Source organism: Stegostoma tigrinum, chromosome 5, assembly GCF_030684315.1.
Source record: "Stegostoma tigrinum isolate sSteTig4 chromosome 5, sSteTig4.hap1, whole genome shotgun sequence".
NCBI classification, from domain to species: Eukaryota; Metazoa; Chordata; class Chondrichthyes; order Orectolobiformes; family Stegostomatidae; genus Stegostoma; species Stegostoma tigrinum.
In genome coordinates this window covers 75,560,087-75,772,514 of record NC_081358.1, presented here as the reverse complement: position 1 = coordinate 75,772,514, position 212,428 = coordinate 75,560,087, and the positions used below count along the sequence as shown (strand labels likewise).

The 212,428-nt window shown below is 41.0% G+C and overlaps 1 protein-coding gene across 5 annotated transcripts; it reads left to right on the top strand.

The window, feature by feature from the left end:
* Window positions 1-7,042: 7,042 nt before the first annotated feature.
* Window positions 7,043-202,569, top strand: efr3a (EFR3 homolog A (S. cerevisiae)). Of its 5 annotated transcripts, none has more exons than XM_048528933.2 (25): window positions 7,043-7,166; window positions 7,312-7,411; window positions 50,002-50,137; window positions 57,158-57,234; window positions 66,923-67,050; window positions 68,187-68,337; window positions 73,830-73,951; window positions 79,978-80,127; window positions 109,022-109,159; window positions 132,932-133,010; window positions 134,427-134,562; window positions 135,997-136,146; window positions 147,389-147,503; window positions 151,635-151,686; window positions 152,383-152,555; window positions 158,712-158,787; window positions 162,156-162,317; window positions 163,699-163,830; window positions 164,688-164,749; window positions 168,108-168,235; window positions 180,419-180,507; window positions 187,850-187,898; window positions 192,235-192,338; window positions 192,876-192,925; window positions 199,647-202,569. In XM_048528933.2, exons 3-25 carry the CDS (start codon window positions 50,047-50,049, stop codon window positions 199,753-199,755), a joined length of 2,523 nt encoding a protein of 840 aa, XP_048384890.1. In that variant the 5' UTR covers window positions 7,043-7,166; window positions 7,312-7,411; window positions 50,002-50,046; the 3' UTR covers window positions 199,756-202,569. The 5 variants fall into 5 exon arrangements, with proteins under 5 accessions (XP_048384890.1, XP_048384889.1, XP_048384888.1 ...); XM_048528932.2 differs by having other exon boundaries at window positions 164,688-164,755; window positions 199,650-202,569; XM_048528931.2 differs by having other exon boundaries at window positions 164,688-164,755.
* The last annotated feature ends 9,859 nt before the right edge of the window (window positions 202,570-212,428 follow it).

Genomic DNA, 212,428 nt, shown 5'->3' with positions numbered 1-212,428 from the left:
CCAAACACACACACACACACACACACACGCTCTCTCCCAAACACACACACACACACACACACACACACGCTCTCTCCCAAACACACACACACACACACACACACACACGCTCTCTCCCAAACACACACACACACACACACACACACACACACGCTCTCTCCCAAACACACACACACACACACACGCTCTCTCCCAAACACACACACACACACACACACACACACACACGCTCTCTCCCAAACACACACACACACACACACACACACACACACGCTGTCTCCCAAACACACACACACACACACACACACACACACACGCTCTCTCCCAAACACACACACACACACACACACGCTCTCTCCCAAACACACACACACACGCTGTCTCCCAAACACACACACGCTCTCTCCCACACACACACACGCTGTCTCCCAAACACACACACACACACACGCACACGCTGTCTCCCAAACACACACACACACACACACGCTGTCTCCCAAACACACACACACACACACACGCTGTCTCCCAAACACACACACACGCTGTCTCCCAAACACACACACACACACACACACGCTGTCTCCCAAACACACACACACACACACACGCTGTCTCCCAAACACACACACACACACACACGCTGTCTCCCAAACACACACACACACACACACACACACACACGCTGTCTCCCAAACACACACACACACACACACGCTGTCTCCCAAACACACACACACACACACACGCTGTCTCCCAAACACACACACACACACACACGCTGTCTCCCAAACACACACACACACACACGCTGTCTCCCAAACACACACACACACACACGCTGTCTCCCAAACACACACACACACACACACGCTGTCTCCCAAACACACACACACACACACACGCTGTCTCCCAAACACACACACACACACACACACACACACGCTGTCTCCCAAACACACACACACACACACGCTGTCTCCCAAACACACACACACACACACGCTGTCTCCCAAACACACACACACACACACACGCTGTCTCCCAAACACACACACACGCTGTCTCCCAAACACACACACACGCTGTCTCCCAAACACACACACACGCTGTCTCCCAAACACACACACACGCTGTCTCCCAAACACACACACACACACACACACACACGCTGTCTCTCAAACACACACACACGCTGCCTCCCAAACACACACACACACACACACACACACACGCTGTCTCCCAAACACACACACACACGCTGTCTCCCAAACACACACACACACACACACACACGCTGTCTCCCAAACACACACACACACACACACGCTGTCTCCCAAACACACACGCTGTCTCCCAAACACACACACACACGCTGTCTCCCAAACACACACACACACACACACGCTGTCTCCCAAACACACACACACACACACACACACGCTGTCTCCCAAACACACACACACACACGCTGTCTCCCAAACACACACACACACACACACACACGCTGTCTCCCAAACACACACACACACACGCTGTCTCCCAAACACACACACACGCTGTCTCCCAAACACACACACACGCTGTCTCCCAAACACACACACACGCTGTCTCCCAAACACACACACACACACACACACACACACGCTGTCTCCCAAACACACACACACACACACGCTGTCTCCCAAACACACACACACGCTGTCTCCCAAACACACACACACGCTGTCTCCCAAACACACACACACGCTGTCTCCCAAACACACACACACGCTGTCTCCCAAACACACACACACACACACACACGCTGTCTCCCAAACACACACACACGCTGTCTCCCAAACACACACACACGCTGTCTCCCAAACACACACACACACACACGCTGTCTCCCAAACACACACACACACACACGCTGTCTCCCAAACACACACACACACACACGCTGTCTCCCAAACACACACACACACACACGCTGTCTCCCAAACACACACACACACACACGCTGTCTCCCAAACACACACACACACACACGCTGTCTCCCAAACACACACACACACACACGCTGTCTCCCAAACACACACACACACACACGCTGTCTCCCAAACACACACACACACACACACGCTGTCTCCCAAACACACACACACACACACGCTGTCTCCCAAACACACACACACACACACGCTGTCTCCCAAACACACACACACACACACGCTGTCTCCCAAACACACACACACACACACACGCTGTCTCCCAAACACACACACACACACACACACGCTGTCTCCCAAACACACACACACACACACACACACGCTGTCTCCCAAACACACACACACACACACGCTGTCTCCCAAACACACACACACACACACGCTGTCTCCCAAACACACACACACACACACGCTGTCTCCCAAACACACACACACACGCTGTCTCCCAAACACACACACACACACGCTGTCTCCCAAACACACACACACGCTGTCTCCCAAACACACACACACGCTGTCTCCCAAACACACACACACGCTGTCTCCCAAACACACACACACGCTGTCTCCCAAACACACACACACGCTGTCTCCCAAACACACACACACGCTGTCTCCCAAACGCACACACACGCTGTCTCCCAAACACACACACACACACACACACGCTGTCTCCCAAACACACACACACGCTGTCTCCCAAACGCACACACACGCTGTCTCCCAAACACACACACACGCTGTCTCCCAAACACACACACACACACACACGCTGTCTCCCAAACACACACACACGCTGTCTCCCAAACACACACACACGCTGTCTCCCAAACACACACACACACACACACACGGTCTCCCAAACACACACACACGCTGTCTCCCAAACACACACACACGCTGTCTCCCAAACACACACACACACGCTGTCTCCCAAACACACACACACGCTGTCTCCCAAACACACACACACACACGCTGTCTCCCACACACACACACACGCTGTCTCCCAAACACACACACACGCTGTCTCCCAAACACACACACACGCTGTCTCCCAAACACACACACACGCTGTCTCCCAAACACACACACACACACACACACACACGCTGTCTCCCAAACACACACACACACACACGCTGTCTCCCAAACACACACACACGCTGTCTCCCAAACACACACACACGCTGTCTCCCAAACACACACACACACGCTGTCTCCCAAACACACACACACGCTGTCTCCCAAACACACACACACACACACACACACACACACACACACACACGCTGTCTCCCAAACACACACACACACACACGCTCTCTCCCAAACACACACACACACACGCTCTCTCCCAAACACACACACACACACACACGCTGTCTCCCAAACACACACACACACACACACGCTGTCTCCCAAACACACACACACGCACACACGCTGTCTCCCAAACACACACACACGCTGTCTCCCAAACACACACACACACACACACACGCTGTCTCCCAAACACACACACACACACACACACACACGCTGTCTCCCAAACACACACACACACACGCTGTCTCCCAAACACACACACACACACACGCTGTCTCCCAAACACACACACACACACACGCTGTCTCCCAAACACACACACACACACACGCTGTCTCCCACACACACACACACACACGCTGTCTCCCAAACACACACACACACACACGCTGTCTCCCAAACACACACACACACACGCTGTCTCCCAAACACACACACACACACACGCTGTCTCCCAAACACACACACACACACACACACGCTGTCTCCCAAACACACACACACACACACGCTGTCTCCCAAACACACACACACACACACACACACACACGCTGTCTCCCAAACACACACACACACACACACACACACGCTGTCTCCCAAACACACACACACACACACACACACACACACACGCTGTCTCCCAAACACACACACACACACGCTGTCTCCCAAACACACACACACGCTGTCTCCCAAACACACACACACGCTGTCTCCCAAACGCACACACACGCTGTCTCCCAAACACACACACACACACACACACGCTGTCTCCCAAACGCACACACACGCTGTCTCCCAAACGCACACACACACACACACGCTGTCTCCCAAACACACACACACGCTGTCTCCCAAACACACACACACGCTGTCTCCCAAACACACACACACGCTGTCTCCCAAACACACACACACACACACGCTGTCTCCCAAACACACACACACGCTGTCTCCCAAACACACACACATGCTGTCTCCCAAACACACACACACACACACACACGCTGTCTCCCACACACACACACACGCTGTCTCCCAAACACACACACACGCTGTCTCCCAAACACACACACACACACACACACACACGCTGTCTCCCAAACACACACACACGCTGTCTCCCAAACACACACACACACGCTGTCTCCCAAACACACACACACGCTGTCTCCCAAACACACACACACACACACACGCTCTCTCCCAAACACACACACACACGCTCTCTCCCAAACACACACACACACGCTCTCTCCCAAACACACACACACACGCTCTCTCCCAAACACACACACACACGCTCTCTCCCAAACACACACACACACGCACACGCTCTCTCCCAAACACACACACACACGCTCTCTCCCAAACACACGCACACGCTCTCACGCTCTCTCCCAAACATACGCACACGCTCTCACGCTCTCTCCCAAACACACGCACACGCTCTCACGCTCTCTCCCAAACACACGCGCTCGCTCTCACGCTCTCTCCCAAACACACGCGCTCGCTCTCACGCTCTCTCCCAAACACATGCACACAAGGCGCTCGCTGTCACGCTGTCTCACACACGCACACACAACATGTGCTCTCAACACTCTCTCCCAAACACGCACACACGCTCTCATCACTCTCTCCCAAACACATGCACATGCTCTCACACACACGCTCCTACACGCGCACACACTCCCACAATTACACTCTTGCTCACTCACTCACTGACACGCACACTCTCGCACATACTCGCTCTCCCTCTCCCACACGGATATCCTGTCACCGTGACGCTCTCGCTCTCACTCACACACACACAATGCTCTCTTGCTCTCTTCTGCTATCCCACATGCACACGCTCTCACCTGCATGCACGGGCTGACACAGGCGCTGTGCCATGCTCACCCGCTAGCACTCTCCCTTCCCCTCTCACGTGGGCACGCGCACTTCCGCTCGCACGCACTCTCCCATACGTCCTCCACATGCGGTCTCCCACAGGCGCTCCCCCATACGCACTATCACGCTCTCCTACACACAGACACTCTCATTATCACACTCTCCTGCGCACACACACACACGCACTCACTCACTATTTCACTCTCACGTGCCTACACTCACTGTTACACCTTCTCTCACACACAGTCACTCTGACACTCTCTCTGATAAAGACACACTGTCACTATTGCATTCACACACACTCTCAGTGTTACACCCATGCACAAACACAGTCACAATTACACTCACTCTCACACACACACTCAATCACTATTACACTCTCTCTCACACCCGGTCACTATTACACCGTCTCCCACAGACAGTCACTATTACACACACACAGCCAAAAATCACTATTTTACACACACACACACACACACACACACACACACACACACACACATCAGGATTATTTTATCTCACAGACACCCTGACACTATTCGAATCTCACACACACCATGTCACTATTTCACTCGCTCACACCTGCACACTGTCACTATTACATTCCCACACACGGTCATTATTACATTCTTTCTCTCCCTCTCACACACTCACTCAGACTCACCCTATTACACTATCGCACGTGCGCTCTCTCCATTGTCGCACTCTCGCGTGTGCGCGCGCCTCTCCACTGTCGCACCCTCCCGCGCGCGCGCCTCTCCACTGTTACATTCCCACACACGATCATTATTACATTCTCTCTCTCCCTCTCACACACTCACTCAGACTCACCCTATTACACTATCGCACGTGCGCTCTCTCTCCACTGTCGCACTCTCGCGCGTGCGCGCGCCTCTCCACTGTCGCACCCTCCCGCGCGCGCGCCTCTCCACTGTCGCACCCTCCCGCGCGCGCGCGCCTCTCCACTGTCGCACCCTCCCGCGCGCGCGCGCCTCTCCACTGTCGCACCCTCCCGCGCGCGCGCGCCTCTCCACTGTCGCACCCTCCCGCGCGCGCGCGCCTCTCCACTGTCGCACCCTCCCGCGCGCGCGCGCCTCTCCACTGTCGCACCCTCCCGCGCGCGCGCCTCTCCACTGTCGCACCCTCCCGCGCGCGCGCTTCTCCACTGTCGCACCCTCCCGCGCGCGCGCCTCTCCACTGTCGCACCCTCCCGCGCGCTCCTCTCCACTGTCGCACCCTCCTACATGCATGCAGTCTCTCTCATCAAGACACACTGTCACTTTTTACACTCACCCTTCCACTATCAGACTCTCCCATACGCACACGCACCCTGTCACTATCATGCTGTCCCACACGCACGCGCACATGCACCCTGCCACTATCACACTTGTGTGCGCACATGCACCCTGCCACTATCACACTCTCCCACACAAGCATGCACACACATCCTGTCACTATAATGTTCTCCAACACACACCCTATCACTATTACACTCTCCCACACACGTGCACACTGTCACTATTGCACTCACCCATATAAAGACACACTGTCAGTATTACAATCACACAAACACACTGTCACAATTACACTCTCTCCCACAGACATAAAATCACTATTACACACACTGTCACGACTACACTCTCATACATACACACAACACACGCATGCACACCCCTGACACTATTATACAATCTCGCTCACACACACCCTTACACTACTACAGTTACACACCACACGCACGTGCTATCACTTCCCCAATCTGGCGCGCGCGCACACAGATCCTGGTTCTCTATGAGGCCCCTCCTGTCAGTGACAGTTTCCGGAAGTTCACCCTGTGACCGGAAGTGTTTTTATTCTGCCGTTCTCCGGGTGTAGTTGTGATGCGCCCGGAATGTGCAGCTAACACTGTCCAGGGGCCTGAGGGGTTGGGAATCGGAATCCAGCTGTCAGGTACCGGGACCGGGCTGTTCCCGCCCTGGGGGCGGGGGGTGGTGTGTGAGGCGGTAAACGCGCGGGACCCGGGGAGCAGGGACTCGGGCTGTGGGGCCTTTCAGATGCAGTTTCCTCTGATGGTTCTTTCCTTTTGGGTTTGTAGGTGATAAGATGTTGCATCGTGTATCCATGACCTGAAGCCTCTCGATGGTAGTTGGCCAGCAGTAGAGGTGCAGGTTTACCAGGGCCCAGTATGCCTGCGGGTAAGGATGGGCCTTAATACCCTTTGCATGGCTTACGATTATCGGTTCGCTTCCCGTCACCCTGGTGTTTGTGAATATTTACTGACTGATGACTGGAATCTGTTCAAACTAGAGAGCACATTTGCTGGTTAATTTACCTGCTGTTAATGAAGTTGCTCTCAATTGAAAGTATATGAGGTTAGATTGTTTAGACATTTTAATCTGAGCAACATTCTTCACTTTCGCTGTCATCTTTTGAGTTGATAGGAAAGTTTGTATTCACTCTTTCCTTTAATTTCATTCTTGCAGTCTCATTGAAATATTACATTAAATTTACATCATGTAACTTTAGATTTGGACACTACATGACAAATTATTTCCTTTCTGTGTTTGGGTCCTTGTATGTATATTAGCTGTGTGTTTTGCATGTAATATGTATACACTTAAGGCAGTACTTATTCCTATGTATGTATCATTCCTATACAAGGATGTGTTTTTATATCATAATCCCTATTGAAAACAATACAGTACTTTTTTAAAGTATAGTGGAAATTTTAAAATCAGTTGCTTGATGCATCTGTTGTTGAATGAGTAATGAACTACTGTAATTTGCAAAATATGGAGCTTTTATTTAAAAGTTGTTTGAATTATTTTACTTCTGCAGTACTGCTTCACATGGTATGATTGTCTTAATATTTTGGACTTTATTTAATTCAAAGACTAAGATTTAACGGTCTGTTACTTGCTTAATACTTTGTCTTTTTAAAATTTATTCAAAGGATGTGAGCATCTGCCTGGCTAGAGCAGCATTTATTGCTTATCCCTAATTGTCCATGTTTCTGTGGATCTGGATTTACATGTAGGTTAGACCTAGCAGTAATATTTACGCCACCCAAGTGTAAATAAGAGACAATATAACCACAGCCCCTTGACATTCAATTACATTTGCATCTCTGAATCCCCATTCTGAATGTGGCCACTGACCAGAAATTGAACTGGACTCTCCACATAAATACAATGGCTATTAGAGCCTCACAGCATCAGGGACGCCGGGTTCAATTCCACCCTTAAGTGACCATCTATGCAGAGTTTGGGAGTTCTTCCCGTGTCTCTGTGGATTTCCTCTGGGGTGCTCTGGTTTTCTCCCACTGTCCAAAGATGTGCAGGTTAGATGGATTAGCTGTGCTAAATTGCCCACAGTGTCCAGGAATATGCAGGCTAGATTAACTGTGGATAGTGGAGGGTTACACATATTGGTTGAGATGCTGTTTGAGGGTCAGTGTGGATTCAGGATTCAGTGAGCTGAATGGCCTGCTTCCACACTCTAGGGATTTTACGATTTTAAGAGCAGGTTGCAGGCTGGAAATACTGCAGCGAGTTACTCACCTCCTGACTCCCCAAAGCCTGTCTATCATCTGCAAGACGCAAGTTAGGCGTGTGATGGAATATTGCCTAATTGCCTCAGCATGCAGTTCCAATAACACTCAGACTTGACACTATCTAGGATAAAGCAACCACAAACATCCACTTCTTCCACCACCACTGCTCAGTAGAAGAATATGTACCATCTGCAAGATGCAGTGCAGAAATTCACCAAAGGTCATTAGGTAGCATCTTTCAAACCCATGGCTGCTTCCTTCTAAAAGGACAAAGACAGCAGACACCTGTAAGTTCCCCTCCAAGTACTCATCATCTTGACTTGGAAATATATCACAATTTCTTCACTCACTAGGCTAAAATCCTGGAACTCTTCCTCACCTCCTCCCTGACATTACTTAAAATTCCAAATTGTTATTGAATTCAAATTTCGCAGAGTAGTGATCTAAGGTGCTACATTACTAGCCCAGTGACATTGCCACTTTGCCACAGTGAGGTATTGGATTCTGGGATCTTGTAGAAGAGAAGCCATAGTAGAAAATATATTTAATCAATCTAACTTTTGGTCCAAGTAGTGAAATGCCCACATTTCAGTAATGCAAATGCTCATCAGAGTTCTATTTAAAAGCCCTAAGGATTGATTTTTCTGAAGTTGTTTCTGACATTTGTGACCAAGCAATGTCTAGGTCTGTTGTTGTAAGCAACTTTTGAAATCTAAACTGGGTTTCATTACCCTATGATAGTAGGAACATCTGAGAAGTGCATTGTTCTTTTGCATGTTCTTTATTTTAACCACGCTAGGTAAATTTGCTTCATGAGTTGGTGTTTCATTTGTTGGAGGACATAGTGGTGTAATAAAAACAAAGTGCTGGTAAAAAAAAAAGCAGTAGTAATTCTGGCTGTATCTGTGGAGAGAGATGTTTCATGTTTGAGTCTGCTCTTACTTTGCATGGAGCTTGTTTTGTGGTGGTGTAACTAACTACATGCTCCTCCCAGCCCAGATATGATCAAAGTTTCTTTTTCTCTGGCTGTGAGAGTTCCGTGGAAATCAATGAAGTGGGTTTAATCTGGCTCTTGTAGTGTCTCTACCTCTGATTCAGGAGACCCAGATTCAAGTCCAAACTTTCTATACAATATAAAACACTCTTTATGAAACATAATATTGCCATTGTTTTATAAGAGAGTATGGAATATTGTTGTGCGAGATGGTCTAACTGATGTTTCCAAAACTCTGAAGAAACGTTGACTGCTTTCTCTCCACAGATGCTGAGTTTCTCCACTCTTTCTGTTTTTATTAAATGATGATATCCTTGATAAACCAACTGGAAAAGAGATCTAGAATTTTTGGATATCGTCAAACGTTTGGTTCCGGCTGTGAAGTTTGAACCAAAAATGAGTCAAATGTTGTGATGTATAACATTTCAGTTTATCGAAGTTGTTAATCTTAATGTTGTGCTTTGTTGAGATGGGATGGCATAGTGCATTCATTTTGGGTTTTATTGAAAAATGTTAATTAATATTAATTTAAGAATCCTAGAGGAGAATTACAATTTTTTTTGAATGAAGAGGGTTTATCTTTGAGGAAAAAGTTACTTACCCAGGGAATATTTTTCTCAAGAATAAAGGAGAATGAGTACAAGTTGTGAGGAATCTTAGAATTGATAATTGCTTGTGCTATATTTTAAATATGCCAGTTTTGAACTAAATGACCATACTTGACTGTAACTACGCCATTAGTCCGAGTTTAGAAATACTGCATCTATTTTAGAACAATTTCTCACATCACTCTGAAGAATTCACTTGAGAAGTAAGCAATTTTGCTTTTTTTTTACTGCTTAGAGTAATGAAACCTGTAGAATTTATAGCATAGGAGCCAGTCATTCAACCTATTTTATAAGTGCTATTCTGAGAACAGATATTTGCTGCTACAATGCATTCTCTCCAGTGCCTTGTAAATTTTTCTTTTTAAATGTATTTCCAATTTCCTTTTGGAAGTTTCAGTTGAATTTGTTTCCACTACTCTCTTAGGCAGTGCGTTCCAAATTGTAACATTTAATGGTAAAATTATTGCTTAAAAAAATTCTTCTCTTCCTTCTGGACCCTTAATTTTTCAACTAGCCCAAATCTGACCTTACAAACTTTGTTTTGGAAAAAAAACACTCGAATAGGAGCAGGAGCAAGCTATTTTGACCTCACATCTTTTGCGCACATTATCTTGATTTTCTTCAATACCTTCATATACTCAGTGGTTATTCCTGTATAGATCTGTGTTGTAGAGAATTCAAGGATTCACCTTCCTCTGAGCGAAGAATTTCCTCTTCAGCTCAGTCCTAAATGATCAACCCCTCATGAATATGTATCCTCCTTGGTTCTAGATCTCCAGCCAGAAACCACATCCTTCTTGCATCTACCCTGTTGAGCTTTGTAAGAAATGTTTGATTCAAATCTTCACATTGTATACACTTTAGAGAATATAGGCTCAGTTTGCTCAGTCTTTTTGCTTGGATGGTTTTCAGACTGCCTGTTCCCCTATTGCTTGTTGCTGGAGTTGCATTCATGCAGGCAGGTGGGAGTATTCCCATCACACTTCTGGCTTGTAGCTCATGATCCGGCTTGGGGAGTGGAAAGGTGTGTAACTTGCTGCAGGATTTCCAGCTAGTGCTTGGGCTCCACAGTTGCCAATGAAGTCTGCAACCTAAAATTCCTGTTTGCCTAATTCAGCATTAGATGTGCTACACGAGGATTTCTGGTCCTGGAGTACTTCCAGTGTAAGTCTACAACAAATCTCAAGCATTTATTCATTCACGTGGTGTGTGTATGTCACTGGCTAGGCCGGCATTTATTGCCCATCCCTAATTGCCCAGAGGGCAGTTAAGAGTCGACCACATTGCTGTGGGTCTGGAGTCACATGTAGGGTGGACCAGGTAAGAATGGCAGTTTTCCGTCCCTAAAGGACATTAGTGAGTCAGATGGGCTTTTCCGTGACTGTTGACAATGGATTCACAGTCATCATTAGACTCTCAATTCCAGATATTTATTGAATTCAGATTCCACCATCTGCCATGGTGGGATTCAAACCCAGGTCCCCAGAATGTTGTGTGGGGTTTTTGTTGGGATTAACAGTGCAGCAATAATACAACTAGGCCATCATCTCCCCATGTTGTACAATTCAAAGATTCAGTCCTTCTCGATAATAGAGTAATTGTACTGGGATTAGAACACAGACTACTCTCTCTATTTATATGGCCAGTCCAGTTTCTCGTCAATTGTAACCTTCAGTATTTTGATAGTGGGGGTTTTGGTGATAGTAATCCTATTCATTTGCGAAAAGGCAATGGTTAGGTGTATATATAACAAGGTGTAGAGCTGGATGAGCACAGCAGGCCAAGAAACATCAGAGGAGCAGGCAAGCTGATGTCGTGGGTCTAGACTCTTCAGAATTGTTGGAGTTGGTCATTGCAAAGTACTTGTATGACACAGAAGTTACTGGACACTTGTCAGCCAAAACATGGATATTATCCAAGTCTTCCTGCATTTGGACCTGGCATGCTTTAGTATCTAAGGAATCATGCATTTTGTGAACAGGGTGCAGTTGTCAGTGAACAATTATCATTTCTGACCTAATGATGGATGGAAGGTCAAGAGCAAAGATGGTTGGCTGAGGACATTAACCTGAGGAACTCTTGCACAGGTGCTGTCGAGGTGAATTGACAGATGTCCAACGCAACAACCATCTTTGTATGTGTTAGCTATGACTCAAACAGGGGAAGAGTTTCCCCTGATTACTGTTGCTAGGGTTCCTTGTGGCCACACTCGATCAAATACAGCTTCGATGCCAAAGGTGGTACCTTACCTCCTAGAATTTGGTCTTTTGTCCATGTTTGATGTCATTGATGATGTCTTCCATCACTTTTGTTTTTACTGATGATCAGGAGTATGGAGCAGGAACTGGTTAGATCGGATTTGTCCTGCATTTTCTGTATAAGACATACACTGGAACAGCCTCGCTAGGAATGCATCAAGTTCTGTAGGACATGTTTCGAGTACTACAGCAATCTGTTTATTAACTAACACCTATGGGTCCTGGAGTGTACCGGTTGATAAAATGTTCCAGATAATCAAGAGGTTCACATAACTGCAGTGAACCCTGACTAAGCAAAGTTTCGAGACATCAAAATCCCTCAAAAAATCTATGTAAAAACATCAACATCCCTCTTAAAATCAACATAAAAACACACAGTAAGTAACAGAAGCCTGATGCAGGGGTATGTTCTTTATTCACAACATAAATATTCGAACATCATGGTAATTGAGGGATATAATTTTGCCAGTTCATGAGGTGCTGGTTAAAATGAAGTTTGCTTTATTGCTAAAATGTCAGGGCCCACATATTTTGCAGTATTCAGTGCATCCAGCTGTATGTTGATATCTTCTGGAGTGAATCAACTTATTTAAAATTTTCGGGCACAGATTGTGAAGAGAGTGAAACAAGAATAAAATGACCAATGGCTATCCTTGAAAAGCAATGGTGTTAAGCTTAAAGATACTACCAGTAGTAAAACAGAATTACCAAGTAACTTATACAGAAAAACAGTGTTCAAGTTCACGAGGGAAATGACACTGAATCATGAGATAACATGGTGTAGAGCTGGATGAACGCAGCAGGCCAAGCAGTGTCAGAGGAGAAGGAAGGCTGACATTTTGGATCGAGACCCTTCTTCAGAAATGGGGGAGGGGAAGGGGGTCTGAAATAAATAGGGAGAGAGGGGGAATACAGGACAGAGGCGGGGGTTGGAGCCAGTAAACGTGAATGTGGGTGTGGAGTTAGGGAGGGGATAGGTCGGTCCAGGAAGGATGAACAGGTCAAGGAGGCGGGATGAGGTTAGTGGGTAGGAAATGGGGGTGGGAGGAATGGTTAGGGAGGCGTGGATGAGCTGGGCTGGTTTTGGGACATGGTCGATGGAGGGGAGATTTTGAAGCTTGTGAAGTCCACGTTGATACCGTTGGGCTGCAGGGTTCCCAAGCGGAACATGAGTTGCTGTTCCTGCAGCCTTCAGTTGGCATCATTGTGACAATGCAGGAGGCCCAGGATGAACATGTCGTCCAAGGGATGGGAGGGGGTGTTGAAATGGTTCACGACTGGGAGGTGCAGTTGTTTGTTGCGAACCGAGCGTAGGTGTTCCACAAAGTGGTCCCCAAGCCTCCGCTTGGTTTCCCTGATGTAGAGGAGGCCACAACAGGAACAGTGATTACAGTATACCATATTAGCAGATGTGCAGGTGAACATCAGTTTGATGTGGAAGGTCTTCTTGGGGCCTGGGATGGGGTGAAGAGGGAGGTGTATAGAGACAGGTGTAGCACTTCCTGCAGTTGCAGGGAAAAGTGGCAGGGTTGGTGGGGATGGTGGGCACTGTGGAGGGAACAAGGGAGTCATGGAGAGAGTGGTCCCTCCTGAAAGCAGATGAGGGTGGAGAGGGAAAAATGTTTTTGGAAGTGGGGTCAGATTGCAGATGGCAGAAGTATCAGAGGATGATGCATTGGATTTGGAGGTTGGTGGGCTGGTGCATGAGGATGAGGGGGATTCCGGTTCACTTGTTGTGGGTAGGGGGTTTGAAAGATGAGTTGCGGGAAATGCGAGAGACATAGCCAAGAGTGTTTTCGACCACTGTGAAGGGGACGTCACGGTCCTTGAAAAATGAGGACACTTGGGATGTCTGGGAATGCCTCATCACGGGAGCAGATGCGGCAGAGGCGAAGGAATTGGGAGTAGGGGATGGCCTTTTTGCAGGAAGGTGGGTGAGAGGTGGCATACTCTAGGTAGCTGTAGAAATCAGTAGGCTTGAAATGGATATCAGTTTCCAGGTGGAAGCTAGGGATGGAGACAGAGAGGTCCAGGAAGGAGAGACAGGTATCAGAGATGATCCAGGTGAACTTAAGTTTGGGGTGGAAGATGTTGGTGAAGTGGATGAACTGTTCAAGCTCCTTGTGGGAGCACGAGGCGGCACCAATACAGTCATCGATGTAACGGAGGAAGAGGTGGGGGATAGGCCCGGTCTAGCTTTGGAAGAGGGATTGTTCCATGCATCCTACAAAGAGGCAGGCATAGCTTGGGCCTGTGTGGGTACCCGTGGCCACCCCCCGTTTGTCTGTAGGAAGTGGAAGGAATTGAAGGAGAAGTTGTTAAGGGTGAGGACGAGTTCAACTGAGCGGATGATGGTGTCAGTGGAGGGGGACTGGTCAGACCTGCGGGACAGGAAGAAGCGGAGGGCCTTTAGGCCGTCTGCATGAGGAATTATACTATCTCTGACGCTCAGTCATGACTGCTTCGATAGTAAAAGAAACTCACCTGGTGTGGAATGCCACAAAGATCAGTACTGTGGCCTCAACTGTTTACAATCTACAAATATGACTTGGAAGAAGGGACCAATGTATGGTTACTAAATTTGCTGATTGCGCATCTTTGTAGTAAACTGTGAGGACAGCATTGTGTTTAAAGTGTTGTAGATTGTTTAAGCAAGCGGCAGGAAAAGAAATGACAGATGTATTATGTTGGAAAATGTAAACTTGCTAACTTGGGGGCTGGAATTCTCTCTCTGCAGAGTGTGGAGACAGGAAAATTGAATACTTTTATCACTGATCCAAGTAGATTATTAACTAACCAGGAAGTACTATGGTGTGTCATATTGCTGTTGAGGCCCTAATAAGATGATCAGTCTTTGTCTTGTGAAATTGAGGTTTAGGCTGTAGAAGCTAGTTGACCCACTCCTCCTAATTCATTTGTGTGTGTGTTCATATGGGGGGAGCAAAGGTCTATCAAATAGCAAAACAAGAATGTCTAAATTGTGGTGAGATATGAAGAATTATTATCTTTGCAACCAGCATGATGTTCACAACTGAAGAGTTGTGGGACTAAAGGTAAATAACTCCCAGGCTGAATAAGGTGCATTTGAGGCTACTTAAGGATATTGCAGGAACAGTAACGTAAATTGAAGAAATGTTGGGAGATATCAGTGGATTTGAAAAAAGTTACTCATTATTTATTTAAAAACATATAATAGTCTCACAAGCCTCTTGTGTGTAAAATTATTTGAACCCTCAATATTAAAGACATTAGGATAGAACAAAAGCCTTTTAAAGGATAACTACATTTAAAAAAAAGTGTGGAACTAGATGAACACAGCAGGCCAAGCAGCATCTTAGGAGCATAAAAGCTGACATTTCGGGCCTAGACCCAAAAAGAAATACTGGTTTGGTTGATGAAGGGAGGGTGCTCTCAATTGAACAGAATTTTTCTTTGAGAATGTGGAATGTAGCTAGATAGGCAGTGACTGTGGCTCACTAACACTTTTTCTATAAGGTTTTTGGTATAATTCATATGAAAGTACAACTACACTGTTCAGGAGCCTTATCTTCAACAAGATCACCACTCATTCTTTTGAACTCTGGGGACTATAGACTCAGTGTCTTCAATCTCCCCTCATAGGACAGCTGCACCATCCCAGGAACTAATCTGTTGAATCTCTGCTCCATCCTAATGGGACAAATACACTCTTCATTGGATTACATGTAGTGCTGCTCACTTTATCCAAGTACTGTTTTGCCAATATTCTCTATAATTGAAGCAAGGCATCTTTACACCTGTACCTAAAACCCCTTGTAATAAAGGCTAAAATACATTTACCTCCCTACTGCACCTGTGTGATAGCTTTGAATTACTTCTGAACAAAGACATCCAGGTTCCCTTGGGCATCAACACTTCCTAATCCATCTCCATTCCTTCTATGAAGTGGATAACCTCACACTTATCCACATTGTATTCCATTAATTTTGCTCTTTCATACATTCTGCCTGTGCAAAACCTCTTGAAGCCTGTTCGCATCCTCCTCAAACTGTGATGGAAGGTGAATGATTTTTTAGATAGGATTTTGCATTAGTTATACATGAGTTTTTTGATTAACATGTCAGTATTTTTGGAGCCATGGTTTTTTAAAATCTTGTAAATGAGAGAGAGTTCCTGGTGTGCTACTTGGAATTTGTTTGCATTGGGAAAATTTTACATGCAGTCAGAATAAACATTGAGGAATGTTAGGCTGCTTTCAGTTGGAAGGATTAAGATTGACTTGTTTATTTTTCTTTGCTTGGAGGAAATACCCATAGTTTGGAAGCCTCCTGGTTTTATTTCACAGAGGTCCTCGTTGAGGTTGGATATCTGAATCAACTTCTCTTGTGGAGAGGAGTTGGATAGTTAGGAAGTAGATTATCTCAGTGTAAGGGTTTTTGTTTGAAAGTTGTAGCGCATAAATGTTTGGTTAGAACTGTGAAGGGGGTATTCAAAGCTGCAAAAGCCTATATGAATAATCAAGGAAGACGTTATCGGATTGAGAACTGAAAGTAATGGTTAACTCAAACCTATCGATGGTGATAGAGAAAGGAATTCCTTCTGGCATCTGTGTACTATAAAAGTTTGCTGATAAATGTTGTATTTTTACTGTGTTTCAAAATCACATTGTGCAATGTGTCGTTGGTTTATTCATTTCTATTGTCGGTCTTTTGAAAAATAAACTTTATTTGTTAAAGCTGAATCTGCAGCATTGCTGAGATAGTCGGAACTGCCAGTGCTGGAGAATCTGAGATAACGAGGTGTAGAGCTGGATGAACACAGGCCAAGCAGCATCAGGGGAGCAGGAAAGCTGGTGTTTCGTGTCTGGACCCTTCTTCAGAAAATTTTCTGCTCTTCTACTGCTTGGCCTGCTGTGTCCATCCAGCTCTACACCTTGTTATCTGCAGCGTTGCTTTTATGTTTCAAGGGTTGAATAACTACTTTGTTAGATTATTTTGTGAAAAAAAGCTTTTATCAAGACAGATTTCAGTTTGGAATCTTGTATCGCTAGCATGGTAGTTGGGATCACAACACATCTGCACCCACATCTAGTTTTGTTACCTTTAAAATTACATTTGGTCCAAATAACCAGATTATTTGGTTATAGATTGTAAACAGCTGAGGTTCAAGCACTGGTCATCGCAACCTGAAAGTAATCTATTTATTTCTGCCTCTCTCCTTTCCTCAAAGCAGTGCTTGGTTAATGTCAGCAGATTAGTTGTATGTTCTCTAATTTTGCTTACTGATTACCTTTGTGGCCCTTTATCAAAAGCTTCAAAATATCTGAAGTCACTACACTGAACTAGTCCTTTTGACTGAAGATAATAAAATGTGAGGCTGGATGAACACAGCAGGCCAAGCAGCATCTCAGGAGCACAAAAGCTGACGTTTCGGGCCTAGACCCTTCATCAGAGAGGGGGATGGGGTGAGGGTTCTGGAATAAATAGGGAGAGAGGGGGAGGCGGACCGAAGATGGGGAGAAAAGAAGATAGGTGGAGAGAGTATGGGTGGGGAGGTAGGGAGGGGATAGGTCGGTCCAGGGAAGACGGACAGGTCAAGGAGGTGGGATGAGGTTAGTAGGTAGATGGGGGTGCGGCTTGGGGTAGGAGGAAGGGATGGGTGAGAGGAAGAACAGGTTAGGGAGGCAGAGACAGGTTGGACTGGTTTTGGGATGCAGTGGGTGGAGGGGAAGAGCTGGGCTGGTAGTGTGGTGCAGTGGGGGGAGGGGATGAACTGGGTTGGTTTAGGGATGCAGTTGGGGAAGGGGAGATTTTGAAACTGGTGAAGTCCACATTGATACCATTAGGCTGCAGGGTTCCCAGGCGGAATGTGAGTTGCTGTTCCTGCAACCTTCGGGTGGCATCATTGTGGCAGTGCAGGAGGCCCATGATGGACATGTCATCTAAAGAATGGGAGGGGGAGTGGAAATGGTTTGCGACTGGGAGGTGCAGTTGTTTGTTGCGAACTGAGCGGAGGTGTTCTGCAAAGCAGTCTCCAAGCCTCCGCTTGGTTTCTCCAATGTAGAGGAAGCCACACCGGGTACAGTGGATACAGTATACCACATTGGCAGATGTGCAGGTGAACCTCTGCTTAATGTGGAATGTCATCTTGGGGCCTGGGATAGAGGTGAGGGAGGAGGTGTGGGGGCAAGTGTAGCATTTCCTGCGGTTGCAGGGGAAGGTGCCGGGTGTGGTGGGGTTGGAGTGCAGTGTGGAGCGAACAAGGGAGTCACGGAGAGAGTGGTCTCTCCGGAAAGCAGACAGGGGTGGGGATGGAAAAATGTCTTGGGTGGTGGGGTCGGATTGTAGATGGCGGAAGTGTCGGAGGATGATGCGTTGTATCCCGAGGTTGGTAGGGTGGTGTGTGAGAACGAGGGGATCCTCTTTTGGCGGTTGTGGCGGGGGCGGGGTGTGAGGGATGTGTTGCGGGAAATGCGGGAGACGCGGTCAAGGGCGTTCTCGAATACTGTGGGGAGAAAGTTGCGGTCCTTGAAGAACTTGGACATCTGGGATGTGCGGGAGTGGAATGTCTTATCGTAGGAGCAGATGCGGCGGAGGCGGAGGAATTGGGAATAGGGGATGGAATTTTTGCAGGAGGGTGGATGGGAGGAGGTGTATTCTTGGTAGCTGTGGGAGTCGGTGGGCTTGAAATGGACATCAGTTACAAGCTGGTTGCCTGAGATGGAGACTGAGAGGTCCAGGGAGGTGAGGGATGTGCTGGAGATGGCCCAGGTGAACTGAAGGTTGGGGCGGAAGGTGTTGGTGAAGTGGATGAACTGTTCGAGCTCCTCTGGGGAGCAAGAGGCAGCGCCGATACAGTCATCAATGTACCAGAGGAAGAGGTGGGGTTTGGGGCCTGTGTAGGTGCGGAAGAGGGACTGTTCGACGTAACCTACAAAGAGGCAGGCATAGCGGGGGCCCATGGCCACCCCCTTAGTCTGTAGGAAGTGGGAGGAGTCAAAAGAGAAGTTGTTGAGGGTGAGGACGAGTTGGGCTAGGCAGATGAGGGTATCGGTGGAGGGGGACTGGTCGGGCCTGCGGGACAGGAAGAAGCGGAGGGCCTTGAGGCCATCTGCATGCGGAAAGCAGGTGTATAGGGACTGGACGTCCATGGTGAAGATGAGGTGTTGGGGGCCAGGGAATTGGAAGTCGTGGAGGGCGTGGGTGGTGTCACGGACGTAGGTGGGGAGTTCCTGGACCAAAGGGGAGAAAATGGAGTCTCCTACCCTCCCTCGACCTCTTCATCTCCAACTGCCGTTGAGACATTAACCGCCTCAACCTCTCCACCCCTCTCACCCACTCCAACCTCTCCCCCGCAGAACGGGCAGCCGTCCGCTCCCACCCAACCTCACCGTCAAACCCGCAGACAAGGGTGGCGCAGTGGTAGTATGGTGCACTGACCTCTACATCACCAAGGCCAGACGCCAACTCTCCGACACCACCTCCTACCGCCCCCTCGATCATGACCCCACACCCGAGCACCAAACCATCATCTCCAACACCATTCATGACCTCATCACCTCAGGGGACCTCCCACCCACAGCCTCCAACCTCATTGTTCCCCAACCCCGCATGGCCTGTTTCTATCTCCTTCCCAAAATCCACAAACCTGCCTGCCCTGGTCGACCCATCGTCTCAGCCTGCTCCTGCCCCACCGAACTCATCTCCACCTATCTGGACTCCATTTTCTCCCCTTTGGTCCAGGAACTCCCCGCCTACGTCCGTGACACCACCCACGCCCTCCTCCAGGACTTCCAATTCCCTGGCCCCCAACACCTCATCTTCACCATGGTCGTCCAGTCCCTATACACCTGCATTCCGCATGCAGATGGCCTCAAGGCCCTCCGCTTCTTCCTGTCCCGCAGGCCCGACCAGTACCCCTCCACCGATACCCTCATCCGCCTAGCCGAACTCGTCCTCACCCTCAACAACTTCTCTTTTGACTCCTCCCACTTTCTACAGACTAAGGGGGTGGCCATGGGCCCCCGCTATGCCTGCCTCTTTGTAGGTTACGTGGAACAGTCCCTCTTCCGCACCTACACAGGCCCCAAACCCCACCTCTTCCTCCGGTACATTGATGACTGTATCGGCGCCGCCTCTTGCTCCCCAGAGGAGTTCGAACAGTTCATCCACTTCACCAACACCTTCCGCCCCAACCTTCAGTTCACCTGGGCCATCTCCAGCACATCCCTCACTTTCCTGGACCTCTCAGTCTCCATCTCAGGCAACCAGCTTGTAACTGATGTCCATTTCAAGCCCACCGACTCCCACAGCTACCTGGAATACACCACCTCCCACCCACCCTCCTGCAAAAATTCCATCCCCTATTCCCAATTCCTCCGCCTCTGCCGCATCTGCTCCCACGATAAGACATTCCACTCCCGCACATCCCAGATGTCCAAGTTCTTCAAGGACCGCAACTTTCCCCCCACAGTGATCGAGAACGCCCTTGACCGCGTCTCCCGCATTTCCCGCAACACATCCCTCGCACCCCGCCCCCGCCACAACCACCCAAAGAGGATCCCCCTCGTTCTCACACACCACGCCACCAACCTCCGGATACAACGCATCATCCTCCGACACTTCCGCCATCTACAATCTGACCCCACCACCCAAGACATTTTTCCATCCCCACCCCTGTCTGCTTTCCGGAGAGACCACTCTCTCCGTGACTCCCTTGTTCGCTCCACACTGCCCTCCAACCCCACCACACCCGGCACCTTCCCCTGCAACCGCAGGAAATGCTACACTTGCCCCCACACCTCCTCCCTCACCCCTATCCCAGGCCCCAAGATGACATTCCACATTAAGCAGAGGTTCACCTGCACATCTGCCAATGTGGTATACTGCATCCACTGTACCCGGTGTGGCGTCCTCTACATTGGGGAAACCAAGCGGAGGCTTGGAGACCGCTTTGCAGAACACCTCCGCTCAGTTCGCAACAAACAACTGCACCTCCCAGTCGCAAACCATTTCCACTCCCCCTCCCATTCTCTTGATGACATGTCCATCATGGGCCTCCTGCAGTGCCACAATGATGCCACCCGAAGGTTGCAGGAACAGCAACTCATATTCCGCCTGGGAACCCTGCAGCCTAATGGTATCAATGTGGACTTCACCAGTTTCAAAATCTCCCCTTCCCCAACTGCATCCCTAAACCAGCCCAGTTCATCCCCTCCCCCCACTGCACCACACTACCAGCCCAGCTCTTCCCCTCCACCCACTGCATCCCAAAACCAGTCCAACCTGTCTCTGCCTCCCTAACCTGTTCTTCCTCTCACCCATCCCTTCCTCCCACCCCAAGCCGCACCCCCATCTACCTACTAACCTCATCCCACCTCCTTGACCTGTCCGTCTTCCCTGGACTGACCTATCCCCTCCCTACCTCCCCACCTATACTCTCTCCACCTATCTTCTTTTCTCTCCATCTTCCGTCCGCCTCCCCCTCTCTCCCTATTTATTCCAGAACCCTCACCCCATCCCCCTCTCTGATGTAGGGTCTCGGCCCGAAACGTCAGCTTTTGTGCTCCTGAGATGCTGCTTGGCCTGCTGTGTTCATCCAGCCTCACATTTTATTATCTTGGATTCTCCAGCATCTGCAGTTCCCATCATCTCTGATACCCTTTTGACTGAAGTATGAGTGAGTAGTACATTGGTCGGGAACAGCTGCTTAATTGCATTGACAGTGACATCTTACCTTGCTTCATTGATGACTGAGAATTAACTGTGGGATAGTGATTGGCTGGGTGGATTTTCCCTACCTTTTGTAGAAGGGAACAGAGGGTATTTTCCGCTGGGTAGATATCAATGCATGTTTAACTGAGCTGTATATGTAGAACAACTAGCCTTGCAGCATAAATTTTTTTACCTTTACAGCCCATAGGCTTTGTTCCTATTTATGATGTCACCTGGAAATCACATTGGCTGAAGATTTGCATTTATTATTGGTGCAATGTCGGGAAGAGGCCAGAAATAATTATCTACACAGCAATTCTGGCTAAAAATAGTTGCAAATCCAGCATACTTGTTTTTTTACACTAAAGTAATGAGCTGTGCCATCATTGAGGATGGGGATAAATACTTGTGCTCCTGTTTATCTCATTGTCCACCATCATTACAAACTGGATGTGGCAGATCACACACTTTTGAGTTGATCCATTGATTCAGGAATCACTGGCTGATTGCATACTGCATCCATTGTTTAATTCACCCTGTTTGCATATAAGAATGGTGATTCTATTTGCATGATCTGCAATTCTCTTATTATCAGATTTGGTCACTTGATTCATTAGTGATATTGTGGAGGATACACCAGGTCGTAAGATTGCAGATTATGCTATGGAGTACAATGCTGCTGACCTACTTTTGATGTCAAATCTATCCAATTAAGCATGCTGGTGGTGTCTCATAACTAGAAAACAAGTGTCCTTAGTGTGAACACACTACTTGGTTTCCACAAGCATCACACAATAATCACTCACCCCAGTATTGTCACAGACTTGTGTATCTGTGACAGGTGGTTTGGCAAGGACAGGCACATTACCTTTTTCATAATTAGCCTAATCCTTAAGACTACATGATTTGGTGTCAACGTTCACCCTGATGGATACATGCCTTCAGTATGAAAGGATGTTGCACTTTTTTGTTTGGATGTAAACCCTCTTTTTCTGTTTCATATGAGGCTCACTATATTCACGAATCAAGTTGAATACAAGAATTATGAAGGAGAGCTGTAAAGGGAAATATGGAAAAAAGGAACTTAGAAAATAGGAGCAGGAGTAAGCCATTTGGCCTTTCCAACCTGCTTCACCATTCAACAGCTGATCATCCAAGTCAGTACTCTGATCCCACATTCTCCCCATACCTTTTTGATCTCTTTAGCCATATGCACTGTATCTATCTTTGAATATTTTCAATGTTTTGGTATCAACCATTTTCTGTGGTAGAGATTTCTGCTGGCTCACAACTGAATGAAGAAATTACTCAAAGCAAAGGAAACAGATGAGGATATGTTAATTGGTAACCCAAAAATATTTTTTAAAAAGTTAAGGGCAAGGCTGAAGAGCTATTTGTGTATTTTATAATCCATATTTTTTAAAAATTGGATAAGATAAAGTAACGAGGAGGTATTTTGAGGTTGGTAGCCCTGAAGGCAATAAAAGTAAATTTGGATCATAGGTTCACTCAGTCTAAATGTTTTTAAATGTCGTGGAGAACTGCAGTATGTTGTGCTGATCTTCTAAAAGTATTTGGGAGAGGAAGTGTCTAATGGTCACTGCACTTGTGATGGGTTCAGATGAATAAAATGATAAAATTCTGAAGATTTCTTCATTTTTATTTTCTTGTCTCCTTACGTACAAGTAGAGCAGCTTCTGAAGTGTAAAATCTTTTTGTGAAATAACTTCTTCAAGTAAATTGGGCAAATATTTCATTTCTTTAAATTTCTATTTTCAGGATCATTTGGGGGGCCGGAATTACTATGAAAAGTGCTTTTGTGTGCATGTGACAAGTCTTTGGGAGGGCAAAGAGTGGTGTCTTATTTGTTATGCACATACATTAAAATCTGTGAACGTAGCCAGTTGTTGGCTGCACAAAATTCTCTTTGCTTACAAATATGCTGTAGTGAAATTAAGTTCAACATCAAATCAACAGTTTAAAAAAAATCATCCTTTTAGAAGCCCTATTTCTGATCTGTCTCAGAACAATTAGAGGTTTTGTTTCACCTTTATTAAGTATGTTTTTGACTCTGGGGTACCATTTATTCTGAGGTTTTTTGGGATCTTGACATTTTTAGTCTGTCTTCATATACCATTAAGATAGTCTTGGTTACCTGGGGAAAAACACAGTTTAATAATTTTGTGCTGCATCTGAGTGATGGATGATAAATCATTTCTGATACAATTGTGCATTTTGTTTCAAAACAAAACAAAGAATGATGTATTTTTAAGAGGAATAGTTTTCTTCCTGGTCTTTTAATCAAGACCAAAAGAGCCTACGATACATGATGGCTCACAGAAGGAGATTTAATTTCACTCTTTTGAAAATGAAATATTATGTCCAACGTGGTGAACACGTATAAGTGCTTTAATTTTAACCCTTGCTTGTCAAGGTTGGTATAAACCTTTTTGAAATTACATTTCTCACTCATTCATCCTGTGCTGCAGACTTTTTTGTAAGAGCAGTGGCTCTACCTCAGTGGTAGATTGAGCATTTACAATACAAGTTCAAGTTTTACATTACTCAATCTCTTATTTAGGAAGAAAGTATGTGGAGTGTGATGCCACAGATCTGATGGTGAAGAATAAATTGGCCTTGAGGCTCCTGTCTTTTTTCTTAGTTGCATTGGGGATCATTACAACCAGCAACTGACTTAGAAGTTGCTATGTCCAGCTGTCGGTCACAGCATTTTGAATAAATAAATTAGGGAGAAAGGGGCAATCTTCGTTCTTCTCTCGGGGTATTTTAATTGCCAGATTGGCGCAGAAGAAATAATATATTTACAAAAAATATTTTCTTAGCAATGTTATTTTAAAATTTGGTACCATTATCGTCGACTTTTATTTGTGATCAGATTCTTGCAGGATTATTAGAGTATGTATTTGTACACTGATCTATTAGTGCTAAGCTTTTCAATTATATTGTATTAAAATTTAGAGGAATGTTGATACTAAGGAGAACATTGCAGTGCTGGAGAGAAAGGAAAGGAAAAAGGATGGGGAGGCAAAGGAATATCCATCAGCGATAGCAAGAACTGCAGATGCAGCAGTCAGAAATGACAGTGTGGAGCTGGAGGAACACTGCAGGCCAGGCAGCATCAGAGCACCAGGAAAGTTGATGTTTCGAGTTGGCACCCTTCTTCAGAAATGAGGAGGGGGAGGGGAGCTGGGAAATAGACAGGAGGGCTGGGGTTGGGGCTGGGGAAGGTAGTTGGATGGTGATAGGTGAGTGCAGATAGGGAATGGTGGGGATTGGTCAGTGGGACGGGTGGGGCAGAGGTGGGAGAGAAGATGGACAGGTTGTGCCGTGTCAAGGAGGTGAGAATGAGCGGGAGGGTTGGACAAGGAATGAGGCCGGGAGTGGGGAGATCTTGAAACTAGTGAAATCCATGTTTAGGCCATCAGGCTGTAGACTCCTGAAGTGGATTATGAGGTGTTGCTCCTCCAGTTTGTGGATGATGTCAGTGTGACACTGGAGGAGGCTCAGGATGGACATGTCACCCAGGGAGTGGGTGGGTGAGTTAAAATGGTTGCGATTGGAAGGCGTTGTCTTTTGTCGCGTATGGAGTGCAGATGCCTTACGAAATGGTCTCTCAGATGTAGAGGAGGCCACGCTGCAAGCAGCAAATACAGTAGATCAAGTTGAACCCCTGTCTGATATGAAAGGTTTGTTTTGTGCCTTGGATGGAGGTTTAGGGGCATGTGTAGCACTTCGTGTGGTTGGAGGGAAGGGTGCTGGGGATGGTGGGGTTAGTGGGAAGCGTGGAGCAGTCGAGGGAGTTGCAGAGAGAGTGGGCCATATAATAGGCCGGTACGGGTGGGGAGGGAAATATATCTTTTGTTGGATTGTAAGTGGCAGAAATGGCAGAGAATGATACATTGGATCTGGAGGTTAGCGAGGTGATGTGTGAGGGCAAAGGGGATTCTGCCTTTGTTTTTGTTGGGGGAGGGGGTGTGAGGGCAGAAATGCGGGAAATACAAAAGATGCAAAAATGCCCTCAATCGCATCTCTGCCTGGCTTGTTGTGCTCCTCCAGCTCCACACTGTGTTGCCTCAAAGGAAAATCTGTGATGAAGAATAAACTTACTTCAAAGAAGTGGAAGTTTAGTCACAGTCATCATACTTTTGTTCCCTTTTGAGGGAATATATAGTAATAAATCCAAAATTCCCTGGATTGCAAAGGAGAGAGAAAGTTAAGGAAATAAAAACAAGTGTGCTGGTGACAGATGTGAAGTGGAGAATGTAGTAAATTCAGAAAAGCAAGTAAGAAAAGCAAAGATAGTATGAGAAGAAGCCAGTAGCTGATTATGAAAGGGTATCCCAAAGTCTTGTATTGATGTGTAAATGGTAAGAGTGAGGATGATTAGGGATTCAAAATTCGTATTGCATGTGGAAGCAAGGTTAAGAACTGATGTATCAAATTAATACTGTGATGTCTGTCATTACCGGGAGAGAGAATTCTACTGAAGCAGGAGATGGTTTGTACTGTACAGGATTTAAAGTTGATAAAGAATGGGTATTTGATAGGATAACATACATAACAATTGGTAAAGTTCTGGAAGTGGATGAGATGCATCCAAGAATACTAGGGGAAGCAAATGAAAATTGTGAAGGCACTATCCATAACTTTTCAGTATTCCTTGGACACCAGAATGGTGCCAAAGAACCTGGAGAATTGTAAGTGTTGCAAAGATCAGTCTACTAACTCTCGGCCAGTTAGTTTAACTGTAATGGTGGGGAAACTTTTTTAGAAACAATAATTTGGAAGAGAATTAATAGTCACATGGACAAATACACCTTAACTATGTAACATTGATTTCTTGAGGGGACCTTATGTTTAACTATTTACTGAAGTTTTATTTCAAGAGATAACCGGGTTGTTGAGGACAAAGGCCTTGATGTGTTATACGTGTAATTCGAAAGACATTTTATACAGTGCCACATGACAAACTTGTGAGCGGTGTTATAGTTCATAGAAGAAAAGGAACTGTAGGAACACAAAATTGGCCGAGTGACAGGAAGCAGTAATGTTTAATGGATGCTGAAGGAAGGTGGTTTAAAGGTTAAAAAGAAGAGTATAAAAGGGTTTGGAAGTAAAGAGTGGATACATAGTTGGTGAACTAAATGACCTGTTTTGACCATTTTTCATGTAATTCAATATCTATTCACTTTTTTGTGGCAAATTAGCAGATGAATTGGTGATTGTCAATCGATCCTGCCTGTTATGACAGCCAGTTGTCAAACAAATGCCATTTGGAGTATTCCGTCATATTCCTCACTTGAGTTTCTAGCTCCAAGATGCTTAGGTTTCACCCTGATCTTGTATCGACAGTATTTATATGACTAATGCCTCTGGCCACTGGTAACTTCGCAGGGTGTTGGTAATGGGACATTCAGCGATGGTTATGTTATTGAATCTCAAGTCACTGATTATTCTTGAATTGGTATAACAAAACTACCTTAAGTATTTGGTTTAAAAGATCCATATTAATTCTGTTAGCTTAACGGTCCGCTGGCAGCCTGTCAAAATACACTGTTTGCGCTTAGGGTTTGGATAAAGCAGAAATAGGTGTTTCTGCACAGTATTTTGCTGAAATGCGAGGGCATTTGTTAATCAAAATCCAGCTGTCTTCTGGCAGGTTTTATTGAGGGTTTTTTTGTGAATTTGTATGACAGCATTGCTGTATTTCTTTACAGTTGGCTGGGTTGAAAACCATTGAGATTTGACTATGTCGTTGGGTCAATCCTATGCAATCATATTTCTGTTTACAGTGATTTGGTTCTTGAGCAATTTCCTCTTCTGAAATCTAAATGTCAGGCCCAATATCTGTAATTGGGACCGACGGGTTACTTTGCTAATCCGTACATAACATATTCCAGGGATGTGTCAATAGTAACACCTTATGAATTGCACCAGATGTTTTGTGTTTGCAGCTCTGCTTTCGAGGAAATGTATGATTAAAATGAAGACAAATAGGAGGCTTGCTTATTTATTTTGTATCATTGACCATTCAGAGATGTGATGAGTGGGCATCTCTTGAATTCAATCTGTACCATTTGTCATTACTATTACAAAGCTAATTGAAAAGGTCTGATTGCTCACATCCTGTTTGACTGACATCAAATGATACTTCACAATCCATCAGCGCGCACTTTTTTTTTAGCTAAGTGGAAATTTGCTCTTACAATGTCTAAAGCCCAAGTAATTTTTAAGTGTTTATTCACTCCCTTTGTGTGTAACCTAGGCTGAAGAATTAGACAAGATAACTCCACCTGAGAGTTCTTGGCTGGGCACTTCATCAGACTGGGTGGGACATATTTAGCTGGTCTCAATGATCGATAGGGAATTGCTTGTCATTTGCACTCTCTAATGGAAATGTCATTAAAAGCCTACTTATTAACTTAGTAACTAAGTTTTATCTTAACGTGTTTATTTGATAAGTGCACAACCAATTTGTCCTCTGATTTTGATTTTCCATTGGAAAATGGTTGAAAAGGTCCCAAATTGTACTTTATTTGGATCCTTTTGCACACGATATTCCATTCCATTAAGTGCATTCTTGAATGGAATAAGGTTGATTTTAAATTTTAGTCGAGAATTTGGATTTTGAACTGGATCACAAGCATATTTCTAAAGAATCTGGTGTTGAATGAATACATGTTTTAGAAATCATATATATTTACGTTTATAGATGCTGGTAACTTCTGAAGATGAAGTCAGACTTTTATCAGTTAATAGTCTGTGAAGCTGGCAGAAGAGTTATCTGGAAGCAGAGTTATCTTGTCTAATTCTTCAGCCTGGGTTACACACAAAGGGAGTGAATAAACACTGAAATATTACTTGGGCTTAAGACATTGTAAGAGCAAGTTTCCACTTGTTCTTGTTCTTGTTAGTTGAAATATTGATGCAATACTAGGTCTTACGATCATGCGTCATAATTGTCCATTTATTTTAAATGATTTTCACATGGATACTCTGGAATATAGCACTCTGTGGATTTAGTGATCATGAGCAATGTGCTTTAGAAGTTGTGTGCAGCTAGTGTTTTCTTTCTAATTAAATGAATATACATTTGTCAATTATACTTGTTTTGCTTTGGGCAGGGGACAGGATATGGGTTTTGATGGAAATTTATTGGATGAACAATCAAACTGTTAGAACATTAACTTTTCTTTCAGAATTGCCCTTACCTGTTTAGAGCAATGATGGATGGTATTACTCAGAACAGGTCTCTTGTATCATGTGGCATTGCATAGCGGGTTCTAACCTAGCTACATGTTGTCAGTGCTTCAATTTATTGCTATTTTAATTTATGGTATTTTTAACAAATCAGAAGGAATTGGCTTTACATGGTTATAACTCCTTGAAAATGTGCAGAGTATGAAAATTGCTGTCTTTGAGCCATAAAATAAAAATGCTTTAGTTTTCCAATTTTAAGTGAATGAGAATGGTAAATGCATTCCTTTAAATGATCTCCACTTGCCTACATACTAATGAGAATTAAAAGATATGTCAAGCTGGCCCTCTTTACTTCTCAACATTTCTTTCGTCATCTTTCTTTCCTATGTTCATTTGTGATTTTGATAACGTAGTTGTACATGTTACAAAGTTGACATTCTTTAGAATAGTCTTAGCAGTTTTAGGTAATGGCATTGAGGTAGCAGTTTCCTTCAAATCTTCTCAAAACTTGCTAGTTTCCTTAATTCAGCACCATCATACACTGAATGGTAATATAAGCATGACACTGATTATGTTAGAAATCGATGCATTGAGATGCCAAACTCTGTCCATATGTGAAATCATCAGTTCCCTCTCTGCATACTAAGTCCGGGTCAGCCAGAGCTGCTTTAAAAATTCTCATTCTTGTTTTTAAAACTTTCCCTGTCTCTAACTTTCTATTGCTTAAATTCTGAGATGTTCTGTGTTCCTTTAGTTTTGGCCTCTTGTTCATCCCTGATTTTCATTGCCCACACTTGGAAGCAATGGCCTAGTGGTATTAGATAACAAGGCATGGAACTGGATGAGCACAGGCCAGGCAGCAGCAGGGAAGATGACATGTCAGACCTGGACCCTTCTTTATTATCTCAGACTCCAGTAACGGCAGTTCCTACTATCTCTAGCCTAGTGGTATTATCACTGGACTGTTAATCCAGAGATTTAAGTAATTTTCTGGCAACCTGGGTTTGAATTCTGCCATGGCAGATGAAGGAGTTTGAATCCAATAAAAATCTAGAATTAAGAGTTGAAGTTCATTGAATGAATCCATTGTCAACTGTCAGGAAAAATCCAGCTGGTTCACTAATGTCCCTTTTTAGGGAAGAAAACTGCCCTCCTTACTTCGTCAAGCCTACATGTGACTCCAGACACTCAGCAATAAGGTTGACTCCTAACTGGCCTCTAGGCAATTAGGAATGGGCAATAAATGCTGTCTAGCCAGTGACGCCCACGTCTTGTGAATGAATTTAGAAAACAACAACTGAAGGCTCGACAATGTCCTGAAGTCCATAATTCCTTCCTTAACATCTCCTGTAAGTCAGTGGTGAAGGTCTGCCTCTTTGATCAAAGCTTTGGTCACCTATCCCAAAATCTTCTGTGATTTGGTATCAGTCAAGTTTTGTTTGCACTTCACAGGATCAGTATCATCGAGAAGTGTTACTACATTTAAGGTGCTACTCTTGAGGTTTTAATGTGACGAAAAAGTACTTCAGTTTAGAATCCACATCGTACCAGTTTAGTCATTGAAGAACTTCCTGTTACTAGGTTATGTGTTCAATTAGATTAATCATCAAATTTCAAACACCCAAGTCTTTCAACAGTTTTATAAGAATCGTACTAATTCAGACCTATTTTGTAAAGTCAACGTTTTAAAAATTAACAAAATCAAAATTTGTATAGTTTTTAAAACATCAAAGCATTTTCATTTTAGAGTAATTACCTCCTTTTACTTTGCATTTTGTACACTGTTAAACAGTTTCCTCACTTTCTTCTCTGCTTTTTCCAAGATTCATGTTTCCCAAATTCTTTCCTCCATGCGTTCTCATGGTATGGTCAATTGTGAAGGTTCTCTGTTCTCTTCCCCACAATATTATAGAGTTCAGTTACACTTCGCTTTAGTATCATCTGCAGCATTGGTGCATCTTTCAAATGAGATATTAGGCAGAAGCCATATCTTCTCTGTTTGGCAGAGATAAAAGTTTGCATGGCATTGAAGAAGAAGAGCAGCAAGTGTAGGATTTGTGCTCTTCATAATGAAAGATGAGAGGAACAGAATAATTTATGGTAACTTAGGATAATTTAAGTATTTTTTAAAAGAAGTATAAAAGGGGCCCTTTGCTCATAGTCGTACAGCATGGAAACAGGCTCTTTGGCCCACCGTGTTTACGCTGACCAGCAAACACCAAGCTGCACTAATCACATTTACCTGCACTTGGCCCATACCTTACAGTGCTTGAAATTTTAATGCTTCTTAAATGTTGCAAAAGTACTTGCCTCCACCGTCCTCCCAATGCAGTGTATTCCATATATCCACCACCCTCTGAGAGAAAGTGTTATTCTTCCAATCTCTTCTAACCACTTACTGTACACCTTAAATTGTTGGTCTTAGATACATCAACGAGGAAAAGGCTCTCTCAAACTATCCTGTATATACCTCTTAATTTTGTATACCTCAATTAGAACCCCCTGAGCCTCCACTGCTCTGAAGAAAATAAATCTGGCTCTTCCAGTCTCTCCTCATAACTGAGACATTTCATCCCAGGCAACATCCTGATGAATCTACAGTGCAGTCATGTCCTTCTGAGAATGTGGCGACCAGAACTGCACACAGTATTCCATCTGTGATCTAACCAAAGGTTTTATCAAGTTGTAACAAGATTTCCTTGCTCCTGTATTCTACACTCCAACTAATGAATGTTTTCTTCACCACCCTGTCTACTTGTGCTGACACTTTTTGGTTTGTTAGACTGAAAGAACCTAATGGGTTCTTTAATGTCTGATCAAAATATTTACAAGATGACATGAACATTTCAAAATATAGCTAATTATTAACTTAATCTAGTTTGTGCACAAACTAATGAGCAAATCTATTAGCTTAAAAAAAACTCTATATGCATGGAAACTAATGAGTCTCACTGCCTTCTCTTCATGTCAGGACTTTGCACAAATGGCACTTGGATCTCTGTCTCAGATTCCATGGTACTGATCTTAAGAACCCAAATCTCATGTTCCCAGTCTCTCAAATTGGCTGTAACTGGAAAGTCCCACAAGTGGGATAAAGTGCCTTATTCCTGCTCCTCTGCTGCCAGGCCTGCTGTGTTCATCCAGCTCTACACCTTATCTCAGATTCTCCAGCATGTGCAGTACCTACTGTCTCTGATATTAATGTTGTTCTGATTACATACTTTATCTTCATTTTATAGAAATTTCAGTACTTTTCAAGACATTTCATTGTGCAGTAAACAAGTTGAAAACATCTCCAAGTGGTTACGTGTTAATTACACCAACGAATGGTTCCATTGACAATCAAGGTTACGTAGGTACCTCCCAGCCAAAACAGGCTGTTTCTTAAACCAGACCTATTTTCGTGTATGTTTCCTTCAGTTGCTCTTAACTCTTGACCATTTAGAGATGATACTTTTAAGTCCAACTTCAGGGATCTATAGACTTGTGCACTAAGGTCCTTTTGTCCCTTCGTACTCCCTAGGGACCTACCATCCTTACTAGATCTCCCAAACTGTATTATTTCACACTTGGCAAGATTAGATTCCATCTGCCATTGCTCTGCCCAATTTACCAGCTGACCAATGTCAGACTGTTGCCTGAGACTATCTTCCTCCCTATCAATAACACCCAACTTTTCGTCAGCTGCAAACCTATTAATTAAAACCTTTCACAATTGCATTCAAGTCATTAATGTGCATGACAAACAGCAAGGACCCCAGCATCTGTTCCTGTGGTACACCACTGGTCACAGGCTTCCAGTCACACACAACCTCCACCATTCCCCTTTGCATCCTGTTTGCAAGCTAATTTTGGATCCAGTTTCAATTTGCCTTCAATCTCATGCCTTTTACCTTTTTGGCCAGCCTTCCATGTAAATCACATCAACTGCACTACCCTCATCAATAATATTTGGTCACCTTTTCAAAAAAAACTCTGTTAATTTAGTCAGACAGAACTTCCCTCGAACAAATCTGCGTGATCTATCCCTACCCTTCTAACTGTTGGTTAATCCTATCCCTCAGAATTTTTTCCAATAATTTCCTCACCACTGTTGAATAAATTGGTCTGTAATTACCTGTCCTATCCCTGCTGTTGTTCTTGAACAAACCACATTAGCTATCCTCTAGTCACCTTGCCCTTTGCCTGTGGTTACCAAGTATTAAATATCTCTGCCCGGGTCCCAGCAATCTTCTCTCTTGCTTCCAGAAACAGCCTTGGATACTACTTATCAGGCCTTGGGGATTTATGTATCTTTTATGCCCTCTAAAACATCTAATACCTCATGTTTATTAATATTAACATGTTCTAGAACCTCACTATTCCAACTGCTATCTCTGGCGACAGTGTCTTTCTCTTTTTTACAAATACAGCTGAGAAATAATGTAAGACCTCACCTTGCCTCTATGGTCTCTAATAGGCTAAACTCTTGCCCCTGGTAATCCTGTTACTCTTAATATGCATATAAAATGGTGTAGTGGCAGTGTTTCCATCTTAGGATCATGAAGCCTGGGTTCAAGTCTCATCTGTTCTTGTGGGGTGAAGTAGCATGTCTGAGTAGGTTAATTAGAAGGTATTTGAAGAGATATAAAACCTAACAAACCAGTAGTAGTAGATTGCTACAGCTTTTACTTCCCATTTTGACCCCATTTTAGTGGAGTATGGTCGGACTTGTGACATGGTCTTCCATTGCTTGCAGTTCTCTTCATGTAGTCTTCATTTACTTAGACCTTTGTGCTATTAAGAAGCTGTGTTTTGTGACGGTCTGCTCCATTGTAGTGATGGTTTTTTTGGGTTCACTCCTTTTTTTATACCATTTTTAGTGACTGGGTCATCTTAATGTGACATTATTTGTATTTTATAGTGTTGTGGGTAAATAATCCCAAATTACTCTTAACTTGGCCACTTATTAAAAAATCTTGCAGATAATCAAGTGCTGAAACAATTATTCAAAAGTCATTACAAGAAATGTAAGACTTCCCAAATAAGTAAGTATAAACCTGCAAACCAACTTAACTATTACCTGATTAATGATGAAACCTGGCCAGGACTTCAACCAACAGTGTTCTATCTCTGGAAGTTTCTAGGGCTTGGTCTTTTTGCACTGTTCTTTGAATTTCTGCAGTTGAGTTGTTCTGGTGTTTGATATACAGATTATCATCTTTTGGTCTATGAGGTGATATATTGATGATATCTCTCAATGTCCTTTCATCTAAATTACTCCAACACCGTAGCTGGTTTCCTTATCAAAAGTAATTTCTTTCTTTCTTGTTACATTTGACATTGACTGTTCGAAGACACTGCTTTCCTGTAGTTAACTGCTTAAAGTCTCATGCAGGACAATCAGTTGACCTTGTGGTAATAAAGCATCCAGTTTATTAGGCCAAGATGCTGGACGCTATTACTGCAGATGCTGAAGAATCTGAGACAACAAGGTGTGGAGTTGGATGAACACAGCAGGCCCAGCAGCATCAGAGGAGCAGGAAAGCTGATGTTTTGGGCCTAGACCCTTCAGAAATGGGGGAGGCGAAGGGGATTCTGAAATAAATAAGGAGAAAGGGTGAGGTCGATAGAAAATGGATAAAGGAGAGGATATTTGTTGCGAACAGAGCGTCTTTGCGGAACATCTGCACTTGGTTCGAAACAAACAACTACACCTCCTAGTTGTGAACCATTTCAACTCCCGTTCCCACTCCTGAGACGACATGTCCATCATGGGCCTCCTGCAGTGCCACAATGATGCCACCCGAAGGTTGGAGGAACAGCACCTCCTGTTTCGCTTTGGACTCTGCAGCCCAATGGTATCAATGTGGACTTCGCAAGCTTCAAAATCCCCCCCCCTCCCCCAACCGCATCCCAAAACCAGCCTGGCTTACCCCTGCCTTCCTAACCTGTCCTTCCTCCCACCTATCCCCCCCCTCCCACCTCAAGCCCTACACCCATCTCCTACCTAGTAGCCTCATCTTGCCCCCTTGACCTGTCCATCCTCCCTGGACCGACTTATCCCCTCCCTAACTCCCCACCTACGCGCACCTTTATTGGCTCCACCCCTGCCTCTTTGACCTGTCTGTCTCCTATCCACCTATCTTCTTTATCCATTTTCTATCCGCCTCCCCCTTTCTCCCTATTTATTCAGAATCCCCTTCCCCTCCCCCATTTCTGAAGAAGGGTCTGGGCCCGAAACGTCAGCTTTCCTGCTCCTCTGATGCTGCTTGGCCTGGTGTGTTCATCCAGCTTTACACCTTGTTATCTGTGTTTATTAGGCCGGTGTCAAAGCAGTTTTGTTTAAGTAATCTCGCCAAAACATGGCTAATTGCCTGAGTCTCTGTGTAAAAGTTTGTCTTTATTCCTTCACAGTTAATTCCACAGTTATTGCTGTGTGTAATAATTTATCTTTTACTGATTCATTCAGCCCATAAACAATTATTAAACCTCTGAAGTCTATAATATCACAGGATTAACTGAACCAGTATCTACTAAGATTTTCCAGGGTGATGCAAAGTTAGATTGAGTTAGCCCTGGGTGTCTAAAGGTTACATTTTAAGCAAATCCATGTAGCTTCTTAATAATACACTTAAGATCAGGTGTTTGACATTTGCAGTCCTACCTTAACAATTGTAGTGGCTCATCCAAATTCATTATATAGACATCGCAGTTTAAAGTGCGTAAAACGGAACTTTAGTCTCTATTTACAAAATGGAATGTGAAAATGATTCCCAGTAGTTTGAAGAAATGAATATTAACATGATTAAACACGCTCTGTAGTTAAATATGATTCCTTTGAATGTGTACTCAGTTATTACAATTGTATAGCAAGTATAATTCCCTTCCTTGGGATTTCTTTAGGAATTGAGCCAATGCTTAAGCTTCATCTAACATCACTGAAACTCTGGTCATAATCTCATTGCTGTTAGGAGCAACCACTTTTTTTTTTTGCAAAAATTGGTTGTGAAGTGCTTTGAGCTGTCTTGACGTTGGGAATATTGGGATATGAGGCATGTTTGTTTGTTATTTTCCTGTCTTTTATCCCTGCTTATCTTGAAGGCGACATTTGAAGTTGAGAACCCAGAACAACTGCACTCGGAATTACAAGTAATACTTTAACTGATGGACCTTCCTGTCTCTCTGGCTGAATGTTCAGCAGGGTGGAAAGTGGTGATGGGGCAGGTGAAGACCTATGGCTGTGGGATTGAGAGAGCGGAAGGAGGGAGGGGAACTATTTAATTCACAGAATTTGTCAGCAGTGCCTGCCTTTCCATGGGGGCTTTCAGGGGTTTTATTTAGGCCTGTGGTATTGACCAATTACATCATGTCCACTTTAAAGGGGCATGCAGCTACTAGTTTAGGTCTCCGCAGCAGCCATTGCTGCCTTAGCGCTTTCAACCCCAAAAGTTTGGCTGGTGACCTCAATGTGAGCTGTGATCCACAACTTGAGATACCTAGTTCTCATCTATGCCTGTGGATTGATGGAGATTGTTTTCAAAGTAGTCATCCAATTTTTTTTTTCTGTCTCTACAGTATAGAAATTGTATCATGAGCAGCAAATATAGCCAGTAGAAAGTGAGTGTGAAATTGTGGTTTCGTTTCGAAGGAGCATTTTTATATTCTGCTTAGAAAGAAGGACCTTAAGGACAAATGTTTTGCATCTTCTGCTTTAGTCCTCCCAGGCCAGGGCTGATCAATTGACTCTCTTTTTTTTTCCTGTCCTGACTTGACCACAACAGGTCTTTTAAGTTTAAAGAAATAATGAACCTCTAAATTGGGCAGTATAGCTGTTTTTGCTGTGATTTTAAGAGGTGCAGCGTTTCTTCCATTTTAGCAGTAGTAATTTTTCTTGTACTCAATCTGTTCTAATAAAATATGTTTCAACTTTGAATCCCATACAAACTTTGCAAATGCACATATGGGTTCTAGAGTGAGGAAGGATAAATTTAAACACCTTTTGAGTCCAATCAAACCAAGGCAGTGTATGAAGGTTGATTCCTTGGCTGGCTTCAAGCTGAATTCTACAATCCTGCTTTTGCTTGGCAAATCTGTTGCTTCTGGTGTTAAGATGCAGTCTTATGACTTTTTTTGGGAGTTAGTCACACTTTGTTTTGTTTTCTTTCAAGAAAGCTCCAGGACACATGGAGTAGTCAGAAGTAGTTGATAGGGTTTCAAAACTTGAAGGTTGAGTGGAAAAAGAGGAAGGAACCCATTTGGATCTTGATCCTTAAGCTTCTGGAAGCTGAATATGTACAATGATACAAATTGTGCAGTTATCTTTGCCTGTAAGCTCAAGTCGCTGGAAAATGGCGCTAACCTCTTTTGAAATGACAAAAAGACCAATTCAGGATTTCTCCATTTAGATTCACAATATCCTTGTTATGAAGCATGTTTTCATGACAAGCTTAAACATGCTTTACCTTGGGAGGAAGTGGATGTGTTAGAATGATTGAGGGCAGAATAGTGTGTCATGGAGGGAAGGGGAGGAATTGCCTGGAGTGAATACTGTCTCTGAAATTAACAGGATTATCCATTGAATTTGAAGGTTTTAAGCAAAAGTGAAGAGAAACCGTATTGTGCTGCTGGGAGGGAGGGAGGGAACAAACTGCCAGCAGAAGTATGGGAAATGGGATGTAACTGTCTATAAGTTTTCTGATTCAGATGGGTCATTAACCTCTGAAACATTAACTCTTTCTCTCTGTCCGTAGATCTTGGTGGTTTGCTGAATGTCTGTCTTCTCAGCATTTTCTAAAATTTTTCATACTTTAAGAATGCCAGTATTTTATTTCGTATCAGTTTCGCATAAGTTGGTTTCTGCATTCAATTCAGTACTTGTGATGTGTTCTTAGTAGGTGCAATCATAGACATTTCTGTAGTTAGAGGCCATACTGGCCAATGCTGCATTGTTTGCTTAATTAAGCTGTCTTCATTTGAATTTGCTGTACAGTGCAGTGTTCAATTCTTACCTAAATGCCTTCCTTTTAATTGATAAGTAAGTAAATAACAACTTTAATTGCCACTTGCAGTAATGCTTTCTAATAACTGTGCAGAAAAGTATTCTGATATGCCCTGCGTGTTAGTGCTATTATACAAGGCATTTTTTGAGTCAGAAAACAGCTCATGACAGCACACTTTTCTATTGCATGCTCTTCGAGTACTCAGAATTGAAGTGCTACCCAATCAAGCATAGAATCAGGACCTGAATAGTTAAGCATCTCTGCTGTGCAGATGCCAAATCCAAGTGGCTGCACAATGAAAGGTCACTTCTTGCTATTTGGCAGATGAGAGTTTTCCTAACATAGTAGCCTATTATATATCTTGTGCGTGTACATTTTGTGTTTCATTTTACTGATAAAAATTTCAAGCCATAGAATGGGGTAATTGAAGTGTGTTATTGGAGTCAAAAGCAATTTTGTAAAGCTTATTTCAGTCTATCTGATCCGAATGTGTCAGTGTGAATCAAATTCCAATTGATACATGTTACCTTAGCTTTGGTTTTTATGTTTTGCTTACTTATCAGTGATATTTAAAACCTCAAATTTTGATTTCATTTATTTTCACAATTGCAATTCATATTTGGTTTAAGTAAATACAGAATGGTTAATTGAGCAAAATTTTTGGATTTCTGTCAAAGGCACCTAAACTTTAGAGATTATAGGAACTACAAATGCCGGAGATTCCGGGATAACAAAAGTGAAGAGAAACCGTATTGTGCTGCTGGGAGGGAGGGAGGGAACGAACTGCCAGCAGAAGTATGGGAAATGGGATGTAACTGTCTATAAGTTTTCCGATTCAGATGGGTCATTAACCTCTGAAACATTAACTCTTTCTCTCTCTCCGTAGATCTTGGTGGTTTGCTGAATGTCTGTCTTCTCAGCATTTTCTAAAATTTTTCATACTTTAAGAATGCCAGTATTTTATTTCGTATCAGTTTTGTATAAGTTGGTTTCTGCATTCAATTCAGTACTTGTGATGTGTTCTTTGTAGGTGCAATCATAGACATTTCTGTAGTTAGAGGCCATACAGGCGTGGACCTGGATGAACACAGCCGGTCAAGCAGCATCTTAAGAGCACAAAAACTGACGTTTCTGGCCCAGACCCTTCTAGGGTCTAGGTCCGAAACGTCAGCTTTTGTGCACTTAAACTTTAGTCTGTTTTCTGACTATTGCATTGAATTATTTGCCTAAAACAGGGGAACTATCCATGTCGACACAACAGTTAAGAAAGCACAGCAATGTCTCTACTTCTTAGAACACGAAGGAAATTTGGCATGTCCACCTGGACTCTTAGCAATTTTTATAGATGCACCATAGAAATCATCCTATCTGGATGCATCACAGCTTGGCACAGCAACTGCTCTGCCCAATACTGCAAGAAACTATAGAGTTGTGAATGCAGCCCAGGAAACCAACCTTGCTTCCATTCTTGCTCTGAGGAAGGGTCACCAGATTTAAAGCTTTTACTCCGATTTTTCTTCATGGATGCTGCCAGACCTGCAGAGCTTTTCCAGCAACTTCTGTTTTTGTTCCTTCTATTCACTCTATCTATACTTCAGGCTGCCTCAGAAAGGCAGTCCACATAATCAAAGATTCTCTCTTTCTTCTTACCCTCTTCCATTAGGCAGAAAATCAAAAAGCTTGAAAATGTACACCAACAGATTCAAGAATAGCTTCTTCCCTGCTAATATCAGACTTAGGAATGGATCTTCCATCTATTAATGTTGATCTTTCTCTGCACCTTCTCTGTAGCTATAACACTAGATTCTGCATTCTGTTTTGTTACCCTGATATGTAAGGCATGAGTTGTCTGGTTAGGACAGAAAACAACACTTTACACTGTATCTTGGTACATGTGACAATAAATTAAATCAAATCAACCCCGTTCCAATGTGTATTTTTAGATTTGGTGAAAAGATTGTGTCAAGTTGATAGTTTGCGTTCTTTTGCTGAACTGAATTTTGATTAGTTGATGAGATTGTTTGCCTAAAAGGTTTGATTTTTGAGAGCATGGAATAAGAGAGAGCTTAAAGTATGACATATTATATGCAGAACAAAAATGCCTCACTACTGGATTTTTTTTGAAAAAAATTAAGTTGAAACCATTTGTATGATTTTAGCAACTCTAAAATCTAAATGTGGAAGACATGCTTTTAATTGAGAATTCTAAAATCTGTAAACTCTGACACCTTCAGTGGGAGCTCAAGCTGGGCTTCGTTAGGTTACTTGGGGATCTTAGAGCCAGGTACAGATGACACATGGTGTGTAAAGTGTCAGAATATTCAGCGGAAAGGAAACATGTCTGTGCAATAGTGGTTCACATGCAGTGCTGTAAAGCTATAGCTCCAATCTGACCAGCCCTGTCTCTTGTATGCTGGAAATTCCAGAGCCTTAGAAAAGCAAACTCTAATATTAAAATAAATAAAATGGGCACATGCAGCTTGCTTGAACTTTTAATGTCTGATCCATGTCCTGTAAAGTAATTGGCAAACTGTAAATATGAGGTTTGGGGATAAGAACAAGCTTAAGACTTTATAACATTCAATGTTGCTCTAATTTGCTGATGCCCCCAGCCCAACCTGCAGTCACTACCAGAAATAAAATGATTTAAATCCTTCTCTGCCCCCCTTCAGATATCAGTTTGAATCAGCTACCAGTTGGGATTTGTCTGGCGTGCTGTGATTTAAGTTAAATAGAGCAGCCTTCAGTTTGAATGAATGAGAATAGGTATGATATTGAGGTGATGTATATCATGATGTAGCAGTGACACAAATCAGGTGCTAAAGACTATGTAAATAAAAGGTCTGGGTCCAAAACTTCAGCTTTCCTGCTCCTAAGATGCTGTTTGTCCTGCTGTCATCCAGCTCCTCACCTTGTTATCTGTAAAGAAAGGACAGAATAGTTTGCACTAATGGGAGATGTACTTACTGTAATGTATTCTAATGAATTCTAACCATATGGATAAGCTGATTGGAACAAAAATGCTTAACTGTGCATCATCATTCTATATTCATGTGTTTGGTATTTGACTTATGAGGCTTATTAAGCAATTCGAACTAAAATGTAATGAAGCTATTGAACATAATGAACTCTTAATATTTTGTTAAGAATGCAAGCCCGCTATAGAGTGCCACAGGGATTAGCACAGACCACAATTATTTCAATGTATATCGATGACTTAGATAACAAATATACTATTACCACGAATGATGATGATATAAAAATAGTTGGGAAGGCAAGAGATGAGAATGACACAGGTCTACAGAGGGATACAGACAGATTGAGTGGGTAGACCATGGCAGATAGAATATATTGGGGAAAATGTAAGATTATCCACTTGGGCAGGAAGAACAAAGCAACGGGATAAAATAATAGAAAGGAGCAGTGCAGAGAGATTTTGGGGTCCTTGTGCATGTACCACAAAATGTAGCCTCCAAGTTCAGCTAATAATAAGGAAAGGCAAATGGAATGTTGGCCTTTATTTCAGAGGGGATGGTGCATTAAAAATAGGGAAGGCATGCCAAAACAAATCTATATTAGACACATGTTAAACAACACGAGGAATATTGTGAACTGTTTTGATTCCCTTCTCTAAGGCAAGATAGTAGATCCACAGTAGATGGTCCAGATAAGTTTCACTGTGTATTGACCCTGTGTATTCATGGATTTCTTAAGAGCGTAGGTTGAGTAAATTGTTCCTGTATTCATTGGAGTTCAGGACAAAGATGTGTCCTGATTAACAATGCAAGATTCTTACAAAGCTTTTCAGGGTTGATGCTGAGTTGTTTCCTTATGTGGGAGAATCTAGAACCAAAGGGCGTAATTTCGGAGTAAAGGGTCACTACTGTAGGTTCACAGGCATTAGAAACCACAAGCTAAAAAAGCTGAGTTTTCTTTTGGCTGGGAATACATAACGATGTGGTCAAATTTAGCCAGATATTCCATCCACATCAGGGTAGTGGAGAAGTCCCAATCCCCAGTTAAATCTGCTTCTTTAACTCTGACACCAGCTTTTGAAAAACCATTTAGCAAGATCTTAATAGATTTGTGCCAGACCCCTGGTTAAAACCAGCAATGGAAAATATACCTTTTTAATGATGTATATTTCCACAAGATTTCCTGAAACGAGCCCTTTTGAAACAATTATTGATAAAGTGGTAGTAGAAAAGCGATTTTTCAAAAATCGATTTTTCCAAAATACCAATTCCGCAAAGAAATGTAATCAGGTCGTGGCTCAAAAAGTCACAAATATATAAAGAAATTATGACTAATTTGGGAATTAAACGAGTCATATCTATGTATATCACTTATGTTCTTTTGGTGCATTGTCTAAGTTTGATGCAACTTTCCAATGATTAGTGTTTGTTGCCACAAAGGTCAAATAATTAGAATCAGGGAATTCTTTTATTACTATTTGTCTTTAGGGATATTCCAAATAATTCCACAAGATTTGGTCTTTTGAAGTTAATAAACAAGTCAATAAACCAAAGTTCAGAAACAACACTTCCAATCTGTTGGAAAGCTGTGGATTAGGAGGCAGGAAGTTAGAATTTGGTGATTGTAAAATGCTTGGGGGAAAGCATTGTGTAGTCTCTTGAAAAGATTGTGCTTTCTCTATGCTTAAAGATTTAAAAAGGATGCCTGTGAGCAGCTTGAAGGTTTGAGTACACAGAGAGCACCTATATTGAAACATTTGTATCAAATAGGCCACACAGCAGGCAAAGCAATAGATTTTAACCAAGACAACAGGGTTTTAAACTTAGCCAATCAATTTGAACCAGGCACTTAGATACCAAAAACCAATTAAAATCTGATGGTTTTGACATCACAGGACTAATCCTATTGTAAGAAATTGTCATCAAGGGTATAAAAGAAGGAGACAGTTGGACAAAGACGGGGGAGCCAACTGCCATCTGCCAGAGTTAACAGCCCTTGACTCTTGAGAGAATCACTGGTTCTCACAGGTTCCTAATATGTCTTAGAGAAACCACCATCAAAATAACAAAGGTACTCATGGCACAACTAGTTAATACTCCTTATAAAAAGAATTGTTGGAGAAAGCACAGAAAATCCAGAAGTTTGTAATTCCTGGCTGTAATTTCAAGAGACTAAATTTTTTTTTCATATAAGTGGAACTTGTATTTATTGGATCAGCATACTATTTGGCTCTTGTTTTATTCACAAATAGTTAGTAGTTAGGGGCTTACTTGTTTTGTTAATAGTTAATTTTCTCACTTAGAGTTAGATAAATAAGTGGTTACTTGTTGATTGTAAAGTGCATGTCAGGGATTTATTTTATTTATCAATAGAAGCTGCTAAAGGGCAGATTACACCACTTCTTGCACTCCTTTTTACAGACTATATGCAAGGGGCTCCTGTTTGTGTTTTCAGATTTGGTTCTTGACCGGGATGTCAACCTCTGCTTTGTAACACAGTCTGTCTCCAGTTCTCAAGAAACATTGACTAATGCATGCGAGTAGGCCAAAAAAAATCTGAAAGATGCTCAACAAATAGTGAAAATGGGAGCAGCCAGGGCAGAATTTGAAATTTTGTTGCACGGCACAAGGTGTTGCTGGTGTTGCATGTCTTGGGGAAACCATTAAAATAAATTTCACTGTACCTTATCAAAATAAGAGACTCCATGAAGTGAATTATGTAGTGAGTACTGCAGACGGGAGAAAGAGTCAGCGAGTGTGTCATGTTAGCCTGTTGAAAAGATACTTTGAAAGGAAAATTTACTTTTGGTAATGCAGGAAGTCGGCTGTGAAAGAGAAACATCAGATCCATGTAAGAATGAATCCAAAGTGGAAAATTCAAAAGTTAACTTCCTATCAATCAAGTTGCAGAACACAGAGGTACTTAATAGATTAGAAAACATCATGTCTTAATTTCTAGAAAACTATTGAGGTGAATTATGATGGCTGATGTAGAATTACAAATCAATTTATAGGGATAGCCCAGGAAAAAACTGTTATTGGCTGTTTGCAATGTTAGTATGAGCAATACAGTACCTATAAAAGAACACCCATGCCAACTCAGTAGCTCAGGTGAGGGAAAAGATTTAAGTTTGTGTTGTACAGTAGCATTATTGACCCAGTTAAAAGTAGCTGGAGCTCACCTATTGTGATTGTGCCGAAATTGGATTGGTCTCAAAGATTCGCAATTGACTATTGTAAAGTAAATGTGATAATGAAAGTACCTCCTACCTCCTTCACAGCAACTGGAAAGGCTGTTAAACATATTGGATGTGTCTGGTTTGTTGCAGAAATAGCCTTGCCGAAAAGTATGACACCAAGTTGCTTTTACCGAGAGAGCTGAAGAAATGAAGGTTTTGGAAAGACTGGATAGGCTTTATTCGTGCCAATTCATGCTGTCTGGAATGAAAAATTCCATCAGCAACATTTCAACAACTCACCAATAAAGTAATTGAAGGGCTTGGTAACTTCTGTTTAAGTCATCACAGTTGCAAATGTGACTTATTTGAAAGGCTTGGTGGGACAAGCCCAAATAGTACCTGGAGAAACAAGAGTACACGTTATTTTGGACTTCCCCAAGTCTAAGACAAAACATGAAGTTGAGTGGTTTCTTTTGCAAGTTTGTTCCAAACTTCAGCACAGTTGTTAACAAACACGTGGTGAAAAAGGAAGAAAACCTGAATGATTGCAAGAGTATCACTTGGCTTTAAAAATTTTAAAAGCAGTAATAACAATAGCATGCATTTTAGCAGTGCTGAATTATGAAGGGCCATTCAAGCTGGCTGTTCATGTCTGTAACGTTGATGTGAAGCTGTTTTACTGTAAGATGGCAAGGCGAGAATGAACAGAAATTGACTGCATATCAACCGATACGTACCACTGTTGAAAAATACGTATTGAGTCTCATGCTGACTTTAAACCATTTTGATACATACATCACCAGTAATGGGGACTAAATTGTTACTTTTCCAAACCACAATCCTTTGATTTTTTTGTGACAATGCAGCTTATTTCTTCAACCATGTAATGTGGAAATAGCCTGCAAAAGAAAAATGTCGTTGTGGATACTTTTTCGAGAGGGCGTATAACATAGGCTGTGTGATATGACAAAATGATTGCCATGTAATGACTCGTAGTATGATGTAGACTTAATGATGAAAATGTAATGTGGTATGCATTTGGATCTGGTCTTTGAATTAGTTACACACATTTCTGTGTAGGAAGTCAACTATTAACTTGCAAGTATTTCTGTGACTATGGTGATTTACTTTACAGTCAGATTTTGAAGGCTTGAAGTACTGGGTCTGTGCCCTAATAGCCTTTTTACTTCATGTTGTTTGCGACCCAGCATAGTAAATAGTGGGGCCTGAAAGGCTTGTTAGAAAGTTCTGGAATCTGATTTTATTCTCAGCATAAGAAGAACACACAACTGAGATGTTAAGTTTGTTTTTTTCTAAATCTGCACAGAATTATCCCATAAGACTTTGGAACAGGATTGTTGCATAGAGCAGTGCTCTTGAGAAAGGAATGATAGATTTAGTAAATTACGTTATCTTGGAGTTGGAGTGAAAGGTTAGTGTCAATCCTTGACTAAAAGTGTGAGGATAAAAGCCCAGACGTGGTTGTTGAAGCTCAGCTGTGTGGGAGCTGTAGGAAAAAGCCCGCGGCAGTTCCATTTGAAATTGTAAGTAACTCAAATCTACAGGGTGTTGCTTATAGGGACTGGTGTGAATATTATACGTGTGGTGTTTTCAGAACTGTATCAGGAGTGTGGTGTCTTTGCGAATATACAAAAGCTTTTTTTTGTTCTTTTTAGTTTACAAAAGGATGTTTTAGAACCAATGGGATTATACTTCTGGTGGTGTCTAAAGCCTTTAACTTGTATTATAGGTAGCAAGCTTGGATTATTCTATTTTATATTTGTTCCTTTTGTAATAAACCTCCATTTTGTTAAATCAAAATCTATATCATTGAGTGCTGATGTTTCCGGAGAGATCATTGGGATCACAATTATCTTGGAATTTTTATTAACTGTCAAGCCAGATTCTTAATGGGATTTGACTAGTTCGACAATAACATCTGCTGAGATCATGATGGTGTTCCTGAAGTCAAAAAGAAGGGACTGTCGAAGAGCTTGTACATCTTGATGCCAGTAAAAGATGTTTGGCATTGAAGATTTCACTTCCAAAACAATGAACAGGATTCCAGAGCAATTTAAATTTGCACAGGAGAAAAATACTTCAATCTCAATAAATATAGAGTTGGAAAATTTTAATTCATTCATAGAATGGTCACTAGCTAGGACAGCATTTCATTACCCATCTGTTGGATGAATTGTTCAATCGCTGCAATTATTTCAAAACCTTTTTGTAAGCTAGGACTAGGCCCACAGGAAAATCTGCAAACCTTCATTTAATGGAGAAGGATATGATTTACTGTAATTAGTTTTATGCTGAGATGAATAATTATCCTAAATGTAAAACTACATTTTCTGAAAAAGCTGCATGAAGTTTGTTGTACCCAAAGGTATGGGCAGTATTGCATTTAAATTTTCTGTAATGTTTTTGGCTGGTGGGACAGGTCCTGTCAACACCTGACCTCAATCTACAGCTCTTCTGTAAAACAAATCGATGTTTTATGTAAGAAAAGACATTATCAGACTTTGTAGTGAAGCTATATATGTGTGCTGATGCAAAATGGAGCATTCCATACTGCATGGTTCATTTTATTGAAATAATTATTAATTAAGCCTATTTTTATTGCAAAATATACTTCACTCAAAGAAGGAAGTCTTGATATACATACAATTAATCAAGTCATTCAGATCTATAACTCTCTTTACTTCCAGAGAATAAAATAAGCATTGGTGCTTACCTTTCTGTGTTTACAATTAACCTCTTGGCTTTTAGCTGAGGTCTCAGCTGTGTCTGGTTACTGAATTGGACCCCTTTATGCTTTCGCGGAAGGATCCTAATTGGTGGCCTTTCTCCACTGTCCTGTTGTGGTAGCTGCCCCAAGCTTTAATCCGTCCTTCAGCAAATTGTCCTGGACCATGGAATGTGCCACACTCAATTTGGCCCAACTGTTTCAAATGGAAGACCAGCAAATTTTGGACCGACCACAAAAGTGCCTATCACCATGTTGATGGTCCTCCAGGCACGGTTAGTTTTTGTCTTGGAGTGCGTCGCAGAGAATAGACCATAGACTGCAAAGACCCACATAACGGAGCTGCTCAGGATGAATCTCTATTTTAAAAACCACTGCATTTCTTTCCAGACTTCCTTTGCATTGGCACATCCCAGTAGGAGGTATGTGACACTCTTGTCTTGTCCGCACACTCCCCTCGAAGCAGCTGTAGTGGTACAGAGTCCAGGCATGTATGAAGGATCTGACAGGCAGAGCCTTTGCTTAGCTGGCAATGAGAATGTGTTGGTGCTTGTTGGAAAGTTCTGGTGACCAGGGATTCTGCCAAATGACTGACAGTCTGTACAGGAAACCACTCAACAAGATCCTTTTGCTGAAGGAGCTTGAGGACACTACGTGTTGACCACCTACTGATGGATCTGTGGTCAAAGGTGTTTCTGCCTATTTAAACTGAGTCTCAGATAAAGATTCTGTTATTCCTGCTTTGTTTCTATCAATACAAGCAAAGAACTGGTATCATTTATTTTGGATCTACAAGACTAAACCACCCTCTGTTTGGACAGGACTTGTGCTATTTGCTTACAGATTTAAAATAGCCCACTTTAGTTGCAATCTATTAAATTCTGTATTGGAGCCAAATGTGAGTTTAAAATAAAGTGCTTTGAATTTGTATAAATTTGCATTAAAGCAAAATACTGTGGATGCTGGATATCTGAACCAAACACAGAGTGCTGGAGAAACTCAGGAGACCAGGCAGTATCTGTGGAGAGAAACAAAGTTAATTTTCAAGTCTGGTATGACTGTTCTTCAGAATTGTATAAAAAAAATGATATTTGGTTAGCATTACCACTTAAATTATTCTGGGTTGCGTTTTTAATTCTGTTTCCTAATTGTTACTTGGAACAATTCTATGTTGTAGCAGTGCAAGTACCCAATATTAGAAAAGCTCTGTGCCAATGAATGCAAAGCGTTTTGCCTTGTGCCAGTCACTCTGTAACTGCTTTGTCTCAAATTGAAACTGCTCTGATTTGAGTGAACATGTATTTGTTTTCGAGTAGGTCACTCGAAATATCCACTGTGCTGATTCTGAGATTTGTTGACTTGTGTTTTTTCACAAAAGTGCATTCAAGGCAAGTTGGCCTGAGGGGGGAAATGAAACATCGGACCTGAAAGAGGGAGGCTGTGGAGGGCTACAGTGTTTCACAGGGATCAGTGCTGGGTGCGCTGTTATTTGTCATTAATATAAACAGCTTGGATGAGAATATCGGAAGCAAGATTAATAAATTTGCAGATCACGCCAAAATTGATGGTGTAGTGGGCAGTGAGGAAGGCTGTCTAAGATTACAGAAAGATCTTGTTCAATTCGGCCAGTAGGCCGAGGAGTGGCAAATGGAGTTTAATTTCGGTGAATGTAAGGTGTTGCATTTTGGTGAGATGAACAAGAGCAGAACTTCTACAATTAATAGTAAGGTCCAGGGAAGTGCTGTAGAACACAGACCTAGACATTCAGGTACATAGATCATTGAAAGTTGTGTCTCTGGTAGACAGTAGCAAAGAAGGCATTTGGCTTGCTTGCCTTCATTGCTCAGAACTTTGAGTAAAGGAGTTCGGATGTCCTGTCGCAGTTGTACAGGATGTTGGTAAGGCTATGTTTGGAGGGATATGGGCCAAATGCTAGGAAATGGGACTATTTTAATTAGGGAAACTTGGTCAGCATGAATGAGTTGGACCGAAGGTATTGTTTCTGTGCGATATAACTGTATTAAGTTATGAAGCTTGCCTTGAAAAGAAGTTTTCCTTCATGGGATTTGTGCCACAGGAGGGCGTACCAAGTTCTTTTTTATTAGTCTCGTCAGTAGCACTTGAAAGTATTTTATGGTCATTATGAAATGACAGTTGTTTACTGTGGTTGCTCAGGGCATATTGTTAACATCTGTGTAAAATGATAGCGGCTGCAAGATTTCTATAAATGTCCTGTTCAAGACCTCTGAATTTGAAAAGCAAAAATTCAGCATTTTTGACCATGCAGTTAAATGCTTTTAAATACAATTTCTCAGCTGGGGAATCTTCCTTCATTTTATATTTTCAGTTTGCATCTTTCTGGACTTATGCATGACCAGTATATTTCTGGTTCTAAATATGGCATAACCTGCACTGTATCTTGCATTCTTGTGTCTCCAGTTTTCATATTCTGTTTGTCAAGTCAGTGGCCATACTAGATATTAATTGGAAAGTTATTAATTTAATATGAACTCATCTAATGTTTCTGTAACCAGAGTCCAGAGATCATCTGTCTGATTGTGGGTATACAATTCTGTAGGTGCAGTGAAATCTAAGTCTTATATCTGAAGCTACAGTGTAGACGATGCGAAGGTATATTCAGGTACCAAGAGCTGAACCTGAACAAGTCTACAGGTTTAACACTGGGTGGGAACCAAGACCCTTGCTGTCCTGTGGTAAGTTAGAACAATGTGCCTTTATACTTATACAGCACTTTATCTAGATTTATGTAATAAAACCAGGTTTCTGTGGGAGATGTAATTAATGTGATGTTTGAAAAATTAGATACTAATGCACCCTTTCACAACAATCGCCTTAAAAACGCTGCAAACTGATTTATACAAGACTTACTGATGAGTCTGTTAAATACAGATCTTTCAAACCCTTGGATTAAAATGTTTTAAGTATACTTTAAACCATGATGTGGAATTTCTGCAAAGCTTCATCTCCCATGTAACTTTGGAAAAGCAAGAGAAAATTGTTGTTCGTTGTGTTCTGCTGATCTTTCACTGAAGTTATGATAGATCTTCAGAAAATCTGATGAAAATTTGTGTTGAGGTTATGTGTTGCAGTAAATGTTGTATTGTGAATTCTTAAAGCCAACTTGGTTCTTAATAGTTCCATAGTTTTGCAGAGTATTTATACCTCTGAAACGTAAAATTTTTCCCCACTGGTCCCTTGATAGCACCTTGTATCATAATATTATAGATCTTTATAAAGTTACAGCTTAGTTTTTGCTAGAGGAAGATACCCCAACTAGTCCATCCGTTCCTGCTACTTATAATCTTTCTGTCTCACATCATTCTAGTAAAACGTTTTTGTATGTACTTTGGTGTCTCTAACTGGAGATCAGAAAGTTTGCAATATTTCAGGTGTGCTCCAACCAAGATTCTGTGTGAGTTTGACATAACTTCTGTTGCTTTCAATTCTGTCTAGGAATAAAACCCAGAGTTTCGTTTGAATGCCTTTATTGACCTGCGTCGTTGCTTTCTACATTTTTTGTATGTCCAGGACCTTCTGTTCTTTTTAATTCATTAGTTTCCAAGGAGTGTGTGGAATCCTTATTCTTTCAGCAAAATTGTACAACTTCACTGTAATGTATGTTGAAGTTCATTTGTCAATTACATATCTGTTTGGCCAATTGATGTCTGCCTATAATTTATTGCAGTCGTCCTCTGCATTGCTATACAGTTTAGTGTTCTGTGCTAGTTTTGAAATGGTACTTCGCATTAATGAGGCTCAGTTGTTCATTTGAATGGTGAATAACTTTATTTTTCAGCATTGATCCTTGATCCTTCTTGTCTTTTCCCCAGTCCTTTCCCAATTCCTCTGTTGTAGTTTATAGTTAATTTGCTGGTCCATTCTACTATTTATCGAATATCTCAAAAGTTCTGACCTTGGTCTTAGAGGCTACAGTCTTTAATGACTTTTTTTTGGAATTCTTATACACATACTTTAGGTATATTAATCACCCTTATATGCCTTTTCTTTGGCTACTTCAAAGAATTGAACATTAGCCAAGCATGATGTCTCTTTTGAAAAAATGTACAGACTATCCCGTTCTTAATTTCTAGTCTCTTTTTCTCTTGTGCCTTCATGTAAGGCTATCTCTCCCCTAATGTTTAATATGTTGTCCACCAGAGCCAGGTTTTATGTTTTCTAATCAACCTGTTCAGAGATCTTATCATACCGGAGCCTCCTAGCCTAGAGATAGGAGCATTGCTGCTGCCACAAGAGCCCTTCCCAAGGCCAAGCTTTTAACCTATTTTCTAATCAATGTGATCAGTGATGTTATTACACACTTCTGAAACAGGTGGAACTTGAACCCAGGCCTGCTGGCATTATGATAAGGATTCTACCACTACCGCAGAATCCCTCCAAAGGACAGGTTTTGTTCTCAAGGTTAAACAGAGTGTAGGAATTAATTTCTACCTGTTCTAAATGTATTGTATTTTATTCTAATGTTAGTTCCATCACCTGGATCTCCTTGTTAATGGTGATGTAAAGTAATTATTTGATGTTTTAAAGTGTGAATTTATCGCATCCATTTCTTGTATCTTGTACCCCTAGCCTGACATTTTTTATATTTGTCCATGTAGAATACTTCACTGTTTTCAAATTGCAAGCTAGGCCATTATTGGTGTTTACTTTTGTCTAACTGATTGTTTTCAATTTCTTTCCTACGCTTTTTTGTATTCCTTTTTGCTAACCTTTTTCCTTTGTTGCATATTTATTATATGCTTTTCCTTTAGCTTCAAGTTTGCAGTTTTTATTTCATTACACATCCACTGTATAGCCTTAGTGGCTAGTTTGTTGGATATTCTTTCTCTCGGACATTCTTGATAATTAAATTACATATTTCCACAGCTGATCTGTTTCTTTTGAATAAAATGTTCTCATTTACATTCTTTCCATTCAGATTCTGACCTCTTTACCAGCTGCTTTTTCCCTAATGTAGGTGGTCTTTATCTTGTATCCTTCGCATTCTTAAACCTTGTGTTGTGATCACTCCTAAGGACTGCCCCTGTGTTTCTCAAATCAGCCATAGTTCATTTTCCATTAGTAGATCCAGCAATGCTCCCTCTTTTTACATGCGTGGTAAGTAAGCCGAAAGTATCAAATTTAGCCTTTTCTTTCGTAGATTTTTTTTGTCCTGTTCAAATGGCTACTACATTTAATTTCTGGTGATGGATGGATAGTTGGGGCATTTGCAAGCTAACAATAATTACTGATAAAAGTATTGGCTTTAATTCTCAACTATAACACAGTTATGGTTGAGTGTGGTTTTTTTGTAGCGATAGATTGTAGTGCCCCCGATTTAGTGCACCAAGGAAGATGCGTAGTCTCTGTTTGTATTTGTGTGTCTTGACATGTCTTGCTGTGGGTGTTATTCGCATATCTATTACAGGAAAATATACACCTAATGGATTATAGATTGACAGCTTTCACATAATAGACCATTGTATTATTATGTATGTTGAATTTATGATTTCTGTTTATTTTTGTAGTTTGTTCCATTAGTAAGGAACTTGTTACCAGGCAATCGAGTGCTCAAATTGCGTCTCCATATAATTTAACAGCTGTGTGCATACGTAAACTTACATACCAGTCTACTTTTAATACATTTATTAAATTCTGACTCATGTGATATCACTTAAATTGTATTCATTCACCATATTTTTTCACCCTACTTTTGAAGTAGCTGTCGTAATTTTCAGCCAGATCAGAATGTTCTGAGATGCCGCTGGCTAACACACAATTTTCATGCAGTTATCTGTTTTTATTTACTTTTCAGTTTAATACAATGCAGTAGTAAATTTGACAGGATGATGAAGAAGTAAATGAGAGACATATATGAATGCTAACATTTGAGGAGTAAGACTGTTGTGGGTGCTTACAGATGGTGGGAAAACAATGTTTCTTTTCTCATCAGTACCCTCCTCTTTCTTTTCTCCCCCTTCCAATAAAAATTGCAAAAATAGAAGGAACATGGGAATTTTGATCTTCTCAATTCTGCTGACTTTGTTAGCATACTACAGTATAAAGGTATGGTCCTAAGGGCATCTGGTTCAGGCTGATTGCTTTTGCATTTTAATTTTCAAAAAATTCTCATTTGGTCTAATCATTTTTGGTGCTGAATTTGATACTGGATTTAGTTTGTGAATTAGGCATACCAGATGGATGGTGGAAACATTTTTAATGTCAAGAAAAGCTCCCGCTGTAATGTCAAATGTTGTAGTTGTTGTCTCTGTCTTTCAGCAGTTCTGCAGAAGAAAAGCCCATCTCAGCAATACTTTGAGCTTTATCAATGAAAGGTTTATTTATCACCTTTTAAGCGGTTTGCTGGCTTAGCTTATGTGCTTTTAATAAAAATCATGCATAACTGAATAGGTAAGTGCTAAAGAATTTTACTAATTCACTCTTGGTGAAATTTGCAATTTAATTTGTATGATTTCTACCTTTTTTAAAGCAACATTTTGATAAGTATTGTGGAAAAAGAAGTTTATTATTGCTATTATACAGAGTGTCTCTGAAAATTGTTCCAAACATTTAACAAGGTTTATTTAAAAATTTATCCTCTGTAGCTCTTCCATTATTTAGCTTCAGATACTCCAGAGCATGTGTTTACTGCATATTGATAAGATTATTAAATATATTACAGCGCTGATTGGTAAGGCCTCATCTGTTAATAAGATGCTCTGATCCTTTTTTTTGCTGTGTTATGTGATTGACATAGCTAGTATATAATGAAGAAGCTATAACCAATACAACTGAAATGTAGCTGTGATCTGCAAAGTACAGACCAATTATTGCTGTGTTCAACAGTCCTGAATAGGTTAATCATAACTTGTGTAGTCCTTTTTGTTTTTAAAGTGCTATATAGCTTCATAAACTGTTTGATTTCAGCAAGGGCTACCATTTTTGATGACTTTTTCAACTTTCTTTTACTGTTCGAAGTATTCAGGCAAGCGGTGTAGTTTAACTATTAAACATCTTCTGATGTGTTATGGAAGTTAATTAAGTGACAGTGCACCAAAGCGGCTATTTGAGATGAAAACAGTTGATTATTTTTGACTCTACAGTGAGTATTGTACTATCATGTAATACTTTCGTGCATTTTGGATTCCACTATTATCTTTAGTCTGCTGCTTAATTCTGAATTGATTTTGAAGGAAGACTATAATAAAGTCTGGCAAAGTCCCATGTTGTGCTTTGACATCTGGAACTAAATTGGATAACTCTTTGAAAGGATAGCAAGAAAAGTGTGTGTGTTTCTGTATGTAATACTGGGATGTTGGGGGATGAGAACTTGTGAATGGCAGTGCTTGAATTTCTCAATGTGAGGGTGCCAGTGTTGGACTGGGGGTGGGGGGTGGTGGTGTGGGTGGACAAGTTCAGAAATCATGTGACACCAGGTTATAGTCCAACAGGTTTATTTGAAAACACAAGCTTCCATAGCTTCGCTCCTCCTTCAGGTCAAGATTATTTACTTATAAATTGTGTCTAATGCCACCTCTCTCCCTCACACCTGAAGAAGGAGCAAGGCTCCAAAAGCTTGTCTTTTCAAATAAACCTGTTGGACTATAACCTGGTGTCACGTGATTTCTGACCTTGAATTTCTCAAATAGATGCTTCCCTGTATAGCCTTCCTTCTGAATTTTCCCTTGTATGTTTGTGCTTTTATATTGTTTCGTCTGTAATATCTAAATTTTGCTTCATGCTGCAGTATACTTGTATGAGCCAGCCATGCCAACAGCTGTATAAATCAGTGTATCTCTTGAATTCTTTCTTCCGTTTGAATAGGTCAGATAAATTAGATTGCTCCAGTTGATTTCGAAAAACTCCATTTCAATTCATTCACTTTTGCAAGCTGCTTCTCAAGCCAAAATTCAGTTTCCCCATGATCTGGATAAGTAAAAGACACTTCTGTCTAAGCAGTACATCACAAACCATTACTATCTTGCCCTTTTGCAAGGTGTTAATAAAATATTTTATACATGGGGTTTTATTTTCATGCTTGCTCACTTTATTAGGCAACTCCTTCCAGAATGTTTTTGTTTTGGCTACACGGTCCACTCTGCTATAACGTGGTAATGGCATTCCTGTGCAACATCAAGCTTTCAAAAATAACAGGGCTTATGGAAAAATTAGGGTTGGGGCAAACCACCAAAAACAACCCACACAAGATCGCCCAAAATCACTCGAGCCTAATGCAAAGGATAGCGCAATTTGAATAAATGTTTAATTCATGTCTAATAATGAAATCAAAGTGAATTTAACACTTCACCTTGAAAAAATGTCAAGATGACTTGATGGAGGAATGTGGTTGCTTTCTACTTCTCACAGAAAGCACTTCACGACAAAACCCGCAAAATGATCATGTGATGTCGATGCAGAAACTCTTTCGGTGCTAACATTGTAAGTGTTCCTGACACAGCCTGTGAAACGATCCTGTAATGTCAACACGTATTTCTCCGCACCAATGAAATTGCGTTATAGCCAATACGAGTTTGTGAGTAGAGATAGCATTCCCCGATTCATCAATCGCATTACAGCCTATTCACGTTGACAGAACACGTGTTATAGCAGAACTGACTGTACTTTGACATAGCTGTGTTAGAGCCTTAGAATCTTATGACAATGGGCTGTCATTTGGCCTGCCATCCCTTTTTGCATGACAAATGATGCCCTTTGAAAGAATTGACCAATTTAGTTCCAAACTACAGTACTTTCCATAGAACAATTAGTCCTGTTTAAGTACATGTCCATTCGCCTTTTGCCAAAAATATTCTCATTTCTCTTGTTCTTGAGCCAATTATTTTAAGTCTGTGGTCTCTGATTACTGATATGTTGCTAGTGGAAATTGTTTTGCTATTATTGTTTGACCTTTCCATTTTGAATACCTGTATTAGGCTTCCCCTTAAGTTTGTCTGCTTGGTGAAGAACAATTCTAGCTTTTCTAAACCCATAAAACAGTTGGAATCCCTCTTACTTGCTCTCAACTTGGTAATCTATTACTCTCTTTAAAGTATTATCATCCTTTCGAAAATGCCGTGCCCAGAGTTGTAAAGTACTACAGCAGAGACATAACCAAAGATTTGTCAAGGTTTACCAAGACTAATTTGTTTCGATAGTCGATGCCATTCACTAATCACTGCCATGGTCTCAGTTGGAACCCCACTGAAAGGCACTGAACTTAACTTGCATCATTCCACAAGACTAAATCTAGTACTGCTTCCTTCCTCACTGAGTTAAAAAGATACCATTCCATAGTATATTGTCCATCTGCAGAATTGTACTGGTGAAGCCAGGTGACAGTGTTCATCAGGCTCCCTATCTTTTCTGGTTACATTAGAGCCAGGAAAATTTTGTTTCCATTCCAGTCTGTGTTAAAGTAGAGTCTCCTTTATGGCCATTGTATTGTAACCCCATTTGGCAATTTAGACCTGTAACTTGTAAGCCTTATTTGTAACACTGTTTGCATAAGTATGCATTCCAACAGTGAGGACAGCTTTACTTCTTTTCCTTCCAGCTAACTTCTGTTCTGCTTACACCTTTTTTTTAACTGTTCTTGGTTTCCTATGCACCTTATCTCTTCTGTGGCTCAGTGCTGGTGCCTTCCTCTAAAAGGTTAGTTATTAGTAATTATTAATAAGTAATTTTAGTAACTAGTTAGTACATTTACATTTTTACAGGAGTATGTGGCTGTTGCAGTGCTTTTCGCCCACGTTACAAACGCCTGGTGGATAACATCTTTCCTGAAGAACCAAAGGTGAGGTAAAAGTGTAATAAAACTGCCAATTGCATTATTAAAAGAATGAAATGTTTAGCATTTTTGCTTAACTAAGCTTCATGGAGCTACATGCACTGCAATAATCAGAACAAATGAAGAGAATTTGACGAATGTACTGGTAGACCAGAGATAGTCAGGAAAGTAAATTATGAAGCAAGCCGAGTTTATGGCGGAACTTAAATAGGTTCAGTGAGTGGTGTTACAACCAAAGCTGGATTACATCATTGCTGTAGTACCACTATTCCATGTCTTAAAAGTTGTGGTTTTTATGTATTAATGTCAAACTAAAAGCATATAGATATATAACTAATAACCTATAGATATCAATATTAACATATAGATTTGTTTTGATAGTCGATGCCATTCTCTAATCACTGACACTCTGAGTTGGAAACCAACTGAAAGGCACCGAATTTAACTTTAGATGTTGGCCACTTTGTGAAGAGGTTCAGAAATAACTAAGTCAGTCTTTCTAGAGAGATGTCTTTTAAATCAATAAATACGTATCAGGGAGCAGGTGACTGCAGAGACCCCTGGAGTACTGATAGAACTTTGTTTATATTTACTGTTTACAGTTTATCTCAGAAGAGCAAGGAAAAACGCTAAGCCATTAGCTGTAGAAAAGTTTAGGAGGAGCAGTTTTTATTCTGTTTTAGCTAGAAAAACCCTTTGGTTTCAGTTTTAAGGAGACCTGACTGAAGTCAGATGCTGATATAGCCTTTCCTAGAAAAGGAGCAGTTAAGGAGTAAGTAATCTCATCCGATTCATCAGGAAACTGGAGATGATAACAGACTTCTCTGCAGAGAATGATGTTTGGTTTTTGAAGAAAATATTTTTGGCCAATGGATTTTCTTGATGACAAAAGGATAAAACGCGGAATATCCAAGTCTGTTGCTTTGGCACGAGTGGTCAATCACTCTTCTGTCGTCATCCCTGAAGTCCTCCAGATGTGGCTTGATCAGAAAGTACATGTTCTCAGTGTTCTTCAGTCACCTTTCAAAACAAAAATTCTCTCTGAATGCAACAAGATGGCATTCTATTACAGATGGGTGAGATGAGTTTGGCAGGTTGCTCTTATTGAGCATTTCCAACTTGACTTCTGCTTGGCAAGCTTTTCTTCCAGCACAGCTTGTTCTGAGTAGGCTTTCCAACAACTAAATCAGATAAAACAAGCAACTCTCCAAACCGGTCATTTTTCTCAACTGTCTCTGTAGGGGTCCGCAGCAAAGCAAGCAGTTATCACTAGTTGTGTGATTTATAGGAAAATAATTTTCTTTGTTTTTAAAAAAGCTCCAACGTCCATTAATGAATTTGTAACAACTTCTTTTAAGGAAACTGTTCCTAGTATTTATGCACACCACGAGAAAAAATCCACTTTCCAAAATCTTTGAAAATTTATCTAACAATGTTAAATGGTAAGAGACTTCATAACATCTCCATTGGGAAAAATGAAATGCCATTTTTAATTCATTGGCTTATTTTTAAAATACTTCTGTAATCAGAGTTCAGGGTGGTAGACAGAAAGTGAGCGAGCAGGGGCTCAAATGTAGTAATCTCTGGATTACTCCCAATGTCCTGTTCAAATTGGTACAGAAATAGGATAAAGTGGATGAATGTGTAGAGTCATAGATTTATACGGCATTGAAACAGACCCTTTCGTCCAACTTGTCGATGCTGACCAAGTTTCCTGAACTAAACAAGTCCCACCTGCCTGCATTTGGCCTCTCGCTCTATACCTTTCCTATTCGTGTACCCATCCAGATATCTTGTAAGTGTTATAACTGTACCTACATCTACCACTTCATCTGGCAGTTAATTCCATATACAAACCAGCCTCTGTGTGAAGAGATTGCCCCTCACATCCTTTTTAAATCTCTTCTCTTGACTTAAAAAAAAGACTCCTAGTTTTTAAACTCCCTCACCCACCCTAAGGAAAAGACCTTTGCTACACACCTTATTCCAGCCAAGGGCTGGGACTTTTTTTCGCTGGAGTGCAGGAGGCTGAGGAGTAACCTTAGAAATTTATAATATCACAAGGGACATAGATAAGGTGAATAACCAAGGTCTTTTCGGCAGGGTTAGGGAATCCAAAACTTTTGGGTTAAGGTGAGAGGGTAGATATTCAAAAGGGACCTGAGAGGCAACTCTTTCATACATGTGGGTGTATATGGAATGAACTGCCAGAGGAAGTGTAGAGGTGAGCACAATTTACAACATCTAAAAGGCATTTAGACAGATACATGGATAAGAAAGGCTTAGAGAGATATGGCTCAATTTAGGTAAATGGGACTAGATCAGTTTAGGAAACTTGATCAGTGTGGATGAGTTGGATGGAAGGGATTGTTTCCATGCTGTATGACTGTGAATCTCCTTATAACTCAAACCTTCCAGTCCCAGCAACATTCTGATAATTTTTCTTTGAATCTCTCCAATTTATTACCCTTCCTATTAGCAGGGTGACCAGGACTGTACACCAGTACTCCAAAAGAAACCTCACCAACATCCTGTACAACCTCAGCATGATGTAACTGGAAAGTTGGTTCAGGAGGCAGCTCTTTAGATTCTTGGAACCGGCTGTAGGAAAGGTAGCACCTGTACAAATTTTCAGGTTGCACCTGAACTAAGTTGGGACTGAGCTCCTTGAAGGGGGCTTTGCCAGTGCAGTAGTTGAGTTTTTTTTTGAGGGGGGGCAGTGGGAGACTTGAAATAAACTTGGCAGGGGTGTGGGAACCAGGAGAGAATAGTAAAGGAAATACCTACGTCTGCAAAATATTTTAGCCAGATACAGCTGGCACCAACTCTGGGAATAACAAGCTACTAGGAGAGCTCAGTGTAAGGGGGAAAGAAATGAAGTCCAAAACACAGTTAATGTGTATGTATGTAAGTCCACAGAGTGTAGCCAATAACGTTGGGGAGTTGAAGATACTGATTTGCCATGAGGGAAGATGTGGTGATACAGGGACCTGGCTCAAGAAAGGGTAAGACTGGCTGTTAAATACTCACAGGTATAAGTTATTCAGGAAAGATAGAAAAAGACGGAAAGGTGGAGGGGCTGGCAGTATTAGTTAAGATTGTAGTGTTGGAGAAAGAGGATGTCTCACGGGTTTAAGATCAGAGTCAGTTAGTCTACAACTAAGGAGCAAAAAGGGCAGTATTATCAGTGCAGTCTATAAATCACCAACTTGTGGAAAGGTTGTTGAAGAACAAATCTGCAGGGAGATTACAGTGAAATGTCAGCATTACAGAGTAGTTATGGGGCACTTCAGTTACCCAAATAGGCAACAAGGGGAAAATGTTTCCAGATAGTATTCAGGAAAATTTTGTACAGCAGTACGTGTCCAGTCTAACAAATAAAGAATCATTGATGGACCAAGTCCTTGGACGTGACGTTGATCAAGGTTCAGATGTCAATGAGGGAACATTTCGGAGACAGTGATTATAGTATCATAAGGTTCTGGATGGTGGTAGAGATTAATGTGCAACAGTCTGGAGTAAGAAAATCTGTTGGTGGAGAGCTGACTTCATTGAGGCTAGAACAGAGTTGAGCAGGAATGAATAGAATAAGAGGTGGGTGGGTAACTAAACAACGGGCTTTCTTCAAACAGTTGAGGTCACATTATGACAACTTTCTGCTTCCTACTGGCCAACCAAACTAACATCTGTCCTTATAGGTTCCCAGTGCAAATTGCATTCTGCAACAACTTTTGATGTGGCACTTTTTACCAAATCACCTTCTGGAAATTTTAAGTACAGTACATCCACCAGTTCCGCCTTATGTTCAACATCCTCCTTAAAGAACTCCAATGGATTGGTGAAACATGATTCCTCTGAAGTCGTGCAGACTCAGCTTGGTCAGGAAGTAGAATCTTTTTGATGTTATTCAATTTCTCTCTCAAGTGAGCTAATACGTCTCGCCCTGAGCTCGACACTAGGGTTTCCTTCTCGGAAATGGGAGAGTTCAGCTGGGCAGCTTGCCTTAGTTTCTCCAATTCTTAGGCTTCGCTCCAAATTATCTAGTTGTTAGCAGTTTTCCCTTCATCTCAGGTTGTTCTTAACAGCCTTCCTTTTAATCCAGCTGGTTCTTAGAATCTTCCCTGTAACTGAAGTAGTTAAAATTAAGAACCTACTCCAAGTCAGTCATTGTTCAAAACATCTGCAGGAGGATCTACAACAAAGTAAGCATTTATTAGCTGTCATGTGAAATCCAGGAAATCTTATTTAAAGAGGTACCCTAAGTCCATGACGAACTTCCAGTTACTTATTTTGTAGAAAATGCTCCAGACATATCTACAGAATTTGAAATAAATTCATTTTCCACGATCTGTCAAAACGTAGTTCCTCCAAGAATGTTAAATATCAAGCATTTGTGCAAAACTAGGCAAAAAATGGCAGATAAAGTATAATGGAGAAAAATGTGAATTTGTCTAATTTCATAATGCGTATGGAAAACCACTACTTTTAAGCAGAGAAAGATTGCAAGACTGTAGTACAGAGGGATCTGGATGTTCTGGTTAAACAAAATTGCAAGGTTAGCATGCGGGAATAGTGCATAATTGGGAAGGCAAGTAGATTGTTGTTCCAGTACTGTTGAAATATATTGGGTCATATTGATTCGTAAGTGTTGTGTACATTTTTGATCTCTGTGCCCGAAAACAGGTTTAATATTAATATAAGATAATAAAGTGTGAAGTTGGATGAACACAGCAGGCCAAGCAGCATCTCAGGAGCACAAAAGCTGACTTTTCGGGCCTAGACCCTTCATCAGAGAGGGGGATGGGGTGAGGGTTCTGGAATAAATAGGGAGAGAGGGGGAGGCGGACCAAAGATGGAGAGAAAAGAAGATAGGTGGAGAGGAGAGTATATATATATATGGAAAGGAGAGCCGCACCTCCATTTCCTACCTACTAACCTCATCCCACCTCCTTGACCTGTCTGTCTTCCCTGGACTGACCTATCCCCTCCCTACCTCCCCACGCATACTCTCCTCTCCACCTATCATCTTTTTTCTCCATCTTCAGTCCGCCTCCCCCTCTCTCTCCCTATTTATTCCAAAACCCTCTCCCCATCCCCCTCTCTGAAGAAGGGTCTAAGCCCGAAACGTCAGCTTTTGTGCTCCTGAGATTCTGCTTGGCCTGCTGTGTTCATCCAGCTTCACATTTTATTATCTTGGATTCTCCAGCATCTGCAGTTCCCATTATCTTTAATATTAATATCAGCAAAGGTTCATTCAGTTGACGTGAGAGACAAAGGATTTATCTTATAAAGGCAGTTTGGTTACATTAGTCCTACATCTCGTGGAGTTTAGAAAAATGAGAGATGGTCAAATTAAGACAAATAGGATCATCAGGAAAAATTACAGAGTGGATGCTCTACAGATGATTCCAGTCATGGGAGAGAAGCGAGTTAGTTTTAAAATAAAGGGCTTCCCCATTTATGATTACGGTGAGAAGCCTTCCTTCAGTGTCGTTGGTCTGTTTCATTCCCTTCCCCAAAGGGCAGTGGAGGCAGGGTCATAGCATTTTATTTTTGGTTGTGTTACATATATTGTGATTGACAAGGCAGTGGAATGAATTGAGGCCACAATCAGATCGGTTGTGAAATGACTCCAGGCTTGAGCGACCAATTTGATATGCTGTTAAGGCCTGTTTTTGTATGAATTTTGTCCAGTTTTCTTCAACTAAGGCTAAATTCACAAATGTTTACCAATTTTTTAATTCTGGTTTGTTTACTTTTGATTGATAAATGGTTTACATTTAAAATTAGTCAACATAGTTCAATGTACAGTATTGTAGGCTACTTGCTCTCAATTGCAGAGTATAGATTGGCAGATAAAAGCCCCTTGATTGCCGTGTAGATTTGAGCAGTATGGGTAAACCCTGCTTTTACTTGTAGGGAAATGAATTGGAGAGGCAGTGACAGAAGAAGGGGAAAATAAAACATGTGCACATAAACCAAGTATCAGTTTACCAAAATGTACACTTCACATTACACTTCACCAAGGTGTTTGAAGTAGCTTATTGACCTATTGATTTGCTTTTGCAGTTATATTGCAACATGATTGGCATTGCTTGATGTGGCATACTTCAGTGAGAAAAGAAAACCAATATTTTCTTTTCCCCTGTTCCATGACTACTAGTAGGTGATTAGATCTGAACTTTGTTTTATTTCCTCAATATGATGGTTATCAACACATGGTTGTTTTCATGCTACATTGTTGAACATTACTTCATTCACCAGTAGAAGTGAAATCTGTTGCCAATCCAATTTTTGCCCCAAGAATTCAGAATTCTTCAATAGCAAAGAAGTAGCTCAGTCATTTTACAAAACAAAAGTCCAAACACAAGATCAAGGAAATAACAATCGTAGTTTGGTCTGATTAACTCGATCAATAGCTCTTGCTATTGTGCTTCAGGATCTCAAGTGAGAGCCATGACTACTTAAGTGTATTTTTAAGATTTTGCACTAAATACCATAATACATTAATGCCAGTGGATGTACAAATCTAAGTGCTGTTTCAAAAGCTTCCTTGTTAATATTAAGTGCAGTTTTCTTAATTAGCTGTGCATTGGGTTGTTAGAGGAAGAATAACAAATTTCTTTGAAGGTAGTGAATCTGTAGAATCCTTTACTATGAAGGCTATCAAAGGTTTAGTGTATTTAAGGCTGAGACAGACAGATTTTCATGAGTGAAAAGTACAGAAAATTGTAGAAAAGTGGAGTTGAGGATTTCCAGACCAGCCATCTCCTAGTTAAGCAGACTTAATGGGCTGAATGGCCTGCTTCTGTTTCCATGTCTTATTGTTTCATACTTCATCTTGTAGTGGGATATTATTACCTTTTGCAATTCTTGGTATTTGTACCTTACATTATCAGTATAGATTAGTTAGTAATTTTAAGAATCATTCTTGGATGTTTCATATAGAACAACTTGCATGTGATGAAAAGATTTGAAATGAACAATGTTAGCACTTGCACAATTGAAGTATGCTGAAATATGTGAATGTCTCTAGTAGATAAATACACTTGGGTGAGTTGTTTTCTTGGATTAATATTAGCGTGTCATCAGACCTTTATCTGTCTTCGTGGAACGTATTGAGCTTATTCTGTGTATGTTCTGTGAAACCGCTTGTATAATGTGAATTCCCTTTCCCAGTATCTGCCTGTTTATCCTCTATCCTCATCCACATTTTTGGATCCAAGATCTGCTAGCCTTGTTCTTTGAAAATTTATCCCCAGAAAATTCCTCAACAATCTGGCAGTGAGAGAGGGGAGGTAAATCATTAGATATTTGATGTCTGCTCTAGAGTCTAATTAATTCTTCTCAGACTGATATGAATGTACTTTCTGGAGTTGAAAGAATCCACACATGAATGATCGATCCACATGCAGTTTAATATGAATGTAAGAGCTAAAGAACTAGGAATAGGACTAGGCAATTCAGCCCCTTGAGCCTGCTCCACCATTTAATAAGATCATGACTGATCTCATTTTGGCCTCCACTCCATTTCCTGCCTAATTCCTATAATGATTTTAATTAAAATTAAAATTCTGTCTATCTCCTAAAATTTATTCAGTATCCTGGCATTCATGTACCCTGGAGTAGTGAATTCCACAGATTCATGGCCCTTTTGACAGAAGTAATTCCTCATGCCTGTTTTAAATACACCACCTCTCATTCTAGTTTGCCCCATAAGGGAAGCATCTGCTCAATTTCACTTTGGTAATCTCCTTTAGCATTTTATATAACACAATTAGATTTCAAATTTTTCTAGATCCCAGTGTGCAAAAGACAAAAGCACAAGCACACTAAATTACTGAGGTTCAGACTCTAAACTATGTATCAAGATTGCTGCTGGATACAATCAAGTGCTAAATCATGTTTATCCATTGTTATCCTTGTTAACTTCACTGAATCTTTATTTACTAGGTTTTTTTAAATTTCAGACCTCCTCAATAAATTCCTCTTTGTCTGCCATTGGAACTTGCTCTTGCCAAATATACCTCCCTCCTGCCACTGAGTTCTTAGATTTGTTTTGTATATAAAGAAATGATTCATTGGTTAAAAGAAGGTAATTTTTGGGATTCATTGAAATTCTTCAGTATGCACCCATTTGTGGTGAATGTAATTGAAGACGTGATAGAACACGAGTAACCTTTAATGTTTGGGGTGGTGATTGAAGTTTTGAACTTACTGCCACTTAGAAGGAGATTTGTGTTTTGGTTCTTGTCTTTCTGGCAGTCACCCAGTCCCTTCCTTGTAAGCTGTGGAGTGACAACCTCCAGAAACATGCTGTCCACCTTGTGGGCATACTCCAGTGATGCCAGTTGCTGCTGGAGGTCTGAACCAAAACTCCTTTGTTTCTCGTGTGCCCCCACCCCCCCCAATGAGAGGTGGATTTCCCACATTGCAGAGAATGTGCATTTGATGCATTGAGACACTTGCCAAGCTTCTCTTAATTGAGCTACTAACTAACCTTATTGAAAATAATGCTTGAAACTTCAAAGCCTTGAAGTTTAATTATTTAGTATCTTAATTCCTTATTTTTGAACCTTGCCTCAGCAGTTTTCCTTGATTACAAGTTTAGTTCCCTTGGGGTTGGTTGCTGCTCCTGTGTTTTGACATCACTTGTTTACTTTTTCACTTTTGTGCTCTTTGTCTGCCCATACCTGCTTTTGTATTATTTCTTTGATCATCCCATTGTGCTGCGCTTCAAGGATTGCTTTGACTGGCTTTTTCTCTTTTAACATAATGTGTTTGATTTTTAAATCCAAACATTTTTAACCAGCCTTAGAAATAAGTTACTGGCATGTCACCACTGGGAGTGTGCTGCGAGGTGTAGAATGTATGACACTAGGGATGCTTCCTGAATGTGGGACATTGGGGTTTAGAAAAATACAGGTAACCATATTCTTGCACAGCTTTGCTTCTAATCAGATTGATGAATTTTACAAAAAGGTACTAATTGAGACATAATGCCACCTAGTGACCTAAGCATTGACTAAGCTGACCCTGGCTAGTGCATCTAAGCCGTTGACAGTGAAAGGAGTTGCTCCATTACTTTTGTGAAATTCAATCTCTATTGTTGAAGGTTTATTCCTAAGTATGGTGGATGTAAGACAATTAGTGTTTTAAGATGTAGCTGCCTTCAATGGCTTAACCCTTTTTTTTGATTTTGATAAATCAAGCCCATTAGCTCTGTGGTTAGTCTCTGCAGAGTTGTAGATTAAGTTTGTCAGTATGCAAATAAGTCGATTTTGTTTAAGACGTCATTTTCATGTTTGTGACTTGAAGTAAATAGGTCTGTGTGACAATAAAGTTTAGTCCTCTGTAACTTATAGCTGTTTATAGTGAAACTATAACTAATATTGGTTTAGATTAGTAATCTACAATGTTCATCTTATTCAGGTTTAGATTAAAATTTGTTATCTATCTAGAGTGAGAGGAATTTGACTCTACATTTGGAAATGCATAGTAGAGGCATTGCATTCTACAATAGGTGAGTGTTACTATGCCTCATGGGGGTGTCCTTCATTTCGAGCATTACAAATGTTTTTAATAAATCTAGTTGCAGATGAAGTGCATAGCACCAAGTCAGTATTTGATAGAAAGGTCAGACAGCAAAACTTTTAAAGCTCATTTATTAACCAATCCAAATGTTTATTATTAGGATGGCCTTGTCAAAGCTGACATGGAGAAGTTGACCTTCTATGCGGTTTCAGCTCCAGACAAACTGGATCGAATAGGGAAGTATCTCGCAGAACGGCTCAGTCGGGATGTCGTCAGGCATAGATATGGGTAGGTTATTTTAATGTTTAAACATTGTTATTTTAAACGTTTTTGAATATTTAAAGTCTTTATTAAATATTTATTTTTTAAAAATGTCTTGATGTATACCATGACCAAAATGTATTGGTTTGGTGACTGCTAAAGCAATGATATTCACGTTGTGAAATCTATGATTTCAGTACTGTGAACAAATATTAACAAAAATATAGAGAGATACTGCAGAACTCTATGGCATCTGGATGTCCTAATAAATGAATCGCAAAAAGGTTAATGTTTAGAATAGCCAAGACTGCAGTATGAAATTGAAGTTTTATTGCAGCTCCACATAGCCCCAGTGAGATGTGTTTGGAGTGCTGTGCAGAGTTTTAGTGTTCTTGTTTGAAAAGACGCATAATAAGTTCAGGGAAGGTTCACTTAACTCCTTTCATTCCTGGGATGAAGTGCTTATCATATGAAGGGAAATTGAACAATTTGAGTCGTAGGCATTGGAGTTTAAGAGTGAGAATTGATCTTAATGAAATGTACAAGGTACTGAGGGCCCTGGTAGGCTATAAATGCCTCCTTTTAGCAATTCATATAGAAAGATTCCAATTCTTAGGAAAATATGTATGTGCTGTTGACCACCAGAAATAGATTGGCCAAAAAATGTTGCCTGCTTTGTGAGCTTTCAATTAAATTTTCTACTTGCTTTCCGAAGCCCTGTGTTCCTACGCAAAAGCAAAAGTTATGGTAACATGCTGTCTTTGTTAGTTAGATGTTCTATGTTCCTTTTAGCCACATTAATAAACTAAACCAACATGGAAAATAATTTCTTGCTGCACAAATGCTGCCTGACATATAATTTGCTTTATGCCCTCTAGCTTTTGATCAAAATATGGTTCTTCTCTACCTTATCTAAATATTGAACCGTTGAATAGTTTGTAAGATATGTTTTTTTTTTCAAATATGTTCCTTTTTCTGTGATATCACTTCATAACTAAAGCCGCTCAAACCTGACATCAGAGAATCCTTTCTCCATCCTTTCCACGGCTGCAACACCCTCCTTTTAAAAGACAAAATGCTGCTGTTAGGTGAGGGGGAGGAGATAAAGGAATAAAAGTATGATTTGTTATATTTGGTAGAATTGATTAATTTGTTTTGTGTAGGTATGTTTTCATTGCGATGGAGGCATTGGACCAGCTTTTGATGGCTTGTCATTCCCAAAGCATTAACCTCTTTGTTGAAAGCTTCCTTCAAATGGTGGCCAAACTATTGGAGTCCGGAGAACCTGAGCTTCAAATTCTTGGCTCCAATTCGGTAAGTTTTATGAGGAGATGTGTTTATTTAAATCACATTTGGATCATAGGCTATCCATTCATTCCATATCTGTGGAGTAGATGTCTGCCAAATTACTCTCCAATTTCTTGCGACTTCACACAGAGATGGCTCTTATTTCAGCTGCGTCCTCAAGTGACGCCATCGTTCAGATGGTTGTTTCTCTTTCCTGCTTTGTCATAAAGTCATAAAATAGAATTGTACAACACAGGAGGTGGTCTCATGGTCCACCAGTATTCGTACCAGTGCCTTAAAGGTTTTCCATTTAACCCATTCCCCCAGCCTGTAAGAAAATTGTTATCCTGTTCCTTTCAGTCCTGTAGGTGCACTATTTTTTAGCCACTTTTATCCGTATCTCTCCTATCTCACAATATTTATTTTGAAATTTTCAATTAACGATTGTTTTTGAAGTTTCTTTGAGTAAAACATATATTGCACTGACTGGACATTTAGTGCCTTCAATTAAGGCGGTCTGATTTTTAAATGAATGCTTGCTACCTTTTCAGGATTTAAAAAAATGTAGTGAGTTTCTAGTATACTATGTATTCAGTAACCTTGGAGAAATAGTGACATGGGAGTGATGAGGCTTTGTTTTAAAGAAGATTTTTGAAGTAAGATTTATCTATTGGAATGTGTCTTTACTTGAACTTCTTCCAACACACAGGCAAAGTAGCTCCGTCACTTCAAAAGCTTGATTCTTATCTTTAAAAGATCAATAGATCTAGATTACACAAATAGACTATATGGTAAATGACAAATTTTGAGATGAGGCAAGTTGGTAGAGTTATGATTGGGAATCAGCCATGATTTTAACAAGACTTCCTTAATGCTGCTTGCAAACCACTGACCTTTACCACCAAGGTGGTCAAGAATACCAAACATTTGGAACAGCATGGTTGCACTTTCCCCTTCAAGACCCCCAGCATCCTGCTATGGAGTTATATTGTTTTTCCTTCACTCTCTCTCTTGCTTGGTGACGATTATGGAATTCCCTAACAGCGCTGTGGACGTACGTATACTACGTGGTCTGCTGCTGTTTGAAGAAGTGACTCACTACAGCCGCCTTGGGGGAGTGGTCTAGAATGCTGGCGTAGACTCTGATACCCACATCCTGTCAAATAATTTTTAAAAACTGACAAAACTAACTCAAACTCTTGTTTATTCCTATTTCTTATGCTCTGTTAACTATATGTTAATTAATGTGTATTGCTGAAAATTCTTACAGGTTTTTAGAATGCTGTAGATATCGTAGAATCGTACAATTCCAGCAGAAATAGGCCATTCAGCCCATCGAGTCCACACCGACATTCCAAAGAACTTCCCACCCTAGACCACCCAATCCCTTCCTCTAACCTCGCATAGAGTTTTCACCATAGTTAACCCACCTGACCTGCACGTCCCTAGATACTATGCCCACCAGGTGGCATGGCAGCTCAGTGTCTAGCACTGCAGCCTCACAGCACCAGGGTCTGTGGTTTGATTCCAGCCTGGGGTGACTGTGTGGAGTTTGCACATTCTCCCCATGTCTGTGTGGTTTCCTTCAGGCGCTCAGGTTTCCTCTCGCACTCTGAAGATGTGCAGGCTAGGGGGATTAGCCATGCTAAATGGGAGGCTAGAGATAGGAGTGTTGCAGTGCTGTTTTGGAGGGTCGGTACAGACCCGATGGCCCAAATAACTCTGTCTGCACTATAGAGATTCCGTGAAAGAAGCCGATAGATCCGGGATATAAGAAAAATTATTTTGTTTTTGATATTGGTATTACATCATTGGGGATAGATTCTGAATACTAATTTTTAAAACTTGTATAATACTGTGTTTAAATCTATATCCAAAAGTTTGCAGCAAAATAGAAAATAAGACGGTTGCATGGCTTTGTTACATGTTATAATGACAAATGCTAAATGTATTTCTCAAATCTTATGTAAGCATTCCCAAAATGAAATAAGCCTGAAGAAACTTTGATCTTGCGTGTTTACAATAATTTTGCAATGAGTTTGCAAAATGTTGAAATGAGTTTCTTTGCTTCTGCTAATATTAATGGAGCTTCTTTATGTTGGACTGAGAACATTTGAAAATGGTAATTACAATAATATATTTTTAGCAGAGTGTACATGGTTTCTTTGGCTCTTCAACAAATGTTACTAGCATTTGAGCACAAATTAGCAGAGAATGCTTTTTCTCTTGCCTGGAGAACAATATTGACTTGACAGTATAACTCTAACTTGCCAACACTCCATTGCTTTATAATTGTAGTTTTCTCACTTTTTTGTGAAGGGTTTCCAGTGAAAAGAAAAATTGATGCGTTGCCAGTATATTCAACTGCTGAAAGAAAATTTATTAGTTATTTTGTGTATAGCTATGTTTAGTGAACAAGTATAGAAAAAAAGTAAATTGTCACTAGATGAACAGTAGCCTGATATTCCAGGACATTTCCAGTTTACATTGTATCCTCTCAAGCCCAAGACACCCCATATTGTCTTCAAGCTACTACATTTATTAAAAATAGAATCAAAATCAAAGCTCAGAGTTAAAATGTCTGCATACCAATACATGCTAATTTCATGGGATTATGAGAGGCCTTTCATACTTTTCAGAACTATCCACATTTGCATTGTGGAAATGTTTTATTTTTAACTGATTATGCAAGTCGTTACATTTTGCAGAGCAAGCTTTCAAACTTTTGACTACAAATATTTTGTTGCATTAAAAAAAAATTGCCTTGTACGCTGATGCAAATAAAACATGAAATGGAGGATACATTTTCATTAAAGGAAAGACATTTGAGTAGAGCCTATCCTGACTTGCAACTCTGTACTACTGCTTCACTGTCATGGATTAAAACCATGCCGGTTATTTGTTGACAGCACAGATGGGTATATGTGTGCATCACACTGACTACTTTTTGGTTCGAGGTTGCTTGTCAAAGGTAATTAAGGATAGGCAATAAATACAATGCCTGCAATGCTCATCTCTCATGAACAATTTTTTAAAAAAGTAATTTTGTTTAACTCAGCCAATCGTGCACTGGTGAGAAACTGTTGTTTTGCATAACCGTACCACTGGTTACTGTTCAATTTTGTATGTATTGTTTTGAAAATTGCAATTTATTTTTAAGTGGCTAGTTAAAACTGAAGCTACATTATAGGAACCTGAGAATAGTTAAAAATCTCAACTAAACACTGCCTCAGTAGATGGAAGGGATGCTGGCTTTTCCTCACAACCATCTTCAAGATTCCTGGTAAAAGTGAGACATCATAACCTAATTATTTCAAGCAACAGATGACTAATGAGGCTTGCACAATCAGACTTTATAACTAGACACTTCATGCCAGCTGTCAGTGTAAAAGAGAAATTGGAGTTTCTGAGAAACTGTTGATTATTACCTCTCGACTGCTAGGCTCAACTTCTGTACATACAGAGGCATCATTCTGAAGTTGATTGCAATAGCTGTTGAAAATCGCAGGCAAAATTATAGCCTTCCATAAAAATGTTAATTAATGCCATCGTAAGGCAACACTATTCTTACAGAATTACTAGTTTTAAATGGTCAGAAAATGCTCCACCCTTGACCTTATTTTGATGATGGACATACCATTTGAAATAAGTCTACTTAAATTTTCAGCTTTATCTGTGTGGATTATTGGTTGTTATTTTTATTGATAAATATAAACAAAACATGTAAATTCTGACTATTCATACCATTTAATTAGTATGAGGAGTTCATTCTGGGAATAAGCCTCACCTAATTTATATCAGAAATATAGATCTGAAGTATTCCATTTCGGATATTTCTACAATATATTGAAATTACAGTTGGTAAGCTGGCAGGTGAAAATATTAATTTCTGTATTGCGTAGTTTTTATTTCATCTTTCATAGCTGTCAATGGAAATTTCCTCATTCTGTAATTTTAGATTTTTTTCAATTTGTCAGGCCTTTCTTTGGGAGAAAAATAAATTCACAAGTAGACAAAAGTGAATAGTTGGTGGTAATGTACCTCCGTATGTTTGTGTAAAAAAAAAGTTTAGATATTCATATCTTACAAAGTTGCATCCTTCATTTCTTAATACAAATTCTGTACTTTTAAAATTCATGAGATGTTAGTCTGCATTCCAACCTTAAGTGTGTTCCCAGTGCCTCGTAGACTTGTATCAGGAATAATAGGAACTGTAGGTGATGGAGAATCTGAGATAACAAACTGCAGAGCTGGATGAACACAGCAGGCCAAGCAGCATCTTAGGAGCAGAAAAACTGACGTTTTGGGCCTAGACCCTCCTTCAGAAATGGGGGCAGGGGAGAGGGTTCTGAAATAAATAGGGAGAGAGCGGGAGGTGGATCGAAGATGGATAGAGGAGAAAATAGGTGGAGAGGAGATAGACAAGTTAAAGAGGCGAGGATGGAGCCAGTAAAGGTGAGTGTAGGTGGGGAGGTAGGGAGGGTATAGATCAGTCCGAGGAGGACAGACAGGTCAAGGCAGTGGGATGAGTTAGTAGGAAGGAAATGGGGGTGTAGCGATAGGTGAGAGGAAGAACAGGTTAGGGAGGCGGGGACGAGCTGTGATGGTTTTGGGATGCTAGTAGACTTGTGCTGAGTTGTAAAGAGCTATGATTTGGAAGTAAGAAGGTGTAGAGCTGGATGAACACAGCAGGCCAAGCAGCATCAGAGGAGCAGGAAGGCTGACGTTTCAGGCCTAGACCCTTCTTCAGAAATGGGATTCTGGATATCTCAGATTATCCTACTGTCTGTGATTTGGGAGTGTCAGGTTTGTGAAAGGCTCAGTTGAATTTTAATTCATTAAAACTGTACATATTTCCAACTCATGAGCATAATGCTTCCCATTGTTTGTCCACCTAAGATCAGGTTAAATTGTAAGATTTCATAGAATCCCTACAGTGTGGAAACAGACCCTTCAGCCCAACAAGTCCATAATGTCCTTCGGAACATCCCACCCAGACTCTTCTCCCTGTAACCCACCTAATCTACACATTCTAACACTGAGTAATTTAGCATGGCCAATCCATCTAGACTGCACATCTTTGAACTGTGGGGGGAAGCCAGAGCACCTGAAGTAAACCCATGCAGACATGGGGAAAGTGTGCAAACTCCACACAGACAGTCTCCCTAGGGTGGAATCGAACCTGGGTCCCTGGTGTTGTGAGGCAGCAGTGCTAACCACTGAGCCACCGTGCTGCGCCTAAATAGGAAGTGTGGTAATTAAAAATATTTACAATCAACTTATCATGATATGACACATTATAGAAGAGTTGGGATTTCAACCTGGACCTTTGGGAGCAGAGGTAGAGACACTTCAACTGTGCCACAAGGTGACAATTGAAACTCCAAGTGACGGTCTAACCTTCTAGGTCTTCGTGATTTAGATTGTCTATCAGCAACACCATGGAACTTCTGAGAAGATATATCTTCAAAACTTGAGCAAATTCTATCTTTAACTTGTTTAACTGTCATCTTCCCTAGTTTGTCAAGTTTGCAAACATCGAGGAAGACACCGCTTCATATCACAGGCGTTATGACTTCTTTGTGTCTCAGTTCAGTGCGATGTGCCATTCTTACATTGATGATCTGGAAAGCAGAACTAAGTGAGTACATGAGACCGGTCTCAATCGTTTTGTTGTGCATATCATTTGTTGTGATTGGGAGGTATAATTTAAAAATGTGGTCTCAAATATCTTTAAGATATTGTTGCATGTTGTATATAATTGTTTTGATGGTTAATTTGCACGGAGTTGTAAAATATCCAAATAGCTTTTTTGTCTAATCTTTGACAGTGCAGATGGCTTTCTAACGCTAATGAACCTCTATCAGATTCATCTAGACAGGTTTTCAAAACACCTACGCACAACTGACTTTGAGCTATAGTTCTCGGTTTTTAAAAATATAAACCCTTAAAACTTGAAATTTCTGTGCCAGGGATGGGTGCTAATTTAATGCTTGAAAAATGTGCTAATTAATGCAGCAAAATATTCTGATGACGCAGGCTGACACAGAGGCAGTGTTTCTATTTTAGTACAGCTTGCGGTACACTTGATAATCTGTAAAGCCTACTCTGTAGCTTTAGGTGTTCAATTTGCAACTTAATAGTCACTTGCAAAAATAAACTCAATCCCATCATAACCTGCAAATGTTCTGCAGATCCGGAAAAAGATGTTAGCTTGAAAAGTTATACTTGGTTCCCCACTGCTACCCCACAGAGACCTGCTTAGTATTCCAGACCATTTCTGTGATTTTTTTTAAGGCTTTTGTTATTCATAACATTTTGCATTTTTGTTACATAACATACTGCTCTATAGCTTCTGCAAAATGCATTCATGCTTTTTAAATTTTGAATGCTAAAATGTATTTTTGTCAACTATTTGATGAACATCAAAGCCATTCATGTTGCATAATTGTTCAAAAGTGAGCTTGTAAATTTGTAAACTGTAGAAGAACTCTTTCTACAGCTTACAGCACTGGATACGGCAAAGATTGAGTCTTGACAGTATACTGACAATGTCACTAAAAACTCCTGGTCCGGAATGAGCCATGCCTCAAGCCAAACTATTTCAGTACTGTTGCAATATTGGTTTATATATATCGACGATGTAGTAACTTGCCCAGGTCTGCCCTGTCTACAAATTCAGTCTTGTCAATTACTACCCTCCTACTGTCGATCATTAGCAGAATGATAGAATGTGTTTTTCACAGCAATCAAGAGGTACATGTAGAGCAATAATCTGCTCACTGGTGTGAATCAGTGATATTTATTTGTATGGCATCAAGCAACCCTGCATAATTTAAGTATGTAGGAATCTAGAATCAGTAGGGGAGAGATACTTCCACTGGTTAAAGTTGTTAATTCTTTAGAAGTTTTCATAGTGTTCTCAATCCAACCAGCCTCAATTGGTCCATACAATCAAAAGTATGTTTAATCGCTGATTGCAGTGTTTAGTACAATTTGCTCATTCCCAAATATTGAAATGTCTATAACTACATGCAATAAAACTGGTCAGCATTCACATTTGGACTGATAAGTGATGACGATGTTTGTGCAGAGCTATTATCATCACCAAGTGAGGCTTAATAACCCCATGAAATTTACTGGTGTGTATATGCTGTTATAACCATTGATTCAAAACACAACTGGACCAGCTGCAAAAGCTGGTTACAGGATGAGTGTTCTGCATCAAGTAACTCTTTCCCCTGATTTCTGTAAAAGGCTCACTATTTACAAGACACAATTCAAAAATGTGATGGCACACACAGAATACTGGAGAAACCCAATAGTCCTGGCAACATCTGTGGAGAGAAAAAAAATTAACATTTCAAGTCTGGTATGACTATTCTTCAGAACTGGAATGTGTTGGAATGTTTTTAATAGATTTGACAGATGTAGAAGAGGAGCAAAAGGAAAGATGATTTAGAGTTGTTACTCATGGGGAAAGGGAAGAAAGAGATGTAAAATAGGATGTAAATTATGGTGTGAAATGAAAAGAATTGGTCCTTTCTATTGAAACAAAAGTATGACTCAAACTTGACAGTAGCTGGGGGCTGGGGGTGGGGGAAGAAAATGCAAGAAAAATGGAGAGCATAAATAATGACCTGTGTGGACGTGATGGGCTGAAGGATGTTTTTCTGCGCTGTGACACTAAGACTCGAAGGTAGTCATTTTCTGAAGATATTGAATTCGGTGCTGAGACCTCAAGGCTGTCAATTACCAGAGCAAAAAATGAGGTGTTGTTCTTCAAGCTTGCATTCTGCTTCACTGGAACATTGTTGTAGGCCCGGGACTGAACAGCTAGCATGAAATGGTGGTTTATTGTAGTAGTAATAGACCACAAACCCTTTTAGGAATACATAGAGGACAAGCCATGCTATCCATAGCTTCAGGTAAAATCCCACGCTGGGCTATCATTCTATGTGCGTGTAATTACAAGCTAGAACAACGTCGGGGAGCCAAGTAGCAAATGTGGATGCCATGAGCTTCCTCCTGCTGGCAGAATCATCACCAGTTCTGCTACCACTGGAAGAGTCCATTCTGGTTTTAAACTTTCTGGATGTCCTTTCGGTCTATGACTGCATCCACAGTCTGATACTATGAGATCCAGTCCTGTCAAAATTAAACCAGCTGGTGGTGATGGGAGGAAGAAACGAGCCTTCACAACCAGAATTGAAACTTTTCTGGACCTAGCAATACCAGATCACAACTGAGGATGGTGTTTTATTATGGGGAGCAAGAGTGATTTTCCCAAACAAAGGTCACTGCCAGTTACTGGGTACCAGGGTAATCCAGGGGTGTCCATCATGAAGATGCTGTTGAGAAGTTATGTCTTGTGGCCAGCATTGGATGCTGACATAGCTGCTTGGAGGGGCAGTGTTAAGAGTGCCAACAAGGACACAAGTTAGCGCTAGGAAGCTCCCCCATATTCATGGGAAAGGCAGGCCCTTTCATGAGTTCAATATTCTTAGTCATTGTAGAAGCCCACTCAAAGTGTCTGGATGTGTGTAGAGTTCATTTTTCAAACATTGGGATTGTGATAGAAAAGCTGCGAACATTTCTTTATATAACACATGGACTTGTGGAACTGTTGGTCACAGGCAACTGGCCATCATTTACCATTTCAAGTATTTCCTAAAGTTAAATGGCATTTGGTGCATAAGGACGGTTCCATACCATCCTTCATCCAGTGGTTTGGCAGAAAGTGCAGCTCAGACTTTGAAGACAGGCTTAAAGAAACAGCCTACAGCTTTACTCAGTACCAAACTTGGACCACCTCTCATGCTGCAGCAGAGTTGCCATTGGGTAGAAGACTCCGTACCAGGTTAAATCTGATCCTCCTATCCTGGAGTGGGCAGGATGAAATAGCATCAGGAATGCCACTGCTGGATACAAGATTCCTGTTAGCAGGACAGACAGTTTATGTCAGGAGATGAAGTATGGTGCTGAAACTACGGAAACAGTCCTGCATGGGTAAGAAAAATTGCCTTTGAGAGGTCAGGTGCCATGACACATAAAGATTTTTCAGGAGAGGAGGTCCTGAACATGCCCATTGACCACAGGAAAGCTGCAAACTCGCAAACAAGGAGGAGCAAAACATTACTGGCCCCTCACCACAGCTGGAAAGGCTGGCAGAATCTTTTGGGTGCTCTCCCTCCATCTAGTTTCAAAGAAACTTTTGGAGTCTGAAATGGGCACAGCAGTTGTCACAGTCTCAATGCCTTTACTGCCTGACCAAGGGGATGATTTTCTTAAAAGATGCTTCAGGTGCAAGAGATGGGCTATGGTCCAGTTATGCGCTGGTCGTGTCTGAAGCTGAATTGGAGGTACTGGACCCAGTACAAGACACCCCCCCCCCCCCCCCCCCCCCCCAGGATGCGCGAGACTTTGAGAGGAAGGATGTAGTGATTTGTGGTGAGGTCAGCTAGGTGGACCTCCATGAATGAGGTCCCTAATTGGGGCTGTTAACCTGCTCCAATCAGGGACCCCTGGCTGACATATGAACAGGAGTGTTAGAGGTTCTGTTCACTCAGTGCTGGCCCTGAGGAAGCCAGACCAGTGTCCAGTACTATGCACATGTAAGTAAAGAGCAACTTGGTGAGGAAAAACCTGCCTCTGGAGTTAATTCAATCCTGTCCTGAACTTTTTGCATAAAACAAAATCATCAGGGAATTGTAGTTTGTTTATAAATAATACTTTTTCCACATTATTGGTGATGTATATTTCAAAATGATGAACCAACAAGATTCAATATCTTCCTCTCCACATCAGATATTTCTGTTGACATGCAGTTTCTTTGCATAATTACTGACAGTTTGTTCAATTCCCATCTTGCCATCTTGTTGTAAAATGACACCCACACTGATGTCATTGGAACCAGCAGCCAATTTGAATGGCTGCTCATTATTCAGCACTTCTAAAACCTATCAGTCATCAGTGCAGCTTTTAAGTTGTCAAAAGTATTTTTGAGTCCCTTCAAATTTTCTGCCTTTCTTTGACAAATTTATTCAAGGAGCCACAATAGTGCTGAACGTTGTAACAAACTTGCAATAGAGCCTATCCTGCCAACATCTTGCAAAGTTTCTTCTTTTGCTTTAAGCGTGGGAAAGTCCAAAATAGCAATTTATCTAGGTGCTACTCAGCCTTCACCCACTATGTGACCCAAGTAAGTCGCTTATTTTTTTCTTTTTCTAAATCACTTTTAGCCAGATCAAGTTGGCGTTTGGTAGCTGTTCAAACAGTTCACTCAGGTGGTGACAATGTTCTTGGCTGAAAAGACCCCAAATGTTGATGTAAACCATGCAGTTGCATAGCCTTTCAGTGACTGCTGGTCAATTGTTAGAATATCACCAACACATTTTTAATTCCAAATGGCATGACTTTATGTTGATAAAGCCAATCTGATATTATAAAAGTTTAATAGGCCCAAGGTAATATCAGTCAATGAACTTGACAATATCCCTTTAGCAATAATTGAGAGTATCCAATTCCTGCAAAGCTGTTCGCCAATCTTGGCATCATACATGAGATAATATTTGTGTACTGAGTTGACTTTGTATTAATCAATACAAGTAATCTGCAGTCCATCAGTTTTTAGAGCCAATATGATTGGAGAGCTCCAAGTACTGTGATTCAGTTCGCTGATGTCATTGTCCGTTGTAAACTTATTCTTTTTCCTCTTCTGGGCTAATTTTTCTGAACTGAGCCTATTGGAATGTTGTTTTAGGGATAATACATCTCCTCCGTTAACATTATGCAAAGCTAAGGAATTGCCCTGATTTTCATCCTTGTAATAGCAACATTTCTACACTTCACTTCTGCACCTTGGAGTGCCATGGTAACCACAAATGTAATACAGCCACGCAGACACTGTGCATTTGGGGAAATGTGCCGTAACTCATGAACTGGGTCAGGCTGCATCTCTGGCCTTTTTCCTTCCTCTCTTAACTCACTGACTTAGAGCATACTCAGATCTGTGTAGCATTCCTGTGTTGCATTGCTGTGCCTTTTTGCATCCTGTCCCTGAACCAGAGATACCAGGCTCATAGAACTGCTATGTTACTGTAAGGTTTAGCGCTCACACAAAGCCAGAGGCTTATCATGATAAACAGCAGTTCTCAGTCAAGCCGTCCGTCCATGAGTCCTGCCCTGGTAGTCAAGGATGGCCTCTGATACCAGTTTGGGGGCTTGGACCTGGTCAGAGCCAGGATGCTGTCCTCGCTGTTCCCAAACTAGTAGTCATTTCTTTTTCTAGCTTTGGATAAAAGCTCTTGTTTTGTGACTTTGTATAATTTGTGTAATTTCTTCCAGTAGCAGTCAAAAGGTAATATAGTTTGATTTTCGTTTATGACTGAATAACTTTGTGGTAAATTTTATGTAATAAATAGTGAGAGTGGTTTAGTAATTCACATTTACATTTTAACCCAGGCAGCCTGACAATCTGACAGTGGTCTTCAAACTTTTGGACAAAAACATCAACAAAATATTTTGAGAACCTAATTTGTAAGCACAATAATTTGTTAATTTTACTTCCAGCTAGCATTCTAAATATGTAATTGTGAATCATGTTTTGATGCTTTAATAAACTGTGTACATGTGCTAAAAGGAGAAGCTTTTGTTTGTCCTTGACAGGATCAGGATTGCTGGTATCAAGGGTATTCAAGGAGTTGTCCGGAAGACTGTCAATGATGAGCTGCAGACTATAATTTGGGAGCCTCAGCATATGGATAAGATTGTTCCTTCACTTCTCTTCAATATGCAAACAACAGAAGACCCTGACAGGTTAGATTGTCTAATGAGAAATGATAGTGTTGAATGGTTAAGAATGTTATGAAATTGTTTTGAAAAAAAATTAAAAATTTAGTGTGCCTGTTCCTAAGAATGGTTAATTTTGTGTATGATGATTTTCCTGCTCTGATAGCTGGCAAAACATAGCAGAATCAGTGATTTGAGTGACAGCTGAGCAAAATCTGTCCTTTTCTGTTCTTAAAGATGCTGGAGAAATGACTGATTGTAGGTTGTTGCCTTTTAAGCTTTTTGTTGATTGCATTCTTAAGTGCTTGCTATGACAGAAGGTTTAATTTCAACAAGCTTTATGTAGAATTCAGGCCTTTAAATGTCTGCAATTTCAGACATTTAGTTGCTCTTTTTGGACTGAACTCCTGGAGAATGTTACTCAGTTTAAGTGTTGGTCGCACTAATAACAAGTAACTGAACAAGTGATAACTTGAAGGTTAGAATCAAACATTCAAGCTGCTGGAACTATAAACACAGGCTCACTGGAAAAACAGAATACTCCTGTCCTTTCCCAGTGCAGATTTCTCCACTTAAAGACCAACCATATACAGTGCTGGAAGAAATATCCCCATCTGAGAAGATTAAAATGAGGTCTGCCTCAAGGGTATTTTATTCTATTTAGCACACCTCAACAAACAAAGTGTTTACTTTTGCATTAAGTGCATCTAATGAGGTGAAAACTCGTGAGTAACAACAGCTGAGAGTGCCCTTAATGAGCAACACACTTAAGATGCTTTAATCACCACTTTTGAAATTGCCAAAACGGTTATTGCTTTTCACCAATATAAGCAAGAGTTCATTTTGTGCTGGAAATTCCAATTCCAATTCCTAATTCCAATTCCTGATCTTAAGTCCTGTGGTTCTGCTGATTTTATGTCCTATATGAATATTACCAAATGCAAATTTTATGTTTTGACCAGCCATTTATGAATTTAAAGTTGATGCATATACCTTTGAAGTGAAATTGCAAGGGTGCTATTTATTTATATATATTTTGCCATGAAGCCCTGATATATGCTATTATGTATACATTACAGGGGGAAGTGCAACATAACATAATAATCAAAACCTTGGGAGATTTTAAAGCTGTCTCTTTAACTTTATCCAACTCATAGCTAATTATTGCTAGGTAATATTTATTATTAGCCTTAAGTTGTTACAATGTAAATGTTAGGGGAGTTCTATTCTGAATTTTTCACATCTATTCCCATCCTTTTTTGAATTTTATTCTCTCTGACAGGGAGCAATATGTTTAATTATCCTGATTGTTTCATTTTTATAAAGCTCATTTCTCTCTGGAGCTTTGTGCCCTGATAACTTTACAAGTTGTCTTACTGTATTAAACCACGTTTACCATTTCATGTCATGCTATAAATGAGCATGTTTAAGACATTCTCCAGTGAATCTTCACTGTACATTCCCACATTCTAGTTGCCTCTCATTCTGAACTCAAGAACTGGTGTGCTGATATGATGAAATATCTGACACAAGCCATGATTAGACTTTCAAGTCATTTGTTTTCAGAGATCGTAAAGGAGCTTTGTCCACCAACAATGCCCACCACCTCCACCCGCCTCCCAACTCATTGTACTGGCCAGGCTATCAAATATGGTATTTTTACCCACACTCAACGATATGTGGGAGAAAGCTATCAATTTACTATTCTAACCTCTGCTTTTTTTTTTTGACTTTCACCAGAATGTATTGCGTTACTCGGTTGATATTAAGATGAATTGTGTTTAAATGATCTATTCTAATTAAACTAAAATGAATTTTTCCAAATCACTGATATTATTTTCCAATTTCTAGCTTAATCATAGTCATAAAGCATGGAAACAGACCCCTCAGTCCAACCAGTCCATGCTGACCATAATCCTACACTAAACCAGTCTCACCCACATGTATTTGGCCCATATCCCTTCAAACATTTCTTATTTGTGTACTTATCTAAATGTCTTTTAAGCATTATAACTGTACCTGCATCCACCATTTTCTCTAGCAGTTCATAACACACACACAGCCACTCCATCTTTTAAAAAAGTTGCCATTCTTGTCTTTTTAAAAATCTTTTTTCACCTGAAAAATATGCCCCCAGTCTTGAATTCCTCTGCCATTCACCTTTATCTAAATCCCTGACTTTATAAACCCCTGTAAGGTCACCCCTCAACCTCCAATGCACCAGTGAAAAAGGTATCCAATCTCTTATCACCTATCCAATGTCTCCTTATAACTGAAAGTCTCCATTCCTGGCAACATCCTGGTAAATCTCTTTTGAACCTTCTCCAGCTTAATAATATCCTGCCTATAACAGGACAACCATAACTTGACATAGTACTCTAGAAAAGGTCTCACCAACATCCTGTGCAACTTCAACAGGACATTCCAACTCCTATACACAAAGTTTGAGCAGTATAGGCAAGTGTGCTAAACATCATCTTAACCACCCTATCTATATATGATGCGAACTTCAAAGAATTATGTACCTGAACCCCTAGATGTCTCAATTCTACACAACCCAGGGCCCTGCTTTTTATTTGCCTAAGTCCTGCCCTTGTTTCATTTTACTGAATTGCAATACCTCACATTTATCAAAGTAACCGCATTGTCTCTCTTCAGCCCATTAAGCCATTTGATCAGATCTTTTTGTAATCTTGCATAACCTTCTTGACTATCCACTTTACCACCAGTTCTGGTGTCATCCACAAACTTACTTACCATACCTTTATATATTCTCATCTAAATCATTTACATAAATAACAAGCAAAAGTGGACCTAGCAGCAATTGGTGTGTAATGTTGCTAGTCACAGACCTCCAATCTGGAAAAACAACCCTCCACCATCTCTGTTTTCACGATTATTTCTTCTAATTCCTTTTTAACTCAAACACCATCCCGTATTATTTCGTAAGCACTGGAGAATTTTGACTACCTCGTACTATCTGTAATGGTGTGCAGTTTTTAGTCTATTCAGCACTATTTTGATTGCTCAGCTTAAGTTTAAGCTCTGTTAGTGGCCTTATTTGGTGGACAGTGGTCGTTACATATGACACACCCCATTCTGAGTGCCATTTCCACCTGGAGTGGAGATGATTAGTGAAAAAGAAATCCACCTTTATTTTGGAATGTTCATTCAGGGAAGTAGTTGCTAACTGCAATTTTTAAAACTTTGCACTGTTGTTTATGGAGCCTTGCTGTGCTTAAAACAGTTGCCACTTTATCTCTCAGAACTGCATCAGATAATTAATTGTATGTGAGGTGCTTTAAGACATTTGGAAGCCACAAGGGAGCGCTGAATAAATATAAATCTGTTCGGTCTCTTAATGGAGTTAGCAACAATGCAAATTGCCGGGGATTAATGGCCTTTTTCTTCGTACTTCTACTCTGCCAGCTGACTGCAAAGCCTGCAGAAGATCAAAACAACTGTCCCTTGGTGAAATGGTCTAAAACTACAATTTTAGAACTGTTATTTTTCAAAAAAATTCAACCTCCTTTATTACACGGCTTCCCAAAATGGGAATTTAGCCCCAAAGGGTCAGGACTTGAAATTTTGGGGTTGTGAGCTCCAAGGCAAAAATGGCTGACTCCCTTCCCTGCATTCAATGTCTTTCCCTCTTAGCCCAAACATTCACCAAAGGATTGCAACAATTTTCAAGTCTTGACTGGTTCCACAATGGACAATATTTTGGGAAATAATGGTCCATTGCAGCCACTAAAACTTTGAGAGCGGAATATGCGAGCCATGTGGGACATCTCTTTTGGCACCATTTTAAACCCACTGTTTCAACACTTGCACAGCTTTATTGCCTTTCTCTGCGTTTCTCTAGGGTAGCAAATGGGTCATTTCCAGGTTGGCATGCTGTGACTAATGGGATTCTTCAGGATTAATGTTTGGGTTCCAGTTAACAATCTGTGGCAATGATTTGCTTATGGTGAATAGTGGATTTTTTTTTCAAGTTTGCAATTATCACAAAAATCAAGTAGAAATGTGATTTGAGAAAAGTGCAGGTATCATTCAAAAGTGTATGAAGAGGCTAAGTGAATGGGCAAAAATTGTCAAATGGAGTGCCTTGTGGAGAAACTTGAGGTTCGCCGCTTTGGTAGTAAAAACAGAAATGCAAACTATTTCTTAAAAGATCAGAGTTTGGGAAGAGTTGAACTCCAAAGCAATTTGGGTGTCCTTGTTCATGAGCCATTGTTAATCGAAAGTGAGCAAACAGGCACAGTAAGCAATAAGAAGGTGAATGATGTGTTAGATTTTATTGCAAAGGAGTAACAAAGTCTTACTACAGTTAACAATAGACAATAGGTGCTGGAGTAGGCCATTCGGTCCTTCGAGCCAGCACCACCATTCATTATGATCATGGCTGATCATCCACAATCCGTATCCTGTTCCTGCCTCATTCCCATAAACCCTTGATTCCACTATCTTGAAGAGCTCTATCTATCTCTCTCTTGAAAGTATCCAGAGAGTTGGCCTCCACTGCCTTCTGGGGCAGAGCATTCCATATATCCACCACTTTCTGGGTGAAGAAGCTTTTCCTCAACTCTGTTCTAAATGGCCTACCCCTTATTTTTAAACTGTGTCCTCTGGTTCTGGACTCACCCATCAGCGGAAACAAGCTTTCTGCCTCCAGAGTGCCCAATCCCTTAATAATCTTACACACCTCAATCAGATCCCCTCTCATTCTTGTAAACTCAAGTGTATACAAGCCCAGTTGCTCCAATCTTTCAACATATGATAGTCCCACCATTCCGGGAATTGACCTCGTGAACCTACGCTGCACTCCCTCAATAGCAAGAATGTCTTTCCACAAGTTTGGAGACTAAAACTGCACACGATACTCCAGGTGCGGTCTCACCAGGGTCCTGTACAGCTGCAGAAGGACCTCTTTGCTCCTATACTCAATTCCTCTTGTTATGAAGGCCAGCATGCTATTAGCTTTCTTCACTACCTGCTGTACCTGCATGCTTGCTTTCATTGACTGATGTACATGACCGCCTCGATCTCGTTGTACTTCACCTTTACCTGACTTGACTCTATTGAGATAGTAATCTGCCTTCCTGTTCTTGCCACCAAAGTGGATAACCGCACATTTATCCACAATAAACTGCATCTGCCATGCATCCGTCCACTCACCTAGCCTGTCCAAGTCACCCTGTATTCTCGTTACATCCTCCTCACATTTCACACTGCCACCCAACTGTGTGTCATCAGCAAATTTGCTAATATTACTTTTAATGCCTTCCTCTATATCATTAATATATATCGTAAACAGCTGCTGTCCCAGCACTGAACCTTGTGGTACCCCACTGGTCACTGCCTGCCATTCCGAAAGGGACCCGTTTATCACTATTCTTTGCTTCCTGTCAGCCAGCCAGTTTTCAATCCAAGTCAGTATTTTGCCCCCCAATACCGTGTGCCCTAATTTTGTTCACCAATCTCCAATGAGGAACTTTATCAAAGGCTTTGTGAAAGTTCAGGTACACTACATCCACTGGTTCTCCCTTATCCATCTTCATAGATACACCCTCAAAAAATTCCAGAAGATTAGTCAAGCACAATTTCCCCTTTGTAAATCCATGCTGACTCTGACCTATTCTATTACTGCTATCCAAATGAGTCGTAATTTCATCTTTTATAATTGACTCCAGCATCTTTCCCACCACTGATATCAGGCTAACCGGTCTATAACATAGAACATAGAACAGTACAGCACAGAACAGGCCCTTCAGCCCACAATGTTGTGCCGACCATTGATCCTCATGTATGCACCCTCAAATTTCTGTGACCAAATGCATGTCCAGCAGTCTCTTAAATGACCCCAATGACCTTGCTTCCACAACTGCTGCTGGCAACACATTCCATGCTCTCACAACTCTCTGCGTAAAGAACCTGCCTCTGACATCCCCTCTATACTTTCCACCAACCAGCTTAAAACTATGACCCCTCGTGCTAGCCATTTCTGCCCTGGGAAATAGTCTCTGGCTATCAACTCTATCCATGCCTCTCATTATCTTGTATACCTCAATTAGGTCACCTCTCCTCCTCCTTTTCTCCAATGAAAAGAGACCGAGCTCAGTCAACCTCTCTTCATAAGATAAGCCCTCCAGTCCAGGCAGCATCCTGGTAAACCTCCTCTGAACCCTCTCCAAAGCATCCACATCTTTCCTATAATAGGGCGCCCAGTACTGGACGCAGTATTCCAAGTGCGGTCTAACCAAAGTTTTATAGAGCTGCAACAAGATCTCACGACTCTTAAACTCAATCCCCCTGTTAATGAAAGCCAAAACACCATATGCTTTCTTAACAACCCTGTCCACTTGGGTGGCCATTTTAAGGGATCTATGTATCTGCACACCAAGATCCCTCTGTTCCTCCACGCTGCCAAGAATCCTATCCTTAATCCTGTACTCAGCTTTCAAATTCGACCTTCCAAAATGCATCACCTCGCATTTATCCAGGTTGAACTCCATCTGCCACCTCTCAGCCCATCTCTGCATCCTGTCATCCTATAATTTCCTGTTTTCTCCCTCCCTCCTTTCTTGAAAAGTGGGACAACATTTGCCACCCTCAAATCCGCAGGAACTGATTCTGAATCTATAGAACTTTGGAAAATAATTACCAACGCGTCCACAATTTCTAGAGCAACATCCTTAAGTATCCTGGGATGCAGACCATCAGGTCCCATTTACTTATTGGCCTTCAGACCTAACAGTCTACCCAACACCATTTCCTGCCTAACACAAATACCCTTTAGTTCGTCCATTACCCTTGGTCCTTCAGCCACTACTGCATCTGGGAGATTGCTTGTGTCTTCCCTAGTGAAGACAGATCCAAAGTACTTATTCAACTCATCTGCGATTTCCTTGTTCCCCATAATAAATTCACCCGGTTCTGACTTCAAGGGCCCAATTTTAGTTGTAACCATTTTTTTTCTTTGCACATACCTAAAAAAGCTTTTACTATCCTCCTTTATATTTTTGGCCAGTTTTCCATCATAGCTCCTTTTTTCTCTGTGTATTGCCTTTTTAGTTATCCGCTGTTGCTCTTTTAAAAGCTTCCCAGTCCTCCGGCTTCCCACTCATCTTTGCTATGTTATACTTCTCTTTTATCTTTGTACAGTCCCTAACTTCCCTCGTCAGCCACGGCCGCCCCTGCCTCCCCTTAGGATCTTTCTTCCTCTTTGGAATGAACTGATCCTGCACCTTCTGCATTATATCCAGAAATACCTGCCATTTTTGTTCCACTGCCATCCCTGCTAGTGTATTGTACCATTGAACTTTGGCCAGCTCCTCCCTCATTGCTCCATAGTTCCCTTTGTTCAACTGCAATACTGACACTTCTGATTCGCCCATCTCCCTTTCAAACTGCAGATTAAAACTTATGGTCACTGCCTCCTAATGACTCCTTTTACTTTGAGGTCCCTGATCAAATCCAGTTCATTGCACAACACCAGATCCAGAATTGCCTCCTCCCTGGTAGGCTCCAGTACAAGCTGTTCTAAGAATCCATCTCGGATGCACTCTACAAACTCCCTTTCGTGGGGTCCAGTACCATTCTGATTCTCCCAGTCTACCCGCATGTTGAAATCTCCCATAACAACTGTAGTGATACCTTTGTGACAGGCCAATTTCAACTCTTGATTCAACTTGCACCCTACATCCTGACTACTGTTTGAGGGCCTGTAAATAACTCCCATTAGGGTCTTTTTACCCCTAGAATTTCTCAGCCCTATCCATACTGACTCTACATCTCCTGATTCTATGTCCCCCCTTGCAAGGGACTGAATATCATTCTTCACCAACAGGGCCACCCCACCCCCTCTACCCACCAGTCTGTCCTTTCGATAGCATGTATACCTTGAATATTCATTTCCCAGGCCCTGTCCACTTGAACTTTGAGACCACACTGAGAGTGTTATGCAGTAATGCCTAATTTTGGCCCCTTACCTTAAAAGTTATGCTTGCCATAAAGTGAATGTAGCAAACATTTACCAGATGAATTTGTGGGAAAGAGGTGTCATGAACCAGATCCCCCAGATTGTAACCTTTCTATTTTTATTTAAAACAACCTATGGAGAAATCAAAGCTGTTTACCAACTGCCTGTCTGAAGGAGGCCTTTTGAACCACTTTCACAACACCCCTCTGCAAGTGCAATGGGACAGAACACATCTCTTAAAGGCACAGTATCATCACAAAGGGATTGCCCTGTGAGGGCAGGGGTGGAAATATAGATTAGGCCTTTATTGTCTGCATTTGATTGGGATAAGAGGTGATCCCATTCATCTGTACAAAGTTCTTAACAGTGATTGAAAGATGTTTCCTCATGTTGGCTTTAGAATCAGAGGACACAGTGTCAGATCAAGGGATAGATCATTTAAGACTGAGCTGAGGCAGAATTCCTTTACTTGGTGATTAATCTTGGGAATTTTGTGCCTGAGAAGGCTGTTGATGATCATTTGTTAAGTATATTCAAGACTGAAATCAGCAGATGCCTACACACTACATATATGAATCGATATGTGGCCATTGCAACAAAATGTTCTGTCGAAGTAGAAGATCAGGGGACTTCTATTCAACATCATGTAGGAAAGAGTTGACTGACTGGTTCCCTCTCAGGATACTGTGTGTTTGAATAGTGTCCTTGTTGTGTAACATCAGAGTTTTATCCCCCTCAGAACTATACGAGTTTTCTATCTTCTGTTAAGGCAGAACTGTGTCCTTATTGAGAGAAATGTATCCCTCTCTCAGGCTTGCACTTGTTTTTCTGTCTTGATCAGTCCTGTTGTATCCCTGTGTCTGCTGCATGTTTTTCCCTTCCTGTCAACTCTCCTATGATTTTTGTCAGCTTGCCCTCAGTGCTGCTGTTACGTCCCTGTCACTGGGGATGTCTTTCTCTTTCTCTGGCAGGGAGTGGGGGGGTCCTCCAAAGGTTGAATAGTCTACTCTTTCTGTTTCTTATTTTCTTTTGTTCTTTACATTCTGTCAGTCCACTAGTCAGTGTTGTTTCTCCCAAATATTTTATCTTGATGCAGAGGAAGGTGCTGGAACTTTGTGTATTGATTTCCATGTCTTGTAAATAGCTTACTCTTGACTGTGTGTGAGGGTAGCCAGCCTCTGGTCTAATGACAGGTATTATCAAGTAAACAAGACGTGGTTTATTGCATATCTGCAACAACTTACAGGTTCGTGAGTACAAGCATTGTTGGCAGGATGTAGTTTTAATTCTGTCTCCTACCAGATCTTACTCATGACACGATCACCATAGATCGTACTCAGTTTATTGAATCAAGTTTTAATCCTTACACAACAGACTATAATTCTTGCTTTTAAGTAATATTCATTATACTCAAACTTCTGGATGTGAGTTTGCTCGCTGAGCAGGAAGGTTAGTTTTCAGACGTTTTGTCACCATTATAGGTAACATCATCAGTGAGCCTCCGAAGCGCTGGTGTTATGTCCTGCTTTCTATTTATCTGGTTAGGTTTCCTTGAGTTGGTGATGTCATTTCCTGCATTGGTGATGTCATTTCCTGTTCTTTTTCTCAGGGGATGGTAGATTGATTTGGAGTCTGTGTGTTTGTTGATGGAGTTCCGTTTGGAATGCCATGCTTCTAGGAATTCTCGTGCCTGTCTCTGTTTGGCTTGTCCTAGGATGGATGTGTTCTCCCAATCAAAGTGGTGTCCTTCCTCATCTGTATGTAAGGATACGAGTGATAGTGGGTCATGTCGTTTTGTGGCTAGTTGATGTTCATGTATCCTGGTGGCTAGCTTTCTGCCTGTTTGTCCAATGTAGTGTTTGTCACAGTTCTTGCAAGGTATTTGTAGATGACGTTTGTTTTGTTTGTTGTCTGTATAGGGTCTTTTAAGTTCATTACCTGCGGTTTTAGTGTGTTGGTGGGTTTGTGGGCTACCCTGATGCCAAGAGGTCCGAGTAGTCTGGCAGTCATTTCGGAAATGTCTTTGACGTAGGGGGAAGTGGTCATGGTTTCTGGGCCTGTTTTGTCTGTTTTTGTGTTTGTTGCTGAGAAATTGGCAGACTGTGTTCATTGGTCAACCCAAACAAACAGACAAAACGGGCAGTAAGCAAAACGAATGTCATCTACAAAGTACCTTGCAAGAACTGTGACAAATGCTACATTGGACAAACAGGCAGAAAGCTAGCCACCAGGATACATGAACATCAACTAGCCACAAAATGACATGACATGACCCACTATCACTTGTATCCTTACATACAGATGAGGAAGGACACCACTTTGATTGGGAGAACACACCCATCCTAGGACAAGCCAAACAGAGACACGCACGAGAATTTCTAGAAGCATGGCATTCCAACCGGAACTCCATCAAAACACACATTGATTTGGAGCCAATCTACCATCCTCTGAGAAAAAGAACAGGAAATGACATCACCAATGCAGGAAATGACATCAACCCAAGGAAACCTAAACAGATAAATAGAAAGCGGGACATATAACCAGCGCTTCATCGGAGGCTCACTGATGATGTTACCTAGAATGGTGACGATACTTCTGGGAACAAACCTTCCAGCTCAGTGAACCAGCTTAAATCCAGAACAAAATAAAGACCCACTGTTTTGTGGACCGAGAGGAGGAGAGCGTGACTGTGTTGGAGGTGGAAGGAAGACGTCAGGTTGGCTGTGCATCCTTGCAACCAGTGGATCTTAATGCTGGCTTCGGCCTACCGCTGGTTCAGGGGAACAGCCAACCTGCAACGATGGCTGCGGCAAGTGCTCGTGCCCCAGGTCAGGGGGTCTGGAACACCATCCGTGTTTCCGTGAAGAAGATGGATGAAGGTGCACCTGTGGACCGCACCTTCTTCATGAAGAGGGTCCTGTTGGACTGTTGTGGGTTTGCTGCTGCGGACATTACTGCCTGCAGGATTTCCCTGGAAGAGGTTTTTACGATGTAACCTTCAGGAGTGCCAAGCTTTGCGAGCGCTTCCTGGAGGTTTTCAAGGAGAAAGGAAGTGAGGGCCCCCTCTCTGTATTGACCGCTGTCCCGCTGTTCGTGATGCCAGCACAGAGGAGCCGTATGGTGACTGTACACATGTACAACCCGCATGTGCCAGCAGTTGATGTCCTTACCTTCCTTGCAAGGAACGTGAAGGTGGAAGGGGACCTAACTGAAATCATGGACCCCTTTGGCATCTGGACCAGTAAGAGGCAGGTCAAGGTGACACTGAGGATGGGTGCGGACGGGAACATTGTACACCCACCGTCCAGCTTCGCGATCGGCGGGACCAAGGGCTACCTGACCTACGCAGGGCAACCTAAAGTCTGCCATGCCTGTGGTAGGTCAGGTCATGTGGTGGCCGACCGCAAAGCCACCATCTGCAGAGAGGAGAGACACCTTGCAAAGGATTGCCCACAAGAGAAAAGCTGCAACCTTTGCGGGGAAGCAGGCCAGCTCTATAGGGCATGCCCGCGGCGGGGGACCACCTATGCCCAGGTTGCGGGCAGGGGTAATGTGGGGCCAGCCCCCCCAGAGGAGAGGAAAGCAACAGGGCCCTGCAAGGACCCCACTAATGTGCAGGAGGGCCAGGTCGTGCAGGAGCGCCCAGCCCCAAACGATGGACCCAAGGCCAGCAAAGCGCCCCTGCAGGCTCCGCTCCCCCCCCCGCCGACAACCCGGATTCGATGGAGGCCGCGACAGGTGACCCAGGGGAGTGGATGACGGTTTGGAAAGCGAGGAGGAAGGCGCGCCAGCAGGCCCAGGCACTGCAACCATCAGGCGGGAAGAGGCAACTACAGGGTGTCTATAAGAGCTCCTCTGACGAGGGAGATTTGGAGGAGGCCCGCCCAAAGCAGAAGCTAAAGATCTCGAGGGAGAAGGAAAGCAGCACCCCACTTCCACGTGACGGGAGGCATCCAGAGGCTCCCTCTAACACCCAGCCACGTGCTGCTGGGCCCTGGAGGGGCCCCCGGAACTTCCAGGCGGGAAGGAGGAAACAGCGCGTCCCCAGCCTGACCGAGAGCCGGACTCTCATGCCTCCGTACCCCCAACGGGGGGATGCCACCCGGAAGGCAGCACGGACAGTTTCCTGAGCCCGGAGAGCATCCAGCAGTTACCCCAGGCAATGGGCATGAAGGGACAGATGGAGGGGCTGGACCTTGGACTTGGGGAGGGTACTGCAGTCACTGACCACAATGTGGGTACGAGTTGCGAGCATTAATGTGCACAGTGCCAAGTCCACCGCAAGATGTGTGTCCACGTTGGCCTACCTGACCACCGTCAAGGCGGACCTCCTGTTTCCGCAGGAGTGCGGGATACCGCACCTCAGCAGGTACGGTAATTGGTCCGGCGCCTGGACCTGTGGGCCTTCAATCTGGTCGGGGGGGGTAACGACTGTTGCTCCTCGGGCCTGGCTGTGCTGCTGCGGGGGTGCGACTTCACCATCTCTCAAGTTCAGGATGTGGTGGGGGGGGCACCTCCTAGTGGCTGACATCACCTACAGGAACGCTCCCCTGAGGCTGATCAACGTGTACGCCCCAGTGGTACGGAGTGAGCGGTTGGCCGTCTTGCAGCGCCTTCCACCCCTGCTGGCTACATCCAGGCCGGTCATCCTAGGCGGAGACTTCAACTGCATCATCGATGCAGATGGAAGATCCGGCGTGGGGACAGCGGGTGGGGGGAGTCAACTGGACATGTCCAGATTCCTGATGGCCACGGTGAAGGACGCCAAGCTGTTCGTCTTCAGCACCCCTGCAGACGTAGTGCAGCGGAGATACACCTGGTTGCGGCCAGACGGGTCTATTCACTCAAGGATAGACTTCCTGTGTGTGTCACGGGCGTTCTCGGTCAGGTCCACCGGCGTCGAGCCAGCGTTCTTCTGACCACTGCCTCCTGCAGGCCAACTGTCACTTACAGGACGACCAGCCGGCTGGCAAGGGGACGTGGAAACTCAACACGACTCTGTTGACCCCAGAGAACGTCGAGGAGCTTAAGAGGGAGTACGCCGGTTGAAAAACCGTGAAACCCCTCTTTGAGTCTCCGGGTGACTGGTGGGAGACGGTGAATGAGAACATCAAGAGGTTCTTTGTCCTCAAGGGTGTTCGGAAGGCGAGAGAGGGGCGGGGAAAGCTGTCGCGACTCCAGAAAAGGGTGCAGAACCTGCTCCTTCTGCAGTTGATGGGGGTCGATGTCACGGAGGACCTCCGCGAGGTGAGGGGACAGCAAGCCTCACTCTTCACCGCGGAGGCCTCCAGGATAATCTTCCGGTCCAGGGTCCGCTCCGTGGAGCAGGACGAGATGTGCTTGCGTTTCTTCTTTCAGAAGGTGGACAAAGAGAGCTCTGTGCTTAGCCGGCTGAAGGAGGACAACGGCTCGGTGACATCGTCTCGGCCCGACATTTTGAGGATCAGCAGATCCTTCTATACCGGACTGTACGACGCAAAGCCCACGGACAGCATGGCCTCCGAGTCGTTTCTGTCGTGTCTCACGGAGGTCTTAGACGACGGCATGAGGGAGTGGCTGGACCGGCCGATATCCCTGGACGAGCTGACCAGAGCCCTCAAGTCCTTGGAGAGAAATAAGACTCCCGGGAGCAACGGCTTACTGGTCGACCTGTATTCCGCTCTGTGGGACCTGGTCGGCCAGGACCTGCTGGAGGTGTACGATAGTGCGCTTCGGGCAGGGGAAATGTGCAAGTCCATCAGGAAGGGCATCATCATCCTCGTTTACAAGAGGAAGGGGGAGAGGGAAGAAATTAAGAATTGGCGTCCCATTTCACTATTGAATTTGGACTACAAAATCCTGGCCAAGGTCATAGCCAACCGGGTCAGGTCTGTCCTGGAGTCGGTGATTCACCCTGACCAAACCTGTGCTGTGCCGGGCAGGAAGATCGCTGAGAGCCTCGTGCTCATCAGGGATACGATCGCCTACGTCCAGGACAGGCGGGTGGACACCTGCCTCGTCAGCCTGGACCAGGAGAAGGCCTTCGACAGGGTCTCTCATGCTTTCATGAGGGACGTCCTCTCCAAATTGGGGTTTGGGGAGGGCATCCGCAATTGGATCCGGCTGCTCTACGCTAACATCGTTAGCACAGTCTGGATCAATGGGTGGGAATCGGACAGTTTTCCCGTCAGATCTGGAGTCAGGCAGGGCTGCCCGCTCTCTCCTGCCTTGTTCAAGTGCTGTGTGGAGCCCTTCGCCGCATCCATCAGGAAGGATGTGAGCCTGAAGGGGGCGTGACAATCCCAGGCAGCGGAGGCCTTCAGGTCAAGACCTCCCTATACATGGACAACGTCGCCGCCTTCTGCACCGATCGTCGGTCGGTGAGTAGGCTGTTGGACATCTGCGGCCAGTTTGAACTGGCCTCGGGTGCCAAAGTCAATAGGGTTAAGAGCGAGGTCATGTTCTTCGGGAGCTGAGACGACTGCTCCTTCATCCCCTTCACCGTCAGGACAGACTACCTGAAGGTGCTGGGTGTTTGGTTCGGTGGAGCTGGGGCGTGCACTAAGACTTGGGAGGAGCATATCACCAAACTGAAGCAGAAGCCGGGCAGGTGGACGCTCCGGTCCCCCTCCATCGCGGGTAAGAACCTGGTTGTCAGGTGCGAGGGGCTTTCGGTACTGTTGTATGTGGCGCAGGCCTGGCCTATTCCCTGGACGTGCGCTGCTGCGGTCACCCGGGCCATCTTCCACTTCATTTGGGGGTCGAGGATGGACCGGACCTGCAGGGACACCATGTACAAAGACCTGGAAAATGGGGGGGAAAGGGCATACCGAATACCACCCTAGCCCTGACGGCTACCTTTGTGTGCGGCTGCATCAAGCTGTGCGTAGATCCTCGCTACGCAAACACCAAGTGTCACTAACTGAGGTTCTACCTGTCCCCGGTGTTGCGAAGGATGGGCCTGGCCTCTGCCACAGAACGCTCTGAGTAGTTGGACCGTCCCGTACCACCTGTCGTCCGTGGAGAAATTTTTGAAAGGAAACACCTTTGACCACAAGGCCATCAGGCAGTGGTCAGCCCGTAGTATCCTCGAGACCCTTCGGGAAAAGGAGAGGGTGGATCCCGTCGTGTGGTTCCCCATGCAGACTGCCGGATTTGTTTGGCAGAATGCCTCATCGCCAGAACTTTCAAACAAGCACAAGGACGTTGCTTGGCTGGCGGTGAGAGGGGCTCTGCCAGTGAGATCCTTTATGCATGCCTGGAATCTCTGCACCACCGCACGCTGCCCTCGAGGCGAGTGCGGGGGGGACGAGACTGTCGGTCACCTCCTTCTAGAGTGTGCCTATGCGCAGGAGGTCTGGAGGGGGATGCAGTGGTATTTGTCAAGGCTCGCCCCAAGCAGCTCCATGACGCGGGACTCCGTGCTTTGTGGGCTGTTTCCCGGGACGCACACCGAGACCAACATCACCTGCGCCTGGAGGACCATCAATGCGGTGAAAGACGCTCTTTGGTCTGCCCGCAACTTGCTGGTCTGCCAGCTGAAAGAACTGACCCCGACTGAGTGTTGCAGACTGGCGCACTCCAAGGTCCAGGACTACGTGCTGAGTGACGCGCTGAAGCTTGGGGCAGCCGCCGCCAAGGTGCGGTGGGGAAAGACCACCGTATGAAACCCCTCGTCCAGAATGGGAGAAAAGGGCCCTATCTGGTAACTGGGCCCAGCTGGTGCCTTCCCCAACTGGTCAGGGGGCCAACGGGGACTGTGTGGGGTGACGACTGCCGGGGTATTTTCTTTGCTTTGTTTTTTCTTCTTTTTTTTCCTTTACTTGGTGTACGTACCTCCTGGGTAACCCAGAGCGGCTTGCATGACTGGGTAGGTGTGTAAATATGTTTTTTTTGTACATCTTATGAATAAAGTATATTTTTTCAAATAAAAAAAAGTGACAATGTCTAAAAACTAACCTTCCAGCTCAGCGAGCAAACTCAAATCCAGAAACTCAATCTGAGCTACAAACCTTCTCAAAACTTGCAAATACTCAAACTTGTAAAATTTCCCTTAATTACGTGAATGAGCAATTGATATCGATTTCTCACCAGTTTCAATTTTAGAAATGATGCCAAGGCTTGGTTTATCCTGCATCAGAGACCAAAGTACTTTCAAATAGTTCGGAAGTAACTTTCATGTTGTCCTTCCCCAGTCTAGCACCCTATCTCAGAACCTAATATTTTACCTTGAATAAGTTAAGCTAAATCTTTGGCGCAAAAAAAGACTTGAATCCATGTGATTACCTTTTATTAGTTTAAAAAGAGTCTTGGCAAATATATTCTCTTGCACCAGTTCACAACTTTCACCTTTAGCAGAATGTAGTGTGAATGCGTCCTGACCATCACTCTTCAGTGCAGCCGTAGTTCCAAAATTGTGCAAAATGGAATGAGGATCCTTTGCCATACTGTCAATGAAAATTATGGCCTCCAATTTATATTAATTGCGGCTTTGCTCAAGTACCCCAAGGTGTTAAGTTTTCAGTTCATAATTCCCTTTTATTAAATTGTGGGAATAATCACAAGCTAAAAATTGTAAATTTAATAATGCTCAATATCTCACCAATTTAAATGTTTGTTCAGTGATGAATTGAAAGTATGTCAGCAGAAATGTTAAACTACTTTGCATTTTTATAGAATTGAGCAAGGCATCATTAGATGCAGACAATTGTATTATTTCACTGAAATATCACTAAAAAGCAGAAGTCCATTGGAACAGAATTCACCAGTAACACTTATTCTTGGCGCCCTCCTACTTCTCATCTACAACTGACATGGAAACTGGTGTATTTTTCAAATATATGCGTGCTAATGACATCCAGCCTTGTATCTCAACCATCACTGTCAAGCTTATCATGTCTCTGAATTGTCAAAGTGTTTGTCCAAAACCTGTACTGCATAAGTAGAGATTTCTTCCAATTAGTTGTCTGGAACACATTAAGATATTGATGTTAGTTCCAAAGACTATTCCCTCAGTTACTAATCCTTTGTAGCTGTGGCTGAGGCTGAACCAGATTGTTGGGAACATTGCTGCCAGATTTGGTGTTGAAATGTGCTTCCTATGAAGAAATGTTCACTGTCATTAAGATCATCTATTTCCACCCTGTATGCTTTTGCCCAACTTCACCCTTGTCTCAGCTCTCGACAAATACCAAGAGTATGTAGAATCTGACTAGAATTTAAATGAATGATGTTTCTCAGTGACCTTTTCTGTGCTTACTGAAAAGTTAAAATAACTGCCTGTAGCTAAAGTATTCCAAGAAAGAGAAGTCATTCAGTCCATTGCAACAGTCAACACGACTTAATTTGAAATCAGTAGAAGAGTTGAAATAGATGCAAGAGTGAGTCCTCAGATGTCAGAAATAGTTTAAACATTGGTCCAATATTTGTATCTTGGAGAAGAAAAAGGTAATTTCAGAGAAGGCACATGTTGAGTCATCCAGAATTCAGTTACAAATAAGCAACTTGAAGAGGAAGAAGGATGGAAAAACATTGAACTGAAATATTCACCTAGTGCCTAAATTGAGCAAGGAATACGTGAAATTATTTTGTCTTGTCTGAGTAAATTGTTTCAAAGTCACAATGGCTATTATAATTTGAATTATTTGATTAGAAAGAGTGTAGGCAAGAAAATCTTTGGCGGTTCTTGCTACCCGTTCAGATGTAGAGTCCACAGTGTTTGTTTTTAATTGACTCACGGGTGTGACTAGACCAGAATTTATTGTTCATTTCTAGTTGCCCAGAGGGCAGTTAGAAATCAGAAACATTGCTGTGGATCTGGTGATGCATATAGGCCAGGTAAGGATGGCAGCTTCCTTTTGAAATGACATTATTGAAAAATGAGCTGGGTTTTTCTGACAGTCGACAATAGATTTATGGTCAATAGACAATAGGTGCTGGAGTAGGCCATTCGGCCCGTTGAGCCAGCACCTCCATTCATTATGATCATGGCTGATCATCCACAATCACTATCCTGTTCCTGCCTTATTCTTATTTTTAGTGAATTCAAATTATACCATCTGTTGTGCAGGATTTAAACCCCAGTCCCCAAACATTACTTTTGGTCTTCAGATTGACAGTCCAGTGTTGCATTATGTCATCACCTCTCCTCTAAAATTCTGCCTAATGTACTTTCAACATCTGAGGTGGGGGAAAAACCATGATCGAATATTTATGGAATTTGCTGGAGTGCAAACAGGTTTGATTGATGGTTTAAAGCTCTGAAACTTGATTAGCATTTTCAAAAGATTAGTTCAGTATTATTGATATAAAACTTAGTGTCCCTTTAGGAATTCAGATCCTTTGAAATACTGAAAGATTGCTACACTGGAAATTTGGCCCATTTTACCCAGCAGTCTGTATCTGTTCCTTTTCCAACATGCCTGGTTTTGCAATGCAAATCCCAGAACATAAATGAGGAAATGGCTCCTGAAATGTTAAAGTTGACTGTAAAATTGATGCACTGTACATTAATACTATATATTTAACTTAGCATCTGAACTTCCCTTCAAATAATTCTCTTTTCCATGCTGTCTCGATGCATTTAGTTAGATTTGAAGGCTATCACTGTGATTCCTTCATTCTGTTTTCACTTTTCAGATGAAATTGATAGGCTGGCACAAAATAAATGTTGTGAAACTACCACAGAACTAGGTGTCTTTGTTCTCTAAACATGATAGAAGCTTCTCTTCCTTGTTAAACAAACTGGCTCATAATAAATCTCCACTTGTTATTTCCATGTTATCGATGAGCCTTTTACTTGGCTGTTGAATTACGTACACTATTGTAAATACTACAAATATCATTACAAACAGCATGACTTATGAATCAGAAGTGAAGAAAATTAATGTATTGAATTCTAGTATTTTGGCCTGGCACATCAAATTTGTCTTGGATTGCATGTAATAGTGTTTTTCCTTAGGGGATCACCATCTGTATTCTGCTGAAATTGTGGACATTGTGGATTGTGAGCACTGTTAGGATTATTTCATTGCTGCTGGTGTGTCTTTCTCTAGAAATTCCAATTCTAGAACTTTTTCACTGAGCAAAACTTAAAACTTCACTTCATCTGCTGTAACTGCTTCCAATTTCAATATCATACCTGGCCAACTCTTTATTTCCCATCTTAATCAGCGCTAAGCCTCATTTCTTAGCTCAATTACCAGTATTTCTTTGACCATGCTTTCTGTCTGTGTGGTTCTGTTTTACATAATTTTGCATGGTTGAACAAGAATGCCTTGATTGGCTGGTTAGTGAACACCTGATGTCATTTTTAATTTGTTTGGATTTTCTGAATAGAGCATAGGCGTAACTTATTGATACCAATTATCAGCATTCGCAACAGCCTGAAAAATAATCTATGGCTTAATTGGGCATATTTTTAATTCCTCCATAGGATATGGGCATCACTGGTGAGGCCAGAGTTTATTTCCTATTCCCAAAAAAGTGGTGGTAAACTGTGACATTGAACTGCTGGCTACCACCCTTTGGATATAGGGATTATGAAAATGCTGTTAGAAGTCTCAGTATTTTGCCTTCATGATTGTGAAGTAAAGACTATACAGTTTCAAACCTGGAATTGCCATTTTCCTTTCTGTGCATAGGTCGATGGGTGGCTTCATTACATTTTTTTTTGACTTGGTTGAATCAAAATTTTTAGTGGCTTTCTAGGCTATTTCAAGGTCAGTGAAGAGTTTTGTTGGTCTGGAGTTGCAAGTGGACCGGAAAAGGTAATGATGGCAGCTTTCTTTCCCAAATGAACATTATTGAGCTGTGCGGTCTTTGTGACAATCAGCTGTGGTTACGTGATCACAGAGTCACCAATTTAACTTCAGATTTTTATTGAATCCAGATTTCACTATATACTGTGGTAGGATTTGAACCTCTATTTACGGGACGTTAGCGTGCAGTTCTGGTTTGCTAACCTACTGACACTACTGACTACCACTACAGCACTGCCTACCCTGACATTGCATTGAGCGCAGTGTTGTAAATCATAGACCAGATGTCTGTGTGTGCCAGTCTTTACCTTGAGGTGCATTTGAAGTGGCTTGTTTATTATTTCTCTCACGCTGAGCTTCTCCCTGCTAGGAGAAGGTGGTTACACTTGACGTGTAATTTCCATATTCAGTGTCATAGAATTGCTCATCCTATGATTACCATGTTTATCAGAGGTGCCTTTTCTGAAAACTACTAAACATGGATGTTTATGACTGCAAACAGTATTGGGAAAATGTGAGAGGAAAATGCCATATTTTAATTGTCTGCTTAGGCTTTATTCTCAAAATTAAAAATGAAAACAAATGGAGCAAAAATTGACCAGAATTGCCAGAAGGTGGCGGAAAGACTGCTCTATGTCCAAACATGATCTGGTATTCGTTGATGTGTGGGTGGAGGGGGACAAAGGTGAGCCCCTTGCTTAGGACTGACCGTTTGGATGGAGGGTCTAGGCCTGAAACGTCAGATTTTAAGTTGAGATCTGGACCTCGTACTAGTGATGGATCTTGTAATCATTATCCATAATTGGATTTACTGCAGCAAGTTTTGATCATTGTGTTTTTAAAAACTTGCAGCCTGTGGTTCAGTAGTTAGCACTGCAGCCTCTCAGCCCCAGGGACCCGGGTTCAGTTCCCACCTCCGGGCGACTGTCTGTGTGGAGTTTGCACATTCTCCCTGTGTCTGTGTGGGTTTCCTTTGGGTGCTCCGGTTTCCCCCCAAAGTCTAAAGATGTGCAGGTTAGGTGGATTGGCCATGCTATAATTGCCCATAGTGTTCAGGGGTGTGTGGGTTATAGGGGTGTGGGTCTGGGAGGGATGCTTCAAGGGACGGTGTGGACTCGTTGGGCCAAAGGGCTTGTTTCCACACTGTAGGGAATCTAATCTAATCTAAAAAACTGACCTGAGTGTTTGAGATTTTTTGAGAGACAAAGCTGTTAATTGTGGCAGTAAAAGAACACACTATCTAGGTTGCAGTTTTAGTATTTTCAAACCCTTTCCATTATTACAACTCTGATTTAACTGAGTTTTGAGTTGCTGTGAATCTTTTCATTGTATCTTCAACTTTGACTTGTTTGTTTTTATTGCTGTTCGTGCATAGCACATGTGTTGTAGGGGGATCCACTATGCAAAATGCCTGAATCTTTCCTGTTTTTGAGTTAAGTGCAACATGTTCCAAAGCTAAATTTGAATTTGGTTCCGAATGAGCTAGTAATTCACAGAATCATTATCATGTCTTAAGTATAAAATGACAACGGCTTTTGCTGGTAGCAGTGATAGCTTAGTTTAGCTTAGCTTAGCTTAGCTCAGTGGTCAGCAACCTTTTTAAAGCAGGGTCACCTTTCGAATTGAAGTGCTGCTCAGGATCTACCCCAAAGAAAATGTAGAATAAACTGTTTAATTTTAGTGCTATGTAAATCTAAAACCAAATGTATATGATTTATTTATTTTGTGCTCAATATACCAAACCTGTATGATACCTATGACTGCACATTATCTGTCAGTGCCTTAAAGTCTGTGTTGTATTTTGAAATGCTAGTCACAGAAATATCAAATGGGTGTCTCTAAGAGTCATTATCCTGTTTATCTTGATTGAGGAGAATACTGCCTCAGAGGTAAGTGGAGTCAAAGTAAGTCTTCACTTTAAAAGTGCTGGATGATGGGAGTAATTTTCTCTGTTTACGAAGTCTCTCAAAATCTCTGTCCCTTAATCTGACTTTTAGCTTAATATCATTTTAGACAGTAACTATCTCCATATCTACTCCACCACTTAGCAAATCAAAAATCTGATGGAATCTGTATAGAAAACATAAGCGTTGGAAGTCCCATCTCGACTTGAAATGTTAGCATGCTGTGTCTGAGGATGCTGTCTGACCCACTGTGATTTCTAGCACTTTTTGTTTTCAGTACAGATTCCAGCATCTGCAGTCATTTGATCCTACCTGATAAAATTTGGTAGCTAATCCATCTGTATCTATTTGAAGAAATGGATTTGAGACAAACACGACAATTTGTTCCATCACATTGAATTCCTGAAATTGACTGTTGAATTACCCTGCTAGCTTTCTCAGGTTTTCAGGGTGGGACTGTTTTTCTTTGTCTTTCAGTTTGTCTCCAGCATTATCTCCAGATTCAGGAACTATTGTACTGTTTTTACTTTTTAAATGAGAGGATCACCGACTCCAGTTCCGATTGGAATATATTCATAGCACTGATCATATGTGCTAAATCTCAGATCTTTCACTTCACTTCACAGTTCAACGTGTTCTCTTGTAATGTTATGTATGTAAGGAGTTTATTTGACAATTCACAAATTGTCTGTTCACTGACTGCACAATTCATTCCTTGATTGAAGAGAAGTCTGAAATCACCCCATAGACTTTAAAATCTTTGCAAGACTTTCCCTTGAATTAACCACCTTGCATCAGCATGGAGGTTTAGTTCAGCATTGTTAGCATGGGTAACAAAGTGTAGAGCTGGATGAACATAGCATGCCAACCAGCATGTTAGGAGCAGAAAAGCTAATGTTTCGGGCTGAGCCCGTTCATCCCAAGTGGGGGAGGGGGAGAGGGTTCTGAAATAAATAGGGAGAGAGGGGGAGGCAGATCAAAGATGGATAGAGGGGAAGATAGGTGGAGAGGAGACGGACAAGTTAAAGATGTGGGGATGGAGCCAGTTGAGGTCAGTGTGGTGGGGGTGGGGGGGGGAAGAGTGGTGGGTGGTGCTAGGTCAGTCCAACGAGGACAGACACGTCAAGGGTGTGGGATTAGGTTAGTAGTTGGGAAATGGGGGTGGGGCTTGAGGGGAGAGGAAGAACAGGTCAGGGAGACGGGGACGAGCTGGGCTGGTTTTGGGATGCAGTAGTGGGAGCGGAGATTTTGAATCCACAAACCTCCCTGCCCTGGTCGACCCATTGTCTCCCCCTGCTCCTGCCCCACCGAACTCAACTCCACCAATCTGGATTCCATTTTCTCTCCCTTGGTCCAAGCATTCCCTACTTATGTCTGTGACACTACCCACGCCCTCCACGTCCTACAGAACTTCCAATTCCCCGGTTCCCACCACCTCATTTTCACCATCGACGTCCAGTCCCTGTACACCTGTATTCCCCATGCAGTTGGCCAAAAGGCTTCTTCCTGTCCCGGAGGCACAACCAGTCCCCTTCCACTGACACCCTTATCCGCCTAGCCGAACTTGTCCTCACCCTCAACAACTTCTCTTTCGATTCCTCCCACTTCCGACAGACAAAGGGAGTGGCCGTGGGTACCTGCATGGGCCCGAGCTATGGCTGCCTCCTTTGTAGGTTACGTGGAACAATCCCATTTCCGTAGCTCCACTGGCCCTAAACCTCTTCCTCCGTTACATCGATGACTGTGTCGGCGCCGCCTCGTGCTCCCATGAGGAGTTCGAACAGTTCATCCACTTCACCAACACCTTCCACCCCAACCTCAAGTTCACCTGGACTATCTCTAATACCTCCTTCACCTTCCTGGACCTCTGTCTCCATCTCAGGCAACCACCTAGAAACCAATATCCATTTCAAGCCCACCTATTCCCACAGCTACCTAGAATACACCTCCTCCCACCCACCTTACTGCAAAAATGCCATCGCCTATTCCTTCACCTCCGCCGCATCTGCTCCCATTCTACTCCTGTACAGATGTCCTCGTTTTTCAAGGACTGCACTTCCCTCCCACAGTGGTCAAGAATGCCATCAACTATGTCTCCCACATTTCCCGCAACTCATCCCTCACACCCCATCCCCGCGATAACCACCAAAAGAGAATCCCTCTGGTCCTTACGTACCACCCCACCAACCTCTGGATCCAACACATCATCCTCCGACACTTCCGCCATCTGCAATCCGACCCCCACCACCCAAACCATCCCCCCCCCCCCCCCCCCCCCCAAACCCTTGTGTGCTTTCTGGAGGGATCACTCTCTCCCTCGTCCACTCCACGCCACCACGCCCAGCACTTTCCCCTGCAACCGCAGGAATTGCTACACCTGCCCCCATACTTCCTCCCTCACCCCCATCCCAGGCCTCAAGAAGACTTCACACATCAAGCAGATGTTCACCTGCACATCTGCCAATGTGGTATACTATACTCGCTAGTATACTGTACCCACCTACAATCCCCTCTACTGGCTCCATCCCCGCCTCTTTAACTTGTCTACCTTCTCTCCACCTATCTTCCTCTATCTATCTTTGATCCACTTCCCCCTCACTCCGTATTTATTTCAGAACCCTCTCCCCTTCCCCAGTTTGTGATGAAGGATCTAGCCCCTAAAAGTCAACTTTTGTGCTCCTAAGATGCTGCTTGGCCCGCTGTGTTCATCCAGCTCCACGCTTTGTTATCTCAGATTCTCCAGCATCTGCAGTTCCTACTGTCTCTGATAGTTGACAAACTCCATGCTAACTAAGGATTTAAACAAACAGTGCTAAAGAACTCTTGCTTAAATTGGAGTTTATCATATTAACATTCATTACATGAGAAAATTCCATAACTTTACTCTTTAATGCTTGCTGGTGGATTACACAGTAGTAATTGACTAAAAAGAGGAAAAAACAGGATTATTTCTGGAAAATGCAACACAGCCTGCATTTGTGCCGAGTATGGCTGGTTTCCTCAGTTGTGATGGAAACCAGTTCTTGATTGAAATGTTTTTCTCAAACATGTACCTTTTGAATTTGTTGATATCTTCACCTCTTGCTGTCTCTTTAAGGAATAAAATAGTGACAAGATACTGTTCAGTTTTTGTGCTCATTTTTTTGGGATGTGGTAATCGGCTGTACGTCAATTATGTTAATACATTCTTGAAACTACAGTGAGAAACATGCACAGTCCTCCAGCAATTCCACATGGAAGTTGCACGTTTCTTGTTTTTTTTTTAAGATAGTGCAGGTGCACTCTAAGTCCCCTCGCTTAAAGTTAAGAATGAGTTCTGAAAATCACAACTTTAAGTGAAGCATTGATTCACATAGGGATCAATTTTAAAACTGAGCTTCGTTTCTTTCGGGCTTTTCTTAGCCGAGAAAAAATTTTATAATGTACCTGTATCCTCTGACTTCAATACAGTACTTACTGGAATTGAACTTGCTAAGTTCCTATATTTTTAACTTTAAAACAAAAGAAGAAAGGAATATTCTTCATCACTTTTAGATTGACTAACCTCCAGATATTGGCAGATGTTTATGAGCTCTGGGTTGGAGAAAATTGATGAAACAAGGCCAGGTGGAGTATGTTCGGGGATGAAACTGGGAAACAGTAACAGGAGAGAGGTAAGGCTTCTTCACATCTGGAACATAGGTATATGTCTGTGATGCAGGCATTGCAGTCCCGAACACTGATTTTTGATGGCAATGAACCCTGCCAAGACACACAAACGATGCAAAAAATGAAAATGGCAATACAGAACTGTATCAGACACAATAGTATAAGCTGGGCAACGTTAATTGGGACTCCATTTATTTGGCGATATTTATATGTTAGATCTGCCAAATAATATCCTGGCCCTTAGAAATAGTTGTGTTCTCTTTTTTGTACGGGATTTTTAAACGTAAGCTTATGAGTCATGGGTGTTGTCATCTGGGTCAACCTTTATTGCACTAACTGCCCATGAAAAGATGGTGAGCTGACTTCTTGAACTGCTGCAGTCCATTTGGTGTATGTACCCTCACTTTTGTGGAAGGAGTGCCAGAATTTTGACCCAGTGGCGTTGAAGAAACAGGATGGTGAGTGGCTTGGATAGGAACTTTAAGATGGTGGTATGGAAAGGGACGTGGGTGTAGAAGATACTATGTAAGGAGTCTTGAAAAGTTTCTGCAGTGCATCTTGTATACTCCTGGTGCGTATTACTGTGCGTTAGTTAGTAGAGGAAGTGAATGCTTATGTGTTTGGTGCCAATCATGCAGGCTGCTTTGTCCTAGATGATGGTGTCAAATTTCTTGACTGTTGGAGCTGCACTCATCCAGGCAAGCAGGGAATATTCCATCGCACTCCTGACTTGTACCTGTAGACAGTGAACTGACTTTGGGCTGTAAAGAGGTGAGCTTCTCTCTGCAGAATTCTGAGCCTTTGATCTGTTTTTGTAGCTGCTCTATTTATATGGGTTTTCCAGTTCAGTCCCTGGTAAAATCTAACTCCCCCTGGCATTGATAGTGGGGAATTCAATACTGGTAGTGCCATTTATTGTCAAAAGGGGGATGATTAGATTCTGTCTTTTTGGAAATGATCATTGCCTAACATTTGGGTGGTGCTGATGTTCACTGCTACTTGTCAGATCAAGACTGATCATCAGATCTTGCTGCACTTGAACATGGCCTGCTTCAGTTCACTCTGAAGATCTATCTAACTTATAAGGGTACTGTGTAAAGTAAATGCAGTTATAACGACTGGTGTTATTAAGTAACTCACTGTACTGTAGTTTTGCTGTCCGTTGAAAAAAACTGAGGGCATACTTCTTGCACAGATAAGGGTTTTTATGTAGACTACAGATGAATTAAACATTTTTGCTATCAATCATTAACTGCAGGTGCCAATTTGAAATCCATATTAGACATTTTTTGGATCCTGAAGAGACTTATTTTTGAACATGCCTCTCTTTATCAAATTCTGATTGGTTTATGCGAACTAATATTATTCTTGTGGCTGTCCTTCCTTTTGGAATCTGTGTGAATATCAATTCTTCTAATGTTATTGTCTTAAAAATGAAATATTATTATTTCTTCCTCCACTCTATGCCACATGACTGCCTCTCGCTCCCTCCCCTCTCTCTGTCTTTGTTCCCCCCTTTCCCCCCCCAACCACCACTCTGTCTGTGTCTTCCCTCTTCTCCCGCACAATGAAAGTTATACGTTCGACTCCATTCAGACAACGTCATTTCTGAAAGAACATTAAATCAAGATGCACACTGCCCTTTCAGGCAGATGTGAATATTCCACTAAGCTGTTGGAATAAGAAGGTGATGAAAGGAGAGTTTTCCCAGTGTACTGGCTCATACACCTCTCTAAATAACAGTGCTAAAAATATTACATTATCTTCTTGCTGTTTCTGGGACTTTGCTGCTGGCCAATAGGTTACCATGTTTCACTTATTTTAAACTGTCAACAAATCAAAAATACTTACTGTAAAGCTATTTTAGACATTCCAAAATCACGATTAGCTTTATTCCTGACTCCTGGTTGATGGTAGTTCTAGAAGAGTGCATTAGGTGTTGGACATGGATGAGACCTCCTGAGTGGTTGAATTGTGCTTTGTGCTATTTTAGCTTATGTTTATATATGAAATAGGTATAAATATAATAAAAGGGGTTCTAGAGGTGTTGAATTTTGCCCGCCTATCCAGGTATATATGGCAAAGCAGATGAAGTGGTGCGAACAGTAAGATGTTACAGCAGCTTCAGTTGCTGGTCCATTTTTTTTTGTTTTGATCCTCTTGGAAAGAGGTGTAAGCAGACTACGGAAAGGAGAACAAGGTAGACAGTTTGATAGTCAATCTTGTGTGAAAAATACAATGTTAAAGGAAAAACTTCTAAAAGGAAATTGTATAAGTCAAAATGTCTTTCTCCCCATTCTCCTCCACACTTCATCTGTCTCTCCTTCCTGAGCTGCTGTGGCTGCAGCTGTAACAGCAGGAGAAGCTAATAATAGCATGTTTACAGCATTGTGATTTAATTGGGCTGTGTGTGATATTTGGTGTCTTGTATTCAGGTAAGGTATTTTAATAAGTCTTGCAATTGGAAACAATCAGTTCACTACTGCATATCCGATATGGGCCACCAGTGAAAAGAATAGATAGAGGAGCAAGTTTGGAAGAGAATTAGAGAGATAAACAATTTGGAGTGCAAATGTTGGGTTGCTAATACAGGAATTGGACATTCCAAACAGAGAATTTTCAAAGCTTTTTGCGTCACATTCATCAGGGCTGATGGAAGAAAACTAATTTTCTTGGGGAACAACAATTTGTACTGTATGAGAAACAATGCTGATTGATCGCCAAGTGGGATTCTGGCCCAACCATCATCAATAAGCAGTTACTCCTTTTCTTTAAATTCAGAAAAGGAAAGTTAATTTTTTGTTGGGGCATGCCATGAGGAATGCATCAGAGAAGGGTCCCTGAGGTATTCATCACGAGTCATACAGGATCCTGAACTTTATATAGAGAGACAGATTCCAAAAGCAAGCAAGCGGTGATGAATCTTTCTAAAACTTCAGTTCGTCAACTGCATTATTGTGCCCAGTTCAGGTTACTTTAGAAATTGATATGAAAGCATTGGGAATGATGTAGGAAACATGAATGAGAATGTTTGCAAGAATGACTAATTTCAGCAACAAGGCTAGATTGGTCAACCTCAATTTTTTATTAAGCTGAAGAGAAGATTAGAAGAGTTTTCACAGGTGCTCCAAATCTGAGGGGATTGAACAAAGCTGAAAGGGCTAACTGTTTCCTTTGACAGATGGGTTGAGAACCAGAGGACACTGATTTAAGGTGATTGATTGCTTTTGTTTCTTTTGTCAATGTCAGGAAACCTTTTGGGACCTGAAATACACTGCATGAGAGGGTGATACAGACAGATTTAATCATAGTTTCCAAAACACAGTTGGATAATTGGTGCAAAGGCAAGGGATTGGGTCTAGCTGAGCTGTTCTAGCAGAGAGGTAGTACGTACACCATGGGTGGAATGGCTTTCTTTTGTGCTGTAAACATGCTTGCGTTTCTACTAAGAGCAGGCTGTCCAGCCTTTTGAGCTGCTGTGCTGATCCCGATCATGTCTGATTGTATACCTCAATGCCGTATTTCTGTACTATGCCCATGTTCCTCGGTGTCAGCAGTAACTACAAGACGGAGATTGAGATCATGTACAACACTGCAAAGTTGATTCACTTAAAGTGTGTTCTTGATGCGCTGTGAATCTTTATTTTCAGTCGGAGCAACCCTCCCTCAATATCAAGAAGTGCAGATAAAGATGAGGACCCTGCTGCTCTAGCAGAGAGTTGTTTTAGAGAACTACTGGGACGTGCAGCCTATGGTAACATGAACAATGCCATCAGACCTGTTCTAATGTAAGTCAAAAATAACAGATACATATTGAATATTTTTTCTCAAGAAAAATTTAGAATCAAAATAGTAGCATTGGAAATCACTTTGTTTTTAATAACACTGCAATTGTTTTTAAAACTGCTCCACTCATCTTCCTTAATTCTACCCTCTCTTGCTGTTCTTTGCATCTTTATTCATTTCTCCCCTGCAAAAGCAGAAAGCTGCTTTCTGGTGGAGCATGTAGCTGCAGAAAGTGATGAGCAGAAAAGTGGCAAAATAATTGAAAATTTGTGTTGTAATATCATATTGTTAGGTTCCAGTCCTCTTCAGCTCATATGATTATAGACTTTACTTGTGTGCTTCAATGTATGACCTAAACAATGTATCTGCTGCAAGCTACTTGATTGTGGTATATTTCATTAAAATAATTTGTATTATAGTTTAAATTATGCACATCTCATTGCTATTTCAACATTTTACTTTTAATTTCTGAATTGTTAATGTCATTCCTACCTAATCTAGCTTGTCTACTTTTTTGTTTGAAACCCTGATATTTAATGCAAAGTAATTATGATTTATTTTGTAACGCTATAATGATCTCTACCTATTAAAATTACATGACAGCACTGTCTCAACTTGTTTGAGATCTGCATAAATATGAACTTGACAATTCAAACAGTAATACCCTGTTCCCAAAATTGACTACTACTCTGAAATGAGTCACCAGACCAGGGATACGCAACCAGTCAAAGGGATCTATCTGCCTTTAAGAAAATATGATGTCCTGGGCTGTAAGATCTCAAAGTGAATTGCTACAGTAAATGTAACTATTGCTAATAATGAACATATAACTTGTATGACAATTGCATTACGGTAATGCTGCAGTACATATAATAACACAAGTAATTGTGCCCACTCTTTCAGGTCATTCTGTCTTATTGTGAAAGATGCAGTTGGTTGTCTGACTTTGACAAAGACATCAAATTCCATTCTCAGATTTTCTTTGTGGGGGTGCTGCAGATGCTTGACCAGCTGAGTACTTGCAGCATTTTGTGGGGTTTTTTTTCTTCCAGATTTTCAACAGTTGCAGTTAACTTTCTTCCTGTCAATATAAATGCTTTACAGTGGTCCACATTATGGTGCTGCATGGTCCTCCGAGAGGAATACAGCAAAGAAAATGTAGGGAGATCAGTAGATAATGTGAGGCCATCAACAGATTTTGTGGGGAGTAGGGTGATCTTGCATATCTGAATTAATGGATTAAAAGCCCATGTAGGCCATTCAGCCTTCAACCATGCTCTATTATTTGGTAACACGATGGCAGATCTGATTGTGATCTCAATTCTACTTGCCTTCTCTATTATTAATAACCTTTTGACTCCCTCATGAATCAGGAATTTATTTAATGCAACCGTTGCAAATATTCAGTAACCCAACCCTCATTGCTATCTGAGGAAGAGAATTTCACAGGTCACCTACTTGGGAGGGAGCGCTGGGGAAGCTTGCTGTTATCTTCGTCTTAAATTGAAGACCCCTAAATTTTAAGCTGATACTTGCATTCTCACCTATCCTAAAAGGAAAAACTTCCAGCATCTATCAAGCTACGCACTCTCCTCCCCACCTCCACTCTCCCACCCCGAGTATCAGTATGCATCAATAAGATCAACAAATAGGTGCAAGAGTAAGTCATTTAACCTATCTTGTCTGATTTGCAATTCAGTACGATCATATCCTTTATCTCAATGCTATAATCCCACTTTCTCCCTATGTTCTTTGATGTCTTTCATGTTAATAAGCCAATTTTTTCTTAAATATTTTCAGTGACTTGGCCTCTCCTGCCTTTGTGGTACAGAACTTCACAGGGCCACCACCCGCTAATAGAAGAAATTATTTGTGTCAGTCCCAAATAGCCAATCCTGTATCTGAAATGTTGACTCTTTATACCAGACCATCCCCTTCCCTACTAAGAAAAAAGCTAGGAACGTAGCCCCTGTTTGTAGCCTGTCCAGCTCTGTCAGAATTGTATATGTTTCAATAAAAGAGCCACTCATTCTTGTAATCTGCAGTGGATACAAGTATAATTGACCTAAGTTTTTATGAAAAATTCTTCTTTCCCCTGAAAAATGTCTGGTGAGCCTTCACTGCTCTTTTTCTGTGGAAAATATATCTTTCCTGGAGTTAAGAGACTTGCCAAAGCTGCCTTGAAGCCTCTTTACTTCCTCCTCACCACTCTCATATCCTCCTAGATTTGTCATCAGCAAACTTGGAAATGTTATAGTTAATCATCTTATTCAAATTATTGGTACATAATGTGAATAGCTGGCCACCCTAGCACCAATCAAGTTGTATCCTACTCGTCCACGCCAAAAAGGACACATTTATTCCAACTGTTTCATGCCAACTAACCAGTTCTCAATACATGCCAGTATATTTCCACTAATCCTCTGTGCTTTAATGTTGCACATAACCTCTTACGTGAAATTTTATCAAAAGCTTTCTGGAAATCTAAATGCACCACATCTACTGACTTTGACTTTGTTATCAATTCTATGCATTACATTCTCAAACCAAGATTTGTCAAATATAATATCCTTTTGTAAATTGTTGTCAACTTTGACTAAGCCTGTTGTTTTATTTTTCTGTGTCCTGTTATTGCATCCTTTATATTAGACTCTAGTAATTTATTTACTACTGATGTTAGACTATCTGGTCTCTAATTCTCCGTTTTCTCCCTCTATTGTTTACAAAACAAAAATTGCAGAGTTACGTTTGCTACCATCCAGTCTGCTGCACTACTCCAAAATTCTATAGATTGTGGAATGTCTGACCAAAGGACCCATTATTTCCACAGCCACATCCTTTAGTACTCTGACATATGGATGATCAAGCCCTGGAGATTTATCAGCTTTCAGTCCTATTTAATTTCTCCAACTCTTTCCCCCCCCGCAGGCTTTTTTAGTTGCTTCTTCCCAATAGACCCTTGTTTCTGTAGGATTTCTGAGAAGTTGTGTGTGTCATCTTCTGTGAATGCAGAACAGAGTAGTTACTTAATAAATAAACTTGTCATTTCTTTTTCTCCATTATCAGTTCTCCAGTTCTAGACTGAAAGGGACTGATATTTGTCTTCAGAAATCATTTTCTTTGACATATTTACAGAAATGTTTATAGTCTGCTTTTAATTGTACCAGTTCTTTAACTTTTCCCTCTTTAATCTACTAGTCCTCTTTTGTTGAATCCTACTCTGCTCTAAAGTTTCAACCTTGCTATTTTTCTCGCAACTTTATATGACTCCTCTTTGGGTCTAACACTAACCTTGATTTCAAGATAACAAAGTGTGGGGCTGGATGAACACAGCAGGCCAAACAGTATCTTAGGAGCACAAAAGCTGACATTTCGGGCCTAGACCCTTCATCAGACGAGTTTTCTCATGAAGGATCAAGGCCTGAAACGTCAGCTTTTGTGCTCCTAAGATGCTGCTTGGCCTGCTGTGTTCATCCAGCCCCACACTTTGTTATCTTGGATTCTCCAGCATCTGCAGTTCCCATTATCACTAATCTTGATTTCCTTTGCCAACCTTGGTAGAACCACTTCTTCTGTTATGTTTTGCATGAGAAATAAATTTATAACATTGGAATTCATGTATTTATTGCTTAAAAATTAGCCATTATTCTGTTGTCACAGCTTTCAGTGAAGTTACCCAATCTATCACAGCCAATGTATCTCTCATACCTTTGTTTCCTTTGTTTAGGACCATAGTGTCAGTTTGGTCCACTTCACTTTCTATCTCAAAGAAGAAGAATGCTATCATGTTATGGCCACTCTTCCTTTAAAGGGCCTCACAAGACAAGATGATTACCAAATCCAGAATAGCCTGTTCCCTAGTTGATTCCTTTACTGGTCTAAAAACTCACCTTGCACACACTCCAAGAATTTATTCACCACCACACTATTGAACATGTTCTTTGCCTTGACTATTTGTAGATGATAATCACCTTTGTTACATGCATTTCTGACATCCTTTTTATTGCTGTCCCTACCTTACCACCACTGTCTGGAGGTTGAATAATAATGTTGTAGATTGAGTTTTGCCTTGAGTTTACACTTCTTCAATCCTCAGCATCTTTTTCAATTACCTTAAATATGTGTCACTAGTTACTGACACTTGAGTCAATACCCTTTTGTGATTTTGAACACCTGTAATAAATCTGCCCTTAACTTTCTCTGCTCTAAAGGGAACAATCCAACCTTCTCTCATCTTTACACTTTACCAGACGTGTGGAATGTCAGTATCAATATAATTGTGGCTGACTGTATAATGTGGTATGTTGACAAGATGTATGCGCAAAAAATTTCAATATTTTAGAGATTCTTTAAAAGGTAAGTATTTTTTGTACTCTTCTGTGCATTACAATGCCATTGCAGACTCAGGTTCAAACCTTGAACTGTCAGCATTCTTGACACCAACAATAACAGCAATCAGCCCCTTAATTGAGAGAAAAATTGAAAGGCTACACAAGGCTTGACTTTCCATGAAGGCAGTTAAAACTTAAGTGTGAAATAAAATGAAGTTTTGAAATTAGAGTATATATACTTGTAAAACCAAAGAGCAGATAGAAACTGAAGCAATCTAAATAATCTTAAATGTACACTGACCTTGTGCTATTCTCACTGCGACTCCACTTGTGCTTGTCCATTTAACATGACAGCTGCACCTTCTGAGCAGAACTTGCCTGCTGCATCCAAACATTGGCTAAAACATCTTCCCTGGAAGTACTCCACTTAGCTTCGAAGTGCTTCCATTAAAGCTCTCCTGATCTGTGGTTTACTTTCACAACTCTCAATACCAATCAGCCAGATGCCAGAACAGTTGTTTATGCTCATTCAGCACATTCTACATGCGCCATTTCATCTTGCAAACTTTCCCTGCTGTAAGTATAGGCCAGTTTTAGAAGCACCCAAGGGCCGTTTGTGGCCTTCGTGGATGTAAATTGCCCAACTTTGTACTGAATGGTAATGCGGCAGGGTTTTGCTTTTTCTTGAATGTGGTTACCACCTGAAACCTTCCTAATTAATTAATTGAGCTCGTGTTCAGCATGTGAAGAATTATAAATGTAATTTTGTTTTTACTCTAGTTTCATGTTCAATGACAGTGAATCACGAAGGACTTCGTGAAGGGTGGAGTTACGGTTAGTTATGGGACTTGTGGTGAGATGAACCTGCCCAAGCAACGATAGAAATATTTAAGGAAAGAAATATCTTTCGGTGGCCTTAGTGTTTAACAAACCTGTTTGTAGTTGGAATTTATTTAACTAACTAGTGACATAATCTGCATAAGCACATTGAGTTTTCAGTGTCATTGTTTAATAGCATCAATGCATCACACAGGCCCTTCAGCCCGACTCATCCATGCCAATTAGGTTTCCTAAACTGACAAATCCTATTTGACTGCATTTGGCCCATACCCCTCTAAACCTTCCTATTCATGTACCCGTCCAAATGTCTTTTAAATGTTGTAACTGTACCCACGTCTACCACTTTCTTTTGCAGCTTATTCCATACATGCACTACCCTCTGTGTCGAAAATGTTGCCCCTCAGATTCCTTTTAAGGCTTTCCCCTCTCACCTTTAGACTTATTCCCTCTAGTTTTGGACTCCCCTGTACCGAACTAGCTATTTAACTATGAACATCTCTAATTTCCTTTAAGTTTAATTTTATTAGCTTATTATTCAATTTTAATCGGTTATTATTTTTCAGTGAGTGAACTTCTGACATTTAAGTTTTTAAAAATCTGGCCAAATTATTCAAGCTGCAAGACAAGATTGATAGGAATTCTGCTTTAATCTGCAAAATGTTTGTTCGTATCACAACAAAGATAAAGCTAGATGAAAGTGTTTTATTAGTATGTTCTATATCCTAATACAGTGCTAGCACTGCTATGAAGTGCTAATTTTTCTATTCAAAATCTGCAATCAGTGTTGTGGCACCCAGTGTAGTGCTGTTTATGAATCAGACCTTTTCATAGTTAAATTTGTGAAAATATATGTGCCATGTTTTATTCAGCTTCTTGAATTGTAAAATTACTTAATGGATGCGTTTTTTGCGCATTTTATTGATGTTGACTACATGGAAGCATGGCAGCTATGGAAACATACCAGTTCTGAAATATTTATTCTGCATTATTTCTGGTGCTGGCTGTGCGTATGCCATTGTTAAATGTCAGAATGTGCACGGGGAGAAATTTGCTGAATCAAACAAATTAGACGGGTTGAGCAGTCATTCTGAAATAATAACTAAGTACTGGAAAAATTGAACAGATTTGACAACATCTGTGGAGACAGAAACTGATTATTGTTTTGAGTTCAAAAAAAATTCAAATTTGGACTCAAAATCTTAACTCTGTTTCTCTGTCCTCCGATGTTGTTAGACCTGCTGGGTTTCTCCAATTCTACCTGTTTTTATTTCAGATTTTCAGAATCCATTGTGCATTGTTGCACAAGGGCAGTCACTAACTGTGTATTCCACAACAGTTGAGTACATTTCATTTCCTTTTGGCAGAGAGAGTAAAGTAGAACGTAAACATGGTTCATAGGATTACTGTCTTCCATTCTCTGCACAAATGGCAGATTGTAGGTGTAGCATATCAACTAAGATCCAGCTGGGATGTGACTTTGTATCATGTAGGTCCAGTCCCAATGTCATGGCAATTACTGGTTTGTCTTTTATCTGTAATTGTGTGGCATGCCAGCTGCATTTGTGTTTCTGAAACAAACCGGAGAGTAAACACTGGTTGCTGAGTGCTGATGGTGTGGGGTCTAGACTGTCATACACAATCCACCCTACAATGGGCAGCATGACATATGCCCTGTTGCCACAGAAAATGCGTCCAGGTGCGCACATTTGGTGCTTAAACCACTGTTTTGTCAGCTAAACTGCCTTGGGTGGGCTCTATGCTGTGTGTTGAAGGACAAGCTATTGGGCGACTCTAACATCCTGCATGCCCCTTTGAACACTGATAGCACACTGCCATCATGGCTATGGGTGAGCTCACATAACTAGAATCTGAGCTTTCCAGTGCCTTGTTCAGATGTTGGCTGATCTCTGTTGGTGTTGCAGTGGAAAATGAGACATTGACTGTTGAAAATTGCATTTTGGTTAGATGCAAAATGTTTTCAGAAAGTTGACCAAAACTAGCACAGACAGTGATGAGGTTGAAACGCTGCAAAGCCCTGTGCTGAGCATTGCTGTACTGTTTGATCTTGAACATCGACCTGCTAGTACACCAAGTGTTTCAGTGGGTGAGCATTAGCCTTCTGAGGGTTTATCTTTTGATAAGCTTATGTCTGTACTAATATGCTACCCTGCAGGTGCATTATGATGTCTCACTACATGCAAATCTCAATAAGCTGTCTTCCCAAAATCGTGCCAGTTTTTGATCTGGTGGGTGACTGTGTGAGCAAATGATGCTATTGTTTCTCCATTGTCTTCATGTATCTTCTACAACTGTCTAAGTTTCAGCTTTGAGGTGAAAGGGTGAAGGAAGGGTCTAAAAAGGAAATTTAAAAGGAATACACACCTAATTAAATTGTATATTTAATTACAACCAAGAAACTGGAAGTAAAAACTGCTATGAATGCATTGGAGGTGAATGAGTTAGATGAGAGATATTTATCAAAAAATGAAGTTGGTTTTTCACCAAATGATACAGCTAAACCCATAAATGTATTAAGAGGCACAGGAGCTATTCAAACTTTTGCTGGAGAACGATCTGGTTTTTCTCCTTCCCAACAGAATAAAATGAAAGCAGAAATGTTATTAAACAGGATAAGTGAAGAGTATATCGCAATACCATTATTAATAGTGAAGCTAGAGTGTGACTTGTTTTCTGGAGCTGTGAAAAGTAGAAGTAGTAAACAGTCATGTATGCTCCAGGAAACGATTTGGCTGGAACAAAAGTTAAAACTTCACCTTACTTTGCGCACGCTTCTTTAACCGTGAGCCTAGCCCTCCCTCAACTGACCCCTTCTCCTGCCTCCAACACAAGCCCTCCTCTTAGACATCACCCCAAGGCCTCCTACCCTCCCTCGACCTCTTCATCTCCAACTGTCATCATGACATAAATCGCCTCAACCTCTACACCCCTCCGCACCCACTCCAGCCTCTTCCCCCACAGAACCTGCAGCCATCTACTCCCTTTGCTCCAACCCCAACCTCACCATAAAACCCGCAGATAAGGGAGTTGCAGATGTACGGCGCACTGACCTCCACATCAAGGCCAGGCACCAACACATCTCCTACCACCCTCTTGATCATGACCCCACACCTGACCACAAAACCATCATCTCCTCCTAGACCATGTAAAACCTCATCACCTCAGGTGACCTCCCACCAACAGCCTCCAACCTAATCGTTCCCCAACCCCACACTGCCTGCTTCTATCTCCTTCCCAAAACCCACAAACCCAACTGCCCAAGTTGACCCATTGTCTCCGCCTGCTCCTGCCCAGCTAACATATCTCCACTTATGTCGACTCCATTTTCTCCCCCTTGGTCCAGGAACTCCCTACCTATGTCCATGACACCACCCACGCCCTCCACCTCCTCCAAAACTTCCAATTCCCCGGTCCCCAACACCTCATTTTCACCATGAATGTCTAGTCCCTATACACCTGCATTCCCCACGTACATAGCATAAAGGCCCTCTGCTTCTTCTTGTTGCACAGGCCCGACCAGTCCACCTCCACTGACACCTTCATCTGCTTAGCCGAACCTGTCCTCATCATCAACAGCTTCTCTTTCAATTCCTACCACTTCCTCCAGACAAAGCGGGTGGCCATGGCAATGCTTGCCTCTTTGTAGGTTACGTGGAACAGCCCCTCTTCTGGCGAGTTTTGAGAAGATTTGTAGCTCAGGTTGACGTTCTGGATGTGATTTGCTTGCTGAGCTGGAAGGCTAGTTTTCAGACGTTTCGTCACCATTCTAGGTAACATCATCAGTGAGCCTCCGACGAAGCACTGGTGTTATGTCCCGCTTTCTATTTATCTGGTTAGGTTTCCTTGGGTTGATGTCATTTTCTGTTCTTTTTCTCAGGGGATGGTAGATTGGCTCCAAGAAAAAGAACAGGAAATGACATCACCAACCCAAGGAAACCTAACCAGATAATTAGAAAGCGGGACATAACACCAGCGCTTCGTCGGAGGCTCACTGGTGATGTTACCTAGAATGGTGACGAAACGTCTGGGAACAAACCGGCAAGCTCAGTGAACTAGCTTACATCTCGAACACAATAAAGACCTCTCTTGTGGACCGAGAGGACGAGAGTGCTATCTTGGAGGTGAAAGGAGGACGTCGGGTTGGCTGTGCACCCTTGCGACCAGTGGATCTTAATGCTGGCTTCGGCCTAACGCTGGTTCAGGGGAGCAGCCAACCTGCAACGATGGCTGGGGCAAGTGCTCGTGCCCCAGGTCAGGGGGTCCGGAACACCATCCGTCTTTCTGTAAAGAAGGTGGATGAAGGTGCACCTGTGGACCGCACCACCTTCGTGAAGAGGGTCCTGTTGGACTGTTGTGGGTTCGCTGCTGCGGAAATTTACTGCCTGCAGGATTTCCCCGGAGGAGGTTTTTACGACGTGACCTTCCGGAGTGCCAAGCTTTGCGAGCGCTTACCGGAGGTTTTCAAGGAGAAAGGAAGTGAGGGCCCCCTCTCTGTATTGACCGCTATCCCACTGTTTGTGATGCCAGCGCAGAGGAGCCGTATGGTGACTGTACACATGTACAACCCGCATGTGCCAGCAGTTGATGTCCTGACCTTCCGAGGAAGGTGTGTGAAGGTGGAAGGGGACCTAACTGACATCGTGGACCCCTTTGGCATCTGGACGAGTAAGAGGCAGGTCAAGGTGACGCTGAGGATGGGCGCAGACGGGAATGTCGCACACCCACCGTCCAGCTTCGCGATCGGCAGGAGCAGGGGCTACCTGACCTATGCAGGGCAACCTAAAGTCTGCCATGCCTGTGGTAGGTCAGGTCACATGGCGGCCGACTGCAAAGCCACCATCTGCAGGGAGGAGGGACACCTTGCAAAGGATTGCCCACGAGAGAGAAGCTGCAACCTTTGCGGGGAAGCGGGCCACTTCTATAGGGCATGCCCGCAGCGGGGTGCCACCTACGCCCAGGTCGCCGGCAGGGGAAATGCGGGGCCAGCCCCCCCGGAGGAGAGGAAGGCACCAGGGCCCAGCAAGGACCCCACTAATGTGCAGGAGGGCCAGGCCGTGCAGGATGGGCCCGAGGCCAGCAAAGCACCCCTGCAGGCTCCGATCTCCCCCCCCCCCCCACCCCCCCCCCCCCGATAACCCGGAGCCAATGGAGGCGGCGACAGGCGACCCAGGGGAGTGGACAACAGTCCGGAAAGCGAGGGGGAAGGTGTGTCGACGGGCCCAGGAACCGCAACAATCAGGCGGGAAGAGGCAGCTACAGGGGGGCTATAAGAGCTCCTCTGACGAGGAGGATTCGGAGAGGGCCCACCCGAAGCAGAAGTTAAAGGTCTCGAGGGGGAAGGAAAGCAGCACCCCGCTTCCAGGTGATGGGAGGCGTCCTGAGGCTCACTCCGACACCGAGTCAAGTACCGCTGGAGCACTGGAGGGCCCCCCGGAACTTCCAGGCGGGAAGGAGGAAACAGCGCGTCCCCAGCCTGACCCGGAGCCGGACCGTCCTGCCTCCGCACCCCTGACGGGGGGATGCCACCCGGAAGGCAGCATGGATGGTTTCCTGAGCCCGGAGAGCGTCCAGCAGTTAGCCCAGGCAATGGGCATGAAGGGACAGATGGAGGGGCTGGACCTTGGACTAGGGGAGGGTACTGCGGTCACTGCCCACAATGGGGGTACGAGTTGCGAGCATTAATGTGCACAGCGTCAAGTCAACCGCGAGATGTGTGTCCACGTTGGCCTACCTGACCACCATCGAGGCGGACCTCCTGTTTCTGCAGGAGTGCGGGATACCGCACCTCGGCAGGTACGGGAAATGGTCCGGCGCCTGGACCTGTGGGCCTTCGATCTGGTCGGGGGTAACGACTGTCGCTCCTCGGGCCTGGCTATTCTGCTGCGGGGGCGCGACTTCACCATCTCAAGTTCAGGAGGTGTTGGGGGGGCGCCTCCTAGTGGCTGACATCACCTACAGGAATGCTCCCCTGAGGCTGATCAACGTGTACGCCCCAGCGGTACGGAGTGAGCGGTTGGCCGTCCTGCAGCGGCTTCCACCCCTTCTGGCCACATCCAGGCCGGTCATCCTAGGCGGAGACTTCAACTGCATCATTGATGCAGATGGAAGATCCGGCGTGGGGACAGCGGGTGGGGCGATTCAACTGGACGTCACGTCCAGATTCCTGATGGGCACGGTGAAGGACGCCAAGCTGCTCGACGTCTTCAGCACCCCTGCAGACGGAGCGCAGCAGAGGTACACCTGGTCGCGGCCAGACGGGTCTATCTGCTCAAGGATAGACTTCCTGTTTGTGTCACGGACGTTCTCGGTCAGGTCCACCGGTGTTCTTCTCTGACCACTGCCTCCTGTTGGTCGACTGTCACTTACAGGACGACCAGCCGGCCGGCAAGGGGACGTGGAAGCTCAGCACGACTCTGTTGACCCCAGAGAACGTCGAGGAGCTTAAGAGGGAGTACGCCGGTTGGAGAACCGTGAAACCCCTCTTTGAGTCTCCAGGCCACTGGTGGGAGACAGTGAAGGAGAACATCAAGAGGTTCTTTGTCCTCAAGTGTGTTCAGAAGGCAAGAGAGAGGCGGGGAAAGCTGTCGCGACTCCAGAAAAGGGTGCAGAACCTGCTCCTTCTGCAGTTGATGGGGTCAATGTCACGGAGGACCTCCGCGAGGTGAGGGGCCAGCAAGCCACGCTCTTCGCCGCGGAGGCCTCCAGGATAATCTTCCGGTCCAGGGTCCGCTCTGTGGAACAGGACGAGACGTGCTTGCGTTTCTTCTTTCAGAAGGTGCACAAAGAGAGCTCTGTGCTTAGCCGGCTGAAGGAGGACGACGGCTCGGTGACGTCGTCTCAGCCCGACGTTTTGAGGATCAGCAGATCCTTCTATGCCGGACTGTACGACACGAAGCCCACGGACAGCATGGCCTCCGAGTCGTTCCTGTCGTCTATCACGGAGGTCTTAGACGACGGCACGAGGGAGTGGCTGGACCGGCCGATATCCCTGGACGAGCTGGCCAGAGCCCTCAAGTCCTTGCAGAGGAATAGGACTCCCGGAAGCGACGGCTTACCGGTCGAGCTATATTCCGCTCTGTGGGGCCTGGTCGGCATCATCACCCTCATTTACAAGAGGAAGAGGGAGAGGGAAGAAATTAAGAATTGGCGTCCCATTTCACTTTTGAACGTGGACTACAAAATCCTGGCCAAGGTCATCGCCAACCGGGTCAGGTCTGTCCTGGAGTCAGTGATTCACCCTGACCAAACCTGTGCTGTGCCGGGCAGGAAGATCGCTGAGAGCCTCGTGCTCATCAGGGATACGATCGCCTACGTACAGGACAGGTGGGTGGACACCTGCCTCGTCAGCCTGGACCAGGAGAAGGCCTTCGACAGGGTCTCTCATGCTTTCATGAGGGACGTCCTCTCCAAATTGGGGTTTGGGGAGGGCATCCGCAATTGGATCCGGCTGCTCTACGCTAACATCGTTAGCGCAGTCTCAATCAACGGATGGGAATCAGACAGTTTTCCTGTTAGATCTGGAGTCAGGCAGGGCTGCCCGCTCTCTCCTGCCTTGTTCGTGTGCTGTGTGGAGCCCTTCGCCGCCTCCATCAGGAAGGACGTGAGCCTGAAGGGCGTGACTATCCCAGGCAGCAGAGGCCTTCAGGTCAAGACCTCCCTGTACATGGACGATGTCGCCATCTTCTGCACCGATCGTCGGTCGGTGACTAGGCTGTTGGACATCTGCGGCCAGTTTGAACTGGCCTCGGGTGCCAAAGTCAATCGGGGTAAGAGCGAGGTCATGTTCTTCGGGAACTGGGACGACCGCTCCTTCATCCCCTTCACCGTCAGGACAGACTACCTGAAGGTGCTGGGTGTTTGGTTTGGTGGAGCTGGGGCATGCACTAAGACTTGGGAGGAGCGTGTTGCCAAACTGAAGCAGAAGCCGGGCAGGTGGACGCTCCGGTCCCCCTCCATCGCGGGTAAGAACCTGGTTGTCAGGTGCGAGGGGCTTTTGGTACTGTTGTATGTGGCGCAGGCCTGGCCTATTACCTGGACATGCGCCGCTGCGGTCACCCGGGCCATCTTCCACTTCATTTGGGGGTCGAGTATGGACCGGGTCCGCAGAGACACCATGTACAAAGACATGGGAAATGGGGGAAAGGGCGTACCGAACGCCACCCTCGCCCTGACGGCTACCTTTGTGTGTGGCTGCATCAAGCTGTGCGTAGATCCTCAGTATGCAAACACCAAGTGTCACTACTTACTGAGGTTCTACCTGTCCCCGGTGTTGCGAAGGATGGGCCTGGCCTCGTTGCCGCGGAACGCTCCGAGTAGTTGGACCGTTCCGTACCACCTGTCCTTCGTGGAAAAATTTTTGAAAGGAAACACCTTTGACCACAAGGCCGTCAGGCAGTGGTCAGCACGTAGTATCCTCAGGACCCTTCGGGAAAAGAAGAGGGTGGATCCCGTCGTGTGGTTCCCCACGCAGACTGCCAAAGTCGTTTGGCAGAATGCCTCATCGCCAGAACTTTCAAACAAGCACAAGGACATTGCTTGGCTGGCGGTGAGAGGGGCTCTGCCAGTGAGATCCTTTATGCATGCCCGGAATCTCTGCACCACTGCACGCTGCCCTCGAGGTGGCTGCAGGGGGGACGAGACTGTTGATCACCTCCTTCTGGAGTGTGCCTACGCGTAGGAGGTCTGGAGGGGGATGCAGTGGTATTTGTCGAGGTTCGTCCGGAGCAGCTCCGTGACGCGGGACTCCGTGCTCTACGGGCTGTTTCCGGGGACGCACACCGAGACCAACATCAACTGCGCCTGGAGGACCATCAATGCGGTGAAAGACGCTCTTTGGTCTGCCCGCAACTTGCTGGTCTGCCAGCTGAAAGAACTGACCCCGACCGAGTGTTGCAGACTGGCGCCCTCCAAAGTCCAGGGCTACGTGCTGAGGGACGCGCTAAAGCTTGGGGCAGCCGCCGCCAAGGCGCGGTGGGGAAAGACCACCGTATGAGCCCCCTCGTCCAGAAAAGGGAAAAGAATCCTATCTGGTAACTGGGCCCAGCTGGCGCCTTCCCCAACTGGTCAGGGGGCCAACTGGGACTGTGCGGGGTGACGACTGCCGGGGTGTTTTCTTTGCTTTGTTTTTTTGTCTGTTTTATTTTTTTCCTTTAGTTGGTGTACGTACCCCCGGGTAACCCGGAGTGCCTTGCATGACTGGGTAGGTGTATAAATGTTTTATTTTTTTGTACATTCTATGAATAAAGTATATTTTTTCAAATAAAAAAAAGTGACGAAACGTCTGAAAACTAACCTTCCAGCTCAGCGAGCAAACTCAAATCCAGAGCCCCTCTTCTGTAGCTACACTGGCCCTAAATCCCACCTCTTCCTCCACCACATTGATGACTGTATCAACGCCGCCTTGCGCTCCCACAAGGAGCTTGAACAGTTCTGCACTTCACCAACACCTTCCACCCCAACCTCAAGTTCACCTAGACCATCTCTGATACCTCTCTCTCCTTCCTGGACCTTCTATTTCCACCTCTGGCAGCCACCTGGAAACCTATATCCATTTCAAGCCCACCGACTCCCACAGCTACCTAGAATACACCTCCTCCCACCCATCCTCCTGCATCTGCTCCCAAGATGAGGCATTCCACTCCCGTATATCTCAGATGTCCTCATTTTTCAAGGACTGCAACTCCCCCGTGCTCTTCTTCCCCCCCCCCCCCCCCCCCACACCCCACCTCAGTGGTCGAGAACGCCCTCGACTGTGTCTCCCGCATTTCCCGCAATTCATCCCTCACACCCCCTCCCCACTATAACCACCAAAACAGAATCCTCCTCGTCCTCATGCACCACCCACCAATTTCCAGATCCAACGCATCATCCTCCGACACTTCCGCCATCTGCAATCCAACCCCACCACCAAAGACATTTTTCCCTCCCAACCCTTGTTTGCTTTCCGGAGGGACAACTCACTCCGGGACTTTCCTGTCTGCTGCACACTCCCCTCCAGCCCTACCACACCCGGCACTTTTCACTGCAACCGCAGGAAGTGCTACAGCTGCTCCCTCACCCCCATCCCAAGCCCCAAGATGACATTCCACATCAAGCAGATGTTCACCTGCACATCCGCCAATGTGGTACACTGCATCCGCCGTACATGGTGTGGCTTCCTCTACATTGGGGAAACCAAGGGGAGGCTGGGCACCGCTTTGCAGAACACCTACGCTCGGTTTGCAGTAAACAACTGCACCTCCCAGTTGCGAACCATTTCAACTCCCCCTTCCATTCCTCAGACGACATGTCCATCCTGGGCTTCCTGCAGTGCCACAATGATGCCGTGTGAAGGTTGCAGGAACAGCAACTCATATTCTGCTTGGGAACCCTGCAGCCCAATGGCATCAATGTGGACTTCAGAATCTTCAACATCTCCCTTCCCCCAACTGCACCCCAAAACCAGCTTGTCCCTGCCTTCTTAACCTGTCCTTCCTCCCACCCCCACCCTACCAACCTCATCCCAGCCCCTGCTCCCCCTGGACTGACCTATCTCCTCCCTTACTCCCCACCTACACTCACCTCACCTTTACTGACTCTATCCCCACCTCTCTGACTTGTTTGTCTCCTCTCCCACTTATCTTCTCTATCCATCTTCTATCCGCCTCCCCCCCCTCCCTATTTATTTCAGAATCCTCTTCCTCACCCCCATTTCTGAAGAAGGGTTAAACCCAAATGTCAACCTTCCTGCTCCTCTGATGCTGCTTGGCCTTCTGTGTTCATCTAGCTCTACACCTTGTTATCTAAGAATTCGTAGTTACTATTCTAAGCACACTGACACACAGCACAACTGAACCTGAAAGAAAAACCTTTCAATAGACAATTGCTAGGCAAAAGTTACCTTAACACACCCATGGAATTCTATCTGCAAATTTTCAATTGAAAGGAGATAGTGAAAGGCGGAAATTCTCAACCAGCGAATGAAAGACAGGATCAGTGTGTAAACAACATTGTCTTATCAGCAAAGAACTGAAAGAGACTTGACAGCGTGGATGATGAGAGGATGCTCTTATGGCTGCCTAGAACCATGGGCACAATTTTAAAAAATTGTCTCTCCAATTTGAGGTCGAGATTTGTTTGTTTCTTCTGTGGGTTACAAACAAGAATAGGACATTTGAACCTTCAAGCCTGGTCTGCCAATTAGTAAGGAGACAAAGAAAGGAAAATAAGCTGGTCTAGTCCTGTTAATACAGAATGGATAAGTACAACAGTGAGTAACGACCTAGGTTTGGAAGAATCCAAAATTTAAACCAGTTGATTTGGAGATTTATATTTTTTAAAAAAAAGGGACAGTAACAAGTGGATGTAGTTTGCAGACTTTGTAACAGTAGCTACATTAGAACGGAATATAAATCAAATAATAGTGGGAACTTGCAGGAAAGGTACTGCAGAAATCAACTTTAATCTTAACATCGAATAGACAAATTAAATTGCCAAAGGTAGTCTGGAGAATGAGTCATGTGTTTGGAACAGTTTCTCAGAAAAGTATGTACTAAAACCTACAGGGAGCAAGCTACGCTAGACATGTCAATGTGTAATGAAACAGGAATAATTAAAGATCTCATTGTAAACCTATCAAAGGATCCTTAGGCAAAAGTGATCATTGCATGATAGAATGTCGTTCATGCATGAACAATGTAGGTCTGTAAATTGTTTCTTCAACTTAAGTTATTTGTAAGGCGAAAAAACACCGGTTGAGGATTGGGTAAATTAGCTACAAGGAAAGATAGAGAATCAGTGGCAGATATTTTAAGGAAATATTTCATAAATCTCAAAAATTATGCAGCAGTCAAGGTTAACTATGGAAATTAAGTGGTATCAAATGAAGAAAGAAGCTTAAAATATTGTGAAGATTTATGGTAAATTAAAAGATTAGGCAAATTGTAGAAACTAGTAAAGGATTGCATTAAATGAAAGGGTGAAATGAAAGTCTGAGAGAAAACTTGGAAGAAATAAACTGCAAGCAGTAAATGCTTTTAGAAGTATTTCAAATGGAAAATAGCTAAAGTAAGCATTGGCATCCGATGTGAAACAAGTAAATGGTAGAGACTTTGAACAAGCACTTTCCATCCATCTTCACAGTTGAAAGAAATCCTAAAAGTAGTAGAAAATCTAGAAACACAAAGGAGGAAAGAAGCTGTGGGAAACTAATGGAGCCTAAGGCTAACAGGTTTGCTCAATCTTGATGGCCTTTACCCTTAGTCTTTAAAATAACTGACAGCAGAGATAAGTGAGTGGGTTGGTTACAATCTTCCAAAATTCACTAGATTCTGGAAGGGTCCCAGCAGATTGCAAAGCTGCAAGTGTAACACCTCTGTTTAAAAAAAATAATGGAAGGTGGAAGCTTGTAGACAACTTTGGCTAATGTCTGTTATTGGAAAATGCTGCAGTGAATTTTAAAGTGCTGGTAACAGGACATTTCAGGCAGAGTTGGTATGATTCTGTGAAAGACGAGTTATTTTCAGCACATTTATTTGAGGATGTAACAAGCAGATGGATAAAGGAGAGACAGTGTATCCAGTGTATGTGGATTTACAAAAGATGTTTGATAAAGTGCCACATGTAAGATACCTACACAAGAAAGGGATGATGTTGGGGTAGAGATAAAGAACTGACTAACAGGAAAGAGGGTCTGAATAAATGGGCTAGTTTTGGTTCGGAAAACTAAAATTAATGCAGTAACGCACATATTTGTGAACCGCAGCCTATCATAGTGTATATTAATGGCTTGAATGAAGCACTGACACCTCTGAGATTGGAGGCTTGGGTTCAAGTTCTGTGTGTGCCAGAGATTATTTAATAGTGTCTCTGAACACATTAATAAAGAAAATGTGTACAAACATCTGCAGTAGGACAAGTGATGCAGAGTCTGCAGTGAAACCTAGGTAAGTTGTGTAAAGGCCAAAAAAAATTTGTAGGTGCGGTAAAATATGGGAAAATGTGATGTTGTATACTTAGGAAGAACAGAAAGGTGGGAATTTATTTAAATAGTGAGTGTTTTAGCTTTTATTAATAGAGGGATTGAGTTCCGGAACCAAGAGGTTATGCTGCAGCTGTACAAAACTCTGGTGCGGCTGCACTTGGAGTATTGCGTACAGTTCTGATCACTGCATTATAAGAAGGATGTGGAAGCTTTGGAAAGGGTGCAGACGAGATTTACTAGGATGTTGCCTGGTATGGAGGGAAGGTCTTATGAGGAAAGGCTGAGGGACTTGAGGCTGTTTTCGTTAGAGAGAAGAAGGTTGAGAGGCGACTTAATTAAGACATATCAAATAATCAGAGGGTTAGATAGGGTGGATGGGGAGAGCCTTTTTCCTAGGATGGTGACGGCGAACACGAGGGGGCATAGCTTTAAATTGAAGGGTGAAAGATATAGGACAGATGTCAGAGGTAGTTTCTTTACTCAGAGTAGTAAGGGAATGGAACGCTTTGCCTGCAACGGTAGTAGATTCGCCAGCTTTAAGTACATTTAAGTCATCGTTGGACAAGCATATGGATGTACATGGAATCGTGTAGGTTAGATTGTCTTCAGATCGGTGTGACAGGTCGGCACAACGTTGAGGGCCGAAGGGCCTGTACTGTGCTGTAATGTTTTATTCTATTCTATTCTAAACTGCAGAATGCTGCAGTATTGAAGCATTTAGGTAACCATGATTCTCAAAACTTCAGCATGCATCTACAGCAAGTATTTAGGCAGTTAAGTTGGATGTTGGCCTTTATTGCAAAGGGAAATAGAATAAAAGTAAGGTAGTCTTCGTAAAAAAATAAGTGGCATTATCCAGGTAATACTTGTAGCACTATGTACAGTTTTGGTCATGCTTAAGGAAGGGACATAGTTTCTTTGGAAACAGTTCAGAGAAAACTCATGAGGCTAATCCCTTTGCCTTTTGAGGAAACATTGAACAGGTTGGACCTTTACTCATTTAGAGGTGATCTTGTTAGAACACCAGATTTGGGGGGCTTGACAGTAGATGCTGAGAGGATGCCTGTTCTTGTGGAGAAATCTAGAATGAGGGGCATAGTTTAAAAAATTGCCAATTATTTTGAATTGGTCTTCTCTTTCCACCAATAGGAAAGTCTCTCCTCAGTTCAGATCCCTCATAATTTTTGAACTCTTGAATCAAGTTTCCTAAATATTTCTCTGCTGTAAGGAGATGGGTTTTATTTTCCCCTTTGGCGTATCCATGTAACTGGAGTCATTCATCCTTTAAACCTTTCTGGGATCTCTTCAGTGCTTTCACACCCTTCTGAAGTTGAGCTAGAAATTGAGGATCAACCAATTTACTACAACTTGTTTGCTTTTGTACGCTGTTTAGCAAAAACAAAACACAAGATGCTGTATGCTTTTTAAGTTAAGATAGTGTATGGAATACCTCTTCCATTAAGGTACAGGTTGTAAAAACATTATGTAGTAATGGTTAGGCCACAACAGAAGTACTGTCTATGATTTCAGCATTGCAAGAAAGAGGATCAAACTAGGCAGGGTGCCAAGGAGAATTCACAACAATGTTGGTAGAAATTAAACTTTTAATAATGAGGTAGCACATTGAATAGATTGACTTTTTAAAAATATTTTTGGAACAAAGGAGATTGAGCAAAAATTTAGTTGATGTGTTACGATGCGAACTGTGGTATTATTTGTATAACTTTTGTTTGTGGCTTTTGAGTTAGTAAGCAGTGTGTCTGAAGCTAAGTATTTCAGTATCCATGGTGATATCACCATAAACAGTTTTTGAGGCATAGTTTCAGAACAACTAAACTTGTATGCACTTCTGATAGACATGTTTATTTTAGATTGTTAGAACCTGTTGTTGTAAATAAGACCTTGAAGAGTGTTAGTGTGTTCTGGAACTTTTTAAGTTTAAGGGAAAAACACAAATCGGAGTGAGAGAGAGATTCCTACTTTATTTTTTGATTTTGATTGGGACAATCCTGTAAAGCCCTTAGAATAGGATAGCTTTGTAGAAAAGTGCTCCCGAGAAGAGAGAGGCATGTAGGAACTAGGTTATCTGAGTGAAGACTTCGTGTTCGTGTCAGACCAGATGTGTTGGGATAAAATCCTGAAGAGATTACTTAAAGCTAAGTACATTTAAGCAGGTGTATTATCACTCCAGGAAGAATTTATCTGAAGTTCCAATCTAAACATTGTCCCAAGTGACTTAAACCTGCTGAGGTGTTGGATACCTAGAGATACTGATGTTTGTATTGTACGAGTGTTTTTTGCATACCAGTGGTGTGTTTTGGGATTAATAGTGTTATAGTTTACAGCACGTTTAAAATAAATCTGAATTTTTATTAGGTAAAGTCACCACAGCCTTGCTAGACCAGAGAGCTGCTGTGTCATAGAGAGAGATGGATGTTGGTGATTTAACCTGAGGGTCATCACATCTCAGGCAAGGGGAAAGGTTGAGAAGAAGAATCCTGATGGTAATGTCAGTCAGTGTGGGATTTGCACCCAGATTGTTGACGTTACTGTGCATTGTAAACCAGCTGTCCTGCCAACTGGGCTAATCAACTCTATTTGTATTATAAGTGGATAGTTTGGATGATTTTTGGTTTGTTTCATTGAAGCAAAATTTTCCCTATTACATGCTTGTATTTCAGTGAGACACCACTTTTTGTTAAAAACAAAAACAAAAGATCTGTAAGGCCATTTTTCTGTGAAACCTGTCATGTTTAGTAGCAACATCAGCTGTGATCATAAAAGTATTCCAAATAATAGGGGCCTGGATAGAACGATTAGAATTGACTTGTTTTCCTTAGAAAAGAGGTCCTTAAACAGGTGCTATATCTAAAATAATTGGCAGAAGGATTGAGAGGACATCTTGTTTTCTTCAAGAGCATCAAGGTTTGCAACTCCCAAGCTGAAAGACTAATGAAGGTTTGAAAAAAAAACAAAAGATATAAGAAGTGTAAATGAAGTGTCATAGGCTAAAGGTCTGCAGATCAAAAGGTAGAAAATTTAATCCCCTATTCCCAATTCCTCCGCCTCCGCCGCATCTGCTCCCACGATAAGACATTCCACTCCCGCACATCCCAGATGTCCAAGTTCTTTAAGGACCGCAACTTCCCCCCCACGGTGATTGAGAACGCCCTTGACCGCGTCTCCCGCATTTCCCGCGACACATCCCTCACACCCCGCCCCCGCCACAACCGCCCCAAGAGGATCCCCCTCGTTCTCACACACCACCCTACCAACCTCCGGATACAACGCATTATCCTCCGACACTTCCGCCATTTACAATCCAACCCCACCACCCAAGACATTTTTCCATCCCCACCCCTGTCTGCTTTCCGGAGAGACCACTCTCTCCGTGACTCCCTTGTTCGCTCCACACTGCCCTCCAACCCCACCACACCCGGCACCTTCCCCTGCAACCGCAGGAAATGCTACACTTGTCCCCACACCTCCTCCCTCACCCCCATCCCAGGCCCCAAGATGACATTCCACATTAAGCAGAGGTTCACCTGCACATCTGCCAATGTGGTATACTGCATCCACTGTACCCGGTGCGGCTTTCTCTACATTGGGGAAACCAAGCGGAGGCTTGGGGACCGCTTTGCAGAACACCTCCGCTCAGTTCGCAACAAACAACTGCACCTCCCAGTCGCAAACCATTTCCACTCCCCCTCCCATTCTCTTGATGACATGTCCATCATGGGCCTCCTGCACTGCCACAATGATGCCACCCGAAGGTTGCAGGAACAGCAACTCATATTCCGCCTGGGAACCCTGCAGCCATATGGTATCAATGTGGACTTCACCAGTTTCAAAATCTCCCCTTCCCCCACTGCATCCCTAAACCAGCCCAGTTCATCCCCTCCCCCCACTGCACCACACAACCAGCCCAGCTCTTCCCCCCCACCCACTGCATCCCAAAACCAGTCCAACCTGTCTCTGCCTCCCTAACCGGTTCTTCCTCTCACCCATCCCTTCCTCCCACCCCCAGCCGCACCCCCAGCTACCTACTAACCTCATCCCACCTCCTTGACCTGTCCGTCTTCCCTGGACTGACCTATCCCCTCCCTACCTCCCCACCTACACCCTCTCCACCTATCTTCTTTGCTCTCCATCTTCGGTCTGCCTCCCCCTCTCTCCCTATTTATTCCAGTTCCCTCCCCCCATCCCCCTCTCTGATGAAGGGTCTAGGCCCGAAACGTCAGCTTTTGTGCTCCTGAGATGCTGCTTGGCCTGCTGTGTTCATCCAGCCTCACATTTTATTATCTTGGAATCTCCAGCATCTGCAGTTCCCATTATCTCTGAAAATTTAATTGCACTGGTTAGCTTCTTTTAAGCTGGCAAAGACATGATGGGCCAACTGGTCTCCTGCTGGGCCTTCAGTTTTCTGTGTATGAGCAGCAGGTATAAAGTGTGTGTGTGTGTGTGTCTGGTCGGAAAGGGGTAACCTCTACTCTGCCTACCACTGAGATCCCTGCCATCATACATATTAACACTGAACCAAGTTTGTTCATTTTACATCCCCTGAAGTGAACAATTAGACATACCAGATCCAGCAAAGACGATGAGTTTGAAGTATTAAAGATCTGTATACCTGACCTAGCATCTCTGGTCCAGTTATTCCAGTTCCAACAGTGTCATTTATCATGCGAATAAGAGAGTGAATTTAACCTGACTGTTGAAAACAAGATAATAGGCTACGATCAGAAATTTAATGTTCTGGTTTTTATTTATTATTGTGAATTGACTTTGTTAATTTTATTACCAAGTGAGAGTCACCTAAAGTATTATCAGTAAATTCAGTGATGAGGTTATCTCAAATTCCAAAAAATTGAGCGACTAGAAGTTAAAAAGCAAAAGGAGAGCAGTAGATTGATTAAACACTCCTGTTGCATCTTGAAAAATTATACACACACACACAGAGGAATCTGTTGAACTGCTACAGTCTCCTAATGTCAGAACCCCATCCCAGTTGCATTTTTTGCAATAAGTGTGTATTACTCTGTAATGAAGTAATCAGTCTATCCAATTTCAAACAAAAATAATTTTGGGCGTATTAAGTAAGCATATTTTTTTCTGGCAATGGAAAAATGAGGTTTTTTTAAAAAACAACTTTTTGAAAGGTAATTGGATTTGTGACTGCAAAGCAGCATAATTTACTGGTTTCTGTATTCTTTCAACAGCATTGACATTAAGTCAATGGTATTTACGCAAAAATGGTATTTACTAAATTATTGTCTTAATGAAACTATGGTTAATTCAGGGTACCAACAGACTCATTACAGAACTGTTTCTAATCTAAAAGAATGGTTAAAATATACTTTCCTTTATTTATTGCATTGTGATCTTTGTTTTGCATTCAGTATGCTTTCCTCTTAATAAGTAAACATGGAGTTATTAAAGGATATGGTGCAAGTAGCATAAATACTCTGGTAAATTATCTAAATTAAATGGTGATCTTCTAATTTGTTCCTAATTGTTGTAAATGTACTGTGTTCATGATATTGCCCAGTAGATTTTTTTTGCTAGAGTCTGCAATACATCTCAACTGACTGCAAATTGAGTTTTTTTTGTTATTACGTTTGTAGTCATTTAGACAACCATCAGCTCTGGGACCCAAATGCTTTTGCTGTTTCCTGTTTCAAAATTACAATGTATTCTATACAGGTGAGTATATAAGATTCTTCATTTTGCAAGAAAGAAAATGCTTGGAGCTATATAATAATGCATTGTCTTCCTCTCCACTCAATCAAAGTTTTTTTAATATAATGATCAACTTTAATGTTACAAAAGCTTAATTGCATTTTGATTTTACTTCCACATTCTATTTTGTGACCAAACTGTATATGGCTGAAGAGGTTTCAAATTTACATTAGAAAATCTTTTGAATACAAGCGTGAGATTTGCACTTCAGAGATGGTATTTTAACTTTTTACTAACGTCTAATGTGTTGCTGCATTCTCAAAGAGATGGATATGACATTTATCCATTAGGGTTAATGTTACTTGCTTGCATTTCTGATGGGAAGATGTTCCCTGCCAGGACCTTAAATCAAGGGTTAAGACATACGTATCCAAATTGCTAATGGGCCCTAATTGTTGGTAAAGGTCCCTGTAGGACGTAATTGTATAAAAATTATTCCCCTTTGAAGTAAGATATTCATCCCATCATCATGTTTGAAGGTGGCAAAGGTTGAATTCTAATTCCGGTTTTGGTCGATCAGAACCCCTAGGCTCTTGATAGCGGGAGATTCTGTAATGTTAATGCCAGTGAATGTGAAAGGGTGATGGTTCAATTATTTTTCACGGAAGATGCCATTGCTGGTACTTGTAAGTAAGAATATTACTTGCCATTTATTAGCCAAAGCCTCAATGTTGAAAGGTCTTTCTGGATGTGGGCACAGACTGCTTCATGTCTGAGGAGCAAAAAGTGGTATTGAACACTTCACTTACTAAACTTCTCCACTTCTGATCTGGTGATGGAAAGAACATTATTGGTCAAGCAGTTGTAGATGGTTATGTCCTGAGAAACTCCTGCAGTGATGCCCTGAGGCTAAGATGATTGATTTTTGACAACCAAAACCATTTTCCTTTTGTGCTTGGTATAATTTCTAATGAGTAAGGAGTTTTCCCCAATTCTAGTTGACTTCAATTTTGCTGGGACTGATTGATCCTGCACTTGGCGTAAATGTCTTTGATGTCAAGGACAGTTACTCTTGCCTCACTTCTTGAAATTAGCTCTTTCATTTATGTTTGTGCTAAGGCTGTCATGAAATCAGGAACCAAGTGGGTTTAGCAGAGCTCAAACTGAGTGACTGTGAGCAGCTTATTGACAAAGTGCTGCTTGATAGAATGGTCGATAATTCCTTCCATCACTTTGATGTGTGTGTTTTTGGTTTCTCCAAAGTGCTTTGTTCAATGAACCATACTGTAGCTTGCATTTTAAACCGGATTGTTGCTTTCATTTTAGATACTTTTCTAATCAGCCTGTTCATTTGCTTGTATAAAAATGTTTTCACTTTTGCTTCTATTTCATATAAAAAATGTTTGTCTAAATTTTTTTTCAATAATTCCAACATTGCAGGCTCAGCATTCCCATCACGTCATTCAGCAGATTCTTCGACATCTGGACACTCACAACAAGGATTCTCCAAGGGTCCGAGCAGGCATTGTACAGGTCCTTTTAGAGACTGTAGTTATCGCGGCAAAAGGTTCTATTGGTAAGCAATACTGACATTTAGGAAAAAAATTCATAGACTTGGACTGCTTCCATTTGGTGCAGAGGATTAATTTTCCCTGTTTATTTCTTCACCACACATACACAGGTCACATTTGTTTTTAATTGTCCTACTATTTTTATGAACATAACACTTCCAGATTTCAGTTGTAGTCTTGCGTAGAGTATAGGCTACCTGACACTAATGAATGGAAAGTTGAACAAATCACCCAGCAATTAAACTTCCTTTCAGACGTGTCCAATAGAACATTTAAAAACAAATTGTACTACCTGCGTTGTTTCCAATACAAGTTTGTCGGCTTTTCTATGTGTGTACCATTGCCTGTGTCTGCTGGTGATCGGAAATGTTCAGCATCTTCTGAGCAGTCGCAATGATGAGTGGTTTACCATGGCTGTCCAAGATTCCTCCAACCTGATGTTGCTGCATATTTATGGTCTTCCGGTCCTGGCTGTTAAAGAAAAATAGCACAGAATCCTCAGGAAATTCTGTCAGAGCAGAGTTGAGTTGGGACAAGATAGCAAAAACCCTTTTTTCTTCACGAGTCTGGGTACCTGTGAGTTTAAAAGTGCAGACTTTGAATATTAGTTATTAGATGGTTGAATGCATAGGTGGGTAGATCAATGGGTGAGGGTCAGATCATCAGTTGGCAAGAAGGCATCAGCAGGGTTAGTGTGGGGAAGGCAGGACGTGATAAGGAGATTTGGAGAGAGGATTGTGGTATTATTTTGTGCAGTTGGCCAGGTGTTAGACCCATTTTTAATGTATCTGATTTTTTTGGGTAACGATCCATCAAAGTACCATGGAACTGTCCAAACTTTATGGCTCTAGGACAAAGTCTAAGACATTTGCACAGGATTTAGGGAGTAAGAACTTGCCAATGAGAAGTTTAAAATTCCTGAGCATTTTCCCATTGATCTTCCACAGGATCCCAAAACTCAATTTCATTTGTAGATAACAAAGTATGAAGCTGGATGGTCCAGCCTCTGAAGTATTGTCCAAGATTTAGAATTTACCTTTTCTCCCCATTTTTCTGAAACTGGAAGAAATCAGATAATTACCTACTCCAAAGTTCAATAAAGTGAGGAAAATAGCTCTGCCAGTTTTCTTCTTAGTTCCCTTGGAGTTTTCCCAGACAAAGGAAGCAGAAGTTATTGTACAAGCCTTGTAAACTACTTTTCAGTCTGTTGGCTCGATTTCCTTTTTTAGTAATGCTTATTGAAATATAATTTTATTGTTTTTGGTATTGCGTGTGTTTTTAGTCAGACTGTGAGGAAGACAGATTTCTGGCTTTGCATGTGATCAGGATTGAATAATTTTGAATATTTTTATTTCTCTGTTCCTTCTTTCCCTAAAAATAAGTTACCCAGTCAATACCAATGTTTAAATGAATACTAATTTGATCTTTTATTGAAATAGGTCCAACTGTTTTGGAGGTGTTTAACACATTATTGAAACACTTGCGCCTGAGCGTTGATTTTGAGTTATCCAGTGAATGTAGATCTCCAGGTGGTTTTTCAACAAGCAATGATGAGAAATTAGTTCAGGATACAATTATCCAGACCATTGGTGAGTACAGGAATCAGCAATGTGAAATTTCCATGTCATTTCTGATTACATTAAGTTGAACCATGATTCTCATTGTGCGTACTATCTATATAAATTTTGGTGGGATAGAGCACTAAATCTCAAATCCCTGTCATGTCATGAGCTTATGCTAAAACTGTCTTGATAGTTTATGTAGATTGTGAACGTGCAGTTATATTTAACAACCAGCTATCTCAAGTTTCGAATTAAATCGCCTTAATTTAAGTACAACTACATTTGCAAACATTCTAATAAGCAATTAGGAAGATGTTTTTCTGTTTTGTGGAAACAAGATTCTTTTTAGATTCTGAATGTTTACATTGTTAAGCTATATCTTCAAAAATAATTTGACAGGCCTATTAGCTAATTTCATTTCAACAGAAGTTGTGTTTCCTAATTATAGCCACAATGGCAGTGTTTCTAATTGTTGCCCGCATTTCATTGTCTTTTACTAGGACTAATGCCTACGTGACGTCACTCAACATATGTTCAACCTGCTGACTTGTACTGTCAGCTAGATGATGATTGAATGTTCCAGTACTTGTGAATTAAATTATAAGTATAAGAGGGCAGCACAATTGTTATGATGCGTTGATGGGTTCAGCAAGCTCAGTTGGCTAGATAGCTGGTTGCAATGCAGAGTAATACCAACAGCGCCAGATTACTTCCCATAGTAGCTGAGGCCACCAGGAGGGCTCTTTCTTTTCAACCTCACCCCTCACCTGAGGCATGATGACCCTTAGATTAAACTCACTACTGTAATGAGGGAGCAGTCTCTGATCCTTCGGGATCATGGTAACATTCACTTTCATGATTCTGAAGGATGCTAATATTATTATGAAGTTAGTTCCCATTGGATTCAAATGTATTTTCGCCAACAAACATTGGAGTAACTACACAGTCTTAACAGATTTACAATATTAATGGTAGAGTGCAATAGGAAATAAAATGCATGAAATGAAATGTATTTCAGCACTGTCCCAAACCTGTCACTTGCAGTGTGGCAATAGTGACAGTAGCTTCTTACCTGATGCTTTTATTTCTTCATCTTAAACTATTTGCACCACTACTGTGAATAGTTCTCGTGGTGGACTTACAACCACTTTTGATTTATGCCAGCATCGTATATCCAGAATTAACAAGATGCTCAAAACCATATGAGGGTGAGTTCTATTCCTAATGTCTTAGTAAACTAGATATTAGATGTCCCTGCTGGTTGTGTTTCAACAGCAGTTGGCCATGTAATATTCAGCAAACTTAATAGCCTGCCTTCTGTATGAAAAAAAAAATCAAATAACCATGTTAAAAGCTCATTAAACCCCAATATTACACTATCCACACCATAATACAGTTTAATTGGACAGATAGGTAAGAATAGGCAGACGTGTTATATTTCCAAAGTGATTAAAACTGGAATGTATTGAAATGCTAAAATTGCTGAATACCCTTGCCCACTGTTCTGATCCTGCTGCAGTCCACTAAACATCAAACATGATTTCCCATTTGCAAATCCATGCTGACTATGCCAGTCAGAGGATTATCAACCACTTGTTTCTTTATCCTATCAGTTATAACAGATTCTAGTATATTCTTACTACTGTTGGAAGACTGAACAGGTCTACAGTTCCCTGTTTCCTTTCCCATTCTCCTCTTAAATAGTGAGGTGACATTTTCTACCGTCAGGTCCATAGGAATTATTCTATAGAATTTTGGAAGATTATCACCAGTGTAATGATCTCTTGCTTCAATGCTGTGTGATTTATCAACTTTCACACCAACAATATGTTCAGTACAATCTTTTTAGTAATGCTAATTTCATTCAGCTCATCATTCTCTTTGGACATTTGGATCTCTACTTCTGAGAAATCTTTCCTCCGTGGAAACCACTGCAAAGTAATCATTTAGCTTCTCTGTCATTTCTCTCTTCCCATTATAATTTCTGCTGATTGTACTTTGAATAGACTCCCATTTGTTTTTAGTTCAATGTTTTCCTTTTCCTACCTCTCAAAGCTTTTGCATTCCAGTTTTATGATTTTTGCTAGGTTGCATATTCTGTTCTTCATTTTGTTTTCAGTTGCTTGGTATTTCCTTATTATATGAACCTTACAATCCTCAGAATTAGTTATTTCTTGCAACTTTATCAGCACTTTTTTAAAAAAAACTTATGCACTGAAAAGTGATAGCCACAGTTGACTGTAATTTTTTGAGATTTTTGCATCTTGAAGAACATACTCTTTCTGATCACCGCACAGGATGTGAAATAGTTCTTCAAAGACTGCACATTACCTATATGCCTTTTAATTTATTTTCACCATCCACCTCAGCTGAATTGTGCTTTGTTCTTTCATTATTTCCTATATTCAAACTTAATACTGTTGCTACAAAACCTCACTTTCGAGCTTAACAGAAAATTCTATCAAATTATGCTTGCTCATATCTAAAGGTTCTTTTACAAGAAGATTGCTGATCAGCCCTTTTTATTATTACCTTTAGCACTAGATCTAGAAAGCCCATATGCTGCTCTGGAAAACCATTTCTAATATAACAGAAATTCATCCACCCCAGCTTGAGCGCGAAGTTGATTGACCCAGTGTCTATATTGCAAGTTAAAGCCACCGATGAAAACTGTGTTGCCTATCCTTTATGCTTCTCTCATTTCCTGATTAATGCCACACCCAACACTACCATGACTATTTTGTGACCTATAATTAACTATAACCAATAGCTGCTGTCCCTTGCTGTTTCTTAGCGCCAAACAAATGGGACATAATTGTTATGATCTGACGTCCTCAGTTGTTATCAGTGCAACTCCATTAATTTTTCTTTCTCCTCTGTCGTTCCTAAACATTTAACATCCTTAAATAAAAACAGAAAGAACTGTGAATGCTGTAAATCAGGAACAAAACCAGAAGTTGCTGGAAAAGCTCAGCAGGTCTGGCAGCATCTGTGGAGAAAGAATCAGAATTAATGTTTGGATCCTTCTGAGGAAGGATCACCAGACCCGAAACATTAACTTTGATTTTTCTTCTTCACAGATGCTGCCAGACCTGCCGAGCGCTTCCAGCAACTTCTGGTTTTGTTCCTAATGACCTTGAATGTTTAATTCTCAGTCCTGGTCACCATACAGCCATGTTTCTGTAATGACAATTAGATCATATCCATGTATTTCCATTTGAGCCTTCAGATCATCTACCTTGTTGCAAATACTGTGTAGTGCTCTTAACTTTGTTTCACAAAATCCTTAGTGTGGAAATAGGCCTTTTCAGCCCAACAAGTCCACACTGACCCTTGGAGCATCCCACACAGACCTACATCTCCATAACCCACCTAATCTACACATCCCTGAACACTTTGGACAATTTAACATTGCTAATCCACCTAACCTGCACATCTTTGGACTGTGGGAGGAAACCAGAGTTTTTCTGACACATTTCTGCGTTTGAAGCATACCCAATGCTCACTTTTTTGTTTCTCCTACCTTTTAGTCCTCCTGACATTTTGTTCGACTTCCTATTGCTAACTTTACTTTCTTCCACTTTGGGTTACTCCTCAGGTCCCCACTCTCCAGACAGGCTGGTTTAAATCCACCCCAGCAACACACTCAAATCTCTCTGGGAGGATGTCAGTCCCAGCCCTGTTGAGGGGTGACCTGCCCAGCTTGAACAGGACCTACCTGCCCCAGAACCATCTGAATCCCTTAAATTTCTGATGTCTTCCTTTCAACACCAATCCTCCACCTACATGTTTAAATGATCACTCTTCTCATTCTTACACTCTATAGCTTATCGTACCTGAAGTAATCCTGGAACCACTGTTGCCCAGGTTTTGCTTTTTCATTTCTTTCCTAACTCCCTGAAATCTTCCTTCTGGACTTCATCCCTCTTCTTACGTATGTTGTTGGTACTAATGTGGACCATAACTTAATGCTGATCATTTCTCCCAGAAGAATATCCTCCAACCAATCCCTGACATCCTTGACCCATTGGAGAGACAGCACACCATCCTGGTGTCATACTAACTAGCACAGAGGTGCTTATCAGATCTCTCATGATTACTACATTGTTTCTTCTTCCTCTTCCCACATACAGCTGTGTCACTTATATTGCAACAAGCTTAGTTCTGACTGCATTATTCTTAAAAATTAGTACCTTCACGAGTTTCCAAAATGGATCAGCAAACATGATGGACAGGACCTATGTTCACCTGTGGGTAGTAGCCATTTTCCTTCTGTGTGCTTCTAATCTGAGGTGTTTGTGTTCTACCTTTTGCGAATGCACAACAGTGACTCTGGACACTGCTCAAGTCCTGAGATTCAGACCTCAGGTTTGAGCAGTTGGAAATACCTCCTGCGGATATGTTTCTTGAGGACATGTGGCACATCCATAATATCTCTCATTCCACATGGTATGCACTCCATTTGGCCTTTCTGATCTGCCATTCCATAACACACTAAAATCTATTTGTAACGCTTAGAATAAATGTAGACATACTTAAGCTGACAGAAAAAGAGAGAAAGAAATCTAGAGATTTAAACAAACTCTAAATATCCAATTTTAAAGATTGGCTAGTAGGTTCGGCAAGTATTTCTAATCAACTGGTTTCCTGCACACATGACGTCACATAGCTATTGATTTCAATGCAGATAGGCCTCTCAATCCACACCTTGTTTTCTTTCCCACTCATCTCTTGCTGTGGAGACTTTATTTCTTTCATTAAACCTTAATTAAAGCACCTCTTTTTCTTCCTCCTACCCCAAAGTCTGTCTTTGATCCATATTTTCAGTTACTCAATGTGTCTCTGTCTCGGTCTCTGACAAACGTCCCCCTCGTTCTGACCATGTGACCTACAGTCTTATTGATAATGTTTGCCTTGTAAGCTGTTGAAACTGCAAGGTGGAAAGGATGTAGCCAAGTAAATTGGGTTCTGGGATCTGAGCCAATAGGTCAGGTAATTCTGACAATCGGGTTACAGCATTATGAAATTAGCAGTACACATATTAAGAACGAATTGTAGTAAGAATGTTGAATTCACGGGATCACTTTTAAACTTGCTGCTTCTCTTCAAAACAGAGGAGGAAAAACTTTTCTCAGAGGGTACTAAATCTTTTAAAATCTTCAATATCTATTGAAACCTGGAAAAAAATGTGACTTCAAATGTGTAACAGTTAACTTTAGTGCCGGAGAGTTTGACTGCCAGTGCAGGAAGTTCACGTGGCTTGAAGTCTGTGAATAGAGAGCCAGGCAGTGAGATGTCACTTTGCTTCTTGAAGCTGTTGTGGCATTTATGCAATGTGTTATTTTAACTCCAAATTTTGACCCCGTGTGGTATTTAGATTTATACAGTACCAGTTTGATAGTTTGGTAAAGGCCTTTTGATCCTCAGAACACTTCTTTGATTATGATGCAGGAGGAGGCTGTTTGGCCAAACTTGCCTGCAAAGGCCCATCAAATGAGCATTATTACCTAGTGCCAATCTCCTACATTTTCCCTATACCTTTGCACGTTATTTTTATCCAATAATCGACGAATGCCCTTTTGACTGCCTTAAGTGAGTCTGCCTGCGCCACTTCCAGGCATTTGCCTTCCATATCCTAAACACCTCGCTTCACCCTTGCTTCTTTTGCAAATTACTTTAAATGTACTTGTTTATATTATGAATGGGAATAGTTTTTCGTTGTCCACTGTATGCTGCCTGCTCATGATTTTGAAAACCTCTATCGGATTTCCTCTTAGTTGTCTTCTCGCCAAGAAGAATAGTCCCAAGTCCTCCTGTCTGTCCTCATAACTGAAGTTCCTCATCCCTGGAATCATTCTTGGAAACAGTTTCTGAGCTTTCTTCAATACTTCCATATTATTCTTAAAATGTGGCACCCAAAACTGTACTGAGCACCACAGCTGAGGTCTAGCAAGTGCCTTGTACAACTTGACATCACCTAGTTCATGTACTCTATGCCCTTTATTAATAAGGCTAAGGTTACTGTTTGCTTACTGCTCTCTCGATCTGTCCTGCCACTTTCAATGATCTGTGTACCTATACTTCCAGGTCCCTTTGCTCCTGCACCACCTTACAATTGTACCCCCTGTTTTATATTGTTTTTCAATGTTCTTCCTATTAAAAGTGCCACTGCGTTGAATCTCATCTGTCACTTAACTGCCTACTCCACCAGCTTGTCTATGTTCATCTGGAGTTGTATACTGTCTTCCACCATTTACAGCTTTTTCAAGTTTTGGGTCATCTGCAAACTTTGAAATTGTCACCTGCAACCAAGATCTAGATGTTTAGTATATGTTAGGAAATGCAATCCATTGCTGGGTAACTCTAATACAAACTTCCCTGCAGTCTGAAGAACATCTATTAGCCACTACTGGTAACACACTATGGAGCTGGAGGAACGTAGCAGGCCAGGAAGCATCAGAAGAGCAGGAAAGTTGACATTTTTGGTCAGGACCCTTCTGAAGCTGTTCCTCCAGCTCCATACTATGTTATCTCTGACTGCAGCTTCAGCAGTTCTTGTTAGCTCTCATTAACTATTACTGTACTTTTTTTCCCCCCCCTTATCACCTCAGCCAATTTTGGATCCATGTTGTTTTGGTGTGTTTTATTCCATCACTTATAACTTGCCTCACAAATCTGTTGTATAGCACAGTATCAGAAGTTTTTTTAGAAGTTCATGTTATACGACATCAACAGCATTACCCTCCAAGCCTTTCTGTTACATCTTTAAATAAAATTCTAGCAAGTTGTGTATTCCCCTTTAAAAATCTGTGCTGGTTTTCTTTATCACCCATCTTTTTTCGTGTGACTGCTAACTCTGTCCAGATAATTGTGTTCAGAAGCCCAAGGTTAAGTTGACTGGCCTGTAATTGCTAGGGGTATCCTTGCAATCTTTCTTGAACAAAATAATTTTTCAGTTTTCTGGCACCTCCCTCAAGTCAAGGGAAGACTGAAAGATTATGGCCAGTGCCCCTGCAATTTCCACTTGCACCTCCTTCAGTATCCTTGGATGTATCTCATCCAATGTCAGTGCCTTGTCAACCTCCAAGTCTATCCAGTACTACTTTGTTATCAATTTTGAATCCTTCCACTCCCTTCTTACCCCTGAAGTTGTTCTCTTTTGATCTATAAAAGATAGAACCTGAGAAATGTCTTTTTTCAGTGAACAATAAACAGAAAACTTTGTAGTCTTAGCAGCATAAATTATCTTTTCAAAAGATACTCAACCTTCCCTCTACCATTAGAAATGCAAGGCGGCATTTGCAAGTGTGCATTTTTTTAAACATGATCCTGCTGGTTATAAATTTCATGAATAATGTTTCAGCCTTGTGTCCCTGAGCCTATAGAATCAAAGGCATGTATGTTGCTTAAAATGCTGAGATGACAGCATTAACTATTCTTAGGCCAGCAATTAAATATTGACGTGAAATTTCTAAAAGTAGCATATGCAAACATATTGAGCTAGCTTTAAGGTCAGTAATTACTGTGAACCTAGCAGTAGTCTACAATCATAGAACAATATAGTACAGGAACAGGCCTACCATGCCTGTGCTGACCATGAAACCATTTGAAACTAATCCCATCTACCTGCACGTGGTCCATATCTGCCTATTTCCTGCCTGTTTGCGTGGGTGTCTAAATACCTCCTGCCAGAAAATGGTGTTAAAATATTCTCAACAATTCAGTTGTTTCCATAGTGATACCAAGTATTAAACACTTCTGAAGTTGTTATTTCACCACTTTAATTGAGTTTAATTTGCATGTATTTGGGTGCATGTAGAGGGAAGAAAATCCCTGCATGAAACAACAGCTGTTAAAGTTCTCAGTAAGGACTTGCAGTGAAAATACTTAATTGCTAGTCTTTAATTTAATTGATGAAAAGATTTAATTGCTAACTAATGATAATCTCAGACAAGTATGCTATGTGATACTGACCTTATAGCCAGGCGGTTATTCTGCCAATTGTAGTGGGCTGCATGGCAAAGAGCATTGTACATTGGATATGTGTACATCACCTAAATGGTGGACTGTTTATGTTTAATGCTATGAAGTTGAAACTAAAAGAGATAACAAGGTGCAGAGCTGGATGAACACAGCAGGCCAAGCAGCTTTGGAGGAGTAGGAAACCTGATGTTTCGAGTCTAGACCTTTCTTCAGATTTTTTGTTTTTGAAGAGTCCAGACCCAAAACGTCAGCTTTCCTGCTCCTCTGGTGCTGCTTGACCTGCTGTGTTCACCCAGCTGTACACCTTGTTATCTCAGATTCTCCAGCATTGGCAATTCCTACTATCTCTCAACTAAAAGGGAATAGTTATTCTGTCGATAAATCTACTTCTGATGGTTTTTAAAGATCCTGGGAGGTCCAAATGGTGCGAAAGTAATTAGTAAATCTCATTTTAGTACACCTTAAGACTGATTACTCACCCGACTTTCTAAATGTCTATGACTATTAATGTTGAGTCGGTAGAAGGTGATTATCTTTGGTATAAATGGTTGATGTGTTCCCGGTTCCATTTTCTTAGACTGCTTTGTCAAAATCAAATTGACAGGCTGGTGGTGCAGAATGTATTCCTTATAGTTATAAAACTAACAGGTTTTTACTGGACAACTCCGATCCCAAACAGGAACCTGGCTTGTTGATCATAGTTTCAAATAATTGGTTTGGTTTTGACAAATCAATCTGACACTGAACCATAAGCAAGTAATGTTTTAACAACAAAAGAAATTTCAGCTATCTACTTGTAATACATATTCAAATAATTTAAGCATATTAAGAGTATAATCCCATTAATCCCAAAACACTGCTTTATAAATTGACAAGTAGCCAAACAGGTTTTGTATGATATCTAAAACACTGGTACAGTTCGCAAAGCACCATCACTAGAACTGTGATAGCTTGTTCCTGGAGCTATCATACACTTGACCTTCACTCTCACAGTTTAAATAGCCACTTGTCAAGTTTTATTTGATTTGAAAGTAACATTAGCACTTTAGTATGTAGATACAAAGAATCATATCTATCTAGTCTCAGGAGCACAGCTGTATGTAGCCATCTTGTTGCAAGGCTTTAGCAGGACTAACACTACCCAATGTTAAAAGTGAAACTAAAAGTCTTTCTGTCTCATCCAAAGGTGCCGTCCCCAAACTTAGAGGGGGGAGAAAAAAAGAGGAATTTCTAACAAATCTTTGAGACCCCATTATTTGCCATGCTTGGTCACAAGCTAGCTAAAATGAACAGGAGTCGATGAATGCACCAAAACCCATCCATTGTTTAGCCAGATTTCAGAAACTATTTGTAAAAACAATCACCCTGGCTTCAAAAATATTATTCGTTAATAATTAACTACAGACACACTGCTTAACCCACCAATTATGGCGACACAGTGGTTAGCACTGCTGCCTCACAGTGCCAGGGACCTGGGTTCGATTCCCAACATTAATGACTGTCTGTGTGGAGTTTGCACATTCTCCCCCTGTCTGCGTTGGTTTCCTCCAGGTGCTCTGGTTTCCTACCACAGCCCAAAGATGTGCAGGTTAGGTGCATTGGCCATGCTAAATTGCCCATAGTACCTAGGGATGTATTGGTTAGCGGAGTTCGCCAGGGGAAATGTAGAGTTATCGGGTAGGAAGGTGAGTCTGTCTGATGCTGTTTGGTGAGTGGAGTGGACTTGTTGGGTTGAATAACCTGTTGCCACACTGTAGGGATTATATGCTCCCACTCTAATTGTTGGTTCAAACCCTGAAATTCAAGTCTGTAACAACTAAAATAAAAATTATAAAAATAAATCCCATAGTTTACATCACACTGTTGAAAAGTCCATTTAAAGACAGGGCAGGAAATTAAGAGGGGTGGATGCAAAACTGATGAGAACTTCCAGAATGTGCACCTTCAATCATTCTTGCACTTCAACCAGCAACCATCAGCACCTTGCATGCGAAGATTGAGAGTTTAGAGAAGTGTACACTGGCTGATTTATCAATCATAAAAAAAGTATAATTTGTCCAGAAAGTGCACAGACATAATCCGCATTCTACCTCTGTCAAGAAGAGATGCAGACTTCAGGGCTAAACCTTCAAGCAAATCATGTTTTCTTTTCACTAACATACACTGTGTTCAATTCAATATAAGACATAATAGACAACAAATGACCATTTAATTCACTTCATCTGCTGATAGTTATGATAAGACAATACTAGATTAACTGACTAATTATTACAATTAATTAGAACTACAAAAGCCTGCCACATTTTCAAGGGCACCTCGGCAACTGTTCACCCCTTGAAATGATGTGTTTCTCTCCATGACATAGCTCTTGAATGTATGTGGCCTTAAGCTAGATATTCCAAATTCAAGAGATTATTTGTCTCAGTGCTTTATTTTTCCTGTCTGATAGTTAACCGCACATTCTTTGTTGGTAGGTTTAAAATTACTATATTTTCTTGGCAGCCTCCCTCTGCTGCAAGAAAGCCAGTCTGAGGTTGGAGGAATAACTCCTTGGAGACACTACCAATTCCACTGATGGGGCAATCTTTCCTTAAGTCATCCCCATGATTGAATTTTCCCAGCTGTTTTGGGAATTAGCCACTTTAACCACCATGTTATTGCTGCATTTCACCCATGTTTCCTGCATTACTCCAGAAGTTTAAAACTGAATAGAGTTCCAGCAATGATCAACCCACTTATCAACAGATTTCTGATATAACAATCCACACCTGCCTCCTGGAGTAATTTGTTTGTTTTTTTTGGATAGTGGATGATATTTAAAAAGCCATATGCTTATAGTGCTCCAGCAGTTGTATTAGGTAGGATTATCCAGAATTTTGACTCCTCAAAAGCAAAGGAATGGTAACCTATATGTTAGTCCAAATATGTGCCTTTGTTTGAATGTTGGAGGTGATGGCATTCCCCTGACGTTATGACCTTCACTGATCAGACAAAGAGAAACAGAGGAGACAGGTGCTGTCAAAAACACCTGCAATAAATTTCATCTATTAACCTCCTGAAATATCTTTATCCTATTCATAGTTAACTACATCTCTGTTGCTTTTTTGTCAATTGCAGATTAGGTATTAGACTTTATATTCCAAGTCCCAAACAGTTTATATTTTGTTCTTAATTGACTAAACTTTAATTTGAGGTATTGTTCTGGTATAACTTTTACTATACAACCTGATAACTCTGTGCAATATTGAAAACGAAGTAGCTCAGTGCTGTGTTTTTTTTATTTTAGGCTTTTTTGGGAGTAGTCTTCCAGATTATCAAAGATCAGAAATCATTATGTTTATTATGGGCAAGGTACCCATTTTTGATGCTGGATCGCATTCACTGGATGCCAGCCACTGTGGGTAAGTAATCAGTAAGATAGCAGAAGGTCTTTCATTAAAGGAAGAGAAAAATGCTGTACATTTGTGTCACTATTTTGACATTGAGCACTTTTTCAGCCATAATTGATCATGCCTTGTAATCTTGCTGAGAGAATCTACGAATTTGGCTGAGTACAGAAATATGGAAACTTATGGTATAGGAGGGCTCAGGTTAAGTTGAAGCTAGAATAATTAGGATAGTTTTAGGAACCTCTCCATTCTGTCTGGGGTCTGAAATGCATGACCTGATGGTGCTTGGTGCTCATGGTGAAACCCACCCTGATACTCACCCCACAGTGGGAGAGTGATCTATCTCTAAAACAGATGTTATCTCCTTCAGAGCTTCAGTACGAGACTGAGAGTGCTCCATGAGTGACCACTTTTACCTAAATATTACGGAACAAAAGCTATTTTAGGGTAAAGAAAGTGTGCATACATCATGCATGCAGACGCAGTAATAAAGTTTGACAAGTGAAAATGTGAAGAGACTAGGAGTGAAGTAAAAAAAAATCAGGCCGTTAGAGGAGCATGAAATTATATTAAGGAGATTAATGCAAACCTCCTACAGTTGACCGAAAATGAAAACATTTCAGGATGAGAATAGGATTTTATCCCCGTCCATCCCTAAATGATGAAATATCAGAAATATTTAGTTTTCTTGTAGTATATGTCAGGGATACAGATTGGGTGGATTTGGCATTGTGAAATAAGATTAGAAATAATGTAACCACATTTGAGATAGAAGGGAGGTCTTAAATAAGCCAAGTAAACTCGAGAGAGAGCGAGGGAGAGAGAGCTCTTCAGGTCCAGATTAATTCCATTTTTGAAATTTATAAGAATCTAGAGAAAAGATGATAGAAGCATTCCGATTCATAAGTAATAATTAGTTAGAGAAAGGTGCACAGGAAAATCACCAAAGGTAACATCATTATTCCTGTATTTAAGGAAATTGAACATGTGTGGTGGAGTTGTAGACTTGTCTGCTTCAGGTAGTAGGCAATAAAATGGGGGGGAAGAAAACAGATGAGTGTCTAGATGCCAATAACATTATATTGATTAGTCAACATAGAACTCAAAAAGGAATGTCTTGCTTGCCAACCCTCATACAGTTTTTGAAGAGACAATAGAATAAGTGATGGATTGAAATAAATGTTAAAATACCACATTTCCAAAAGCCTTTTTATCAGGTTCCACATGATACACTAAAATTAGCATGTGCCATAGTCAGATAATAACTATCAGAATGGATAGCAAATTGCACGATAATGTTTAGCTTTGATATAAGGTAGTTATTCAAAGAGGAAGAAGATGAAAAGTGAGGCCTCACCTCAAGTGAGATATTTGCACTACTATTGACAACTTGTATAAATGGTCTAACCTTTGAAATCAAAAACCACAGCGTGGAATTCACCATTTTAAAAGGAATCAGAGTCCTAGATTTCTTCAGCATGGAAATACACCCTTCAGTCCAACTTGTCCATGCCGACTAAATATCCCAAATTAATCTAGCCCCATTTGCTAGCATTCGGCCTGTATCCCTGTAAACCCTTCTTATTCATGTACCCGTCCAGATGGCTTTTTAAATGTTGTAATTTTACCAGCCTGTACTTCCTCTGGTAGCTGATTCCATGCAAATACCACCCACTTTGTGAAAAAGATGCCCTTAGGACCCTTTTCTATCTTTTCCACTCTCACCTTAAACCTGAGCCCTCTAGTTTTGGGCTCCCCTACCCTAGGGAAAAGACCTTGGCTATTCACCATATCCATGTCCCATATGATTTTGTAAACCTCTATAAGGTCACCCCTCAGCCTTCAATGCTTCAAAATCATGGCACAAATTCAGGATCAAATTAGAGTGCTGTGGAAACATCAGTTGGTAGGTGGGTCAGTTTTTCTCTGCAAAGAAACAAAGGGAGAGATTGAGTGTGATGGAAGTGGATAGAAGAGCACTTGGTATGGATGCAGAAGCAGAAAAGGTGATTAGGTGTCTCCAACGAGTGAGTGGGGAATACAGAGGTCAGGAAGGGTATTAGTTTGGGAAGATGTGGCGGGGAGCTGCTGAGTGGACATGGCGCATGCTTCAATGAGAGTTTTAACAATTGAGTCTTCATTGGAGGTGCTCGCATTGGGAGTGTTTTGTGAGTAATTGATCTGCGAGAGTAGGGTGACAGACATTACACTTGCCCTTGCAATGCACAGAGAATCATTGAACTTGTGAATGTTGCATTTCACTCTGTGTTCTATGCTAACCTAGACCTGCTCAGTCAGACCAGTTAAGGGCAGTTCCTGGTTTGCAGCATCTGAAGTACTGTAGAGTCAATATTTAAATATGGCACCAATTGCATGAGCATCACAAAGTCCTGGCAGAGTGAGCACTTTTTTTCCTCCTCTCTGTTTTGTGATTCAATAAAATGAGCTTTTGTAGAGGCTGAGTGGTAGAAGAGTGAGATGAAGAGTAGAAGATTATGTGAGAAAAGTACCCTTCAAACATGATGGGCTGGGCAACTAAATCTCACTTGAAAAAGCTCTGCCTATAAATAGGAAAACTCAGCCCACAATTTTTAAATTCATAAAACTCAACATTTCTGCAGCTGTATCTTTTATGCAATACCAGATTTTCCTGTCTATTTAATGCATTAAGGTTGAAATGTGGAACCCTGCTGAACACACGGATTTAATTTACACCTGGATTATTAGACAACTTGTCAGGTACTAAAAGCTTTCCTGCCCCAAATTGTACCACAAAACAAAGTATGGAAAATTGTTTCCATTTTCTTAACTTTGACTGCAATTTGCATTTCAATTTTGTTGTTAAGATTTCTGGAAAATATATCTTTGCCTCTTTAGTCAGTATTTATACTTGACTCATCCGCCAATTTAAATTAAAGAATGTTTTACAAATGTTATCTGACCTTCAGTAGATGAATAATGATGACTAGGTTGTATTTATTGGCCTGACAAGATGGTGATTGACTTCTTTTATGGATCATCAAGGATATTGTAGTGATAATGTCAGGAGTTTAATGACATGAATTTTTTTAATTTAAAATTAATTAGCTGGCCTATTTATCTATGATCCTTTTTGAATAAATTTCAGGATATTGAATAGATTTGTATCGTCTGTAAGTATAAAATGTAATCCTTCGAACAAGATGGAAAAAACTTTAAAATGCATTGTCTTTCAGGGAGTGCAAAATTTGATTTGATTTATTGTCACATATCCCTAAGTACAGTGAAAAGCTTTGTTTGCGAGCAGATCATAGGATGATAAAAATTGGATAGAATGAGGCATATATGTTACATGCACAGAACGTGCACAAGGCAAGATCAACATTATTTGAAGTAAAGAGTCCATTCATCAATCTAATAACAACAGGGAAGAAGCAGTTCTTGAACCGGCTGGTGCATGTGTTCAATCTTCTGTATCCTCTGCCTGACAGAGGAGTTGTAGGAGAGTAGTACAGAGGTGAGATGGGCCTTTGATGATGTTGGCAGCCTTCCATGACAAAGAGAGGTGTAAATGGAGTCCATGAATAGATGGTTGGCTTCTGTGGTTGTCTGGTCTGTGCACACAATCTTCTGCAGTTTGTTATGGTCCTAGGCAAAGCCCTACCAGGCTGTTATTCACCCGGACAGTATGCCGCCTTTGGTGCTTCTGTAAAAGTTGATGAGGGTCCTTTATTCACATACCACATTTCTTTAGCTGCCTGAGGAAGAAGGTGTTGTTGGTTGGTTGAGAGAGTAATGCTGGGATCATACAACTATGCCATTAGGGAAAATTAGGACTCAAGTTGTGGAACGTATGGATTAAATCGCAATGCAATTAAATAGTTACTGTCTGAATGAGATGTGATATAGATCCACTGCCTATTGCCATGTGCTTTTGTGAGCATTTTTAAACTTTTGATTAGAAAGGTAACCGTATTCTAAACTGGACATATCTTGTCCCTTAATTTTCCTCTTTAAATTCAATTTCTGAGTTATAACTAGTCCTAGCTACGTATCTTCAGTGCATTCTGGGATCTTTCCTGATCTCTCAAAAAGCTGAACTGTATTTTAACAAGCAAAACAAGTTGCTGTGTATAAATGTTTACATCCTTTTATCCTTTTCAGAGATCGGGGAACAAGAGCCATTCAAGTCATGCTTCTCAGATCTCTACTTATGGTAAGTGTTAAACAAAAAAATGAAAATTAACTTTGAGGATGACTGTTAATTTAATCTGAACTTGAATTGTTAGGATAATAATTCTCTAATCAATAATGCAAATAGATCCCAGTTTTGATTCTGTGTTTAATGCCATTTCAATTACTAATAGAACAGGTTGACGAAGACACTACTGATAGATAACAACTTCACCTTTTTGAGGAGTAATAACATTTTTGAAGATCTTTTTCATTTTTTTTGTTCCCATCTTTAGTTCTGCATCATATGTAGAACCTTACGGGTAATTTCTCTGTGTCTGTCTGTACAGTAGGAATAATTTCTATATTCTTTAAAGTTTATATGATTTTAGCAAAAAGGAGTCATGCAACATATATTTTAGAATGCAGTTGTAGTGAGCACTTTATAGCAATATATCCAACTGTCTGCTTAATGCCGTGGAAAGATTTCAAAATGTTAGCACAACGGTATGAATTTCTAGGTGATGTTACATAGGTTTCTTTGTGCCTGACTATTTCCGTCATTTTGACCAAAATGTTGACTTCAATTCACATTGGTTTGTTTATTGATGGCTTTATGAAATGTGGAAATAAACTGTGAGACTTGTGGCTGATTCTACCTGGTTTACTTTGAAAGCCAGTAGCAAGTAGAAGAGGATATTAAATAATTGTATCTCTTTGCTCTGTCTATTACTACTAGGTGACTTCAGGATATAAGGCCAAAAGTGTAGCAGCTGCCCTTCCATCTCCATTTTTAGATCCAATATTATCTGTTTCACTAATGGAAGATAGTGAGCTAAGGCAACTTGTATTGCAAATTCTACATAGTCTCATTGATCGTCATGAGAACAAGGCAAAAATCAGAGGAATGAGGTAAATGCTTTTTCATTGGAATATCTTACCATGTATGGATGCTTATTGCTTTTGTTCAGGCATGTTTGCTCCACTTGAATGAGAAATACAGACTTTAATGTTAATTATTTCCTAGCAAGGATCTCTTAAATGCGACTCCATTCATTTTAAAAGTACACAGTAAGAAAGGGACGTAACAGAACAATTCTAGTTGGATCCTTCTCCGGAGATACAAATAATTATAGAACTTCAGCAAACTTAAACTCTCAAACAGCACCTCCTAATGAGAATAGGCTTGTGCATGCAAAGTCACTTCTGTGGATTGAATTACTTTGGAATTAAATCCATGCTAGCACTTATGGATGCTATAAAATCAATAGTTTGTTCTTGTGTCATAGATTTCCCTAAATATAATGTATAATTTCCTCATATACATTGTAAATTATGCTGGCCATTTAAGGTGAAGTAAATTTTGTAGTGTGTGGTAGCACATTTTTCAGAAAAATTCTTGCAGTATAAATAGGTTTATTGGAGTTGGAGCTAGAGTTATATGTAACACTAAAGCCGAATTGTATGGTACGCCAGTGTGAAATGTCAAATTTAATACCCAGCAAAGGTATTTTCATTGGAAGCACTGCGGTATTTTCAAAGTTATGCAATTGAAATGTAATTGGTGCACTCTTATGGATATACGTTTCTGTTTCCATTTTGGCAATGCATGCAAACATACGACCATATTAAAAGGGAGCAGAAGTAAACCATTCAACCCCTTGAGTAACTTTGCCATTTACTAAGATCATGGCTGATCTTTTTATGTTTCGAATTTCCATATTTACATCTACTACCCCTTGGCCCTGATAACCTATGATTTCCTTGTCTAACAAGACTGTATCTACCTCTGTCTTTTAAAATATTTAATGACCCAGCCTCCAATACTTTGTGGCAGAGTTCCTAAGCCTCTTAACACCAATTGAAAAAAGGTCTGCTCATCTCCTAAAAAGTGATCCCTAATTTTAAAATAGTGCCGTGTAGTTTTGGGCTGACCCAAGAGAGCAAATATACTTTCCACCATTGCCTTGTCAAGACCATTCAGGATCTTAAATGCTTTACTGAAGTCACCCTCACCATAGTTATCAGACTATTGAATAGATTGTAGTCTCAAATAATGTAACCTGTATGCCTCTAAGTCTTTTTGATCAGTACATCCTTTGCTTGCTGTGATCTGCCTGGACCACTTGTAAACAAAGCTTTTATCTGTATTTTGGTACACATGATGATATCCAAATCAAAAGTGGAAACAATCCCAGCCTGTGCCAACTATCCTCATAAGACACTATTGCGAAATGAGGGAGTGCAACAAATGTTCACACAACTTGTCCTGGGGTGGCAGGATGGCCCAGTGAAGCAAAATTGGGAAAATTGGTCCATGTTCACTAAATGTCAAAGAATGAGAAGTGATCTTATTGAAAATAGCAATTAATGCAGGTAAGAAGTTTCCCTTAGTTGAGGAATCTGGACTCAGGGAGGACATTTTAAAAATAAGACGGACGCTACTTAGATCTGAGATGAAACAGTATTTTAATTAGTGGGTGAACATTGGCATTTTCATCCACAGAGGTCTGTGGAAGATCTGTCTTTGAACATGTATAAGGTAAAAATTGATTTCTGATTACCAGTGGCATGTACGGCAATGGGGAAGATGTGTTTAAAGAGCTTTGAAGTGTTCAGTCAGCTACAATTGTATTAAATGATGGCAAAGGTTCAATGGGCTGAAAGACTTACTCATGCTCTTGTATTCCTAACCTGTTTGTTCCAGTATCAGTCTAGTAAATTTACTCTGAAATGCCTCCAATGTACTTGCATCTTTTCTTAAATAAGGAGATCAAAACTACACCATATTTGAGATGTTTTCACCAAAATCTGAATTACAACATCCTTATGTTTATGTTAAATTTCTCCTTGTGAGAAAGGATAGCATCCTATTACCTTTCTTGATTACATGCTGTACTTGCATACTAGCCTTGTGTTCCTCATGTACTAGAGCACCTAAATTCCACTGCACCTGGAAATTCTGCAGTTGTTTAAGTAATAATCTGCTTTTTAATTTTTTCTATCGAAGTGAACAAAATCACATTTTCCTACATTATATTCCATGTGCCAGGTTCTTGCTCACTCATTTGGCCTATCTATCAGTCTGGATCCACATTGTCTTGCTCGCAGTGTACTTTTCTACCTATCTTGATGTCATCTGTAAATTTAGCTAGCAGTCCTTTTTTCCTCTAATTTAAGCCATTGCCATCATTGTAAGAAGCTGAGGCCTCAGCGCAGGAGTCTTGCAGGATTCTGGTCATCATATCCTACCAATCAGAAATGGCCCATTTATATATCCTATAAAGATCATACCTTTTATTTCCTTTATTTTTGACTGTGAACTAAAAGAAGATACTGCTGTGAACTGAGGACTCTATACAAAGAATGGCTGCAATATCTAAAAAAAGTTACTCAAGCTCATTGTGAGTTACGTTCAGTGTTGCAATACGTTAGTTACATGTGGTTTTTCCTTTGATTGCATCATTCTGGATTCTCTCTAGTTACCTTGAGTTTTTCTAAATGCATAGTTATAATCTCCTATATTGACTTCAACACCTTCCCTACAACAGCCCTATAGTTTCCTGTTTTACATCCCCCTGCCCCCTTTTCAAATCGTGGAGTATTATTTACTACTTGCCACTCTGATGGAACCTTTCCTGAATCAAGGGCATGTTGGGAAATGAAGATCAACGCATGAAATCCATGTGGACCAGAGACTTGAGGCCCTCCCTTATCATTGCAATTTCACTAAGTTGTTATTTCCTTTCCACCTGCTGATATACCGCTATTACTGGAATGTTTTTGCTTCCTCTAAAGCGAAGGAATAAACAAAGTATTTGTTCATTTTATCTGCCATTCCTTATTATCTAATTTTGAACTCCCATTCTCTCTCTGCCAGTGTGGCAATCACTTTACCAGTTTTGTCTACAGATGCTGGAAACTGAAACATCAGAAACTTTTGCCGAACCAGCTGGGTTTTTTCAGCATCTTTTGAGAAGAAAGCAGAATTAACGTTTCACGTCCAATGACCCTCCTTTGGGTCAGTTCTGAAGAAGGGTCACTGGAGTCAATATTAGCTCCATTTTCCCTTCATAGACGCTGCCAGAGCTGCTGAGTTTTTGCAGCAGTTTGTTTTCTGTTTCCTTTTTAAATACATCCAGAAACTCTTGCTGTCTCATTTTCACATTGCTAATTAGCTTTCTCTCAAGCTCTGATTTCTACCTCGTGATTAACTGTTCGCCATTATCTCCATTTCTTTATCTTCTTGCCAATCACATGACTTGTCATTCATCATCATGGAGTCATATGCTTTTTCCTTGAGTTTGACGCTTTCCCTAACATTGAGGATGGCAAGTTCTCCCTTTTAGAATGTAAACCAAAAAAAAGTGCTCAAGAAATGCAGCAGGTCTGGCAGCATCTATGGAGAGAGAAAATGAGTTCAGGTTTTGAGTTCAATGACTCTTCCCTGGATCTGAAGGTGTCTTAATGCTGTTGTGAAAGATCGAAGGGGAACAGGTAGAACAGAGTGCAAAACAAATGGAGGTGCTTTTGGAAGTAAAAGTGAAACTGGACAACAAATAATAAAGGATAGATGTAAATAGTTGAAAATACATGATCCGTGCTGACACGAAACGAGTCATAACAAGACACTTAGAGAGTGGCTTGTAATTGAAATGGAGAGCCATGTTCATCCTCTGAAGTTGTTGAGTTCTGAAGGCTGTAAAGTACTTGAGTGGAAAATGGCGGGGCTGTTGCTCTAGCTTGAATTGGGCTTCGTAGGAACACTGAAGCATGCCTAGGATGGAAATGTTTCACGGTAGGGATTGTATGATTCTGTGATCTGACATGGGCATGCACAGCAAGGTCCTTCTGATCGCCAGAGTTCTGCCATTCATAACGTGATGTCTTGTGTTGTTGGCTGTCCAAGTGCATTACTTCAACTTCTCTGGTTTGAATTCCATTTGCCACTGCTCTATACACCTGGTTAGTTTTACTAAATCTTATATCACCTTCTGGCTGGTTGTTTCCAAAATGTACTCTAGAATCTACTTCAAAAGTATTCAATGAACTTCTCTGTCTGGCTATTCCTGCCAATTTTTCAATTTACATGTAGATTAAAGTCATCCATGATTATTGTAATCGCTTTATTACAATTGCCATGACCGTGGATCATTACCTCAGATCAACTATAGAGTCTTCCTTTTCTCCTGTTTCTTTGACTGGCATTTGGTTTGTACCAATCATAGCAAGAGAGTTATTTACCTATCTCTGAGGGATGATTAATGCATGAACTCTAAATTCCATCATGTGTCTTTTAACCGAGGACTGCTCCAGCTAAACAAATGACTGTCGACATGAGTTCATTGGCTGTTGGCAGAAGAACCCTGTAATATCATACCTGTTGAGCCATGAAAGATGCTTGGAAGAGATGGACTTAAAAAGGGGGAAATGCAGTATGAACTGAACTGTAATCTCCTGGGAGTTATCTTGGACTGAATGTGATGGGAGAAGAGGCTGAAACCTGTGTCCTGGCTTTTTTAAGCATCATTGTGCTGTGAAAATCACAATTAAAGAACCACACTTTAATCACCCCTCAGTCTTAGGTAAAGAACCCTCTTGCTATGAGTGCACAAACAATCATGCTGGTCAAAAAAACACCTTTTCTCTGGTGGCAGCCACCCTAAAAAGGATTTCAACTAAACCGAAATCAAAAAGCAAAATCAATTCAACCAAGTCCATAAAAACTGATTTCTATGTTTTTATCTTTTCTGGGATTCACTTCTCATTTTTAGTCTCTTTTTTGTTTGTGTGTGTGTGTGTGTGTGTGTGTGTGTGTGTGTGTGTGTTTTATTTATTCGCATTCTTAGTAATGAATAAACTCTCTTGATAATCAATGGGAGCCGAGATAAATCAGCAACTTTTAAAACACAAATTCATTTGGTCTGGGAGAAACCTGCTCAAGAGAGGGGATCCTTGGTAAGTTAACTTTGAAATCAGTGGAGGGAGTTGGTGATTAAAGGAGGACAGTTTGTTCCTACTCGTGCAGGAGTTTGACAGTTTGGGGTAGAACCTCTGAACTGTAATAACTTGTGTAACTTCATTTGGTTCTGGCACCCAATGTTTCCTCGTATACATTTAATTCCATTCCAAAAGGCACAAATAAAAAGGGTGCAGATATAAAGGAATATGCAAAAGATGCAAAGGGTAATGTGAGGAAGAAAATCTATTCTACTCAGCAAGTAGCTCGGGTATGGAGTAAAGTGCCTGAAAATGTGGTAGAAGTGGTTTTAGCTCAGGTTTTCAAAAGGATATTGGATGATTATTTGGATAGATACAGTGTGCAAGGCAGGAGATTGGCCTCCTTCTGCACCATAATTGCATATTTCTGTGATATTAAGTTTGCTATTAGAGGGACTGTAGACTACTTCCAGAAGTGATGTTCCCGTCATGTTCCTTAGGTCTACCCAAACCAATTCTCTGTCCTGACATTCTGAGGCAAGGTGTTCTCTAACTATTGCACAAATGCCATCCTTAATTAACAGTGCTACCTTGAGTCTTTACCTAGTTTCCTTATGTGCCCTGACCCAATATTTGCCATACTGCAGCCACATTTCTGTAGCAGCTTATTTACTTCAAAGTAAACAAACTGTTATGAATACTACATGCATTCAGATGCAGAGCTTTTAAGTTTTGTCTTCTTGTTATCCTTATAATATGTAGTCCTGGTCATTGTTGTAATCCTAGATTTCTCTAACCCTTATTTCCTATATTTCTATTTTCACCTCCTACCTTGTCTCCACTCTTCCCTATACCACAGCTGCCTACATTTGATCCCTTTACTCCATTTTTGTTTGTTTATGATGTTATGGTTGTATAGGAATGATTTAGCAACAAATTAACTTTTGTTTTCTTTAATTTCATACAAAGCATGTGTACTTACTAGCATTGCATCACTAACCTGTGTCCCTACTTAAATCCAATACTGTAAAATTATTTCAAAAACATGTTTGAAGTCTAGCATGTTGTTTCTGGTGTTGCTTTTCTTTGCAGTAATATGCACTATTATTACCGTGCTTTTCTTCTCAGAATCATCCCAGATGTTTCAGCATTGAAAATAAAAAGAGACAAGAGCTCAAAGCAAGACATTAGTTTCATGAAAAAGGTAATTAAAGATGCAATTAAGTAACCTCATTAAGTTTAACTGAACCGCTAATTTAAAATATTGAAGGAATGGTTGGTGTTTTCATTAGTTTTTCAATCCAAAAAACTGATGCGTTCTTATGGTTCCTCAATTTGTTTAAGACTAGACACTTACTACAGTTTCTCAGGTTAGTACTCAAATTCATTTGAGTTCTTGAAAAGTATTTTTTTTTGCAAAACATTTTTTCTGCTCTTTTCTGCTTTAGTGTGTCTTCTGGATTGAGTGTAGTTACATGAACGTTTGACAGTGCTGACCATTATTTTTAATTTTACAACATGGACTATTTTATCAACAGATGTTTGAGCTGGTGTTTATACTCTACGGGAGCCTTGTTACATCTTACTACATCCCATCCTATTATCCACTTATTCCTATCTTACACATGTACTTATCTTGTATATGCTCTCAGTTGTTCTGAAATAGCAAATTTTGCATCGTAATCACTGAGGGAAACAATATATCCTGAATTGATGATTATATTTATTAATAACTACCTCTTTTACTTATGGGCACACTAAAGGGAACATCTTTGCTGCATCTACTTTGTCAATGCTCCTCATAGTATTAAAGCTGTCTTAGCAGGTTATTTCTCAGTTTGTTTTCTTTTTGTGATAAAATCTCAGACAGAGCTATCTAGGCTCTTGGTTGGCCTTTGAATCGTTCTGTTGCTTTCATTGTCTTGAATTTCAGAAATGGCTTAACTTTTCAGAGTCCTTGCATGAGGTTCAAGCTAGCTGGTTCTATTATCTACCTTGTTATGAAATAGTATGCCAATTCCAGTGATCAAAATCGACTGTCCTTTCTGAGAACAAATTGCTACAGGTAGTTCTATGGCCTCCGTGACAGACAGACAGACAGTTGGTGATATTTATTAGTGAGGAATCTGACAACAATTTTGCCAGGAGTCAGTATTGGCAGGCTCCACTTTGCTTTATGTTTGAAAAATCACTTTCAGATATGCAATTAGACTCTGGCTTTGTAACAGTTTATAAGTACAATGTGCTAAACTGGTAGTAAATACAGCTTTTAGCGGTCTGGCTGGTAAAGGGGAATATCTATCCCCGCTTCCTGACCTTACTAATGCAGATGAATTGACTATCTACATTGTGGGGAGATATTATCAGCTTCTCAATCATCTAAGGTTGAAGTTAATGGCCCACAAATGAATCTTTGTTTCCAGGGCAATAAAATTCTGACATGGACAAAGATGCATGCTGTTTTCCTGTCAGGTGAAATGTACGTATGGTCTCGAAGTTTGGTTGTAACATTGTTGAAATTTGAATTATTCGTTACCACCCCAATACTGTTTTGCCAGATCTTTTGTATTGCTGGCTGTAATGGAAATTCTATTTTGATTACTTTTACCTCTGGCACTACCTAACTGCCTTTAAATAAAAACTTGGAATATTTCTGTTTCCCACTATTGCATTTATAGGTCAAATTTTATAAGTCCATGCAATTCCCAGGGTGACCTCAGTCCAGCTGTGGTCCATAAATGGCTTCCACTGTGTCTTTTTACTCCACTGTAGTCTACCCAGATCTCTCCTCATTGCCATGGGACAACCCTGCTTGCTCCTGGACTCCAGGACTTTGGGATCATGTGATACCCTGGCCCTGTTCCAATGGCTGTTATGGTATTTGTTGGTAGCTCCTGAGGCAGGATCTTCACTTCCCTTGAAGCTTTGAGGATCTATGAGGGTGCAGTGGTCGACAAGGATGTGTTCCTTTCCACCTCTTAAAGTGGCAAGGCTGGACACTCTGGCATACAAGAAATCTTGTCCGTGGAAAATGAATCTTTCTTCTTGTATTGACTGTGCTTTAAATATTGAGAAAGTATAATAAAAGGAAAAGCTCTGCTTTTTCTTAAAACAAGATGCAGAACTGGAAATATTTCTGGGGCCTCATTTTGAGTGGACATACTATGGTAGGCTTCTTCATCACTAATTATTTTATGATCAACTGAATATTTGTTAGACTTTTGCTAATATAACTACAAGGCTGAATCTTGAGTTGCTAATAAAGAATAGTCTATGTTTAATAATGCAGGAATTGGTAGGAATCTGTTAGTAATGGTAAGAAATGTTAATCTGTCACACTTAGAATTTTTCAGTTTAAAAAGTTGACATGATAAGATCCAAGTGTTTAAAAGCTCTATTTTAACAGCATTGGATGCATTTTACTTTGAAAAATGAAATTCAGGGAAGCCGTTCTCCCCATGGATATCAGTGTCACTGTCAAGGTCAGCTTTTGTTGCCCATCTTGATTTGCTCTTGAACTTTTCTTCGCTGTTTGGGGGCACAGTTAAGGATCCGTCTCATTATCATAAGACTGGAATCACATGAAGGTCAGAATGAGTAAAGATGGCAGATTTCTTGCCCTAAAGAGGCATTTGTGAATCAGATGGATTTTTCCAGCAATCGATACTAGTTCCATGGTCACCGTTCCTGAGACTAGCTTCCAATTCCAGATTTTTTTTGGAAGTTAATACATTGATATATTCTGCTGTTTGGTAGTAATTCTCTGAAAAGTGCTTCGCATTTAATACTGCAGTAAGACCTTAATTTCCTCAGATTTCATGTCTTTTCATCTGCAGCCCTCCTTTTTATCATTTGCAGTGACTTAAACAAAACTCAAAGAAGATAATTTGCTTGTGGCTTTCATTGTGTAAAAGGTCAAGGCATAATTGCTAGGTTGCTCAGCATAATAAGAAAATAAATTAATTCAGATTTCTAACAAAAATAGACTCTCATTTTCAAAATAATTAGAAGGCAACTGCCCAAAGTGATAAACAGTACAGGCTGTAGGAAGTGCAAATAATTTTCATCACCTTGTTTGGTCTTTCCCCTCAGTATTCTCAAATGAGCTTTACCTGTTATTCCTTAATAACTGAGTGCTAATTAAGACCTTTATTTATCTCGACATTAAAGCTTGTTCTGAAAAAGAGAAAAAGCACTGGTAGCCACAACTGCCATGAGCTGTATTCATGAATGTTCTCGAAGTATAAACACAAATGATCAAGGTTGTATTTGTTCTTATCACCACGTTGAAACATGTTGACTTATCATACTTCAAGAGTCTTCAGAGGATCAAATGCTCAAATCCAAACAATGCAGAGGTGTACCAGTTAATTGTTGGTGGAAGAAATTATTTAGCAGTTGAAGTTTATATTTAGTGTACTTTTCAGGATAAATAAACTTTTGAATGATCAGAAATACAAGCGTGTCTCTTCTTGGATGATTATTAATTGTTGTCAAGCACATATGATTAAAGCCTGTTTAATTTTTTTTCTGCTCAAACTGACCTTGAACTTTATTCTTATTTGTTTTCAGCAAGGACAGCAGTTGTACAGACACATTTATATGGGTTGTAAAGAAGATGATAATGAACAGAAAAACTTTGAATCTCTTTTTGTTGCTCTTCTGCTCATCACCATTGAACTGGCAACTGATGAGGTCATCATAGACTTGATTCGGCTTGCCCTTGGTATACAGGTACTGTAAGCTGGGAAAATGCCTCATTTTAATGTCTGGAAATGGTCACTTAGTAATTTATGATCTTTTAATATGTTGATGTTTACGCAGACTAGCTTGTCAGGCATAACTACACTGTAAGTTGAAATGAGGCAATGCCAATGCTACACAATCCTGTAAACCATCCGAAACCTGATTGTCAGCTATGAATTAACTTCTAAACAGAGGTGTACTCCCATTTTAAAATATGTATTATAAGCTTCCATTAAGTAGCTGTTATATTAGGAATACAGGCCAAGATTATCCTCCAAAGACACAATTGGCAATTCCATTGTAAATTGCATTCACAGTAAGCTTTGCAAAGTCAAGCTTTGCCTCAGTTTCCATTCAAACCCAGTTGCACATTGTTAAACGTGAAATCTTGCTGGACTGTCCCAATGCAGCAAATGTTTTTAGAAAACTTGTTTTTAAATTTGTGTTTAAGTAAATTGTATTTTCCTGTCTGAGTGGTAACCTAGTTTTATCATTACCAAGAAGTGGGTTTATCACAAAAGATGAACATCTTTCAACAACGTCAGCATCTATGGATTAGCTGATTTTTTTTTTTTAAACAACAAAAAAAGGATTTTTTAAAATTAGGCAAACCCATCCCAATTCTCAGATTTCAAGTAAAATCAAATTTCTAACTTTAGGTGCATTTGCCACTTAAGGAGCTTAATTATAAAAGTCTTTTTGAAAGCCTGCAAGTAAATGCAGTTGGCAGAAATGTCTAATAATGATTAATTCAATTTGGGCAGTGGACGCAGGCAGCTTCCATCATGATACCACTTCAAACTGGAACAAAAATTGCAAAATATCAATTTACATTGGATATAATTTTCACATGGAACTCCTCAATGTTTTGCATAGGTTTGGCTGATTTTGGTAAATCAATGCAACCTACAGGTCCCAAAGGCACAGTTCCTATGAATTTTGAAAAGGCAATTTCATTGGTCTTCAATATTATTTGAAGTTACGTGTTTAGGTTAAAGTGTTTGCAATAACTTTTGATGAATGCTTTAGTAATATGTTTGAAAGTACCCTCATGAGGAAATTATGAAGATAACTGTTTCTAGCTATCCTTTACATTGTTTGCTAATGTACATAACAGGAATCATTCCAGCAACAGCAATACATCACTGAGTTAATTTTATTCATAAGGACCTTCATATTTCACATGTACCTGTCATTGTAAGACATGCTTTTCACATTAAAATTCAGCAGGGTATTACCATACATCAGAAGTAAAACATTTTAACTTGCTGTATTTTTCTGATTTGCTAAAGGTCAAAACTTTTAGAAGCACATTCTAAAAAGATGTAGTAATTGCTTTACCTCTAATGTCATCTTTGTTTCACTGTAGGACTTAGCTGTTAGTAATGAAGATAACTTACCCGTGTACAATCGTTGTGCCATACTGGCTCTGGTGGCTGCATACTTGAACTTCCTGAGTCAGATGATTGCAGTACCAGCTTTCTGTCAACATGTTAACAAGGTTAGTAGCTTAATTTTAATAGCTTCATTCTAGACTTGCATAAAGCAGTCATTTTGCTACAATATCAGATAATTTCTGGTTCCCATGGGACAGTACTTCAAATTAATATTAGGAAAGTATTTTATAATTGACAAGGTTTTATTTCTGATTTTATACCTGATTTTTCTTTACTGATATATTGACGTTTTTTTAATGTAGACAATGATGCTATATGGGCATTTTATTGTTAAAGAGGACTTGCTGTGTAACATATGCGGGTGAGGGAGAAATTGCCATTATATCCTCAAAACCGCACCCTTGATGGGAATGGAACACAGTGGCTGCCAAATTCCTGCAGAACTTGGGTGGGAATTTGCTGTACCTTGTGGAAATTTAGACACATTAACTGGACCTTGGGTATCCTTAACCTGAGTACCAATTACTGCAGCACCCAGCATTAATCCATTTACTTAAGCAGACTGTGTGCGCCGGAAGACACTTAGGAGACTGTGAAAGATCTAAAAGAGCAACTGTGAATATTGAGCCTGATAGCTAGGCAGTCTTCATCACTTTGTTGTGTTCTACAGTTTTGATTTCCATGTTAAACTTTATATTTCACAGCACATCAAAACCTCATTACAGCATGAGGTAAAAGATTAATCTTACTTGGTAAACACAGTCTATAGAGCTGGAACAGTATCTTCATAGCCTGGAAATTATTTACATATTTGTAGATGAAAACTAAACTGTCACATGACTATCATCTTACTTGGGTTCAAGTTTCATTTGATAATGTTAGAGATTTAGTTTTGAAGTTTTTGGGTGATGTTCAGAATTATCCCACTTTAATTAACCACAACTCCTCCTGCTTTTCCAAGGTGATTGAAGTGAGAAGCAAAGAAACATCATATCTTTTGCCTGAATACATCTGCAGAGAAAAGTATGGGTAAATACGTCACTTTATAAAATTATTAGTTTTTGATCAATGGAAGATGTGTTTTGTGGAGCCTCATTTAACCTGTCCAAATCTTGATTTTAATTCTCAATTCAAATAGAAAATCGATAATGGTAGAACTGTATTCAATAGTCAGGGAATTAACTGTGCAGTGTCGTGAAAATAAGGCAAGAAATTGTGCTTGCTTTTTGGCTTTGAGCAAATAAGGTAATATTGTATGAAATTATTCATGTACTTCAATAATAGAACTAATCCTGACATTCAGAACTTCATTGAAATAGCTATAATTGGATTAATTCCATATATATGTATGCATGTTTTGTTTAATTGACCTAATGACCAAATGTATTTGTCAAGGCTTACAAACGTACAAAACTGCTGGGCTTGGTCGAATGATCAGCTTGTATTTTGCTGTACCATACAGTTGCATTATAATTCAGCATCCTGAGGCTTCCACCTACCAGAAAGAGCGCTCTCTCATGGGGGAGTTCTTAATACAAAAAAAATCCTGAGCCACTTCGAGGAAAAGAATTTTGAGAAATTCTAATCTCACCATGAAAGGTGATCAGAAAAAGTTCCGAGTGAGGATAATGACCAAGATAAATCATCCAGTGATCCATCTATTTTTTATTTGAAGTGTCCCTGGTCCTTATGAAAGATTTTCCCATCTATGAATTTGCAGAAAATTTGCAATTGTGGCAAGGCCGAGCATTTTGCAGAAGATAAATTGATCTGAGGAACAACAAAAAAGACCATCTCACATCTAACTTAATTCTGTGTTTGTGTATCTTGTATGCCACATCACATCAATTCTCTGGCTTTTTTTCTTTATTCTTTCATGGGAAATGACTGCTAGCGAGGTCAACATTTGTTGCCTGTCCCCAATTGCTCTTGCACTGACTAGCTAGTTAGGGCATTTCAGAGGGTGGTTAAGAGCCAACCACATTAGGCCAGATCAGGTAAAGCCAGCAGGTTTCCTCCCACAAAGAACATTAGTGAATATTTAGCAATTATTTCTTAGTCACTATGACCAAGACTAGCTGTCAATTACGCATTTATTCATTAAATTCAAATTCCACCCTTTTCCATGGTGGGATTTGAGCCAGTATCCTTGGAACATTTCTGAAGAAGGGTCTAGGCCTGAAACGTCAGCCTTCCTGCTCCTCTGATGCTGCTTGGCCTGCTGTGTTCATCCAGCTGCACACCTTGTTATCTCTGTTTCCTCGGAACATTAGCCTGGGCCTCTGACCTAGTGGACATATGATGTTATCAGTTTGCCGCTGTCTTTCCAAACCATAACAGTGGTGCACGTGGTTAAAGCCATTTAAAATAAGTGACGAGGTTTTAAATGGACTGGATTGCCATCAAATTTGAACCTGGAAAAGAGATGGAAAGTGCTTGAGAATGCATTTTTGTCTGGACCTGAAGACTGGTTTTGATCTTCTCGGTACTTGGGTAGAATTTCTGTTTGGTCCATTACTGGATATTGGATAATCAGCATGACAAATAAACCAGAAGAGGGATTAAGCGGGCAGCTATCTATTGCAGGTTACTGTTGATGTCAGAGGAATATAGGACATTAATAAGTATTACAAATCATCAAAGATTCTTCTACACTTTATTTTCCTGAAGCAACAACAGAGAACCTGCAATATCCTTAGGCCTCTAAGGAGGATATAACCTACCTAGTCAATTCCATGAATACTTTATAATTTGAAAGGAGTGCCGTTGATGCTAATAACGAAATGTTGCTTCTTGGATATTTAGTTGCAGAAAACAAAAAAAACAGTTTTCGGTGTTTCAGATTTTGTCATATGCCTTTGCTTTAGTATTCAAGATGTAGGTGTCAATTATGATTGATACGTCTGATTTTTGCTTTTGGACATTTTACTTGCAAGAAAAACATTGATCATTCTTAATTGCCTGTATAGATTCATGCAAAATTAAAACTTAATTTAGTGTCAGTGCCAGGATTTGCATGTCACCACTCAAACAACACATGATCTTTTGATTATCGTAGTTCATCATTGTTGGCAGTAATGAGATTGCCATTCCTCAATTTATCATGTTGGAATCTAGCCTGATCAATTTGATTGTGTTCATGAATTATTTTGTGAATATATTTCATCTAAATGTTGCTGACAGCATTTTTTCCTGTATTACTTTATCCCAAACTTTACCACTTATTAGGCTTTCTGAAATTTGTTTTTGTAACCATGATTTTGATGGAAAATAACATCATTAATGATTCTGATGGCTTTGTTTTGTTATTATCAGTTCAGCTGGTGAATCACAGGATCAACACTGAAAACTATTGATCATACATAGGAACAGGAGTAAACCATTTTGGCTGTTCAAACCCGCATCACCATTTAGTTAGATCAGGGCTGATCTTGCATCTTAAAATATACCAATGTTCCTTCACTGCTGTTGGTTAAAATCCTGGAACTCCTTCCCTCAACAGCATTGTGGGTGTACTGACAGCAAATGGACCACAAGAATGTAGCTCATTACCACCACCTTGGGACGGGCAATAAATGTTGGCTCGGCTAGTGATAGCCAATATCAATGAATTAAATTTTAAAAATCTAGCTGTGGTCTCCACTTTCCTCTCGGCATCCCGTGACCCTTGAGTTAGTAGTGTTTGAATAATCTATCTATATCAGCCTTGGATACAAGTAAAAACCCAGGTTCCATTATCCTCTGAAGAAACATTTTCCTCATTTGCCTTAAAGGGAGACTTCTTATTCTTCAACTCTGATCCATAGTTTTCATTTCCTCCACTGGAGGGAATGTCCTCTTGGTATCCTTCCTCTCCAGTCTGCTCAAGCTCAGCTTCCGACAAGACCACCGTTTGTCTTTCGCTGAAATGCTAATGCAGGCCATTTACAAGATTCTGGAAATATAATGATATCATCAATCTCAGGCTTTTTTTGAGTCCAGCCAGGATGTCTATTTTTAAAAGAAATAAATTAAGCAAAAAATTATGTAAGTGAATACAGTTTCTGAGATTTCTCTCCATTCCCTCTAGCCATGACAATGTGTTAGCACTACAGTGATACAGTACTTTGAGTACTCTCATCCTCTATAGAAACTTTATTTTTTGCCCTGTATTTGATGTTCAATTAGTTATAAATTTTGCAGAGGCATACTTATGCAGTTGTTTGAGTTTAAACCTTCATTCAGTTAGTAAAAAGTTAGATCATATTCATATTTACAAATTCTGAGGATGTTTATGACTTTGTTACTTAGTAAACAATGTAAATTTACTTTGAAAAATGTTAAGTTACAGGAGTTTTTATCATTTCTGCAATATATGTAGTATTAAAATTTCTATTAATAGGTTGCCCAAAACCCTGGATATACAAGACAAAAGCTGTCTTTTCTTACAAAACAAGATTGCAGATGCACTGGCTGGCAGTGGCTACAGTGTGGATAGACTGTCGGTGCCTTACGTACCCCAACCTACAGGTAGGAGTGCAATTGTTTCAAAACTGTAGAAAATGCAAACGTAAGTGGTAGTGATAAAAGCATTATGACAATATCATGAAGCTTGCTTCTAATGAATCATTCATTTACAGCTACTTTTACTTGATTTTCTGATATAAATGCAATAAAACATCTTTTCTATTTTTTTGCAACAGATGAAACGAATTCCAGATATTTTCCAAGTCATAAGCTCCCAATAATGAATCATATTTTCAATCAGGTTGCACAGAATAGTTGGAAAAGCCACATTTTTCCCCTCACAATGGATTATTTTGTTTGTGGGATGTGAGCACTGCTAACAAGACCACCATTTGTTTCCCACATGTAATTGCCCTTGAAACAAGTGGTTCGCTCTGGCCATTTCAGAGCACAGTTAACAGTCAGCCACATTGCTTTGGATCTGGAATCACATGTAAGCCAATTTCCTTCCCTATGGAAATTGGGGACAGTCAATTATGGTTTCATGCCCACCATAACTGGGACTAAATCTAGAACTGAAAACTAGTCAATTGAATTTAAATTCCACCAGCTACCTCGATGGGATGTGAACCAATAACACCACTTCATTTGCTTGGGCCTCTACTACTGTACCACCATCTCCACTTAGTGAGTGGCTGGTAGAAATGCAGAATTCTAATACTAAGTCAGTAAATTTATTTTATTTAGCAATTTGTGCCATGATGATGTGAAAGGGTGCTCACTATGTTGCAGATTTGACACTTAAGGGACATACAATCTAATTCAGAATTAGAATTCGGTTCATTGTCACAAAGTACCTGGGTACAAATCTTACGTACAAAAATAGAGAAATAAAGAGTAAAGCTGGAAGTTCTACATTACATTTCTTCCTCGTATAAATTAGGAAGATAATTTTTTTTAAAATGTTAGTCTTTCGTAGCCTGCAGTCTCTCCATGCTGTGGACTTTCTGCATGTGGTCTCATTTTCCCTGCACTACCAGGCTTGAGATCACAACAGGCTGACCGCACCAGGCCCCAGTCCACCAGCCAACCCCTATTTGTTTCACTAAGCAGGAGATAGAAAGGACTGCAGATGCTGGAAGTCAGAGTCAATAAAATGTGGAGCTGGAGGAGCAGAACAGGTCAAACAACATCTGACAAGCAGGCAAGTCAACATTTCGGATCTGGACCCTTCTTCAGGTTCAGACCCGAAACATCAATTTTGCTGCTCCTGAGATGCTGTCTGACCTGCTGCGCTCCTCCAGCTCCACATTTTATCGTACCTGGCCGGCCATCACCTCTCCACGCCATCCCTTGGCTGCTGCAGTGCCTCTGGCACAAGCCAAGGTAAATTGAAAAACACACTAAAACATTTTTAAAAAAAAGGGAAAATATGAATAAAACGGAAAGGATGAGACTGGAATGTCACCTGCTCTGCCACTGACAGATTACCCACAAAATGTTTCCCTCAGTTAGAAATTTAATAACAAGAAATGCTACACTGCCAGAGGCACTGTCTTTTGGACAAGACTTTCTCTGCTTGTAAAGAGACCTATGGCACTATTTAAAGAAGGAAGGGATTTAATTTGACTGCAAGAATAATATTTCTCATGCCAGCCCCACTAATTCAGATCATCTGATTATTTATCTTGAAGCTAATTGTGGAACATTTAATAAATTGAATCTCTTAGCTGCACGCTACTGTAATGGTCAGTTCATTTCGAATGTATGACACCAACTGAAATAATTTGGCATGACCTTTCACTTGGCAGACGGCTACATAACTGCAAACATACTCCGACTTCTCTTTCCCATTTCTCTCTCTTTTCCCTCTCCACTCTAGTTAACTGTTTTGTCTTTTTGGTGTAGATCTGCTCAGGTCCCAGAACAGAGACCATAAGGCCTTGTGTGTTGTCTGTTTCTGGGCCCCACTTCCCCAGCCCCTTTAATCCTCCTCTCGCATCTCAGAATTGGGACCTATAATCATACTTGAGTCGAAGTGCTTATGTAGGTTTAGCAAAACCTGTTGGCTTTTGTTCTCTATTCCCCTCTCTACAAAACCCATCAAAAGTTCAGGTTTCATTGTGATACACTTTACAACCACAACTTTGTCAGACATTTACACACAATTTGATTATTAATATTATGGAACCAGCTCCATTTCTTAGAACCTGGCCCTGTGCAATATCCAAAGAGTAGCATTCAGTCTGGTTCTGGTAACAGATTTATTGTTTGTTTTGACCAATAAATGTTTTCTTCAAGCAAAATTAAAACGCATGTTTGGTCAACACCCCATCAAGAAAGAGGCCAGGCCGCTGAACGGGAGCCATCAGCAGACACCCACATGAGACATTGTAGATGGGAGAATTATGAGCGGTCATGTCAGAAGGTGGATTTGGGGATAGAGCCTTTCAGTTAGACCATGGCTGCTCATCTATGTTGATACAGGTATAGCATGTGACAGTTGCATCTCTGGATGTCATTTGTATTTGGAAGTCTTCCAATTTTTGTCTTCATACTCCATTATTGAGCTTCCACATCCCTCTGACATAGAAAATCCCAAGATTTACTAGCTTCTAAATGAAGAAATTCCTCGTCATCTCAGTCTTAAATGTGCTCCCTCTTTTCCAACGCTAAGTTCCCTGGTTCCCCAGTCAGGGAAACATCCTGTCTACATCCACTTAAAAGGATTTATAAATTTCAGTGCAATCACTTCTCATTCTTCAACACCCTGGAGGGTACTGCCCCAGTTTCCTCCATCCCTCTTTGTAAAATTATTCTGCCATCCCAAGGATTAATTGAGTGAACCTTCCCTGCTGTCCCGATTGTTAAGTATATCATCCTTGGATAAGGAGACTAAAGATGTATGCAATACTCGAAGTGCAGGTTCACCGAGGATCGATACGATCTTCGCGAGACAACTTTACTCCTGTACTCGAATCCTGTTGCAGTGAAGATCAGCACACTGTCTGTTGCCTTATATGTTTTTCTGCATTAGTGTGCTAGCTTTTCATAATTCATGAGGAAGGGTACCTGGGTCAGTTTAGGCATCAACACTCTTCAACCTTGAGATTTTTTAAAAAAGTCTTTTCTCTTTCTGTTTTTCCATGGATAACTTTATACTTAACATTTACTATCATTTTCCATGTCCTTAACGATTCAGTTAGCCTGACCAAGTCCCCTTGAACCTCCCCCTTGCATTCTTCTCACAACTTAGATTTCTGTATAGTTTTATGTAACAGCAAGTTTAGAAATATTATATTTGCTTCCCATATCCAAATCATTTATGTAGATTGTGAACAGCCTTGGCCCCAGCATTGATCCTTTTGATGCACGCTAGTAATATCCTGTCATTTTATTCTTCTTCTGTCCACTGTTAGTTCAACAATGCTCTGTCCATACTAATTATTGCTCCTAATTCCATATGTTTCACATACAAGGAGCTATCAGCCTGGCTCACCATTGAGAAAGTCAAGGAAAAGGGCCTAGAGATGGGAGAGTGGGTGGTGTGATGAAAGAGCAATCAGCCAACATGTTGGTACCTTATCAACTCTAAGGCGAGACAATCTATTCAATATCTCCATTTATCAATTTTAAAACTTCACGAGTCTGAATTACTTTCTTTTTCACCATGCGCTGGCAACACCTTTCTTGGTAAAGACAGATGCAAAGGGCTGAATTTTGCATTTTTTTGGTTAAGTCAGGTTCTATTGAGGTGTTATCATTGATGCATGCGACTTCTCGTGTCCTATCTTACCAGACTCAACTCATTAATTACCTACCATGCACATGGCATTTATGTCCAATTTCCATCCCATCTTTTTGAGCACAATACCAACAACAACTCATCTGCCCAATGAACAACCCAGAATTCATAAGCCCGTAAGAAACTGAAGCACACCATTCAGCCCATCAAGTCTGCTGTGCCATTCAATGAGATCATGGCTGATCTGATTATGTTCACTTTCACGTTTCCAGTAATCTTTCATTCCTTTATTGATGAAAAATCTCTTTATCTCTGCCTTGTCTATACTTAACCCAGTATGTTTAGAATTCTGTGCTAAAGAATTGTACACATTGATTGCCTTTGAAGAGAAGAAATTCCCCCACATCTCTACCTTAAATATGCAGCTTCTTATTCTGAGATTACGCCTGCTGATCCTAGACTGGCCTATGAGGGGAAACAATTTTGCCACATCTAACCTATCAAACCCCCTAAGAATCTTGTACATCTCAATAAGATTGCCGCTCATTCTTTTAAACTGCAGTGAATACAGGCCCAACCTATTCAACCTCTCATCATAAGACAGCCCTCCATACCTAGATCAGCCTAGTAAATGTTCTCTGGACCGTCCCAAGGTGTGAGGTGAGAGTAAATTGATAAAATGGGATTCTGTTTATTAATAAAGCATGTTGTGGTGTCAACAAGCTATTTAACAATCAATAATGACCAACCAATAGCATCTCGCTGTTGCCTAGCACAAAGATCGCCACACTTATTGTGAAAAGTATCAAAGATGGAGAAAGATCATCTTGATGTAGAGATGAGCTTCACTGCAATTGTCGCCCAATTCTGCCATACGTCCACCAGATACTACGTTACTCGAACCTCTATGAATCCACCCAAAGTGTTTACGTAATATCTCTGTTTTGCCTCCATGTACATCCCCTCTTTGGTTCCTCATCAGCCTCATTCCTCCTTCTGCCATACTTTTACAATTTGAAATCTCAGTTTGAAGCAATCATTTCCTCTATGGAATAACACAGCAGCCTGTTCGTTAAAGCTGTCATTGGTGATTTAGTATTGTTTACTTAAAAGGGTAGCTGATCAGTTTTGGTAATTTCAAATGCTTCAAGCTTCCATTTGGTTTGAAGTATTCTAATGAGAAAAGATACTTGTTTGGTCATATTGATTAACTATAATGCATTAACATAACCATAATGAGTATCTTTACCTATATGCAGTACTTAAAAAGCGCATACAAATGTGTCCTTCCTATTCATAGTTCCTTTTGTTTTTACACTTATTATTGCTCTTCTCTGACTTATCTCTTGCATTTAGTCCACAACCAGCTTTTTCCTTCTCGAAAACCCAAGCATAAGTGCAGGCGGAAATCAAGAGGTAAACATTGGCTTAGACAGAGCTGCATCATGTAAAAAGACATGGATGCACCTGAGTGATAAATATTAGCTCACTTGATTGCTTCTTTTACTGTAGTTAGAAGACTGTCACAAAATAAAAACCCCAAAAGCTACAGATGTTAGCTCAAAAGCCAAAGGTGTAGTTGTGCCAGAGATAGTAGGAACAGCAGATGCTGGAGAATCTAAGATAACAAGATGTAGAGCTGGTTGAACACAACAGGCCAAGCAGCATCAGAAGAGCAGGAAAGCTGACATTTTGGGCCTAGGCCCCCTTCCAGAAATTTCTGAAGAAGGGTCTAGGCCAGAAATGTCAGCCTTCCTGCTCCTCTGACGCTGCTTGGCCTGTTGTGTTCATCCAGCTCTATGGCATAATTGTGCCAATTGGTTTTGCAAATTTAATTTCACAAATTTTGTGACCTTAGTCATTACTTTTTTTGAAGTTCAAAGTTAAAATAGGAATGTAGAAAAAGGCTTTTAGCTGATCAATGTACTCATGAAATGTATGATTTTATATGTTACCTTATTAGTAAAAACATATTAAATTAGCAGTGTTCCCCCGTGATTGTACTAGTCTGGCATTTGTGCCAGTGCATCTCTGCATTTTGCTAAATTTTCAAAGAGAAAATCTGTAGTCCCCAGAATGACTTAGTGTACTGTATGGCAATTAGTATCATCTGTCTTTAAGTTCCCTGTGGTATATGAAAAGGAGAAATGCTACCTGAATAGAAGTAAACTGTTGTCTGCTTCAAGACTAAAAGTAACTGTTCTGAGTAAAGTGTCAGGATAGCAACTTCTGTGTTCTAGCTTATTGTCCTAGTTTATCATTTACAGTTGATTTATAATGTGCTGAACTGTGAGACTGTCACAATAAAATATTTTTACAATCTTTTTTATTATTATTAGGGGTATTCTTGCAAATGATAGTTGCTTTGGTTTAGAATTAAGATGCTTTCTAAAAATTGTATCGCAAGTCAACGCTAAATATGAAAATGTTATCTAATCCTGCTGCCCTGGGTACGCACTAGTGTCCCATCAGGAGAGCTTACTCGAACATTTTGATTAAATTTCCGAGTCTGCAGCATTTGAAAACTTTGGGCTTGCAAAGGTGTTGCTTGTATTTCAGTTTCATGAATTGCGGAATGTTTAGCATTGAAAGAAACCATACAACTTTATAATGCTAGCTTTTCAATTGCTCTAGTTCAATATCCCTCTTCTTATCCTGTAACCTGTTCAGCAAATAATTTAGCTCCATTTTATATAATGTCTACTTCAACAGCCCCTTGTGATAATATGTTCCAAGTTTTAACAATCTTTGTGTGGAGGCAGAACAAGTTTTCTAAATATCCCCTTCATTCTTATAGCGATGATCTCAAGTCTCCGTCGCTTTCTTTCACATAATGCTGACTATTCAAAACGATTTCATTATTAATCTTGTGAATTTTTAAACATTCTTCAGCACCGAAACCCTTTCTAATATTCATCGAAACATCTAAATTGTTTTTTGAAGTCTTCTGAATGATATCAGGAAAGTGGTTGTTAATGTGATTTTTTTTAAATTTGTTATTCTCCCCCTTTTTCATGCGCTTTACAAAATTATTTCAAATGTTCAAACTCTGGCCTTACTAACCGTTCAGACAAAGTTACCATCACCCATTTGTACTAACCCCAGAATCTCATTAAAATTTCAGTACTCTTTTTCTACTTGCCTTCCTATTTAATTGAGGATCTATGTTTTTGCATTCTGAAATCACTCCCTTTTCTCTCTCTTTAGTGTCTTGCAATTGAGATCAACTTCCTTTCACTATTCTTTTTATTTCCCCAAAAGGTATACAGCTTACTAATTCTGTGCAATGAACCTCACTGGCCCATTTATTATTTTTGATAATTGTAACCCTCAACATCATTTCTTGTCTGTTGGTGTCCAAATGATTCACAAAAATGGCAAACAAAGAAGACTGAAATACAAATCCTTGGGACATGCCACAATCTACATCTTACCAATCTACAAAATAACTGTTACCTTTCCATTTTCTATCTCAGTGCCTGTAAACTTTCAAGACATATGCCTTAATTACATAAGTGATCCTTTAGAAATTGATTAAATTTCCGAAAATTTCCATATCCTATGTCTATCATATTTATAATTATTTGACTTCTTTTGTAAAATAAATCGAATCTTGAAAAGTAGACTTGCTGTTTCTTCTTTAGATATTGACACAGGATTTTTAAGAAAAGGTTTATAACAGTTTTTGTTGTCTGCCAATGTTTAAAGTATTTATAGAATGATTAAAATCTTAATATCTATCTATTTTTCTTTTTCATGCACTATAATCTACCTTTGTGTATCGTTCCATGTTATAAGCAAATATAAGAAACCATTGGTTTTCAGTAGGATATTAATGTTCATCAGTAGAAAGTGTATGAAAGAAATGTATTCACCATTTGACAAGCCTTTATTCTAACATAAGAAGCTTATAAGAGTTTCAAGATGCAAAATTAAGTTTTATACGGTATATTAACAATGCAGAAACCTTGTGTTGTGAATGAGTGTGTTATTCCAGATGGTATATTTGAAACAGCATTGGTGCTGCTTTGGTTTAACCAATTTGGTATGTTGCCACATTTGGCATGATTGCCTACGTTACACTTGTGCAGTTTGGCACCCATTTTTTTTCGATTTTGGTTTCTTTTTAAATCTGACGCAGTTAAAAATTGATTTTCACTAATTGTTTGCGTGCACTGAACAACAGACATTTCACCTATTCTAAATTCAACACTCAGTCCTGCGCGATACATTTTGCATGAATGGTGTTTTTTTTGATGGTGTGGTTATCTGATGTGTTTAACTTTAATGAACCCTGAGCATTGAACTGCTGAGATGAATGGTGCAAATCTGCTTCACTTTGAATAACAGGCTTTCATCACAATATAATAATTACAGAAGACACTGATAGCTGTATGTGGGCTTTTGGTGATGACCCAGGTTTGAATATGGACTATATTGTCTCTACCTGTGTGCAGTTGTTTATAGGAAAACGAACTGGCTTGGAATGTGAATAGGCTTTTGAATTTGTTTTTTTTATAAATAAATCTGAACTTTTGTCTTGCAAAAGGATTGACCAAACATTATCAAAAGTCATTCATAACGCACTGTGCATATTTTCATAACCCAAAAAAATCAAACAACTGCAGGTGCATGAAATCAGAAACAAAAACGGAATTGCTGTAAAATCTCAACAGGTCTGACAGCATCTGTAGAGAGAAAGCAAAGTTATTGTTTCAGGCCCAGTGACCCTTTTTCAAAACACAAGGTTCTGAAGAACGATCACTGGACCCAAAACTGTTTTGTAACTCACCTGCACTTTGCAGTTCACTTGCCCAGTGTCCCAAGATCCCATCACGGAATGAGCCATCTTTCTCTTCCAAATTCTGTGGGTATTGTTCAACTCCCTTTGTGAAATTTAATATCGAGGCATTTATTTCACAATTGCACATTTTACTGTACATTTCCTTAATCATATCTAAATAGTAACATTTTAAATAGTAGATTACACCACAAATCTAATATTTCACCACTTCACACTTGGTATGGCATATAGGGAGAAACTGCTAGGGTTCTTATCATTTAACTGTAGCTACTGGTTGGGCAAAACTAAGAGACAAATCCATAGCTTAAATAATCTGCCTTGCAAAGAATCTTACAGAGAACACTAACAGGATCGAGGGCAGTTAATCCAAGTCCAAAAGACATGTAGCTTGTTCCAATGCAATAATATTTTGATTCCAAATGGTTTGTTTCATTGCTATGCCATTCATAAAGTGAGAGTATTTGAAAGATGCCATCAGCATCAATTTTCATATGAGATACAGTCTATGTATTAAATGTTTTGGTGTGACATGGGCATTAGCTAAATGTGCACTTAATTGCAGCCGAAATAGTCTAAATCCAGAACGTAAAGATCCCCTTGATTGATTACTGCGCTGAAAGGGTTATTTTGTGAGGAAAGCTCTAAGCCTATGTCCATTGGAGCTCAGAAGAAGTGACGTTATTGAAACATATAGGATCATGGTAGGACTTGATTAGTGGATGCTGAGAGAAGGTTTCCCTTGGTGTACAGCCTAGAACTAAGGGGTCACAGGTTAGAAATGAGGAGCCTCCACTTTAATGTGGATCTGAGAATATTTTTGAGGATTGATTCTGACAAGCTGTTTTTCCTAGAGTGCATTGAAGGCAGGTTCATTTAAATGTTTTATTTACTAAGAAGGAAATCAGGGGATATCGGGGCTAGGCAGGAAAATGGAATTGAGGTCACAATCGGATCAGTTGTGATCTTATAAAATGACAGAATAGTTGTTTAGGCTAAATGGCCAACTCCTGTTCCTAATTAATATGTTTCTGTGTAATATGTTAAAGTCCTATTGCAGTATTTGTTATGGTATAGTGGGAATTATAAATAATTTCCTGAAAAGGAAAAAGCATCTTTTATGTTAGGAAATAATTTATTGATTAGAATGTTCTGGGGGCTACACTGACCCTCGACAGATATTTCAGTATTTATTTACCTTTTCAACCTCAGCCAGGAACTCTTTCAATTACTTTTGTGATTGCGGCAAAATAACATTTCCTGTTCAAGTTTACAACTGGTGTCAGAGTTCAGTGACCTTTTGTACACAATCTGTACAAATAAATCTATTCTTGTGTATCTTGCATCCATGATCTCCCTAATTTATTTAGTTCAAATAATGTGAAAACAGCCTAGTCTCTACCCAGTGATAATGGGAACTGCAGATGCTGGAGAATCCAAGATAACACAGTGTGGAGCTGGATGAACACAGCAGGCCAAGCAGCATCTCAGGAGCACAAAAGCTGACGTTTTGGGTCTAGGCTCGAAACGTCAGCTTTTGTGCTCCTGAGATGCTGCTTGGCCTGCTGTGTTCATCCAGCTCCACACGTTGTTATCTTAGTCTCTACCCATACTTATTGATAATCTAAAGTTTTTTTTGGTGTGATACTAATCTAATAATATTCCTGTCTACCTTTTCTGGAGATTTCATATTGTCCAATACATGAAAAAAACCTAAAAGCCAATGTTATAGTCTGAGTGTAGCTGTAACAAAGATTTGTATGATGCCACTATCTTGTTTGTGTTTTGCGATTGGGTACTCTACTCATTTTACTTAGAATGTCCAGGAAGATAGTTGAGGCAGGGAACTTCACAACTTTTAACTTGAACTGTCATAACATTCGAGGCTATGGGCCAAGTGCTGTAAAGTGGTTCTGCTGTGGATTTAGGTTAGTTTTTTTTTGGTGCAGATTTGATGGGCCAAAGGACGGCTTCTGTACCGTGTGTTCTATGGTTCCACCTACATTGCTTCTTGTGTACAGTGGGCAAAAATCTTATCATATAATTTTTAATCATGTAAGACTGATTAGATGCAGAAATATACAATGTATGAATATTAACAAAAACTAAATTAACGTCAAAAAGATTGATTAATTTGTAGCTTGATATTGGGTGTGATTGACAAACTTAAAATGCAAACATTTTTAAATTAATAAACAATTATGTAATTCTTTCGTGAACAAATACGTCATTTTCAGTCAAGTTGTTATCTTGGGCTAGAGATGGGGATGATTATCCCAGGAACCACGTAGGAGTAGCACTAAGTGTCATTTTCAATCTCTCAATCCTGTTAAGTGTGGTGTCAAAAAAAATTCTCTTTGAACTGTCATGGGGTGAAAATCTTTAGACCGTGGTATTATTGTAAGTAGCATTTACTTTGAAGTATTGGAGCAAAATATGCTTGATTTTGCACAAGCCTTAAATGCTTAAGTTTTCTCTTAACCCTTCCCCATTTTCTAAGACTTGATTCTATTTATGTTTGCTTGAACTTGAGAATTATGATAACAATGGAACGCTCTTCAGTGTGAATTAGTCATCAAAATGTGTTAGCTCAAGAGAAATCAAAACCACTTTCCAGCAATACGGTGCTCTTGCTATGGATTACATAGCACATAACAATAAAATGTTCAAAGTCTGCCATAAAAAGTTTTGTAAGTGCAACCACCTCATTGACCAACAAATTGTCACTGAAGAATACTAGTTTCATACATACTATAGTTCTTTACGCACACATGCGGTCAAAATAGTTTCTTTTCTTTCTTGATGTTGCAAGCAAATTTTAAACAGCTTTTCTTCAGTATTAATATCAGCATAAGTGTTGTCTACTGGCTACAAAGTGCATGCCCCTCTAACTAGCTGTAGACATTTACACGTGCAGGCTAAATTTTAAGTCCACTTTCCATTAGGTTTTCAGGATATGGAAGCAGCTGCTGATTCTTTTTGACCAGTTTTGTTCAGTTTTATTAACTATTTCAATCATTTCATGTTCATGGAATTGTTTCCAATTTTTGCTGGGTGTATTGGGAATGGGGCTCGTAGTTGGAAGTAAAGATGGCTAGCAAAAAATAAAGACTTATTGGCATTTACTTATTAACTGAAAATTCAAATATTTAAAGTTTAATTTGATTATGTAGTTTTGAAATGCATTGATTTCAAGCCAAGTGCAGTTTGTGGGAGTGTGTGCTGTTTTCTTTTAGATTTGGTGTTCATAGTTTTTAACTAGTTTTTTGTGCATTCTCCCTATCCCTTCCTCAGAACTACTTTGCTTGATGTATTTAATGCTGTACCGAGTTGTCTGTTTTCTTGAGTATTCGATATGTTTCACGGGTCTATTGGCAAGTTTTTACAGTGCTCAGACTATTTAAGCTTTTTATTACATCTTTTTAAGCCTAAAGGGAGTAACCACAAAGCACATCTTAACAGATGGAACTGACTCAAAATCATTTTATAAATTGGGACACAGTGATTTTTTGCATATTAACTGTAACAATCAAAAATGTGGACAATTTTCCTTTCTCAGAAGCAATTGTTATATATGTTTATCTTCAAAGATCATCTTTCCAATATCTCTTCACATCAAGGTAAATGTTTACAAATACTTGATTGCTGATCTTGGAGGGAAAAAAAGTGGACTTTTATATTTTTTTGTTGTTACTTTTAGATGAAGACAGAATATCCAGAAGAAAAAGTATTGTAGACACTGTATCAATTCAAGTCGACCTTCTTGGTGACAGTGTACAACAGGATAAGGTAACAAAACCTTGTTGCACCTTGTACAATTTCAGTATGTGTCAATACTGTGGTTTTCAGAGCTTGAGACAGAGGTGCTGAGCAGTCTGCATCAAGCCAGTAAGGTAAATAGCTTACAAGACCTGTTTTTTTAAATAAACTGGATCAAGAGAATTAGCCTGAATGGGTGGGGTCAAGCTCCCACAGAACCAGGATATTAGTTTAGCTTTCAGCAGTAGCTGGGGGTCTTGAAGCTGGATGTGGAAGCTGTTTTTCCTCTCTTCCAACTAAAAGGTGCGGCTCTCTTTCTACTGCTGGAATTGCATATGAAACAATCTATTTTTCTGACTTTGCTTATGGGACATTACTATATTGGAACAATTAATGAGTCAACCTATGCCTTACTTAATTTGCCACCAATTAAACTAGTTCTGTGACTAACTCATAACTGCCTTTATTTAAGTCCAAAATATTAGCCTTGGATTATCGCTGTGACTCTAGACAAACAGCAATATGGCTGACTCCTAACTGGGCAATTAGGGATGGGGAATAAAAGATGCCCTGGCCTGTGTTGTCCCCATCTTGTTAATGAATTTAAAGAAAATGTTTTTGTCTCTAAAATGCAATGCAAAATTCAATTATATTATGATCACTTACCTCAAGATACCTTTACCTTAAGGTCATTCATTAATCGCATCTCATTCCATAATGCCAAGGGTGCTATAATCTGACTTTTTGCTATAGAATGTGCTGTATCCTGACAACATTCTTTGGCAAAGGTAGCCAAGATGAGTTCAATCTGATTTTTCCAGTCTGTGATAAATGACACAAACAAAATCGGTAATTACTGGAGAAAATCAACAGGCCTGGCAGTATCTGTGGAGAGAAAAGAGAGTTAGCATTTTGAGTCCTGTGATGGCCCTTCCCTCTTTCCATAGATGTTGCACTGCTGAGTTTCTCCAGCAATTTTTTGGGGGGTTTTCTGCACGTTTCAGATCTCCAGCATCCATGGTTCTTTGTTTTATCACAAATAAAAAACAAAGTGGCTTTGAGAAATGTTGCTTAAAGGCATGATGGTGGATTGGCAATGACAAACCTTTAAGAACACATGAATGAACTGTATCATTCCTGTCTGGCACAAAAATTAAATGGGAAAGTTGGCCCAACTATGACTTGTGTGGGAAATTAAAGATAGTAATAGATCCAAAGAAAGGGCATGCTAAATGGCAAAAGCAGATCCAGAGCGGAGGAGTGGGAGCAGTTTAGAACTTAGTAGACTAGGTAAAAGGGATTGATTAAGGTGGGGGAGTGGAAAATAGAGTCACAGAATAAACTTGTAGGGAACATACAAAATTATAGTGAAAGCTTTTATAGGTACATGAAGAGAAAAATATTAGCAAAGACAAATGTAGGTTCCTTGCAGTCAGAAACACGGAAGAATAAGCAGTCAGAAAAACAGAAAGTTATGATGGGAAACAAAGACATGGTACATCAATGAAAAAAAAAGCTTTGATTCTGTCTTCTGCATGTGAGGTCACAAGTACTTGCCCAAAAATATCGGAAAACACCAGGTCTACTGAGGGGGAGGAGCTGAAGGGAATTGGCATTAGTAGGGAAATTGATGGGATTAAAGGCTGCTAAATCCCCGTGCCTAATAACCTACATCCTACCATACTGAACAAAGTGACCTTCGAAATTGTGAATGCATTGGTGGTTATCTTTCAAAATTCTGTGGACCCTGGAAAAGTTCAAATGGTTTAGAGGGTAGCTAATGGAACCCAACAATTTAAAAAAGGAGGTAGAGAGAAAACAAGGAATTACAGCCCAGATAGCCTGATATTGGTAGTAGGAAAATGCTAGAGTCCATTACATAAGATGTTAAAGTGGATCACTTGGAAAATAGTGACAGGATTGGATACTCAGCATGAATTTATGAAAAGGAAATCATGTTTCACAAATCTTCTAGAATTGTTCAACAACGTAACTGTACAATTGTTAAGGAGGAGCCTGTGGATGTGGTTTACTTAGATTTCCAGAAGGCCTCACATAGGAGATTAGCACGTAAAATCAAGTGAATTGACATGGATAGAGACCTGGTTGGTAAACAGGAAACAAAAGTAGAAATAACAAGGCTTTTTCCAAGTGGCAAGCAGTGACTCAGGATTACTGCTGGGATTGGTGCTCAGACCCCAGCTATTCACAATGTCTATTAATGATTTAGAGGAGGGAATGAAATGTAATGTCTTCAAGTTTGTAGACAGCATAAAGCTGGACGAGAGGGTGATCTCCGAGGAGGTTACAGAGATGCTTCAGTGTGATTTGGACAAATTGAGTGAGTGGGCAAATGCATGGCAGATGAAGAACAGTGTAAACAGGGTAGATAAATGTGAGGTTATCCTCTTTCTTGGTAGCAAAAACAGGAAGGCAGATTATTATCTGAATGGTAATTAATCAGGGAAAGGGATGGGTGCTACAAGACATGAGTGCCCTTGTACCTTAGTCGCTAAAAGTAAGTGTGCACATGCAGCAGGCAGTAAAGAAGGCAAATGGTATTTTTGCCTTCGTGATGAGAGGATTCAAGCACAGGCGCAGAGATGCCTTGCTGCAATTGCCGTGTGCCTTGTGAGACTATGCTTAGAGTATTTTCTGCAGTTTTGGCCCCATACCTGAGGAAGAAGGTTCTGGCTATGGAGCAATCAGTGAAGGATGGCAGAACTGACAATAAAGATGGACTGAATTAGTTAGGACTAACTTTACTGGAGGTTAGAAGAATTAAGAGGTAGCTCTCATAGAAACCTATAAGATTCTAACAAAATGTGACATGTTAGCACTGCTGCCTCAGAGTTACGGACCCAAGTTTGATTCTAATTTTGGGCAACTGTCTTGTGTGGAGTTTTCACTTCTCCCTGTGCCTGTGTGGGTTTCTACCAGGCACTCCAGTTTCCTACCACAGTCTAAAAATGTGCAGTTTAAGTAGATTAGTCATGGCAAATGTGGAGTGACAGGGTTCAGTCTGGGCAGGATGCTTTTTGGAGAGTTGGTGCAGACTCTTTGGGCCGAATGGTCTCTACCTGCACTGTAGAGATGTTGTGATTCTAAGACTAGATAGGGTAACAGAGAAGTGTTCTTAATCACCAGGGAGTCCAAAGTCATGGGATGTGCTTTGTGATGTAGAGAAATTTCTTCACACAGGATGATGAACCTGTGGAATTTTCTGCTACAGAAAGGAGTTGAGACCAAAATATTGAACTTCTCAAAGAGATGGATATACTTGTTTTGGCTAAAGGGATAAAAGACTTGTCAACAGTATGATCAGCCATGTTCAGATTGACTGGCTGAGCAGGCTCAGAGCCAAATGGTCTGGTCCTACAAATTTCTGTTTCCATATGATTGTTGCTGTACCATTCTGACATATTATTTCTTCTGTTATGCCGCATCTGACCATGTGGTTACATTGCAACTCCTACAAGTGATTTATGACTTTTATCATCTCTCATCCCTACCGACAATGCGTCTCCATTCCAGTTAAAAATGGGTCATTCTTCTCTATGCTAATATCATGATTGATCAACCGAGCCAATCCTTCACCCTCTCCTAGCTTGCTGTCCTTCCTAAATGTCATGTACTATATAACATTTTTGGTCCCGATCCTTCAATTAGCCCCTTTCTAACAGCTACCTGATCATGACCAATTCATTTCTCTTTGTGCCATCAGTCCATCTGTTTTGTTTAAGCTGTTATTGACATACAAATACGCAACTGTTGATTTTGTTCTTCCATTATTTTTGTAATGTCTAAGTATGTTTGCTGAATTAGCTCTTAAGATTTATCACTTCTTGTCTTTCCCCATATTAATACTGTTCTTGCCTTCTCCCTGCTCTTTGATTTTTTTCATGTTTTCCCAAATTTGACCTGTTTTTCCCAGTATTTAGCTTCATGCCCTTGCTGCTATCCTTGTTGTACAGTTGGTCCTAGCACAGGTCAGGTGGAGACCATCCTAATGCTTCAGGAATCAAAGCCCATTTTTCTCTCACCAGGCTTTGCAATTATCACTAACTTTATTTATCCTGTGCCGATTTTCTGCTGGCTCTGACCCTAGAACAGAGATTATTGCTGTCAAGTTTTTGCTTTTTCGATTGGCCTGCGGCTGCTCATACTCAACAGAACATCTGCCACTGTTACCTGGAGGATACGTGACATTTAACTTGACCTCTGCCACTGCAAGCTCCCTTCTCTCTCGAAGCAGGCATTCAGAGGTAGCCAGCCCAGTGTGGCTCTCTCTACATTGGGGGAACCCAAGCGGAGGCTTGGGGACCGCTTTGCAGAACACCTCTGCTCGGTTCGCAATGAACAACTGCACCTCCAGTCACAAACCATTTCCACTCCCACTCCCGTTCTTTAGATGACATATCCATCATGGGCCTCCTGCAGTGCCACAATGATGCCACCCGAAGGTTGCAGGAACAGCAACTCATATTCCGCTTGGGAACCCTGCAGCCCAATGGTATCAATGTGGACTTCACCAGCTTCAAAATCTCCCCTTCCCCCACCACAACCCAAAACCAGTCCAGTTCGTCCCCTCCCCCCACTGCGCCACACTACCAGCCCAGCTCTTCCCCTCCACCCACTGCATCCCAAAACCAGTCCAGCCTGTCTCTGCCTCCCTAACCTGTTCTTCCTCTCACCCATCCCTTCCTCCCACCCCAAGCCGCACCTCCATCTCCTACCTACTAACCTCCTCCCACCTCCTTGACCTGTCCGTCTTCCCTGGACTGACCTATCCCCTCCCTACTTCCCCACCTATACTGTCCTCTCTACCTATCTTCTTTTCTCTCCATCTTCGGTCCGCCTCCCCCTCTCTCCCTATTTATTCCAGAACCCTCACCCCATCCCCCTCTCTGATGAAGGGTCTAGGCCCGAAACATCAGCTTTTGTGCTCCTGAGATGCTGCTTGGCCTGCTGTGTTCATCCAGCCTCACATTTCATTATCTAATATGTAATTGTCTTTTTGTGACTACTTATGTAAATTATACATGCCAAATTTAAAGCCATATCCTAATTCTGAATGAGGTTGTTTTAAGGTTTTGGAGTAGATCTGTAGCTCGGGTTGCAGGTTTTGGGGTTGGTTGGCTCACCAAGCTGGTTTCATGTTTTGCAGACGTTTCGTTACCATGCTGGGTAACATCCTCAGTGCAGTTTCCAATGAAACGTTGGTGTGTTTTCCTGCCTGGTTTTTAAATTCTGGGGTCCGTTGAAATGGATTGCCTCCCTTCCGGTTTTCCTTCGTAGCAGAATATATATATGGGGTTGAGTTCAATGTTTTTATTAATAGCATGCTTCAAAGAGTGCCATGGTTTTAGGAATTCTCATGCTTGTCTCTGCCTAGCCTGTCCCAAGATCTTGGTGTTGTCCCAGTCGAAGTTGTGGTTCTCTTTGTCCATTGGTTTGAGATGAGTGAGTATTGGTCATGCCTTTTTGTAGCCAGTTGATGTTCATCTACTCTTGTTGTTGGTTTGCTTCCTGTTTGTCTGATATAGTGTTTCTTGCAGTCTCTGCAGGGGGTTTGTAGATGTCATTGGTCCTGTCCTTGGTGGGGAGTGGGTCTTTAGTTTGGGTGAGCAGTTGTCATGGGGTTGACGTGGGCTTGTGTGCTACTCTGATACCTAGGAGTCATATGGTGAGTTCCGATATGCGAACTGCAAATGAAAGTACACTGAAAAGCCACACACACAGACCAGGTATTGAACTTCCCAACACACACAAATGAAGCTGCATGCGAATACTATTTAAAAGAGCAACAACTCACTGCAGCAACATGGAACTACGCCAAGAGGAAGAAGAATACCTCTTCCAGGTTTTCAAGGATAATGAATGTCCAAAGAATTGGGTCAGAAGATGCCTACAAAAACAGCATCAGAAAGATTCTACACGCCCCAATACACACATCACACTACCTTACATCAGGAACACATCGGAACTCACCACAGGACTCCTACGACCACAGGGCATCAAAGTGGCACTCAAGCCCATGTCAGCCCTGCGACAACTGCTCACCTGAACTAAAGACCCACTCCCCACCATGCTCAGGACCAATGTCATCTATAAAATCCCCTGCAGAGACTGAGAAACTCTATATTGGACAAATGGGAAGCAAACTAACAACAAGAGTATATGAACGCCAACTGGCTACAAAAAGGCACAACCAGTACTCACTCATCTCAAACCATGTGGACAAGGATAACCACAACTTCAACTGAGACAACACTAAGATCCTGGGACAGGCTAGGCAGAGACGACCACGAGAATTCCTAAAATCATGGCACTCCACAAAGCATGCTATTAATAAACACATTGAACTCGACCCTATATACGTTCCACTATGAAGGAAAACCGGAAGTGAGGCAATCCATTTCAATGGACCCCAGAGTTTAAAAACCAGGTGGGAAAACACACCGATGCTTCATCAGAGGCTGCACTGAGGGTGTTACCAAGCACAGTAATGAAACGTCTACAAAACAACAAACCAGCTCAGCAAGCCAACCAACCTCAACGAAGTTGATTTAATTTTGAAATGCATGTAGTTTTAAACATGTTCATCTTTTTTGAAAGTGGGTGCTCCTGCCAGTAGTCTTTCAGTTGCAGTACTGTTATTTTAGCTGCTTTGAAACTTGGCTCCCAGTATGTTTCATGCTCAATCTAGTATTGTTCAATGACTGAAGTATCTATCTTAGCTTGTAAAATAGAACCTCAAGCTGCAGTCTTGGGTGGCAAGCTCAGACTGCAACGGCCGCTGAGATGTTCTGTGTCATTCACCCACCCCACCCCACACCCACACCCTCTCTCCTGGGTCTTCCCACTGTCCTCACAGAGGAGCCAGGACAATTTTCAAGCCTTGAAATGGGGTCAGAGTGGCCCTAATTTTGAGAATTACTGATCTATCTGGTATTCTATTCTGGGGGTGGGTTTGATTTGTATTTTTCTTTTCTACTTTGGATAAGCATATGGACGTACGTGGAATAGTGTAAGTTAGATGGGCTTCAGATCGATATGACAGTTCGGCACAACATTGAGGGCCAAAGGGCCTGTACTGTGCTGTTATGTTCTATGTACTTAATTGGTCAGTCCTTTTCAGTGTCTCCCTCCCAGGATCCCCTCAAGATTGTTATTCAAGTCACATAGTCACCCTCTATTTTCTCCTCTTCTCCCCACAGAATTGGGGATTGGAGCTACAATCCAATCACAGTTTTGAGTACAATTGGTTACCAAGATCACAACAACCAGTTTTGAGAACTTAAGTCTATAAAATGCATCTCTAATTCTGTGTGTAAAGTCTATAAATTTCATTTTTCTAAAACTTCCACAGATGAAGATAGTTGAAGAAATCACCTTTGAAACACTGAAGAAAGCCATAGGTATGTTTAATAAATTAAACTGTACTGTTTAGGATGGCAGGCCACACATGATATGATGGTGGGTAAATAAGTGTTGTAAATATTTGTAGGTCTGTGCACTACACAATTGAGTTTCAATCCTGATTCTCAAAAGAGAAAATGGACCTGACTGAGTTTTAGCCACATTTATTTAATTTAGGCATTTAAAATTAGGCCCAATGTCCGTAAATTTTTATGATGCTTACGCTCATGTTAATTAGTTGGTTTCCGCTATATATTATCTAACAACTGCCATGTAATACTTAATTTATTTATAATTATCAAAACTCATGAGCAGGAGAGCAACCTTGCACATAGAGAGATGGAAGATAGGTGTCATTCAGCCTTCAAGAGTGCATCACCGTTCATTGTGATCGTGGTTGAATAGCCTGCTCCAGGTTTCCCGCCATATCCCTTGGCCAATTTAGCTCAACTGCTGTATCGAACTCTTTATTGAAATCATAGTGTTTGACCCTGACTGCTTTCCGTGGTAGCAGATTAATTATAACGATCCTTTAATTTATAAGATCTAATTATCCAGAACTAAAATGGAATTTTCTGGGTTTGGTAGCTGCCACACTCTACTACTTAGAAGGAATGCTCTTTTAGGTCGTGAGCTAGTTAGGCACTTACGTGGATACGGGCTGCCTTCATCCTGACTGAGGATGGTGGGATATGATGCTGCATCCAGCTCGAGTTGTGGGTTAATCAGGCTGACCCCCTCCGGTATTTTGCCGTGCTAATAATTGGGCTGTTGTTCCTGCCAGTATAGCATCCATTTGAAATCTTTATTAAGGAGTAACTCAGGGACCAAAGTAGGTATGATGGACATGGAGTGTCGACTTTACAATGTGGGGGTCAGCAGGAAAGAGTATTTGGCAGGGTTGAAAGCAAGCCACCGACCCCTCTGCCCCCACAACATACTTGCTCCATCATGCATGAATTAAAAAAGGGCATTACCAACCTCTCAGGTGACTGACAAACCCATATGGGTTTGCTTGTCAGGTGAACTGCTTGTTAATTCTCCTACCTGTGGATGAGAAAATTGCAGTTCAGACAGGAAGAAGCAAGTAAGCAATTGGTGTGACTGCTTAAGCCCTGTCTGGTTTTTCTGCCTACAACTTCAGAGAACGCAGGAAGGTATCAGGTATCATTTCCAATGATAATTCACTTAATTGAAGTATCTTGCCTCCAGCAATCCAAGAAGATTCCTATTAATTTGTGGGATATGGATGTCGCTGGTTGGCCAGCATTTGGTCCCTGTCCCTAGTTATCCATGAGAAGGTGGTGATGGGCTGCCTTCTTGAACTGCTGCAACCCACCTGCAGTGGGTTGACCCACAATGCCATTAGGGAGGGAACTCCAGGATTTTGACCCAGCGACAGTGAAGGAACAGCAATATATTTCCAAGTCAGGGTTAGAGGGAACTTGCAGGTAATGGTGTTCCCATATATCTGCAGCCCTTGCCCTTCTAGATGGAAGTGGCTGTGGGTTTAGAAGGTGCTGCCTGAGGATCTCTGTTGAATTTCAGCAGTGTATCTTGTAGACGGTACACATGTTGCTACTGAGCGTCTGTGGTGGAGGGAATTGATGCTTGGGGATGTAGTGCCAATCAAGCGGGCTGCTTTGTGCTGGATTGTATGAAGCTTCTGAGTGTTGTTGGCGCTGCACACATCAAAGCAAGTGGGAGGTATTCCATCTGACTTGTGCCTTATGGATGGTAAACACACTTTGAATATTCTACCCAGTAGTTCCTGTTTCTATGGGTCAGTTTTGACCATAAGATCTAGGAGCAAAGTAGGCCATTCAGCCCATTGAGTCTGCTCTGCCATTCACTGAGAAATCAGCTGACCTAATAATCTTTCAACTTCACTTTCCTGTCTTATGCCCATAACCCTTGATTCTTTCTTGATTAAAACTATGTCCCAGCCTTGAATATACTTAACAAAGCCCACTATGGTAAAGAATTTCAGAAGTTCATTACCATCTGAATTAAGAAATACCTCTTATCTCTGTCTTAAACCTGTGATTTCTTACTCTGAGATTATGCCCTGCAGTCTTAGATTCTCAAGCAAGGGAAAATAACCTTTCTGCATCTACCTTGTCTAGTCCCCTCTGAATATTGTATGTTTCAATAAGATCACTTCTCATTTATCTATATTCCAATGAGTACAGGCCCAATCTACTTGACCTCTCTTCAGCCAGGCCCCAACACCTGGCATCAATCTAGTGAACAGTCTCTCCTCTGCCTTCAGTGTAAGAATATCTTTCCTTAGATAAGGGCTCAAAACTGTTGCCTAGTAGTTTGCCTGTATAGATCAAAGCAATAATTTTTCTGCTCTTTCATCGTTTTCCAATTGTCCAGAATTCCTGACTGTTGCCCTTTTTGGACGTCATGATATAGAATGATTCCAGGACTGAATTATTCAAATTAAGTTTATAACATCTGTTCCAAAATTCTGAACAAACCTGTAAAGTCATTTTATATCAATTTTCTTTGACTATAAAGGGAGCATTCAGACAAAGATTTTCTAAATTTTTGTGAATCCAAGGCAAGACCAAATGTCTCTTGTAATGTACTATTTTGCTTAACGTTAATGAAAGCAATCTGTAATTTTTTTTATTATGTCAGGAAATACTGGGCTTTCCTCAAATGAAAACATTCTTGCATTTTTCTTTTCACTAGGGGTGGTGAAGGGATGCAAAGTTTTTTTTTGCTAAGATGATGCTATTAAACTCGTATAACCCATGATTGTTCAGGGGTGTTTTTAATGGTGCATGCTGAATTTATAACACAGATTTGAAATAGTCCAGTCAAGTTTTAATTGCTTTTGAGCTCAAAGGATCATTATATTTTTAAATGGTCATCTATAGTGAAAAATCTCCAGAATGAGCACTAAAGTTATCTCCTGCCTTACTGCTCAATATGATTTCATATTATAGGCAGTGAGGTCCCTTAAACAACATGATCTTGTAAAACTCCAAGATTATGGTTTACTAAAAAACTAATTTGAAATAATCAACCCATCAGCTTTTCTCTCCATCTGCAAAAGGGCACCTTTGTGAGGCATTCCCCTCATAATTTGCCCAAAATCTAAACTGAGTTTATTATCCTTGTCACTGATGGAGTTTTCCATACCTTCCTGCTAAACCAGAAACTTCAGAACACAAATTCCTCATCTAAGTAATTCTGTTTACCAAGACTAGAGGAAATCTCTCCTCTGAATTTTACTTCCAACAAGAACAACAACAAATATTTACATAGCAAGGGCAAATAAGATGTGGGCAATAAATGTGAGCAGAGTTCACATCCAATGATACATCATTAGGACAATAAAATATCCGTAACAACTTAACATCCCTATTAATGTGCAACATTTAACATTAAGTCACGTCGGGTGACTTTGATGGCTAAAAGCTTAAAATAAAATAGCAGGTCTTCAGTTTTGTAACAGGAAAGAAGAGAATTAGGGTTGAGGAGAGAATTAAAGTGCGTAGCACACAGCACCTAATTTCAAAACTTCAGTGAATTGGAAATCTGCCTGATAATGCTGGAAAATACCTGCCAATTTTATTTCAATGTTTATTGGAATAACTATCTGTATAGTATTCATGCATAGAGTGATGCTGGAACTTTGCCATACCTCCACTATTGAAACTATTCTTGTGCAAGGGAGGCATGATACCTTGGGCAATCCAAATCACAGGGACAAATAATATATTCAAAGATGAGGTATTTATTCTTTTCACCTGTTAGCTTCTGACAACCAAGGCGCGCACAGTAATTTAGACTAACATTGTATGTGCATTTGAGTGCTCCACCTGCATATGTGCAGCCTCTGAATTTCAGGTTGATCAGGAATACATGGGAATTGCACTTTAAATCAGCATATGATGAATCTACTTTCCAGGAAGTATCTACCACTGAAGTATGGACAGATGGTAACAGAGTTGTAATGTCACTGCATTAGCAAACCATAGGCCCAGGCTAATGCTGTAATTCCGCAGATTCAAATCCCAATCAATGCTAGTAAAATGTAAGTTCAGAAAGTAAATCTACTACCTATTAGCAATTTTAATATTAGTATGTTGATTGGATTATAGAACTTTGTCTCATTTCATAGAATAAAGCTGATTAAACATTGGCCACTACCATTCTGTCTTTTGGGTGAATGTAACCAAATTAGAATAAGAAATTGCAACTAAATAATGTTTATTGTGTGAATTTGTTAATTCCAATAATTTGCAGATTTTTGTAAGATTTGTGTAATTTTAATGAGGATGGGTTCCCACTCTTTCTAATGTCTTTCTAAAATAGATAGCCAAAATCTTGAAGAACAAGAAAGAGAAAAGCGACGCCAAGTAATTGAAAAGTTTCAGAAAGCACCATTTGAGGAGATTGCAGCTCAATGTGAATCCAAGGTGAGACCAAATGTCTCTTGCAATGTACTATTTTGCTTAATGTTAACGGAAGCAATCTGTAATTTTTTATTAGATCGGAAAATACTGGGCTTTCCTCAAATGAAAACTTTCTTGCATTTTTCTTTTTCACTAGGGGTGGTGAAGGGATGCAAAGATATTTTCTTTTGCTAAGATGATGCTATTAAACTTGTAGAATCCATAATTATTTAGGGTTGTTTTTAATGGTGCATGCTGAATTTATAACATAGATTTGAAATAGTCCAGTCAGGTTTTAATTGCTTTTTGAGCTCAAAGGATCATTATATTTTTAAATGGTCATCTATAGTGAAAAATCTCCAGAATGAGCACTAAAGGTGTCTCCTGCCTTACTGCTCAACATTATTATTTCATATTATAGGTAGTGAGGTCCCTTTAAACAACATGATCTTGTAAAACTCTAAGATTACGATTTACTTAAAAAGCAGGACTAGTTGAAAAGATAATGTTCTTTTATTGCCGACTAAAAGCATTATTAAACAGATTTGTTTCTCCTTCCAGTCAAACCTGCTCCATGACAAACTTTCAGAGATATTTGAACTAACAATAAGGTAAGTTACTTTGTTCAGCAAGAATTCTAGAATTGAATTATTAATCCACATGATGTCCTGGAAAGATTTTTAAAAAATAACTTCCAGTTTCTGCCAATCAACAAAAAAGTATACGTTGTACAGATTTGGTTTTTATCCCACAGCTCTGCCAAAAATATAAAGGTTGAGTATAGAATTGTTTGTTAGATTAGCAACTTGTTGCAATTTTTTAATTTATGCTTCACCAAATTTTGATCAGGCCTCCAGTTCTAATGAAAGTTATGATTTGAAACATTGTTAGTTGTTGAGAAAATTCAAATTAATGTGCACAAAAGCGAATCAGTTACGAAAATATGGCAAACAATCTTCTTTGGGAAAGAAAGTGTAGTCCATTCCAAAACTAGAGTCCTAAATCTAAACACAGGAAGCTATGAAGGTATGAGGGATAATTTGGCTGTGTTAAACGAGGCACTTCATTAAAACACATGAATCAGTAATGCTTAATATTTAAAGAATGAATCTATGCAATGCAACAGTTATGTATTCCTTTGAGGCAAAAGAACACAGTTGGAAAGGTGGTCCATCAGTGACCAAAAGAAATTAAGAATTGTGTTTGATCCAATGAAGAGTTATTCAATAAAGTTGTAAGCCTAAGAACTGAGAACAGTTCAGAATTCAGCAGAGGAGAATGAAGAGGTTAATTAGAGAAGGCAAATAGATTACAAGGGTAAATTTGCAAGGGAATTAAGATTTCCATAAGTGCATTTTTAAAAAAAAAATCCAACAAAGACAATTGTTCACCCCCTTGTTAATTGAAACAAGTCAATTGATAATAGAGAACATGGAAATGATGAAGCAATTAAACAGTTACTTTAGAGATAGTAAGAACTACCGATGCTGGAGTCAAAGATAACACAGTGTGGAGCTGGAGGAACTCAGCAGGCCAGGCAGTATCAGAAGACCAGGAAAACTGATGTTTCGAGTTGGGACTGTTGGGTCCTGACCCAAAATGTCAACTTTCCTGCTCCTCTTATGGTGCCTGGCCTGTTCTGTTCTTCCAGTTCCTCAGTGTTAAACAGCTACTTTAGTTCTGTTTTGATGAAGAAAGGTGCTGTTAGGAAGGAAGAGTTGAAAGATATTAGTATTAGTTTTAAAACAAAAATACTGGAGAAATTAATGGGATTGAAGGCTATTAAATCCCCAAGTTCTGATGGTCTGTATCCCAGGGTGCTAAAGATTAAGGAGCCTTGGATGACAGGAACAGAGGTGCTTCTCGTCAAAAAGAAAAAGGCAGCTTACGTAAGGTGGAGGAAGCAAGGGTCTAGCACAGCTGTAGAGGATTACAGGCTTGCTTGGAATGAGCTCAAAAGTAGACTGAGGGGGGCCAGGAGGGGGCACAAAAAATGCTTGGCAGGAAGGATTAGGGAGAACCCGAAGGCATTTTACTCATACGTGAGGAATAAGAGAATGATCAGGGAGAAGGTAGGGCCGATCAGGGATAGCGTAGGGAACTTGTACGTGGAATCTGAGCAGATAGCGGAAGCCCTTAAATGAGTTTTTTGCTTCGGTTTTCACTAAGGAAAGGGACCTTGTTGTGAATGAGAACTTTGAGGTGCAGGAAAACAGGCTTGAACAGATCAAGATTGAGGAAGTTGATGTGCTGGAAATTTTGGCAAACATCAAGATTGATAAGTCCCCAGGGCCAGACCAGATTTACCCTAGATTGCTCCGGGAAGTGAGAAAGGAGGTTGCTAAGCCGCTGACGAAGATCTTTGCTTCCTCACTCTCCACGTGAGTCGTACCGGAAGATTGGAGGGAGGCAAATGTTGTTCCTCTTTTCAAGAAAGGGAATAGGGAAATCCCTGGAAATTACAGACCAGTCAGTCTTACGTCTGTGGTCAGCAAGATTTTGAAAAGAATTCTGAGGGATAGGATTTATGACTATTTGGAAAAGCATAGCGTGATTGAAAGGAGTCAGCATGGCTTTGTGAAGGGCAGGTCATGCCTTACAAATCTTATTGAGTTCTTTTGAGGAAGTCACGAGACAGGTTGACGAGGGTCGAGCAGTGGATGCGGTGTACATGGACTTCAGCAAGACATTTGATAAGGTTCCCCACGGCAGGCTCATTCATAAAGTCAGGAGGTATGGGATACCGGGTGATTTGGCTGTCTGGATTCAGAATTGGTTGGCTGACAGGAGGCAGAGAGTCATTGTAGATGGTAAGTATTCTGCCTGGAGGTCAGTGCTGAGTGGTGTCCGGCAGGGCTCTATTCTTGGGTCTCTGCTCTTTGTAGTTTTTATAAATGACGAGGTTGAGAGGTGGGTTAGTATGTTTGCTGATGACACAAAGGTTGAAGGTGCCGTTGATAGTATCGAGGGCTATTGCAGGCTTCAGTGAGACATTGACAGTATGCAGAGCTGGGCTGAGAAATGGCAGATGGAGTTCAACCTGGATAAATGCGAAGTGATACGTTTTGGAATGTCGAACTTAAAGGCTGAATATAGGATTAAAGGCAGGATTCTCGGCAGTGTGGAGGAACAGCGGGATCTTGGTGTTCAAGTGCATAGCTCCCTCAAAGTTGCCACCCAAGTGGATAAGGTTGTTAAGAAAGCATATGGTGTTTTGGCTTTCATTAACAGGGGGATCGAGTTTAAGAGCCGCGAGGTTATGCTGCAGCTGTACAAAACCCTGGTGAGACCACACTTGGAATATTGTGTCCAGTTCTGGTCGCCCTATTATAGGAAAGATGTGGAGGCTTTGGAAAGGGTGCAAAGGAGGTTTAGCAGGATGCTGCCTGGACTGGAGGGCTTGTCTTACAAGGAGAGGTTGACTGAGCTCGGACTTTTCTCTCTGTAGAGAAGGAGGAAGACAGGTGACCTGATCGAGGTGTACAAGGTAATGAGAGGCATGGATAAAGTCGATAGCCAGAGACTTTTTCCCAGGGCAGAATTGACTGCCACGAGGGGTCATAGTTAGGAGGAAGGTACAGAGGAGACGTCAGAGAGAGGTTCTTCACCCAGAGATTGTGAGCACCTGGAATACTTTGCCAGTGGAAGTCGTGGAAGCAGAGTCATTAGTGACGTTTAAGTGACTGCTGGACATGCACATGGACAGCAGTGAATTGAGGGGAATGTAGGTTGGTTATTTTATTTTTGGATTATGATTATTCCACAGCACAACATCGTGGGCCGAAGGGCCTGTACTGTGCTGTACTTTTCTACGTTCTAAAGAAGTTGACTGTGGAAAAAGTGAACATATTGATTGCCCTGTTCCAAAAGTCTGTAGACTCTAAAACTCTAGCAGATGGAGGGATGACGAATGTAACGTGCACTTTTTTTAATTTTTAAAAAAAAGTGCAGATGGGGAAAACGAGAAAATGCAGACCTGAAATTCGCTAAGGTCAGTAACAGAGAAAGTGGCAGTGTCTGTTACAAAGGATGTTCTTGTTTCAGTCAGTTTGGCAGCACCATGCTGAAGATCTTGGCAGGTAATGATTTGCAGTGTTATGACTTCCTGGCTCACTTACTGAGTCTCACTTCCTTTGGCAACTTGATGATCATTACTGCCAGTCATCTGGGACACTCTGCTGTTTGTTGGAAAAGCCTGAGTTCTGTTACTAATGTGTTCTTGGCATGTTTCAGCAGCTCTGCAGTTTTTCTTTGCGATCTTAAGTGCCTTGATGTTCTCAGGTTCTTGATACTTCAGTGGACCTGTTGCTCAATTTCAGCTGCTGTAGGCATGTGACAAGTATCAAACTCCAATGTGGAGTTGAAGCTGAACTGTTTCAGATCTTTAAAAAGTGTTCCACCTGTCTCGACTCCTGCTGCTTCCTTACCAATGGGTTTACCATTGGGAAAGCCTTCTTCAAACACAAGATCATTCAAAAAATGACTTGGAAGTCTTCAGATAATAACAGCCTAAACAAAATTAATGGTATATGCATGAGTAGCAGAACATCTGTATAAAATTTCTGGACTAGTCGAGATGGACTATGCCTTGTATTAGACAAGATCTACCTGAAATTGAAGAAGCTAATGACCACAAAGTCAAAACAGCCATCTGCAATGGAGAAGCTGAAGGATGTAAACATGTCAAACACTTCCAGCTAGGCTTCTCCAACTGATTCAGATACCTAATGAGATTAGACAATATTGACAAACTGAGAAATTGCCAAAAAATGGCTTAAGGATAGTGCAGTTTGCACCATTGGGTAGAAGCATAAAGAACAATAGATCACAAATCCATGATAAAAACTAATTGATGAAAAGAAGGTGTGGCAGAGCAAGAGAGGCCAGGAAAAGACATTAAACAAAGACTAGAAGTTGAGATGTGCAAAAACAAATCCAGTGAATGTTGAAGGAAGAAAGCAACTCTGACAGCATCCATGGAAACAGAAGCAGAGTTAACATTTTCTGTCCAATGTGCCTCTTCTTGCAAGACCTGCTGAGTTTCTCCAGAATTGCCTTGAGTTTGTTTCACATTTCAACTATCTGCAATACGTTGATTTTATTTGAGATGTGCAGGAGACCACATAAATCCAAACAAACCAGATACAACAGTGTAAACAAACATGGAGAGAGTTAAAATACAGGGAAGTGCAAGCAGCAGCAAATCAGATTGGCTTCAAAGCTAAGATTATTTAATACGTTGGTCAGTTCAGATTTGGATGGCTTGTCAAAACTTATAGTCATGTTTTGGAAAATATATTGTTATGAGGTCTGACTGCAAACATAACATGAGGAAGGATTAAAGAAGTTTTAATCTATATAAAAATGAGTTTAAGTGAGCAACTCAACAATATTTGAGTTTCGTGTAGGTCGGGGTAAAGATGCGAAAAATAATCAATGGAATAAATCAGGCAGTGTTGTAGATTCAGATGTGAGGAATACCTAATACTATTGACTGTTAGACCAGATGAGTTGGTGTATTAGCAGTATAAGCTACATTGAGCTAAATGACTTTTTGTCACATGTTTGCTTGTGTTATATCTATCTATGTGGTGAATATTTGAAAACGTGTTAGTTTTGAAACAAACAGCATTTATGGTCTGTGTTAAATATTCCCATAATTATGCTAGTGATCCATTTTACCTTGGACGTCTTGGCCAAGGCAGTCTTCAATTCCGTCAGCAGTTCTTCAGTTTACTGTTCTTAATTTTTAGCTCTTCTGTGTATGATTGCAACAAAAATATGGAGAATTTATGTTAGTTTCCCTGTGATTAAATGTGTTGAATGCTTCTACTCATGGAATATTACTTTGATTTTAAATGGTTCCTATTCCTAAAGAAAAGCTTGCCGAATCAAACTTTTAGAAATTATAAAATTTGTTTTAAAATTGAGCAGAATCTAACTGTAACAATAGACTTGGTATTCAGCTGGCCCAAACAGAATGCATTAATAAAAGACAAATTTTGAATTGCTTTCAGCAATGGGTGTTTCTTTCAAATGACTACAATAGACTATGGTTCTGGATGTGAGTTTGCTCACTGAGCTGGAAGGTTAGTTTTCAGATGTTTCATCACCATTCTAGGTAACATCATCAGTGAGCCTCCAATGAAGCTCTGGTGTTATGTCCCACTTTCTATTTATCTGTTTAGGTTTCCTTGGGTTGGTGATGTCATTTCCTGTTCTTTTTCTCAGAGGATTGTAGATTGATTTGGAGCCAATGTGTTTGTTGATGGAGTTCCGGTTGGAATGCCATGCTTCCAGGAATTCTCGCGCGTGTCTCTGCCTGGCCTGTCCCAGGATGGATGTGTTGTCCCAATCAAAGTGGTGTCCTTCATCATCTGTATGTAAGGATACAAGTGATTGTGGGTCATGTCGTTTTGTGGCCAGTTGATGTTCATGTATCCTGGTGGCTAGCTTTCTGCCTGTTTGTCCAATGTAGTGTTTGTCACAGACTATGGTTTAAGATGGTCTCGAGCAAAATTGAGAGATTATTTGGACAAAGTTGCATGGTGTGTTGACGAATAAGTTCTTCCAAATGGTTGAGATAGACTAAATGAAATTCCCATTGTACAAAGCATTAAGAGCAGAAACATAATATAAATATATTTCTATTTAATAAAAATATAGTTGGCAGAGTATAAGTACAGGCATTTACTTCTTGCATTTGCTTCTTTTATTTGTAAGACCGTTTAAAGAGTGTAGTCTGTGATCTGTGAGTAAGATGCTTTAATCTGGAAAATAATTATTCTCTCCTTTTTAAAGACCAAATCATCGTATAAGATTAAATAGGAATTAATTGCACTTTGGGTCCATTTGTTTTCTACATATGCTAATTGGAAAAATGTAGAATAGTGACGTAAGTGGATAAAATAACATTACATTTCACTGAAAGGGTACCAGCCATAAATTCTCAACAGAAGCCTGAAGTCAGATCATTTATACTTAAGAAACTTAAGATCATTTTCAGGAATAGAGGCAGTAATTGTTGGGCTTAATAAGCAGGTCTGATAATATATCTGAAGAGGAAACTGGCATTCATCTTTTGGTCCACCACGCTTCACGTTCAATTGAGCTTCTGCCATAGTAGTTGTGAAGTCATCAATGAAGTATCTCCTGGATGCGAATTTTTATACTAACTCAGCAATTTTTGGTCAAATTCTTTAGCATTGAAAATATTGCTTGCTCTTCTTTACCAGAGTTGTGTTATTAAAAATTTCTGTCTTGTGTTCTAAAAATTGACTGCTTTGAATGGTGTGGAAGAATTCCAGTAATCTAACTTTGGTCTCTCTCCAGCAGGCCGCCACCAAGCCCTTCAGGATCCATGAGTGTTGCAGCTGGCCATGTTCAGTACCATTCCATTCCAGTCTATGAAATGAAATTTCCAGACCTCTGTGTTTATTAGCCACTGTTCAGGACACCACAAGGCGACAGATAATTGAAAGATCAAAACTCCTTTGGGGAGGGGTGACATTATGTTTTCCACTGATTACATTATGTCTCAAAGAGCGTTCACGTGGATCAATTTCTCAAAGTTGAACCATGTTAGGGCTAGTTGAGCTGAAGTTCACTGTGATTATATGGTCTTTGATGTGTACAATGTGTAAGGATATCAGTATCATGTTGTGCAAGAATTCACTTGAAAGTTTACTATCTTTTTGAAGGGGTAAATACTATGAAGTTTATACCTTGCAAGAGGTCCAACAGATGAGTAGTGATTGTTAATATTGCAACAATGAAAGTGCAGTTATGAACAAAACTATGCATGGTTTTTGTTTTTCATTCAAGAAATAAAACACACAGAAAAGAATGGACCTTTATCAACGCAAATGAGCGAGCTTAAAGTTTTCTCTATCACATTCCTGTTGGCTAGAATTATTTTTCGTGAAGGTTGTAATTTTTCTTTAGCATTCCAAACTTGCCTCATTTTAAAAAAAAATCATTTCTGAATTGAATCACTTGTCCGAACCGAATGTGTTGAACAATGAATGAAAAAATTGACATTGTTAGTCAGAGCTGTCCTCCACATGAAAGTTGAACAGATTTATAACTTTTTTTTTACTGCCTAAGAAATTTACCTCAATTGCTGATTTTCAGATGCTACACAACTGTTAATAAGGTCTGTTTATAAGGGTCTGTAAGTCCATATAAATATGAATACAATAACATTTGAGGAATTATTTTGGATTATCAAGCAGCAAAATGTAAGTGATTTTAGTATAACTAATTTGGCCTAAAACATCTGTCAGTATGTTTCCACTTTCCATAGGAAAGCCAAATGGCAGTTCAACTGTGCTGACCATGTTTGTTTCATGCATACAAACCTATCCTGTTGCTTCACTCCAGTAATTTGAATATAAAGATTGAGCAACTGTTGTTGGTTTCCTTACAAGTATAATTTTGAATTTGATGTAAAAATACCTCTTGCATGCTGATTTAGGCAATGACATTTTTTGGCACTTTTCTCCTTCCACCCTATTAACTAGTAGAAGTTTCTCAATTCCATGCAACTTTCATCTTCAGGAGGACTAACTGGGGTTCTACTTCAGTCCAACACAAGTCCACACAGCTGCTGAAAAATACACATGTGAGCTGCTGAGATAGATCACTGCGTTCCCTACCCAAGCCATGGACGAGATCTCTTGGCCTAACCATATGCTGTGCATACTGTGCTGTTTTGTTTTGTTTAACTATTCAGTAGTCTTGTCATTGAGAAATTCAGATGAAAATTGGACATCCATAAAGCACGAAAAATGGTGACCAGATTTCTAATGGTTGCTCGGTGCTTTTGCACTGCGACATTGAACCAGAGGACATTTTTTTAAAAAATAAAACAATTCTACACATTTTAGATTTCTCTCTGCAAGATGAAATACCTCTGAAACCATTGCGCAAGTAAGGATTCCATTGGACTTCTCAAAATAACACCAGCTGAAAACATAATTGTTACCTCAATTGCACATGCAAGTGATTGAAGTTGTGAAACATTCAGCTGATGAAACAATTTGTGTAAGCTTCAGCAATTCATGGATTGTATGATGTAGGAAGCAAATCCAATCACATCTGAGAATACATAGGCATCTTACATTTGATTTTAAGCATTCCCCTTGGCTGCTTGTCTTTTTGAAACAAAGTTTCTAAGTTCACTGCTTGAAATTGGCTAAATCGAAATTCTCTGCACCTGGAAATTCTGCCCCCTCTGGTTAAGTTTGAACAAGATTGTAATTAATCAGTCAGGTGTGGAAGTTAACTTGTGGATGAAAATCTATATATCATAAATCTGCCTTTTTATTAAATTAGTGAAAGGAATTTAAACGTAGTTAAATACTAGCAATAGCAGACAAACCGGTTGGCACAGCTTTATGTGGATCATCTACAAAATTTTCTCATCAATCAACAACACTTTGAAGCAATTATTGTTGAATAGTACTGGTACAATGATATTTATTTTAAAATATTTTTGATCTGGTCTTATTTTTTGTCATTATCATCAGATTAGACAATCATTGCACTTTTGATTTTGTTCAACTTTTGTTCTCTGTTAAAACTCATTCAAACAGTTAAAAATTTCATCTGTATTTTTAAATAATGTGAACGTCACTGTCCAATTTTAATCTAACTTTAATGTTAGCCGTGCTGTAGTATGAGAAAATTGCAGTGGACAAATCTGCGTTCGTGACACATACTCTTTAAACCAAATATTAGCAAATTCCAAATGTTATACTGGAAGCTACTGTCTCCTGTGGACTGGAATGTTCATGTGATTAGCAGTTTGTTTGGATTGGTGAAAGTCATATGATTTAAGTCATTGAATGTTTTGACTTTGTTGAGCACTTTTTAAAATGACTGCTGTCCTTAAGACCAGGTCATTTTTTGTAACTGTATAATTTATGGTGATTGCTGTGTTACATTAGCAAAATATTTCCCATAAATCCTTTGTTGTGATCTGTTTATTATGCTTGAACATGTCAAAGCTAGTCTGTTTCTAAGCAAAGCTTCAGCTATAACCAGATGTGTGCAAATGATGTTTGCTGGCAATTGTGTAAATCTTAGAAATGCGGAGTATTGTGTTTTCAGAACGATGTTTCATATTGTTCCTTTCTTCGCCTGCAATACATTAGCTACTGTGTACGGTTCTGTCTCATCCTTCAGAATTTTTTTAAATGTGAAATGTATGATGCACAAATGCAAGGGCAAAATAAACATCTTCACTGTTAAATGCTTTGGTTTCTTTTATTGGTCTGAGATAAAGTTTAGATATTTATGGGGATAATGCTTCTTTAACATTCAGAATATATTTTATTCATGTAGTTATGATGCAGATATGCAGGTGAACTATGAAATGGCTGTTGCTAAATCTTCTTTTATATATTCTGAAATTACAGCAAACTTTAGAAATTGCACAGTAGCATTTTTCTTTACTGAGTTGGTAAACACAGTGCACTCTCACTCTCCTTCCTCCCACGTGAAAACAAATTGAATAGTATGTATAATCCTCCAAAATAAATACACAAATTGCAATACTGGAGAAACTTGGCAGGTCTGGCAGCATCTGCCAAGAGAGAGAAACCGGATTAATGTTTCAAGACCAGTATGACTTTTCTAAAAAACTGAAAAGGGTTTGGGAAATGTTCGGGTCATGAGTGAAAGTAAAAAGCGTTAACAGCAGATGTGGTGTTGCATGAGTTTGCGTTGTGCTTCATTGGAACATTACAGCAGCCCAGGATCGAAATTTACCCTGGGTCCTGAGTGGTTTATTGATTTGGCAAGCAACTGGCAGGTCATGTCCTTCTGCAGACAAAGTGTTTGCTCTGTCTAAAATAAAGGACACCACATTGTGAGCAGCAAATGCAGTAGTGTAGATTTAATGATATTCAAGTGATATGCTGCTTCACCTGGAAGATGTTTGGAGCCTTAGGCAGTGAGGAGGAGAATGAGCAAGTGTTATACTTGCAGTTGCTTGGGAAGGTGCTAATGGGAAGTAAGTTTTGGTCTAGGAATACTGTAGTGAGTAACTCACCACCTGACTCCCCAAAGCCTACCTACTGTCTACAAGGCACAAGTCAGGAGTGTGATGGAATATTCCCCACTTGCCTGAATGGGTTCAGCTCCAACAACACTCAATCTTGACACTATCCTGGACAAAGTAACCTATTTGATTAGCATCACATCCACAAGCATTCACTCCCTCAACCACTGACACTCGGTAGCAGCAGTGTGTACTATCTACAAGATGCACTGCAGAAATTCACCAAAGACTCTTCAACAGCACCTTCCAAACCCACGACAAGCCTCTAGATGTGGGGCTAGAAAAGCACAACAGGTCAGATAACATCTGAGGAACAGGAAAGTAAACGTTTCAGGCCAAAACCCTTCTTCACTCTGACTTTCCTGCTCCTTGGAATCTCTCTGATATGTTGTGCTTTTCCAGCCTCACACCAATACACCCTGGCTTCCAACATCTGCCATCCTTCATGTCTCCAAACCCAAGACCACTTGCATCTGGAAGGGCAAGGACAGCAGATACATGGAAACACCAACACCTGCAATTTCCTCTCCAAGCCACTCACCATCCTGAGTTGGAAATATATTGCCATTCATTCACTGTCATTGGGTCAAAATCCTGGGATTCCCTGCATGCTGTGATATTACCTACTATCTAATGCAGCTGACTGATGCCAAGCTGAACACTGAGCAAAGCTCATGTTAGATTATGTTAAAGTAGACACTTTTTTAGATGTTCTTGACAAGGACAGCATACAGATGATTGGATATTACAAAAGATAAGCACTGGAGAATGCCAAACATGTTCATGTGTGTACACAGTAAGAGGCCATCTAGAGTCCAATTAAAGGATCAAATTCTGCATGGAAACATGAACAAGATAGAACAAGGCAGAATACATTTCAAATGAAATTCTTGGGACGTGGGTATCACTGGCTAGACCGTAACTTATTGTTCATCCCTAGTTGTCCTTAAGAACGTGATGGTGAGCTGCCATCTTAACCGTTGCAGTCCATGTGCTGGGAATTCCAGAATTTTAATCCAATGAGGGTGAAGGCACACTTTGAAGTTGGGCTGGTGTGTGATTTGCCTAAGAACCTGCAAATGGTGGTGCTGCCATCTGTCGCTCTTGATCTTCAAGCTGATGGAATCAATGGCTTTGGAAGGTGCTGTTTAAACAGCCTTGGTAAGTTGCAGCTTGTAGATTGGACATGCTGTATCACCATGCATCAATGGTGAAGGAAATACCTTTATTTAAAGTGGTGGATGGAGTTCATTTGTCCTGCATTTCATTGAACTTTTGAATGTTATTGGTGCATGGGTCAGATAGCCCAGGGCCTGAACAGCTAGGCCTGAAGCCAGAATGGGCAACCTTTGAGCAGCCAGGCCCAATAGGGCTTTCCGGTCAGGTCAAGCACACAGCATCCGCACTGTACGATGGCAGGCAGGGACAAGGCTGGACTTGCCCTAGAAAATGAAGCTGGTTTGTGTATCAGGATATGGTGAGCAGACTTAGTAGTACTACAAGTTCCTGCCACAACCACATGTGGAGAGGAAGATGTGCTTTGACACATCAGAAGATGAATACCAAGGGCAGCCTCAGTATCTTCTATACATGGCATAAGGGATCCCGTTGGATAATGTGACTTTGATCTGGACCATTAGTTACCCGAAGGAACTGCTAGAAGGATGCAGTAGATAGAGATAAGAATGGGCAGCTGGTACCCATTCCCTCAATAAAGATTTAACTGGAGTTTGGACTATAGGGAGAGGCTGAATAGATTGGGGCTATTCTCCCTGGAGCATCAGAGACTGTGGTGTGACCTTTGTAGAGGTTTCTAAAATCATGAGGGGCATGGATAGGGTAAATAACCAAGGTCTTTTTCCCAGGGCGAAGGAGTCCAAAACTAAAGAGCATTGGTTTAAGGTGAGAGCAGATAATTTTAAAAGGGACCCAAGGGGCAACCTTTTCATACAGAGTGTGGCGCATGTGCAGAACGAGCTGCCAGAGGAAGTGGTGGAGGCTGGTATTATTACAACATTTAAAAGGTATCTGGATTGGTACATGAATGGGAAGGGTTCAGAGGGATATAGGCCAAATGCTGGAAAATGAGACTAGATTAATTTAGGATATCTGGTTGGCATAGATAAGTTGGACCACAGGGTCTGTTACCATGCTGCACAGCTCTATGACTCTATAACATGCCTCAAACAAAGTTGTTATGTTTGTAATTCTTTGGTCTCCTAATCTCTCCCTTGAGCCAAGGGAAGACTGAAAGATTATGGTCAATGCCACCACAATTTCTACCTTCACTTTCTTCAAAATCCTTAGAAGCATCTCTTAAGTGTCAGAAATCTATGCAAGACTTCTTCCTTCTTAATTCTGAACACTTTTGCTATTGGTTTCCTCCTCTGTGCCCATGGCCTGGACAGTATCTGCCTCTCTTATCAAGATAGATACAAAATATTCTTTAATACCTCAGCCATGCCTGCTGCCTCCGTGTGTAAATTCCCTTCTTGATCTCTGATCAGCTCTATTCCTGTAACCTTTTTATTACTCTTTATGTGCTTATGGAAGATTTTGGGATTTCCCTTTATGTTAGCTGCTAACTTTTTCATATAATTCCTTTTTGCTTCTCTTATTTGCTTTTTCACCTCATCCCACCTCCTTGACCTGTCCGTCTTCCCTGGACTGACCTATCCCCTCCCTACCTCCCCACCTCACTCTCTCCACCTATCTTCTTTACTCTCCATCTTCGGTCCGCCTCCCCCTCTCTCCCTATTTATTCCAGTTCCCTCTCCCCATCCCCCTCTCTGATGAAGGTTCTAGGCCCGAAACGTCAGCTTTTGTGCTCCTGAGATGCTGCTTGGCCTGCTGTGTTCATCCAGCCTCACATTTTACTATCTTGGAATTCTCCAGCATCTGCAGTTCCCATTACCTCAGTAAACCTGGCTACCTTTGGTACACACATAGAAGTTGATATAGGTGTACGAATTATGTCAGGAGGTGAAAATGTGTGATAAATTGAGACAACCAAGCAGTTTATAAACAAGTTTGCCATTGTGACTCCTTGATTCTGTTGAGGTGAAAACTGGTTATTTTTATTTGGTGTCAAATCTAACCCAACAAAAGTAGCGATTACTCAGTTCTTGATCTCTCTCCTCAAATTTAGACAGAATCTGATGTTCAAAGTGGTAAATGTTATAGCGTTCTACTCTGAAAATGGCCGTTAATGTTGTATCAACTGTTAACTTTATATTTGTGATTGGCAGATAGCTGTTAAACCAAAGGTATTAAAAGATATGAGGCAAAGGTTAGGTGCCAGAGTGAGGCCTCGGATTAGCCATGATCTTACGGTATGGCAGAATAAGGTTGAAAGTACGAATGGCCTACTCTGATTCTTACATCCTTATTTGACTTCAATGGGGTCTGTCTGCCATAGGGTACACTTCTGCCAGGCTTCAGGGGATTAAACTGGGCATGAACCCATGACAACAAAACAAGTATCCAGAAGTGATGACAATGTCCATGACAGAAAAGACAAGTAAAATGAAGCTCCTGTCCCAGCGACTGAGCTTTTCAAAGGCCCCTCCCCTGCCTTTGCTGCACTGCAGACCCACCTTCTCATAACCATGGTCAGCTGGGGGAGAGGATTTCAACTGAGCAGCAACTCCAGTCACCATGGTGACAGACCTTGCCACAGTACAGCGAATAAAAAAGGATGGAAGTTTATAACCAGTTTGACACTTTATTTACCCAATTGGCTTGTAAAATTATACCATTTTGCACCAACAGACCACATTGTTGATTTATACTTATTAAGCTACAGGAGGATAAAATTAATTTAAAAATGAGGCCACAGATCGTGAGAAATCATGAAGAATAGCGTACAGAGAAACATTTGTTTTCCCTTCAGCAGTGACGTCTGGAATACAGTCAGTTAAAGAAACAGCAGAATGCTTTTTAATTACAGTATTGATTGAATTGGCAATTCTGTCTCTAATATCACCCACTCTTTTTGTGAACTGTTTGCCAATGTAGCTCACTGCGCATCTGAAAAATATTTTGACAGAGGCTGGTACTATAAACTTCCAACCTAGCTATCATCAAAGGTCCTTTCGCCAAAGCTATATATTTTCTTCTCAAATTGCTCCTTCTATGCTATAGCTGTTAAGGATCGTAGAGTGAAGAGTATGAGAAGTTGGTTTAATGAATTTTGTTGCAAAGATTGTAGGATTGTAAGGGCTGTTAATTTTTTTAACTAATGAAGTGGGAAGAGTGACTAAAGATGGGAAAAGTCTAGTTTGGTTATTGATTTCTTTTTCAGACATTGCAGCTACATTTCTTACGCATTGCTTCTGGGGTTGACAAACACACCAGTGTCATCCCCACTGCCTGCCCCATGCTTGCAGTTCAGTAGTGGAGAATCTTGATGCTCGCACTCTCCCTCTTTCAGAATTTGTCTGGCATCAAATTTTATTGTATATTTAAGCCATGAAAGTACTTCTTTCTTAGAATATGCCAGATATTTTTAAAATGTGTATTGGACTTATGATACCTGTCATTATAGGCAAATAGCCATAAACAGCTCTGTCTATGTTAAGATCAATTAATAAAAGGCAGTATTTACGAACTTGAACATCATCATGCTGCCTTGCTTTAGTAATACGTGGCACAGGGCATAACCTGGCTGCCTCCTACGTGTTTGCTTTTGGGAGCTAATCCACTTTCTAGGGCTGCGAGAGTTTAATGATATTTCTTCTTCCTGTGTAAATCAGTTGCATTTTTGGACAAAAATAAATTCAATAATTTGCATTTGCGCATACAAATTTTGAAGGTGTTAGAGCGCAGTCGGTTATAATTCTTTCAACTGAAGTTAATGGATATAAAGCAAAATGTTGACCAGACATTGCAATACCAACACACGCAATTTTCACATTAGATTTACGGTGCTTTTAGTTCCATTTCCTGAAAGCTGTATTAATTGTTCCCTGATACCTCAAGCACCCTCAGATTAAAAAAAACAGTCTATACCAGAATCATTGATGATTCAAATAAAAAGCCAAAACGGGAAGTACTGGAATTCATAAACAAAGGGAGAAAATGCCCAGAGGTCCTCAGTGAGTCAGCCAGGGACGTACAAAGACAGTTTCATTGTGGACACTTTCTATACTTTAAATACCTACATAATTTACTAGCCCCAGAATTTCAGAAGGTTTTTAAGATGCTTTTGATGTTGGTTGCTCTAAATATCGCATATAATTTATTTATAGTATAGTTTTAATTTGTTGAACACTCCAAAAGCCACAGGTTGTCAGGAATCATTAACTGCCTTTGCAATGTTTTAGTTTTTCTTCACAACAAAAATGCCACTACCATCCAACAATCGCTTATGGACAAACGTGCGTAACAAGGCCTTTTCTAAATGCAGGTATCAGGTTGAATTTCCAGTGTGGTGCAGCTGATATTGGATGTTTTGGCCCTTGATAACAGCACAAAGTGAACAAAGAATAATTAAAATGTCATGTCACTGAACATTGTCAAAGATATGGCAGAATTGTTCAGTTGAGGAAGATTTTGGTTATGCAGATTACAAAAGCATGGCGTTTTGACATAATGATATTAGTGGCAGAACAAAAGGTGTTTCTGTGTAGCTTATTTTAATCAGTCTTCACCCTGTCAAAACTGTTGCATTGGGCAGATGTCAACATAATTTTCCTCTGCAGAACAGTGCCTGATGTGAAATATTTCAGGCATTGTCATTATCCTATAATTGGTTTCTATACTTAGAGCTAAGTATTCATCTAAGAAGTCTTAGAACACAGTAGGTTCCTTTCAAAGGTAGCAAGGTCAAATCCATTAACACAAGAGCTGTCTGTCCAAATGAATATTTCAAAAACTTCTTGATCAGTGAAAGGACTTATGTTGTTCAGAATAATACAATTATGACTGTAAAATTTTCAGAGCTGTTATGTCCTCTGGTGAAGTTAATGAGGGAAATGGATGCACATGAAAGCTGTCTGCCTTGTTTTTTTTCTCTGCATACTTAACATGTATAATGCTGCGATAGATAATGTACTACAGCTCAGAAATAGGCCCTTGAGTCATCAAACTGCTGCTGAGGTTCCTCTCCAGGAGCTTTTAGTCTATTTCTAAATTCCAGCCCACTCCCCATAATCTGTAATATTCTTCTTTGTTGAGCAAGTATATGACTTACTTTTTTTAAATGTATGGACCTGCTTAACTAACAATCCCACATGAATAATTTTAAGCATCACTGTAAATTTGTACATTTCGGGATCATTCCACTGACCAGTAACTGGACCAGGCATGTTAACATCAAAGCTGGGCAGAGAAAAGTCTGGGGGAGCTTAACATAATGGTGACGATATTCGGCTCCAGTTTCTCCATTCCATGGTTTCTTATCAAGAATTACATCAGGAATGAAGACTATTTTCCTAATCTAATACTATGAAGCCCAAAGCAATTAATTTTGGGTTGTACCTTCAATTTAGCTATAAGCTACTTATTGCCAAAGTTGGAAAAAACTGGTTTCCCTATTTAAGCCAGAGGAGAGCTTTAAATTGCCACCAGACTACAGTCTAAAGATGTGCAGGATAGATGGATTGGCCATGCTAAATTGTCTATAGTATACAGGGACGTGCTGGCTAAGTGGGTTAGCCATGGGAAATGTAGGGTTACATGGATAGGATCTGGTCAGGACGCTCTTTGGAGGGGTGGTTTGAACTCAGTGAGACGAATGACCTGCTTCCTGATTGTAGGGATTCAATTATTTATTTTTACCTCTGCAATATTGACTGCTTCTGCATTATCTCAGGATTTCTTCCGTTGCAACCCCCACACATGACCTTTCCTCCGATGTGTTTAATTTTTCCTTTGATTGTCTCCTGTCTGCATCCTCCAGCAACTTTACTTTGTCTACAATTTATTTGCATGACACCTGTCTGAATCATTCAACAACTATTAGCCTACAGTATATAGATTCCTTCTTTCCAAATGCATTCAACATAAAATGCTCCTCTTTATTTTCCAACTTTAACAGCCTTAGCTCTGCTTATCTCATTTTTTATTGTCATTTTGGAAAGGCTTGTGTGTTACTACAATCTTGAGAGTTACACTGGAGGGTTATATAACATTTAGTACAGCTGCTCAAGTGTAGAGATCAGAAGGCAGGAGCCAGTCTAAAATCAATTCAGTCAAGCTAATGACCTGCTAATGTAAGAGAAAATGCCATTGAGAAAATCAGATTCAAGTTGAGTCTGCTTTTGGAAATATAAACTTCAACTGCGGAGAACTACGCTTCGCAAAATGATACTCTGAAGGACTCAATAATCAAAGTCTGGTCAGAAACACTTGCTATGATCCAATTAACACTTAAAGAGAAATCTAAACTTCTCCATTTAATAAATAGATATCATCACAGGATCTCCTTTTTATTAAACAGAAAAGCGGTTTTTTACATAAGACAAATTATGTGGAACAAGTAAATTAACATTATATATTAACGCTATGTATGATTTATTCACAATTATTTCTAACTATGTCAAAATTTCCATCTTCTGTTTTTTTCAAAATTCAACACAGATTAAATCTCACCTTCATTCACACAATGAATGATTAAGTGTTTTGTTTTACTCTGGATATATTAGCTAGCTACTTTCAGTGAGCTGTAAACCACAAGAGGTTCAGAATTCAACTGATCCTTTCAATAGATACCAGGCAAATTGAAACCAGAGAACCTCACTTAGCACCAGCCATCTTCATTATTCATTGTGTGCTGTAAGATGCCTTCAAATTGACCTTATTGCTAATTATCACAACGTTAGAATTTATGCTGTGAACAAATTAAGCAAATGGGTTTTTACAAACATTCGAGTTTCACTGAAAGCAAGAACTTTTTTCTGGAATGCCCTTCTTATGAGGATTGCAAATGTCACATCTTCAGCTACTTAAGCCCATCTGATGCCATCTATCTCTCTCCCTCTCTCTCTCTTTTATTCTGACTTCATTAAACAAACATGGATCACATTATAAGGCAAATGAGGAAACTTTCTCAAAGTTCTTTTTTGTTGTTGTTTTTTGATAATGATATTATGTTAATGGCTGGACAGTTGCTTGAGATAGAAGTTCTTCCTTTCAGGTTTTCTTCTCTCATGAAGAGAGAGACTTGGCTCACTTGCAAGTTTGTGAAGAGTTGTGAGCCAATTCCTTTCTCTCAGTTCTGTAGCAAACTGTAATTTAAAACCAAACTGAGCTGCAGCATTGACCTTGTCATGGTGAAATGAGATATTGTGGTGTAATCTGTATCAGTACCAGCCTTCATATGTTTGTGGGTGGAGGATTGTGAGATCCGTCCATGTCCCCAGTGATTCCTCAGAAGCAGCCAGTTGATTAAGAATTCAATGCAGCTGTTACCCTGATGGTCACTGGGATAGGATAACCACCTATAGCTTCAGGTCTCAGGTTGCACTCCAGCAGATGGTACAGTTCTGTCAGAGGGTCCTGGGACATTTCTAGACTGCACTGATACTGCACCTCGCTCATCTGGAGGAAATGGCATTGAGGTTGACAGACTCTGAGCCTCCTGGACCTCCTCTGCACCCTGAGGGGTCATTCATCTGTGACTCCTTCATTTGGAGGCTGAAGGTTGCTGCTGGGCTTGGGCTTGTCTTGCGTATCCTTAAATCTTCATTTTTCCTGTGCCTTCATCGCAACACAACCATAACAATGATAACACCAGCTATGGTCTGCTGGTTGTGTTAGGTAATATCAGTCATAAAACAGATCCTTAGTCATGGGACAGTCAGCATTCACACCACATACAAATGAGTGTTTAGTCCTCAAAAGAGTGTAAATGCTCTATCATCTCCCACATGACCCACCTCCTACCCATAGAACATAGAACAGTACAGCACAGTACAGGCCCTTCGGCCCACGATGTTGTGCCGAACTTTTACCCAAAGCCTAAGGTCTATCTAACCTCCACACCTACCTTATACTATCATCCATATGCCTATCTAATAGCTGTTAAATGCCCCCAATGAGGCCGACT

What these genes read in the sequence shown, in the direction of transcription:
- efr3a (XM_048528931.2), top strand. Translation starts at nt 50,047, where the DNA reads ATGCGAAGGTATATTCAGGTACCAAGAGCTGAACCTGAACAAGTCTAC. An exon ending in TTCTCAGATCTCTACTTATG is followed by an intron (nt 151,687 to 152,382) that starts GTAAGTGTTAAA and finishes TATTACTACTAG; the next exon opens with GTGACTTCAGGATATAAGGC. An exon ending in ACAGTGTACAACAGGATAAG is followed by an intron (nt 180,508 to 187,849) that starts GTAACAAAACCT and finishes AAACTTCCACAG; the next exon opens with ATGAAGATAGTTGAAGAAAT.